Raw genomic sequence first — 288,358 nt, 5'->3', positions numbered from 1 at the left:
AGCACCACCATGCCCAGTGATAAAGGAATATTTTAATCCTTATCACAAGCTTTAACAATTTCCATTCCAGCAAACAATGTATAAGAGCGCACTTTTCTTCACGCTTACATCAACAAACTATTATTGGGGAATTTCTGTTACTTCTAATTCAATAGATAAAATGCATGCTAGCCACATCAATGTTCATAGCAGCTCAATTCACAATAGCTAGATTGTGGAACCAACCTAGATGCCCTTCAATTGACAAATGGATAAAGAAACTCTGGGATATATACACAATGGAATATTACTCAGTCATAAAAAAGAATAAAATTATGACATTTGCTGGTAAATGGATGAAGTTGGAAAATATCATGCTAAGTGAAATAGGCCAAACCCAAAAAACCAAAGGCTGAATGATTTCCCTGATAAATGCATGACAATATATAACGAGGGGGAGGTGATGGGGGGAAGAAAAGAATGAAGGAATTTGGATGGTGTAGAGGAAAATGGGATGGGGAGCAGGTGGCATATGGAAAGATAGTAGAATGAAGCAGACAGTATTACCCTATGTATATGTATAATTAAATGAATGGTGTGAATCTACATTGTGTAAAACCATAAAAATGAAAAGTTATACCCCATTTGTGTACAATGAATCAAAATGCAGTCTGTAAAAAGAAAAAAAAGATTTTAATAAAAAATAAATAAATTGGGCTGGGGATGTAGCTCAGTTGGTAGAGTGCTCGCCTCACAAACACAAGGCCCTGGGTTCAATCCCCAGCACGGCAAATAAATAAATAAATAAATAAATAAATAAATAAAATAAATTTTTAAAATACATGCTATTTTTATTTTGCATTTCTCTCATTATGGGTGTGCTAATGACTTCATAGTGAGTGTGTGTGTGTGTGTGTGTGTGTGTGTGTGTGTGTGCATGTTGCTAGCAATTGACGCCAGGGCCTCCCACTCCCACGTGCTGGGCAAGTGCTTTGCCCTGAGCTACAGCCCCAGCCCCTTCCTCTGATTTTCTTCTCTGTGAATTGTCTCGTATACTGCACCCATTTTCCTATGGGTTCTTGGTCTTTTGAAGACGGTTTTGCAGGAGCTCTTTATTTCTTGGGTCAGTGAGCCCTTTGAGATGTGAGTTGCCACTTTTTTCCAGTGTTTCATTTTTTCTTTTGACTTTGCTTACGATGATTTTTGCTCTACAACTTTTTCTTATTATTTGAGCTTTTCAGTTTGTTTGTTTTCGGTGCTGGGGGGTCAAATGCAGGACCTCACACATGTCGGCAAGTCCTCTACCACTGATGTGACCCTTTCTGCAGGCTGTAGGATGGACCAGATGGTTCTGATACCAGGACTTAGATAACATTTACATTGGCTGCCAGGCAGATCACTTGGGCTACTACGAATGGCCAAGGTCTGCAGAGCTCGTGCCTTAAAGCTAACTAATTCACTGAAATGACTGAACATTCTAGATTGACTATGGGGTGAGCTGCTGTTTTTGTTGTCCATACACAGACTGGTAACTGGGTGTTCCCTTGTTCAAAGAGCTCAGAGTCTCTCAGATGTAGAGGCTTCATTTGGCCTAGGGACATTTATTCATCCTTCAAGCCCAGCTATTGTAGGTCTAATTGTGTCTTTCAAAAAGATATGTTGAAATCCTAACACCCGCAGTTCTTGTGAATGTGACTGGACCCATTATTTCCTGAATATTACTTTATAAAACCATAGCCACAAATAAGAGACTATTTCATACTGGCGGAAAGAGGTCCCTGCTCAGCCCTGGAATGTCCCAACTTGTGGGAGCTTTGCCTTAGCATAAGTCTCACCACGGGGGGGCCAGCGAGGGCTCAGGCTCTGAAATACAATGCAGAAGTTTCTGAGAGTATCCTTCCTAGATCGACCTTAGTAAGGCCAGCTCTGGTATTTGTCCTGCGCACCTACGTGAAGGAGACGGAAGACCAGGCTCAGGGCTGCAGAGAGCTCCACAGGGCTCACGAGGTCTCCCCATCACAAGCAAGCTATTTGCTGCTCACCATATTAAGAAAAAAAATGAACTTTCTCTCTTGAATGTTTGGAACAAATCAAAGGAAATGTGAAATTAATGGATCAAAGAGTGTTTGGACAATAAAATGAACAAAGCCACTCACTTTCCAAAAGCCTATTTAAAAACATTTTATCTAGAGAATCTCCTCGAAGTTTATAAATAGTGTCTTACTCTGTTCCAGCATCAACCTTGGACAAACACTTCCAGTTTTATAACTAAACTGGAGCTGTGGCCAAATGGGTTGGAATGGAATCTCGGTTTTCATCTGGTCTATTGCTGTTCCCTTCTGTGGCCACGGTCTTTGTCTGCGCCACGGGATTACTCAATCGATCAAATATTTATTGAGTAACCAGACAACCAATGCAAAACTGAGGCGCGGATCATATTGTATTCCATACTGTTGGGCTGGGTAGATCCGTCGTGAAGTCTAAGGCAACTGAAATCACTAATGCTCAGCTTTGCTTTGGAGCTTAGAGAAGACCCACTTTGTTTTAAAAGTATAAACATACACAGGCACAGGGAAACACGTGCTGGGATGTTTGCAAAGAAAATGTTCACACGCTGGGTTGCCCCATTCCTGTATCTGTTGGTGAATACTCCTCTCCATTTTAGCTCTTTCCTCTTTAATATGTCAACAATGCCAACAACATGCACTTGAAACTGGAAGCCCTGGGAATTGAGTTCAGTCTCTTTAACTTTTTGTAGTAACAGGAAGACGAAGACTGTAGGCTCGGCAAGCCCTGGAGACCAAAGATCAACATGCAGTGTCGGGGAGGACTGTACATACTTGCAGTTTTATTAAGTGGGTGACATGGGAGTCATTAGCACTGCTTACCAATATTTTCAATTGTCCTCTCTTCAGAGACATGAGAATATCTGACTTTTGACCACTTGCAGTTAGGGGTGACCAAATGACTTGTTTCAGCCAGTGAAACGTGAGCAGAAATAACATGTGTCACCTTAGGCAGAGGCACAGTTTTTCATGTTCTCTTCCACCTTCCATGGCAACTGGCGAGGTTCCATTTGGTTGAGAATCTGTCATGTTGAATCCTTGAATGAAGCTAATACAGAGAAGTTTTCACTCACCTGGGCTGAACATGGAGCAAGAGAGGAAAACAATAATTTTTCTAGGTTCCTGAGATTTTGGGATTTTATTTTTCTGTAACATAACCACATATATGCTAAATAATACAGAAATTAGTATATATAAATGGGGTGCTGTCTTTGCATAAGGGTCAAAAAGGAGGGAGGGGGTGGCAAAAGGCTGTGGCTGCAGGAATTTAGGATGCAGATTGTATTCTGGATGAGCTTGTGCCTCTAGGGGCAAAGATTGGGACAGATGATCATTGTTAGTAGCATCTGCTGATGGTTATTTTGGCAAGATGTTACAAGAAAGAGGTGAGTTTAAAAAGAAACGGACTCACTTTCAAGCAGGAATGTAAGAAAATAGAACTTGGGGACTTACAAGCCTGAAAGAAGACTTAGTCCTAAATAGCAGAAATAGGGATCAATGAAAACACAGTCTTGTATCAAGGGACAAATTCAGGGTACCGTCATCCTACCAACTGGTAAAACCTGTATCAAGATGTCTCTAAGTAACAGTTCAATTAATGGTGTGGTCTTCAAATACCCTTTCACCTAAACAAAATGGGTTAGGGGAAAGAGACTGAAGATGGAACTCCTCATAAAGTCTCATAACTTCAGGGAATTGAAATTAAATTGATAAAGAGAGACCTGGGAACAAGAAAGACAAGCAGCGTAGACATGTGGACTATGCCTCAAAAGGAGCTGTGTGGGACTATCGGCTGACTAGAAGAAAACACAAAAGGCGCTCTGTTTTTGACAGCGTTGTATTGACAAAAGAGGTATCAGTCCATCTGGACAGACAGAGGGTGATGTTGAAAACGTCAATGACTTTGGGACTCCAATCACAAGAGCTGGAAGTGTGTGGGGAAAGATGCCTGCCCCAGAGGAGGACACTTCCCATGGCCCTTGACTCAGTCCATTCAGGTTTTTGGAGCCAAACGCCATAAACTGTAAGAACAACAGGAATCTGATTCGTATAGTTGCAGAGGCTGCAGTTCCAGGACTGAGGCTCTACCAGATTCAGTGTGCAGTGACGGCCTGTTTCCTGTACACATTAGTTATTGTTAACCTCATACTATGTCTAATTTACTATGTCTCCTAGGTGCATCCACTCATGGCGGAGGAGCTGTCCGGAGCCTTTCTTCTTAAGGCAGTAATTCCACTCACAAGCGTTCCACCCTCATATCCTAACCACTTCCCAAAGACCTTGCCTCTCATTGACATCACCTTAAGGGTCAGGATTTCAAATATAAATCTGGAGGGGACACAAACATTCAGACCAGAGCATCCATTTCAAAAGCAACTCCAGAGAATAGCGAAAGGCTCTTCCAGGTGTTGGGGCCGGGTTTCAGGAGGGTGACTGGATAAGAGAGCCTTTCCTAGGGCAGGACTGGAACCCAAGCAAGGAACTTTTCCTATCTTCAAGTAGGAGACAGTGGGACATCTGCCCTGTTGAAGTTGGGTTAGAATTGTTACAGACGAACGTCTGCCATGCTTTATTCTCCCCATTTCTTTCCTTTCCTTTCCCTGTACTGGGGATTGAACCCAGGATTCAGGAATGCTAAGCAAGCCTCGAACACTGAACTACATCCCCAACCCTCCTTCTGCCCATTTCTGCATTGTAGTAATCCAGTTCGTGTTACATGGTTGAGGAGTGGGTAGAAAAAAATTTAACTTCTTATTCACAAGTCCCTGAATCAATAGAATCAATAGATCCTATATCCAGACTCAAAGTAAAAATGGCTGTGCATCTTCCAAAATCTTAAATTTAGCAGTAACAGCCATGTCAGACTTGGAAGAAGGGATGAGTGTATTTTGCAAACAGAAAGAAACCAACTGTTCATTAGCAAAAAAGGCAAATTCTAGTAGTCATTAAGGCTGTTCACAAATATTTTTTATTCTCCTTCTAATCATAAAAGGAAGGTACTGTCTAGCCACCTTAATGTTCATCAGGCCCAAATTTTGCTTTGGCCAGTGAAACACGAGTGAAAATCAATGTGCCTTTTTCAGGCGGACTTGCAGATGTAGCACTTCATTTGATATATTCTTTTTCTCAGAATTTGGCAACAACTGATGCTCTAGAAGGTAGAGGTTCTACCAGTCTAGGTCCCTAAGTGAGGACAATGTAGACTGGAAACATTGCCCATCCAAGATTGATATGTGGAAATAAGAAATAAGCTTTTCAGGCTTTGAACCTCTCAGAGGTTGGGGTTGTTTGTTACTGCAGTCTAACCTAACTAATACTGACTAATGATGGTGAAATGTTTGAACAGGATAATAAAAGATTTTCCTCATGCATAGAAGGTAATGTGTTCTAATAGGTAAATTTGCCTTTACTGAGTACTTCCACCAGGATTTTCCACATATTTCTGTTAAAAATTTAGTAAACAAATGATCTGGTATTTTAAATCTCCTCATCACAAAGATGCATAGATTTCATTAAATGTAAGGTGTCCCCAAATCCTACTCTATCAGGAAACGTGTTTTTCTTTACTTTCTGACACTTGTGTTATGCCAGGATTCAATAATATATTCAATTTTATTTGTCTAAAACTAACCTGTTTCAAAATAACACACAATATTTTTTAAGCATATAAGACAAGACAAATAAACTCACTTTTAAAATATTTTCAAGAAGAAAAGAGCTGTCTTTAAGCATTTGGTATGAATTAAATTACTGCTGTTGAGCACTAAATCTGTTCCTGGCATTGGGTTATGAAGTTGTCATTGCATGATAAAAGCAAGTGTACAAATTTATCTAGGGACAAAGTCTTTTTGAGACCCTTTAAGGGTGGGTAACATGGTACATAATGTCTACAACTACAAGTTTGCAAAGGATAAGAAAATATTCTTCAAATTGATGATTTATTTCTCTTCTCCAAGATTTAAGGACATTGCATTAATCTTAATCCTATGCAACTTAGTCTATGGGGAGTTAAGATAATAGAGTACAGGTTTGTTGCTTTCTGATGATCTAATTTACTTCAGGGATAGGGCTTACAGAAACTAGAGAAAGGGAGAGATGATATATTTCCTCCAAGTTGCAAATATTTTAAGCAGACTTTTGGCAAGTGCTGAACTGTACTTGGTTTGTGACTGGATCCTTTGACAAATGGTTGGAGTGAACATCTTCGTTGTCTTCTCTCCCTTGGTTGACATTATCCCTCCTTTCTTATGTTGAAGTCCTAACCCCCAGTGTGGTGGTGCAGTAGTCCCCCTTATGCAGGTGCATACCCTTGGTCCACCTGTGTCATCACAGCCCCACGATCCCCCTTACCCGATGCTTTGTCAAGACACCTGAGCCACTGACCTCGCTTCATCTCGTGCTGCATGATCTCACGTCCTTGTTGGAAGAAGGGTGAGCACAGTACAATAACATATTTGAAGAGGGGAGAAACACATAATTTATATTACAATACATCCTTCTTTTTCTATTTTATTATTAGTTATTGTTAATCTCTTACTATGTCTAATTTATAAATTAAATTTGATTATAGGTATGTGTGTTTTGGAAAAACAGAATATATATATATATCTATATATAGTTCAGTACTATCCTTGAATTCAGGGATCAGCTGGGGGTCTTGGAATGTGTCCCCCTAGGATGGGGGGTGCCACCATATTTGGAGGTAGGTGATGAGGCTTAGATGAGGTCATGGGGTTGGGACTCCCAAGGTGGGATTAGTGTCTCTTTCTCCTCTCTCTCTCTGCCATGTGAGGACACAGTGAGAAGGTGACCATCTGGAAGAGAGCCCCCACCAGGCACTGGGTATGCCAGCAAGCTGATCTTCCACATTCCAGCCTTCAGAGCCGTGAGAAATAGCTGCCTGCTGTTCGTGTCACTAAGTCTATGGTATTTTGTTACAGTCTCCCAAGCTGACTAGGATAACAACCACCAAAATTATTGTCTTTCCAGGTCCAGCTAAAATACAAATCCTTTATAGAGCAGTTGGTAGAGGCAGTGATGATAATAACGGTGCATATTTTAACTAGAAGTAAGACAGCCATATCTAGGTTCCTGCGTGCTAGGCACTGAGTAAATGAGTTGGCCGCTATCTCACTTAATTCTCATCGTAAGCTCATGACGTGGAACTTTTCTCTCTGCCATAAGCATTCTCTGGCCCAGAATTCCACAATGACAGGAATGTTCCATTGTGGCCTTTGCATCCGACATGCCTGGGTTTGGTTCCTAGCTTTAGAACACCCTAGACTAGTCGTGTGACCTCAAGCAAATTCTCTGACTTCCAAACCCTGGGATATTGAGGCCTTTAGCGACATCTGAGGACGCGCCGAGCTTTCCTCCTGCATGAAATCCCAGGTGGCCAGTTTTTGGCTTCCTCTTTTGTTTTGGTGGAGCACAGTCCCTACGTGCTTTCCAACAGTAAGCATGAGCCAGAGGCTGTGCTTACGAGACCGGCCATGTCTGAAATGTGATTTATTTGACTGTGTCTTTAAGGGGTGCCTGGCGCCTCCCCTTCTTGAGCTCCTCTGGGGCTCATCGGGGTTTATGTTCTGGATTTTCTCCATTGCCAGCCTGGGTTCAGGTTTCCTCTGGTTGGTCCAACGAGTTTCTACGTAGCCCTTTGCTTTCCATCTTCTGACATTGTGTGACTGTCCTCCCTCCATGGTGGGTTTGTCCTTGATGGTTCATACTTTCTCTCTTTCTTTGTAAAATCCTTTTATTGTAATGTAATTTCATTGGACTTTAAGGAGGAACACAGGAACCCAGAGTATTGAGAGTATTCAATGTACTAGAGTCGATGAGAGGTGGGACTGTTGCTATTTTGATGGAAGATTTAGGAGGATAACTAAGACTCTTGTCCATACAGACAGTCGTACCTCTTTTACTTAAGGGTCAGAATATGGGGTGAGGAGTTAACGATTTCCATTTGGGGAAAGTTGATGTTGAAATTCCTAAGGGACATTCGAAGACAGACTTTTTGGATCCTTTGGCTATAAGAGCCTGGAATTTAAGAGATAATTCTAGGTTAGACAAGGATAAATGCAAGTCATCAGTAGGGAGAAACAGTGAGAAGGGTGTGTGAGGAGACCCAGGGACAGAGGACCGGATGCCTCTAAGCCTCATATGAAACGGAGGGACTTGTAAGGGAGACGAGATGATTCCCGGGCTCTGTTTTCTTTCACTACGCTCTGATAGCTGGGATCAAAAGGACATTGTTTTGAAGCCGAGTTCCAAACTCTCCTCTTTTTCATTTTTAAAATAAACTTTATTTATTTAGGAGCAATTTTAGGTTCACCACAAAATTGAGCAGAAAGTGCAGAGAGTTCCCCTATTCCCGACCCCACACAGGCACAGCCTTCTCTCGCCATCCCTGTCCTGCCCAGAGGGGTGCATGTGTTACAATCCATGAGCCAACGGCAACACCTCATCGTCACCCCGAGTCCACGGTTCACCCAAGTCCACGGTTCACATTGGGCTCACCCTGGGTGGTGTTCATTTTATGGGTTTTCACAAATGTGTGATGACCCGTATCCACCATCACAGTATCCGAAGGAATAGTTCCCCTGCTGTAAAACTCCTGCATGTTCAACCCTCCTCTGTTGAGGGAGTTAAGCAAGTTACTCTGCTCCCCACTATTGCTTTCTGGATTTTAGTGTACACGACAGCAAAACCGTGAGGTCTTGGGGATAAGCGTGAGCTAAGATGGAGGGAGATTTGCTCTGCAAACTGGATCACCTGAAAGGTCTCCGTGGCTCAGAGAACGTCACCCTAGACTGCCTTCCTCTTTAAACGCCTACCAGCGGCGGACAGGCTGGACCCAGTGACTCTGCCACAGAAGGGGCTCCTGCTGGCTAGTGATCCTGAGAATCCTGACAGGGGACCAAACACCCCAGCGACCCCCAGCAAGACAGGGCCTCAGAGTTACCAGAGAGTCAGTCACGCACTTACTACCTTCAAATATAGTACATGTCTTGCAAGAGAGAAATAAGTTAATCACTTAACATGGGAGATCTCGCTCAGACCCTCAGAAGAGAGCCGGAAATGACTGCCACCCCAAAAGGCATTAGGGCGGTACAACTGACTACTGGTAAGGAGAGTTCCTTTGACAGGGTCTGCATTTTTCTCAAGAAAGAGCTTTGAATCTGCCTGGGTACGTAGGCAGGGATTTGCTTAAGAGGGTAGAGTTCCGGGTCATGCAGAAGATGGAGACGTTTGATCTGAAAATACTCAGGACAAGTGTTATCAACTAGCTGTCCCAACAGTGGGAAGGTCCTCGGGGATCTTGCAGATGCTCTTATTTTTGAGTGAAAGTACCAGCGACACATCCTGCAGTTCTGCTACGGCAATGGCTGTCCATCTTGGCGACTCATTAGAATCACAGGGAGGCTTCTAAAGACAACGGGTGGAGTTCTGACTTCATTGGGCTGAGTGTGGCCCAGCACCGCCCATCTTAACAGCTCCCTCCCGTGTGACTGTACCTGCAGCTGGGACGAGACCTGCTGTAGGAGCTGGCTGCTGCTGCCTCCCAGTACTCCCGAGGGTGGCCCGGGGAGTGGAGTCTGTGGTCAGTTCAGAGGTCAGTTCAGCTCCCCTGACAAGTGATCCAACGACAAAGTCCGTAGTGATGTGATTTTTGTTGAACGAATGTAAGTAAACAAATCTCACATCGCAGATAAGGAACAGGAAAGGGCTCTCGATCAGACAGATGAGCTCAGAGGCAGAAGCAGGATATGTAATTGGGTCTCTGGTCAACGGGCCCAGGGGAGTCTGGACTTGGTGCTTTTCCTTTGTCACAATGCATTCTGTACCAAATCCCACAGGTCACCTCTTCTGTTGGGCTTCAGAGAGCTGCAACCTGTTCCCTGCCTAGAACACTAGAGGGGCCTCAGCTTCTGGGGATCCTGAGGTGTGCCTTAGGGGATTATTTCACACAGAGCTGGATGGGAACAGGGAAGGATGGAGGGAAGGAGCAGGATTTGGGGGCCCCACCCCTGTTTGAAACAGAACAATTTCAGTTCTATCTGTGTCATATTTTGGCATTCCTTAGGGAAAAAGAAATTTGAAGGAAAATGTTCAATGCTAAGAAACTAGTTTTAAAAGTAAAGGTTTAGTCCAGTGCTTGCCGCTTTTCTCTGCTTGCTGCTGCTCCTTACTGTCGTGCTCCCCGCCTTCCGCCTACAGCCTGCTTATATCACCTCCAGGAGGCGGAGAGTAGGGCCACACCTCTTAAGCAAAGATTAGGTAAGAAGCTAGATGTCTGAGCAGGCACATTAGGAGTGCTCGAGAACACATGTGCATGCATTGTGTGTGTGGACGATAAATCACCTGAGTGTGCTTATGTCAATTAACCTCCTCGCTGCCGACAGCCTCTGGCTGACTGCCAGGTGCCACCCTGGTGCCGTCTCCATGGCACAGCCCCCAACAACAACTTTCGTTTCTCTGGTTGTACACAATGTAAAGTCACGCCATTTGCATAATCATACATGTACATAGGGTATGATGTTTGTCTCATTTTATTATGGTTCCTTCCCCCCCTCCGCCCCCCCCCGCTCCTTTTCCTCTATACAATCCATTCTTCCTCCATTCTTGCCTCTTCCACACCCCACCTTATGTATCATCATCCACTTACAGAAATCATTCGCCTTTGGTTTTTTGGGATTGGCTTATTTCATTTTGCATGATGTTCTCCAACTTCATCCATTTACCTGCAAATGGCATAATTTTATTCTTCTTTATGGCTGAATAATATTCCATTGTGTATATATACCACAGTTTCTTTATCCATTCATCTGTTGAAGGGCATCTAGGTTGGTTCCACAATCTAGCTATTGTGAATTGAGCTGATATAAACATTGATGTAGCTTCATCACTGTAGTATGCTGATTTTAAGTCCTTTGGACATAAATGGAGGAGTGGGATAACTGGGTCAGATGGTGGGTTCACTCCAAGTTTTCCAAGGAATCTCCATACTGCTTTCCAGAGTGGCTGCACCAATGTGCAACTCCACCAGCAATGTATGTGTGTACCTTTTCCCCCACATCCTCACCAACACCTATTATTTCTTGTGTTCTTGATAATCACCATTCTAATTGGGGTGAAATGAAATCTTAGGGTAGTTAAGCTAAGCATTTCTCTTATTACTAGAGATGTTGAACATCTTTTCATGTATCTGTTGATTGCTTGTAGTTCTTCTTCTTGAAGTTTGAAGTGTCTACTCATTTTATTAACCCATTTATTTATTTATTTATTTTTTTTTTTGCGGTGCTGGGGCTTGAACCCAGGACCTTGTGCTTGCAAGGCAAGCACTCTACCTACTGAGCTATCTCCCCAGCCCTTTAAGCCATTTATTGATTGGGTTATTTGTAAAGTTGGTGTAAGGTTTTTTGAGTTCTTTATAGATTCTGGATATTAGTAGTACTTCATTTTCCTGAGACTGGTTTTGAACTCATGATCCTCCTGCCTCAGGCTCCAAAGCCACTGGGATTACAGGTGTGTGCCACCGCACCTGGCTTCTTTTTTTTAAAAATGTGTTCTAATTAGTTATACATGACGGTAGAATTCATTTTGACATATCATACACAAATGGAGTATAACTTCTCATTCTTTGTACATGTTGTAGAATCACATCGGTCATGTAATTGTATATGCACATAGGGTGATAATGTCTGATTCATTCTACTATTCTTCCTACCTCACACCTCTTCCCCTCTCTTCACTCCTCTCTGCCTAATCCAAAGTGCCTCTATTCTTCTCTAGCACCCCTCACTTTATGGTGATTTAGCATTCACATATAAGAGAAAACATTTGACCTTTTGTTCTCTGGGATTGGCTTATTTCACTTAGCATGATATTCTCCAACTCCATCAATTTACTGGCAAATGCCATAATTTCATTCTTCTTTAGGGCTAGGTAATATTCCATTACTTTCATCCAGTATCTCCCAGTGGTGACATCTTAAGTAACTATGGTACATCAAATCAGAAATCAACACAGTGTGGGGATAAGTAATTCTCTCTTTTTACTTTGCTACTGTTTTTTGGAGTTATTTTTTGGGGAATATAATATACATACCAAAAAATATCACTTTAACCATTTTTGATTGTGCAATTCTGTGGCATTAGGTATACTCACAACATTTTGTAACCATCACCACTAACCATTTCCAGAACTCTTTCATCATTCCAAACAGAAGCTTTGTACTCATTAAACACCCCCTGCCATTTTTTTCCTTTCCCCAGCTAGTCTACTTATAGCCTCTATAAATTTGCCTATTCTAGATCTTTAATGGACCCTTGATTTCAATTTACAGCTTTGCATGAATGTTCTTCTTTGTATTATTTTAGAATTTTAGTGCTTTGCCAGATAGTGGTAGTTTCAAAAATTGAACTTGGTAGTCTCCCATTCTTTTCTCAGTGTGTCTATGTTTGTGTGTGTGTGTGTGTGTGTGTGTGTGTGTGTGTGTGTGTGTGTATGTGTGATTTGAACAATATATATTACACTGGAATTGGCTGTTGTTTGAAATTTCAAAATAAACTCCATGGAAATACCATCTGACCTAAAGGCATTAAAAAAGTATTTAAGATTCATCGTGCATGATTCACACTCTGGGTATCTTGTCCTTGGTGTTCAGGATGAGTGACCTTAGGCAGAGCAGCTCTCGGGGAGAACCATGGGAACTTTAGCACATCAGGGTGGGGAGAGACCTTAGAGACCTCCCAGTCTCATTTCTTCATTTACAGGCAAGACCCTGTCTCCCAGAGAGGACAAGGAAATCTTTTCCAAAACTGAGCCAAGACAAACACCCAACACTCCTGACTCCCCTCCAACAGAGGCTGCACCGTTTGGATTCCCATCTTTCTTGGAGATGACTCAATGTAATCAGACGATGCAAAGGGAAAATGGTGTTGGAGCTTCTTCCAAAACGTTGTTATAGACTTGCAGTGGCTTCCTCCTGAGAACTGTTCTCTAAGGGCTGGAGAGCACTTGGCTTCTCCTTCCCTGGGTGGGGAGGATGTTGGAGGCTCCAGCACCAGAGCTGGTGGAGGAGGTGTCTGTGACGCGGATGTGAGCACGCTGAGACCAGTGGGGAACACCTTCAACACTAGGGCTGTGTGTCTAGTAGGTCACGAAACTCAGAAAGGCCAAGGCTGCCGCTGAAGGCCGGGCAGGGTAAACAGAAATAAAGGAGCAGTGAGAGAGACACAGAGCAATCCAGAGAAGCAGGACAATTTGTCTCTGATGCCTTTTAGGAATGTCACATTGTGGTCCACAGGAGCAAAAACCAAATGCAATCACCTGATCTTCTTTTAGGATGAAAACAGGTGCCAGGTCACACTGAGGGTGTGACATGAGAGCCTTCCGCTTCTCAGTAGTCGATATGGATTAGTTGTTAGCCTTGGTTGTTTGCAGCAAGGACATCGCAGTCCATAGCCTTGACTTCCTGGTGCAGCAGATTCCAAGGATCTTTGAAACTGAACAGCTCATTATCTCGAGAAAAGTGCCAGTCTTATGTTAATAACCTACGTATGCACCTTAGAACAGGTAAACGCACAACTAAGGAGAAGCACAGCCAGGATTAGAGTCTGGATTTCCAAAACCATTTCATTGAAAATAAAAATAAATAAAATAAGATGAAATAGAAAATAAAGTAGATACACACAATTTGAAATTCCAAAGTAGAAAGTTTGAAAGGGTACGACCAAGCCAGGCCCCTCAGAGAGCTATGGGCCTTCTAGTAGCAGGTGGGTGAGCTGGAGGCCGCGGGCTGGATTTCCTGATGGGCAGGAGTTCAGGAAGAGGCTGGACCTCTGACATCTTGGCCAGTGGTTGCCGCCAGAGAGCTACAGACTGTGAGTTCCCAGGCCCAAAAGTGGAGACCTCCTCCGAAGAGAGGCGGGCTGTGCTAGGGGAACTGCTTTCAGCTGATTTCCTCCCAGTGAACAAAACCCAGCGCAAGCGAGCAGTTTTCCTACCCTACAGATACATTTAATGCACCATTTGTTGTTTGATCAGAGGCCTTCCTTCTTTCAGATTGTTAAGATCCCAGTAAATCAACAGGGAATAACATTCACGCAGCACCTGGAAGTACTTTTTATGAAATAGACCATGTGTTTCCTGGAGTGAGGGGTCGAGAGACCCTCCCCCCATCCAGAACTTCTCCTGCATGATGTCCCAAAGAGACACAAGTTCACAGTGCTGGCTGCATATGAGAGTCACCCCCGATTTCACAGCAGCTAGAGATGCCAAGGACCAACCACAGGACAATTAAATGAAAACTTCAGGGAGTGAGGCCCCAGGCTTCCTGATATTTTGAAAGCTCCCCAAGTGAGTCCAATAAGCAGCAAGGCTGGGGACCAGCAGACTGGGGCTTAGTTAGCACTCTGCAGAGTCTTGGCTCTCTTTTGCTGGGAAATGTGGAGTAGAGGAGCTGGAGCTGAGTGGGGCACTGTCCTGTCCAGGGAACCCTCCTGCATTCTGCATGTCCACACCCATGAAGAGGGGTCTGCAGGAGCAGAGGGCTGGGGCATGGTGGGGGAGAGCCTCTCCTTCCTAATGCCCCGGGCTCCCCAGCACCGCCTTGTGGGAGCTTAGAGAGGCCCCAGCAGAGATGCGGGAGGAAGCTTCAGGTACCCCTTGCATGCCAGGTGCCTGGTTTTGCAACTGGAAACAGCCAAGATGTACAGATGGATGGAAGGGAGCCGCAGAAGACCCAAGATAAGTAAGTGACTTATTTCCCGTTTCCTTGGAAGATACCAATTCACTTGCTTCTCCTTTGAGTAGCCTAGTTACATTTATCATTATTAGATACTTTTAAAACAGGCAAAAGAGAGATAGTCACATTCCCTTTCTGTAGACTTGGAAACAAATATAAAACTGCTTAGTTTTATGGAGGAAGTAAGAGACTGTCCTCTTAGCTCCCCAGGGTAATGGTGTGAAGAGGAGACCTTGTATTTAAATATAAACAAAGAGTAGATAGCAAAGGAGAGTTTATTTAACTGACCCTGCACTCTTATCAGGGGTCATTTGTACCTTAACTGTATACTAGGTTTCATAAAATAATTTGTGCTTTTCTTTATCCATTACTTGTCCTTAAGGAAATACTCTTTCTAGCCTTTTTATGACCCTTCAGGAGGACAGAAAGTTATGAGACTAGAATTTTCCAGAATGTGTTCCAATAGATGTTGTGCGGGGGGGAGAAAATCTCTGTGGTGACATACATTTGGAAACAATGGAGTAAGCAAATTTAAACAGTTTCTTTGCCACAGGACTTCTCAAATCTTCAGTATGCCATGCATATTACAAACCTCCACAGGTGGCACACAGCATCCAGAACTTCCAAAACTTATTTTTCTGCCACACACACACACAAAAAAAATTGGGACCAACTTCTAGGACAAGAGACTAACTGCTAGCAGAACATACTTTAAGGAAATCAAAATTAGACTAAAAGAAGTTGCAGAAATGCAACATGGTTGCATTTCTGGGATAGAACCAACTGGATATATCTGAACTGTCCAAGATCAAGGAACTCATCACATTAAGACAACTCTTGTAGGTGAGTGTTTCTCCACCTACAGCCATGAACCCCTAAGCTGGGAGGTAAGCATCTTGCCCTTTAAAGAGAAAATATGTCAAAGTGTTTAGAGCAGTGTCTGACCCATATTAAATGCTTATTAAGGATTAACAATGAATATTGCCAAGGATTTTTTTAAATTAAAAAATCAGTATGTATCTGAAAAACAGTGGGGTATATATTTGTATTGTGTATTAAACATTATTAAGTCTCTAACAAGAACAACTCCAAATTTCATTCTGGATATACAGAGTAAGGGACAAGGGCATGCAAAACGGGGGCAGGCTGCCCTCGATTGCCTGTCCCAGTTCCTGGGAATGTAGGACCAGTCACAGCCCAGTGGAGCACCAGGTTAAACACCACAGAGGGGCAGAGGCTGAGGAAGCAAAGGGAACCGCAGAACCACTGAGTGGGGGACTGGGGACGGGACTCCCAGTGCCACACCTCCTTCTACAACTGAGACCAGGTCACCTTTCCTCACTGGGCCTCATTTTCCTCATTTGTAAAATAAACGGCTTATACCAGGTGATTTTCCTGGTCTTGTCTAGCTATGAAACTTTAGGTAATTAAGAGTGGTGATTATAAATGCAGAGAGTGGCTACATCCCCGTTCATTCACAATGGGATCCGTATTAATACCATACCTTGCGTAGCATGCCCGGTACACAGGAGTAACGACAAGAGCCAAGAGCTGAGTGCCTTCCCAGGGGCCGTCACTGTGCATTCACTCACATAAAGCTTGTATCCACCCTAAGGGGAAATTGTATTATCCCTTATCTGGCAGATAAGAAAACCGAGGCATGATAACCTAGACATAAAACTTGTTTGTACAATTCCTAAGTGATAAAGTCGGAAAAGTTGATGTTAAAAAATATTCATCGAATGAATGATGACCGAATGAGTGACTGAATGACAGGTACCAGAGACCTGGTTAAGTAGGCACAGTCAGGTGGTTATTGGTCTCGACACTTTCTACCAGCCTCACTGGGCAGGGTGAACAATCAGGATGATCCAGTCTGAGTTTCTCTCATTCTTTTTGTCCACCTAAGACAGCAGGTTCCTCCCAAGTCAAGCAGAATACTCTCTCAGGAGGGGTCTCCTAGACTCTGAGCAGTCAGTCTGTCAGACTTTCAGCCATCACAGGGTGGCTAAATTATGATAATTCACTTCTTTCTGGAATTGAACCCCCGACCCTGGGCACACACAAAGGTTGTTTGATTTCTTGGATCTCTTAAAAGTGCCAGATAGTGTGTATGCATTCCTTAAAAGGAATTAATATTTATTTTGCTCTGAGCAAGTTGTGACTCAGCGTGATTTGGGATTCTAAAGTTTGGAATCCCTTTGGAAAACTCTTTGCCTGTAAATATTCCAGAAAGAATGATTTTCTCTTTGTATCACTGTGTAGTTAAAAATGATATGTTGGAATGAGCCATACTGAATATTCAATTACAAAAGTACATTTTTCTAATTTCAGTCTCCTCATTGGTATCCTAGGGCAACAATGCATATTTGATGCGGCCACCCTGGAGGGAAGTGAGTTATAGACAGACTGCCTCTCAGAGCAGGTGACTAACAAATACACATGCACCAGTGCTCATGGGGGGCGGGGGGAGAGAGAAGTAAAGCAAGCAGGCAGACAGGCAGTGGGGTGGGTGGGGAAGGACCCAAACCAATGCAGGAGACGCTATTGTTTTGTGTTGTTTAGCCATTTCATTTGCATGGAAACCAGTAGAATCCCAGGTTCGGATTCAATGCTAAATGGGGTCTCTGGCCAGATTTGTATGGTTTACCAAGAAACGTAGACTAGAATTAAATTATAGGGGATTTTTATCTCTACTAAGGAGACTACAGATCCAAGTTCAAGGCCTAGTTAACAGCTTGCATAAATCACTTACCAAGTAGTCTCAGTTTTATCATTTTTGAAGTGGAGATGATACAAAGGTGAAGTCTTAGCACAACTCAAGCATATTCTGCCGCACACAGGGCAATTTTAGAAATACCTGGGCAACGTGCACTGTGCTGAGGAAAGTGGCTAAGGGGAAAAGGTGGTGGAAATCCATACGCATTTGAAGAAACAAGGCATGATTAGCCTGAACACAAAAACACTTTTGAGGTGATTTTCTTTATTCTAAGGGATAATACATTAAGTATGAAAACTTGGGTCAAGGGTTGGAAGTGACAAGAAGGTGGGTTTTGTTTTTATTTTTATTTGTGGTCCTACCAGTTGAACTCAGAACCTTGTACATTTCTAGGTAAGCCCTCTACCACTGAGCTACATTCCTTCCCTTTTTGACACTTTGTCCTGAGGCAGGATCTCACCAAGTTGCCCAGGATGGCCTTGAACTTGTGACCTCTTTCCTCAGCCTCCAAGTAGTTGGGATTACAGGCATGGAAAAAGATAGGTTTTGATTAATTTCAAGAATTTTTCAACATCAAGAAGGATCTTTTATACAAAACAATATCATCACCCCAAAGACCAATACTGTTGTGCTTTCATCCCTTCCCCCCAACTCCCAATCCTGACTCCAGGCAATAACTAACGCTCTTGGTTTCATAATTTTGTCATTTCAAGAATGTTATATAAAGGGAATCATTCAGCATGTGACCTTTAAAGATTGGTTCTCTTTAATTTAGAATAATTCCCTGGAGATTAAGCCAAGTTATTTTCTATATTCTTCTTTTTTACTGCTGAAAAGGATTCTATAGTACACATTTATTTAACTATTCACCCATGAAGAGCATCTGGGAAGTTTCCAGTTTGGGTTTCTTATCGCTAAAGCTGTTACGAACATTCATGATCAAGTTTTTATGTGATCATAAGTTTTTACATCTCTGGAATAAATATTTAAGAGTACAAGAAAAAAAAAAAAAGAAGGAGGAGGAGGATCTTTTTAAATGGTACACTCTGATCAATTGATGGTGAATTCTCATAATTGAAGATACCTAGAAAGAAGTTGAAGGAACACTTATGTTTAAAATGCATCCAGACTACAAACACAAAATACAATTGGGAGACATTAAGGTTGTTTTGAACTTGGAAATTCTAAGTCTCTACACCTACTCAGATGATTGTATTAAAATATGAATTCTTGCATTAGAAAAAGTTGAAAAGATTTATCTTCATGAATGTTAAGTAATGTCAATGAGGACAACATGAACGGCAAGAGTTTTTCAAGTTCACATTCAGATATAGTGATAGCATGAAGTAAAATTGAATGAGTAAAAATATGATCTGTAAAAACACAATCCTTTCACAATTTACATTAGCACCTCCCAGAAATGAAATGCTTGGATATAAATCTAATGAAGTATAGACAAAATTTACATGAAGAAAACTATACAACTCTGTGAAAAGAAGTTGAAGAACTAAATAGTGAGTCCCTATCCATGCATAAGAAGACTCGACTTTCCCAGTTTTCTCTAAATCAAAGCAATCTCAATCAAAACCCTAGCAAGTTTTTTTATGGATATTGACAGACTCATTCTGCAGTTTATAAGGAGGGGCAAAAGAACCTAGATAGCCAACTCAATATTGAAGTAGAGGAACAAAGTTGCAGGACTGACAGTAACCAACTTTTAAGATTTTCTTCAAAGCAACAGTGATCAAGACAGTGAGGTATTTGAAAGAACAGATAAATGGAACTGAATAGAGAACCCAGAAAGAGACCCCACAAATAGATCTGAGATGAAGGAACAAAACCAATACAATAGAAAAAAGATGGGCTTTTTAGTAAACAGCGCACATCTTCATGGAAGGAAGGAGGGAAGGAAGGAAGGAAGGAAGGAAGGAAGGAAGGAAGGAAGGAAGGAAGGAAGGGAGACACAGATCTTATGTCCTTTACAAAAATTAACTCAAAATGGATCATGGACCTAAATGTAAAATGCAAAACTGTTACCAGGAGAAAATCTTGTTGTCTCTGGATACGATGATCACTTTTGAGATATGACAGTAAAAGGCATAACCTATGAAAGAAAAAAATTGAGGGCATGACTTCATTAAAATGAAAAAAAATTCTGCTCTGCAAAACACACTGAAGAAAATGAGAAGAGGAGTCACAGACTAGAAGAAAATATTTGCAAAACATCTAATAAAGGACTATAATCTAAAATATGCAAAGAACTCTTAAAATTCAACAATAAGAAAACCAACAGAGAGAAGAATGGGGGAACTTTAGATTATGTAGAGGGAAATGAGAGGGAGGGGGGTATGAAAGATGGTGGACTGAGACAGACATCATTACCCTATGTATGTGTATGATTACACGAATGGTATGAATCTACATTGTGCACAACCATAGAAACGAAATGATGTACCCCATTTGTGTTCAATGAATCAAAATGCAGTCTGTAAAAAATTTAAAAAAAAAATAATAATAAAAAAAGAAAACCAACAGATTAAAAAATGGGCCAAAGTCCTTAACAGACACCTCATCAAAGAAGATACGGAGATGGTAAATAGTATATGAAAAGATGTCCTGTGTCATATGTCATCAGAGAAATGTAAATTAAAACAACTGTGAAGTATCATCATTACCTATCAGAATAGCCAAGTATGGAGAGGATGTGAAGCAACCGAACTCTGATTCATTAATGGTGGGAATAAAAACAGCACAGCCACTTTGAAAGACAGTTTGAAAGTTTCTTAGAAAATTATACCCATTCTTATCATTCAATCCAGCAACCAGCATACTTCCTCAAATGAGTTGAAAACGTAAGGCCACACAAAACCCTGCACATAGAGGTGTATGAATGGCTTTATTCATAATTGCCATAACTTGAAAACTGAGATGTCCTTCAGTGGATAAATAGATAACTGTGGTACATCCACATGATAGAATAGTATTCAGTGCTAAAATGAAATGAAATGAAGCTAAAACGAAGACTTGAAAAGACATGGAGGAAACTTAAATGTGCATCACTAAGTGAAAGAAGCCCATCTGAAAAGATCGCCTACTGTACAGTTTCCAGTATATGGCAAAACTATGGAGACTTTTTTATGGTAAGGAGTTCAGTGGTTGCCATTGAACTATGGGGAGAAAGGAGAGATGAATAAGCAGAACTGGAAGAATTTTAAGGCCATAAATCTGTTCTGTATGATACCATAATGGTGAATACAATATGTATTTGTTCAGATCCATAGATTATCCAACACCAAGAATGAAACCCTAATGTAAACTGAGGACATTAGGTGATAATGATTTGTCAATGTGGGGGTCATCGATTGTAACAAATGCTACTCTGGTGTGGGATATGATAGTGGGGAGGCAGTGCCTGTATAGAATCAAGGAGTAGATGGGATCTCTCTGTACTTTTCATTTAATTTTTCTGTAAACTGCTCTAAAAATAAAATCTATTAAAAACAAGTAAATAGTAACTGTCACCTTTGCTTTTTTTTTGGGGGGGGTGGAATCTGTATAATAAAAGAAGTAGAGCTAACAGCATTTGATAATTTATTTTTTAATTTATCTAGGTACTAGGAATTGAACCCAGGAATTATAGTTCTACCACTGAACTACATTCTCAGTTCTTTTTTTTTTTAAGTTTTTATTTTGAGACAGGGTCTCACTGAGTAGCTGAGGCTGGCCTTGAACTTGTGCCCATCCTGCCTCAGCCTTCCAAGTCGCTGGGATTATAGGCTTATGTCACTGTGCCTAGTAGAGTTTTTAACCACCAAAACGAAATTTCCCGAAACTTTTCCTTGAACATTAGCCCATTTGTATTTTAGGATTTTGTTGGAGGAAAAACTGGGAGGATAGAATGGGATGAAGGAGAGGGAAGAGCCATCAGCATTTGCTCAAAAAATGGCTATGATTAGAAGTTCCCTGTAGGGAGAAATCTTCTTGTCTTGTCCCTGTAGTCCTGTGAGCAGCTGTGGACTCAGAGAGATGCCTGCAGAGGGAGACTCGGAATATATCCACATGAAGGGGAAGAAAGTTGTAGACCTCGGAGTCCGTGCAACCCTCCCTTGGAGGTCCCTACTCAGCGCCAATGAGGTGAGACCGGGAAGGGCAGCCACAGAAGGCCCGGGCATGATGCTTCTTGGTATCGTGACTCTGGAGTCAAGTGGCCTTGTCTGGGTCAGTTTTCCAGCAAATATGCATTTTCTCCATATGGTAAAAATTCTAACACATCCTAGTGCTGAAAGCATCTTATTCTTTATTTCAGCAGATTTATTCGCTCCCTGTTAAGGAATGTACAGGTCACCCACTTTGTCCTGTAACCATAGATCGCTTTCACCACAGAATGCTGAGTTACAGTCAGAATGATTCAACTGGGGACATTCTTTAAGGAACGGACATCTCATTTATAGTGTGTCCAATTCTTTTTCCTTAGTTAAACTTTCAGACTGTCCTTCCTTGATGGTCTGTTGGATTCCTTCACTTGCTTGGTTTCCCTAGAAAAGTAACCTCTTTCTTGGCCAAGCAGCATTGATGGTGGTTTCCATTAAGTCTTCAACACATTTTTATTTTGATGATGACTGAGAGTGTGACCTAATGTCCTGTCTGACCACTTGAATGTGAGGCCAAACTGTTAAATGTGACTCCTAAGAACTGCTCAGGGGTGATAACTTTACAAACAGAGGGATTGGGAAGGAAAGGAAGGAACCCCAGAGACACAGAGATAACTGTTTTATTCAGGAACTAATGGCCATCAACTGCAGAAATCCAAGAAAAATTCTTAGGGCTGCACAGGAGTTGAGTAAAAGAGTTGATAAATAAGACAAGGGGTTAAAGCAAGCTTTGTCCATATTTTCCAAATGAAGAAATATGTGGTCAGGAAGTGGTTTGAACTGTTTGCAAAATCCAAATCCATGAGAAAGCAGAGTGAAGAAATAGGAAATATTCTTTTAAGATAAACTAGACCATGAAAAAGGATGAAAACTAGCAAAGGATGAAAATTGTTATTCGTCTGATACGAATAACAGTATTTTAGAAGGTTAAGTCAATGGTTCAGGAATTCTGATCCCTCTCCTCTGTGATCACTTGGAATCCTCATCCATAAGAGTGGCTATCAACATTACATCATCTCATAGGCTGTCTGAGGGATGGAGAGGCAGATGAGAGAAGAAAACTCCTGCAAAGTCCTCCCAACGTCATGGAGACCTGCCTTCATCCCCTTCCTGTGGGAATGGAGGGCAAAGGGAGGAACAGGGATGCTAATTTTACACCAACCCCAAGGCAGCCTACAAAGGGCATGGGGCAGCCTCAGCAGAGGTGAGAGGGGAGAGCAATCTTAGCATATGACAAGCTGTTAGCTCCCACCTGGTCTCCCGGGGGAACAGAGGCCCCCTGAGGAGGACAGCTCCAGACTGTGACATTCCAGACTTCCTGAGGCCTCAGGTGACACTCCAGACTTCCTGAGGCCTCAGAGCATCCTTTAGCTTGCTCCTATGCCTCTCTTCCAGAAGAAAAAGAAATGCAAGATCTAACTGAGGTTAAGAGATGGTGAATGCTGTAGAGATGGACTGAGGATGAATGGATTCCCATGGCGTTCCTCTCTGCCTCAAGACTTGTCTCCTCTCCCAAGCTAGCAAGGCAACTCCACAATGTCATGACTGCAACCACATAGTAATGGGAATGTGGAGCATGGAAACCAAAAGTTCAGCCCAAACATCCTGACTTCCTGGCTGAAACACCGTGAGGAGCCATTGGCTATCAACACCTTATGAAGCTCTAGCAGCTTCCAAATGAGAAGTTCTAGCAGTAATCCTCTCAGTCAATCCAGGATGTCAGTAGTCACTGAGAGAGCACTCATTCCAAGATGCTGGGCTATACCAATGTGGCTGTGCAGGAGCTTGTAGAACACACAGCTATGACAAATGATATCTCAAGGCTGTGTTAAGTGGACAAAAGGATAATACAAAGGTCCATGGGTTATCAGAGCAGGAGACAACCAACCAGAGACACCTGAGTTACTGTCTTTCAATTTCAGGCTAAGTGGGTGCTCCAGCGAAGTCTAAGTTTGGATGCAAGCCCCTCCTGCATTATGTAAACCAGGACTGTGTAGTCATCACACAACTGGTCATGCAAAGTCTACAGTCAAAGGACATACTGTCCTCACAGTGGCAGTGACTGCCTGAAGGAGGGGGGGCAGCTAAGTGAGAACACTCTTTTCTGATTCTTAAGTGGGTCGCTTAATTTTTCTCTCTATGAATTGATTAGGGATTTTAGGATCAGAACCAATTGAACAATGAAAAGACAGCTGTCATTATTTATTTATTTATTTTTAAAAATATCTTTTAGTTGTTTGTTGATCGACCTTTATTTATATGTGGTGTTAAGAATCGAACCCAGGGACTGGGGAAATAGCTCAGCTGGTAGAGTGCTTGCCTTATAAGCACAAGACCCTGAGTTCGATCCCCAGTACCGCAAAAAAAAAAAAAAAAAAAAAAGAATCAAACCCAGTGCCTCACATATGTAGGCAAATGCTCCACCACCGAGCCACAAGCCCAGCCCCGACAACTGTCATTTATAAGCATCCAACTCTTTGCCTAACTTCCGTGGCAAATATAAGAGAAAAGAGAATACAGGTCCTTGGGGAGCATTATAGTCTAATGTGGAACTTAGAATCTAGTCTGAAACATCAGATGAACACACCGGATGACTTGATACTTGTGGTGGGTGGGGAGGGCGTGCTACGTGGTCGAGGCTCAAGAGGCGCAGTGGGCTGGAAGGTCAGGGGTTTGGGTTAGACATTAAGTTTGGGTCATATTTGGGATCTGGCTGCCTGACACGGGCAAAAGTCGGGAATTTTGGTGCATGGAGCATAAAGTGATTCACCTAACAAGAATCGATGGCTTGGCATTGAGGTGATTGGAAAGAAGCGATGGCAGTGCTGTAGTTAGCTAGGTGGGTTTGAAGCCAGACTTGAATCTCAGCTGTTTCTTTGCAGCTGTGTGACACCGGGCAGGACACTTAACCTCAGAGTCTTAAGTTTTCCATCTGTGGGAGGCAGCTGCGCACCTCCTCAGGTCGTGAGAAATACAAAGACAAGTCCCGGTAAGTAGCCAGCACAGTGCCCGGATGCATGCTGCTTTCAGCGTCTGAGAGGATGGGGCCTGGGTCTGCCTTTCCGTCATTGTTTCCCAACACATCATAGAATAAATTGTCGACAAACATGTTTGAATAAAAGAGAGAATGAACAAAGGACATGAATGAAAGGAAACCTAAGTGAGACCTCAGGTGATGTGCCCCCACTACCCAGTTTCTTTAAACCAATTGCCACATTTATTTAGACAGAATTTAGTTGGGAGTATTTCCTCCTTGGGTCATGGGAAAAGCAAACAAACAAAACACAAAGAACCTGATATCTCAATGGCATTATAATTAAGAAGAGGATTATCTAAAGGAATTAAGTATGGTAACATTATCATGTTAAAATAAATCCAATTATTCATTTGTAAAAGTTCAATGAGTGTTCAGGTTTCTCTATAGAAAAACAACAAACATCTCTGGCCATTATATTAAACCTGAGCTGATTTGTTCAGGCACACAATAGCATGATTTTAAGAATGGTATTTTTCTTTCTCTAACTGATAAATGGTGCCCCATACAATTACAATTAGATACAATAGCTTAAAAATCAATATAACCTTCATTTTGGTAGGTTAGTTTATTGTAACTTAAGTTTACTGGAATTTTGTGATTTAAATCTGACTCTGGGCATGCACTGGAATTTTAAAAATTCTTTTTTTTTTTTTTTCCTTGTTATGGATCAAATCCAGGGCCTCTTGTGTGCTAGGCAAGCATTTTAGCACTGAATTTACACTCCTAGCCCACACCTTGAACAGTAAATGTCGTGTCTGACAAAGAGGTGAGTGGATTTGGCCGGTAGGCCAAAAGAACAAACTTTTGTTTTGTTTTGCTTGTTTTTCTTTTTGAGCAGCATAGTACACATGCACTCTTACTTCTAAGCTACACCCACCCCCATCCCTACAAATGTTAATATTCTCATTCTGATTGAGGGATTACCACACATCCGGCACTTGGAAGAACTTCATTTGTATTTACTGATTTAATCCTCACTACTCTGTGGAGTAGGGAATTCCATCATCTATGTTTTACCCATGGGACAATAAGGCACAGAGCATTTAGGTAATGTGCCCAAGATCACTCAAGTAGCTCAGCACAGCAGAGCTGGGACTAGAGGCCAGGTGATCCCACCCGAGGCCATGCTCAGGGACTCCCCGCACTGCACTCCGACAATTCCCACCACAACCTGCTTTCTCCCCTCTGGGAAGAAAGGGAAGAGAGGGTGGATGCCTGGCGTGTGGATCCTCAGTCATCATGGCTCTGAGCAGAAGGCCGGGTGTTGGAGTGAGGCTTCCCGCCGGGGAGTTAGCAAATGTCAGTGTTTTAGAGTCTTGGGGATGCTTCAGCGATGCAGAGTCTTGGGTCCTGTAGGTTTAAACAGTGTGTCTAGTGTGGGACTCAAATGTGCATTTGCAGTTAATTCCCCAGGGGTTGCTGATGCAGATTATCCCCCAGCCAGTTTGAGAAACTCTTTTCTGATTTGATTTTAAATTCTCTCTCCCTCACCACCCCCAGATGGATAACAGATGGTAAATGTGTGGTTAAACTTTTCCATGATAAAAATTTTTAAATAACAAAGATGCCTGTCCTACGTGATATATACATAGCATATAGCCTAAAATTCAGGTCTGGTATCCAAACTTTGCCAAGAGTCCTGTATCCATTTTCTATTGCTGGAGAACAACCATCTTTTTTTTGCTTAGGGTTTCGTAGATCAGAAATCTGAGTGGGCTCTGCTGGCTTCACTGCTTAGATTAAAATCAAGATGTTGGCCAGGTGATGCTCTAATCTGGGGCCTCATGGGGATTTTCTGTTTCCAAACTCTTGCAGGTTGTTAGCATTTATCTCTTTGCATGTAGAGAACTAAATCTGCATTTCTAGGCTAACCGTTGACTGGGGTCACTATTGGCTCCTCTAGGCAATTCCATCCTTGTTTAGGACTTTCCATCTCCCAGTTGACAGCTATGGGTCTAGTCCATCCAGAATTTCTGGTCTCTGATTTCCCTGCTGCTATCAGTTGGAGGCACTCTGCTTTTAAGGGACTTATGTGATTGTATTGGACATTTCTAGATCATCTCTCTCTTTTTTTTTTTTTTTTTTTTTGGGTGCTGGGGATTGAACCCAGGGCCTTGTGCTTACAAGGCAAGCACTCTACCGACTGAGCTATCTCTCCAGCCCCGATCATCTCTCTTTTGATGAGCTCAAACTCAACTGATTAGTAACCTTAATTATATCTGATGTCTTTTGTGTAACATAAGCATATGTATAACATCATAGTACAGTTCTAGGCATTGCGCCCATTTTGGGACACTGTCTATCACCAGCCCTTGTTATTATCCATGAGTCTTGCTCATTCATACTCCAGTATCCTCACAGAGAGATCCTCTTCTAAGAGGAAGTTCTCCTTGCTGCATTGTTCTGTCAATTACTTAGTTCAAGGGTCTTCTTTATTTGACCTGGACAGACATGGCTAAAGTCCACTTAAGTCCAGTGTATCTTTAAAATATGACCCTGGGCCAGTGTTAAGAGAATCAAAGTCACTATTAAATGTCAAATCCTTGCCATTTTACCTGGTCTCATTGTTATTTACAGAGTCATGCCTAATGGGTTTTTGAACTACAAATGATGTGAGCTTATTTCCCACTAATGTTCCTCCACAGGTCCCAAATCTTTCAATAGATACAAACTGGAATTGGAATTGGAAAAACTTTGGGCCAATTCATAGCAGGTTTTCCAGAGAAATAGTTTTCACTGACATTGTGGAATCCTAAATAGGCTTCTCCCCTAGGATTCTCATATGAGTCTGGAAATAGCAATCAGCCCTTAAATGCAGTCCAAGATTTTATGTTTTCTGGTTTTTACAAACTGTCAGTTTTGATTTTTATTGAGCAACAAGAAGTTGAGTTGTTTATGGGAACAAACAAGGCGAGTAACAATTCTTTCCAAGAACTGGAGAGTGGATGGATCTTTCCATTCACTTAAACTAAATCAAGTATCTCTGGTATGTTCCTAAGAGACAAGAATGTGCCCTGTCGAACCTGCATCAGGAAGGATTTTTGATGCCTCCCTCAGGCCGCTTCCCTATGATCAGACTATTTGTGTTTAATTTTCTTTTAAAATTTTTGCAAACACAAATTGGATACAAAGTCTAATTCCCTTGCGATAGAGTTGGAAGAGAGTAAAATATTGGTAAATTAGGAGTTGAAATGCCGTGACAACATCTTCATTCTAAGTAAACCAACCCTATGTAGTAAGAGCAGTTGAGTTTACAAGTCCTTCTCCCCTGAAGAGGTGAGGGGTGGCGTGGAGCGGCAGGAGAGGCAGTGGGAGCTTTTGTGGCATATCTGGTTGGTAATGGATGGTGACAGAATCAGTTTCTGGCACAGGGGTGGCAGTGAGACCCTTCTTTCAAGAGGGTAGGGTTTCACAGCCTCCCTGGAGGCTGCCTGCCTCTTAGCTGATGTACCTCCATTAGGGAAAGGACATTTTTTCTCTCTTGTCCTTCAGGGTCCTCCTCTCCCCACCCACCATGTTTAGAACCAATAAAGAATACCTTTTAGTAGAAATATATTTTTTTCCACCACTTTTTGGTAAATGCTGTAGAATATTTTTTCTTTGCCAGGCATGGTGGCACATGCCTGTAATCCCTGTGGCCCTGCGGGCTGAGGCAGGAGGATCACAAATTCAAAGCCAGCCTCAGCAACTTAGTGAGGACCTAAGCAACTTAGTGTGAACCTATCTCAAAATAAATATAAAAAAAATAAAAAGGGCTGGGGATGAGGCTCAGGGGTTAAGTGTCTGGGGTTCAATTCCTGGTACAAACAAAAAACAAAAACAACAACAAAGAACTCCTAGTAGAAATAGACTTTTTCCATCACTTTTTGATAATGCTATGGAAAATGCTTTCTTTAAATTGATCACAAGTATTCTTAAAAAATTCAATAGTGGGTTAGTGGTTGTAGAAATCAGTCCTGATCACCCAGCATAATCCTCTGAAGTTTCTTATTTAGGGACTTAGTGGTGTGAATACTGATGCAATCCTCCTCTGCTTTATCTGTCTTTTTGGGGGCATCTTTTTATTTTTTATTTTTTCCTTAATTGGTATGTTTCTTAAAAATAAAGACTAATGATCCTGTGATTAAATATCATTGTGGTCGTGTGCTGACATCATAAGACATAATTGTAAGGAACTTCACAAATACACTCTGGACAGAAGTAAAAACATAAACATAAAAATGGCCGACAAGACAGCGTCCTTTCAGACACTTATAATTAGTACTTGCTAAAAAATGGAGTTGGACATTATTTGCAGTTATACCAACATTCATGAAGCCTGAATATCACAAGCACAAGGGCTCACTATGCCTGTAAGACACCTTTTCTTGCAGGTTTTATATTTGATCTGTGAGGGTCAGTTACCTTAGCCCACCTTGTTCTTAACAAGTAGAATTTTTAGGTCCATTCAGTCTCTTACACCTTTCCAGGCCCATTCTTTTTCAAGCAGAAGAAACTATAACCAAGTCCTTTGCAATCATGCGTGCACAGATGCTCGATCTTCATATGCTGTCCAAGTCTTCTAAGATAAACAGAGTGACTTGCAGCAGGGTCCCTTAAGTGAGGAGGCCCCGAATGGAGGCGATCACGTCCTCATGCACATTCCATTTTACCTCCTCAGAGTCCAGCTTCCGTGACCTCACAGGTCTGCCTCGCCAGCTTCTAGCTCTCCTTTCTCAGTGGCTGCCTCATATCCTTGGGCATATTTTTTCTTAAATCTGTTGACTTTAAAGTAACCAATCAATGGTTCTTCTCTCTACCCTCATTTTGACAGTACTGGGGATTGAGCCCAGGGCCTATGCACATGCTAGGCAAGTGTTCTACCAACTGAGCTACCTCCCCAGGCCTCCCTATTGCCTCTTAACTGAATCCCTGATGGGCCTCCAATGAGACCGAAGGATCACTCTGCTGGGTTTGAGCGTGCTTTATAGTTTTGTGTGAAAACCTTCCTGGGCAAACTGCTCAAGAATAAGTTAATTTTATTTGCAGAAACTTCCCAATACTGCCCAGCTCCTCTGTTGTGTGGGTTTTTGCCCGCCCTGACTAGTGGACTATCAGATAGTTCAAAGGACGTTGTAGCCAATGGAGCTACAGACCCTATTTTGTTCAATATTCTCATTCTTCGGATGAGGGAGCTAAGGCACAGGTAATTTTAATGACTGTCTCGAAACTCAAATTTGCATTGAGGATTTAAAATTTTTTTTTTTACTGGCATTTCAAGGTTAAGGTAGTTCAAGCATATCTGAGTTCCATGAAAAGGATATAATCATGAACACAAACTCTTTTCTGACATTTATTTTAAACACATGTCCCACATTCAGGTTCAACACTTAACTGGCACTTGCTCACATTCCTGCTGAAGCATATTAAACTGTCAGGAAATTAAATTTTTGCTTCATCCTTTATTTGATAGAAATGGAATCTTTGAGTATGGTGGTATTTGAAGTTCCTCAGTTATAGTTAAATTTGGCCATTCCCTCTTCTTTTTTTATGAAGTGCTAAGCAGGCTATGATGTTGTGCCCTAAAAAACAATGCCTATGGTGTTTGTTGCCTGTTCCCCTATGCTTCCGGCTTGTGTGTGTAACAGGGGTGGTTTTGCCTGACTTCAGAATAAATGAGATGAATTTAGAATATCTACCTGCCAGGTCACAAAGACTTTTTGGATTTTCCTCACAGTTCAATGACAATATATTTATTTTTGCCACAAGCATCAGAAGTTCTGGAGTTAAGAGTTTATTTAAGATCTTGCTATTTTTACTATAGGCTGAATTGTTATGAGAAGAACTAGACCTTAAACTATATCCAGATGACGTCCACCATTGTAAATTTGACTTAACCAAATGGAATCCCCATTTCTTCTCAAAAAGTAGTTTCCAACTAAGAGTGATTTTGCTCCCCAGGAGCATTTAGAAATGGCTGGAAACATTTTTGATGATCACAACCTGAGGCAGGGATTTACGCTACTATCATTTAGTGATAGAGGCCAGGGATTGTGCTTAACATCTGGGAATGCGCAGAACAAACTCCATGATGAAGAATTATTTGGCTCAAAGTGTCATAGTGCCAAGGTTGAGAAGCCCTGGTCTAAAAAGAGAGATAATGCCTATCTGCATACCCAAGAACAGTGCAACGTGATTAATATTTTAAGAATTCCTAAAGTAAGTTTCTAAATAAATATTTAGGATTATAACCCAAAACACTATTCTTCAAGGGGAACCAGAATGACTAAGTGAAGAATGTACATTTAATGGGCTTAACTGAATGACAGATGGGACAACCAAATGTGAACATGGGTACATGGGGGTTGTCATAGTAGTCAATCATTTTGCCACATGTATACTTTCCTAAACATGTACTTTGGAAACTGACATAAATATACAAACCAACTTCATCAAGATTCAGGGGGTAATGCAGGGCTATTTATTTATATATATACATATTTTTTAAATTATTTTTAGTTGTAAATGAACAATACCTTCATTTATTTTTATGTGGTGCTGAGGATCGAACCCAGTACCCCACGCATGCAAGGCAAGAGCTCAACCACTGAGCCACAACCCCAGCCCCTATATTTTTAAGCTGCAATATAAGCACAAAGGAATCTTCATAATGGGCTGTTGATCCAACACAATATTGTGTCTTTGTGGATGAGGTTTTGTCAGTCAGTTTTTGCTGCTTAACAAAGCGCCCCAGAACTCAAAAGCTTTTAACAACTGGCATTTGCTGTCATGGTCTGGGCTGCTCCAGGTTGGACCCAGAGGTGGTCCTGCTTCTGACAGCTGGTTTTGCTGGGCTCAGCTCATCCCTGGGGTGGACTTGGATTTGCTCCACGTGTGCTCTTTTGCCCAGGCCGAAGGAGCTACTCCTGAGAGGCTCTTCTATGTCAGATGTGCAAATCAGGCAGCAGACACCTGCGGTGAGGCTCCCAGATAGCACACTGTCACTCTACCCACATCACTGGCCAAAGCAAGTCACCCTGCTGAGCATGGCACTGACACAGCAGAAGAATATTCTCTGCCAAGTCACATCGCAAAGATGAGGAAATAGGGGAGGAGAAGAATTGGGAACATTATACAATCTACAATAGGTATTATGGTGACTCCTAAAAAGTTTAATGGGACAACTTAAAGCAACTCAGAAATCTTGCAAACACCCACTACAGTTAGGTTTCTTAAAAGTTTATTTTATTTTTCTTTCATTGTGAAATTTAAGATTGTCTTATGTTGGAATGTATGGAAAGTAGAAAATACTAAGTTAAAAATCATCCACACTATAACAATCTATAGATAATTACTATTAATACTTGGGTGCCTTTACTTTTAGTATTAAATTGGCTTTGGATTATAGAAAAAAACTTTTGTCTATGTTGAGAATTTGAAAACTAATGAAAAGCATAAAACTTGTTTGAAATGCTACAATACAACTGTAATCTCTGTTAGCATTTTTTTCTATATAGATTTTTACTTAATTGAGATCACCCTGCACTTGGATTTCACATCCTGACTTTTCTCACCAAAATACATATTAAGCATTTCCCATGTCAAAAAATATATTTCACAAACGTTCACAGCAATCAAATATTCTAACACATAGCCATCCTCTATCCAATCACTTGTTTAAACTATTTTATTTTCATCTGTTAATCCTGTAGTTTATTATGCACATTTTAAAAATTGAATAGCAAAGAAAATGGGAGTATATCTCAGATATTGATTAAATTTTTGCTTATACAATTTTTACTAGTAAAAATAGTGATTAAAACCTTATTAAATAAGTAAGGCAAACCATGACAGGAGCCAGAATCCACCAGTGCCAAAAAAAGTCACAGTAATTCTTTAAAAGTTTGTACCTGGCTTATTTATTATTCTGGAACTAAAAGTAATACATGCTTTCCAGTGATTTTCTTCTAAGAACTGACAGGATGATAAATATTCCATTTGGCTATTATATAGTTAGACAAAGAGACATATTAAGTCTTTAAATCAAGAAATCTGACAATTTGCAATGACAACTGTTTTCCATTATAAGTACTTTTAGGGCAACATATAGAGTTCTAAAGAGCCCTGCATATTTATTCCTCTGGTTGACCACTTCAGATGTGGCAATACTCATGTATTGATGAGGCTTAAAGTGTAAGCAGATACAAATGGTTTAAGGATTAAGTTCTGAATATTTAGCACAACTAGCTTTTCGTGTACTGCACACGGACATTGAACAGAGTAAAAAGAAATGTGCAAGCCAGATGCATCAGTTTCCTGGGACCACCTTCACAAAGTACCATGCACTTGGCAGCTTAAAGCAGCAGGAATTTATTGTTTCACAGTTGCAGAGGTCAGAAATCTGAAATTGAAGTGTCAGCAGGGGCATATTCCCTGAGAAGCCAGAAAGGAAGAATCCTTCTTTGCCTCTTGTAGCTCCTGGTGTTTTCTGGCAATCCTCTGCATGCCTTGACTTGTAGATGCATGGCAGTAGTCTGTCCCTGTTATCACTTAGCTGTCTCTCCTTGTGTGTCTTTACTCCTCTGTATAAGGACACCAGTCATATTGAGCTAAGATCCACCCTACTTCAGTATGAACTGATCTTAATTGCATCTACAATGACCCAATTTCCAAATAAACTCCCATTCTGAAGTACTGGGAGTGAGGACTTCAACACATCTTTTTTTTTTTTTTTTTTTTTTTTTTTTTGCGGTACTGGGGATTGAACCCAGGGCCTTGTGCTTGCAAGGCAGGCACTCTACCAACTGAGCTACATCCCCAGTCCCTAACACATCTTTTTGAAGGACATCATTCAACCCATAACACCAGCTCGTGTAAAGTTGAAGTCCTTAGTACTTGCAATACCCCTCGAGTACTTATTTCTACTCCTTAGCTGGAAACAGTGAATAAATAATGAAAACATGCTTCTGCAATTGTGGAATGGCTTTAATTAGCATAACAATGGAAAGTTCCCCTTTGGTCACTTACCAACACATCCGTTTAAGTTCCAAACTTCAAGAGTACATGTTCACATTCTGAGAGCCTGGCATGGAGAGATGATGGCCACACCAGCAGTAAGGTAAGCTCGAGAGTTAATTATTGCAACTTCCCCTGATCATCAACCTTGGTGGTAGGACCCAGGGTGATGGCAGTGTGTGATATGGGGAGATACAGCCACACAGCACAAATTTTCCTAACTCTTCCTATGATGTGCGATTTGGCTAATTGAGTCCATCTCAGTTGTAAATGAGCCAAAAGAGAAGAAGATATTTCCCAGAATGCGGCTTGATTAGAAAAGTCTGCCTTAGTGTATTTCAAGTGCAGGCCAACTGGCAATGTCCTGAATCACCAAAGAGCACATTTCAGTTCTGGATTTTCTTTTATTTGCTCTCTTCATCATTCCTGATAAGTAATTATTGGCCACTAGGAGCTTTCAGAAAGCATTCGTATAAACCCCGAAGCTCTGATTGATTGTCGTATAATAAATCAATTACAGACAGGTGCTGTCCATTGCAGAGCTGTGCATACTTTATCCAATCATTTACACTTATAGAAAATCCCTGGTGGTATGAAGAAATTTTAGTATGTAAAATAAATCCTCTGGTGAAATGGATTTATAAAATACTCCTAGAACAAGTTCAACAAAGATACTTGAGAAGGTTAAGATTCTCCATCAGGTTATTTTCCTTTATGTCAGGAGTGACTGATGAAGGAAAAAAATGACATTTTATGTTGATAGTAAGCCTCTCAGTAGAATTCAAAGAACTATCTGAATGCCATTCAATTCATTGCCGTGTCCTTAAAGTAGGTACGTTGTTTTCTAAGAGGAAAATCTGACAGAGAGATGACTTTCTCATAGTCCTAAAGTGTTGGGTAAAATTAGGATGCTTGTTTATAATTTCTAGCCATTAAGTGCAAATTCACAGTAACATGTATAGAGTTTATTGAGCACAATTTTATATGCCCAGTAGCCTGTCCTATAGGGTTTCCGTCTATTATCTAACCTTATAGTAACCTTATTTAGTGGGACTTGTTCTCATCTACATCTTAGAGGTGAGGAGAATGAGAGGTCTAGTTGCTTGTCTGTAGCTCCATGCTGGGAAGTGGCACAGCGCAGGAATGAACCACCGGCGATTCCGGAATATGCTCTTGCTAGGTCGCCTTTCTCTAAATAGTATCCTTAAGTGGTCTCTTTTGTCTTTTTGGAGACATTCTGTGACTGTGTTTCCAGCCAATGCTCATTCCAGAATCCATCACTTTCCAAGGGTGAGCTCAGTTGTGTGCACAGTAAATCACCATGCCTGAGCAGAGCCTCTGTCCCTGTCATTGCCTTCATTATGCACTACCCATCATGTCACTGCTGAATGCCAGATATGGACTGAACTGGCAGTTCCTGAAGGGCAGGCTGAGACACGTCTGTGGGATGGGGCCACTGTTCCTCAGCCCATCCTCAGAAGGCCAAGACTTCTGAGTGGGACGCAGGCTGGAGGTACTGGGGTGCCAAGTGCCTCCCTGGCATCCGCTGCACCTCTGCTCACATGCATGGCTCTTCCTCCTGTGGAAAGCAATTGTTGCATGTGTTCCGTATGAGAACGAGGATTATGTGGGATTAGCCACACTATCCCCACACCCTGCCCCCGTGGGCACATTCCAAGAAAACATTTTGGGAGCCTAGAGGAAAATGAGGAACCTTGGCCAGTGAGAAGATGGCCAAAACATGTTTTGAGGTCGGGGTGCTGCGATTTAACTCCGCCAAAGTGAGTTGCTGTGAGGATCTGTTTCTCTTGGATTTTTTTTTTCTAAAAATGCATTGTAGGTACTTCTAAAAGCAAAATAAAAGAAGCGAACAGCTGACTCTCACAACTGAATTTATATGAAGTGTTGGAAAACAATTTGGATAACATTCATTGATGGGGGATGAGGGAGACGGGGAAGAATAACTGATTAATATCATCACCCTTAAATTGTTTTTCCAGGCTCTTAACTGTTGTTCCACGCCGGGCGGCAGTGGGGGAGGGCAGAGGATGACATTTAGCCTGGAAGCCATGGACCATGGAGGATGGGCCAGGTGCCATTCTTTTCTGATACTCATGAAAGGTCTGTGTTACTTCAACCCTTAACATCGAGGCCCAGGCCCCCCCAAGAAGAGGTGCTGCCTGCAAAGAGCCATTCAGTACAGGGCACGCTGCTGCCGCCTCCCACCCGTCCTGCCCTGTGGGGCTCAGCATCGCCTCTGGCAGACCTCTCCTGGATTACAGTAACTTCCCAGCGGGGACCAGGCCACCTCCAACCATCACAACACCTCATTAAGCCGTCACTTCCAAGGTCCTCTCCCACTCTGCCTTCTCGTGAAACTGTGCCAGTAGGGAAAGTGGATGATAGGTTTTTAATTCTATTTCCTTTTCCTTCCCCTAGATGGGGAAGGTCTGGTGACGCAACTGAGCAGCAAAGAGCTTCAGAGACAGCTGGAGTCTAGAAGGCTAGAAACTCACAAGTCATCTGTTAATTACAGGAGGAATCAATGTCTGACAGAGCCATGAGCCCTGGCCCTGATTCAGAGAGGGGCTGATGATCCACGTCACCCCCAGCAGGGCCGGCACACTGAGCTCTGGCCTCTTATCTCTCAATGTCTCTGTTCAACCCTCTGCCCATGCAATGAGCCAGCATTCACAGCCCCTGCTGTGACTTCTCTGCTAGACTTCTCTGTCTAGCTCACCACTTCTTTTTTAAATTGACAGATAAATTGTACATATTTCTGCAGTTTGGTGTGATGTTTTAGTTCATGTATACGTTTTATAACATTCAACTCAGGACATTTAGATTATCTGTCATCTCAAACGTTCATCAACTGTGATGAGAACATTCAAAATCCTCTCTGAGCTATTTTGATTTCCTTGGTAGAATACTGTTAACTATGATCACACTTGTTACCGTCAGTTACCTTCTTTCTATCTCTGGAATTCTGTTAAGTCCTTTGTTTAGGGTGTCTATACCTAGTTGGTCTCCTGCTACTTGTGCTTCTTCTCAGGAAAGCCAGTTATACCTGGAAATCCTCAGAAGTTCAGTCGATAGAAAAGAACCAGCAAATAAAAAACAGAAGGCAGAACAAGGCGGGTAACCTATGTTACAGCTCACAGCACAGCTAGGGGAGGGTATGTGGCTTCAGCAGAAGAGGGACTAGATGATCGGGTGCACTGGATACTGGCCCTCAGCTTTCATACCCAGAGCAGCTGGTCTTGTTTACGACAGCAATGACAGTAAACTTTTGCAAATAGTTTCATAATTAACATGTGCAATGAACATAATCTCATCCCTTCTTTCAACCATGGTGGAATCATTTAACAAATAGGAAATACACATTGACATGAAGAATGCCACAATGCACTAAATAGGCCTTTCCTCTCTTTTATTCAACAGTTATTCATTGGGAACTCCTTGTTCACAAGGCCTAAGTGAAATATTCAAAGACGTATAAGGGGTCCTTCTCTTAGACCTTGAACTTGGGGTTCAGGTTCTAGCCAATTGTAAGTGGTCCTGCAGTCGTGCTTGCAAACCACAGAGCAACCTGTCCTCTTTTGGCTTGCACACACATCCCTTGCCTCTGCTCACCTTGAACTTGTTCTTCTGGTTGTGGTGATGTTTTCAGTCATCCATGTCCAATTGCTCACAGGATCCCTCTCAGCTCTATGAATTCGCTAGATGGCCACCTGAAATTACACACATGGCCCAGGTCACAGTGCTCCACAGAACTGCCTGGTCACCAGGGACTGCTCTTAGCAACTTGGTGACATGAATCACCCCCTTGGCCAACTCATGGTGAAGGGCAAGAAATTGCTGCAGGATATTATGCTGAATAAGCAGCTGATTCATTTCCTCCTTGCTTAGGGGAACCCCACAGCCTGTTTGTAAGGCAAAGCACAAAGCTGCCCAGTGACATGACTCAGGCCACTGTGGATCTCCCAGGCTGGAGGGAGACGGGACCTATGAGTGGAGCAACAGTGAGAAATTCAGGCGAGCTCTCTATGGGTAGAGAAGCTTAGACAGCGACTCTGCTACAATCTCTTGAGATAAGGGGGCTGGGCCAGCCAGATAGGGTGGTGGCTAAACACAGGCTCATCCAGAGCCAGTTTGCTTGATTCCAGGCTCCCCCACCTATCGGCCATATGGCTTTGAACTAGTGACTCTCCTTCCTATGCCTCCATTTCTTCATCTATAAAATGGAATACTACTTCTTAGCTTGCAGGCTTAAAATGAGGACTGAATGACAGAACAGTAAATCATGTGAACAGCACTTGTGATGCAGTGAACAGTTGATTTGGAGTCATGATGGGACACTAGCTCAACCTTGAGACTGACACCAGGTGACTCGTGTTCTCACTGGGAGCAAATTCACTTTCACAGAGCCAGGAAGAATGTGTGTGTAACCCTCCGTCTGGCACCAGCATCTCGGCCTGGCAATAGATAGTGGTATCACAAACAGGATAATCCTCTCAGGGACATCCAGACAGCCACAGGGAAAAGGCTCTTCTTGTGGGAAAAAAATGAGGTGATACATGCTTGGGGGAAAGCATTAGGGTTCTCAAATGTGTTGGGGTCTCCATTCAATCTCAGATGAAAAAATAGCTTTGTAATATTGAGTCTTCTACACTGAAGTTCCCCTTGCAGGAATGACAGCATTTTCAAGACTTAAGGTAAATCCTGCTGTTTCTTTAAATCCCCCCAAATGTGGTTCTTGACCTTGTATTTCAGAGAATTCATGCAGGAAGAAAAACAATGCCAGCCTCAAAATAGTTACTGCAGGCTACAAGTTGTGTAATGTTGTGCAGGTCTCCTGTCGGGGAGCAGAGAAGGCTCCTTTCCCAGGTGTCTGCACTTCTGCAGAGCCGCTTGATGCCGCCTGATGGGTAGAGAATTTCCCATGGCAACCATGCTACTCAGCCCACTCTGATTTACTAACTGCTCACAGTATTGAGAACAACAGTTTGGCCTGAAGAGAGAGAAGATAGCTTTCACAGGCGAGGACTGTTTAGTTTAGGTCGTTTAAACCACTTGCCTCCTGGCCCTTTCCTTTGAGATGTGATTGAACGTTGATAGTGTTTTTACAAGAAGTGAGAAATAAATAAATACAGAGCTACGGAGCTGTCACTAGCAGGGCAGCCTCTCGTCAAGAGTCCTGGGTGTTTTGTGCTCTGGGGTCGAACGCAGGAATGTCCAGTGACAGGGGTCTCTTCCAGACATTTTCTCTCGTGCTGGTAGAAGAGGCAAGGTAGCAACATGGTTTGCCTGGATTCTGAGGACGCTTCGACCAAGCGCCGTTTGTGTCTGACTGGATCGCTTTCCTTCTCGGTTCATTCATCTGTAAAAGAGGGGTCTTAGGAGGACTGGCTGAGGTGGGCTGGTGACTGGGCACCGCAGACCCCTCCGTCCTCGTGGTGCGGTACCACTGCGAGGAAGGACAGCCACCATTCTTTCGTTCACTCACTCATTCAATGCCAAATGCCTGCAGACATGAACCAGCAATCTCTACCCTGGAGGTTTCAAGAAAAATAAATAAGCTTTCTGGCCCTTTCCTTTCTTGGCCCAAGCTCCCAGATCCTTCTTTCTTAATAAGCCAAAGATGACAGGTAATGGCTTTAAAATAAACTCCTCTCTGAACTGCTTGTTCTGATTGAAAATGACCACTTCATGGTGGAGTTCCAGAAAGACAGACTCCAGCTAGGAGGAACCTGAGGGCCCTACAGCCTTTCCACAGATTTTCTTTGCTGCTCATAAAGCTCCCCCTGCCAGATCTTCCTGATGCATCTAGAATCACCCATGGCTGCTGTACCCCACCATTACCTATCTTGACAAAATGGCAAACTGTAAAAACCTTTGCAAATTACAATTATTGTGCACCCATCCATTCACTCTGTGTGTGATTTGGAAAGCTGCTCTTCTGTGTCTTTTAAAAACCCCTGGAAATATTTTGAAACTTAATAAGGGAAGTTTCTCTGCTTAAGCACTGCGTCCCAATTATAACAAGACTAGCACACGGTTGAATATTTTTCATGTACCAGGCACTGTGCGTGCATGTGTGTGTGCGTGCATGTGTGTGCATGTGTATGGTGCTTGGGATTGCCCCGACCTTGCACAAGGCAGGCGAACACTCTACGATGCACCACAGCCTCAGCCCTTCTAAATGCTCTAAACGCACCACATCGCCCAGTTCTCACACGGCATTGAAGGAAGACACGGTTATTATTCACATTTTCCTGATGAGGAAACAGAGGTGCAGTGGAGAGTCTAAGTGACTTGCCAGGTTCTGCCTGACCCTAGAATCTGAGTTCCAGTCCATGATGTTATTAGTGGCTACTGTAACTAGTTCTTACGGGAGACTTCAGGCTCCTTTGTTATCTCTAACCCCTGGGGTCTCTCAAGAGCACTAAAGCTACTTTCACATAACTTTCCTCCCTCTATCTGTTACTGGATCACAGACTGCCACTGCTGTTGCATCTGTACTAGTGCAGGTTGCGGCTTGAGTGCGAGGCGAGGCAGGTGCTGCAGCCTGAGGAGGCTGAAGTGCCAAGTGCTGACCGCTCAGAGCCTCAGCCTTCCTCTGTGGTGTGAGGCAGCCCATCTTGGTCAGCAGTTCCATGCTTATCTTCAATGCAATGCTTTCATCATGAAGTCTTACATAAACCTGGAAGTGGAACCCAGGAGAACCATCACCTCTAACACCGAGTCTGCTCTACACCACCACGACGCCTCGCCCTGGGGGACTTTCAGAAAGTGCCTTCTGAGTACTTTGTCTTAACACTTTATATCCCCTGTGTTTTTAGTCTATACCAATTATTCTTCCATTTATCCATTCATACCACAAACATTTAAGGAATGATTGACAAAAAGTCCTTGAATAGTAGCAGAGTTTAGAACCTCAGACTGATAGAAATCAAGACACTGATTTAAAAAACACTTGAAGAGCATCATAATTTCACTATTATTCAATACTATGGGGCTGGAGAGGACCAACAAGTATCCTGTGATAACAACAGCAGAAAACCAAAAAATACCAAAAAATGCAGAGTTGGAAGCTAGGAGGTCCAAGTTCCAGTTCCAAATGTACCAAGTAAGGTGCCACAGAATCTTCCTGGGCGTGTTTGCTTATTATTTGTAAGTTGACAGTCATGATGCCTGCCTTCAGCGTACATATGAGAACTTAGTGAAGAACGTCCCCTGGAACCAGACTCAGAAAATTTGGGCACATCCAGACATGGCCTAAAAGTGTTTTATTTGCATGAGGTTCTAAGGGCTCCCTGGAAGACAGTAGAGAAGATGGACAGGGGACTGGTTTTCACGGCTACAACTAGATGGCCTCATGTAACTCTGAATCCCTGGCTGCATACTGGCCAAGGAAGGGACAAGGGGGTGACTGACAGGAAAGACCAAAGCCGGGGTGGGTAGACTGCAAGGAAGGGCATTTTTGAGTATAACAGAGAAAGGTGCCACTCCACTGTCCCCAGCCCCCACTGAAGGAAATGTGTGCTTAATTCTGAAAGAGCAGGTCAGATGGAAAAGGGTGCCCCAGAAGGCTGGTGTGGACAAGGAACATGCAGACCACCTGCTCCACCCCAGAGTCCCGGCCAGTCGATGTTGCTGTGACCTGGTCCTGCCCCTGGCCCCTCACAGAATCCCATGTCCCCCTCTTCCACACCAGCATCCCAATTCTAGCTCATGTCACTTCTTGTCCAGCTCATTCCCCTCCAGTTTCAACCCCTCCATCCATTTTCCTCCTGAGCTTCTAGACCAGCATTGCCCAAAAGAAATGTAATGTGAGTTACATGTGCAGTTTTAATTTGCTAGTGGCCACATGAAAAAAGAAAAGAAGTTGGTGAAGTTAATCATAAAAATAAATTGTATTTAACTCAATATATCCAAAATATCATCTACATAAAAATCCAGTGGGATGCTGCATGTATTTTTTTCATACTGACGTGGAAATCTTGTATAGGCACCACACATCTCTGTTTGGACTAGCCTCATTTTCTGTGACCACCTGCCACAGGTTACCCGTGTCATGGACTGAGCTGCACAGCTGTAAGTGAAACTTAGCACTTGAGTACCGATCAAAGCCCTTCCGTGACTCCCATGGATTACAAGGGAAGCTCCAAACTTCACCCCTACCTTCCTGACATCACTCCCAACACATTTACATTCCCACCATGTTAAACTTCTGACATGTCTCAGCTTGTGGCAGATTCTGTTGTCCCAGAGAACATGGGCTCTTCCTTGAGGTGACCTCCCTACCCCAAGCAATGAGAAGTGTATGGTAGGCTGGATTTTGTCCCCCAAGGTAGCCATATTCTACTTTCTTCCCAGAAATTGTGACTGTTACCTTACACGGCAAAGGGACTTTGCATACATGATTATGCAAATCAGATGGGGAGATCTTTCTGGATTATGCAAATCAGATGGGGAGATCTTTCTGGATTATGGGGTAGGTCCAATGTAATCACAAGGAATCTTACAAAAGGGAGGAAGGAGGGACAGAGTGCAAGAAGGAGATGTGACAAAGACCATAGAGGAAATGAGATTAAAGGGTGTCACATTGCTGGCTCTGATGATGAGGCTGGGATCATGCAAAGCAGGCAGCCTCCAGAGGCCAGGAACATCAAGGAAGGACCCTCCTCTGGAGCCTGAGGGAGGAATCCATCCTCTGATGTCTTGATTTGTGCTCAGAGATACTGATTTTGGACTTTTGACCTGTAGCGCTGTGAGATAAATGTGCACTGTGTTAAGCTGCTAAGTTTGTGGTAACTTGCTCCAGCAGCTAAGGAACCAACACAAGGCCTTTCCCCTTTAGCTCCAGTAGCCTTGACCTCTTCTTGCAGGCAGCGCTGGTTTTGGCATTGTTATTTTTCTCACTTGTCTCTCTTCTAGAACTTGGAGTTCTTTGGAGACAGTTTCTCTTTCATCTACTTCAGTTACTCCAATGTCCAGCATCGCCCAGCGGCTGGTCAACACCCACTGGTTCTTTTAAAGGGTGAACGAAGGTAGGAAAGACATTGCTTCCCTTTCTTACCACCATGCTGACCAAAGTAAGCAAACACAAGCAGGAGAGCAACCTCTCCTCTGGGACTAGCAACCCGGGAGCTGAAGGGGGCATGGCAGGAAAGAGCGAGAAGGATTAGACGGAAGGCCAGCACCCACACAGGTCAGGCCCATGCGATATGCTTGAAAGACTTTGAAGCCAGAGGCATGGAGCTTAAGGACTGCTTTGGATCTGTGAAAACTTGGAAAATAAATGGAATTCTAAGAAAAATATTTTCACAGATCCTGGGGTCACTCCAGGACAGCCGAGAGATAAGGTAGCTGCTGAACTAAGCCGTGAAAACAAAGGCAGAGAGGGAGGGAGAAGCCTCAGGGGGTAGATGGGACCAAGTAAAGGCTGACTCAAGAAGGCTGTGGAGGCAAGAAAGAGCCAGAGCGTAGACGGGAGGGGAGGTCAAGGGCCATGTGGGCAGGGAGGGGCTAAGCAACTGAGATCTGGAAACAGGAATTAAAAAAGAAGCTGAGTGCAGGGATGAATGAAGGGCCGTTTAGAGCAGGATCTTTCAACCTCAGCTCCATTGACGTGTGGAGCAGAAGGACACAGCCATGCGTGCGGGGGAGGGGCGGGTCTGGCCCTGGCGGGATGATGAGTGGCATCCTGGCCTCTGGCCACTATTGACAGTGAGTAAGGCACCCCCTCCACTGACATGACAACTAAAAATGCCTCCAGACTCTGCCAACTTTCCTCTGGTAACAGATTGTCCCTCAGCCAACAACCAATGCTTGAGAGGAGGAAACAGGCTTGTTAAACGGGAGGGACGTACTTACTTAGAGGAAGAGCAGAGTAGCAGAAAGAGAACAAGGGACATAGTAAAGGCAGAAGGCAGCAGGTGAAGACACAGGGCCTGGGAGGACAGTCCGCCAGGATAACTGATGGACAAGAGAAAGAACACGAAGACAAGCGGAAGGCAGAGAGTAGAGAGAAGGACCCAACAGAGCATCAGGGCCACCGTCAAAGGGGTGACGCCAGTCTGAGAGGAATGGACTTCAGACAGGGTCACTCGGAGGGTCCAGAGATAGGTTACTGACATGCAAGGTGGGGGTGATTTGTCCTCTATCAGGACGTGGAGACGTAAGAGGCCAAATGCATGTCAGATGCCTGCACACGACTTTCAGGCTCATTGTAATTATGCCACAGATAGATGTGGAACTGAAAGTAGCTTCAAAAGGACTTTCTGATGAATGATCACGATGCTCTTCAGAGGTTCCAAACCACATAAACACCTCTAAGACAGACACTCAGGTCTCAACACCACCGATCAAGCAGAAGAAAGGTAAATAATTACCCAGATTCACCACAAACAAAAAGGGAAGCATGCTAACTAAGTGAAACCACCCAGTCAGCTTATTTTATCTGGCATTCCTTTGGGATTCTGCATTGTTGGTAAAGATTAGAACTAAAGAATGCAGAACCATACTGATTTTAAACCATCCGCTGCAGACAAACCTTCAACCTCTGGGAGCTGTGGATGTGTTGTTGGGGGCCAGGTGGGAATGGGGAGAAAGGAGAGATTCAGAGTTCTCCAACCATCTGTGGCGAACCTTATTTACAACCGCTCACCCTCCTTTGTTCTTTCTGGCTTTCAAAGAATCAGTTTCTAATCAGGGGGTTCCACAGGAGGAGGCTGGACTCTCAAGTTCTCAAAACATTTTGTCCAGGTATTTCTTTGCGGTGAGTGCAAAAATGCTCTCCCTGTTTTCAGAATTTCTGAGCTTCGTGAGTGTTCTAGATCTGATAAGGACTGCTTTCAGGTCTAGGGATGAGACCAGAAGGGTGGTGTGCAAAAGCACGGGAACTCCAAGTGTTTGGAAACTTAGGCTCCTTCTCACACTTGTATTCCCACAGCAACCACATATTGCCTCTAGGAGGACCAGTTCAATGGACACAGCTTTGCTACAGAGAGGTCAGCTAATACACAAAGGGGGAACTTCCAGGGGCCAGCTGGTTGACAAAGAGCTGCAGGAGGAGTGGACTGGTGCATGGATGATGATAGATTCTCAGGGTTATTAGTGACAGCAGTGAAGCTTGGGCCTTCCCTGGGTTCCACTCGTCCCTAGGCAAACACACAGGACACAGTCCTCTTAGGAGGAAACTACCCTGATGCTCACTTATCCAGAGGGCAGTTTGAGAGCATGGGATTGGGGTCAAAACTGCTTTTAAACTCTACCTCAGACATTTAATTAAAACCACTGCCTGTTTTCTCACTTCTAAAATGCAGGAAACAATAGACTCTATGACAGATTACAATAAGGATTAAATGCAGTAGTACCTGTGAAGTGCTTAGAACAATGTCTACACGTACCAAGTTCTTCATAAATATTTGTAGTTCTGTGCCAAATTCCCGGAAAATTATCAATGTCCATTAAAAACTTGCAGGAATGTAGCTTTCTTGGCATTATGTCATGAACAGGTTTCCATTTTGGTTAAGAAATGTATTCCACATCCTGTTGGAATCTAGCTACCTTTAACCTGAACCCTGAAAAGTTTCCATGCAATATAGATGGTTGTTTTTTCTTTAAACCTGACTGATATTCTGGAAGGTTGTGGGCTCTTTAGGCAGGGGCCCTTTACACAGTTGTAAACCCTCCAGGTGTCACCCAATTGGACAAGCTCAAGTCTGGGGGTGTAGCTTAGTGGTAGAACTCATACTTAGCATGGAGGAAACCATGGGTTCCATCCTCCATGCTCCCTCAAGAGGAAAAAGAAAAGCTCAATAGAAAATAACAATCTCACTAGTAGGTGGATGTGAAGAGTATTTTCACCAGTCTAGAACTGGTCATAGATGGGTTTAGTCAGTCAGCTCCCTGGACACATTTGAAGCATAACTTGATTTAAAATTTGTAAAATCAGGCAGTACTGAGAGGTGCAACTATTCTCTAAAGCAAAGTTTATATTCTATTTTCTAGCAACTACTATTTTATTTGATTTACTCAGAGTCTTAGTCATTCTGTAATGTCTGATAAAAACACAATGTCAACACCACCAATGTCAATTCTGTTACTTAGCTTAGGCTGTTCTGTGACACCTATCCTTAGCCATCCATTTGACAAAGCAAATTCCTTACGGAAAGCAAATTAGATGAGATAGAGTGGATGTTCCAGCAAAACTGCACCCACACTACTGGAGAAAATAAAAATAAGATCAGAGGTCATTTATGATCTCTGATGTAACAGGTTTATTATATATATCTCCTTTACTCTTTTCAACAATTCTGTGAGATGGATATTGTTATTTTCTATTTGTGGATAAACTGAGTCCCAGGAAGATTAAGCAAGTTGATCAGTATCACAGAAGTATTAGGTGTTAGAAGTGAATTTCAAGTCTTGCCAATCTGATTTTGAGGTCTAGTTTCTTTCCACTTTAATGCTTTTTTTTAAAAAAAGTCTGTATCTTTAAAAAAGGAAGTAAGGTCAACACTACATCTCCAGAGGGGAAATGTATTCTTACTTATATTAAGCACAAATACTTTGATGGCATGAGTTCTATAGGTATTTTTATTCTACCATAGTAAAGGCAGAAGGCAGCAGGCCTTGGCTCATATCAGAAAAATGTCTTGTTACCTATCAAATTGGCTTGATACCATATTACTGAGCTGAGTATCTCCAAGTTTCCAATCAGTGTTAAATAACACTTTCCCTCATAGACTTAAAGAATTGAAACAGAGTTATTAGCTTTGTAACAAGACAGAGAAGATGTTGGTGTCGGAATGACAGACACTCAAAGGCATCAGTTCACAAATCCTGGGATAATTCTAAGGCCATTTTCTAGATCAGAGACTTCACAGAGTGGGCCAGTGGCTCTACCTCACTGAAGGCCCCTTTTCCTTCCTTGTTGTTGCTTGCGGGGATCGCAAGAGAAGGACCACCCTAACCACCTGTCCTGCACCCCCCATTAGTGGCAAAAGGAATTGCAGAATTGAATGGCATTTTCTCCAACCAAAAACTCCTAAGGATGATCCTACAGCTCTGATTGGCCAAGGAGACTGCTGACTCCTATCCACTCACTTATTATTGCAAAAGATTTCCTTTAGGAGAAGCCCTAGAGTTCTAGACTGGGTCCCTGTGTGTGTGTGTGTGTGTGTGTGTGTGTGTGTGTGTGTGTGCGCGCGCGTTAGACTTTCAAGAACAAATGTGACACCCAAATAATGTCATTTTTCTTGATATTCTTGAGACATGCAACCAAGGGAGCAATAAGTTCCTCTTTCTTTATTGTTTGCACTTTTTTCTTTTTTCCTAAAAGTGGTTATCTGTACATAAGGCTAAACTAATCTTTAAAGTTGCTTTTACTTCAATATTGGGCAAAAATTGTGTGATTGTGTATATAATACTTGGCTGCCCGGCAAGTCCCAAACTGCCAGCGCAGCGCTCTGTTCTAGTCGGGTGTTGGCTCCCCGAGGTAGGCAGCAGGTGCCCGCGCTATGTTTGCCCTGTAGTTTGGCCCTCGCCTGGGACCTGCGGCTGCCTACAACCAGGGCACCTTACAACACTGCAGGGCTCCCTCCTGGGCAGTGGGGCGCAGGACCCGCCTGTGGGGGTGAGGACTGAGGCAAGGGGGGATGACAGCCCTCCGCTCCTTCCGCAGCTATTTCTCCCCCTCCCATCTTACAACCCTCTGTCAGTCTGCAATCCTAGCCAGTCATTGGTCAGTCTGTGCTTGGCAGCCATTGGCCTGATCCCTAGTCCAGGAATTTTTAACTACTCAGCAATTGGCTAGATTGCCATTAGCCAGTGAAATTCAACTACTTAAGAGAAGCTTAAGTAGGAGGAGGACGAAGGGGTGTGAGTTCCCATGTCCGGAGTGGTTTTTCTGGGCGCTTTTCACTTTTCAATGTGAAGTCAGACATTTCTTCCTGTCTTGGGAGAAAATTCCAGAGACCCAGAGGTTCAATAACGTTCAGAACTTGTACAAGTTAAAGCTAAGGCTGGCTTAGTGCAGAGGTAAAGGACACACCCCAAAACCAGGGTTTTCCAACTCATTAACTGTACTAAGAACACTTTGACTCTTGCCTCAAGCAGTCCCTCACAATGGCTTGGAGACTGGCACGCTCCAACACTTTTAAGATGTGATCCTAATTCTCTAAGTAGACCTGGCTGTCTGTCAATCAAAACCAAAACTGGAGGAAGCTATCTGGGTCACCCGATGGTTTTAGGGCCATCTTACCATGTCGATCACTTGCAGTATAGTGTGAACTTGGCTCACCCTTGTTGAGTCTTGTTTCTACCTTACAGACAGGAGACTGTTGCTACATGTTAGGGGGAACAGCAGGAAACATCTGTCATTTAAAAAAAAGCAGTTGATAGACCTTTGCTTATGGTTACCTGGGTGCTTGTAACTGATCCCATAATTGTCCTGAACTGACTTCTGAAAATCTGAGAACTGATTTGTGATCCGCTTTAAGCATAGCTCAAACTTTAGTGCTACTTTAGCTTTATTATTCAATCCTGATTTTTCCTTTGCCCGAACTGCCCTATACTACATACATGCACTAAAAAGTAATGTAATTTTGTGAGTCATCACGAATCTTTTTTATAAGAAAAATTAAATAATAGAGAAATTAAGTGTCCCAATTGGTGTGGTCTGTTCTTTATAGTATTATCTATTTAATTGATCTTTCTTTTCTAAGACTATGCATATTTTCTCCAAGAAAAGATTATTTGAGTGCTTTGAGTACCTTGGCCTTATTTAGTAAGTACTGTTTGACCTGTGGTCTAATTTTTTCTTTTCTCTTTTTTTACCCAATGGTGCTGAGCATCAACTCAGGGCCTTATGCTTGCTAAAAATCACTGTACCACACTGAGTTATATCCTCAGCCTCTGCTTTATTTTTGAATGCTGGTTTCTACCCTTCAGTCAGCCAATCTCAGCCACCCCCAGGCAACACTAAGCAGTTACTGCTTAATAATATCAGTTCCAACAGGGAATCCAACCTGTAGCAAAGACTGGGCACAGTCCCAAGCCCTAGGATGTGGTAAACTGTATAGTTTTCCAGTTTCTGGTTTGTTTCAGGCAGCTGACAGGTCTACATGGAAAACAGTGCTGAAAAGACATAACCACAGGGCACCTCCCCCAAGGAGCATTTAGGTCCTTATCATTAATCTTAGCAACACTCCTATGAAGGAGCAAGAGGTAGGTTCTCTCACACCAGGGGTTCATAGATGAGGCGAGGGTGCAGATGAACCAGGGCACGCACAGTTTTGGGGGGTGGTGGAGAGAGTATGGGTATGAGGAGAGAAAACCTAAGACTGTTGAGCTTCCTACCACATACAGCCTCGGTACTTACTAGCATCTCTAGCAGGCTACAGCCTATGCAAATGCAGGTTTGTCTTTTGCAGGACTGTTTAACTTTTCAGTAACTGGTATGCATACATTGCCATCCACAGCTCCTTCCGCTAGGTTCTGCTCTCCCATCCCAACCCCTCCCTCTCCCATCTAACAATAAATGTCTGCTGTCAGTAGCTACCAATGGATGGAAATTCCAGGCCTGCAGTCAAAGGGTTTTTAAAAGTGTCTCAGTTGCTCACTTCTTGCAGGAATGTTCTGACCACCATGACATTCCTCCCCCAGGCAAATCTGGGCTTTCTCTGCACAGTATTTTCTCCAGCCCCTCCCCCTCATAGGTGCTGGCATAGGGGGCCAAAAAATAAGCAACTGTGACACAATTTTGTGCCACATGGTTTCAAATAGTGGGCATGGCTCTGCTTTTTATCTTTTTGTAGCATGCATTACTTTTCTTGAACGGCTGCATGTCCAAGTACATGACTTAGTACTATTTAATGAAGCCAATAACTAATCTCCTGCACCATGCTCCATGTAGAACCAGTATCCATAATGCAACGGTAGTGAAACAAAACAAGAGAAGATGAGGGGGAAAAATGGCAAGTTTTCAAAACAAAGAAACTGTTAAGAATACAAAAATAGAACCTGCTGCCTGAAAGATGACCTTTCTTTCCAAGATGGGATCAAGCACTTTTATTGTACAATTTAAAGTGATCCATTTTGATAAACTCCAGGATGGGTTTATTTTTCACATGCTTAGTGAGGTCTCTCTTTAGAAACTCAAAGAACTGTTGTGGAAATAGGCTCCGCTTTATCTACAAAGTGAAGAGCTAGAAATCTAGAAATCTAAAACCTCAATTTTCATGCTGTACAATAATTTATGTGTAAAGTAATGAGTTAAAGTCTACTGAGCAGCGGTATATGCCAGGCAGGATGCAAAAATGCTTTATATGCATTATTGCATTGTAAATATTTAAGAGGGAGAGTCCCCATTTCACAAATGAGAAATCTGCATTTGAAAAGGCTAAATTACTGCCTGCTCACTCATCTAGGTAACCACACTGCCTGGAGTTAAATCCAGGTTTTTTCCTCACCTGACAATGCTCACTCTCAAAGTTCTGGGAGATTCTGAAGTGTCTTTTGATTTACCACTTGAAAATAAACTGGTTTTTGACTGTTTTTTGTTAACTAGCAGGGCCATATTTTAATATCAAGTGTGCTTGGTCATCTCTCATCTCTATGTAAGCTTTGTAGGAAAAAAAAAAAGCCAACTTATTGAACTAAGAAATGAGATGTTTAGGTTCAAGAAATTTTTGTGAGGATCCAATTGGGAAAGTGGAAAACTTTCAGAAAATACAAAGCTTTCTACAGGGGAATGAGGATGTCTTTGCTAAATGTCAACGTGTTATGTAACATGTGAGATAATTTTCAGCTGACCAGAATTTCATGTAAATCAAAATACCTGTCTAGCTAACCAATGCGCACGGGATAACTTGGGAACAAGTTACCCTCTCACTTTGTCCCGAGAGGCAGAATGCACAGATATCACAGATTGGGCATTAGAATCTTTTTGCTTTTCCAATTTACTTCTGGGCCACCACCACTTGCTTGGCTCTGTGGTCCACATCTCTGTCACAAATTTGACAAGCACAGAAAACTCCTGAAGGGCACTAGTGTTAAGAGCTAATTTATAAGAATTACAGTAAACAGGGCTGCCTAAACCAACAGGTAGTAGGACCGGTGATTAACGCGCCCCCACCCCACTGCCGCCCCCTCCGCCCCCTCCGCCCCAGATGTCTCCTGTTGGGCAAGGCGTTGCTGACGCTGTGCGTGGCATGGAAAAATCTTAGATAAAAGCAGTTCAGGGCTCTGGGTTGCGCGTCTGGATCTCAAGTTGTGGGGGAAAGTTGGGGCAAATTTTACCAACAAATGAATACAACTGGAGGAATTTCTTCTAAGATTTTAATGAAGACGTCTACTTTGTTAATAGTACAATTTCAGGTCTGTAAAAGTTTTGGGAGACCCTTGCAGCCTTTAAGCTTCCTCCTCCCGTACTGTATAGAGGAAAATTGGGGTAGTTGAAAAGCACGGTGTAGGTCCTCCAAAGAAAAAGTCAAACATCAGCTTGACCCTAGGCTTTGGAAATCAACTGAAGACAGGAAGGAAGCATATTAATCCCTCTCCTCCCCTCCCCTTTCCCGGGGTGAGAATCGGCTCCTCCTCCCAGGCTGGCGACCCTGATGCAAAATACAAACAACGGCCTGTTTTCCCCACCCAGCGCTACTCTCCCAGAGGAGGAAAGGCGGAGGGCGCAGCCCCGGGGCTAAGTCAAGCCAGCCTGTCACTCCAGCTTGAACGTCCCAACTGGAAGCTCAGATCCTGGGATCCTCAATCCTGCGGATAAACATCCTCTCTGCTGAGTTTGTACTCGGTACCGGGACTCCTAACCTGACACCCCGAGCCCAGTAACCCCCTCAGCCCCGGGGCATTGCACAGGTGGTGCAAACGCCCCCACTCTCTGGCGCCCCCTGCCGGGGAGAGGAAAAGCAGCGGCCACGGAGGAACCCGACCGCCGGGCGGGAAGAGCTCTGGCGCGGGGAAGAAGCCGGGAGCTTCCCTGATGGTGCAGCCACCTCCTGCGAGCCGGGGAGGAGCGGTCAGGGGGCAGCTGGCCCGGAGCCTGGGTCCGCTGCTGCTGCTCCTGGCGCTGGGACACACGTGGACCTACCGAGAAAACACCGAGGACAGCGACAGGTAAGGGCTATCGGCGCCAGCGGAGGGCGAGCTCCCGCGGGGTGCGGCCGGTCCTCCCACCACCCACCTTCGCAGAGATCCGCACGCCTTAGCTCCCCTGGCCCCCGGCAGGCTGCTGATCTGCCCTGGGCGACGCTGATCTCCGCTCCCGCGTAGCCGCCGGGGCGCTCTCAGCCTGGGCTTGCCCTGTCCGTGGGTCGGGGCGCTATGTTCCCGTGCATCCCGCTTCCTTAGCTTTTCTTTTCGCTTGGTTGTGATCCTTTCCTGGCTGGTTCCTGTTCTCGCCCTCGGGGTCCAGCGCCTGCTCCGCGCGCCCGGACGCAGATCCCAGGGCTCACACTGCCCGCCGCGCTCCCACTGGCCAACGACGTTTTCCGACTTTTTTCACAGAGAAATCTGCTCAGAAAACAAAATTTCTACAACCAAATACCCGTGTCTGAAGTCTTCGGGAGAACTCACGACGTGCTTCAGGTAAGCTCGGGGCTCCGCGGCGTCCGCCGCTGCGCACCCTGAGTGCAGCGCTGTTTTACAGCGGTGTGGAGACGCGCTCCCGGACTGGGCTGTTTATACCGAGACGTGCTGGGTGTCTTCTCCTTGGTGCGAACCTCTGTTATGTATGGGCCAGAGCAATGCAGGACAACGGAGTTGCATCTCGAGTGTGTCCTGAAATCCTGGGAATGATTATCACCCCCTGAAATTCTTGCGTGGTGGAGGTCGGAAGGGAAAGTTTCCAGTCTATCAAGGAGGGTGGGTTGTACTGTGGGTGTAAACCGTGGGGCACGGCGAAGACGAATGACTTCTTGTGCTTTTGTGTGTTGTTCTGAAAATAAAAAGTCAACAAGGAAATACTTGCAAATACTCGCACTTGACTGTCTTTTGACCTGTGTCAGAACAGTATATCACTGAGAAGGCCTGTGGGGGAGACTTGTGGGTGGAGGTGGTTGTTTTCCAGTGAAAATAACAAACGTCAAGCTTGTTGACTGCAGAAAAATGGTTTTTCTGAAAATGTGGTCCAACACACCTGAGTATTATATCTGTCACTTGAGTGCTTGTTAGAACTAATGGGTCTAAGGAATCTAATTTCATAATGCTCCCCAGGTGGCTCCTATCACCAACAGGAGGTAAGAACAGTTGGTTCTTCTCTCCCAAAGGGGAGAACCATGGCTTTGTGCTTGCAGTATTTTGGAGGTGAGGGCTGACTTGGAATTTTTCATCATTGAATTCTTGGCTTCTGTTCCAGTCTCTGGATGGAGGACCGACACCTGTAAACCTGGATTGTTTGCCTTTTAAGGATACTACACAAGTTACTGGGATCACATACCTACACCAGATTCTGCCTGAGAAGCAACAGTATTCAGTATATCTGGATAACTGTTGAGTAGTAAAAGGTACAGCAATTCCCAGTAATGTACTTGAAGTTTTATGTTGTAGCTGCTGAGTCAATCAGATAATGCTTTTGATTGCAGGCAATTTTATTCCTCGAGCTCAAAGGCTCAGATGTAAAGCAGCTCCAGGGCTGGTCAATTTAGTGGGTCAAAAGTACCATTAGAGGCTGGGGATATAGCTTAGTTGGTAGAGTGCTTGCTTTGCAAGCACAAGGCTCTGGGTTCAATCCCCAGCACTGCTCCCACCCCCACCCCCCCAAAAAAAGTGTCAGTTACAACTCTTAAGTCTCTTTTGCAATGGTAATGAAACAATCATCACGTATATGAATCAGCAGTCACTTCTTGGACTTGAAGGATCCTGTCTCCCATCACATGGAGGGTGAACACTGAACTAGATGTTAGTAAGGATGGAAGATGTTCAACTTGGCAGGTAAAGGTTTTCAGTGGTTATGACTGGGTGAGCAAGGTCACCCAGCTGGTGAAATGACCTGGTGGGGCAGGCAGCAGGATTGCTTGCCTAGTTCTAGGCCCCGCAACCAACTGCAGTAGTCTTTAGGACTGTTTTTCTCACTGCTGTATAATGGCTTTAAGTTGGAAAATGTCTGAGATGGTTTGCTCATTCAGTCCTGAAAGGTCAGACTTCACATAAATCAGTGAGTTTGCACAATTTATATCAGGGTTTCAGAAACCTGCCTGATTATGCTGTTACTGCCAACTTTTTTTTCAAATTTCTTAAAGCAATGAGGTATTTCTCCTGCCCTGTCTTAACCACACCATCAGTACCTCTACCTGTGTTTTCACTGACAGTACCCCAAAGCATGTGAGCTCTTAGCAGGATTTTTTAGATTAAGGAAAAGAGTAAAATATAGTGGAAGATGTTTTCAGCTTGGAAAAAATGGTCCCTCTGACTCCTCATTTGGTTTTTTAGTTGTTTTTTTTTTTTAAATGGAAGTCGAGAGTTCCACGGCATTCCACTGGTCTTATACTGTTTCTATAACTTTATCTCAGTTGGCAGTTGCTGCCTTCATTGTGCTTCTGAGCCCTGAGCATGGCAGAATGCTGTGTCCTTGGTTGAGAACTGACTGTCCTGGGCCTGTAACCCTTACTGCTTCAAGTATAGTCTGGAAGCCACTGTGTCATCTGGGCATTCATCAAAAGTCTTGATCAGCTCTCCAGACCCCCAAATCATAGTCAGTTTCTTAATGAGACATACATTGAACCTTGAGAAGCACTGCCATAGAAAACAGTGTCTGCAGTCCCCAAACACAGAGCAAATCCATTTTGGACACACCTTTAGGAGCATGGAACTGTCTACGAATGAGTGAGCAGTTAGTACTTCATCAGATTAACCTGAAATGAGAAGAACTCTACCTGCCTGCCAGGAAACCACTCTTCAAGGACTCAACTAATCTGTTGGGTTAAGTAACACCACTGTCATGGGGAATGTTCTTGGACTAAGAAGAATTCCACCCTTTTCCTCGTGTTCTTGGTCAATGTTTATCAGCACAGGTGAACTCGTTGAAGTGTTCTCAGTTAACTGATATGGAGAGTAGATGTGATATTAAAATGAGCATGGTAGGTGAGAACTCATCTGCCATGATATGCAAAAGTCATGGTGATTTAAATGACTTAAAGGTGAATTAGGAATAGTCTGAGAACCCACTCCCTGAAACTTCTGTGGTTTCACCTAAGCACCTTTCTGCTTTGAGCATTTTATATTAACAAGTAGAAGACTTGCCTGGTGCTTGGCACTGCTTTGTGCATGTCACATACGTTAACCCACAGAACCACCATGTAGCATTTGCATTATCAGTTTTGCAAAGAGGAACAGAAATGCGATTAAATGGGATTAAGTAACTTGCTCACGATCTCAAAACTAAGACCTTGGAGAGCCAAGACTCAATCCAGGTTTGTCTGACTTCAAAGCCTGGGCCCTGTCATCCCCAAGGTGCCTACAGATGGGATGAATGTTCCAGATCCTGGGATCTAAGGAAGACTACATTCAGACGGCTGCATTTCAAGGACAGTTTCATAAGAAACCAAAGCATCCACATCCATCCACAGTGACCTTATTGCCCTTGAGGTATGTCTTGGGTAATTAACTTTATCGTATGCAAAACTGATTTCGTACATGTTTGGCTTTCCTTCCTTGTAGGATTTTTCTGGTGTAGACCCTCTAACCTCCAAAGGACATTGTGCTGAATCCCCAGTTCAGACACTTTTGCAGGAATGCCAGTGATGGCTTAGAGTGAGGAGTTTAAAATGAACAAGTCTGCTCAGCATTTGAAGTAGGACCAGTGGTTCAGATAAATCACACCCCAACTCTGTCTTAACTACGAATTCATCACAGCCAAACCAAGCACATGATGCTGCCATGTTGAGCTCTTCTGTGGCTCAGTTTTTCCCACAACTTGATATTTTCCTTTCCCAAACCACGTAGTTTAAACCAAAGGTTAGTTTAAACTTATTGGGTTTTATACCAATAAAACAATGTGTTAAATGATTTCTTTAAAGGATATTCTTGTGTGCCAAAGATCAATAAAACAGATTTTGGGTTTCAGGCTGTACCCAGTAAACATCCTAATTTTATTCCTTAATAAATCCTTAACATGAACTTAAAATAGTCCTAGAGAATGAGGATAAAAGAAGCCAGTCTCAGGTCTCCCATCGTTTACAGACTTTGAGACCAAAGTCTTTGAAACTGCAGCCAATATGCTATGTTGTACAATGGAGTTCAAAGTTGTGTAGTTAATACGATCGGTGATTTGAGATAAGCAGCTGGGAACAGCTTCTGGGGCAAGAATAGACTGTTTTTCTTAGTGGCTCTTTAATGGAGCATCTTGGTGTCCTGATTGTATTAGCCAATTTCCTGCTCCCTAGTTTCACAGACCTCCAGGTGGAGACTGGCACCCGTGTCCCATCTGCGTCAGACATGCCCGGGTTCCTGTATTGGTTTACCTTGGGGATATCTCATATATCGGTGGTAACTTACTAGGGAATGCTCCTGCTCAGGGTGGCTAATGTTCCTATGGGAAAAGTGACATGAGGGTGCAGAAACTCCAACTTATCTTTGAGATAACGTAACCATGTTGCAATTCCTACCAGAATGTGGAAGTGGATGTGCTATTCCTGCAGATATGTTCACTTAGAATTTGTGGAGCAAGAAGATCATTAAACTAGGGTGGTGCCTTTGGATTGATGGCCCTGGCTCTGAGGAGGAAAAGGAGGGAAGACTGTAGAAAGCATTGTTAGGTTAGTCCCCATGGAGGGTTTGGATCATATCAAAACAGATGACTGCATATTTTGCTCTACTTTGAATCTTGGCTCTTTGTTTCATGACCTTGACCAGTTTCTTAAATCTTCAGGTTTTGTCCTTCACAAAATAAGCATCCCACTAGTACTGACAAGGGTGAAGACGGAAGTGCTGGTTGAATGTTCTCTCCCGCCATTGCTGCATTTCATTAAATGTGGCCTGGGACATGCTTGTAGGAGGTGATCCATGGACACTGATTGTATTTGGGCATTTGAACTTGACAATACTTCTGAGAGAGTATACCTAGACTATAGCCAGAAACACCAAGGGTGTTTCTCCACCAGTTAACCTCACTCGTTTCTAGATGTTTTCCCAAGTGTGGGGCAGTCCTGTAATCATGTACCTTGGGAAAATTAAGATCTTTGCTTCCCGTCTACCCAAGGCCGTAGAGCAGCTGGAGGCTTCTGAGAACTTGGTTACCCCATTTCAGATGACCAGAGGTGCATCCCTTGCCCAGGGTCTCAAAGGCTTTTCTTTGAGAAGCAAGTTGGGTCCCCAACCCAGTCAGTTTTCTCACCCCTCTGATGCCTCCCGTCCTGTGTCCGGCACAGCTAGGATGGGCATGGAGGACATGCAAGTCTCCTTTCAGAAAGCGTGTTTTCACGACCGACCATATCCTATTAGGAAATGGTAGGAACAAACATTGTGAGGAGCAGTGGGAGTGGGGCGTGGTTTTGTGCAGAAGGGTCAGGATTCCACATGGGGGAGGCTGCTTCCCTCTGCATCAGGCCATTTGCAGCACTGGACTGTCCACCTCTGAGGACACAGCCATTCTCTTGTTCACAGCCATGTCTTCTGAGGTCGGCTCCATGCTCAGATGCAGTGCTTGTTGAATGAGTGAACATGTGTCAAAAGGAAATACTGAGTTTTCACTTAAATCTGTTAGGCTTCCCGGGACTTCTGTTGCTCCCCAAGTGTGTCCTTCAAAAACTGAGCTATTGGGAGCCTCTTGTGGAAGCCAGAGATTAACTCTTCCCCTGGGAGGTGATGCTGGTTTCTTTGGTCCTCAGCTCTGCCTGCTTCATGTTAGCTGGTAACATGTTACAGGAGCTGGATTCTTGTGGCTACTGCTAATTTCGTGGACTTGCTGTTTTAAACACCTGGGGACACATAGGTTACTGCCCACCTCTTGTGATGCAGAGTGCTGGCCTCGAAGGGGAGGTTGGTAGTTTTAAGGACAGCATCTTCTATAAGAACAGGTGGCAGTGGAGGGCATGGGCCAAAGCAAGGTTCTGTATCACTTTTCCTGCCTTCTCAGAGAAAATGGCTAGAAACTACTGACAACTGAACCAGCCGCAAAAGGCTGGCGGATCATGACAGTATCCTTGGAGGTGGGAACCGGTTGCTATTCATTTGTATTGAAATCGTGGCTGCCTGACTTTCTTTGGTTAACTTCCTCTTTCCCAAATGAAGCTGGAAAACCCACCTGGAAAAACCAAAGGCACCCTTTTAGGTGCTGTTTTCTCAGGAGAAGGTTTGCATTTCAATCTGTTTCCACATCAGTTGCTGTTCAACTTTCCCGTATCTGTCTTCCTGCTCAGCAGGACCCAAGTGCTTTTGTGAGTTAAAGGGGCTGCCTGTGCTAGGAGTTTGTGGAGTATCTGGAGAACAAAGATCTCATTCTATTCTAATTTATTGCTTTTGTTTTGGGGATGAAAAAGTAAACAGCTATGACATCTGCAGCTCCTCTTCTGCCAAGCTAGGTCTTTTCCATGAAACCATTTACTAATTTCAGTCTTTTCCGTTCGTTTAATCTGTGAGTGTTGGGCGCTTACAGTGTACCAATTGCAGTTCTGGGCACTTAAAATACATCTGTGAATAAAATAGGGACCAAAAAAAAAAAAAAATCCTAACCCTCCAAACTTATGTTCTGATAGAATTTGTGGATTTTAATTAAACTTATCTTTTAGTAAAGGAATTTGAGCTAAAGATGTCTCTTGGGACATATTAAAGATATTTTTGGCACACATCTGATTGTCACATTTGGGGGCTAGATCTGGAAGTTTCCTGTAACCCAGCTGTGTCTTCTCAGTAGAAGGCAGTGCCACAGCTCCAAGCAGGGACAGGAAAACCAGAGATGGTGGTAAAGTGGGCTTTTTCCTGCAGAAGGACTAGCAAAAATTGAGCATATTCCCCAAGTTTCTTCTAAGAATTACTAGAATGTGAAAGCATTACAAAGAAGGCTCATTCTCAACCATGTGACCTGTGAGGTAGATGGCAGTGTCAGAATTGTCCCACTAGGGACAAACACCCCCAGCTCAGGTCACTTCCACTGAGGTCAGCCTTGGTTTCCAACAGTGACTATAAGCAGACGGTTATGAGAAGGTGCGCTGCTTCAACATTTCTGAAACTGTGTATATTACAGCTGTTGTAAATGGGCCGAATCTTTGGGGCAACCTGTGTCTATCGTGAAACACCTGTAGGCGGTGGGAGGGTGGTGGTGTCATGCAGTCGATCTCCACTGAGGGTGTTGTACCAGTGTGACAGCTTTGTGGAGCGATCCTTGTGTACCCAGCAGGCGGCAGTGCTTGGATGCACGGACGCATCTCCTGTTCATCATGGCAGAACGTGAACTAGATGATCATGCAGTGCTTTGATTTCAGAAACCCAGACCACATCAGTTCTCAGCCTTCACATCCACTCAGCCTTTCTCTTGGTCACCATGGTGGGATGTCCTGTTTGCTTCATTTGGAGTGACGCTTTTCATCTTTAATGCCTTGGGGATAGCAGGGGCTGCTGCATGGCGGGTTATCCATAGAGGATGGGCGGGGAGATGGGACCCTCTGAGCCACACGGAACCTGACTCCAGGAGTTTGGTGTAGAGCAGGCATTGCTAAACTCTGCCCATGACCACCTGGTACTATGGGTAAGCTAAGAATTTTTAAGGATTGTAAAAGAGAAAACAGAATCCTTCGTGGGTTCCCAAAGCCTCAGATATCTACTATCTGACCTTTTGTAGAAAGTTTCCTATTCTTGTAGTTCCATCTTAAGAGAGACCTGGACTGGGTTTCCATCTGCATGACACCTTGTCCATATGTCTGAGTCCTCAAGGAGGTGACTTTGGGGACAACCGTCTAGTGGACTTCATCTCTGGGTCACTGACCTGTGTGCTGCCATGCTTTATTGTTTGGATCTCCTGACTGAGCAGCATTCATTGTGCCTCAGTTTCCTGAGCTCCAGGAATTCAACAGTTTTTGTTGAACTGCAACTTTGTCTTCCTCCCTAAATGCTACTGGCTCATCAGTTCAAGAAGATGATTTTTATGATTAGTAGTCAGGCACTGACTTCTGCCTTTCTTAATGCTTCCATCACAAGCCTTCCTATGCCTCTTAGGCAATCCTTGGGCTTTCTGCCTGCCTCCTTTGACTTGTACATCTGTCAAGTGCTTTGGAAACTTCCTCTTCAATTTGTACAGTAGAAAACTTCTCACATTCAAAAAATCAAATGATTGTGTATATTTCGAATTTTGTAGAAAAATGGCCATTTCAATGGTGAGTTCTCCAGATCAGTTGTAAAATTAGTTGTAATCATACATAAAATTTCATATATATTCTACTTCACAATTGCCCTTTGCATAGTATATCCATCAGTGAACTTGGGAACTTAAATTTTAATCTCCCTTTTAACAATGCTGTTGCATAAAGCTCATGAAAACTTCTAAATCATGATTTCTGATGGGTATGGGAAGGGGGAGCAGTAGAGAATGAAAGAAGTATTTGAAAGAATTCCAGGGAGAGAAGCAAAGTCTGGGATTTTAGTGGAGGAGGAGATGGTTTGAATTCATGTGTCTTAGGACGGTAAAGGAATGCCACAGAGTGGAGAGGAGGAACAGGCTTGAAAAATTTGGTCAGGAGTGGAAAGGATCCTGTGGAGATGAAGTGTGGGAGACGTTTAAGTTGCGTGGAGGCTTCCGACCCTGCACCGTGCCCATTTGAACTTTTTCAACTTTAAGAGGCTGAGATAAAGGTAAACTGGTGCAAGTTGGTGTACGATGGAAGTTCTGTCATCCTCTACCTCCAGCACCTATTTCTTTGGAGGTGGGAGGCCACCTCAAAGCCAGCCCAGTAGGCCATACCTGGGCTGTTTCACCAACTCGCCCCCTTGCTTCCATTGATTGCTCTCGATAACGTCGTCTTGCTGCCCTTTGGAATTTTCCCACAGAGGAATGGCTCACCACTTTGTCAGGGTTGCCTGGTAGAGCAAAGGCTGCTTTCCTGGGAGCCCAGATTATTCGACCAGCTGCCGCAGGTTATGTCTGAACTGTCCATGGTCCCCTGAAGAAGCAAGATGGCCCCAAAGCAGAAATGCGTTCCCAGGCTCGGGCAGAGCTCAGCTCTAGAGCGTGTGCTGAGCGTGCTTGTAGCCCTGATTTGGGTTTTTGGCGCCCACCCCCCTCAATCTGCACATTATTGGAATTTGGTTTTAGCAGAATACAAAAGACTAGAACAATTTAGAGTACATTATCCATCAGTGGGCTCTTAGTTGAATGAAGGGGTTTTACAAATTCTGTAAACGTTAATTTTGATGTTTTCTGGAGATTGTTCTTAAGTGCCCTGGCCTGGTCGGGTGGACAGAAATTTTATGTAGTAACTCCATTCTTGTGTGAAGGTCACTCAGTCTGGCAATAGTTTCTAACTGGAATGCAGCTGGAAGAGGAGAGGGGAACGGAAGAGTTTTGAATATCAAAACATCTCAAGGAAAAAACAAAGCTTTGAACAGCCAAGGAGATAAAAAATGTCATGTTCATTCCCTCTGGGTGAGTCCCTCAGATTGCCCTGCCTGGGATGCCTGCTGTTTCCTGCCTCCTTGAAGGTGCTAGCCGTGGTTCTCTGCTGTGACTCACCCTGGCATAACCTGAGCTCTTAGAATCCCAACTCTCAGGCTGCCCTCCAGGCCAGCTCATCAGACTGTGGAGGTGCACTTGGAACTTTTTGAGTTCTTGGAATGATTCTAAAATGTAGCAAAGGTTGAAAACCATTGGCTTTGACTTGGAAAGAATAATGGGGTGAGCAGCCTATTTTTTTTTTTTTTTTCAGAAGATGAGAAAATAGTCTCCATTTCTTATTTTGTGGCCCCTAAGCCTGTGTCTCTGACATCTTTAGCAATTGCTGCAGGTTCAGCTTCTTCAATGGAAATGCATGGTTAAAGCCCACATCTGTGAACCGGTAACATGCTGGTGCTTCTCATATCTTGCCTGTAGATCTTGCTTCCCCCACACCAACATCTCCTTTCTGCTATGTGAGAGGGTTTGGGCATAGTCCTAGATCAGTGTTGCTGTGGGTCAAAGTGGACCAAGAATAGAATGTTTTCCCTGAGTTCTGTGTTTAAACTGATCAGTTCCAAATTCCATGGTGCAGATTCCAAAAATCCCTTAGCATTTTGCATTGCAGGCTTATCTTGGTGTCCAGAGCTACTTAGCCACCTTCGGTGCTTTTTTTTTTTTTTTTTTTTTTTCTTCTCCCCCCTTAAATTGCTTTGTTGCTGCTGCATGGTGTGAACCTTCTGGAGATACAAACACAGCTCAGCATATTATAAATGAAAGCTTTCCAGTGTCAGGCTGTTTTTCTTTCCTTGTGAGCATCAAACGGTTTTCTTTCCCCCGCATGGTATGATAGGAAGTCTGTGCTGGCTGAGGTTCCCCTCCCCTCCCATCTGCAGCACCGCACCCTGCAGTCATCCTTTCTGATAACTGAGAACTTCTCAACCCCCATGCTTGGCAGACACGAGGCTTTTTATGGACTTGAGTTTCTTCAGGTGACATAAAACGATGCTTTCTGTGACTTGACCTGATAATTGTAACACAAATCCAGTATTTACCATATATCCTTGAACCAGTCACTACTCCCTGAATGTCTGTATACCATGCATACTTACGTGTAATTGCATCTTGGAGTGTTAAAACAGTGGTTATGCTGACTCTCATAGAAACAAAAATGGTTATAGATCCAGAAATCAATTGCATTCTGGGTGTTGAGATGCCTATGAGGTCCTGGATGAGAGATTTCTTTGAATTTGAGACTGGCAAGACACAATTTTTCCTAAAGCAACTGAGTTCTTGTTGCAACTTGAGTTTGATTCTATATACAATCCGACAGAAGCTGTCACAGGAATGGATGTTTAAAGTGAAGGTGTGAAGGGATCCGAGTAGCCTGGCTGTCCACTGTGCACTTCTGTCCACCCTGAAGCTTTGTGAGTCCTTTTCCAGAGACCCCCCCAGCCTTCGGGAAGCAGGCGTTCAGGTCTTAGGACATGGAAGTTACGGTTGGTGGAGACTACCCTAAGGGCAGTGGAAAATGGTGCTCTGGGGATTCAGCTGCCATCCTGGATCAGGAGCGGTGTGAAGTCAACATACCTGGGGCCACTACTGGTCAGTCTCTGCATTGTGGGGGTCAAGGAGGGAGTTTTTGTGTCCTAGAGAAGCTCCAGTGTGGACTTGCCCGGTGCCGCTCTGAATTGTCTGCCTCTGTTGATCTAGGCTTCACCTCTGGGCCCTGTCTCTTCACTGAATCCTTGTTTCCTCAAAAAATTTTCACACTGTCCAGCCTTGGACTTGTGTGATTTTGGGGCGTATCTGTCCCCCTTTGCTTAAACACAGCCTGACTCACTGTTGACTTGTCCTCACCCATGTGGTATGAGCTCCTGGGTGCACCCTGGAGGTGATGTCTGCTTCGTTCTGTGAAGCTCAGACACTGGGACCATGATTCCTAACCAGTGCCTTGAAAATGTGGGGGCTTTTATTTCACCTTGTTGCAGTGAAGATCAAACCCAGGACCTCATCCACAAGGTTTGGACCTTGGGGGAGACGACTTCGTTCAGGGAAGAGCACCATCTCTTTTCTACCATCCCATGAGACACTCCAACTAAGAGGATGGAGATTCTTAGGTTTAGAGATGGGACAATTGAGGCATTGATCTGTATAAAACCCCCCTCAGGTCTCCACTTTATAGTTCCTAGAGGGAAGGGGAAATGGGAAAGAGGGGACTCTGCATTGGAGACATTCTTAAAACTTTTATCGTAGGGATTATGGCAGTATTCGCTCCTTCCCTATTTTCCATTATAGCATACGATGACTTGGTATGCAGCCTCTTCTGACCCCAGCCTTCCAGGTCTTGATGATTTTCAAGGGCTGAAGTGTTTCCTGAGCTTGTCTATGTGTATACTAATGCATTCTTTCAGTTATTACTTACAAAAGTAGGTTTATTCTGCAGTCGCTTTTTAATTTGCCTTTTTTCACTTGATAAAGAGGGCTTACCTGGGTTGCTCACATTCTTACAGTGTGGGGTTCCTATTATAGTGTGGCATAGGGATGTATCATCCATCTATTTTTGAACTTTTTATAAGGAAATTGGATGTTGAGGTGTTCAGGGCTTAAACCTAAGATACTACTTTCAGATACAATTGGCCCTGTCTATACACGGGCTCAGCTTGATCACAGGAAGAAATATTCAGGGAAAATGCATCTGTACTGAACATGTACGGAGTTGTCATTCATAAGACAATATAGGATAACGGCTATCTGCATAGCATTTATGTTGTATTAGGTCGTCTAGAGATGGCCTAGAGTATACACGAAGGATGTGCATAGGTTATTCGAGTACTATACTGTTTTTTAATTTTTATTTTTTGATACTAGGGATTGAATCCAGGGGTGCTTAACCACTGAGCCACACCCCCATCCCTTTTTGTTTTGAGACAGGGTCTTGCTAAGTTGCTTAGGCCCTCTCTAAGTTGCTGAAGCTGATTTTGAACTCGAGATCCTCCTACCTCATCCTCCCATGTTGGGATTAGAGGTGTGCACCACCACACCTGGCTATACCATTTTATACAAGGAAATTGCATATCCACAGATCTTGGTACCTTTGGTAGGGCTCCTAGGACCAGTCTTTCAAAGATGCTGAGGGACCCACCATACATTAAGTCTTACCCAAATAAATCTGGCGTAACCAGATAGCACTGGGTCTGACACTTGTGAGATGTGGCCTCTAGTGGGCTGGCCTTCAGCCACCCTGAGTAGCGGAGCATGTGCCTTTAGGGGTCCTCTAAACCCTCTGGCTCTCTAAACCTCAGCTGGGGGAAGGTGGGGCTTTGGCAGTCCTTTGGGCTCTGACAGTCTGACTGATCACTTGCCGCTTCAGAGCGGAGCAAACGGAAGCCGGCTTAGTTTACAGCCCGGGGGATTTGCTGGACATCAGGGCGAGCATCTTGGCTGTGCAGATACAGTGGGAGGCGGACCGACTTATCTCTAAGCGGCTTCAAAGCAGGATGCCATGGCGGGCTGTCAACTGGATCTCTTGAAAGCTTTTGATAGTTCCTTACCCTAGTTATTTAAAGGGGAAACAAGTCTTTTCCCTGCCCAGGTGTGTGCCTCAGAGGCAGGCTCCCTGTGCTGTGTAGGTCGATGCCTCGCCAGCGCTGTCTCCCTGCCAGCTTGCCTGTTCTTTCTTGGACTTCTCCCGAGCTGTCTATCTGATGAACTGGGGAAAGGGTGCAGTACCCATTTCCTCTCTCGGGACTGAGCTGTTGTCCAAGGGCATCCTCTCTCCTCCCAGAAAGAAGAAACTAAGTTGCGTTTGGCCAGGCTCATGCTAATGGGGAAGAAAGGTGACACGGGATGAGTTTTCTTGTAAAAGTTTTCATTTCTCACCCTAACACACTGGGCTCGATACTTGTGCCTTATATTTCCCAAGACTTTTATTACATACTTACATTTTAGCATGTGTGAGTCCTGACTTTATTTTATACCCAACAGGCTGAGAGCCCTTGTAAAGACACAGTGTGTGCATTTGCCTGCCGCAGGCTTGCTGCACGGGTCCACCGCCCTGAGTCGGCTTCCATATTTGGCTCTGTTTAGAGAGAACAAGAGAAATGGTGAAACAAGACGGTTAGCGACACCATTTGACTGTTAAAGTTTTCCTGGGCCAGATCACCTACAGGGAAGGACGAGCCTTCTCTCAAGGACCAAGATAACCATCAGGTTTTCTTTAACCCTATTTTGAGTTTCCCGTTCAGTCAACAGGGTGCTTATCAGCTGCCAGCTTGCTGGGATAAGGTAGCCCTCTTCATCCACTTGTTCACCTGCGCTCCTTTTGAGAGCATTTCCTCCGGTTGGGGTTGTCATTGGGTGGATAAAAGTGGATTCCTGCTGCAGCTTTTGCCTGTGCAGTGTGCTGCATCATCAAAATTTACAAACTTGCCTGTTTTTGAGTGTAAAGCTCTTCATGTTTTCTCAGCATGTAGCTTTTAATCATGAGAACTTTGAGTATTCCAAAGGAACAATAAAATGAATTCCTGTGTGTTCACCAGGGTTTAATAATTAAGCTTTTGCTACATTTGCTTTATCTGTTCCATTTAGCCTTTGCTATTCTAAAATAAATCCTGGGTGCTATACCACTGTATATTGCAGCATGCATCTCTGAGAAATGTGGAGTCTTCATACATTACCAAAATTCATCATGTTCCAAAATCAGAACCCTGTTAGGAACATTATTTGTAAACGTTTTTCCCCCAGATAAAATGGGTTTGTTTGCTGGTTTTAAGTCATGAATCTATGGTACTTTTACCATCACTAATGAATAATTTTACATGTTAACTGGTGTGCTTAATTCTGAGCCAGTTTCCAGAATGGTAACACTGTACTCGCCTGGGAATGCCACTCCATAGCACTGTCAGTAGTGACAGCAGATCTGGGACGATCGCTGGAGGATAAGGAATTCCTTTGATTTCAGGAGAACAATGTAAGATTATTTGATTCCAAGGCAGTTCCACGTGTTTAGCTCCAAAGATGATGATATTGTGTGGTCGGGATACGTCCTGAGCAGATGAAAAAACAGCTCGTAAAGGGAAGCTAAAGCTTTATTTTTACTTATTATTTATAATTGCATTTTATTTACATGCCTGGTGTCCTTTTAAACCAAATATTACTTTTATAACAAAATTGGTTTCAATTTGGGATGGGTCAGTTTTCTAGTGTTACAGTTACTATAACACCGGAATGCTTCTCTAGTATGAAAGCCAAAACTTAAGTATTCCAAAGTGAAAGTATTCATAATTAGTCCTTGTTTTTAATATTCTGACATCTTATTCTTACATGATTTTTTTCCCTATATTGAGTCAAATCCATAATTTATGCTGCAGTTTTGGCTAATGCCTTAAACTTGTTTCAAATATTCAAATTAGAGTTAAATAACTAGTAGGACACGGGACATTCAATACCTCCTGGACCATTCCATTGTTACCATGGCAACTGCTTCCAACATTGTAGCTTTTCTTCAGTAGTTCAAAGAAACTTAGGTCCATTTTTTTCTTTCATTTTTTGGTATCTTTTAAATTCCTTCCACAGAAGAGAATTTGGCCATCATCCAGCCACCATACATGTGATGTTTGTCGTGCTCATATTCTCCCAGAATAGTCGTCTTACTGTTGGAATTGGTCACTTTTTGAGATTTACCTTATGACACCGGAAGGCTTGGAATCAAAGCCTTGCCGTATGCCCTGATGGCTATTTCCTTCTGAGACTTTTTTCCTACACTGAATGGGGGTTGGTTTGTCTTCTCGACACAAACTCATGAGCTGTTCATTCAGGCTCGTTTAAGTGCTGCAGGACCTGGTCCTGCTCAGCAAGTGCCCAACACTGAGCTACCCCCAGCCCTTTTCAGCCTTGAGATTCATCCCAGGGCCTTCAGGCCAGCAGGAGCCCAGCTGGTTTCACTAATCCGGCTGTGGCCCTGTCATTTCCCTTCTGTCATCCTGGGGGATAGTCCTCTGTTAGATCTTACATTTTCCTCCTTTCCTGACCGATTGCCTCATTCTGGAGTGTGGAGGCTGCACTCCCCCGAGTCTGTGTCTAAGCTTCAGCAATCCCTGTGCGTACTTGCCTATTTGGTATCTGCTTGGGTGTCTTCGTGATATCCCAAAGATAGCATGTCCAAGTAGAGAGGGTGACTTCCACTTGCCCACCTGCACACAACGCTTGCCATGTGCCCTTCTGTAGTTGGAATCTTGGGTTATGCATCTCGACACAAAGCTGGAAGCCATTTTAGACCATTCCACTTTGCATATCTTTCACAGCCAATCTTTGACCAAATATATCTAATCTCAGACTTTCTCTCTTTACTACCTCCATCTTGTCCAAGTCATCACCAAGTCTGGAATATTCTAAATGCTCTCTTTTCTTCCTGTCTTAGGTCTATACCACCTATTTCCATGTAGCAAAAGATAGAATCCTTAGCCTTACAAGATGTGCCATACCTGACCCAGCCTTAAAAGCCTTTCGTGGCTTCTCATTGTTCTGAAACAAAATCTGAACTCCTTACCTTGGCCTGTGAGGCCCTGAGTGATCTGGCTTCTCCTGTGTCTCCATCCTCATCTTTTGTGCCCTTCCTCAGAGTAGCTTGGACTTTTTGAAACAAGACTGCTCTGTGTCAAGTGTGATCCATTCTGTATACTTGGCTGAAAAGTCTTTCCCCACTTAAACAACAACAAAAAAACCCACACACCAAAAAAACCCACTCTTAATCCTTCAGAACTTAATTACATTCTCATCCTCAATGAAATCCTCACTCCTCACCCAAACACACTACCGAGTGTGCCCCCCATCCCTACGTATGGGTCTTTATTTTAGGTCCTTTATTGTTACAGTACTTGTAGCTTGCTTTCCCTGACTAGATGTCGGGGTAGGGGCCACATCTGTCTGGTTAATTTTTGCATCTCTGGTGCCCAGCACGGTGCCTGGTCATGTAGAATATGTATTTGTGAAAGAGTGGACAGATACACACGATTACTGTGTAGTAAAATTGTCCTCTGAAACAAAGCCATGCATCTTGTGGATTTAAATTTACACTTGGATTTATTCCAGATATGTAAGACAGTTTATAATACATAAAGTAGAAGATAGCCTAAATTAAGAGGGGAAAAGTAAGGAACTATAAACAGGACAGAGTACTAAGTGGAGCCTGGAGGTCGAGTGATGTACATTCTTGACCAGGCTTGGCTCCGAGCTTTCCAGCATCTGGTGAGAGGTCAGTCACAGAGTCTGTGGTCAAATCAGAGCAATGCCCATGAGCACAGTTCTTTATCTTGAGACCAAAGAGAAACTTAACCCGAGGATCATTGTAAAAAGAACAGTATATAATGTGATGAAGATTGTCCCCGTGGGAGACATGGCAAATGTCACAGGACTTGTTCCAATGACCTTCACGCATGGACTGCTCCCGTCCTGCCGAGCAGTTTGGTCAGGGCTGATGTATGGGCCCATCGGTGCTGTCCAGGCACTACGCGATAGGATTGCTACTCCTGCTGCTTTTGCCTCTGCCTGGTTTAGGCGGTTTCCTACACAGTGGGGGCGGGCCCAGCATGCCCTGGGCTTCTGTTTGTAACTAATCAAATACTGTTTACCATTGCCTTGTTCCTCTTTATTTGCTTCTGTTGAACCTCTCAGACCCTGTGCTTTCTTTTCAGGCTTTGCTAATCCCTTCTATCCCATCCAGAGGTCTGGCTCTGGCAAAACTTCCTCTAGCAGCATTCCCTGCTTAAGGGATGGTGGAATCCCAGGCTGAATCTTGGAACTCCGGGAACCTACCTTATCCTCACATTGCTAACTCTCAACTCCAGGTGGACTTTCTCTGCTCCAATGCACAATTTTCTCGTTTAGCTTTGGAATGCTGTAGGGCTTTCTGTCAATTTTAATGCGTATGGGTTTATGATAACTGGGGATTCCATAGGGAATGGAGTTATTTTCTTTAGCTTTGCAGAAAAGTCTTCAGGTGGGAGCTGTCCACTTAGAATGAAGCTGCTTCAAGCGGAACTGAGTTAAGAAACCTTAATGACTGTTCAGGAGTCCTGTGTGTGCTTGTGTAAGACAGGGAAGTTGCTGTGGGTTTTAGTTATTGGTTGGTTTTTCTATAAAATGTTCATCCAATTATTGAATGTACTAGTCACTGCTAGGGAAGACATACAGAATTAACAAATCCACTTAGCACATGGTTAGGATACAATGCAGAAATTCCTCCTGCAGAATGTTTTCGAGCCACCAATTGGATAGGGCCATTAGGGACCCCCCCCTTGGCATTGCAGCTTCTGTTGACAGTGAAACAGGTTTTTGTTGTGGGGCACAAGAGCTACTCATGGGAACAAACTTCTGGGGATGCTTAGTTTGGGTAGTTGACTGACAGACTTTGCTTATTTCCCTCAACATTCTTATGATTCGAGCTGTGATTTTATTTTTCTTTGGGGATTTTAAAACTAATCATCCTGTTCCTATTTTGTGCTTTATGGAAAGCCACGGATGATAAAGATAATAAAGTGTGTAGGGAAGTGCAAATGATAGGCTTGGTAGAGACTATCATTTGAAAATGAAAAACCTTTGGAATAGAACCTGGATATGATTAACTGCTGGATTTGCTGAGGGAAGTTTAGGTTTTATAGCTAGAACCTATTATTAAATTCCTGAAGAAAATGACTTTTGTTGTAAATCTGCAGTTTCATAGATCTAAACCCCCTTTCCCTATGAGAGTAGTTATTTTTAACTAGTCGTTGATTACACAAGATTTTGTAAAAATGCAAATATTGTGTAATAGAAGAGATTGTGCTTGTTAAATTTTTCTGGGCAGTGCCAAATAAGCATGTAATAAATTATATTGTTTTGCTCAAAAAATGTTATTGACCTTGTTATTAATAATAGTTATGTTTTCAGTACTTACTATGTCCCAGTGTTAAGAATCATATTACTTAACCTTCTCATCTTAAATGATTAATTTTTGTCTCACAGATGGGATGACTAACACTTAGGTTTGTTGAGTGATTTTTCTCAGTCACTTGGCTCAGAAGTGGTGGACCCATGTTCCCAACAGAATTTGACAGTTCATTTCTTAGTCACTTTCAGTAGAATTTCTCATATCTATTGCAGCACAAGTTACCCTGCCGCGGCTGTTGTGCAGGTTTGTAATTTGGGCAAGGTTTGGTGAGGATGGTTTGGCTCAGCTTCTGTGCTGTTGGCTGAAGTGACTCAGTCAGGGTTGGAGGAACCAAGATGGCCTCATTCACATCTTGGGCCCTGGTGCCGGCTGCCTGGTAGAATGCCTCTGTTTTTCACCAGACCTCTCTACCTGGTTCCTTCATTCAGTGGCCTCGGCCGGGCTTCCTTTCCTGGTGGTACAAGCAGTCCGAGAGCACAAACTGGAAGCAGTCAGAGGTAGAAGCTTAAGTTACTGAACTTAAGCCTACGTTACTGAAGGCCAGTCTTAAGCATTGTGTCCAGTGACAAAAAGCTGAGAAAAAGAGTTATTTTGGGCTCAGTTTAGAAGTTTCAGCCCATGGTCAGCTGGCTTTATCATTTCTAGGCCTGAGGTGAGGCAGAACAGAGAATCCCCCTCAGGGACTCGACACCACTACCTGGGGACCAAGCCTTTAACACATGAGCCCTTTGGGGAACATTCCAGATACAGACTATGACTATCAGAATAGCGTGGGTAATTTTCACTCCACACTGGTGTTCAAAGCCAGTGATGAGGCCAGTCCAGATTCAAAGTGGGGTGCCTGTGCACTGGGTGGGAGGATTGTTGGTGGCCTTATTGCAGATAAACTACCATGCTCTTCACTGTTGACCTCTGAACACCAACCCTGGGGATTGGGAATCTCCACGTAACATTTCTTTCCTCTTCCTGTCTCATAGGGCTGACTCTCATTTTCCAATCACTTTAACTACTTTTTTAAAGATGTCATTTCTGTACATAGTAGTTTAGATCCCATGGTCCCAAGTTTTAGTTGGATTATACCTACATGAATCTACTTATAATTTCCTGTGAGTAAAGATAGTCCACGTGCATGGCTACTATCCTGGTTACTTTCTTCTGTCCTTTTGAAAATCATACAAGCTTTGCTCTTGAGTTTACCTCAAAATGAGCATCCTGCCAGCCTTCTCATTGCTGGGGTCAGCGTTTTCCCGGTTCTTTGAACCTGCCCTCTTACCTGTCCACCATCTTTTCCTCCATCCAATGTAGCACATAACGCAAGCCTTGGGGTCTGCCCTCTCTTCCCTCGCCACTCATGGGCAGGGTCTTGTCACCTCATCCCTCAGTGAACACACTTGAAAGCAACCACCCTCTCTGCCTTCTCTTTCTGATTTTTCTTTTCTTCCCACAGATGCTGTTCTTTGGAAGTGCCCATTAACAAAACTTATTCTCACTCTTCACGAAGACCCTCCCCTCCTACCAGTCACGTATGGCTGGGGACTTGAACTTCCCTGTGTTCAGGACCTGTCAGCAGCTAGTGTCTGCCTGCCCCACCTCAGTGGTATTTAAACAAGTCTCCACTAATAAAATAGTTGGAGTGTATTTAGACTCAGGGCCAAACTCTAGGTTAGCTTTGAATGTCAGTCTTGGGTTTAGGTTTTATTTTAATGTGTTAAAAATACATAATATAGGGCTGGGGATATAGCTCAGTTGGTAGAGTGCCTTCCTCGCAAGCACAAGGCCCTGGGTTCAATCCCTGGCACCTCAAAAAAAAAAAAAAATATATATATATATAATATATACCTTATACAGTGCAGTGCTAGAATTGAAAAGTAGGACAATTGGTGTGGGGTGGTAGAGTGCTTGGTAGTAGAATCTCTTGCTAAGGAAGAGACGGGCAGGTCCGTTGCAGAGTACTGTCCGTGTTGAGGTGACTCCATTGGAGTTGTATGACTGGGAACACATGTGACTGAGAATGAGCCCTAATTATAAGGGATCTGATAACTCTGCAGCCTCACTATCTTCCCTTAGGAACATCCTGTGAATCCTGAACTCATGTTGGCTCTTGGACATTGGCTTTCCACGAGAGCAGCTTTGTGTAGTCACAAATCCCTCAGTGCTTCACGTCCTGGCTTAGTTTCTCTGTCCCTGTGCACACCTTTGCGAGTGGCTCCACTATAGCTCCTGGGCCCCTGAAGAAGATTAATGTTCTGCAGAGGGTATACATTGCTTTACGAGGTAGAAAAATGACTTTGTGGCTTGGTTGGAAGCTTGGTGGTAATAGTAGGCTCTCTGTAGGTGTGATGTGTCAGTTTCCATGGCCCTGCATGAAACCTTCCTGAGCCATTACAGTTGGTGACTCATGGCTTGTGCAGGATGTCCTTTGTTCCCAGCTGTCACAGAAACAGGGAACTTTGGCCATTAAGATATCAGTGTTGGTGCTGGGGATATAGCTCAGTTGGTAGAGTGCTAGCCTAGCTTGCACAAGGCCCTGGGTTCAATCCCCAGCACCACCAAAAAAAAAAAAAAAAAAAAAAAAAAATCACTGTTTTGCTTTGAGGAGGGCCATCTCCCTGAGGGTAGTCTGGGTCACCCCCTCCCTGTCCTTGGCATCACTCCCAGCGTATCCATGGCAGCATTTTGCGCACGCTGTCCCCTGTGCTTGGTGAACTGATGGATTAACTCGACTCCTGTGGTCTTCCTGCTTGTTCAGAGCCAAGTTCCTTCCTGATCATAATAGCCCCCAAACAGACAGATGCTCACTAGACACATTCGCTGTGTCTTTTGAGCAATATGCTTTTTAGTGGGAAACACTTAACCAGAAGAGCTTGGCCCAGAGTGTATACATGTCAACTCAGATCTATAAACATCGTTGCTCTTGAGTTTAATGCTTCCTGACACTAGAGGTTAGTTTTTATTTTGTCTCCAGAAGAAAAGCACGTTTTCCTGTTCACGCATGGAATGGTACCCAAATGCTTCCCTGAGCATCGAGGTGTTAGTTGAATGTGTTTCTGCTCACGTTGTACAGATTGGTGGTGAACGTGGTGTGGTATACCCCCTGCTTTTTGAAGAATTTTTGCATAGACTGCTCCATCCAGTCTCCACAATGATTACCCAAGACTTCCCCTTCAAATGAGAAAAATTCCTACAGTCCTGACTCTCCTGTGGTTACCAGCTACCATGTCTGGCATTTTAGTTTGTTAACCACTGGGGACCTTTAGTGTGTACAAACAGAGGACAACACCCTTTTTGTACCATAACCAGTAAAACTGGGTTTAAAATCCTGAAGAAAGAGGACATGGACCCTTGAAGATGCAGTTATTGCTTGAAACAGATTTTTGCCTGTGTCCTTAGGAGTCGACTGTTTTCGGGGGAGCGTCCTGCTTGATGGGACAGTGGAGGCAGGGCCTCTCCAGAGCAGGCGTGGGTTTTCAGATGGCCACAGGTGCCCGAAGAGAAGGCTGCCAGCTGATGCATGGAACTGCTTTGGCCTTTGTGGGATTGTCCATGCAAACAGCAGGGAGGGTGTGAGGAATGAACTGGTAGAATCGTATTTGAAATCGAGGCGTCTTTGGCTACTGGTTTATGTAAGTAAGTGCCTCCCCACCAGCTTCCTCTCTTGGGAAATGCCTGTAAGGTGGCTGGCTCTGCTCCACCTGCTCTCCAGTCTTCCACTCTGTTCTGCCTCGGCTCACCCCTTCACTGTGGGTGCTTTCAGATCAGTGAAGGGTCGGTAGTTCTTAACTAGGATGAACACTTAATTGTGGCAACCTATTTGAAGGGCTGGGACTGGCAGTGGCCAGAGGGCTTGTGTCGAGGCGAGGTTTGTGGCATGCTGGGTCTTCTCATTTAGGTCCAATGTTGGGGATATCTGGGGAGGACTAGTGCTCAGGGTTACTCAGGGGTTACTCAGGTTGTCCGTGCCTTCCCCGTCCCTCTGTTCTGTTTACTTTGTCTTTGGCCGCTACGTGTGTAAGGACTGTTCTTTCCCTTCTGCAAAGCTATAGTCGCCTGCTGCGCCTCTTTGGAGGCCCTCGCTATAATCTGCATATGTGTCCCCCCAAATTCATATGTTGAAATCAGACCCCTGAGGTGATGGGACCAGGAGCTGACATCTTAGGGAGGTAAGTAGCGCTCTGCCTTCCTGAATGATACTTGTTCCTTAAAAAGGGACGCCAGGGAGCTATCTGGCTTGTCCCTGTGCCATGTGAGGAAATGCAAAGAAGTTGGCAGTCTGCAACCCAGATGAGGGTCCTCCCCAGAACCCAAGCATGCTGGCACCCTGACAAGAGATTTCCTGCCTCCAGAACAGAGAAGCAAGTGGCCTGCTCAAGTCCCCTGATTTGTGGTATGGCAGCCCTGTAGGCTGGGCACATTTCATTCAAAGCAGAACTCAAGTCGCCTGCTGCTCCCCCCACTGTGCGTTCTGGATCTTGGCTGGTGGTAGCACTACGTTCCTACTCAATCAAGCGCAGTCCCAGGACTTACCCATTTCTTTCTGGCCTTTCAACATTTTCCATGTTAATGCAGTTGATCACCAGTCCTGTCGTTTCTTCCATAGGGTCACATGAGTTTGATCTTTTCTGTCCTTCCTGTTGTCCTTCGGCTTACTTCTTGCCCTAGATGATACCCTCTGGGCTCAGCCCCTGGACTGTCATCCTTCCTGCTCTCCTAGGGTGCTGACAGCTGGCTTTCCTAGGGTAGCCTTCCTGGATGTGTTGGGCTCTGCATTGCAGAGAAATGTCCTCATAGCTCGGCTGACCGACTGACATCAATAAACTCCATTCTTCTCTTTTGCCCTCTGCTGAGACCCAGCCTCACAGAACTCTGCAATACAGAGATTGGTCATCCAAATTGGGATACTTAAAAGGGACACCATTAATAGATACACCAGGACTGGCTGAAGCAAATCGGGACATAGTTTCATTCCATGTTACTTCTTCCCACTAAGTTCTCGCTAACTCAGCAAATTCCCATCTTTGTCTTTGAAACTAGCCCAGATATTGCCTGTCATGGGTGTATTTTCATTACCACACTGAAGAAAACTATTAGCTTCCTCCTTAGTGCCTGTCATGGTCTGCCTCCCACTAAGGGTCTTTCTCCTGCCATTTCTCTGATGGTAAGAACGACGTTATTGTCTTTTGTACCCCTAGCACCAGGCCTGGTATGTGGGAAACAGTAAATCTTTAAAATGATTCATCTTTTGAAATTAAGCATAGTGAACTTGAAGCTATGGTCTTGTTTCACTATTGTATACCTTTTGTGATAGTACCTTATGTTTGTACAGAGTTTTAGAATGTATAAAGCACTTAAAAATTTATCAGTGCATAGTAATGACACAAAATAGTGGGTTTCCTTGTATGTGCATGCGACATTTTGATTATTTGCATCCCCATTAAAGCACTTTAATATGTTACTTATGTTAATCCACCCTCTCCAAAATCTTGCATTTATCTGACATCCGCTTTTCTCTTTACCTGACTGACTCCCGCCTGGGTTTTGGAACCGAACTGAAATGTCATGGGCTTCCTAAACCTACTGATAGGTTACAGTCACCCCGTGAACATTCCTATAGCTTTGACAGTCGTCATTTTTGTGGTTGTATATTTGCGTGATTCTTAATCTAGTTGGGTGAAAATTATACTGGTTGCACAATGAGGAAGGGAGCCCTGCTGGTCACCTTCCTACCAGGGTGACTGAACTGAGGAGGCAGTTGATATGCAGGGAATGATGAAGTAGCTGATCTTCATTATAATGTAGTTCACATCATAACATCGGTAACCCAAAAACCTATACTTCGCGTGCTCAGACCTGTGAACGAGCTGAGTGCCTGTGTGCGTGTACCCAGTGGAGGAGGTGGGAGGAGACCATCTGTCTAGTTTTCAGCTCACGGACTGTAAACATCCCCCCTGTCTGTGGTCTATGTAGCTGTTTTTCATACTTGTTTTTGATGACTTCACTGTTTAAAACAGCCCCCGAGTATAGTGCTGAAGTGCTGTGGTGTGTTCTAATGGCAGGAAGGTTGTGATGGTCCTTGAAGGGAAATCACATGCCAGATTGGCTTTGTTGAAACATGGGTTCTAATGCTGGTCACTGTGACTTCAATGTTATTTATTAGAAATTGATGATTCATTGAGGTCTGTTAAGCAGAAGCATAGGTTTATGGATAGATCAATGGATTCAAAATGTCAGGACCACAGACTTGCAAGAACTTCGCTGTGTTTCCCTAGGAGCTGTGGTTTCGTATTCACTAACTTGGTGTTGGTGGCAATCTCATAGAATACAACCACTTGAATAATGAGAATCAGTTTGTTATCGCTTTCTTTCATTGTGGAGATTAAAGCTCCAGGGTTTCAATGTCTTGCATGACAGTAATCAGCTAATGAGTATAAGACTTATTTGTTCAGCAAATATTTGTTGAGCCCCTACTGAGTTGGGCACTGTGTACATTTGACTCTGCAGCTCCTTAACCTCCAAACCAAGTGCATGTGAACAGTGTCCTAACTTCAGTAAATTATAATAAACAAATAAGGTCAGTTGCACAAATCATCAAACTCCTTTTGAGTTTGACCAAAAATATTTACTGTATGTTTTCAGTTTCCAATCTGCAGGTCCATAGAGACGCCTGTTAGATGTCTGACATGTTTTCCTAAGTTGCAAAATTTTCCAGATGAATTCCACAACGGGAGTATGTTAGCAGTATATTGTTGGAACATCTCCAGGGAAAATAGCTTTGGTCAAAGGGGAGGAGGGGAAGTACACAAAAAATTTTAATCTATGATCATTGAGTAGTCACGGGAGGAAATCGTTCAGAGATGTGTTTATACATTTCCCCTTAGTCCCACAGTCTGCCAGGTATTGCAATGTCTGGACAAAAGGGGCATTTGTGACTCTGCGGTTGACCTTTTGGACATGGAATTATAAAGTTATTCCAAAGTGAGAGTAGTTCCAGCTAATTACTTCCGTGAATCCGATTTTCTAAGCAATTCAGGAAATATTTTTTGGTTACTTCATATCACTTGAAAAACTGTTTTCACTTATTAGAACTGAAAATGGAGGTGGACATTAGATAAACTTCTTCAGGAAGCAGTAAAAAGAATACATGTAGAAATGTTGAAGCTGAGAACTTGGATTGTATTTATCCGGTGTGGTTCAAATAGTTTGTGTATAGCAGATGCTTAACTTGGGCTCAAAGACCATTTGCCCTCTGCACGAAGATATCAGACTATCACAAGGGTCATGTTCGGAGAAGAGCAATTAAAGTTGGTGTCTCAGAATTGGAATGCAGTCCACTGAGAATCATATTTAGGAGACCCTGTTTTCATTGGTTAACAAGACTGAGATTGGCATAAAAAGATTTGGGCTGTAGAAGTCAAGGTGTCTCAAGGGCATTTACAGTTTTCTACTCGTGTGTTGGGTTGAGTGATTTTTCTGCTTGGGTAGTTCTCGGCTTTTGGTGTTGAAGGACTCGTGTTTCCAGACATACATCTGCTGCCTGATTTGAACAGAGCAGCGGGATCTCTCCTCTTGCCTGATCCTGGGGAGCGCAGGCTGCACTGGGGTCTCCTTGGCTCCCCCAGCTGGGTGCCCATGTGCAGGGCAAAACACAGAATTGTGTAGAGATTCCGACCTCTGGAGAAGCCACTCAGTCGGCCATCTGGAGAACATGCACAGACTCTAAAACTCATGCACTGTCCCTGACCTGGCTTTAAAGACATGGTTAATGAGGGGGAGGAAAATGCTTCACAGGAGGTGTTAGGGATAAAGGGGACTGGATGACGCACAGACCTTAGAACTACTCCAGGAGGAGCTCCTGCATGTTTGATCATGCACTTGGCTGGTGGTGGGGAAAGTTTCTGCTTCATTCTACTCAGGACGAACTTTCTTATCCCTCTGCATAACAAGAGCACAGTCAAGTTTCAATAGGTGCTGTGGCAGAAACTGCTGGGCATCCCCTGGACCCAGGTGCTTTAGAAATCCTGATACAGTGGTCAGGCATGTTAGAGACTCAGCCAATTTAATTAGACTTGATGGGTTTTGTTGTATTTTTTTTTTTTTTAATGTGCCACACCAAGAATAAAAGTTGCTAAACTTGCGACCAAATCGCTCTTTGTAAACACTTTGAATTTCTGGGGGCAGATTTCCACCTGCCTATCTCCCTGGCATTTGGTACCTGAGAGGGGCATACGCTGCACCTGAAAGAATTGGTTGTGGAAAACATCTGTGGTCTTAAACGTGGCAGTCTCTATTCTGGCTTCTCTTAATTCAAAATTGATTCCTATAAAAAATCATGTGTATTCTTTAGATTTAACATTATGGAGAGCATTTTGGAATGTTCTCCAACTTCAGTGTGGGAGGCTCCATTTTTTTTTTCCACCCCTTTTCCCTCTACACCATCCAAAGTTCCTTCATTCTTCTCTTCCCCCCACCACTCTCCCTTATTATGTATCATCATCCACTTATCAGAGACAACATTCGGCCTTTGGTTTTTTTGGGCTTGGCCTATTTCACTTAGCATGATATTTTCCAATTTCATCTATTTACCAGCAAATGCCATAATTTTATTATTCTTTATGGCTGAGTAATAGTCCATTGTGTGTGTGTATGTGTGTGTGTGTGTATATATATCACAGTTTCTTTATCCATTCATCAATTGAAGGGCATCTAGGTTGGTTCCACAATCTGGCTATTGTGAATTGAGCAGCTATGAACATTGATGTGGCTGCATCACTGTAGTATGCTGATTTTAAGTCCTTTGGGTATAAACCGAGGAGTAGGAGTCTCCATTTTCTTTAAACACCTCCTAATAACATAATTCTCACTATTTACACAGACCCTTTGTCCAAGGAGGTCAGAGTACACCAAATCCTGATTTCAGGACCCCAGTAGCTGATATAAATGGATCCCCTGTAGAGGAGGAACAAGTGGCATGCATGGGCTTGAGCTATTTCTCTTGTCCATTTTTAAAGATTTTTTTTTTTTTTTTTTTTTAGGAATATGGGCACCAAAATAGTACTAATGGAAATAAAAATTGGCCAAGTCTTTGATTATACAGCCTTGTGCATGATGTCTTGATTCTGGGAACATAACAATGTGTAAGAAAGATGGTAGATCCTGTAGTGCTTATTCAGGACTTGGGCATCTGGTCCTGTTGACTGGTCATTCCGTGTCTGAACTCATTAAATCCTCACAGTGGCCGTGGGAGGAGAGGTAGTCACCACAGCAGTGCTCTCTACCTCTCAGGTGAGCACACTGACCACCAGATTGCAAGGAGTCTTGAGCGAATCTGCTCTTCTTTTTGGTAGTTGTAGGTGGACAGCATGCCTTTATTTTTATGTGGTGCTAAGGATCGAACCCAGTGTCTCACTTATGCTAGGCAAGCGCTCTGCCCCTGAGCTCCAGCCCCTCTTTTACTACTTTAGGTTTAGTTTAAAGCTGTAATGGTTGGTGTCCTCAGTAGTCTTAAGACTCAACTACTGAAGAATCCATGAAAGCAGTGCTCTCTATAAAAACTATCCCAGGATTGTTGTCCACCGTGTGTGAGAACTGCATGTGGAGTCCTCCCTGATCAGGTATGATATGAATGGAGAAGGGCTTAATCTTTGGGGTCTCCACTTCTCCTTTTGAGGGTTTCTTAGTATGGTCATTTTCTTGCTATTCCCTATGTGTTTAGCATCCCACATTGCAGAAGGACCTGCCTGGCAGCTTTGACATCTTCCCGCCACTCAAAAACCTGTCTTAGGTTTTCTCTGGAAGCTTGGCCAGGTTGCTTGGCTAAATCTGAAGTAATTCAGATTGCATCATGTGTGTATGTGATTGGTGACTTTTTGAGGTAACCCCCCCGCCAAAGGACCTGTAGAGATGATAGGAGCAAGGAAATGGAATGCTCAAGGTAGAATTTTAGGCTATGAAAGAGAAGGAATGGAGACTTCAGAGGGCTGTAACCTGACCCGTGGACAATCTATGAAGGTGCTATAATGCCTCTGAAGTGACCTGTGTAAATCTTCCCAGTTTTTTTTTTTTTTTTTTTTTCCTCCTGCCTGCTGGGATCTCTGGACTTACCCAAAGGCAAAAGATGGTGGTCTCTGGATGCTGGAGCATCCTGAGCTAGAGGTTTTGATCTTATCTATAACCAAAGTTGATGGCCATGTTGGTACAAACTAACACCAAGCTATTTCTTTCCCCTCAGTACTAGGTATTGAACCCAGGAGTGCTTGACCACTGAGGTACATACCCATTACTTTGTTTTGATACAGGGTCTTGCTAAGTTGCTGAAGCTGACCTTGAACTTGCTATCCTCCTGCCTCTGCCTCCCAAGTTGCTCAGATTACCCTGCACCACTGTACCTGGTTGAGTAATTTCTGTAGCATGGGGGCTTGCAAAATTAGCATCTGGTGTATGAGAAGTTGTTCTTTAGACGACATAATAAGCCTTGTGTTTACAGCTTCATTAAAAATGCTGACCTCTTAAAACATATTGATTAGTCAAATGATTGCCCATTATGTGCACATGCAAATAATGAGGCCCAGATGCTATTCTTGACCATCTAGAACAAAAGCTAATGACTTGGAATCCACAGAGCAGTGATCTTAAATTCTTTTAAGACCAATTTAAAGCAGTGGTTTTCTAGAAGGTAAATTAACCTCCTTCCATTTAAAATATATTGTAAGCTAGCAGTTACCAAATACCAAGAAAATTTAATGTTCAAATAGGCCGGTTGCTCTCCTAAAGTTTAATACAACTCAGAATGCTTCAGCTGTTCTGCAGTGGGATGAGACAACCATGAATGCTTTCTAGGGTTTAAAACAAAAAAATTCCCTACTGTTTATAAATAGTACAATGTATTTTCTTTTATCATTAAGTACAGGAAATTTCAGTCAACTATTGTGCCCTCAGAAATCCTACCCATCCTCTGTAAATGAACACTCTTCTCAGATTCACTTAATGTGGACTTGCACATTGAGAACCTAATTGTGAAATTATAGCATGCAAGGTCACTGCCTTGGGGACAGGCATTCTCAAAAGGAGCAGTGACATTTATGATACCTCATCTTCCCACTACTCCCCGGTGCTTTGTAATGCTGGTTACCACATTGCAGTAGAGTCAATGTTTGGAATAAAAGGGTTTGTGAAAACATCCCAGACTTGCTATCAGCCTTCTTACAAAGGATGGTGTTCTCTTTGCTCTCAAAGTGGCAGTGTTTGTCTCTGGGGTGCTCAGATGGGGCTGCAGTGTCTGGGTTGCGGCAGCACTGAGGAGCCAGAGTCCAGCAACTTCAGAGATGGACTTTGGCCAACAGCTGATGTCAGTGGGTTCTGCAGCCCCTTTGGCCTTTGAGATATTGACTGAGGAATCGTCCTCTTGGGAGTCAGCAAAACCAGCTCCTGGCTGGATCTGACTGTGCCTGTTTTTGTAAATAAAGTTTTATTGGAATGTAGCCACATTCCTTTACATGGTGTCTATGGCTGCTTTCCCACTGTGGTGCTGGAGTTGAGTTGTTAAAATGATACCTTGTAGCTTGTAAAACCTAGAAGATATACCGTCTGGCCCCTTACTGAACTTGTTGAGAGAAACCACATTCAAAGCATTTAACAAGCCCTTAAAACCTGTTTCCTGTCTCTTCATGGCACTGACCTGCTTTCTGCTTAGTGGCTCAGCCTTGATCTCTTTCCCCTGGGGAGAGCAGTGCTTGGGGACTGACTGTCATCCGTGGTCTCAACCTTGTCTGGATTTCCACCGTGGATAGGGCACGTCAGTGGGACCGTCACAAACCAGCATTATCTAAAGGCGAAACAATTTGGAGCTCCTTCATTGTGTAGATGAGGATGCAGGGATCCTGAGAGGTAAGGGACTGCCTGAAGTCACACGAGTAGGTTGTCACTGTCAAGGTCCACCCTGGGCCTTTGTGCTGCTACACGTTCTCACACACCCAAACAAAACACGGTGCTTGGTAAGCTTGTTTCATAGTGAAATTTTTTTCCTTTATTCTGCCATGTGTGACTTTATACCAGATTGGCCAAGAGAAACGTGCTCAGATGCAGCAAATATCCTGGATATTTGGGAGCATTTCCTTCATTGTTCAGTCAGTACTCAGCCATCTAATGCCCCCCAAGAGCCCATGTGTCCAGGGCTTGGTGTGTAGCCTGTGCAGACCAGGTGGAACCTGCAAGTGGGGCCTGGTGGGAGTTCTGAGCTCCCTGGGGACATGCTTTTAGAGAGGCTATTGGGATCTTGGTTCTTTCCTCTCTTCCTGGCTGCCGTGAGCTGAGCAGTTTACTTCATGTGATTCTGCCATGATCGGCCTCACCAAAACGCAATGAGCTAACCAACCAGGGATTGAAACTTCTGAATATGAGCCAAAATAAACCTTACCGAGTCGATCATCTCTGGTGTTGTCAGTGTCAACCAGCTAACACAGCTGCCTAAATGGTAGAATGAGACCCCGGCTGTGGCTGATTGGTAATAGCCATTAATTAAAACAGCTGGGTTCTGCAGAACTTGTTCAAAGCCATCGTTGGTGAAAGATGACTAAATTTTCCTTGATTCTTTGACTCCAGAATTGAGATTTAGGGGAAAGTATGTTATGTAAATGATAGTGCTGGTATTTCATTTCACTTGGTGTCTGTCCTCGGGCTGAACTAAAAAATGGGCCCTACGCATCTTCAGTTTGAAGACACATTGCCATTATCACTAGCTTTGCTTTATTTTTAAATCGGGGGCTACTTTTCTGAGGGTCTTGCCTAGAAAATGCCATGTTTAAAACTATAGATCAACTTGGTCCCTGTCAATTACTCTCCATCTCAGTAAAGACCCGTGCTAAGGAATGCTAAGCCATAGCTAACAAATTCTTTGGTTCTCAGAAGAAAATTAACAGTGCAATATGGATTTACTTTCGTGACTGATTGCCAGTCTAATCATCCCTGGACTTGGTCTTAAAGAACCAGACCTAGGTGTGTACTCTTGGTGATGACCTGACCTGAAGACATAGTAGTCTTCTACTCCGAAAGGCTGGGTTTTGTTTCCAAGCCTAGGCAGTCCATGCGTGTGTTGGGACACTGGCAGGAAACCCCAGCATCTTTTGCTCCAGGGTTCCCAGCATCTATAGCCATGCTGCATTGTCCAAACGAGCTTCACTGAAGCAACCAGAAGGTTTTCCCTAGAACACATTGTGGTTGGGGGAACCCCAGGTCTTTCCCTTTCCGTATTCTGGATTTGGCTGCTCTGCTTATGCCTTTAGAGAGGGGAAGTCATGCTGTCACAATCTGGGATATTAGGAAAACCCATTCTATGTTCAGATTCAGATTAGGTCTGAAAATGATCTGTTCTTGATAAACTCTTCAGAAAATTCACCTTGACCCTCACCTGCTGGAGTTTCTGGGGCTACACAGTCTTTGTTGAGGGTCTGTGGATGGGTGTTTTTCACTGTCCCTAACACATGTGCACAGGAATTTGTCTCCTTAAAATTCACAATTCCTGCTGTTGCTTAACCACTGAGGACCAACCCTCCTGCTTGGGAGCCACTTGCCAGGTGCAGCGCAGATGGGTGTGTTCTCAGGTGGGACTCGCAGGGCTGTGCGAATGGAAAACTCGCGAGTAGACAGAGATGCTCGGTGGCTCAAGAGGCGGCTGTGCCGTTGGAGCCCAGAATGTGTGAGGGGGACAAGTGCGGTTCTGGAATGTTTGGTGAGCTTTCCCAGGGCGTCAGAAATGCTTGACGACTCAAATTCCAGCTGGGATAATAACTTCAGAGGAAATTACACCCAGTGGAAGCTGGTACTAGTTTTCTCTGAAATGATTATCCTGAACTCTAACAGGATTAGGCACCTTTAGCATGTTGGGGACTCTGAACCTAATCACGTTAGGAGGATTCCCGTGGGGTGACGAAAAGCCGAAGGAACAGGAGGTTAAAGGTCACTCACGTGGAGGAACCTGGGCAGGAACTGCCTCACTCTGGAGTTTTGCAGCATGTGTTTTGCTTTGGAGAAGAGCTTTTTGCTTTGTGTGTCCATTAGCATGGTTCGTCCGTCCATCCATCCGCCTGGTGTCTCAGTAGAGGTGAACACTGGAAGCTGGACTTTATGGGAATCTTTGTTGTTTTGAAATGGGTTCTTTTACACTTCTGAGTGAGATTGTTCCGTGGGCAGAAACTCTTCTGAGAAGTAGTTCTGCCCATGGATGCTGATGGATTTCAAGTTATCCTTATGGCTTTGCTTCTGGTACCACAAGGGGGGAAGTGAAGGCTGTGGTAGGTGGTTTACCAACTGAGTAAAGATGCTTCTTCACCCTCCCAAACTGTTACCAAAACAAGTGGACAGAGATTGGGCCTCTCCCTCCTTTCCCCTGTGCCCCTTGATGCCGCCTTTTCACTGTCATTTCCAGCCATGGGTAACACGAGGCTCTGAGCTCCCTGGTGGCAGCCTCGGCCCAATTGCACCTGGCTCAGAGTGGCCCCTGCCCCACAGAAGGCCCTTCATGAAGGCTTAGGCACAGAAGCCACTGGTATCTGTCTATTCCCACTACTTTTTGTTAGAGTGGAAGGGTGTGTGTTACCATGAAATCCAACAGCCCGAGGTCGCTGGAGAGTACAGTTGAAAGAGCAGGGCCTTTAGCATCCGAAAGAGGAGGCGTGGAATCCAGAGTCTGCCACGGGGTAGTTGGAGGCAGTGGGGGCCTTGACCGGAGCCTGTTTCCTCATTGGTAAAATGATTGCAGTGAGAGGAAATAAGCTGATTTGCTTGGGTGCCTGTCATTGGATGACAATTAATAGCTGCTGTCAGGCATAGAACCTTAACTTACCAAAATGAAAAGCTGTGAGTAAGCTTGAAGAGGGCTGGGTGTGGGTTCATCTTGTTTTAGCCTGCATCAAATGGGGAACCTTAGCCTGCTTCTCTGGCTGCTCGGGGGTACCTGGTGTATTTGCTGGGCTTGCAAAGCTGGCTGTAAGGAAGTTTTTGTAGGGAGGGCTGGGGAGCTGAGGCCAGAGGCAAGACCATCAGGCTCAAAGTGGTGCATGAATCACTGTTGGTCACTCTTGGAGAGGGATGGAAGTTTCCTGTATTTTATGCTAATTGTGTGCTTCCGCTTCACTCTTAGATATGTACATTGATATTTTGAAAACTGTCCTAGGGTTGAGGATGTAGCTTAGTGGTACGTTCTAAATTGGAGGTGATCATTCACGGGTGGAGGGGCACGTCTGTAATGTGTGCATTTCTTTTGACTTGGGACTCATTTATGTGGTGAACAGTTATCTGTGGTCCAGCTATTCAGAGCAAGCCTGGCAGAGTAAGTTGGGTAATTAGAATTTGATTGCAAAAGCAATAATGCTGACTGAAAAGTTCGGGCAATATAGAACACTATGAAGGATAAAAGCAATCCAACTGTAATTGGGTCAGAGATGGCATTGTTCTAGCATCTATCCTTCCCGTTTTGTACCTTTCGTGTTGAGATCATGTGATACATATTCTCAAATCTTTCAAATTAAAATACCTTCAGTGTTGAGGATGAAACCCAGGGCCTTGCACATACTGGACCTGAGATATACTCCCAGTGCCAGAATTTTTATGTATTTTAACTGGTATGTGAAGTAAAAAATGTACGTATTTATGGAGTACTTTGTTTCAATGCATGTATACATATTATAATGTTTAAATCAGTAAATACATTCTTATTTTCATTTTTTTTATGGTCAAAACATTCAAAATACTAATAGCTTTTTGAAAAACATAGTGCATTCTGGCCAGCCTTACTTGCCCTTTTGTGCCACAGCACTCTAGAACTTCTATCTAACCATAATTAAGCACCCATTGACCAACTTTTGTTTTTATCACTTAAAATTATGTAGCGGCCACTTCCCATCTCACGACTACACAGCCATTAAACTAATATGGAAGAATTACATGTGGGGCTTACTTTTAATAACCTCCATTTTATTGTTGAACATTTTAAGACTGAATTTACTGTTATTGAATACATGCTGGATATTTTTAGGCAGAAATGAAGCCAAATGTAAATAGAGATTAAAGAAAAAGGTCTGGGAAACTGTTACCACGGTTTTTGTGAAGCATCTGACATGGGCTTTTTGCTTTAGTCACCATTTCTATTATTAGATAAAATCCACTCAGCAGATTCTTCTGGAATTCATGCTCCCATCCTTGGACCCATACAACACCCAGAGTGGATGCAAGGTTTTGCTCAGACTGGTGGTCCCCAGTGCTTGATCAGGGGTTCATGTGGACTTACACTTTCTGGGAGGGAATGTATCTGGAACCTGGACATTGTCATAGGTCCTCTGTTCACAAGACATTGGTCCCATTCACAGCCTGACTGAAATCTTTGGCACCTCATCAGCCACAGAGGGGCTGCACCCCAAGCCTGCATCAGGATAGTTTTGGAACCATTGCTACATTACACCTGTTGATCTCTGTGGAGAGGTTTTATTGGGACCCCTTATTCCTTTAGGGCAGCTATTCTCAACCGTACGAGGGAAGCTGGTCCTTTTGAGATTCTGAACAACTGAAGAAATGCATGTCAAAGTCTGAATTTCATGGAGTTTGGGGTTCCTCGGATGCCCAAGCTTGTTCCCACATTGAAGGCTTGCTTTAGATGTTCTCATATCTCCCTACCTGAGACCCCCATCTCTCTCTCAGCAGCCTTTTCTGAGCACAGGCCGTGGCTCCTCCACACGGCCATGCTGATTCCCCTCTTAGCAGTTAGTTCTCAGCCAGCTACTTCTTGGGAATATCCCTTCCAGGGCCCTCTTAGAACAGTCCAGTTCTGCTCCCTCTCCTAGGTCCATATGTGGCCTGCAGGAAATGCTCACTGCCTTGGTCCTGACAACTTCCCAAAGTGATCCACCTTTAGAATTTTCCACATGTGATTCTAGCACTAGTCACTATGCCTTGTGAACTTTAGTGGGCACTTGAGAAACTGCATGTGGTTTTCTAGAACCATGTGTGTGTCTTACCTGAGTGGCCTGCTGCTTCTGTGGAATGAGGTAGAATCCTTGCCACAGATGATTCTGTATTAGTTTACAAAGCCTCTGGATAACCTGAGATGGAAAGCATTCCACCGTAACATCTTAGCCTAGACCGTTCTCTCCATGGCTGAGGGAAGAGACCCCAACAGAGAGGGGTATAGGAGGGGATGATAGTGTTACAGGTGTACTGGGAGCATCTGCAGGACTGAATCTCTGAAAGGAAGTGGGTAGTTGTAAAATCTTGCTCTTCACTTTTCTCACCCGGTAGCTGGAGGGACTTGATTAGCATATTTTTCATAGCCCATCATAATGTCTTCAACCAGGTGTAAAATGGTTTTCAGAAGCCATATGCAAACTTGTGTTATTCCTGGGATCTCTTACACCAATGGATGACTTGAATTGGGAGCAAATATAGCATTTTGATATGGGCATAGTTTTTCATTATGTCTAGGAGAAAGAGTGGGCAGCAATAATGAGATATCTTTTTTTTCCTCTAACACCTTGTGAGAAGCAGGAAAATCTTCAGGATTTCATTTGCTTGTAAATGATACTTTTATTGAGGAATTAGCAGGGATGCTTTTATTGGGAAGGGTGGCATGGGTGGCCTCTCAGTCCTACACACCAAGCTGGAGGTTGGCAGAAACATAGAGAGGGAGTTGGAGGTGTTAAGGAGACACGTATGCATGGGAACATTTCCCCACAGACTGGACCAGTTAAAGATAAACTTGTATTTACCAAGTAGCTTAAAATAGCAAATAGTCCTTGAAAGACTTAACTGCAGGAGCACGCAATTGTTTAATCAAATTGTTCTGAAGTAGTATTTGTGAATGGGAAAACGTCCTTTCAGAACATGCAGCTCTTTACTGTTAGGACAGGTTAAAGTAGGGTGGTGAGCTAGCATCTGGCAGGGTGACTTGTATTTCTAAAGAGCATAAGCATAGCAAAACTTACACATTCCAGTGTGCTCCATAGACCACTAATCCTGTGGGCGCTAAGGGGGAGGGAGGAAGGTCTGGCTAAATGCACCCGGGAAGTGCTACTTGGTCTATCTCTGACCTCAGTCAACACTCATGTTGACGCTTGTGAGACTCAGTCCAGAAACTTCCTTGACTGGATAAAGAAGTGTTTCCCTACATTCCTGTACTGGGGAGCACCTCCACCTCTGGTGTTACGGCTGTGTATTTGGTATATCGGGCCTCTCACTCTTTGGAGGTTTGAGATGCCTTCCATAACAGCTACTCTTGAGAAAATGCTTTTCAGGTGTATTTATTTGCCTTTGAACCAATGAAGAATTTGCGGAAATAGCCCCTTCTCTGGCTTATTTTCTTTATTTTGGGGCTAACTTTAAGAACCAGAGTCAGTCTGGTTGAAAGATAAGTAGGATGATTTCAGAACCATGTTCAGTGTGCAAGTTGACTTGGTTGAAAGTTAGACATCATTTATGGTGAAATTTCTAAAATATTCCTAGAAATAATAGAAATCTGCTTCTATTTACTGGGTGTCTTATTTTGAAATTAGGAATTGATGACAAATTTTACTGATCACTTTCAATTTTGAGATCACTTGTTTTTGTGATTCTAAATTCCTGTGTCTGCCTAGAAACCCCATCTTGGTTATGCTTTCCCTTAGTTGTGCCTCATGAGATTTGACTTGCTGATATTTTTACATCTATACTCACAAGCAGGATTTTCCTGTAGTTTCATATGGGAACTTTTAACATAGAATTCCTCATTATACTGATTTTTAAAAATCTCTGTATCTGAGATCATATCCCACTTTATCATCTTGGTATCACCTCATTTCTCCCATCTTCCCAGGGGTTTCCCTGTTTTTTTCTTTACAAAGAAACTCTTGAGATTTTCTCCTCTATGTACTTCATTTTCTTTTTTGGGTCCTGAGGATTGAACCCAGGGGCATTTTACTACCCAGCTACATCCCCAGCCTCCTCCTCCCCCTTTCATTTATTTTATTTATTTATTTTTTTAAACACCACTTGTTTTTGAAACACCACATCCCCTTTTATTTTTTTATTTTTTTATTTTTTTTTGCGGTGCTGGGGATTGAACCCAGGGCCTTGTGCTTACGAGGCAAGCACGCTACCAACTGAGCTATATCCCCAGCCCCCCTTTTATTTTTTTGAGACGGGATCTCGCCAAGTTGTTCAGGGCCTTGCTAAGTTACTGAACCTGGCTTTGCCCTTGTGATCCTCTTGCCTTCACCTCCTGTACTTTGTCTTGGTTCTGCTGCTTTCATTTGTAGCTAATGTTTTTTTGCCATTTTTGCTTCCTTTTGGATCTACTGAGATTTTAACACTTATTTGTAATTGGATAAACCGGCTAACAAGCTTCATTTTGTTTTAGTGAAACTTTGTTTAACTTCGATTTGGTTGGATGAAAAGAAATCATTAACATTACATGTGAGAGATTAATTATGAGAAAACTTGGATTACCAAAGATGGAAATACTACAGGTCATGAAGAATTAAGATTAGTTCATTTTATAAGGCAAAGTGAACTTGCTTTATAATTGAATGTGTAAATTCCAAGTGTGAGGCTGGAATTTAACCTTTTGGTTATGTATATTACATAACCTCCTATTTCTTACCTATGAAAGTGCTTTAGGGGAACACTGCAGGTAAGTATATTGTTCTAGCTTATATGGAAAATGAATTTAACTTTTCCTCTTGAATATAGAATTTCATTAGAATGTTACAACTTGACCATTCCTTTCCATTCTACCTGTAATTTTTAATCAGTATTTTAGAAATATCTCAATTTCCTAAGATACTTATTAGTTTGTACTGTAGATGACTTTTGAATTTCTCCGTGTTTATCAGTTTCTTTGCTTTTCCTTATTTCACTTCAGAGCCTGTGTGATTCTTTTCTGATGAGATCCATACTTCAGTGAAGCTGTTCAAAATTTTTCATTTGCTAAAAATACTCTTCTGCCTTATTGAATGCCAGTTTAGCAGTGTGTGTACACAATCCTCGATTGAGAGTTGTTTCCTAGCAGCACTTTGAAGTTACAATGTCACTTCATCTGGTCTGCATTTGGAGCTGCTAAAGCCTAATAACAAATTGTCATTGCTTTGAAGTAGTCTGTATTTTTGTTTTGCCTTTATACTTTTTGCTTTCTCTATTTTAACTCTGCCTGTCACTAGGTTCCTTCTTTCTTTCCTTCCCTAATTAGACTATAGTTGTGTCTTCAGAAACTGAAGATCAGTCTTATCTTCATCAATTCTGAGCTTTTTAAATGCTGCTTTTTTCAGTTTTGCCTTTTGGATTTTCAATTAGATATGTTTATGTTTTGCTCTTGATCTCTTTTCTCTGTTCTGTGTATGTGAATGTTTTTTGAGATTAGTGATTCTTCAATTGCCCAATCTACTCGGTCCATTTCTGAATCTATAACATACTAAGATTAAACACATATGTTGCATATCTAGAAATTGTTTCTTTTAAAGATCTCCTTAGTCATTTCACTCCAACGCCTTGCTCATGTCTTTTCAACTCTTCAGATCTTGACTTTTCAAATTTGGTTTTCTCATACTGTACATTTGAAGATTCCAGTCATCTGGAGAGTCCTGGGGTGTTGATTCTCTATTTTGCTGTTTCTTGCTTTTGCCAGTCTAGTTGAGGGAGTTTTGTTTCCTGAGTACTTTTTGCTAATTTGGGGGGAATGAACTGTCACCTATGATTCTCCTGGAAGGCCTGCCTGTGGTCACGCTCCTCCAAGAAGACTTGCATTTGCCCTAAGCTGAGGTGCCTTCAGTAGGGGCTACTGTCAATTCATTTGGCAGTTTGGGGATCCCAGATCCTGCACTTGGGGTGAATGCAAACCCTGGAGCTGTGTGAAAACAGGTGTAGGATTAGATTCCTGTAGAGTAACCTTTGCTCTTCACTTGGCCCTGAGGCCCAGACAGAGTTTTCTGGTTGCTCCCCATGGTGAGGGGCCAGGTTTTCCTAACTCATCCTCTCATGAAGAGTATACTTTGAGGGCCCTGTTTCCATTGTGCAAAATGGCTATTTGGCTTCATTTTGTTCCATATTTTGCTTCCCAACTGAATTCGGGTCCCTTGGATGCTCAGGCTGAGACCCAATTTATGTAGAAGTCTTTCATTTCTTTCTCCGTATTTCCTACAATTTTGCACACACATCTGCCAGACCTATTTTATTTCCCTATTGCTCATATTTCCCTGGGGTCAGTGACAAACACTTTCCTATGCTAAGTCATAAGCTATCCCTAGCTTGGGTATTTGTGCAATTATAAAATGTATTTGTTGGGGGCCTGTGTTAACTGGAATGTTGACATAATAAGTCTAATATTTTTCAAGAAAGTTTGTTACGAGTGTAAGATTAGTATAGGAAGAAACGGCTTGTCTTTGGATAAATTGGCCACTCTTCTTGCTACTCTACCTCTGAACTATGTAGACAGTGCTCTCAATGTTTTGCCTCGGGGGTTACTGCTGGCTGAATATCCTTCACTGTTTGTGGATCCAAAGGAGCCTGGAAACAGCCTAATGAAATGTACAGATGATGCTTAAAGGAGGAATTTGTTTTATTCTCAGCAGGGGCAGAAGCACAATAGCAGGAGGAAACACTAAGGCTATTAATAATAATGAAACAAGAAAATATGCCTGAATTTGGACTAGAGAAAATTGTGTCTTTGGGAAAATGATCTGCAGTGATTCTCAGAGTAGTGATCCTGGAGGGCAAACTAGACTGGAGGAAGAACAATGGAGGATGGAGTGCTGAACCGTGGCTGCCATCGTGAGCTAACTGGTTGTAAGCTTAGCAGTGTTGAGTGAGGAAGTTTGTTTTTCTTACTAAACAACTATTACCCTGGCATAATAGTGTGAGTACTTGTGTAGCGCTTTACTGCTTCAAATCTGTTACATCCATCACTGAAGGTTATTTCTGGCATGTGCTGGATTTTGGGAGATGTCCCACCTTTGAGCTCCTGAAGTATGGACTCCTGGCAGGTGCTTGGGAAGGAGGCTGTGTGGATCTCTTTTGATGAGGTTATTTAAGCACAGAATGCGTAGTCAGGAGTAAATGCCTGATTTGTTTCTGTGGTCCTCCCCTTGGTTCACCTCCTGTCCTTCTACTTCATAAACTTGAACCCAGTAGCCAAGTCATGGCCAGAACCCAGGCCTACAGTGAGTCCTTGGTTTCCCCTGGGATCCTGAAGTCACTGTACAACCTTTGGGGTCTTGGTTTCCTCATCAGTGGAATGAATGGTCCAGAGTAACTCTTTTAACCTCAGGTCTGTTGAGGACTCCTGTGGTCCTCTTAGCCTGTGGCACAATCAGTGTTATTTACCCTCTTGTTTGGACTGTGATGCTTTTGTGGGTGTTGGCTTCTCAACATGACTGATTTATAAGGTCATGGATTTTAGATTTTATTTGAATCCTTAGGACAAAATAGTCTAGTTGAGTACAGAGTAGCTAAATAAATGGTGACTGTACCAGATTTTTCTTACTTTTTTTTTTCTTTCTCACTCTGAACTATCATCAGAACCATTAGTACTTAACGTTTAAGGGTCCTAATTCTAGGCATTTAACCCCCCCAGTGTGTCTCCTTGGTGCAGGGGTGCCACCTACTGGGAAAAGGTCGTAACTACACTGTTTAGCACCCATGCTCCCTAATCTCCTGTTCTTTGGTTTAATTCGAGGTGGAGAAGTTAGCATTTTGAGCCAGTTGCAGCAGTGACTTGAACCATGCTGCGCTTCAGCATAAGGCAGTAGGTGTCATCCTGTGTGGTGTAGCCAATCTGGGCTCTGCTGTTGGAAGGACCTTATCCTGGTGGCCTCTCATGTCTAGCTTGGAGGTTCATTCCACGGTGCCTTTCTTCTGCATATCCATCCATGACATTGTTGCTCTCTGGTCTCTTGAGCGTAAGTCGGGAATTTTGGAGTAAGCGAAGAAACCCAGTTCAGACTTACTTAGAGCCCCTGGAGGGAGTTTGTTGGCTGATATAGCTAGGACTCCCGTGGGTTGGCTGGCCGAGGCATGGGAAGGGTTCAGCCTCTTCCCACTTCCTGACTGTGCTCTTGGAGTCGCTTTCTGGTGCTGCTTTTCACATGACACCCTACACTTCCCCATCCCACATGCTTACTGCTTATCCCTTCCTTCCAGAGTTTATTTCATGTATCCGTGCTGGAGTTGGTTGCTTTGATGGGACACATTGATGTATTAAGGTTGGGTTGGGCATATGACCCAGACCAGTCACATAAAATGAAAGAGGGAAGAGATGATTCCAGAAAGGAGGCTTGGATGCTAGACAAGCAAAAACCACACATGGCCTTGACCTTGGGCATTGTTGCTGTGAACCCCTGCAGGCAGCAAGCCATTTGCTTTGATATCTGCTAGTGTTTGCACATTGCGGGATATCCAAGACGGGTTTAATAGTTAACGAGTGAATGCTTGAGGAACTGGTGGGAAGGGAGGCCAGTAAGTGGCCTGAGAGAAGGCTAGAAAATCAGACTTACTGTGTAGGTGAGTTGAAAAGAACTGTATGCTGGTTTTAAAACATGGTTTCGAATATTTTGAAACTGCTTCCAGTGAGGAGATCTGTGTTCTCTCACCTTCAATTCCAGTCCAGTGGGCTTGTGACTTCAACCATAGAATATAACACATGGCACTTGGAGGTCATAGGAGACCATGTAGTTCTGTTCATTGGGATGCTAGATCTAGGATCCTAGCTCCACTATGTAACAAATTCAGTGCCAGCTTGAGCTGAGCCTCCTGGCCATCCCTACAAAGGATCCTCTGGTCCATTCCCGTCCACCAAATGAGTAATGCTACTGAGTCTCTGCTGCCACCACACCAAACAGAAGAACCAGCCAACTAAGCCCTTCCTATATTCCTGACCCATACTGTCAAGAAAAATCAGATGGTGGTCATACGAGGTCATTACATTTGGGGGTAGTCTGTTATCCAGTGATAGATTACTCGAGCAAACTGCCATCTCTAATACCTTAAGGAGAAAGTGAAGACCAGACATGTTCCAAAATACTTTGTGATCTCAACACAAATGTTTATGAAAGAGCTATTTATGAAGAAAATGAAACTCTTTTCCCCCAAAGGCTGTCAGATACTAAATTCATCTTCCTCCTGCCGGCAGCTGGTTGGCAAGCTGCCCCCTTTATCTCGGGGAGTCTAATGCAGCACGAGCCAGAGGCCAGAGTGTCACTTGCTTGTCACAGCTTTGCTGCACATGGTGGCTGGCTTACAGGTCCCGAGAGACCCAATAACTTGTTTTTTTCATGATCTTGGCCAGCAAGCAGAGTGTCAGCAGTATTGCAAGATTAAAAGTAGGCTCCCATTCTGGAAATTTTGTCTCCTGCCTTTTGCAGATATATAGTCCGCCCTTTCTCCAGAGCCTTGCTAGTACCCAAGCAGGGAGAAAACCAAGGCTGAGGTTTTGGATGGGTCTAAAGATCCAGCCCAGATGCATTCTCTTCCTGCCAAAGGCACTGACCCCACCTCCACAAGCTATTCAGAATAGCCAGGTCCACGTGCCTATGTGTGTTTGAGAACCTGCTGTCTCCTCAAGAAGCAGTGCCCCAGCTGGGCTTCCTGGGGCTACTCTTAAAATACTGTTTCCTATTGCAGATTTCAGATAGCAAAAGTAGGTGATGTCTTGCTGGAGAGATTGTCATGAGATAGCCATTCCTTCGGACCCTCCCTCTTACCCAAATATTCATGGGACTCGTCTGGTGCTGGATGGTGCTCTAGATTTGGGGAGTAAATTCATGAGCAAAAAAGACAGATTCCAGTGATGTTGGAATTTGTCCTTGGTGATGGCTTGGATTTGGGATGTCCCCCAAAGGCTCATGTGTTGAAGCCTTGGTCACCAGCGCAGCAATGTTGACAGGTGGGCTTTTGGGAAATGATTGGATCATGATGGTTTTGACCTCATCAAAGATTAATCCACTGATGGTTTACAGCAGATTGCATTGTTGGGTGGTGGTAGAAACTAGGTGGTGGGACCTAGTTGAAGTAGGTTCTTGCTGGCATGTGGTATTGGGGACCACATCTTGTTCCCAATCCCTTCTTTTCTCTGCATCCTGGCTGTGCCCCTCCACCATGTTTGCCTTACCTCAGGCCCAAAGCAGGAGCCGCCTGACGACAGACTGAAACATCAGCCAAAATCTGTCCTCCTTTGTGTCTCTTAGGTATTTTGTAATGGCAACCAAAAGCTGATATACATTCTCTACAGCAGGAGAGAAACAATTAATAATAAAAATAAGTAGAATTATTTGGAAATGAAGTCTTTGCAGATACTACCACGTTAAGATGAGATCAAGATTAGGCTGGACCCTGATCCAATGGCTGGTGTTTTCATAAGAGGGAAATCTGGACACGGTGAATATACTGTTTTGGGGAAAACAATAAATGAATAGAGGAATGGGACGGGGAATGGGTGAGGGGACTTGTAGCAACATTCCAAGGAGGCTTCCTTGATAAGATGCGTTTGAACAAAGACCAGAAAGTGGAGTCACTTACATGGTGTCTGGGAAAGATGATTCTGAGAAGAGGCTGCCAGTGCAGAGCCCACAGTTACTAGCAGGAGGGCTGACTCTCACCACCTCATACGTGAGGCCAGAGCCCTGAGGGGCTGTGGCTGGGACCTGCCATCCCACAAGGCATGGGAGCCATTGGACGGTTTGAACAGAGGAGCAACAGGATCTGATGACTGAGATTACCCAGTTGGTGGGTGTGAATGTGCTGTAGGGGCAGGTGTGTCAACAGGAGATCCTGTGGGAGGCTGCTGCCATAATACAGATGAGAGACGGGGGTGACTGGGCCCATGGCAGTGGAAGAGGTGAAAAGTAGCCACAGTTTTGAGTGTATTGGTCTGTCATGAGATAGGTAGGGTAGCCTAGAAAGCAGCTCCAGTTGGGCCACCCCACGTTTGGAAAGGAGGGCCATCCGGAGATGACAAGGAGTCAGTTGAATACACAGATCTGGTGTCCAGGGATGAGGCCCAGGCTTTCATGATGAAACCCTTCCCCAAAGGCTGCTGGGTGGCCTCAGGGCAGAGTGGACAAACAACTTTGTCACTGTAGCATGGAGCAGGGGGTTGGGTTCTTTGTCTCGTAGATTAAAAAAAAAAAAATCACGAAGAGTGAGAGCAAAGTAACAGGATTTACTAGAGTGATAGAAAGCAGAGCTCCCAAAGAGAGTGGGGTCCCAAGAGAGGGATACTGGACAGTGGCTGTTGCCTGGGGTTTATATAGATCTACAGGTTTAAGGAAGTTGGGCCCCTGCCCAATCCTGGTAAGACCTTCAGTGTCTGAGGTATTCATGCAGCTTTAGTCCAATCAGAATATCGGCATTTTTCTCTCTTTGGAGAGGCATGAACCCCAAATATCTGTAGTGCTATTTGTGCTCTACTGCCCAGGAAATTACCCAGGGGCCCTTCTCCCTGTCCTTCCAGCCTTCTCTTCCTCCTCGCATCATCACTGGGTTTCCGAATGTGTTCTAGCCCATCATGTGGTCTGACCACCATCTTTCCCATAAAGCTGTGACGTGACAGGGCTTGATCTCTCGCTGCACAGTCCAAGGATGGAGACAGTGTTGTTGACCTGGAGCGTGGATTGGGCTGTGGGCACCATCAGATGCAGAGCTTTCTTCTCTGATACAGCATGTATTTATTTGAAGGGCATAAAGAGTAATTTTTCCATCCCCTTGTGCCTCTTGTGGGTGGGGCAGTGGGACCAGAAGAAAAAACAATTGGGAAAAGTACCATTTTTGTTGAGACACCAGTAAAAGAAAAAGTACTTTGTTGTATATTACTGTTTAAAAAAAAAAAATCTTCAACTCAGTTGATCTTTATGTAAGTACTTGCTAGTAGAAAGGATTACCCTAAAGGACAGAAGTCCAAATCTGGTGTTTTAAATTCACTTTTTGAACATAGTTTTCAAGATGATGGTATCGTTCCTGGGGCTGCTGTAACAAAATATCCCAAACTGAGTTGCTTAGAACTATAGAAATGTGTAATCTGACAGATATGGAGGCCAGAAATCAAAGTACCTACAGGCCCTGCTGCCTCAGAAGGCTCTAGGGAAGAATCGCCTTAGCCTCCTTCAGCTTCTGGAGGTTGCCAGCAATTCTCAGCACCCCTTGACTTGCAAGAACTCCCGTCTCTGCTGGCATCACATGGTCCCCCCTACCTGTGTGTCATTGTGTCCAGATTTCCCTCTTATGAAAACACCAGCCATTGGATCAGGGTCCAGCCTAGTCTTGACCTCATCTCAACGTGGTGGTATCTGCAAAGATTTCACTTCCCAATAAGATCACATTCCCAGGTCTGGGGAATAAATGGAAATACATTTTGGGGAAGACACTGTTCTACCCACTGTAGTACTGAGGGAAAATGGAAGTATGGACCATGAAGTGCAGGATAAATGAGGAAATGCTTCGTCCACAAAAGAACTTGGTGAAAATAGCTGCTTGTAATGAAGTTTCCATTTCTTCCTTGTTCTATGGTAAAACTTCAGACGACTTCAACTTTTCCTAAAATTTGACTTTTCAAATTGAGATTTGAGTCTATGTAATTGTGCTCAGTGGGGACAGTGTTTTGGTGCTTGTCACTGCAGGAAGAAACATAGGCACAACATGAAAAGATGAACCTGTAGTCTTGACCCGGAACGACTATGAAATGCTGAATGAATAAAGGATAGAATCTGTCTTGTGTTTTGCTTGATTGGGGAGCATGCAAAAGAACAGTCATAAGGGGGTCGGTCTGAGTAGGCACAGGACGTGCATGCTGAGTGACAGCACAGTTCCAACCCCAGTGCCACCCTGAGGACTGTGCACTGGAAAAGCTGCTGTCTTCTCAGGAGGCAGGCTCCCAGCTGGGGCTCCATGTGGGCACCTTATCCACTCGAGACCTAGATTTTTCCTGCCTCTGGAATGGGGACATTGACTGTACTCATGTCACAGGGTTCCAGAATGATTTAATGAGTTAATTCATGTGGAAGTGTGGCATAGCACAGATTCTGGTGTCAGATGGCCCACAGGTCAGTCCTGTCCTCAACCCTTACTATCTTAATATCTGAACAGGGTGCAAAGCCTCTCCGTTCTGGAGGCTGGGAAAGTCCAAGGTCAAAGCGCCAGTAGGTTTGGTGTCTGAAGCTGGTTCCCAATAGATGGCATCTTCACATAGTGGAATAATTGAAGAGCAACCAGTAGAAGCTCGCTCTGCCTGTTAGAAGGCTCTTTCATGTCTTGGTCACCTCCCCAAAGGACCTAACTCTCAGTACATCCCACTGGGGGACTAAATTTTGGGGACTCTTGGGACCATATGAGTTACCTAAGTTAAAATGATTTCAAAACTGTAGAATGTAAGGATTGGAAGGTACCTAAGAAGTCCCCAAATCTCACTCAACTGTTAGTTCTATGTTCAAGGATGTTCATTCAAACAATGAGAAAGTGACTCCTCTTGGAGAACTAGTTTAGTTTCCGGATTAGAAGGACTTGGCTTGGTGCTTGTTTGTCTTCAGTGCTGGGGAGCAGAACCAGAAACGTCCCGTGCTAGGTGAGCACTGATCTTCCTTCCCTGCCCAGCGCTCGTTTTTAATACTTTGCTAACATTTTTTGAAATATAGATAAGTCTCTGAAGCTCTGCAGGCATCAGTATTAACTTGCCACAATCCATACCCCAAGCTGTGTTAATTTTAGCTTCCTTTATGAAAGTGAAAGTTCTGTACTGAGGTAATATTTTAAGGAATAGTTTTTACTGCATTTCGTATTCTTCCCCTCATTTCCTTTTCCACTGTTCTTATTCAGACTTTGGATCTTTAATGGAATCCAACCTGGACCCCATGAAGCAATGAAGGCTGTGGGTGTGCCCCCCCATCCTAGAAATTCAGCTGTGTGATTCCTTTGTAAATGCCTGTTTGATACTCATGCACATCACCTTCAATTTTTAATCATGCTTCACTATTTTCTTTATCCAAGATAGCATGTTTGCTTCCCCCAATACTGAGAATTTAATCTAAGGATGCTATGCCACTGAGCTACATCCCCAGCCCTTTTTATTTTGTTTTGAGACAGGTCTCGCTAAGTTGCTGAGGCTGGCCTTGAACTTGGGATCCCATGTCTCAGCCTGGGGAATTGCTGGAATTACAGGCATGCACCACTATGCCTGGTATTTATGTTTGCTTTTTATAGATTAGTGAATTAAAAGTAACCCAGGTGGTGACAGAAGCAACAGAGATTGGGTAACTACTGACAAAGCTGAGAGACAGGGGGACCTGGACAATGTCTCTTGACCACAATAGTGGCAAAAGTCTATCTGAGCTTATCTAAGACTGTTTTCCCACTACGTTGAGACACTTGAAGGTGAAATGCTCGATCAGCAGAGAGGCCAGGCTGGATTCCATTAAAGATTCAAAATGTGAAAAAGAACAGTGGAAATGGAAAGGAGAGGGAAGAATAAAATGTGAAATGTAGCAACAACTCCTCCTTTAAATATTAGTATAGAGCTTTGACTTTTCTAGAAACGTTTCTGATTTCATGAATTGGATTTTAAGTTCTGTGATTGAAAGAAAAGTTATTTCACATTTACGTGCTTTGCACATACATGCATCGTGTTCCAAAAAAAAAAAAAAAACTTAGCATGCTTGATGCCACTCTGGTTGTGTACTGTGCTAAGGAATCAGAGGCTTCTGTGGGACCTGGGTCCTTGGCTCTGTGACCACCTGCATAACAATGCTGAGAAGCTCCGCTGTGCCCGGCTTCCATGGCAGGAAGCCTGACTCTGCAGCTGGTTGCCTCAGCCCCTGGAGTACGGCAAGGTTGGAAAGTGTGCTCCCTAGGAGTTGGTAGTTCCAACAATCACAAATATATTTTTAAAACTTTGAACAGCTTAAATCTACTGCAGGCCTCGCTTCTTTTTCCACTGCCCCCCCACTTCTCCCATCCCCTCATCTCAACCCTGAGATGCTCTTGCTTTTGCAGCTGAGTCCCTGTGTTCCCTCATAGCCTTGGAATGGTTGTATCATAGGCCCAAGAGTGTCAGGCTGAAATGGGAAGGTCTGGCCAGTGAGAAGGAAACATCAATAATGTCCCCGTCCAGTCCGTGGCCTTGCAGTGAAGGACTGGGTGGCATATTGCAAAAGCACTTCTTTACCAGGAGCTCTGCAGAGTGCTCCATGTCATCTTATATTGCATTCTGGTGACCTCAGCCGTGGCCCCACCAGAAAGGTAATTCTAAGTTTCTCCTCCCTGCCACTTATCATTTGGAACTGCTTATTGCTGGCGGCCTGCGGTTTGGGTATTTAATGAAAACCACACAATTCATTCTGATAGCCTTGGCCCATCTCTCTTTAAGTGAGAAGTTTCTGGTGACTTGACTTTTTCTATTTCAATTTGTTTTTTGGTTGCAAAACCAGGCATTCTTTTGAATTCATGTATATCCTTAAAAACCAGCAGCATTTCAAGAGTTCAGACTTGCCCCTAGCTAGCTGCGGTGGGCTACTTTATCCTTCAGCTAGGAGGGGGACACTCCCCCTCACCTGCTGCTTGAAGGCAAAGGAGTAGCCCCCACCGTGCCATCTTTCAGTCAGGGTCTCCCTGCAGGAGCAGGAGGAGACAGTTTAAAGCAAACCCACATGGTAGAGTCCCCCTTTGCTGCCTCCATGGTTTGATCTTTTCCAGAATGTCATATAGTTGGAACTATACATTATGTAGCCCTTTCATACCACCTTTTAAAAACTAAAACTAAGCAGTATTGTCCCTTTACCTTTTTTGGTGTTTAAAAAAAATCGTATTGGCCCTTTGACTTACAGAAAATCTGAATAAATCAATTTTTATTCCTGAGAATATTTAGAACAATGTCGTAGAATGTTAATCACAATAGAAAGTTCCCCACAAATGCTGAGATGCAGGATGGTTGAACGAGATATTCAGCTGCTTGGAAGGGCAGCCTACTCGTTTGGACAGATCAGTCTAAAAGGCTATGCCTCTTGTTGGATCCGAGCAAGACTTGACGTGTGGCCTTACATCAGCCTGCAAGTAGATCTTAATAGCAGTTGGGAAGCACCCTTGGAGATGACCATGGAAGAAAGAATAACAGGCAAAACCTGACCTGGGCAGGTGAAGAGGGACAGAAAAGGACACTGAGAGAAGCGGCTTTGGGTTAGCCAACTCGAGCACAGGAAGAGCAGCGACTTGGGGAGGATACACTTGGGGTGGATTTCTTTGCACTGTGCGTTGGAGGATGTCAGATGGTGCTGGAGTGTTGGGGTAAGTCTGGGCTGGACTGTGGCCAAGGGTGACATCAGCGTGTTGCCTGTGGTTTTTCACTTGTAAAGCAGGTTCCCCACATGGAGTTAAGCTGATGATTTACTGAAGCTTTGTTTCTGATGTTTAGGCAAAGAATAAAGGGGCTGCGGCCCCCAGAAAATAGGTCTTCTCTTTCCTCTGGCGCTGTGGCCTTGTATGGTGGAAGGGTAAATAGGGAAAATCTGAGCCCACTGACTAGTGGGTGGCTCTGGGGTCAGTTGGGTGCCTCTGCAAGCCTCATAGTGCTCACTTGTAAAATGGAGCTAACGCTGTGTTTCTCAAACTGTTTTGGGGATTGGCTGTAGCCTAGGCAGCATGAGTGGCAGTCGTCATTCAGGTTTATTCCCTGTCTCTTCGGGGCAAGGGTGGGTGCTGGCAATCTCGCCTGTCCACCAGCATCTTTACCGATAGTTTTGAGGACTAAACCTATGACTCTGTAGCCCCCCGTGCAGGTTGTAGACGGAGGAGACAACGTGAAATGAGGTTTAGTTGAGGCCCAAGTCCAAGGGGAAGGAGCCACTGATTGATCTCGTTCCCATTGGGGTCAAGTCTCGCACACTGGCTGGGCACGATGGCGGGAACAGTGCCTCATCCCTCTGGTCTGAGTGCGCAGGGTTTATTTCCAGCGGCTCGTTCCAGAGCTGGGTCCACCTGGAAGTGATGGATGTTACCCGAGCCCCAGCCACATGCTCTGTTGGGCCCTGGAGTCCTGGGAAGCCCTTCCAGGTCCTGTGTCCTTGTCTCACTGTTGTCAGGACTTGGGTGGCTGAGTTGCACTCCCGGGCTCTGTCGTTGCTCCTCCTGTGGCCCCACGTGCTTGATCCCTCTGTGGCTTCCTCCACAGCAGAGCGAAGCCCGGTTGCCCTGACAGCCCTGGCCAGCACAGGGACATTATCCTGGACACCCTTCCCATTTGGCACCCGAACTAGCATGCTGCCACATATGATCCCAGGATTCGTAGAACCCCATGTAGGTTAAAAATATCATTTTAAAGGAATACAGGGCTCAGCCTTGTCTGTCAGCTGCAGGGCAGCGGCTGTACCACAGAGGGGAATTCTGGTCCTGTAAGAGGTCCCTTTCCAGCTGCTCCGAAGTTCTCCAGCCAGGTACATTAGTCCTAGGTGAAGTGGGGTTCATCTGTTAATCGAGGGTCGTCCCTCCAGCACAGCACAAGTGAGTAAAGAATGAGGAAGCACTGAGATGAGGTGAAGGGGAGACAGCCGGAACCAAGGCTTATCATGTGGGAAAATGTGGAGGTGTACGTCTTCTTTCCCTCTTTTTCTTCCTCCCGCTCTCTTCCCTTCACCTCCCTCTTACTGTTTTGACTAGTCTTACAATGATGTTCAAAAGCTGCAGATGTGGACTAGCCCTGGGAATATACAGGCCCCTCTTTTGCCTAGGTCTCTGCCATAAAACCCCTCTGCTTGGCCAGCTTGGCCTGAGGTCTCTCAGTGATGTAGACTTAGGAGTTTGTGAACATTGTTCTATCAAAGTCGAAGTTAGATAAATTCAGCTGCAATTGTTTTAAACCTTTCCTGAAAGCAAGGGGAATTAAAAAAAAAAAATCTATGAGTTTAAAAACATACCTAAAATTCACTTGGGACCATAAACCAGTAAGAATATGAAAGAGAAGTCCAAACAAGGAGAATTATGAGATGTGGCCAGTCTGACCAGATAGTAAAAAAATACAGTGCTAAAAATTGCTTTTCAGTTTGTGTTGGCCCAAAAGAGTTAAGTGGAACAGAATAAATCAAAGAACTTCACATCTGTGACTACAACATATAATAAAGCAGGTATCACAAACCAGGAAAGAATTGTATATATAGGTTTCAAACAACTGGTTTTCAACTTGAAAAAAAATTATTACTCTTTCTCACATGATTATTCAAGTAGGGATTGGGAAATAGTCACATTTTGAAATTTCCTTGTTGGATTTGAATAAGTACATAATTCATATGAGGGTGGCATTTTCAATGTGATTACTTTGTTTTGGGGGTAAACACATTTGGGAGCTGCTACATCTTTTAAAAAAGATTTTGGTGTTCTTTCCTATATTAATGTTTCTAGATTTATTCTAAGAGGAAATTTTAATTTTTACATGCCAAAAACCAGTGTAAACTCTTTAATAATATAATATTGAAAATGATTGTATTATACAGTACGTGGGGTAGCAGACATTATCTCCTTTACATATATAATAAACCATAATTGTGTAAAATTTCTCAATCTCAAACTATAGCTAAAAAAAAAAAAAAAAAAAAAAAAAACTGGGCAGGTTACAGGCATGTATAATAAATCCTGAGCACTTTATTTCATCCCAAGTAGAGAGATACCTTTTACTGACCCTTAGGGTTTAGTTCAAAGGAGGACTTTTCTAACAAGGATGTTGTAAATGTATGTGTCAGAAGGTCACCCTGTTGGGCTCCTGGGAGTTCATTTCTACTCCAAATTTCACGTTTAAATCGCCTACAAACCACCATAAAATTAGATTAATCTCTAATTGTGGGAGACTCTGAACTTTTATACATAGTCTCATATAGTTCAAACTGATCATTAGTTGGTTTTCCTGGATTTTTAACTACTGTGAAAGAGCATGTGGATCCTAGATCCACTTAGCAGATCTTACTTTGAGAAGAACAGCATGATCCATCAGTTTGTGGAACACCTGATTGATTGATTAATCTGCATGTCAGGAAAGTGGCGCTGGGCCTGTCCTTACAGCCAGGGGGCTGTTGGATCAAATACTAGTGTTTTCAGAGGTGCAGCCCAAGATGAGGGAGGCTCAGGTTTGACTCGGTAATCCCCAGGTGAGAAGAGTCAACTGGAAAAGTGTTTCTGCTAATTTGGATGCCTGAGAGGCCCAAAGCCTTAGCTCTTAAGCATGTGTGGTCAGGTCCCCAAAAGGGTTGATCTGAGAGGCCAGCCGGGGCAGTGGGCATTGCTTTTAACCCGTTGCCAGGAATCTCTGGAAAAGTCGCCCCAAGCAGTGTTGCCTCCTGCTTTCATCCCACCACCTGCCCTGTGACCCGCTTTTGGCCAGACAAAGACAGGCGGCCACCTCCCTGGTGGGAAATTGCATTTCTCTCCACCTTTCTCATGTTTCCTGTTCTGTTTCTCTGAAGCTGACCTTTGGGCTAAGAAGCAAGTCTTAAGATGATGGCTTTGCCACAGGCTGGGCTTGTGGTCACGTAGGTGCTGCCTTCAAAGGAAGTTTCGCTCAAGCAAAGAATCTGACTAAACTTCGTAAGTATAGTAAAACTTACATCAAAGGAGTTGATGAATGCCTATGGTTTGCAGGTTAATGACAGAAAAGCGAAAGAAATGTGGTCCCTGCTCTAAGACATTCCTGAATAATTCTTTCAGTTCCCAGATCCCATGAACCCATGATCATTGATGGTCATTACTGGTATCACCATCATAATGTGAATTGGTCAGGTGTAGTGACTTCCTGTTTTGGCTTCTTATTTGAATTGTGGGTGACAACTGCTACCTGGGTTCCAGAGATCCTGATGTATTTGGGGTACAAGCTGGACAACTCGGTTTGTGCAGCTGACGTTGAGAACGGGTGGCATCTGCAGAAGCCTAGAGGGATGCACTGACTGGCCCAATGTGCCACAGTTGACCAGTGGTACTGTTGTGATGAGAAAGCTTCCCTCAGTGTGGGCCTTGAAATTTAAGTCTGGCAATCCATTTATCATGCTGTGGCCCCCGTGTGAAATTCTTTAGTTATTACATTAAGAATCTGTTTCTGGGAAATTCAGTGGAACTTTTTAGTCCTGGAACCCCTTCAACCTTGTTAGACTCTTTGTTGTGCCCCAAACTTCTGGTGCTGGGTGGAGACAACGGGGACCTTGGAGCGGGAACTGAAGGAGCGGGTTTGGCCCCGAGCCTTGGCGTTTCACAAGAGAGACATTCCAGCGGAGCCGGTGCTGCCTCCTCCAGCCCCAGAGACCTGCTCCTCCCTGGGGAGGCATGTTCTCCGAGAAGAACGGAAAGGGCAACTCTTGAGCGAGTCCTGTTCTTAATAACTCTGCTTGAAGCCGACCCCACTTTCTAAACATCGTAGAGAGTGCTGCGTCACCTGAAGTGTCTCACCTCAGTTTGTGTTAACCACATCTGGGGGCTCATAAATCATGTAGCCACCATTTTCCAGGACAGCCGCTGGCTCCCCTTTCTGTTTTCTTTCTCCATTTTGCCAACTTTTCATTTAAAACAAGCATTTCCCAAATCTGTCATCTCTCGACCTCTCTCCCTCCCTGCCTCCCTCTGCCTGGTACCACATGTTCCCCCGCATGGTCCCCAGAGCTGCCTGGCATGTTTGAGACTGCACCCTGTGCACCTCTGCAGGGATTTCAGCCTCCGACTGGTCTGCAGGCAGGCCCTGGGGGGTGGGGGCGGAGGACGCATTCAGTGTGTGCTGGGGGTGGGGAGGGAGCCAGGTGCTGTGTCGCAGGGTCTGTGACTCTTTGGACCACAGCAGGGTCGACTTGCTCTGGCTTCTGTGATGCCTTTCCAGTTTCCTCTTGATCCCAATGTGGCAACAGGAGTGCAGGTGTTTTATTTTTCCCCTTTGATAACCTGTGTCTAATAACAATGGCTCCCTAGGTAAGTATTCTTTATCCTTTAAACAACCTGTTTACTTTCATCTTTGTTCTCTTTCCTTATCGTCTGCAAATATTGAGTACCTATTATGTGCACTATTCCAGCTATGTCATTGCACAAAAAGAAAGGTCCCCAGTGGATGGTGCCTACCAAGGTTGATGGGTTGTGGGGGAGAAGGATTTATTTAGCATCTACTTTCTGCCAGGAATAACTTCATATGCTTTATGGAATAAGGCAGCAGGTTAAATAAATACATGCTGAGTATTGCATGGAAAAAGAAAACTGCTGGCCTTATGCTCACGACCTAGTTAAGAGAAATAAACTTTCAAAGTATATACAGAATTGATGGAAATACCTAAGAGGCAATTTTTCTTCTTGACAGCTGGTCAGAAGGGCTTGACCAGTGAAGATGAACATTGGAAGTGGCCTTGGAAGAGTAGTGATGTCTGAGCATGTGGAAGGCTGCTCTGTTGGGAAGGAATTGGGTGAGCCAAAGAGTACTGAGTGTGAATGAGCAGTGTGGGAACCAAGAGAACAGGCCTGGAAACGAAGCTTGGATCAATATCTGGGGGATGAGGGGGCTCCTGCAGCTGATTGGAAACCATCCCAGGTTTTACCCCACACTGGCTGATGCCAGCAGAGTTGTGTGCTCCCAAAGTCGCTTGGGTAGAGTGGACAATGTGTACTAGAGGGAGTGGCTGGGACTCCAAGCCATGGGGAGCCTTTCTTGGGAGGAAGGAATCCAATTTTCATTGGTGGATGTTTTTCTGTACCTTATAGAAAAAGCAAAGGTCAACCCAAAATGCATGCATTGTCTTGGTGGCCAGGGAAGTCACCCAGAGGGAATGGGGAAGTAGGCCTAGGGCTCAGCTCTGCTCACCGTCTCTCAGGATGTGCTTGTCAGATACTCTGCCATGCCAGGTTCCGGGGCTCCTGTCTTGTGTAAGTTGGTTACATAGTTGCTCAATTCTTTGATGGGTTTCACCTGGTTATTCAGATAATGCATCTCAATGAAGTCACAAGTGGGATCACTCTTGTGCCAGTTGGTGCTGTTCCAGTAGTGACAGGCTCACATTTTTCCAAGTGTAAAGAACATTCCTTTCTTAAAGTAATCTCAATTTTTTTAACTTACTTTTTAAAATTTAGTTATACATGACAGTAGATGTATTTTGACATACATACATACATGGAGTATAACCATTTTTGTGGTCGTACATGGTATGGAGTTACACTGGTTGTGTGTTCATACATGAACATAGGAAAGTTACGTTCAGTTTATTCTATCTTCCCCATTCCCATCCCCCTTTCTTTCCCCCAACTGCCCCCTATCCAATCCAGTGACCCTCTCCGCCTTTCACCTATTGTGAATCAGCATCTGAGTATCAGAACATTTGGACTTGTGGTTTTTTGGGATTGACTTATTTCACTTAGCTTGATAGTCTCCAGTTACATCTATTTATTGGCAAATGCCATGACGCTGAGTAATATTCTATTGTGTATGTGTACCACATTTTCTTTATCCATAAATCTATTGCAGGGCACCTAAGTTGGTTCCATAGCTTGACTATTATTTATTTATTTATTTTTGCAGTGCTGGGGATCGAACTCAGGGCCTTGTGCTTCTGAGGCAAGCACTCTACCAGCTGAGCTATCTCCCCAGCCCCATAGCTTGACTATTAACATTGATGTGGCCATGTCATCAATGTGGCTGCGTCACTATAGTATGCTGATTTTAAGTCTTTTGGGTATATGCTGAGGAGTGGATAACTGGGTCAAATTTTCTAAGGAATCTACATGTGCTTTCCAGAGTGGTTGCACCAATTTTCAGTCCCACCAGCAAGTACGAGTGTACCTTTTTCCCCCACATCCTCGCCAACATGTGTTACGTGTATTGTTAATTGCCATTCTGACTGGTGTGAGATGGAATATTAGTGTAGTTTTAATTTGCATTTCTCTAATTGCTAGTGATGTTGAACCTTTTTTCATACATTTGTTGACCGATCGTATTTCTTTGAAGTATCTGCTCAGTTCCTTTGCCCATTTAAGTTTTTTGAGCTCTTTATACATCCTAGAGATTAATGCTCTGAGGTGCAGGTGCAAAGATTTTCTCCCATTCTGTAGGCTCTGTTCATGTTTTTGAATATTTCCTTTGCTGAGAAGAGCTTTTTAGTTTAATAGCATTCCATTGATTTTACTACTTGTGCTTTAGGACTCTTGTTGAAGAATTCAGTCCCTAAGCTTACATGAGGGAGATTTGGGCCTACTTTTTCTTTTAGTAAGCACAGGGTCTCTAGTCTGATACCTAGGTCCTTGATCCACTTTGAGTTGTTTTGTGTGGGCTGAGAGATGGGAGTCTCATTTCATTCTGCTACATGTGGATTTCCAGTTTTCCCAGCACCCTTTGTTGAAGAGGCTATCTTTTCTCCAATGGGTGTTTATGGTGCCTTTGTCTATTATAAGATAACTATTTATGTGGGTTTGTCTGTCTCTCTTCTATTCTGTACCATTGGTCTTCATGTCTGCTTTGGTGCTAATACCATACTGTTCTTGTTACGCAGCTCTGTAGTATAGTTTAAGGTCTGGTGTTGTGATGCCTCCTGCTTTGCTTTCCTCACTGAGGACTGCCAAGGGTAAAGCATGGTCTGTCACAGGCAGCCTGTTCCCCAGTCATCATGGTCTGGTCTCTTTAGATCCTGAGGGAAGGGTTGTTGCCCCTTTGGTTCTGTAGCTTCATCAGTTTCTCAGCATGTTCCCTCTCCTCACGAGGTTGGTGAAGAAAGTGCTTGGAAAGATCAATTAGGAAAGCCACCTAATAGCCATCAACGTTGTAAGATGTGGACAGGTAGATGTAGGAGGCCTCCAAGTCCTGGTGGTAGTTCAGGTGCACCAGCCAGGGGACTCATGTGGCTGCTTGGTGCTGGAGTGGTGTTGGAGGCCTTGGGACATTCTGAGGGTACTGTGAGGTAGTGACAAAGGGCCCCTGGCTCAGGGCTGGCCAGGCAGAGGATGAGCATCAGGTTCCATCCAAGCACTGTTGAAGCAGGAGACCTCAGTGATCCTCAGTGAAGAACACCTGCACGGGAAGTCTTCACATCAACACTGGTGAGGTTCTGGTCACCATGGGCAGGGCAGGGGAGAGGAGGGAAGGATGCGAAGAAAACTGGACCCGTGGTTGTGAGGCATTGTAACTGGACGTGCTAAGTAGGGAGAGACAGCAGTCCCAGAATTCTCTGGGGTTTCTTCCTTGGATTTCTAAAGGTCCCATTCACTGGGAAATGGAACCTGCTTGGTCATCGTGGAGTATGGGGGGATGTGGTAAGCTGAGATTTGAAGACATGGTTCTTCATTAATATTTTCTCACTAATATTCTGAAATGAATCCTGAGACACATGTAGGTATGGTAATGTCACCTTGGTGTATGATGAGTGAACAGACATCAAGAGTCTGGATCAGCTCAGCTTTAGGAACATGACCACAATGGACGAGCCTTGAGGGGGAGATGGTCTGAGAGCCACCAGAAGGAAAACTGCAGGCTGGGCTTGGAGTTGAGCTGTGGCACTGAGGTTAATGGGAACTGCCATCCCTCGCCTGCCCCTAAGTGCTGGGAGGTGCTCCTCCTGGGTGGTGGTGACCACTGTCGGGGGCTTGAGGGAGATCGCCCCAGGTGTCAGCTGCTCCAGATCCTGGTGCAAGTGCTATGCCAGGTGGACAGGAGCCTCCAAAACGAGCTTGGGAAGACCTCTTATTTCTTCAGTGGGAAAGCATTTTAAACTGAAAAATAAATGTGTTGTTGTTGACTTATCTGTGTACATTTGTATTTTACATATTAGTAACATTTAGAATTTAAAATACTGCCCATTAGAGAGAATACTATACTTTAAAAGTAATCTAGAGGTCTAGACTTCACTTTATAACTCTGGTAACATGAGAACAAAGCATGGTTTCTTACATTCTAGAGTTAAGTTGTTAAACCACTGAAGTATTATAAAGGAATGGAACATTTAAAAGTTCTGAAATGCAGTTTAAAACATTAACAGTAAAATTTGAAAAATCCTCCCCCATAAAAAAGTGAAAATTTTCAGATAGGATTTGGAAGTTGAATTTTAATTCTCCGGAGGAAAGTAGGGTTTTGAATTTCAAATGAAATACATTGAACTAGTAACTTTTCAAATGAGATAAAAAGTAACTTTTGAATAATTTCTGTGCACAGAAATCCCTCTGAAGGGTACCAGAAAACCACATTGACAGAACAGATGCCACTGTATCTTGACACAGCTGAGATGGTGGGAGTGAACCTGGGCCCTGCCTGCCGCCACGTGGTTGTGTAGTGCACACACCTGCCCCCAACCCCCGCACACCTGCACACACATGTGCACACTTCTGTGCTAACTGTGGTCATTTCCTCCAGAGTGCAGGTCTTTGTCCTCCCCGACTCTGTTCAGGGAGCTTCCTTGAGATCTGTCTTCTGTCTGAATTCCTTCGGGGTTTAAAGTCCATACCTTGCAATTTAGCGCATAATTACATACCCCTTGTCACGGGCTCTGATTCTTTCAGTGTGTGTAAATCTTCTAACCAGACCAGGAATTAGTTCCTGTTCCCCACATCTTGATGCCAGTCATCTGATAGGATGAGACTCTCTTGAGGTTTTTCTCTAACTGCCTTTTGGGGACAGGAAGTCACACAGGGCACACTTCAAGGAGGCTCCCATGGCTTAGAGCTGTGCTGAGGCTTCAGAATGCCTCAGTGTTCACATCTTGGCTCGATATTTAACCATATGATCTTGGCTAATTTATCTCAGCTGTCCAAGCCTCGGATTCTGTAGGCCTTATCCCAGAGTCTGGCAAATCATAAAGCTATGGTCATAAAAACTCATCGTTACTAGTAAAGCCGGCTGTCCAGAGCTGCTACCTCCTAAGGAAGAACAGAATGGCCCCATGGGAAATTCTCCGGACAGGCCAGAGGGGCGGGTGGTGGTGCCTGTTAGAGCCCTTGCGTGCCTGTTATCTTTTCGTTGCTTCCCTGCAGAAAGCAGGAGGTTGGGCTCCTGTCTAGAGTTGTTTCAAGTTTTTGCTGCAGCACTGAGCAAGCGTTGAGGGGTATGAAGAACCAGTGCTTCCGCTGAAGATGAGGTGCTCTTTGGACACTTGGGATTTGCTCCAGTCTCTCTCAACCCATCAGAACGTGAACAAAGACTGGTTGAAGATGCCATCCAAGTCCACACCACAGGTTTCCTGCTTAGGCCTGTGAACTTGAGGCTCTCTTAGTTCAGGGGCATGAAGAATCATGGTGTTATGCTTAGGGTTTAAGGTGTCCCCCAAACATTTCCATGGCTGTGTAGGAGTATTTGAAGGCAAATGATGGGGATTGAGAGAGCTGTGACCTAATCGGTCCATCCTAGTTTGAAAGGACTGGTAGGTAACTGTAGGTAGGTGGGGTGTGACTGTAGGAGGTAGGTCACCCAGGTGTGTCCTTGAAGGGTGCATCTTTCCTGTGAACCCCTTTGCTCTCTTTCCTGCCTGCCCTGAATGGCGGGATTTCTCTACTACACCCTCCACCATGATGTTCTGTTTCATCTTGGGTCCAGAGCAATGGAGTCGACTCATGGACTGGAATCTCTGAAACTGAGCCAAAATAAATACTTCATCTCTTAGTTGTGCTTGTGAAGTATTTTGGTCAGTGATGAGAATCTGTCACCACCTGCCTATCACATCTGAGCAGGACTCCAAGGTGGAGATTGAATAGCTTTAAACCTCACCTTGATCCTAAGACTTTCCAGATGTTTTCTTGGTGATGATATATTTCAGTCATAAACCTAAATGGTATGCTCAAGTCTTGGGCTCAGTTTTGAAATCTTTAGTTCAAGGTCATGACTGTCTTTCTCCTGTCCTCAATGAACAGAAATTTTATTGTGTATTGTACCTAATGATGAAATTTGTTGTTACGTACACTAATACACACATACAATGTAACAATGTAACTTGACCAATATCACTCCCTAGCTCCCTGCCCCACCCGCTACAAAGAGATTTGAATTGTGATCTTCCTGCTTTTAGAAAACTTGGGGTTGCCTTACTTCTCTCCTTGCTTGGTGCTCAGGGACTCAGAAAGGCTATATGCAAGCCTGGCTCTCCTGGGTCCTTGGCTTGATGCACTTGCGCCCTGACTAGTGCTCCTGTCAGCCTGTCCAGGAGCAATGAAGATGCTAAAAGTAGCAACAGAGTCATACCTGATAAACCAAAAAGGGTACCTGTCAAGGTGCCACTGTTCTTAGGTTGGGAGAGCCAGAGCCTGCTGGGGGATGGGCCAGTTGATGTATCAACCAGGTGCAGCGAGCTGGCTTCCTTTCCTTGTTTTCCTTGTGCTAAGGCCTGAGGTCCCACAGGATGAAAGCAATTGAGAAAACTGAGTTGACTCACAAAGGCACCGGCTTTAGGGCATCTCAGCAGTCCTCTGTGGTGCCTGAGGAGGTGTGTTGGGTTGTGCCCATGTTGAACACTGGCCCCAAAGTCCATAACTTTCCAGGGCTTTAGAGAGGGAGGAGATGCATCCTAAAATTAGCTTTGCTCGCTGGCTTGGAAGACGATGCCCCATTTCACCTTCGGCCTCTGAGGCTTAGCTCTGCGTGTCTCCACCTAGGGGTTGATGGGATCATTTTCTAAATGGGCTTTGCAGCCTTCCCAGGAAATGGCTGCGGGTGCCAGTGCTGCTTTCCCTGTTCAAAGACAGGCCACAGGAGTGTAGTTAAGTAAGGTGTGTAAAACGAGAGCCCTTCTGAAGGTGGGCACTCAGACAGTCTGTTAAGCCATGCTGTGTCCTAGTGCACTCTGAGATCTTTTATTCTGAGAATGTTTTTTGTCAAACATTGCTTGAGGGTGGAACCCTTTGATTGGGCTCTAGCAAGCTTTTCTGTCCAGTGGAATATTGGTCTGTCACTTTGTTACAGGGAGACTTTGGGTAGGGAAAGTTGGGGCTGTAAGAGAACCTAAGATAATGATAAATGGTCTCGATGTTTAAAAATACATGGAAAAATGTATGAGAAAACAAACATCATGTACCTTATATCCATCACCCAGCTCAAGAAAGGGATTATTTCTGTGAAGGCAATACACCCCTCAATCACCCCTTCCTGATTTCAGCACTTACATTCCAGCCAGATTGTCACTGCTCCAAACTTAGGATGTATTCTTCCCACAGACTGTTGCCTACATTTTGACATATATATGCACATACGTATCTGAAGTGACATAATAGCATTCACATTTTAACCTTTGTTTAAATGTTGTATATGCTCATATGATTTTTTTCTGCCCGGTGTTAGGTGTGTGGGCTCTAACCATGTGGCTCTGGTTTGCATGTCTGATTCTCCATCGCATGAATACACTGAAGTTGGAGAAGGCATTTATTGGGACAGACAAGAATGGAAATATTTCTTTTGCCTAATGATATTGAAATGACTGGATCATTGTCTACATGTGTATTTCTGGTATAGTCTAAGATTTGGAAGGTTTGTTCCTAATTAAAAACATTTATAGGAAATGTTGCAAAATGATTTAAATAAATATGGCATATTAATGAATTGCAGGAGAGTAAGTTGGGTAGATATACTATTAGACTGTGCCAGACCAAAAAGTATGATATCCCTGATTCCACATGGCAGTAGGGATTGAAGGAAGGATCTGAAAAACATTAAGAGAATTGAAACTAGTACTTGGTGTGCCAGGTGGGAGACTGAGGGCAAAGGTGGGGCCAGGAATGACCCTGCCTGGCTTTGGTCTACTGGGTGGGTGATGGAACCACTCTCAACATGTAGGATACCTAGGAGGCAACTGTTCAAATGGTGATAAGGGTGGCTGTTGATGATTCACGTGGATCTTACTTGAAACACTTAGGAGAAATGCAGGAGAAACTGTCCAGGAAGCAACTGAATGAATCTAGACCACAAATGCTGATTGTGGCAAAGGTGGACTTCTGAGAGTTATTGGCATATGGAGGTGGTTGAAGCCTCTTCAGGAAGGAATGTGTACAGGGAGAAGGGAAGCTGGCTGGAGACGAAACATGGACAGTTCAGAGATGAGCACGTGTTGGGGGGGGTGGATTACCAAAATGAGGAGGGAGAAAGTGCTCTGATCACATAACGACAGGTTTCACAGAGGAGGAATTGGTCTATAGGACCAAATGTGGTGGGTCAGGGCAAGTCCATGAGATTTAGTATCAGAGGACATTGACCTTCAGAGGCCAGGTCAGCAGAGGTTAGGGCTAGGAACCCTAAAACTGTATGAACATAAAACTGGGTAAGATGAACATAAAACTGGGTAAGAGAAAAGGGACCAAGAATGTAGACTACAAGAGATTGTGTCGGGTCAGAGAAACAGATGGCAGTAGGGATCCCGTACTGAAGAGTAGAGAAGAGTTTGGCTTTGGGCGTAGGAAAGACGGGAACGTGTTTGTGTGAAAGGAAAATACCCCGGGGAGAAGGAAAAGCTGATCATGCACTAGAGTGAAGAGAGTTGGTAGACGGGTGGGAAGGGATGGGGCAAGAGGTGGAACAGCCTTGGGGAAAGAGACTGCTTCCTTTCCCGCTCAGGTAGAGAGAGTGATGAGGATGTGGAAAAGCTCGTAAAGTGGGAAACCAAGGAGCTGAGGGTGTTTCCATCCCTGTATGCTGTGAGGATGATCCTTCATCATCACCACGAGTCCTGAGAAGCTTCTGCTTGTGTTGTAAGTCATTCAGTGTCACATCCTCGAACAGCACTGTCCAGAACAACAGCCGTGAATCACTTGTGGCTATGTAAGCTTTGGCCACCTGGTGGAGAAGCTGTCTGTCTGCTTTCTTGGTTTCACATCACATAGCAGCCAGGAATGTGACCTCCTCTATTCCGCCATTTTGGACCTCTCCTACATAAGCCTAATCAAATTTAAAATTTAAAAAGTCAGCTTCCAATCACACTGGCCATGTTTGTGGGGTGCAGTGGCCACTTGTGGCTGCCATACTGGACAGCACAGGTGCAGATGTGTGATCATAAAGTACTGGGTAGTGCTGCTCTCCAGTTCCCCTGGCAATTCTCCCAGTAAAAGCTAAAGCTTGCCTTCTAAATCCAGCAACCCTTCTATGAGCTCCTTTATTAAGATATATTTGGTTTATTCATCTACGGTATAGACTGCTCATGAGATAGCTTTAAATACAGACTTCATCAATAGCCAATCGGTGTCGGAGTCACAGGGCTGCTGAAAACTTGGTCACAGAAAATTTAAATGAGCAAAGTGAAAAAGGTACAGAAGAGTGGGTGCGTTGGTCTGTGTCTTGGTGTACTGGTGGTGAAACTCGGGTTTTTGGGCATTAGATGTTCTCATCCACCAGCAGGTACCTTGTTCCCTCCCAGGCTAGTTTCCCTCAGAAATTTTTAACTTCCTTGAGCAGCCGACAACTTGAGTTTTGGACAAAGAGCCCCAGATCACTGCATTGCTGACGTGAAAATGAAAATTAGGCTTTACTGCCATAGCTTTCCCTGAAACACATCTCAAGTATGTGGGAAGGACTGAGGGTAGTACTTCCCCTTGAAAGTGCAAGGATGCTCTCTGGCAGTTCTTTTGGTCTTGAATTAACACAAGTTTATTAAGGCTCTATTCAGCACAAATGGGTAGTAAGTCTGTGGAGAAAGGGACATCTCTGGATGTCTATAGATATATCTGTGTAGAAATATATATCTATCTCTTGGGAAGAAATTCTGTTTAAAAAAAATAGCTAGTGTTTGAGGCTGGTATCAAACATGGTATCGAGTAGCTTGTTAGGTGTTTCTAACTTAAGCTTCTTATGTTTTTATTATCCCCATTTTGTACATAACCTGAAGTTTGAAAAGATCAATAACATCGTGTCTTGTAAGTGGTTAGAATTTGAACTCGGATCAACTCCAGGATCTGTGTCTATCCACAGTGCCACGTTCACGCTCATGCTCAAACCCTCGTGTGGTGATGTTCCGGGTGACACCAGAGGTTGTCCAGGGCAGCTCAAGGGAGCAAGAAAAGGAAGCATGTCGATGTCCAACTATGCCCAGCTATAGGCTGATCTAAGGACCATCTAATGGTGTTTCACAGTTTAATCATTCCCCAGCTAATACATGAGTTGTGCCTTCATTGTCTGATATTTGAAATTTTGGAATGATTCTGTAATTGGAAAAATATTAAAAATAGTGGTGAGGTCTCCAGTCTAGCTTGTCTGAGTCTGTAGTAATCCATCCTGTAGCTAGTTCACAGGTGATCTGATCCTGGGCTCCGGAGGCTTTCCTGTCACGTAAGCTCGTGGGCCACCTTCAGTGTGGATTGGTACATGGCTCTCTAATATCAGCCAAAGACCTGCAACATTAGAACTAAACCTGCAATTGCAAGAATACACTATGTCTCTAGGAGTCCTAGACAGGATTTTGGGGTCAACCTTTGCTTTCAAGGGTAAGCACTACACTTTGCCTTTTATCAAGTCTAATTCAACAAGTGTGGGCATTTGTCAGAAAAGATCTCTTCAAGCAGCTGTGAAAAGAATGCTATTTCTTTCTCCATCTTGCCTCTGTAAGGCTAACCTGTTTTGGTTAAAGCAGCCGTCATGCTTGAAGTGAGATTTCTCAGATAAAAAGATCTACCGATTTGTGTTTTCTAGTCTAAAACAGCTGGAGTAACAAAAGATCTGAGATTAGAATACAGCCTCGGGAGAGTTTCTTGACAGATTTCCAAGGTTCGTGTTACCCAGTTGCCCAGTGGCGATGCTGAATATCTTAAGTGCTCACTGAGCTCTAAGTTGGGCCCAGAGATGTCAGGGGGATCCACAGGGATGTTATCTTTGTGAAGAAAAGTTGCACTTAGGATTTAATTTGAAGATAGCTTGTAATGGGATATCCTAACAGGCATCTTAAGTATGTAGATAATGAAAATGAAGTCTAATTTATAAATGGGAAGGTGCCCAGGAAGTCAGCATGGCACACTGCACCGTGGCTTGCTGTGGGTGTTCTCTTTGCCGCAGATGCCTTTCTGCTTTCCATGACACGGTTACTGTGTCCCTGTCAGTTGAGGAATTGCATGTGAAGGAAGTAAATGCATTGCTGGGAGCTCTAAGGCCTCTTAGGTTTGTCCTGAATTTTGCCTAAAACAGGCCAGTGTGGTCTCTGCCCTTGGAGAGCTTTGGCAGCATTTTCTGAAATAATTCATGAACAGTTAAGAATTAAGATAACTATGCTTGTGTGACATTCATTTAACATGGGGGAAACTGGAGTTTAGTCCTGAAGCATCACAGGAATTCATTATTTTCATGTGAGAACAGTAACACGTTTCGTGCAAAAAGCTGGGGGGGTCTGACATCCCAATTCCTATGGGTAGCAGGTTGCCAGCTGGGGCCTGGCCCTGGCAGAGGACCAGCCCACTTCCACCTTCCTTCCAGAAACGCCGCCAGGAGGAGGACAGGCTGCCCCAAGCCTGCCCCAGGCCTGCCCCGCTGAGCAGTTGTCCTCTGTTCTGGAGACTTCCTTTGACTTTTCCTCTCTGGTGACCCAAGCACATCTTAAGTCTCAGTTTGAGGGTTTTTGGGGACATAGTTTCATCCTCCACCCAGGAATTTTTCATTGGGACATGTGAGAGGCAGAGGAAGGTCCCCAGAAGCTCTAGATAGGCAGCTATCCTGGGTGGTGGGAGGTAAGAGAGGCTGCCATCTTCGGCTCTCCTGGTTTTCCAGAAACGCCCTAGCAATGGGCGACACTCAGGAACTCTGTACTGGGTAATGCACTAAAATAGCAGGGGAGGGGAGTGCCTGCCTGCTGCAGAGTTGTCCACAGGGCCAGCTTTGCTCTGCCCCCAGTCGCCTAGCTTTGCCATCCTGTGTCCACCTGGACCACTTTTTCTGTCCCTCGGGGCTCACCTGGAAGGATGTCCCAGCATTAAAGCCTTTCCTGCAGAGTGAGGTGCTCCCCCATGGCCGGAGCCTGGTTCACTTCCTGCTCCACCTATCCTCCCGCCTCTTCTCTTCAGTGTAGAGCTTGTTCTCCTCTTGGCATCTGTGTCTGCCACAGTGACTGGTTTCAGCAGATGGAGGAATGGGCAGGTTTGGTGGCTTCTGAAGAGTTTAGTTTTTACCTGAAACATGTTCCAGAAGATGATGTTGTAATCGAGCAGACCACAGCTGATGTTCCTGCTGAATGCGACTCTTCCTACTGTGCCTCACAGGCAGCTGGGCAGGCCGGCCAGCTCCTGTACTGTCCTGCAGTGGATGCCTTCCTGGGTCTTTGCAGTCACATCAGCTGGAACACAGTCACCATCTGCTCTGGTAAAAGCAGGGTGAGGAGTCGGGTGGCCATGGAGGCTGAACCCACCTCTCCAGTTTGAGAGAGGTCTGGAACTGCCAGGATCCTTGCTGGTCTCTGGTTTGTAAAATGGGGGGTCTTGCCCCTGGGGTCTTCCCAGGCATCTTAGCCACAGCTGGCCAAGAGGGAGTGATGTGTCTTCAACCCTTGAAACATAGTCGTAAAATACATCCAATAGTAAACTGGCAAAACTAGGCAGTGCACGGTTCACTTTGTAAGAATCGAGCATCATGATCTAACATCTCAAAATTATCCTTGGAAATGGAATTAAAATTGAACATTGAAGAAAATGCCCTTTGAAGCAATCATTGCAGTGACATTTTCTTTACTAAATCTGATATACTTGCTTGTTTCACATCTTTGTAAAAGTAGCTTAAGAGTTAATGCTGCTTTTAAAAAATAGGTTGCCACAACCTGGTACAGCAATAAGTGATGTTGAAGGAGTAATTGGTGTGTTCTTCTTGTTTTGTGCTGGAGAACCCAGAGGCATTCTACCCCCGAACTACATTCCTTTTTAATTTTTTTGAGACAAGGTCTCACTAGCTGCTGAAGCTAATCTCAAACTCCCGATCCTCCTGCCTCAGCCTCCCGAGTTGCTGGGATTCCAGGCATTTGCCACCATGTCCAGCTATTGTCACCTTGTTTTATGTCTGTCCAGTAGCATGAAAAGGATCAGTTAGACTCTTGGGTGCTGTTCTCTGAATAAGGGTCTCTGTCAGATGTGCGTTCCACCCCCAGCTATATCCACAGGAGGAACACGCTCCTGCTGGCAGGTGCAGGGACTTTGTCTCTCTAGCCACAGGAGGGGAGCCACTTAGGTAATTTTTCCAGTTTCCTCACCTCCTCTCTACTAGACCCCTCCATACTTGCCTAAGAGGAGATGAGGTACAGGAGGGATTTTTTTTCCCCCCAAATTATATTTCAAACACATAACAGGCAACATCAGTGGTGACATGCATTGAGTGTGAGGCTTTGCACTCCATTCTTACGACAGTGCCACAGAGTTGTCCCTTCTGCATGTGGAAACGGAGACTGAAGGCCTTGAAGTCAGAGAGAGCTTGGATGTCCACCTCGGGCACTGGGTGCTCCCTCAGATCCCCTTCATGTCTGGACTTTGCTTTCTCCTTGTTTGGTAACTTATTGGTTCAGTCTCCAGTAATGAAACAAGGGTATGAGGCTCTGTTTCTCCTAAAACTAAAATCAATATTTCTTTACAAAAGATAAGAGTTTTCTGGGGTGGGGAAAAGGACCAACAACAACTGTAGTAGGAAGAGAATGCCGATTTCATTTTGTGTTCTTGCTGGATTTAATAACAATGTAGGGACGTATAATTACTTAGTAGATAATTCTGTAATTACTTAAAGATGAGCAAAAACTTGAAAATGACCTAGGAAGTGAAAGGTCTTCAAGCAGGGAGACATTCTTCCTGGAGAAGGCCGGAGACGATTCAAGTCAGATGTTTTTATGGAGAGATGAGCCATCTTTATCTCTAAAGGCCGCATTCTGCCTCCTCATAGGGGTGAAGGAGAATGATCACTTTAGGAATAATAATAAAAACTTTATTTACCAAAACGTTTCAGCCAAGGACCTGAACAGCTCAGCTGACATGAATTCATGAATCCTTGCAGCACTTGGGTTCTCCCATTTCTTCACCCACTTAGAGCCTAAGCTCCAGGGACCAAATTCCATTCCCTGACATTGGAGGCCGCGGGAGTTGCAGCTTTCCTTGTAAAGGTCGTTTGGAATTTTCTGAGTGCCTGGTGAGCATTTGGCCATGGTGGGCATGTCCTCTAAATTGTTTAGGGATAGTTTAAAATGAGATATTTTGTTCTAATAGTCCTCTGTGTGTCATAATAGCTAACAAATGGAGTATTCTCATCTTATTGCTCCAGTACCTCCTTATCCTGGGGGGATGTGGGGGCCACTTCAGCATTAACCTCCTTCAGTCCTAGGGATAACCCCACAAGGCTGGTGTTACCAACTTTGTTTTGTGGTTCAAGACTAAGGCACACAGGCTTAGCAACATGTCCAGGAGCACGGAGCCTGTAAATACAGATGGGCTTGGAGCCTAGGTCTGGCTAACTGGATCCCTGAAGTCTTAACCATTGGGGTGCACTGTCTCTCATTTTGTCAGACCACGTGTTCTGATGTGGGCTGGAAATGGCCTCCATACACCCCTCCTCTCCGTGGTGTTAAGGCCCTACTGCTATAGGGTAAGATAACTTGTCTTCCTGTGGCTGCTTTGACCACTCTGGTCTTTGGGTGCTATCCCTTTGGTGCTGGCTTCTCTGTGGAGTCATCTTTCCTGTGCCTGTCACTTTGCCCTTTCCTTCTCATGCCTTGAGTTTCCCATGAAGCCTTTCATGGTTATTCTGGGGTGTGGTGATTGCATCTTCTCAGTTTCTCCCCACTCACAACTTGGGCTTTTCCTTTTAATTATAATGTCTTATTATATACTCACCCTTTATTATATTTTCTGTTTTCACAGGGTGACATCTTTTATCTTTATAAATGGGCAAATGTACTCACTTATTGCACTATTCTGTACTATTCAGTTTCATTGTTATCACAAAATACCCAAAGTCCAGGTCACTTATGCAAAAAGGTTTTTAAAAACATTTGTTTAAAAAGATTTCTAAGATTAATTTGAGGTTCAAGGACATGGCATTGACATTGGCTCAGCTCTGGTGAGGGCCTTCTTGGCTTTATCACATCATGGCAGATGGCAATGGTGGGAGTGTGGGAGCAAGGGATCATATCTCAGTCAGGAAGTTGGAGAGACTCAGGTCAACTTTTATAACAACTTGCCCTCAGGAGAAATTGCTGCTGGGAGACCAGTATTCCCTTCCAAGGGCAACATCCAGTGACATAAGGATTTCCCACCAAGCCCCATCTCTCCAATGCCCCACCACCTCCCAGTACGGCTATGCTGGGGATCAAGCCTCTGATTCATAAAACTTTGGGAGGAGGCAGACCACATCCAATCCATAGTGGTCTATCCAGAGGTTTTATGTTGAATTTATACTCTGCACAGGAATACTAGGGATATAAAAGAACCACAATAGGTACAGGTTAGTGTTTTGAATCTTTAATGCAATTCTACTGGATCATAATGGAAGAAGGAAGGAGTGGATGAGGATGCTGGAACCTCATGCTCTTTCCTGACATTGTTGTGGAATAGAAGCAGAATAAGGAAAAACAGATGGCAGTCAGCCTTGAGAAATCATATCTCGTTGCTCCAGCACCTTCTTATCCTGCGGGGTGATTACATTAGTTTTAGATGCCAGCTGGATCCCTAACTACCCGTCTCTGAATTGTGTGCATGTGTTTATACACAGTCTCCTAAATTAGCTCATTAGTTCCAGTAAGGTGATGGAATTGCACCCAGCATGAGGTCTGGCACTGACTATGATTTATAAATCTTCATTATAAAATTGACAAATCCCTCACCACCCAGGCTTTATCTGCTCCTTCTGCCTCTTTTCTAACCTTTCTCCTTTGCCCATGGCCTTGTGATTCAGGATTCAGGATCCAGGAATTTAATAGCTCTGCAGCAGCTTAGAGTGGTGGGCGACTGGATTGTGGCAGGGACAGTGATCCCTGGCGGATGGGGACATTTGTGCAGCTTAACCTAGTGCCTGCCTCCAGTCTTTGTAAATCACTCGTCCTGCAGATTGTATATACCTGGCAATAAATCCCTTTGTTAAATTGCTAACGTGGTCTCCGCTCGCCTTTGCTGACCGTCCCCCATGCAGTGGTGTTACTAGATGAGGGAGGGTGGATGCTGGGGAGGCGGGTGTGGAGCAGCACCACCCATGTCCAACATGGTCCCTGGCCTCCGTTGCCCCTTTGTCTTTATCCAGTTTCCTTTGACTTCTGCCTGCATCCCCTTGAAATTCAGCACATGAGACTCCAACTCGTGGCCCTCAAGAAGGGGTTAGAAGTAGACTATGGACCCTTCCCTTCCAGATTCTTAGGAAGTATCTGCAAATATTGTGGAGTCTCTGACCTTGGCCCCTTGACGTTGGGTAGCTGTGTTCAGTGAATCTGAAACAGAATCCTCTGGTCTGTAAATGGATAGGAACAAGACCTCATGGATTTGCCGTCCGCACGTTCCCCTTGGGATCCCCAGCACCAGCCTCTTTTCCCCTTGAGCCTTACTCTCGCCCCTTGTTTCCTTTTTCTCATTCCAGGTTACCTTGACTAGTTGAGCTCTTGTTTTAGGAGTCCGGCAGCATAAAGTGCTTTATGGGAATTAACTCTAATCCTCTCAACCCCATGCGATGGGTGCTTCCACTATACTGCATAGATGAGCAGAGAGAATGGAACTAGCCTAAGTGGACGGAGCGAGGCCGTGGGGAATCCGGAACGTGAATCCACCAGGCTGATGTCAGAGCCGCACTCACAAACACCGCTGTCCAGGGCCTGGTTCCTAGTGCTGGGCGGGCTCTGAACACCAAGCGTGTGTGAAAGCCCAGTGGTGCAATGGGTGGTGCTGCTCGCCCTCCCTGAAGATGATGTAATAATGTCCTCGAAGCTCGTTTGTCTGTCCTGTTCACTGTGGAGCCATTCACACTTCCCCTCGGCTGTTTGTGGCTAGCACCTTCGGTGACCTTACTGGGTGTGAGTCGTTGGGCTGTGTCTAGAGATTTTGCCTGATGGTGCTGGTGCTCCTCGGTCCAGCCGGTGACGTTCATTGCAGCGGAGCCCGGCTTTAATGAAGTAACCGCAGCACCTTCCCAATTCCATACTTCATCTGTGGTTGCGTCACACGTGAGCCTCTACTTCGGGACAGAAGGTGTTTTGGGACTTTTTCCCTCTCAATCCTGTTAAACAGCAGGATACAGGGATGTAGTTTCTCTCTGGTGTCCCTTGTGGGAAGTCTGGGTTTGAGGGCTGGGGAACTGGAGGCATGAACGTAGCTTCTGTAGTATAGCTGATGTCATTTGCTGCTTAGACCCTTTCCCCCTTGTCACATGCTGTAGCCAAGAATGATTTCCTGCCAGCTTAGTCCTAGCATGCTTCTGAAATAGTGTATTCTTTTGTCTAAAGCTATTGTAAATGATCTAGATACTGAAAAGGAAACATTTCCCTAATGGTCACTTCACATAAATGGTTACATGTATACCTGTAGTGTTAAAAAGGGAAAACTGACAATTTGGCAAGTTATTTTTAAAAAGTAGACTTGAGTCATTATGTCTGATATCCAGAGTCAGGGGAGTGGACTCTTTCCATGCATCTTGTTCTGCCCGCCCCTTTTGCTGCAAAACTCTGGAATGTTTTGAGCTATACTTTGGAAAAAGTATGTTTTCTTTAGAGAATTGGAAAGAAAGTCATAGGATAACCAACCACTCTGTTCAAACCTCCTGTTTACTTTATCCTTTGTCATTTACTTTAAACCAAATGGTCAGGTCGAGTTTTACAGAATCAAGTCCTAGAAAATAGGTACCATCTTGTAGACCGACTTGTAGATATTTAATTTTTTGAAACTGTAGCTTTTTAAAATGAACATTTCCAGGAAATCTGCAGGTGTTCTTGCACCTAAACTACATCTTGGTCATCGTGGAAGCATGGAGGTCCTTGGCATGTCCTTGGGTGGGTCATTGAGGGACCCACTTGTAAGAACTGAAACAAATACACCAAGACATGAAAAATAGTTCAATGTTTGGAAATACTTCAACTATGTATACAAACTTCCCTTCTCAGTTCTTGTCGAATGCTGTGAAACTTGAGTACCAGTGGTAGGCACTGATGATATGCATTCAAGGCAGCCATAGTCAGCAGAGTGGAAGAGATGCTATTTGGTTAAAGGAACTTGCCCTAGTTTCTAGAGGTACCCACATGATAAAAATAGAAAACATTGAAATGTAAAATGAACAGGCTCAGTGATCTTCCTGGGTTGCATAGTTAATCCTGATGATACCACAAATCGGTGTTAACATTTTTATTTCTCAGATGAGAAAATGAGGCAAAGAAATAAAGGGAATTATGTTGCCTAAATAGGATCAAAATTGGTTCTTCTGCTGGGACTCATAGGCGTGAACCCAAGTTTTGCTGAAGTTGGCAGAATTGTGTGGGGGAGGAGTGGGTCCTAGCTAAGAAAAAAATTGGAAAATTTTAAAACATTAGATACTGGCCAGGACTCCACAGGGGAGGAGCTCTGGAGCTTGACTCTCTTAAGCTTCCTGGAAGCCCACCTTTGAGCGCTCATACTATTAACCTGTTCCCTGGGTGCTGCCATCATGCATTGGAGGTGCCCCCAGGCAAGAACCATGAGTGGAGAGGAAACGTGTTATTTACTTTTCGTGAGGTTGCCTTGCTAGTGAAGCAAACATTTCCTGTCCCCTCATCCAGACTTCTGGGGATTTTGAGGCTAGAGGGAGACCGTGAAATTCTGCCAGGGGTTTTGGGGGAGACTATACTTCTTGAGTGCACAAAGTAAGGACCTGCTTTGGAAAAGGTACCCACGCAGGTATCCTCTAAGTCATGCAACACTCCCCTCTATTTTAATAGACCCACGGTCACCACTTCTGGTGATCATTTGGCTTGGCAGCTTGGGTCCTAGGCTAACCGGTTACAATTTGCACAACTAGCTGCTAGAAGTTGAACAATATGAACAGCCTTGATTTTGATTTTCCTCCTAAATGCTTTTAAGTTTTCAAATGCCAACACAAATCAAGACTCTTAGGGCGATTCAAGCCAAAACTTCTTGCAGCTGGGATTATAAAGATTACAAATGTGTCTAGGGAATTCACAAAACTCCAGGCCTTATCTCCTGTAGGAACACTAGACCTCTTTTAACAAAATGGGGTTATATTTTCATAATAGTTGCTACCAATGTAGGATTGCAGTGCAGATAATCTAAAACAGCTGATAGAGCATACGATTTAGAATTTATAGTTGGTATTGGAATGCATTACAAATGTCGTTGGCAATACTTAAAGCCTATTCATGTTTTTCTTAAGTTAATCTGAAAATTAGAATGTGTTTTCAAACATGCAGCATCCAACAGAAGGAACGTGTCACGAAATTGTATTGAGTGACAGGAAAATACTAGCTTGAGTTAAGGACGCTTGCGTGGAAACTGATGAGAAGCCAGACATTCTTTTTTCACTAAGGAATTTTTTGTTGTAAAGTGAATTAGTTTGAAAATACCACTCAAAACAACTGTATATCTTAGCGTAAGTCGGACCACCTAACGGTCATCATTCAGGTCAAGAAATATTTTTTTCAGCAACTTGGGAAGGCTCTCCACACACCATGTCCTAACACACAAATCTGTCCCCTAAAAGCTGTCCCGAATGGTGCCTCCTTGCATTTCTTCATAGTTCCATCATCCATGTGTGCACCCCCACGCCCTAGAATTTTCACATTTTTAAATGACAACTGCCTTCTCAATCTTTTAATCTGTTGGGTTTCCTCATCCTTTCTCCAGGCTGCCTGTGAAACATCCTAGGCCCTCCTGTTAGTGGAGTTTCCCACAGTATGAATTTTACTGATTGTGTGCTCAGCCTTGCTGAGCGTGTGAAACGTCAACATGGTTCCCAAAGGTAAATCTATACAAGTGCATGAAGGGTGGAACTCTTCCCTCAACTCCCTTTATTTCATTTCCACTTACAAATCTGTTTCTTCACAAATCCGCATGAGCATTTCTATATATAGTTCTATCCCTTTGAGTTAGAATACAAGGCTCTTTTGCATTCTGTTTTCTGCACTTATATATTGTGAAGACCACTTCATCTCAGTGCATAAGGATTCTTTTTTTGCAGCTGTGGAATATTTTGGTATGTGGATATGCTGTAGTTCACTCAACTTATATGTAGGTATTTACTCTTCCAAATTTGTTGTTACCCACAATCCTGCAATATGCATGTGGACTTGTATTTCGTTTGAAGTCTGAATTCCTTAGATTGCTGGAGCTAAGAGAAAAACACACTGGTAGGTTTTTGTCTGAGGTATTGCTTAATATGTTTCATAAGGGTTGTAACAATTTGTATGCCAACCAGCAACATGGGCAGGCCTGTTTTTCCAGAGCTTTAGTAAGAATGTATTTTCAAATTTTTTTCCAACCTGATATATCAGTATAGTTTTAATTTGCTTTTTTTGTGTGTGTGAGTAAACTGGAATATCTTTTAATATACATAGGAATCATTTATATCTTATGAGTTGCCTGTTCATAAATTTCATCCACTTTTCTACTGGGCTTTTTGCCTCGGTCTAATTTTTTATTTTATGTATGTGTATAGAATATATATAAAGGATTTTATTTGTGTTGAAACGTTGTCTCCCAGTTTTTCTTTTATCTTGACTTTGGTTTATGGCATTCTTCACCATGCAGAGGTTTTTTTTTTGTTAGGTAGTCGAACTTAATTTTAAAAATTGCATCTGGAATTTAATCATACTTAGCTGTTTTTCATATCTAGGGTACACAGAAACTCCCTCGTGTTTCCTTCTAGTCTTTTTTGTAGTTTAAAATTTCACATCTACGTCTCGGGTCCATTTGATGTTCATGCATATGGGGTGAAGTCCAGATCTTTTCAGAGCTAGCTATTAAGTTGTCCCAGTACAACTTATTAAAAAGTCCATCTTTGCCCTCGTGATTTGAAATAGCCCATTTCATATACTAAATCTCCAAGTAAACAGGTCTACTTCTGGATTTTTAATTCTCTCCTGTTTGTCCCTTTGTCCTCATGGGCAACTACTTGCCTGTTTTAATTTAGGAAGGCATGTGGTATGTTTTCATATCTGGCAGGGCTATTCACCTGGCTTTTCCTTTAATTTCTTAAGTATTCTTACATGTATGTTTACTGTATGAAGTTTAGTATTATGTCTAGCTCCAGAAAACTAAAATTTTTGATATTTTGAAGTTTATAGTTTTATGGGGATTTATAAATTAAAACTGACATCTTTGCGATGTCATGCTGTCTGAAAATTGGATGTAGGCATATTGTCTTCCAAGAGTGTTTAAAACTATTCTTCATACAGGTTTTGCAAATTTCTCAAGTATATTCTTAAATACATTAACTGTTTTACATGCTACTTTATTAAGCCCTTTCACTGGTAATATTTTGTTCTTAGTTTTTCTAGGTATACTATATCATTTGCACATTGTTTTACTTTGAGAATTCTAATGCCTATAATTGAGCTTGCTTGAGTTGGCTAATTAGACATATTAAACAATAAACTCTTCAGTAATAGTGGAGGTAGCACCTTTATTTTGTTCCTGACTATAGTGGGAATGCCTCCAATCCCCATTTATTCCTGTCTTCTTGAGTGTGTATTTTAATCAAGAACGGGTGTTGAATTATATCCAAGTCACTTTTTTTCTACCACTATAGAAATAACTTAATGGTTCTTCCTACATCTATTAATATGATATATATATATATATATATATATATATATATTTTTTTTTTTTTTTTTTTAACCACTGAACCAAATATTTCTCAGGAGAATACCCTTGTTGGTCCTGGTACATTATAATTTTATTAAGTGATTGGATCCTGTTTCTTAGAGTTTTATACTGATAATCTTATGTGATATTGGTTATAATACCCTTTGGTGCCATCAATAATACCATTCATGCAAACGTTGGACCTGTCTGTTCTTTGACAGTTCAGTGGAATACTCAGTAAAACTATGGGCCTGGGGCTTTCGTGAGAGGTAACATTGGTTCTGTTTCTTATAGAATTGACTGGTACAGAATTTTTGTCACTAATATTTTCCAAAGAAATTATATACTTAACATAGGTTCATGAATTGACAGTATAGGAAGTAGTTACTGACCTTACGGCTGAGATATAGACCAGAAAAGAGGTTCCCTTCTCCACTGTCTTGTCCCCAGGGCTCCTAAAGGGTGAGCTCCAGACCTTGCTGGAAAGGGTAGCTGTGGTACAATGGATGGCAAAGTCGCTAAGGTGCTCTGTCAGTGGAATGGAAATCTTCTCCTGGGGTGCTGGGAAAGTCATCTAGTGAGAGTACCACACCTTGAAAATCACTGAAGTTACCCATGAGGTTACAGGGGAAGCCATTTGTGGCAGGTTCTTTGCCAGCAGTAGTCTGCCTCAGAGCTACTGAGGAGGTGTCAGGAATGCACGTGTGCCTCACAGGTGACCTTGCATTGTGGAGCTATTGGTGGGGGGCATACCAAGAGGAGCTGATGGGTGCTGGGTGCTGCGGGAGCTCAGTGCTGAGAAGCGGTTCACTGCAGGAACCGGTGCTAGCGGAGCCGAACACAGCTGCTGTGAGAGACCCTGGGCTACAGTGGCTGGATAGGAGGGGCGGGCCACAACCAAGAAGAGGGATCCTTCCTGCTCTCTGATAGAAAATTTGCCTCATTTTTCTAGGTTGTAGTACTGGGGACTGAACCCAGGGCTCTCTACCCTGGGTCTTTTAAATTTTCATTGTATAGGGGGTTGAACCTGGGGGCACTAAACTGCCAAGCTTTATCACCAGCCCTTCTATTTATTTTTAAAAATTTACTCATCCTGGGGATTGAAAAAAGGGCCTTGCACATTCTGGACAAGCACTGTACCAAGTTACCTCTATAGCCATTTTATTTTATTTTGAAACAAGGTTTCACTAAGTCGTCCAGGTTGGTCTCCAACCTTTGAGCCTCCTACCTCAGCCTCTGGAATTGCTGGGATTACAAGGAGCACTACACCTGGCCCTGCCTTACTCCTTAAGTATTTTAAGCCAGACAAAGGGAACATACTACATGGTTCCAATTATGAGGATGAAAATTGGGCAAAACTAATTGCTGGTGGTATAATAGTTGGTGGCCTCTTAATGGAGAGTTATAATCTGGAAAAGGCAACTGCATCTTAATTCAAGTGGTGGTGACATTAATTTACATATGTAGAAAATAACTGGGTTCTTCACTAAAATTAATGGAAACCAAAATTTACTGTACGTGTCATATTCAGAAATAGTTCATTTTGGCTATTCACCCTTGTTGCAATAATCTCTTGTGCTAATGATCTCAAGATTCTTTGGGATTTTGTTTGTAATGTGTTTTTTCAATTCTCATATCTTTTATTTTTCTTGCCAAACTCGGTAGCCAAGACTTCCAGAAAAGTGCTGAATAGGAGTGATGGTAGGAATGAACCATAAGCCAGATCCTTAGTGTCTGAGTCACTTTTTGGAAGAGAGCATCCCTGAAATGTTTAAAGATTGAAAGCGGGCCTCATGAGCAAGGAAGAGATTCACATGAGTTATATTGCTAAAAACAGTCTGTTAGTATGTCTTATCCTGATGTAATCACATGAAAACAATCCTATTCCTAGTTTTCTAAAAAGATTTTATGCCCATCATGATTGAATTCTATCAAATACTTTCTGGCATCTGTTGAGAGGATTAAATGATTTTAATTTATGAATATCACAAATTATATTCATTATTTACAATGTTAAAACAAATTCCCATTCCTGAAAAATCCCAAACTGGTCTTAATGCATTCTATTTTTTGCTGGGCTTGGAATGCTAGTGTTTTGTTTAGGATTCTCCCATTGATGTTCATAACTACGATTAGGTTTCCTTTCTCATATTTTCTCCATGGGACTCTATTATACTTTCCAAGTCCCTTTATTAACTATATCTTAATTCTACATGTTTCTGTAAAGTTGGAATGATTTATTCTGTCTAGATTTGGTGGAATTTACCAGTGAAGTCATCAATTCTTCCTGCAAGTTTACCAGTTTTTATTGCTAAAGGAATGAAATGGATTCCTTTATTAACATAAAGATTTTATTTCCAGGGCTGGGGTTGTAGCTCAGTGGTAGAATGCTTGCCTAGCATGTATGAGGCACTGGGTTTGATTCTCAGCACCACATATAAATAAGTAAAATAAAGGTCCATCAACAATTTAAAAAATTTTTATTTTTATAAAAAAGATTTTATTTCCATGTTCATGCTTTGCCTTTGTTTCTTGTTATCTTTTTCATTTCACTGAAAGTTGACTAGTCCTCTTTTTAAGAATGAAAATTGCTTGTAAGTACTTTCAGAAAGCTCCATTCTTTCTCCTGAGGTTGCATCAAGTGAATTCCCTTGCTTGTGTCCATCAGGCGTTTCCCCCGGGTCTCTGCTAAGCTCTGTGGCTTTTATGTGACCTCATCTTGCGTGTTTTCCTGGTTGCCTCGGCCTGTCCTTTGGGGCTGCACAGCAGTGGAGGGGTCTACCTTTGTATTATGAAGTGTGGCCTTTATGGCTCAGAGATCCATTCTGGATGCTGGGCAGGGCTGGGCATGCCGATACTGCCCCTCCCTCCTTAGCCACAGGACATCATGTTTCTGAATGTGTCTGGGATTTGGTGTGGTGGTGTTCTAGGCCTCGTGTCGGCCTACCCCCAGCCCGTTCCCTCTTCCCTGGAGTGGGTGCTGGTGCTGTCCTGAGGCATGCTTGGTTGTCTTCCCTATACAGTGGGGGCCCTTCCCATGGAGTGCAGGACTTCTGCCACTTGGCCATGTGCCAGGCAGAGGGGTTGTCTCCTTGTTTTCAAGTGTTCCTCGAAATTTGATTACCCTCTCTCACACTTTGATATGCTCCTACTTCCCTGTGCATTTGAAATGGGGAGGAAGCTCACTCAGGCTTTTCCCCAATATCATGTGACTTTTATTAAATTGGATTCAACGGACTCAAAAACAGATGAGAAACCTCTGAGTAGGACATTAAAGTTACTTGAGCACTTCCCATTTCCAGGAATCTGTCACTTTAGGTGTGGAATAGAATTTCCTCCATTTTGATATCAGCTTTGCAGCAAATAATATTCAAGACCCAAAGTTTATTCCCTTCATCTAAAATTGTACTGCTAACATCTAAAATCGTGGCAGTGAGTTTAGAAATAGGAGTTACCGTGTGTGTGTGCAGTTTAAAAATATAATCACATAAGTGGGATAGGCTGCTGTTACTAGATGGCTTCTCAATTTTGGGAGCTGGTCAGTGCCTACGGGTGTGATATAAGCTGGACACATGACAGAATTAGGACTGTGGTACTGAGTAAGGAGTGGGCGAGGTGATGGGCACCTCAACTTGGTATGATTTTCCCTCCACCTGGGTTTATAGTAGCTAAAAAGTCATTCTGCTGTTAGGTAAAAAAATGAGATGGTGCCGCTTTTCCACTTTCGGAAAATACCTTTTTGAGGTATTTAATGTCGTTCTCTGCAAATTCTGATGGATTTGATTCTTCATTCATCTACCAGTTTTCTGAACTTGCATGACCTGCTACACACTGGGCTTGGTATTGGGAGTTCAGTGGTAGCCATCATGGTACTTGTGTTCAGGAGCCCACAGCATCAGTGGAAAGGCATATAATAACCAAAGAGCCACCAAATGAGTCGAGAGTACCACTGTGAGTTCCACTAGCACTGAAGCTCTCTGAAGGGCACTTCATGGGGACAGGAATATCTGATGGACCTGGGTTCCTTGGGAGTGGAGTGGGCGTGAGAGGAGGTTTCCTGGAGGAGGTTGATGTGGATGGAGTGTGAGTAGGGTATTCCAGATGGAGGGAATGTCATGGTGAAAGGCCTTGTGGCTGGAAGGGACGTGGCATGCTGGAAGTAACAGCCAGCAGGGGCGTGGGCCATATTGCGTCCTGCAAGACGGGGAAGAGCAGAACATGCCTGTTTTGATCTTTGCACTGATAGAAACCCATTAGCTTGCTGATCTGAAGTCTGTCGCTCTTCTTGTCTTTTGAATGGCTTCTCTCAGGCTACACACAAAGGTCTTGAGTGTGTCCAAAGGTTCCCAAGGAAAATAAGTGCAGGTGCATACTTGGGTGCTCAGAGTTGCTGTTCCCCGTGTGGGAAGTCTGCTGCCCTCAGTAGCCCACCGCCCAAGAAGAGCAGCAAGGGGGAAAGGTCCCGCCTGGGAGTTTTAGAGGAACTTTTTCTTCTACCAACAAATCTTCAGGGGAATTTATAGAAGAAAGAGCAATGGCCAATAATGAAAAACTAAAACCAAGGCCAGAGAACATTCTATTCTGCCTATGCTTTTTAACTTGTGACAGTTCTCCCTCTCCCCCACCAGGAGATAAGTTATGATTAGATATGTACAAAAATGTCAGAAATAACAAGCCTTAAAATAGACAGCTGGGACATTGCCTTTCATCATGAGACTCCCTAGCTCCATGTCTCCGTAGAGTTTAGGAAAGGTTCTTGTTTTTGTTTTTACCCCACAGCTTACAATTTAAACTGAAAGCACAAGTTTCAATTGAGGTAAAAATGCTTAACAGGGGGAACTCATGCACACGCTGAGCTAGGTGACAGATCTGCTACAAGGTCAGGGTTCAGCCTGGGGCATGATCGTGTGCCCTATAAAGCTTGGCACTTCCCTTTATGAAGATATGTAACTGCAGCTGCCAGTCGAGTATGAGCTTTTCCCTGGTAGAAGACTTTGTTCTCTTTCCTGAACCTGGGCACAGTCTGAGTCTAGGGCCGAGCTGTGAGGCTTGTCTGGTCACAGGGCCCTTGGTCACCCTTGGGCTGTCGGGTCTGGTACTGGTCCCTCACTACTCCAGAAAGGGTCTGCTGCTGTGTCAAGGGTTTGACTTCTCAAGCCAGGAGTCTCAGACTGTGGTAAGAGTCTCCCAATGCTCGGGGTCTGTTGGAACAAGACATGCCATACTTCTCTTATCAAGGTGTTGGCATTCACTGTGTGGTCTGTTGCTCACAACGAGGCTGGCATGGGCTCAGCTCAGAGTCAAGTCTCGGGCCTGGTCCACATAACCTGTGAAGTCTGACTCTCAGATGCCGCGAGGAAGTCTGTGTCTTTGGTCACCATAGTTGACTGTTTTGTTCTTCAGGGGAGAATGAAAGTTCAGCTGGAAGTATTAGAGTGTTAAAGGAGAGAATGCTGTAGTTTGGATCTGGAATGTTCCCTGAAGGCCCATGTGTTAGGGCTTGGTGTTTATGGGAGGTGGTGGAATCTTTAAGAGGTGGAGGCTAGCAGATCTTTGGGTCCCTGGGAGTGCTCTCCTGAAAGGCATTATGGGATTCCAGTCCCTTTGTTTTTCTTCCTGGCTGTGGGGTGGAGAAGTTTGCTTTGCAGTTGCTGCTTGCTATGATGTGCTGCTTCACCAAAGCAAAAGGGGCCAACCAATCATGAACTGAAACCTCTAAGACTGTGATCCAAAATCTTGTCTCTCGATGAGTCGGTTACCTGAGAGAGTTGTTACGGTAATACAAAGCTGACCTACAGATGCTGAAGAAAGGCCTAAAGCCCTCACAGGGGAGTTGCTTTTGACTTGGACCTTAAAGAATGGGTAGGATTTAGCTGGGGATTCAGAGAGTTTTTCTAGAAGGAAGAGGAAAGTTGGGGCATGAAGAGCAGAGGTGGGCCAGTAAGGTGGACATAGAGGTCCCGTGACCCTGGAGGCTGAGTCCAGGTCAGAGGGTGACCTCCAGCTCTCCTGTTCCCTTTAATCCTTAGTCTATGTGATATGGGGTAGTATCATCAGCAACAAAGTGAGGATAGAGAAAGAAATCCTGCAAGTGGAACCACAGGTGGGGCTGGATAAGACACCTGAGGGCAGTGGCTCTCAACCAGGAGGTCAGGCTGCCTTTGATATCTGGAGATGGGTGTGTCCTTCACAATGGACAGTGACTATAGTACTTGGTAGTAGAAACCAGGGGCTCTGCTGAACATCCTACAGTACACAGGACAAACTGTGCCCCCAAACATATGCCCCCCAAAACAAGTGCATTTGTCCCCAAATGTCAATAACTGAGGTTGAGAAGGCTCTAGTGGTTGGTATATTTGGAGGGAACAGAAAGTCTTTTTCTCCTCCTTTCCTTGGGTGACAAAAAACATTAGCAACTCTGAGAAATTTCTAAGCCAGGAAAACAAGAATGTGCTCTGCTGCCCAGTGGAGCTGGGTATTTCCCAGCTGCGGCCTATTAGCTGCCCTTGGGCATAACTCTTGCTCTGGCATCCAGTGTCTGCTACCTCAGGGTCTTTCAAGAGAATTGAGGACACACACATGCCTTGAAACTTTTCCATGGGCAATAAAAAGCCTGTCGGGCAGATTTGTTTCTCCTGTCAATGTGTATTCCACTTGGTCACTACTCGGTGGCAGGCAGCGTGAAAAGTTGTCACTTTGGTTTCAGATGTGCTGGCTTCTGTTGCCCAAATTAAAGGAAATGAATGAAATTAACCGAAGGAAATGGCTCAGAGGTCTGATGCCTTTTCTCATCCACTGGGCAGGTGGCTTCCAATGAAAGATGCAGAGGTGGATTAAAATCAGAGACTGGGTCCAGCTGAGGCATGGCCCACACGCCTGCACGGTCCCTTGTCCCTGATACACGGTACCTAGCCGAGGCTGCTCCTCTTCCAACTGTAGGAATTTTTCCTGGCTTTTTTTTTTAGACTTTTGACTTAACATTGAGAACATTGGAAGCAAGTATGTAGTCTCGGGGCAGGGGGGACCCACAGAACTGAGTTGGGGGGGTCTCCTGGCCCAGTTACCAGCCGTTGTCTTGGACAGGACTCTGCTTCAGGGACTCCATTGCTGAAGAGCACAGATAGGAAGGTTGAACTGGATTGTTTCTAAAATATTTATAATCCTTTCTGTAACACAGCAACAGCTGGCTTCATCCTCTTAGCTTCTAAATAGGGGTTTTCCTTCTTTGGCTTTCAAAGAAAATTCTATTCCAATCCCAAGTGGTTTGCCATCTCTGAATTATGGAAACGGAGGAACTTCAGATCCTGGAAGCATCTCCTGTTCTAGTGGTAAAGGCCATGATGGGCGCCAGTAGTTCAGTGCGCTCGAGCACATTCTGCTTTCACGAGGGAAAGTCGGCGCTGGCAGAACAATGAGAAATCCCTGGATAAGAAATAAAATGCCATTGTTCAGGGACAGTCCTGAGGAGAGCTCAGTGGTAGGGGCACTAATGCAGTAAGAGCCCGAACATTTCCTTCTGTTGGCAGCTTCTGGACTGTGACTGCCACAAACAATGTGGGAATAGCGAGAGTCCCCTGGAGTGATGTTTTGAGGTGCAGCTCTTTCTGTCATGAATGTGTGAATTGGAACCAGAATAGTACCTGTTGTTCCAACCTTCCCTCTGTGTTAAAGTGCCCAATGCCCAAGCCACACCCCAGAGCATTTAAACAGTCCCTGGGACTGCACCCAGAAATCTGTTACCTAAAGATTCTGTGATTCCAGCCTTGAGGTTGACAATGACTGTTCTTGCAAAATGTCGATCGGGTGTGTGACCTGGTCCTGCTTGTGCATTTAAGGAACTGGAAACTCACTTGTGTTCTTACCGCATTTGATTTTGTTTTAGCAAGTTTTAACAAATCCAGAGGCTAATAATGATATTTGTCAAACATACGATTCTGGTAATTGTCAAAAAAGACATTGTCAAGAAAGGTAACGCGCCTGTAGAGGCTTTGTCTAAGAATTTTTGTGTTTCGGGGGAAGTTGGATGAGAAATTTCACCTCTAAGATTCAGTGATTTGGATGCGAATTTTAAGCTGAAGTTAATCTCGTTAAGCAGGCAATACAAGTATTCATGCTTGTACGGTAATTTCAGTATCTTCGTATCCTTGAAAATAAAAACAAATATCTTCAAACTATTCTTGCTGTGCAGATGGGTTCCTTGTGACTAGTTCACTTTGGCCCAATCACATATTTTTCTGTTTACATCTTGGGATTGATTTAAAACAGCAATACGAGCGCACTTGGGTTGTCCCATGCAGGTGCGTATTCAGGTCTGTGCCCAGGCTTGCATTCTATCCCTGTGTCCATTTGGTCGTAGATCCATATGGAACTGGTTCTTAAAAGCCCACAAATTCTTATTAACACTTCTTTCTACTGGCAAACAAATTTGAGCATATTTTCATCAAATGTGTGCGGGCAGACTTCTTTAGGATTCAGCTTGCAAACTGGGAATAGCAGAAGTGCCGTCAATCAAGGGCAGTGTAAGCCAGTCCCTTGAGTCTTTCAGGGGGCTTTCCTTTTATTAAATTAATCTGCTGCCCTGCCAGAGAGAAAACCAAGTCCAGCTGGAGCTGTTGCCCAGAGGGAGGCTTAGAGCTGCCTCCCACTTAGATCTGCCACGTCTGGCAACCCTGGAATATGGCTCTCCCCGAGTGCCCTGGTCCCAAGCATGCAGTTAATGCTCACACTTTCTCTGAGACTTTGCCACCCCCTTTCCCATCTCCTGCCAGATTCAGAGCCAGGAGACCTAACTGCTGACACACACCCACCACACTGCTGCTTGCCTGCACACATGGGTTCATGTGAGGACTCTCCTGAGGAGGAACTAGAGCAGTGGATGTCTTTAACGTGCAAGGGGCCAGCCTATAGCTTACTACGAGGGCTTCTTTGGAGAAGAGAGGTGCATCCCTGATTGGCACCAAGTTCAGAGAGAGAATCAGGGAGGAGCTGAAGAAAAGAGAGGTCTCATTCACACACCCTGCACACTTGCTGGCTTCCTTATTTAAGAGACAGCCAGCAGATGACAGGGGAGGATTGGGTCTGGGTAGAGCCGCGCACGATGCTTAAGCACATGCATTGCATCTCCTCTGGGCTTTAGGAAGTGCTCATTCTTTGGCATAGAAACAGAAGCTTTGAGGACACCCTGGTGGGCGAGCAGGTGGGAGAGCCAGCAGACAGGGAAGGGCAGCCTGCGGGAACCCCGAACTGGCCCCTGCTCACAGCTTCTCCCCTCAGGGGAGGTGGCAAAAGTGATTTCAGTCCCACATTTAATCAGAAGCAAAGGCAGAAAGCAGCAGCTTTTAATTGAATTTTAACTTACAAAATATATAAATATATATAAATATTTATAAACTTAAAACATATCTGTTCCCTATAGCTTTGCTCCATTTTTTCCCCCTTGGTCATAGATAGGAAGGTTTTTGAGAAGCCATAGGCATCTCCCCATTTAAAGTTGATATTTCTAATGAAGCTGCTCACTAACAGATACATTTACTGACTTGCTATAATCTTTTCCTGAATGTCAAGTGTAATATGGAGCCCATAATAGGGAACAATAACTTAAAACAACCATCTGAATGGTATAGCTCTTCAGAAAATGCTTTGACCTTTTTAAAAATAAAATTAAACATGTACTGACCATATGACCCAGCAATTCCACTGAGTATTTATCCAAGTGAAATGAAAACTTGTACTCTGGTAAAAACCTCAATGCAAATGTTTATAACAGCTCTATTTGTAATGTCCAAAACTGGACAGCCCCATGTCTTTCATCTGGGGAATGCTGAAAGCTGAAGATACAGCCATACCATGGAATACCACTTAGCAATGAAAAGGAGTGAATGATAGACACACCAGAACAGGAATGGATCGCAGATGCATTCTGCTACTTGGGAAAAAAAGCCAAATGCACAAAGGTTACTATCTACTAATCACGATTGATTCCATTTTGACATTCTTGGAAGAACTACAGAAACAGAAAAAGGTCGATGCCTCCTCGGGACTGGAGGAAAAGGGCAGTGAGGTGGCTGGTTCAGGCGATGCAGCTGTTCTGTCCTTGTCACGACAGTAGTTGGTGACTGTACGTGTTATCAAATCTGTGGACTTGTGAGTTGAGGGGCTCTTGCCCAGGACTACCTGCTTGAGGCATCGGAATTGTTTCTGCTAAGGTGATTGGGCCCCGTCCTCCAGGGGCTTACCTCTAACCATTGTGACTTAGGACTTCAGGATGCCACAGATTGGGCAAAACTGAAGGACCCCAGAATGAAATGAGAACTGTGCATTTAACTCGGGATAACAAATTCAAGACTACAGGGTCATCTGGTCATCTGGTCTCCTTCCTTTTCTCCTCGCTTTTAGATTCTGCTCTGTTTACCTTGATCATATTGTGTTAGTCTGTCCTAGATACTAATTTTTAGTGTTGTGTTGAAGTCCTGACTATAACTTGCTGAAGACTGTCTGAGGTCACTTTCATAAAAATGTGTTATTCCAGCTGGCTGCTGGTTTTGTGAATAAACTGGGAAAGTCATGCACGCTGTCCTTAACCTTGACTTCTCTTTCACCTTTTGCCTTACAATCTGTGCCAAATGCATTTTTCCTTTTTGCATGTTGTGCGAGAGTTCTGTGACTCTGGAGGATGAGGGATGTATTAGTTTGCTAGAGATGCCATAACAAAATACCACAAAGTAAGCAACTTGTTCAAGAGATTGTCATGTCAGTTCTTGGAGTCTGGAGGTCTGAAGTCATTGTGTCGGCAGGTTTGATTCCTTCTGAGGCCTCTTTTCTAGCTTATAGAGGGATGCAAGGAGTGTTCCTTGGTGTGTGGAAGCTGCCACCTCCATCTCTGCCTTAAACTTCAGTAAAATTCTTCTCAGGTGTGCTCTGTCTGAATTTATTTCTGTAGGACAGCAGTCATACTGGATTAGGAGCTCACCTTATTGCAGAGGTGATCTCATCTTAAGTACATTTACAATGACCTCATTGCTAAATGAAGTCATATCCTGATGTGTCAGGAGCAGTGAGTGAATTATTGCTTTGAACTGACCCCTGGACAGAGGTGACACCATTTCTGGGATTTTCTTGATGGGAAGGTGCAGGTTGAAACCTGCCCAGTTGATGGTGACCCCTGTTAAAAGGGAGAATTTGACTTGGGAAACCGAGGCAGGAGGACTGCAAGTTTAAAGCCAGCCTTGGCAATGGCAAGGCACTAAACAACTCAGTGAGACCCTGTCTCTAAATAAAATACAAAATAGGGCTGGGGATGTGGCTCAGTGGTTGAGTGCCCCTGAGTTCAATCCCTGGTACTGCCCCTGCAAAAAAAAATTCTGTGCTTGCCTTAGAATATTCTTCAGTACGTAACTTTGAGTTCAGATATCAGCTCCTAGGGATAGAGAATTCTGAGCATTGCAAGATAACTGCAGTGTTTCACCAGTTCTGTAACCTTCAAGCCTGCCTGCTTAGTAGAAACTTTGAACAATGGGCTTCCTGGATGCTACAGGAAGCCCCAAGCATCGCAACAGTGAAATAACCACAAGAATGTTTCTAGCCCTGTAACTTTCTAAAGGCAAAGAACAATGCCTCTTTAGTCCTTTACTTCTTGATTGAGACTACATATAAAAAAAGTAGCTGGGCCAACTCTAGTCACTGTTTCTCCATCAGCGAACAATGTCCCACCTGATCCCAGCTTTTCAATATCTGTATGTGTTTCTTAATCCCCCATCGCCTCTCTCCAGTTTCTTGGGTTCAGCTGTGCATGTTGCAGCACTGATGTATTGGAGCTTAGGATTTAATCATATGAATTTTCAGGAGACTGTTGTGCCTGGAGCAGGATATTTTAATTCTTAACAAGAGGGAGAGTCAGCCACCACCTAGAGGTGTGAGCTAAAGTCTCTTCTCACCTTCAATTATCTGACAAAGTTAAATACCTCCCAGGCCAAAGCATAATAGACTCCCATAATTCTATTTCATGAAGGTGACATCAGGAAGCAGACTGTGACTTAATCTTTCCTCAAAAACAGTGTGGAGGCTAGAAGATACATTTTTGTAGACTCCTATGTATATAGACTTAAGAGGAAATAACTTTTTTTCCTCTAGTGCTGGGGATTAAACTCAGGGCCTCGTGCATGCTAGGCAAGTGCTCAAGATGAAATAATTTTTGAAAGGAAGTGTGAGATCTGTGGTGTGCTCATCCAGTTTTCACAAGCCCTGTGTGAGTGCTAGGCGCAGCGCTGGCAGTTCACTCCCTGTCAGTGTGATGTATTGAACAAGGGGATATTTAAGGTGTGACCGTGAGGGTCCACTTCAGATCATCGGTTTACTTGAGCTAAAGTTCTGGAAGTTGTACAGACACTGGGGGCAAATCTCCATGCTATAAAATTTTTGAAAGTGTTGCACTAGGAGTCAGTCTCAAAAACACTTGTCTAATCCAGATGCACTGAGAGGGCCATTCAGCATGACTAATCAGATGGTATGGGTGACACTGGTGTAAACTGGTGATTTCTTGGCTCTAGTGCCCGCTGCCATGTCATTTGTGCCCATGGCCACAGCTAGAGCATGTTGTACTTGAGGGAAGTTGAAGAACTGGAAAAGCATTTGAAGTGGTATTTATTTTGAATATTTTGACCATTTATTTAGAAAGAAATTTAATGCATATTAGAGGTAGGTTTCCTTTTAAAATTCAGGCCATCTCTGTCCTTGAGATGCTCATGATGAAATGGAGGTAGCTAGGCACGTAAATAGATGAATTGCATCACATAGTAAAAGAAATGATGAGCATATAGATGAATTCTTTACGATTCTGGGTGTTCAGGGTAGTAATGATAGTGTAGCAATATCTTCATTTTCTACTTGTGCAGATGTAGCACTTAGACTTAAAACTACTTATAAGATCCTTGGTTATTATTTTTTTCTTTTCCTCTGCAGTTTGAACCACATTGCTTCAATGGCAATGATGAGAACAGAAGAATAGCATAAATGTTATGGAGACCATAGCTCAAAATTTTGGGGCTATGTTGGTCAGGATTCCTCAGAGAAATAGAAGCAGGAGGAAATGTATCACTTCTCGGTATCTGAGGGGAATTGGTTCCAGGACCCTGTGGATACCAGAATCTGCAGAAGCTCAAATACCTTCCATGAGGTGGTGTATTATTTGCATATAACCTGTAAACATCTTCATGAACACTTGCAATCCCCTTTAGATCCCTTCTAATCCCAAATACAATGTAAATGCTGTGAGTAGTGATACTCTGTTGTTCAGGGAATAAGAATAAGTCTTCAGTTTAGATGCAGCTTTTAAAATGCTTTTGATGTATACTAAGAGTGGTTAAATCCTCGAATGTGACACCTGTGGATATAGAGCTCCAGGTGTGTATCTAGAGAGAAATTTAAGTAAATGGCACATCATGGGTGCTGGTAAGCCTGAAATCCACCCAGCAAACTGGCAAGGTAGAGCTTTAGGTTGGGTTGTTGTTGCAGTACTGAGTTGGAGGCCTCAAGAGGTATATTTTCTGCTTTTGTGTTACTGGGGATTAAACCCATGATCTTGCATGTTCTAGAAAAGTATTCTACTGCTGAACTATGTCCCCAGCGTAAGTCTGTTTTTGGTATTAAGATCCTCAGTGATTGACAGCTACCCCCATTTTTAAAGGTAATTCACTTTACCCAGACTGTGGATTTAGGCATTATGTACATCTTTGGAAATACTCTTGTAGCAACATTTTGAGGCCATTTGTCCAAATAGCCAGCTCTGCACATATGTTCACTCTTCAGTGTCCTTAGATGTTGTGTTCTTGACGGAGCACAGATGTTCAGGGAGGTGACATGCTCATGAAAATGGCACTAGGTTTTGACTGCTTGCCCTTTGATGGCTGTCCCAAGAGCAATGGGGTCACCCTGCCCCCCTGTCTAGCAAAGAGTCACACCTGCTGAAGTTTGAAAGTCAATCCAACCGAGCAATATAAATCATCATGACCAACTTACATTTTTTGACATGTGTCAAGCAGGAATTTTTCAGACACTGTGATGTAAAACTGATACGTGTGAAGAATGAAAACTTATGTAGTGATTTTCTTCCTTGGCCTGTTTCATTTGGAAGCACTGTCGAATCAGTCTGCCTTTTCATGTGGGTTTAATTATTGTAACAAAGAAATCCATATGATATTATTTTAACAACTCAAAAAAAAATCAACCTGTAATGACAGGAAATCCGGGACCCCATTTATTTAGTCTCTAACAATTGATTCCAGCTTCAGAGAGCAAGGGGAAAAAAAAACCCATAAATTTGTGACAGCTTTAATACTGCCTTGGCTAGACTATGCTCAATTATTAACTGATCAGGGGATTGATTTGATGTTACAAGACATTTAAAAACACACATTTACCCATTGTTGGTGGACTTGATGGTTTATACTCAGCAACTATGAAAATGCCAGCCAATGCCAAGTAATGAGTTTTTTGCATTTTTGTTTTCTTCCACAGATACCATCTCTGCCAAAACAACCACTACAAAGACTCACTTTGGTGTCAGTCTTAGAACGTTCTGGAAAGGATGTAGTGTGTTAATGGGTTTCTTCAGTGACTAAAGACTAGACTAGTCTAGACTCCTGTTGTCTGAAGAGTTGTGTTCTGTGTCTAGACACCATTTGCAACCAACTTGTCCCGATCCAGATTGCTGAGCCCCATGCCCACACATTGACATTGAGCGGGTCTGGTGCAAGGCTGAGAATTTACTTTTCTGACAAATTCTCAGATTAGGACCAATTTTGCAAACTGCTATCCTAAGTGTGTCTGTGATAGAATATGGGAGGAAGTTGAATCAACCTCATAGTAAACCATAGATATTTTGGATTATCTGTCTCGTTCATCTGTTAATTGAATTATTCATTTTGATATTTTTGAGACTAATATGGCTAGATTGTCAATAAATCACCATCAAAGACAATTCAATATAATTTTTAAAGTAAAAACACAAGTTAGAATATTGCAAATTAATATATATGTGACTGTGTACTAAATGCTTCAGGCTTGCCTAACACCATTAAATGAGCCAACATGTAGAAGGAAGGAAATGAATCCTGGCTTACTCCATTGTGGACCAAAAACAAAGAAGCACATTTTCCTTTGGGGGCTATTAACGTCAGAAGTGCTAGGGGTGAATTTCTGGTTCAAGCTCATACTTTGCAGCTCAGCAGTTGACTTAACTCTTCTGATCAAGCATGAAATTGAAGCAATATGCACCCCAGATGGACCAGTTGGTGGGATCTGGGCCCAGAGAACTGCTAGGGGCCCCCTGTGAATGACAGGCACTCAGATTACCTCCATTTGTGTCCTGGTTGGTGGGCAGCCTCGGGTGTCCTGCTCTCCTGGAGTCAGTGGGCTGGGATTCTGTTCTGATTCCTGTCCCAGCAGTAACCCTGCCCTTTGTTCTTTCCCAAAACCCCACACAACAGTCTTAACGTGGCGTTGATGAGCTGCCTTAGATTTCAGGGAGGTCCTGCCTCACCCCCCACATCACTGAGGATGACTTCTCTTTAATTTTTCGGGAGGTCACCGCCCTGTCCATGTTGCACAGAATTCTCCCCTGGTGTCAATCTTGGGGAACCTGCTAACTAGTCTTGCTCACAGTTTTCTGGTGCTGGAGTGAATTCCAAGAGAACATATGCAGAGCCCTGTAGAATCCCGAAGTGTTTCATCCTTCAGACAGTGTCCTTGAATGCCTTTGGCTCCCTTGATCACAAACCTGCTATTTTAAGTACTGACTTTGAGACCTAGCTTTCAAAGCAAGTCTGTTTGAGGGCAGCTCTGCCTGGCCTCTCTGAATGTTCTGTCCCTCCTTTGTGTGGGCTCATGTCCCTGTCACTTCTCCCCTATGAGTTGGGCTTGCAGGCTCCATTGGTCTGTAGCACACAGATTGCTACTTAGATCCTCATCTCAGGGCGATGGGAGGTTCCCTCTCCCCAGCTGGAGTTTGAGCCTCCAAAGGAAGTGGTTGCACTTGACTCTTTGATATTTCCCTCCACACCTGGCACAGTGCAGGGTGCGCAGCAGGTGTTCAGCAAGTGCTTGTTGAAAGACAGCACAGTAACAGATTTTAAAATGTAGAAAATCACTTTGCCTATCCTGCATTAGAAGGAGGTGTTAGAGTCTGGCATTATCCTGGGGTTGGTGACTGCCTGAGAAAAAAGAGTTCAACTGCTAAAAATAACACCCGTTTGCAATTTCTGTGACTAGGTATTTGGACTGCGCTTCATTTGACTCAATTTACTAGCTGTGTGATGTCCATTAACAAACATCTCTAATCTACTGTCTATAAGATGGTACTTCATCTACTTTCCAGTGGTGTTGCAAACATTAAAGGAACAGATGGATAGATGCCAAAGGTAGATCAACTCGTGGCATCTGAAATTCAGCAGGTACTCAGAAAATGGTAGCTTCCTTTGTGGTGTTCATATTATTGGCAAGTGTACCTCATTTTAGAGTAAAAAGCGATTAAATTTGGCATGCAGATAAGAGGCCAGAGGGTGCAAACTGATGTCACAAAGTGCCTTGACTTTTTCACTGGGGCACAAACAAGCCAGCCCTTCCTGCAGAGCAGATTCGACAGCTTTCTAGACTGGGTTGCTGGAAGGAGAACCACTCATATGTAAGCAGAATAAATCAAAAGAAGGGAATCAAGCATTGTTTAGGGACACCCTGAGATGAAACCCTATACAGAGGAAAATTGAAAGGGAAGCATTTGCTGAGCAGAGACAGGGTAGAAAAGGTGAAATGAAGTGGGCAAGAATGCACTCAGGAGCTCGTGACCGTCAGGGTGTTCAGTGACAGGTGTACTTGGCAAGGATGTCACTGCTTGGAGAATATTCAGACCCTGCCATGTCCTGTCTGAGCATCGGCCACCATGGGAGTCCAGCCTGTCTCGGTGGCGGGCACTCAGTTTTTCATAGGAGAGCCTGGGTGTGCAGGTGCCCACCTTCAGGGTGTGCCTGGACTCCACCAAGCCCTTCCTGAGAGGCCGTGGAGTGGGGACAGGAGGCACACCACCTGTCGGATGGGATTGTGTAGTCTGTGGCTGGGCTCAGCTGCTTGCAGGGGGTGCTGCTTTTTTTGTGTGTGTGGGTGAACTAACCAGGTGCTACTGTCTAAAAGGCCAGCACAGGTTTTTGTTTATCAGTCGTCTTAGCGGTCATGATCAAGAAAGGAAAAAATTAACTCACATTACTAGAGTATTTCTTGAAACTACTGAATATAAAAGTGAATAGTCTTTGATTTTTGTTGGTAGCAACTGGAAAAAAAGGGATACTCAGAAGACTTCCCTATGCTCTGTGCTGTGTCCTCTCAAGCCTTTTAGGTACCACATGTGCATTAACCCAGCCTTGGACAGAGCACAGGTGGGATTATGCATCTTAGACCATCACAAGGCTAATGAGAAGACAGCATTGTGATAACAGAACAAAATTTAACATTCTGCAGAAAGCTTGTCCCTTTAATTCTTAGCAGGTAATTCAGGTGTCAGAATTGGGGTTTTCAGGTTCAGAAAGTGACAGATAGACCTATGCAGAAGTCAACTTTTGCCCTAAGAAGGGTTTACCCAACTGTGGTTCTTTGTATGTGAATTTAGATTTTAAAAAATTAAAATAGATGCTACATTTTTAAAAAAGTCTTACATAGAAATTTCAAAAGAAATGAAAATCTTACAAAAGGTAACCTTACAAAACGGACTGCCTTTGCATGTGAAATGGGTCTACTAATAAAGCAGAGCTAGCTCATCTCAGGTTTTAAGTCTCCACAACTTTGACAATTTTTATGCATTATATATCCCTGTCAGGGTCTTGTGACTAAGCAAAATAACAATTGGTAGCAACTGGGAAAAAGGGCTTTTCAGATCTTTCTAGGCAGAGCCTAGGACAATATCAGTCCTGAGAACTGACACACAGAAGAGGCCTTGGCCACTGATAAAATAGACATGTTATCAGTCATCTGCTTGGGTGGTAGCAGAGTGTGAGTCTTAAGAGTCCAAAAAAAAAAAAAACAGGATCTCAGTTATTGGCTTCCCCTCCTCCTGTGTTTCCCTTGAGCTGACTTTCAAGTTTGTGTTTTCACAGATGCACCTAAGCAAGAAATGATCAATGAAGTAAAGGTCATGAATGAAAGGAAAGCATCTATCTTTCATTAGAACAAGGAGAGCCCTTAAAAATGGCCTCTCACCTCTTCGCTTACAGGTTGGGAATAATTTGCCAAATGATTTGTGGTAATAATGCAATAATCTTTTGGAACTTTTTAATCTTCTAGTTTATCTTCTTTTGCCCTGACTTATTCTCAGTGTCTGAGGCTTGAGAGAATTTTTTTGCTAGCTGTACATTCCAGGAAGGAGGATCTTTGGTCGTACCTTGGTTTGGGAGTGGGGTTGATAGGGGAAAGGAGTGAGTAGTAACATTTCCTAGGAAGCAGACATTAGTGTGACTGGCTATCAGCCTCTTAATAGGATGATTGAAGAATTTTATTAATATGTTCAGATAAGACTTTCAGAAAAGGACCTTTGGCAGAACAGAGCAGCTCTGTCCTTTTTGAGGATGGCTGAGAGCTTCCCTACATTTTTTTTAATCAGTGCTATTTCCAAATGTCTGAAGACTGTAGGAAGCATTTAATTTTCAGTAGCCAGTTATGACACAGTACTTTGATCATTTAGTCAATTTTTAAAATTTATTTTTTGCTTAAATTTATACATTAGTAAAGACAATTGGTATGACTGAATTGTGCATATCTGTTGGTAGAGATCCTAGTTCTTGGCTGGCAGCAGTGAATGTCTCAAGTGTGTAAACTTGGAGGGAGGAGCGTTCCGCTTCTCCTACCCAGGAAAGTGAACAACTGCCCCAAGTTGACTCAGTGTTATCAAGGGAACCTGTATAGGGGCCTGGTGGTCTGATCCCCCATGGCACATTGTGATTGGGCAAGAAACCTATAAAATGTATGGCTGTTCCCGCAATAAACGAGTTTGTAGGCTCCTCGCCACAAGCCTGCTTCCACCCAACTCCCAGAGTCTGGGGTCTTGATTCTGGGTCCTTACCTGCATCTGAGCTAGCCTGGCACAATAGACAAACTACACGTATCAGCTTATTAAGCTTATCTCTTCAGTTTTAAAGTGTTTCTCTCCTGGAAGTTTCCCCTCAAAGGTGATCGGATAAGTAACTGATTCTGAAGTCTTTTTTAATGTTGAAAATGGACATGTTATGAATGGGTCTAGAAGAGGGGTTGTGTGCTACCCGGTGGATGGAAAACCCATGCTGTTGGGGACTGCTGTGGACCTGCCCCTGGGGGAAGGACTTACTGACTGCCTTGGCTGCTCTCTGGGAGCTTGGCGGCCATGATGACTATTGCAGGTGTGGCCCGGATGCCTCACGAGCAGATGCAGAGCACGGCTGCTGCTTACAGGTGTTCTGTTACTCAGGATAGTGGCGTCTGCTGTGGTGGTCTTAGCAACTTTGCCTTTGGGGCTCAAATTAGAGGCAGTGACTGAGGGGTGATTGGTGATATAATTGGGAGGGGACTGTGGACAGGGGCTCTAAGTACCACCTTAGACCACTTTGTATATTGGGTTGATGCATTCTCTTTTCCTTTGAGAAGTTTGACAACTCAACAGTGTGTCTGAGAGGTTAACAGTCTATCACAGGGAGAAAAAAATCTAGTAGTGATGGTCAGTCTCCCTCGACTGCTTTAATTATGTCAAATGATCATGATTGCCTCTGCTGGGATGGATTAAAGAGGAATTTACCCTTTATTCATGATGGGTTTCTATGCAACTTGAATTTTGTATAATTTCATATTAAGTTTGTAAAAGCAGAAACATTTTCAAAAGAAGTGTGAGAGGAATAAAGAGGAAATTAAGACGCAGTCTGCTGATTGTTGGTCTTTATTGTGGGCTCCTGGAGTCAGATGCTATTAAGAGACTGACCACTTTGGGTTTGTCCTGCTTTTGACAGTCACGTGCCTCTGCTTAGCCAACCTTCTCGAACTTTCTGCTAACCTGCAGAATTTCATTGCAGATGTCTATTCCCACATCTATGCCATAATTCACGCTCTTCTCCCTTCCTGAGAAACCTCACTTCTAATTCACTTAAACAGTTCTTTACATTTACTGCTGTAGTTGCCAAACCAATGCTATTTCATCGTCAACATGGAGGTACTGATGACTTAGGGTTAGGAGCATGAACATTCCTCTCTGTGGAACTGTAGTTCATGTTCTACTGACCTCCAAATTTTAAGCTCCTGTGTTGATAAGAACTGGTGTCTAATCTTTGTCCCCAGTAGCATGAGAGTTCTGTGCATGTAGCAGGCATTCACCAAGGACTTGGTGACTGGAGTTAGCCCAGGAGACTGACCTTCAGATGTCCCTTGAGGTTGGCTTACCTAGACCTCATACTGCAGGAGCCACTATTTCTGTCTCTGGTGCCCTTCTAGCTGGACTAAGAGGGTCTATAGCACAAATTAAACAGTGGCAATATTTTCCTGATTAGGGGAAAAAAAAAGTTAAGGTGGACCTCCCTGCTGTATACTTTTCTACACTTTTAAAAACTCTCTGGTTGCTTGCTATAGATGGTCTTGTCATGATTGTTGGGCCAGTCAGGTGTAGTGGCACATGCCTGTAATCCCAGTGACAGGAAGCTGAAGCAGGAGGATTGCAGGTTGGAGACCAGCCTCAGCAATTTAGGCTTGAGCAACTTAGATTTTCAAAAAAAAAAAAAAAAAGTCTGGGTGGGGTGTAGCTCAGAGGTGGTAAAACACCTCTGGATTCAATCCCAAGAACCAAACTCAGCATCATTAAAATAAGAATGTGTGGACCAGATGACCAAATGAGTGTACAAGTAGCAAACAAATATTATTGAAAAAAAAAACCATAAGTAGCTGACAATTTCAGCAGATTGAGTCCCTTCCTGCTCCCCAAATGCAAATTCTAACAAGTGTGGATGGGGTTATGGTGGAAATGAAAGCCCCCTTTCAGTCTTTGGATCAGGCCTTCCTTGGCACAGGCACACTCCTCTAAGGTTGCCACATGAGGTTCTGGGCATCTGATCGACCTGGTGGGGTTGAGCAGTGCTGCTCTTTCCACCTCCCTGGCCTGATCTTGGATACAGAACTGCCAGGGAACAAAACTGTTAATGTTCCTCTAAACATACTATCAGGCTCATTTTCATTTTAAGTGTAAGCAATCCATAAAATTGATTTACATGGAGGATGTATTTTCTCGAATATTGCCACACAATGGGAGAAGCAATGAACCTCCCTGCAGGTTCAGGTGGCAGAGAGCCGTGTGGCCACAACAGAAGAGGGACAGCAGAGTTCTGAGGCGGTCCCAGTGGAGGGCCTCCAGCAGCTGTGAACGTTTTTCTGAACTCGGGTAATGAGAGTAACTGAATTGGGAAAATCACATGGGTTCTAGCCAGAGCTGATGTGGTTACTTAAAAGATAAGTCCCATTCGAGTAACTCGGGTAGAAAACAGCTTCATTACTGAAACAGGGTTGGGGGCAAGAAGGGCCCTTGTGGAAGTAAAGTGTGGGAAATCCCTAGGTCATAGGCTGGGTTGCTTGGGAATTGATACCTGCATTGTTTCCTGTTGTCTCTGGAGACGCCAAGTCTTGTTTCTGTTGCTGTCGGTGCATCTGGCTGCACTCTTGATTTTCTCTGAATGAGTGCATTTGTGCTGGAAAATGGCCACCCTCCTGTCTAACTGTATCTGCTTCACATCCCTGAATGTCCTAGTAATAATCTAGAAAGGAACTGACTAGTTCCTGGTTTACCTATGGGTCAAGTGTTTCTTCCAAGTCAATTGGCTTGTGTGTAAGACTAAGAGAGGTAGTGCATTTTTGGCAGAATTTCATTATTTTAACATGTTATCTTTTTAATTCTCAGAGCGATCAATATAACTTAAGTTTACAAATCATGACCTTGACTTAAGCCTTCACCTTTCTTTTCTGCCTACATATTTTATTTTAACTAAGAATTCATAGGCTAGTTTATGAAAGATCTCATTATGGTCTTGTCCCTGGGTTCTTCGATTTTCAACTTTTTATGTAACTTAACAGCACTGTACAGAGTCCTGCTCTTTTGAAATCAGACTCTCAGCAACCTCACCTAACTGCAAAACTGTCAGTAGTCAAAGGTGACTACTGAATTTAGGAAAAGCGCTTTCATTTCTTCTTATAATGTAGACTTGGCTTTATGTAAGGGTAGGCTTGCTGACTTCCTAAACCAGGTGGTTGTGTTCATTTCTGCTTGCAAATTGGGCATGCTGTTAAGAAAGGTGCATCGTGAGTGTCTTAGGAGATGCAAGCTGCCCCCCAAATAACCCAATACAAAGCAGTCTTCTGTTCTTCAGGGGAGTCTGGAGGGGTTCTCTTCCCAGCATTACTGTGTCTGGTTTTTGACGAGCAGGAGTGGTCATGGTAATGATATGGTCCTCGGGGGATTGGGGGAAACCTTTCCATTATATTTATGTGTGGCTTAATAAAGCCTTGTGGATCAGAGAGGGATTGAGAGAAGCAGAAACAGCAGAGAGGGATTCATTACACAGGCTTACTGTTACCCAATTGCAGGTTCTGGTTTAACAATCTCTGTAATGTTGCTTCTTTGACATCTGATGCTGAGCCTCTGGGCAGAGAGACCCACACTCAGGCAGGAAACCGGATGTGAAGATCAAGGATGAGGTGGAATCCACAGGACAAGCTAGAATCTCACTTTGAACTTCTGTGCAGGTGACCTTCAGAGAAGCCAGGGCTCTGTGGCAGAGCTGCCCATGCTGGCCTGGGATGCAGAGAAGTTGAAAGAGAAGCACAATAGGAGTTGTTGGAGCTGGGAGTCCAGCTGCTGCCCTGTGGCGGTGACTGCACTCTGCCCTACACTAACCCTGAGAACGTGCAAAGCAGACTTCCGCCGCCTTGGCTTTCAGAGAGCGCACAGAGTGCCCCTGGTGGCCAGCGGCAGCATAACAATGCAGAGCCCTCTCCTGAGGAATGGAGTTCAGCTCTGCTGAGCTGACACAGCACAATGCAGCCGCATCTGGAAATGTGTAAATAGTTCCATAAGGAGTGCAAACCACTCTTTGCTTCCAGCTGAAGCCGTCCACAGCATTTTGACTTACATGGAATAACTTTCACTTCATTGATGAACTTTCTCAGGGTGGGCTGGGGAAGTTGCTGTAATTATGTATTCTCTAAATAATTTCAGAACCGATTATATCCTGCTAAAAATGCCTGGCTATTTGAGCAGAAAGGCACCCTTTAATTAAATTCCAACACACAAGGTCAATGCTCGCCCTTCCACTTGTACCCTGCTGTAGGAACTCTGCCTTTAATATTGTATAACCCTTTGTTTTCTGCAGCTGGGTCACATTTAGTAAGTAATTACAGCGCATCTGATTAAGGTCACTCCCGGAGCTCCCATTAATCATCTCCAGGAAGGAATGCTGGGGAGGCAAATGTTACTGCAGGTCACTTTCTCCTGTCCTGCTGATCGGAGCCCTTCTTGTCCTCTGCCCTTGATCATGACCCCCCACTTTAATCACTCCTGGAAGACAAAACACAGCTGGGCCCCGTGTGCCTTGGGGATTTGTCTACAGCTCATATTTGGCTCTACTACCATCTCAAGAGCTTTTTGAGGACAAGATGCCTGTATTTCATGCATTTCCCAAAACAGTCCATGACAAAGCATGGCAGGCAGGTCAGCTGAGATGTCATTCAAGGCAGAGACCAATCTGGAGACCAGGTATCAGGAAGGAGGGAAAGGGTCCTGAGTTGGGAGCTTGCCTAGCTGAGACCTGGATACCCTGCTTCTGACTGGCAGTAAGAAATCAAATGCCCTGAGGTCTTTGTAAAGTGTCATTATCAAGGCCACTGGAGGGAAAAGCTTCTCTCCAGCACTTTTGTTGACACCTGCAAGCCCCCAATTCCTGAACTGTGGCTTCCCTGCCAAGAAGTACCTTACTGGTGGAGATGACCCGTTTATTCAGGGTGCCCAAGCTGTGACTAACAATCACCTACTTTTATACAAAATGAAGAATGCAGGAGGGTAGGTGTCTTTCTTACATCATCTGGCAGTATTTATTTTAAACTTTCGCACATTGAGGTGAAGTGATGGCTTCTGTTGTATGGTAATCCCTGAACCATTTCTTGGGAAACTGTAGAACTTCCTCAAGGTCACTGTTCTAATCTTTCTGAAGTAGATGCTCATGTAATAACCAGATTCTCGAACTGTGACATTGGCCCTGAATCTCTAGAGCCCAGCCTGAACCTGGTACCTGCTCACAAACAACTGGAGGAGACGGGAACTAGGGATATGGGTCACAGGGTGGTTTCACAGCTCTGACTGCAGTGTATCTATTACCCTTTGCCTCTTGAGAAAGAGCTAAGGATGTGTATGTTCTTAAATCTTTCTTATCTTTGAGTACTAGGCAATCAACATTTTCTTGAAGGATTTTTAAAATATTTCAAAAAGCTTTCCAAATTCCAAAATCATTTACATCACTGTCTCTCTACTAGGGTAGACCGGGTCAGATTTTTCAGCTCGTGTTGCAATATGAAGAGCACACATGCCTGCCAGTTAAGCCGTCTGGGGCAGAAATGAACAAGTCAGGAATCTGAGAAACAGTGACCTCCAATGCAAACCCAGTGCCTGGCTTATCAGATGCATGCTGGTTGCAGGGAGAACTAGCCATTCGATGCTTAGAATTCTCATCCCTGCCCCCTTTCCACTGCACCGTGAAGCCGCCTTATTCCCCCCACCCCCCAGGACAATGGGGCACTCAGTGGGAACCTGCGGTCCATGGCATTGAGTGCATTTCCAGGTAGTGAGTGGACAAAGGGGAAGAGCCCTGCCTGCACCCTGGAACCCCTCTCCCCTATGGGTCACCTCCACGAAATTATTCTGTCCCTCTTGGACTCCAGTAATCCCTGCTAGACTGTAGTCACTGTCTTGCCACCTCTCACACTAAGTCCCTGATGTAGTAGGAAGGGAAGAAACTCCAGTAGTCTGGGCATATCTAGCGAGCATGTCCTTAAGAGGTGACCACTTTGACCTGTTGTTCTTCACTAGAATACTCAGCAGAAGCCCTCCAATGCCCCTGCCTCTTAGGACTAGTGACCCACAGAGGGGTGGTAATGACATAAACACAATTGACACCACAAAGCTATTTTGGTTTCCTAAAGGACTGATGGCTCATAGGTGACATCCACCTGGTGTGGATCATCTAGGTTTTAAGCCAGGAAATCATGTAGAAACACAGGGTCACATGGGGTGCTTGCACGGTTTCAAAATCAGAGGCAGAAAACAATGAACAGATTCCACACCCTTCACTCCAGGTTCCAGCTTCTGACCTGGACAGAAGTGCTCTTCACTGAACATGATCAATGACGAGAGTTCTCTCCTTGATGCTGGTCACCACAGCAGTGCCTGATCCAGGGTCTGGAAGGGAGTGGAACACTCCAGCCCCAATGGTGGTTTTACTTGGACCTCTGGAACCTGATGCATTGAACCCCCTTGGGCCTTCAGACTGCAGTATTGAGGAGCATTTCAGAATGTGACTGACCAGCGTTGCTGAACACAGCCAAGGCATTTCTGTTCCATTAGTTCTCGCAGAGGTTTTGGCTCTGTGGCAAGAGACTCATCCAAGGTAGGGTCTGCCCACCTAAAAAGTGTGCTTTTCTCAAGTAGGAATGGTCTTGTGACTGCTTTGGATTTTGTCCCAAACTTGTTCCTCTTTCCTTCCCCGCTGGAGTAGGGAAGGCTTTAAGGGCCTGAGTTCATGATGCTGTTGAAAAGGCACTATCGACACCTCCCAGCAGGTATGCCACATGCCTGTGAACAGCCCATCAGCCTCTCTGTTGATTTCAAAGGCCTGGCTGTCACTGCATCTGGGTTACATCTGCCTGGTTTGTGCAGTGACTGTCTCAGGGTGTGACTGTAGTGAGCTGGGTCTTAGTTTCCTCATTTGTCACACGAGGGTCCTTGGGATGTGCTTGGGAGACTGAATTGCATCAGCCGTGCTGTCACATCCTGTCCCTCTTCTCAAACTCATGACCATGACTAAGGAAAGGCTGACTTAGACTGTGTGGCTTTGGATGAGTAGAACAGGGGCTGTGTGATATTGGGTCTCAGTAGTAGGCCCTGGGCTTTGCTTTCATTGATCCTAGAACTACAAGGGCCCATCCTGATTGTTCATAGACTGTAACCAGCTTGGCTAGCGGGGCTAGTTTCTGTTGGACAGAGGAGACCTACAAAAGATATGTGCACGCATCTAGAGGAGACTGTCCCATCTCTGCTTTAACTCTTCAATGCACTATTTTACATCTTTGGATGGACACACAGTACAGCCACATGACAGATCCCTGGATGCTTAATAACCAGCGGGGAAAACTGTACCCTTAACCCAATCCAAACATTCATTTTTAGGGCAAAGATGTACAGTGATATTTTTTTCAAGATGATCAATTGCATGGGTCTTTTTACATTTTCCATAGCCTGTTGCTTGACTTTATTTATGGTGATAAATGAATTTGACCAGGTATTTTTCTTTTTTATGTAGACAACTTCCCATGGTAAAGTCATCTTTCCAAATCCAGGTTTCCTGAGAGAAAAGCTAGGTCGGAGCTGTTGCCAACTTTGTGTGCTGCTTTTGAATTATTAAGTGAGCAAATGGATTCTCAGGGTGGCTGAAGTCTAAGGAGATGTTGGATTGGTTCCAGACACGGCCAGAATCAGGATGCACATTGGGAGGAATTTCTGTAAGACACGTGATCTTGACAGAAACCGGATGAAGAATAGAGAAGCTCTTTCTGTAAGCCCTCGAGAGTTCATGAACTGACCCTCTGCTGAAACTCTGCACGTGCGCCTTCTTTCTGAGATTGCAAGGAGCACAAAGGCACAGATATCCTGGGAGAAACATGGCCACACCATTTCACAGCTCTTTCGTTAGGAGGTGGGGTTCTCTGGCAAATGGAATGTGACAGAAGAGACGTGTGCAAGCTCTAGAGCCTCAGTCACAAGAGGCCTCTGGTTTTCCCTTCCCTCTTTTGGAATATCCTGCCTTAAGGAAACGCAGGCTACAGTTCTTCTGAATGATGAGGCCCTTGGGGGGAGAGGCCCAGTTGACAACCAGCCCTAATATACCAGCTGTGTGCATTAGGCCATCTCACCCGCCAGCCCCACACTACCTGCCAAATGAGTATAGCCACAGCGGTGAACCCAAGCCAGAACTGGCTCGTTGATTTGAGCTCAAATGGAGACTGATAAGCATATTGGTAGCTTTAAGTCACTAAGGTTGGGGGTGATGAGTTATCTGACAGTAAAGCCCTGATACGTGTCCCTACGTTGAAGTGGAAGGAACCAAGGATCAGTAAGGTTCAGCAACTTGCCCCAAGGTTACAGAGGCGGAAGGTGGCCATCATGACTTGAACTTGATCTTCCTGACTTCAAATTCTTTGCTTGTCCATGACAAAACTACTTGTCTTCAGAAAGTCCTGGACTGCTGGAAAGTTTTTTAGTCTCTATAGACACAGGGTGATAGAGTAGTACAAAGAATTTCGTCCTAGTATTTTCCGTCTCCATTCATTAGGAAATGTTTACCAAAACACCTTTAAAGACTGTCACCTGCCCTTTGGGGTTTTTATTTACAGACTTTTTCAGCTGCTCATTTTCTCACATCAGTGTTTGTGACCATTCTGAGGTGTAGGCTTTTCCTTTTTTGAGAGAACTAGAAGACCAATCCACTTGAAGAGATGACCCTCCCTTGCAGGGAGTCAGCCTGTTGTAGAAGGGTGGGAGGTGGGGTATGTTGAAGTTTGTGGAGTCATGGGTGAGGATGGAGGCCCTCTGAAGGGCTAAGCCAACTATTGGGATCCAGGAAACCGTCTGTAAGGGGCAGATAGCAAGTATTGTATACTTTCCAGGCCATATGATATCTGTCTCAATTAGTCAGATTTGACAGATTAGATATCTGTCTCAATTAGGCGTTGTAGCTCATCAGCCATAGGCAATGTATAAACAAATGAGTCTGGCTATGTTCCAATAGGTTTTTTTAAACAGTGTACTGGGTTTGGTCTGTGGGTCACAGCTCTCCAATTCAGGGACAGTAGAGGCTGCGTGGCTGGCCTGGGCATCTAGGGGATGTGAGTCTATGCTTCCAGTAGCTGCGAGGATCAGGCAGCCAATGGAATCAGACCGAGAGATGCGGTAAGGATTTGTGGAAGCACCCCACCCAGAAGCGCCGCCATTTAGTGGCCTCCAGAGAAAGCAAGGCAGCAGGGATGGGCGTGGCAAATGTCTCTGAGGCGCAGACGAGGGTGCTGAGTGGGCCTGGGGCAAAGGTCTTTGAGTCCCTGCTTGTTATCGGTACCATGGGGGAGGATGATGAGGAGCAGACCTGGCAAAAGGGATGGGCTGTCTGTGCCACGCTGGTGTCCTTTTCACTGAGCTCCTTGAGAGGAATCAAGTTCAAGGCTATCATCGCCCTGTGTGGAGAGCAGCTGAAGGTGGTTGTTACTGCCAACAAGCTTGGCTGGGGCAATACCAGTTGCCAGTGGGGCACTGTGGACCACTGGGCTTCCTTGCCCCTCATCTGATAGTGTTTTGGTATCTCCCTCATGACAGGCTCTCAGTTGCTAACAAGGCCGCAGGGGCTTGTTAGGGTATGGAGCCCACCATTCCCCAAGGCTTAATCGGCTGATTGACAGGCTGGGCTCAGGCACACCAGATGGAGCTTATTTTTAAAATCGGCCTCCATCAGTGAAATCAAAATTACATTCTCTTAATTCAGTTTGCTTTTGGGAACTCTTTCATATTGTTTAGTGGGATGGTCATTAGTATTTGCTCCTTCAAGATGGAGTTCGATTTATTTTGCTGGAGTTCAATTTATTTTGCTGGAGTTCTTTTGGAGATGTCAGAATAGGAAAAACAATAAGAATGTTTTAGCTAAAATCTGTGTTCAGCCTGATGGATTATTTTCACCAGCGCTCATTTCTAGGACACTGCTGCATTTGAATGAGATGTTGCCATTTTGAAGTGGGGGTTATATTTAAACTGCAAATGTAGGACACAGTATGGTCTATATTTCAAAGTGAAGTGAAGAGCCGCACAGTATGAAGTGTCTTTCTTTGATTACGCACTTGGCATTCAGGGCTCTCTGTAAATGGTTTGTCTTTATTTGCTATGACAGCAGCTGAGTGTCCCTGGGGGTCTTTTGGGGTACCTCCTGGGGCTGGCTTTCTTATATCATTGTTCCTTGTCAAACCAAAAAGAACCCTGCAACTTAGCCAAGCCCTGCATTCTTTACCCACCCTATTCCTCCTCCTTTACAGATCGGAAAATCAAAACCTTCCTCCTGGGCCTTTCATTAGATGTAATTCACTATTTTTGAATAATCTAAACCAGAGCCATCTGGAGGTATCAATGTAACTTTATCATTTTCCTATCAGTGTGAATGTTCCCACTTGGTGTCATATCAATATTTTTCTTCTAAAAGAGTGCTGGGGGTTACCGAGCTTTGTCTTGCCCACATGGACCAGAAACAAGCTCATGGATCTTAGACCTCCGTTGTCTCTCATGACGAGGACACTCTTGGATGAACTCCAGGTTATCTCCAGCTCTTAGGAAAGTTTCACTCAGCAGAGGGTTTGCGTCACATGATAGCATAGGGACTGCTAAGACATTTTCAGGCCGTTAGAGTACTTAAGTTCTTAGTATATTTGTCCATTCTGCCCACAGGAAGGATAAACGTGACAGGTGTTAAACCTCTTCAAAATCCTGGTCGAGATGCCCCAGGTTAAGTCGGGTGTTCCTTCATCCCGTAGGAGCGGAATGATCTCTGCTCTCTTCGGCTGTAGCTGGAGCAGCATCCCAAGCAGGCAGAGCTGTCCTAGTGCCCCCAGTTCCTTGCTTTGGTTGTCACCTTACTGGGCAGCCCCCACACAGTTGGTGCCATTCAGGGCTATGGAAGTCCTTGGAGATCTCAGTTAAAGTTCACATTCTTCTGGACCCTTCCATGAAGAATATGACCAGGGAATTGTCAGCATCCATGAGACCAAAATTGCCTTCAGCAATTTTGATGTGTTGAAAAGTTTATCAAGTGTGTGACCCGTGTTCCATTAGTGCTTTTAATGGGCAGTGAGATGTTTGTCACCTTCTTTTGTTTTTCATGCTAATTTAAGTTGCTTTGTTTTTTGTGGCTGTTCATCCTTGGATCAGAATCAATGTTCTGTTAAGGCTGATTTTTTTTCCAACTAGTATTGACATCTTGTAAACCACGGTCCTGGTCTTTCCCCACCAAACTGGCTCACTGTCCCAATTCCATTCTCTCCAGCGTAAGTGCTAACTTTAGGCCTGAGACTGCTCTGTCCTGCTCACGCTGCCTCCCCCGCCATCGTCGTCCTGTCTTGGTTTCCTCTAGAGCTTGCCGTCTTGTCACCACCCGCCTGCACTGCACTGTGGTCTTCGGTTCCACTCCAACCCTCTTCAGGTTTCCTTCTCAAACACTCATGTTTCCTCACTCTAAACTGATCAGTCTGAACCTCTGTTGGATTTTTAAGGTTCTGGGAGTGTGTGCTGATGACCTAGTATGGACACGAGGCTGGGTACGTTCATCTTCTAAACCATATCCCTCATGTCCCCTCAGTGCCTTCACTCATGGTGGTCACTTCATCTGAAATCCCTTCCATGTTGCTGCCCTTACCCTGGGCTCTCCAGGTTCCCCACCTTTGCTGTTCTTGGAATTTGTCAATGAGTGTAAGTTATGCATTTCCTGGTCTTGTTACCTGGTTGTATCACCCGCATGAATGTTGTTCTCCTTGCTGGGCTGAAATCAATACTTCTGTGACAACATGACCACCATGAAGCAATGGCAAACACTCCCACAGTAGGCAGGGCCCTTCTGTCATTGACGGCAGAAGCGCAGTGACTGTTTGCCCTTTCTTTCCATAATGCCATTTAACTTGATCTGCAGGACAGTTTCCCTTTCTCAGCCTGAAGAAATGTTTAAATCTGGACTGTGCTGGTCCTGGTGACTAGGAACAGAGCTACAGATTTTCTTCTGGTCAAGGGTCCCCAGTTTCCTCTTCCTGTTCTCTTTGCATTGAGACTGATACTGAGTCTCTTGCTTCTCCTTGGACTTGGAGTGCACCATTGGCAACAGGTGGTAACATTTTAATAATCGCAGGCACCCATGCTGGAAATAAATGGAGAATTAGTCAACAGACCCCTCCTATCTCTGTCCAGGGACAATAGCATGAAAAGGCAGAGAAAGAGACATGGGAGAAAATGCCGAGTGGAGCACACACCCAGCAGGAGTCTGGGTAAGCAACCTCGGCTTCCATGTGCTTACATTTTGCCATTACGTGTCTTAGCTGGGTGTGGAGATGACTACTGGCCAGTTATTAGGACCTGTCACACAAATGAAGAGGTTTGTTAGAGATGACAGCGAAATGACAAATGTTATTTGTTCCTGCCCTATTTTTTTTTTTTTTTTCCTGCTTAACCAATTTATCTCCAGCGGAGCCCCATGGGAGATGTGTCCCCATTTGGGGACTTAGAGTCCACGTGCAGATCCCCCTTCCCTTATGGATGACTCTTATTCCTCTGTAGATCTAGCTGACTGCTTTGACCTAAGCATTTCATCAGGGACTGCTTTGTAGGAAGATGGGGCTTCAAAAAAAAGGAATGAAGGTCTATCATCAGAAAATGCCCAAGTGTTGAAGTATGTGTTCATTTGAGGATAAAATGAACAACTGTCCACTGTTCACCAGCGTCCCCTGTGGACCAAGATGTGTATTGCAGGGAGCCCTTGCAAGGGCGATGTGTGTCCACCCACTGAAAGGAAGCATGCTTTCCTGAAACCACCCTGGCCATTCTGTAATTCAATCTCTGGAGTTGTAAGGTGTCACTGGTAGGGTACTGCTTCCCAAGATTTCCTCTCATAGGCGTTGTTCACACAGTGTTTTCTAAGGGAATTGAGGGAGGGGGAAAAAATCACTTGGGCAACATGTCAGAATAGGTGGATGTCCCTCCCCGCCCCCGCAAGTTAATATTTTATTGCCACCATATTAAAACAATACAAAGTGACTCCTGCCCAGTTTCAGGAATAAAAACTGCCCTGTTTTCTATAGGTTAGGCATGTGAGCTTTGGACTAAACCAGTCATGTGATTTCTTATCACAGATGGAAATTCCTGAGATTTCTATCTGCTGTTTCTTTTAGCTATCTGAGTCACAAGTAGTAAGTCATTACCAAGTTCTTTTCATGGAAATCCCCTCCACCCACCCTATGACCACAGCCCTAGTAGCCCCACTTTAAACCCCACGTGCTTCTCACTTGAGTATTTTACCGTATTTGAATAACCACTTTACCTCCTTCTTGATCAGTTTGACTTCCAGATTCATCTTGGTAACAGATCTCGGTAAATGGCCCTCTGCTAATTAAGAGCACACTCTTGGCTCTGGCATTGCACGCTTTCCTTGACTCGCCCCCCACCCCCGGGCCTTTCTGATGTTCAAAGTGCACAGCTTGCCGTCACACACTGCTCCAGGACTGTGTGCCTGCAGTTCCCGTTTTCTGATGTCTCACATATGCACCAACTTCACATCCAAGTTCTTACCCTACAGGCCCAGCCCACACGCCAACTACCTCCAGGAACATGACTTTCTCCCCCTCGCCACTCTTTGACCTCATCTCTCCTTGGACCACCAACATCTCCAACCTTAAGTTAGGATTGTCTTTGTAAGGTAGTTCATCTGGATTGTCAATGCTGTGGTTAGAGGCTGCTCATACTTTTGAATTTGGTCTACCAGAATAAGCACCCAATAAATGCTTGTTGAATGTGTAGGGGAATGAAATTTGAGTTGGGTTTTAGTCAATAAAATGCTTTCAGTCGCTGGGACTAGTGGTGCACTCCTGTAGTTCTTGCAACTCAAGAAGCTGAGACAGGAGGATTGCAAGTTCAAAGTCAGCCTCAGCAACTTGGTGAGACCCTATCCAAAAAAAAAAAAAAAAAAAGTGGGTGGGAACTGGGGATATGGCTTAGTGGTTAAGTTAAGCATCCCTGGGTTCAATCCTCATACCAAACATGATAGCCTTTCAATATACATTATAGCCCTATTATGTCTTATAGATATAGATATGCATGTCTTCATATTTAGAAAGGTTCGTGAATTCTGAGCCATTGATGTAACTTAGATCGGTAGAATATAGGAGCTCAAGATAATTTTGAGTAGCAAAACATTTCCCCCATGAACATACAGCAGAGCCTTTCAAAATGTTTTCTTAGAAGAACAAGAAAGGAACAAGTTCTAGAGACTGAATAAAATGAGATTGCTGTGAATAACTCAAAATTCTGTTAATTTAGATATAGTAACTGAAGAACAATTATTTTAAAAATAAAACTGGAAGATTTGACTGCATAACTTTGGCCATACAGAAGATTAACATACTTAACATGTGAAAAACAGACTGGGGAAAATATTTATGGAATTCATAAGGGGATGAAGGATTAATATTCCTCAGACATACTGAGTTTCTATAAATAAGGGAAAAAAATAAAACTGGATGGAAGATTCCATATCTGTTGAACAAACCATCTAAAATGTAGTGATTTGAATTTTTTTTTTTTTTTTTTTTTTTTTTTTTTTTTTTTTTGCCGTTGAACTGGGTCTCTGCTGGCTTGATCTCTGTTGTGTCCATTGGGACTCAGTGACCAAGGTGGTTTTTTACATAACTGGAGACTCAGCTGGGGTGACTGGAACAACCAGACATCTCTCTCCGTGTGATCTTTCCTGAGAGAAGCTGGCTGTATGTGGTGTCTTAGGGCTTTAAAGAGTGAGCTTTCCAAAGGGAACAGCCCACCGTGCAAGAGCTTATCAAGCCTCTACTTGGGTAATGATTGCTAACTACCGATTAGTCGGAGCAAGTCACATGCCCAAGTCCAGAGCCAGTGTAGGAGGTGAGAATATGAGGGCCTGAACTTGAGGTTTGGGTCCCTGGGAGCCACCAGGATAATGGTCAAGTGGGAACAGGCAATTTATTGAGATAGGAATTACTAATACACACAATTTTGACAATAGTCAATATAAATAAAAATGACAGACTATATTCATTAAGAAATGGATAAGTCTTCAGTATCTAGTTAATATCTAGTATTGACAAACTTATAGGAGTATTTCATATGTTTTGGCAGAAGTGTAAATTAGTGTGACCTTTTCAGAAGGTTATTTGGCAGTGCATATCAAAACACAAAATGTGCGTGACCCAGTAAATTCCACTTCTACACCTTCATATTTCTACAAATAACTGAATGTATTATGTGGGGATGTTTATATATCATGTATAGTGACAGTAAATTAGAACATGGAAGTCCATCAGTAAGGAAATGAGTAAATTATGATAAACATGCATTATGGAATGGTAACCTGTATTAAGATAACTTAAATCTGTATGTACTGATACAGAGTTATATTTTAGGTATAGTGGAAAAATAATGCTTTGTGGTGAGCCATCCACATTAGACTCGGGCTTGGCCAAGCCATGGAATAGTGGGATCTGACTCACAGGAACTAACTGACAGTCATGGGAGATTTTCAGACAGCCAGGGAGAAGGTGGCCCTGTACAGAGTGGCTCACCCCTGAGGAAATGCTAATTCTCCAAGCAAATGGCTCCCCTTACTCCACCCATCCTGTTCCTCACAGAAGAAGTCCCTTCCAGTCTGGGCCCCTTTTTACCTGTGGGACTATAAATAAAAGTGAAGGTGAGCTCCTTCATCTTGTTGGAGGCCAGATCTGGTATGGCCTGATCTGTCACACCCACTTCCATTTGAAATGATTATTGACTCTTGTGTTTAAGTTAATTGGTATTTAATTGATCACCAGCACCATCATCCTCTGACAGAAACTCTTCCCCTCATCCACATGGGATGTAGAAAGCCCCCCACAATGCTTGTCACCATTTCATGAAAACAATGGTGTTTGTGTACACATACATAGAAAAAAGGGTCTAGAACAAGGGGTGGAATTGGGCAGGAGTGCATTCTTTTTCCTTTCTTGTATGTGTCCTTGTGAATATTTAGAATCCCTTACAGTGAGTATTGCTGTCAGGATGGAAGAAACATTGGAGGCTCCTTCATATGTACATAGGTGAAGAGAGAGAGAGCACCTCAAGAATCGAGGAGAAAGCACTGGGTCCCTGGGGATCTGCCTTGAGCTGCTTCTGTGCTCGTATCGGCTTCCTGTGGCTTATTCTGTGTTCAGAAAAATAGTGTGCACCACCAGTCATTTCTGTAGTAAAAGGCATTGTTTTATTTAATGTTAAGCTTTTAAAATTGCATATAATCCTATTAGCATAAAGCTTCATAAACTATTCTCAGTGTGTAGAACAAAAATTCATATTGGAGATTTTTTTAAATAGAAAATTGACTCCTTAAAAGATGCTCAATTCATTATAAACTCACTGCCTTCTCTAACACTAACGTGGAAATGGGTAGAAATCACACCCAAGATTTCTTCCTGGAAGTTGTAATGACATCCAAACTAACTACTGTTAATAACTTGGAAGTAGCATTTGTTTTTGTTTCACAGATGGATGATGGACATCAATTTTCCCTCTTCTCTCATTTTCTTTTTTTTTTTTTTTTTTTTTTTTTTTTGGGTGCTGGGGATCGAACCCAGGGCCTTGTGCTTACAAGGCAAGCACTCTACTGACTGAGCTATCTCCCTAGCCCCTCTCATTTTCTTAATATGGAGAGACAGTATACTTCATTCTTCATGTTGTCCTGTGAAGCTCTTCTAAGCCACATCAATGGAAAAGAGGACCTGGATGAAAATATTAAAAGGAAAAAGAAGGACTTGCCAGGAAATATCGCATAGTCTCACTGACATGTGGAATCCCAGAAAGCTGAGCTCATAGAAGTAGAGAGCAGAGAAGAGGTTGTTGGGGGCCAGGGTGGCTGAGATGGGTTAACTGGTACAGCAAGACGGGAGGAATAACGGAACAGGCTGTTACACAGAAGGGTGGGCACAGTTGGCAGTGTTGCCAGATGCGAATGCAAATAACTAAAGGGATTTGACTCTTCTCATCACAGATGACTGACGTTTGAGATGATGGGTAACCGAAATATCCAGAACCAATCCTTGCACAATGTGCATGTGTACATAAACATCACACCACACACCATAAATATGTACAATTGTCATTTCAAAAATTAAAGTAACTTTTAAAAGATCTGAAGGAAGGTTAAAACCCAGAAAAATTTCCCACCTATAGGTCAAGCCAGATATGCATGAATTGCAAAATCTTTTGCAAAATGGCATCCACTCATCCCCTTTTCTTAAGGGCAAAATAATGGGGCAGTAATGTTCAGGTCATTTTTATTTCACAGTGGGGTTAATCTCAAAGTAAATGTTTTTAACAGAAAATATAGTTAGAGCTATTTTTTTTAATGGTTTTCAATGATATCAAATTTCCAGGGGGACCAAAAGCACAGAAAACGTTTGTCATCAGCTGGGAGTTGGGGAATCCCCTCATATGTAGCTGGTGCAACTTAGAGTGTTCCTGCTATACTTTGAAATCATCTGTGTATATAATATTTGCTATATATTTATGCATTATTCTAATTTTTGTGTGTTATACAATGTAAATAATAAAAGAGCACTCAGTATTTTATTTTCTAAGAAGTCTGTTTTTATAGGCTACAGAAAGAAAACCTCTTGAGACCCTGCAGCTGCAATACACGTGTTTTGGCTTTGATACTTTGCATGGAAGGTGGTGGTGCTCCTATAAACACACTGAAATCCCAGAACAGTGTGTGCCTGTCACTTCTTTCAGATCCTCACATACCAGTCTTGGAGCTACAGTCCACATAACATCCATTTTTCATCTCTGCCACTATCATGTTTTCCTGATATCTGAAGATCAATGTATTTACTTTTTATATTTTAAAACATTAACTGTAGGAAAGCTTATTTTAAGGCTTATGCAGGGTAGGAAAAATATTTTCGTATTGCTACTTTCACTTAAAATTCCCTAAAAAGTGCATAACGAGTGTTGGCATCTGCCTGGCACAGAGTTCTAGATTTTTCAGTGAGGTTTTCCTGGGCATTGTGTACAGATCACCTGTGTCACATTCTCTGAAGGTTGATCCTAAGCCCTAGTCAGGAACAGGGCCCTTGATTCTGTACTTTAACCAGCTTCCTGGGTAATTGTAGAGCAAAGTATGAAGTTATTAGGATACAACTAGAACAACCTGGAACTCCCTAAGAAAGGGAGCCAAGATCCTGAGGTGGATCCTAGTTATGTGTGTTGGCTTATAACTTAAGGAATTTCAGAGAATTCTAAAAAAAAGAGGACAAGGCCACTTCTGGGTGGCCTGGGTTTGAGGGAAATCTTGGAAGAATCAGTCTTTCTCCCTAGTGGGGTCTGAGCTTAGCAGTATTGTGGGAACCAAATGTGGCCACCAGAGGAGGGGCACAGCAAGTGAGTCTCAGAGGAGGCTCTGTTGAAGGAGGTCCTTCCAAGGTGGGAACCAGGAGAGCCAGATGGAATGACTGAGAGCAGGAGGGGACTGTGGGAGGAGAGGCTTGACCACCTTCCAGAGCATCTTGGGGGCCTACACATTTAAAGCACTGCTGCTGGTTCCCAGCGTTGACGCAGATGCTTCAAAACAGTGCTGGTCTGGTTGGTATGTTCAGTTTTTCAGATGAGGATGAAGTCATAGGACGTTAAGAATGACTTATGAGCCCTATTGAAGCAGCAGTAGTGTCGTTTCTTCTGATCCTTTCCAGGTATTTTAAAATGTCTGTAATTTTAATTTACTGTCTTCATAATTGCTCATCCCTGTGAGACTTGAGGCTTGCATTGAGGAACAGATTTCTGCCTTAGTGTTACAAACAGTATGTTTCACGGATGATGTGTTTTAAAGAGAGATTCTAGCATCTTGTGTTTGGAAAGGTGGTTAGCTCTCAGACTGTCTACATCCCTCTTCAAGATTTCAGTATCGGCACCTACAACTTCATTTCCTCCCTGAAAATCTCCAGCAGTGGGTACCCAGGCTTCAGCAAGACAGCTCTAGTTGTAGGGAAGTTTTTTGTGTGTTAATTACCCAGGACTCACCTTGCTTGGACAGCTGGAAGAGGTCTAGTCTGCCTTCGCTACCACACCCCTTCACCTGTTCAAGCATAGCATGTCCTGCATCTGCCTTCTCTGAACTCTTTCCCTTTAACTCTGTTCTTTGGTCCTGTGTCATGGCTGTTCACTCCTGATCTGCATCAGGCAGCTCCAATGACCCTTAGGTGTATACACCTTGGACTGAATCTGTTTCTAAGAGCATCCAAAACAAGAGTCTAGCAGGAGTGTTACTTCCCTGCATGCCAAGTGCCTACTGAAATAGCTGCCAAGGCTAGTACTTCTGCAGGAAGGTAGTGAGGGTATTTGCAAGTGTTTGTTCTTAGCAAATTCTTCTTGATCCCAAATGATCCCATCTCTCTCTCTCTCTCTCGTTATGAAACTCCACTTAAATTAATCTAGGATTTTGCCTATGATTGCTGTAAATCTCCCTGGCATATGGTTATAAATTTCACCTCCTTGTTTGTCCTTATTTTTGGTTTCCTATCAGAATATTTGTCAGGATTTTCTGACTTTTGAAGAATACTGAACAGAATTTAACTCACTTGTCCCATCCTCCCAGATGTGGAACACCAATAAAAACTTAAAAAGAGCTTATACTATGATTATATAGTTTCTTAAATTATTGTGGTTGTAGATGGACATAATGCCTTTAATTTATTCATTTATTATGTGGTGCCAAGGATCAAACCCAGTGTCTCACACATGCTAGGTAAGCACACTGCCAATGAGCTATGGCCCCAGCCCTAGTTTTAAAATAATGTAATTATAGAGCCAGGTGTGGTGACACACACCTGTAATCCCAGCGACTCTGGACCTGAGGCAGGCGTATCCCAAGTTCACAACCAGCCCCAGGAACTTAGCAAGACTCTAAACAACTTACTGAGAACCTGTCTGAAAATAAAAAAATAAAGACTGGAGATGTGTCTCAGGAGCTGAGTGCCCCTGAGTTCAATTCCTGGTGCAAAACCTAAAAGGTAATTATAATACAACAATAAGCATAATTAGATATAAGCTCAAGATTGATTTCCAACCTACTTTAATGTGCCTGTGTAAATTTTGTTGAAATGTTCAGAGTTAAACTTGGAATTTAATGGGTTGAACTAATTGTCAAGATAATTTCACTTAATTCTTCAAGTTGAATAGTAGATACCATATTAAACATCGGTGAAAAAGATAAAATACTTTGCAAGTTACCCATGCAAATTATGTCAATATAATAACCCTAACAGATGGGTGGGATAGTAATCTGATGTGTAAGTGAGGAATAATCTCAGGGAATTTAAATGAATTGCTAAGGTTCCCACATGAGAGGGAGTGAGGTAAAGATTCAAACAGGATTCTTTGGACTCAGTTCAGCTCTGTCTCCAGGGAAGAGATGACTATAGACGGTCTTGGATTTGTTCTTTTTCTAGCAGCCTTGCTACTGTAAAGTACTGGCAGGACAGATGCTGTTTCTTAGCATATTTATTATGCTTTCAAGAACAGGAGTTGGCAAAATCTTTGTGAAGATCAAATAGTAAACATATCAGACTCCATGGGTCATATCACCATTGGAGGAAGTGTTTGTGTTAAGAAAATCAATAGGGGAAGAGGATGAGATTGGCACTTTGACCCAAATGAGTTTAAAATGGTAGCAAGGAAGGACTTACCCCACCCAGCCTGCCCTCCCCCTCCTCCCTACTACCACTGCACTTGGTCCCCAGGTTGGCCACAGTCCAGCAGGAATGTGGACAAAACACCTCAGTGGAATGCGTCTGAACCTGAATTATTTCAGTTCCTTTATGAGAGACCTGAAGTGCACTGCCTTTTGGGGTCCTATAGGTAATATTCTCAGATAATGAATGGAAATTGAACCGTTGGCTCCTTTGGGTTAGATCCCATGTGAGGAAGATCAAAAGCTAAAAATATCCTAATAATCTGTGCCCCATCCTCCATGGCAGAAATGTTAAGGAATACTCAAATTCCTCTATTTCTCACAGACAGTAGCAGTGGATCAAATATGCCCTAACCATTTATAAATGATTGCTAGTTCTCATTGTCTCAGAACTCAATTTCATGGGTTTAAGATAGTGCACTGACCTTTCAAGTCAACTATGTGCATTGAAAGGGATCCTAAAGGAAAGAATATGGAGAATTAACCACAAAGTAGCCCTCCGGAGCATAGGTGGATAGAATTTGAAGACCTGTTATAAAATCATTCCACATATCAAAAACAAAAGTCTTCCTGTGTTTAAAAATATAAACTAGAAAGTTGAGCTTACAATCTTAGTTGGTAATACATGATATAAAATAAAGTGAAAAATCACGGTTATTGATTATTTGAGTTTTGAAGTATATTCAGGCAAAACACATTTTGGAAGAACCAGAATTTTTATTTTCCAAACAGAAAATGGAAGTGAAGCAGCTTTGAGGAACTAGAAGATGTGGTCGGATTCATTTTGCTCTGGAGAAACAGGGTGGTATTTATTGTAAAGTACTTTATTCCCGGATTTTCATCATTAGATGGTGGATCTTGTATTACTGATGGCTGTGTAATGAAACGCCTCACGCCAGCTTAAAATGATGCGTGTTTCTTATATTTAGTTTCTGCGGGAGAATTTGCGTGAGTCCTTGATTTGAGTCCCTGGCAGGCTGTGGCAAAGTGTCAGCTTGACCATATCGATTTGAGGTTCAGAGAAGGATGGTGCCTCCAAGGTCTGGTAGTGTTGGCAGGAGCTGGTTTCTCCTGGAATGTTGGACAGAGGGCCTCGCTGCTTCACTGACCCACCCTCAATTCCTTGCCAAGTGGCAGCATGCTTAAGCATCAGGCCCAGCTGGCAAGAGAGAGTTCATGGTCTTTCATAACTTGATCACAGAAGGGACTTCCTGTTGTTTTTGTCAAATCTGTTGGTTAGAAACAAGTCACTTGCTTTAGGGGAGAGTACACAGGGAGGGAAGTACTAGGAAAGCTGGAATCACCGGCGTCATAGTAAATATCTGCCTGTCACGTGTCTCTGAACTTTCTTCCATTGGGAAAATCCCCTCCTGAGGTTGACTGTAAATGTCAGTGTGTCTAAACTAGTGGCTCATTCTTGGCTGTTCTGTCTGGTCCCCCTTGGGTTTTGCAGCACCCATTAACTGGTACATCCCAAATTAAGAACACACATTTCAATGTCCTTAAGTTGTCCTTTTGAGAATTCATTATTTAATGAGATAGCTAAAAAGCAGGAAGAGGGGACAGGAGTGATAGGTTTGGGAGACCTGGGATGTAATTGCCTTTTGGTATTCCTTTCAAAAGTAATCTCATCAGATAGAGCGCTAATCTCCAGAATCTATAAAGAACTCAAAAAACTCAACACCAAGACTACAAATAACCCAATCGACAAATGGTCTAAGGAAATGAACAGACACTTCACAGAAGAAGATCTACAAACAATCAACAAACATATGGATAAATGTTCAACATCTCTAGTAATAAAAGAAATGCAAATCAAAACCACCCTAAGATTCCATCTCACCCCAATCAGAATGGCGATTATCAAGAACACAAGCAACAACAGGTGTTGGCGAGGATGTGGGGAAAAAGGTACACTCCTACATTGCTGGTGGGGTTGCAAATTAGTGCAACCACTCTGGAAGGCAGTATGGAGATTCCTTAGAAAACTTGGAATGGAACTACCATTTGACCCAGCTATCCCACTCCTTGGCCTATACCCAAAGGACTTAAAATCAGCATACTACAGAGATACAGCCACATCAATGTTCATTGCTGCTCAATTCACCATAGCCAGATTGTGGAACCAACCTAGATGCCCTTCAGTTGATGAATGGATAAAGAAACTGTGGCATATATATACAATGGAATATTACTCAGCCATAAAAAATGATAAAATTATGGCATTTGCAAGCAAATGCACGAAATTGGAGAATATCATGCTAAGTGAGATAAGCCAATCTCAAAAAACCAAAGGAAGAATGATCTCGCTGATAAGTGGATGATGATACATAATGGGGCATGGGAGGGGTTAGTTTTAGGGTTAGAGTGAGGGTTAGGGAGGGGGGCAAGAATGGGGGAAGGAAGGACTGTATAGAGGGAAAAGAGGGATGGGAAAAAAAAAAAAAGAAAGAAAGAAAAAATGTTGAAATAGCCAGTTGATCTAGTCAAAACAATGTCCTGAAGCTAGATGCTAAGGGACAACTATCTCAATTTTTGATGAATTCTAAAACATACTGTTTTGTCAACTGAATACTTTAATGCCAGGAGAGTTATTTGGGATCTTATCAGATTCTATATATTTTATATACCTTCTGAAAATAAAATGCACATTTGATTAGAAAAAAAAAATTTCCTTCAAAAAAAAAAAGTAATCTCAGAGTAGATACAAAACTATTCATGCTGATGTTTCTCTGTTTATCTCAGTTCTGAGGAACAACAAAGTTCCAACATTGTTGGAAACTTTAGGAATTGAAATGAAGAGAAAACTGACTGTATTTTGGCAATTACAGGTGAACATTTGCTTGAAGTTTTTTGAAATTCAGGAAACATCTGAAATTAACTATGGTGATTTTGAAAACAAACTCATCAGTTTTATAGCTACTCTATATTAAATTTTAGTGTATTCATATTCTTAACATCCTAGATTTATGGAACCATAAATCTTTAGGTACATTATCTACTGCACCGGTTTAATGAAAAGCAAGATGTTTTGATACATACCAGCTTCTCTTAAATTATGCTAACCATTTCCATTAAAATTATGTATTGCATTTACTGTGTGCCAGGCACTCTTCAAAAAATTTTCAAATAACTCATTTAGTCCTTAGACACTGCTAGAAGTAGCACCGTTGCTTCAATTTAGATATGGAAATTAGATTGTGTCTGACCCAAGGGCACATAACTAGGAAGGGAAGAAGCCTCGAGTCAGATTCTATTAAGGTTTATCATGTAATCAATGTTTGATGGATGAGATGAAAAATGTATTGAAAGGTAAAAAAGATTAGCCACATTCCTTCAGAGGTGCATTGAACACTGTATACTTGTTAAAGCACCATATTTGGCAGCCACACTTTAAGTACATGTTACCTGGGTTTGCCTGGAATTGTGCCACAGGCTATAATTTATAATACAGAGCACTCCCAGAATCTGAGTTTGAAATTTAGAGACAAGATTACAAAAATGGCATTCTTGAAAGTGGACCAGAACTAATGGAAAATGGATGAGATTAACTGTTGGAAATTGCAGCCCAGAAAAGTTTTAAGTCCTTAGCTGATGAGATCAGAGGTCTCCCAAATGCACACAGGAGCTGTATAATAAGAATTATTTGGGTTTTCTAGTTTATAAGCTAGCAAAATAAAGAACAGTAAACAGCATGTTTTTTTTTTCTTTTTAATGTCAAGAAATAAAGGTAACTGAATAGTTTATTTCACAAAAAGTGGTATTGATCTCTCTACCCCTTGATCTTTTGCACCCTGATTGTTGCCAAGTTGTCTTTCTCTCGTGCACTTTGTTACTCTCACCTTTTTCTGGGAAAATTGATGTTTTTCCAGTCTGAGAAAACTTCTCTTCCTTTGCCTTTACACATCTCTCTGGCACTTGTATAATTCCAAATGTAGATCAGCTTCTTGCATGTGCTGCAGAAAATGAATCTGTAGTTGATGAGGAGGAAGAGCTGGAGCTGGTTGCGTTGCAGGGAGAAGGGTATCTAGAAGAGGGTGCATGCTGGCTTCCTGATGGCATGCTGTGCGCCAGGCTCCGCACAAGTGTGGAGCACCTGACAGGCGGCACACCATCCCCTCAGAACTTTCACACCAGCTGAGAAAACAATCTGAGACTAATCTGATCAAAGTCCTGCTACTAATAGAGATTGCTGTCAATCTAGATCCAACTTCTATCTTCTAAATGATTCTGCACTTAACGACATAGAGGAAGTCAGAAATACTTTGTATTCATCTGAAACACACAACCACATACACCCCCCCCCCAACATAATTGAAACTGTTTCCTTCTTCTCCTAGTGATACAGTCTGTCCTTTAGCTGTGGGTTCACCCTGAGAATTCAACCAACTTCGGAGGGAAAAATGTTTGAAAAAAGAATTGCATCTGTAATGAACATGTGCCGACTTTTTTTTCCCTTGACTTTATTCCCTAAGCAATCCAGTTTAACAGCTATTTACAGAGTATTTACATTGCACTAAATATTTTAAGTAATCTAGAGATGATTTAAAGACTACTGAAGACTGCATAGGTTTTATGTCAATAGTGCACCATTTTATGTAAGGGACTTGGACATCTGTGGGTTTTGGAATCTACAGGGTGTCCTAGGGCCAGTGCCTTGAAGAGACTGAGGGACAACTATCCACACTTGCCTACCTTTGTATTGTAATACTTCTCATAAATGTCCTTATACTAATGTGTTATGTTTTCCATAGCAATAAATGCTATTTTTCAAGTATTTAATATTTGACATTAAATAGTATTGTGATTTGCACCTATCCTCATACAGCTTGTTTGTGTTTCAGAGTGTACAACATTTTTCTGAAAGAGTAAACCGCAGTTTACTTATCACCATGTAAATGTTTTCTCCTTGATGGACATTTGGATTACTTTCAAATTCCTTAGCTGTCCAGAGCAGTGCTGCAGTGCCTTAGTGGTCAGGTGCTTAGATTTCTCAATGTTGCTGTGGGTACATTGAATCCTGGAGCTGCTGAGGTGAATTGTGCCCTTTGAACTTAACGAGGCATTGCGTATTACTCTTCACCATGGATGCTAATTTTCCTTAGAATAGGATTCCAGTGGCTCTGTTTATCAGCACTTTGCAATGTTGGGCTTTTAGGTGTCTACCAGTCTGGTTGATGGGAAATATTTCATTGTGCTTTTAATTTGAATTCTTACAATTACTGCTGAGAAGAAACCTGCCCAAGAGCTTAGACTTAGTATGGATCACGTCAGATCTCCAACAGACTCGGGGTGTAGCTCAGGGGTGGAATGTGCCCAGCATGCAGGAGGCTCTGAGATGAGGTTTAATCCTCGGCATCAAACATAAAAATGGCTCCAACAGATTTGTGGCCAACTTTGATCTCAACATTTCTTAAGTCAACATTTAATTATGCTGGTGATGTCATTGTTACTGAAAGTACAGAACTGTAGTACGCAAAATGGCTTGTTCTAAGATCAGAGAAGTTGTAGTGTGGTTCTCAAAGCTTTTTTTTTTTTTTTTTTAATTATACAGACTTTTTAATTATACAGACTTTAAATATTTCATTAAGGACCAGAATAAGTTAAATGAAACCACAGGGTCCTACATATTAGGAACTCAATAATAGGTCATTCTACTTGGATTTTAAAAATACTAGCAAAGGTTTCAGTTTCTGTACATGAAACTGATCTTACAGGTGTGTTATTCTTAGGTTGATAAACTTTTAGAAAGGCATGGCCTGGTATCAAGAGTTGCTATAGACCCTTGATTACCACCTCTAAAAATTAGGAATGATTTAAATTGAGGGATAAAAACTGGGTAAATAAGGTTTTTTTCTTCGAAACCCTGGCACCGTTTCTCATTCACCATTCTCCTTCCCTCCTCACTGGGACGCAGTGACTACTGCCTTTCCACACGCATGGTCACCTTGGAGACCTTGGGGAAAATGTGCATGCTGTGAACTTGGGTAATACAGCTCCAGGGCCCAGAAGTTCTGTGGGTGGTGTATTCCCAAGGCAGTACCGTGAGGTTTCTGGACCAGACAAACTGGGTCAGTGCCCTTCTCCAGCTTTTAGTTCTCTGCTGTCAGTCAGAGGACCTCAGAACTGACAGCTTGTTGAAACACTGTCTGGCTCCACCCTGTTGTTCCTGATTCCATAGGTTGGTGGTAAAGCAGTTTCCAAGGAATGAGGATGCTGGGGATCGCACTTCAGAATCATCATTGTAAAGCAGTTTACTTGAAAATAGGGGAGGTACTGGACGAGGAGGACTTTAAGGCTGGTGTCAAATCCAGACATCAGTAGGTAAGTAATATGGTTTGGAAATCTAGCCAGTTAGGTGTATGTATTTCTAGTTTGTGTTTTTCAGAATATCCCACTGACTTTAAGCTTGTGGTTTTAAATATTTCATTAAGGACCAGAATAAGTTAAATGAAACCACAGGGTCCTACATATTAGGAACTCAATAATAGGTCATTCTACTTGGATTTTAAAAATACTAGCAAAGGTTTCAGTTTCTGTACATGAAACTGATCTTACAGGTGTGTTATTCTTAGATTTATAAACTTTTAGAAAGGCATGGCCTGGTAAACGGTTTCTAAGACAATGGTCATCACGCCTTCATTTATCATTAGCTAATGCTTGGTGATCCCCTTCATGTGCACATCACATGGACAAGGTGGTTAACAGATTTCCAAATTGGATTTCTGTTGTAGGGGATCTGGCAATGAAATAGAGCATCCCAGGTCCGAGGATGCACACACCTAGAGCATGCGATAGCCAGAACACTTACTGATTACTGTTTTAATGTAGAGTTATAATTTTCTTAGGTAAACAGATCAATGTGGTTTTACCCTCATGTATTTTTATGGATCACATGAAAAACTTGGATATTACAAAAGTGGTCTTTGTATGACAAAGCAAAATAAAGAATTTGTGAATGGACAAAGGTGCAGGGGAGAACTTCTAGGGTGCTATTAAAGGTCTCTTTTAACTGAGTGATGTTCACACAGTTCTTCCTTGATAAATAGTTGGTACACTGAACAGATCATCTCTTTGCCTTTTTTTTTTTTTTTTTTTAATAACGGGGATCGAACTGAGGGGCACTTAACCACTGAGACACATCCCCAGCTCTTCTTAAATTTTTTAAATTCTTAGCCTTTTTTAAAATTTCTTTTTCAGACAGGGTCTTGCTAAGTTGCTGAGGCTGGCTTGTGATCCTCCTGCCTCAACCTCTTGAGTCACTGTGATTACAGGTGTGCGCCCTCATGCTTAGCCAGCTTATCATTTTTATACTCGTTTGTGTATGTGCTTTGTTTCACAATAAAATGCTTTAAAACTAAAACCAAACTAGTTAATACCTTTTTGTATTGTTTACAGTTTTAGAGGAGCTATACATATACAAAGTTAGTATGTTTACATTTGTGCATGTCTAAGTATTCTCCTTATATATAATCTTCATTTTTATAAATTACTATTCCTGTGTTGGAGAATGTAGTTAAGCTATTAAATTTTATAACTTTGATTTTCCATTTTTACTTTAATATTTCAAGTGAAAAATATGGTTTGATCATCTGAAGTGTCAGGAAATTGTGTGTACATCCTTATAAAATCACGAGCTCTCCATTTTAATATAACAATTCTGACACTTGGTTTCTTTTGGACTTACTGTGCTTGGAATAAAATGTAATTTCTAGTTGTAATCTACTTCGTGTCTCAGAATTTTGTGTGAACCTATATTAAGTGGAGTGAATGCCAGGAGTAGCTTGGTGTGGTGGGAAAAAGGAACTAGGATCAAGGTTTCAAAATATTATGAAAAGGAAATAATCAAATGCAAGACTTCCCTCTTACGTTAATCTCATTCTGATTCCTCCACCACCACCCTCGCTGAAATGTTTAGCAGCCTGTGACCCTTGGTGACCTGCCAGGCAGATGGTCATAATTATCAGGCAGATGCAGTGGTCTTGGGTGCTAGTGATAGGATTTGACAAACATGGACAAAGTCTAGATATCCCACCAAACATTTTATGTCGTAGTTCTCTTGAGGAAAGTTCAATCTGCAGTCTCTCTACTCTGCATTCTGAAGTGGCTTCACATGGTAGAAAGAACATGAACTTTAGAAATCACAGACTCCCTTCTACTCATGACTCTTACAGCCCATTAGCTGGGATTAATCCTAACATCTATGAAATGTTTTTTCTGTCTGGAGTGGGCAATGGGGATGATATGAGACCCCAGATGAGTGGAGGTGAGGCAAGTTGTGATGCTCAGTAAATGCCCATTTTCCATCTCTTCTGTCGCAAACTGGCTCTGGTGCCAGCAGCTTCCCCAGCCCACAGCTTTGTAGTTGAGCAGAACTTTGGTGCCTGTCAGTGTCACCTGGGGTCATCATTGAAAGGAACGAATTGAATGTGCTGCCAACCTCACTTGTGACCACAGGCCCTGTCTTCTGGACTTTTGTCACATAAAGACAATATAACATTAAATGAAGAGACATGTAGATGGTTAAGTGCAGTGTGTCCAGTAGATATGGAAATTATTTGCCAACAGGTTTTTGAATCGGCCTCAACTGTTGTGGCTTATACTCATTTAGGGACCAAAGTAAGAAGCAGTATCACGTCCGGGTTCCCTCTAAGAGGCTGTGCTGTGTTGGTCTGCCCAATGTTGATGGTTGCATGACTACCCACTGGAGTCCTCCCACCTTCCATCCTTATGTCTGGAATTCATTTCCAGTATTCACAGCACCTGCCAGTTGAGCTGGGTGAAGCAGTGGCCTAGGGGCTTGCCCAGGGTACACATTAGTGTTATCATGATCCTTTAATGTTCTCTGAAGAACAATTGTTTTGGAGGCTGAGTGAAGGTCTCTGGAGCGCTTCAGAAGAAAACAATTTCCAGGGTACTCGCCTACATTCTGGAGTTTCTTCTGTGTTCACTGAGATTTTTGTTTTTTGGCTGTTTTTCAATTAGGCCCCCAGAATTCATTGAGCATCATTGTGTCTCATCTTGATTATGAACCCTGGATGACCCTGGACCATCCATTTCAAAGCCGTGACCAGGCGGGGGCTGGTTTGCACTCCTGAGTGCATCCCACCTCTGGGGAATGCTCCTGAGCACCTACCTGTGTAGACTTTGCCCATGTTTCCAGGACATCAGTGAAACCTGGGCACACCTGAGACGGAACGTTCTCCAGCTAGTGCACTCTAGTTGTAGGTTGAGACCTGTTAGGAGGTTTCTCTAGGTAGACTCGCAGCCAGTAAGGTTGATAATTCAGATCCCAAAGCAGTCTGTTCACTTCTGTGTTAATGAGTCACATAATTGTATGAAGCAACCAAATGTGAAAACAATACTACATAAAAGTGGTAATTTTTATTGCTTATTCACCAGGTTTTACGATTTGGTTTATATGATTTTTATCTTCACAAAAACCCTATGAGGTAAGCACTGTTACATGGAATCCTGGCCTTGAACCGTAGGTTGTTTGTGGTTTCTTTCTTGGTGGTCATGTGCCTGACTCCACATTACCTCAGAGAAGGACTCAGTGGATAGGCAGGATGAGGCGCCTCAGGTCAGGAGAATAGTGACAGGATTGGAACTGAGACTCGCCCATCCTAACCTGAATCCCAGAGCCTTTTCTGTGACCTTACATGGTCATAAAGTATTTCTGGGTGCATATTTGGATGAAGTAAGCTTTTAATAATGAAATATGAGCATATCACCTGCCCTTACTAACACGATTCTACCTTCTTTCCTCACCAAGCCCTGGGCAAGCTTTTTCCAGTCCTGAACTTTCCTGAAATGCTATACACATGGTTGGTTGTCATGATTCAAAATCCAACTCTAATCCCATGTCTCCCAACAAGTCTTCCTGGCGGCTTCCCGCAGTTTCCTCGCCATGGAAAGCCTGCGCCTTCAGGGTCTCTGCTGCTCATTGCTATTGGTCGTGTCCTGACTTGGAGGACCCATCTTTATGCTTTGCTCTGGCTCCTGGGAGGAGTTGCCATTTGAAGACAGGACCTCCCTGTCTTACACAGAGTCCTTTAAATACATAGTTATATTTAATTTTCTTTTTGTTCCTGAGGACAAAGTTGTTATTGGTTGCTCTCACACCCATTTTTTTCTATTGTCTCTAATAAGCCTGACTAGCCCATGAGATTCTTGGACAAGAGAGGGACACAGATCACATGTGGTTGAAAGTAAATGTGGTTTTTGTTTTTATTTTTAACATGTCTCTTCTCATCTTTCACACTGGCCAGGGCTCAGATGAGGCAGTATTTCTAGTGTCTGGGTCATTGTTTTGTTTTTTTCCCCCAATGTTGGGAGCTCTTTTTGTTCAATAATCACATGGCCAACAAGTTGATTTGGGGATATTAGATCATTCAGCTCGCCCTGTGGTCCCTTGTTATGTTGGAAGAACACTGAGTACCCAGATGTATTTAAGAAGACGGCCTTCTCCAGAGAATGTTCCAGCTGAGCTTTGATATTTTACTTTAACAATTTTGAACCCCGTAATTTAGAGCCAGCACTTGGCAGATGTAGTCCGAAGAGAAGAGTTTCCTCACTGTCATAAAGCATCCTGTTAAATATTAGGAAAATAAATATGATAGGCAATTTAAAAAACAATTTGATACAACATTAAAATAAGAATGTGAAAGTATTTTAGAAAGCTCTTCAATAACAATAACACCTAGTACTAATTTTTTTAAACTTATTTTGAACCCAGGGGTGTTTTACCATTGAGCTAAGTTCCCAGCTATTTTTTTTTTTTTTTTTTTTTTTTTAAATTTTGAGAAAGGGTCTCACTAAACTGCCCAGGCTGGCCTTGGACTCGTGATCCTCCTGCTTCAGCCTCCTGAGTTGTTGGGACTACAGGCTTGTGCCACTGCACCTGGTCAATGCCTAATACTATTAATGAGACCTTTGAGAAGGAAACTATAAATGGCACCTAAGGAAGTTCAGCTTCCTTTTTTAAAGTGTTTGGCACAGTCCTCATCTTTGCCCCTCTGATTAGCCTAATTCAGATTCTCCAGAGAGTTGCAGAAGCAGGTCAGGTTGACAAACTCCTTACTGAGTCATGTTTGAGAGTTCTCGCCTTTGTCAAAACAAACCCGTCTTACAAACCTGAGCAAATCTTTGGGCCAATTCAGAGGGGGGGAGTGTTCAGTTTCTAAGGTACAGTGGACTTCCTGTAAGTGCCATGGAATTGGAAGTTGGAAAATGGTGAACTTGAGAGTCAGGTTCAAGGGGAAAGCAGGGTGTGAAGGTATGAGTTGAACAGTGATGTGGCCAACCCAGACACTAGGGTGTCACAGCAATGTCAACACAGAAGGAATGGTAAATGCTCTGTCCCCCTCCACAAGCTAGGGGTATGAAGCCTTCCATCTGTTGATGTTCCCAGCCAATCAAGAATCCGTAAGCCATAACTAGAAATTCCAGACTGCTGCCACCCCCTCAAGCCCATGCTCCTTCCTTGTGGGGTTTCCTCCTCTGACCTCCTTGTGCCTCTTCTCTGACAGTGGACCTCAGTCTGTCCCATTCATCTCCTAGTTTATCAGAAATGGAATCCAGGAAGAGAAAAAGGGTGGTCTGTGGAACAGGGATTCTCAAAGGAGGCCAGCAGCATCAGCATCATCTGGAAGCTTCTTAGAAATGCAAATTCCTGAGCCTTCCTGTAGACCCTGCTGACCCCACCTAAGGGCTCAGGGCAGAGAACTGTGTGCTTATGAGCCCTCCCAAGTAGATCTGCATCCCCCCTAATGGAGAACCACAGTTCTAGATTCTGCATACTCAAAATTAGACTTGGGAGCACAATTTCTCCCAGAGTCTACGAGGTTAACTTTCAAAAATCATGCGATTTTTAAATACTACCAATTTTAAGAAAATCCCAAGTTATTAAAAGATTTTTTTAGTTGTCAATGAACCTTTGTTTATATGCAGTGCTGAGAATTGAACCCAGCACGTCACATGTTAGGCAAATGCTCTACCAGACTGAGCTACAACTCTAGCCTAGAAAACCCAAATTTTAAGGTTGCTTACTTATATTCTACATTTTTTTCCATCTTTCAAGTTGAAAAAAGTTTTTTTGTTTCCTTCTGGCTGAAGTTAGCAACTATTTACCATATAAAATTTTGTATCTCAAGTTTCATAAAACTAAACAAAACATAATTAACCTTTTGGATGTTTTTATAAAGGCTTGTAGCACTCTTATTTCTGAAGTTATTAGTCTCACCAGTCTTTTCAAAGTATGACACTAAAGTAATTTGAAACAGGGTATTTAAGCCTCGTTTCCAACTGTTAATGCTAATAAAACGACATGTTATTGTCTACAAACTTCAGATAATTTAGGAGAGGACCCACTTATCAGAGGAGTCTCTTTGAGTGCTTTGAGGGTCCAGGTCTACCTGTAGGAATTTCCCATTAACTCCCATCATCTCTGGTTCACCCAGAAGGAACCCAGACCCAAACTGATCAAATATGATCTACAAAAAGAGAACAACCAAAAGAATGTGTGGGTGGCATGAAAGAGGTTCTCCGACCATTCCTGTTGCATCTGTCTAGAAATTTCTGTTGCTAACCAGCCCATAGGTACAGTGACAACGTATCCCAATTTGACAGTCACAGTCCTCAGCATTTGCATTGCAAAGCTATTGAAGCCTTGGTTCGTGTTTCCTCTTAGGGTTAGAACGGAGGACCCCCTCACTGATTTGCAATACTTAGGTATAATAGCTAGTCAGTTTTTTCTTCCTCCAGGAAGAACCTGTGGAACTTAAATCATGAATGAGAACTAAGTCTGTTCAGTTGGGTAACTAGGTCAGGATTCTGTAGCTACATGAGGGTTTGGTTTGTGTGTGGAATATAGATTTTTGGGGGGAAGGAAGGGCACACCAGGGATTGAACCCAGGGGTGCTTAACCACTGAGCCATATCTCCAGCCCTTTTTTTAAATTCTGAGATAGGACCTTACCAAGTTGCTTAGGGCCTTAAGTTTCTGAGACTGACTTTGGTTCTCCTGCCTTAGCCTCCTGAGCTGTTGGAATGATAGGCATGTGCCATGGCCCCAGGTGATGTAGACCTTTTTGGGGAAGCCATCCAGCCAGTTAGCATACAGCTGTGTAAGTGCAAGGGAGATATGGGCTGTTCTTAGACTTAAAAATCTGTCCATGGTAGAAGCTGAAGAAAGGAAAAACATAATGGACAATTTAAAGAAAAACTTACTACAAAATAAGATGAGGTGAAAGTATCTTAGAAAGCTACTAAGTAACACTAGCAGCACCTAATACTACTGAGTAATGAGACCTTCGCTGTCCTTGATCCTGCGGTTCTTGGGCCAGGCACCAGGACAGTCTGGTCTCACCGTTCTTTGCCCTCATCTCTAACTCAAGGCAGGATGCCAAAGCTGACCTGGAGTTGTCTCCCGTTCAATACAGACATCCTCTTCCACCCAGCCTACCTAGTTAAGGAATGTCCCCTGGAGGGAGCATCAGTCCTGCAGAGGACATTTGAAAGACTTGAGCTGACAGAAGCCCCAGGGAAGAGACAATCCAGGGGTGCAACAGACTCTCCATGGGTCATCCAAAGCTTGGTCGCTAGTCAGGATTTGGGGATTTGGTGGCTGTATCCTGTACTCCTCAGTCATTTCTTTGGTTGGCTTGTATGGCTTCCTTCCTGAAAGGCATTCTGGGACTTGGTTTTCTTGTGGCTTTAAAATTGGAAATCCTGAAGGTGCTTTATAGGGAACAGTAAAGCAAGTCTGTCTATGGGCTTATCTTCATAAAGGAGGAACCCTCTTATGACCCCTCTCCTGGGTCGAGATCTTAAGCCACAGAAAGGTTTCCTTCAATCAGTGCATCTGTAAGTGCAAATACCTTGGCATTTCTCATAATAAATTTTTCAGAATAGTATCGATCATGAGGGCAAATCTGTGATGCTGTCCAGTGCAGTCAGCCTGGGGGAGGAGGCTTGGGAGAGGACTTCATCCGGGCTCTGCCCCTTAGGCTCTTTACCTCAGTTCTGATTTCTTTGAGTTTAGCATTATCTGACCCTTAAGTTCTATTCACAATAGAATAAAGTGAAACAAATGTATATAAAATCACCTTGACAGTCTTCAAATGATAATTGGTTATAAGATTGTTATTACAGTTTGTATTTTTTATCAACCGTAATGATAGAATCGTAACTGCTATTTGTTGAGCAACACTGGGACCCAGGCGTTGGGAACACCACATTGCCATCTAACTTAAACTTCACAGTCCTTGAGAGGGATACAGTTAAAGAAATTGAGATTCAGAAAGGTTATGTAACTTGTCTGAGACCACCCAGCTAGTAAGTAAGAGACTTGGTTTTGAATCCAGATATCTGATGTCAAATACTGGGCCCTTGTCAATGCTCCCACAGGCCTCTACTGAAGTAGTGTGCCCACCACTGGGCTCTGTCCACATGGGGGATGTGTCTCTTCCTGCCTCAGTTCCTGTGACAAATTACTCTTACATGCCTGTTCAGCAGGCAGTTGTGTAACATCAGTACTCACTGCTGATGAAGGTCATGGTGATGGCGTCAGGTTGACTGGACTGTCCACCTCTGCAGAGCAGCGTAGCAATCAAGAGTCCTTAAGTCTGCTTAGGAATCTATACTAAGGAAATTGCAAGGTTCCTATAAAAGATCCCATTAAAGGATTGTATGTCTGACCATTAAAATTCAGACTATAAAAACATACAATCAAAGTTAAACTGTAGTTTACCCCTGATAGAATATAATGTAGCCAATAGATGTCATGTGTTCCCAAAATATTTAGTAACAAAGGAGGTCAGTAGAAGGGATTGGGAGGGAAGAGGGTGGGGAAGTGCTAGGGAGTAATATTGGCTAAATTATATTGTTATATTGTGTGCATGTACGAATACACAGCAACAAACCCCATTATGTACAACTATTGCACCAATAAAAAGTGGAAAGAGCCAGGAACCCCAAATTACATCTCTCACTCTGGAGATGACCCTTATTCTCCCTTTCTAAATCAACCTGTATATGCCTCCAGCAAAAGAAAATTTAGTAGTAGAAAAAATATGTCAAAGCTAAGAATGAAATAGTATAAAGAAAACAATTCTGACTCGCATACATGTATGTGCAATTACATATGAAATATAAGCGTTTTTTTTTTTTTTGAGGATTATAAAATTTGTGGCATTCATACTTTACATTTTCCAAAGTTACAGATTCAATTTTTTCCTTAGGAAAAGATTCCTAAATCCAATGAATTTACTTTGGTAAATAGAATTTCTTGCAATTTTTTTCTTCTGCAAAATCTATAAATTTCCAGTAGCATTTTCTGTGCTTTAAAGTACTAATAACATCAACAACAACAACAACAAAAATCGGGTGGCATTTTGGCTTGACTTTTGTGGGGGAAGGGCAGTGGCCTAATTGGACTGGTTTTTAAATCACTGGCTTTTCACCTGGGCCGAGAGCAAGGCAGTCACAGAAGGCAGCCATCCTTGGCTGGCAGGAGTAGCCAGAGTGTGGGTGGAAAGTCTAAATAGACTCCGCAGAGGAGGCCTTGCATTCACTGATTGCAAAGGCCATGTACTTTCCCAGAATCCTCTTGGAATTCCCTGTGGACCCCCTCCCTCAGTGTTTTGGGAAATGTTCCTCCCCCCCATGAAGATCTGATCCAGACTCATCCGCAGTCCCCATAACTCATGAATACATTTCTTCATTGTCATCGCAACCAAAGACCAAGGAAATCTGTATTGGAAATCTAATTGTGTTGAAATCCTAACATGAATCCAAAATCACAATTCTGATACATCTTAATGTCAGCTCGGGGATTTTTATGTGCATAATGTTTTTTAGAATTTGGCTTTTAATCTTCAGCTCTGTAAAAATTCTTGTTTGCTTAAAATAGTCATGTCAACTTTTATGAGGCAATATTAGAATGCAAATGTAAGACAGGAGATCTTTGGCAGTGAAGGTGAATGACTCCATTGAAGACTATAAAATCTGGACCTCTGGCTGAGGGTTGAGGACAGATTAAGGAACTGAAGGAGTTCAGCCTTCAGCTAATATGCTTCCAAAATATACCTTTAAAATCTTTTCTTGGCTGATGAAAACCAACAAAAATCTGTTCGCTTTTTAAGAAATCACTTTCAATGAAATGTCCAGTTGTGTAGGATTAATTTGCACTTAGTATGTCAGGATTTTAAGACTTTGAAAGGAATATTTCAGAGAAGAAAATGATGCTCATTTGGTCGTCACCCGAATTCAGCTCGGTTATTATGGAAGTTGAGTATATGTACCCATCTGCTAGATGATACCCTATTAGGAACATGAATTCAAATATTCTGAATCTTAGTTTCCTTCTATGGGTTTTGTCAGGTGATTGGCATGTATGTACTTGTGTGTAAAATTTTAACACACTGCACCTCGCTATATGGACACCTCAACATTCATTGAAGGGCTATTGCAGGAAGTTACTTAGCAAAAGTTCGGAAGAATGTTCTTTCTTAAAATCTGCCCTCAATTCTTTGTTAAATCAAGCAGATAAACAGCCTGTGCTCAATTCACCTAAACTTGAAAACTCTTGATGGACCAAAGTTCATATTTCACACCTATTAAAAGATTTTCCCAGTGGCAGGAGTCCTGCACAACAAATATATCCAGGAGAAATGGCTTTGGAAAAAGCAAATTTTTTTGCTGTGGAAGCTGTTTCTCCTGGATATATTCAGTTGAAGCTATCATTTTTAGGTAGAAGTGGGTCAGATTGAAGTGTTACTTTTTTGTAATGTGGGGAATCAAGTGTTTCCTAGTGATGTAAATGTTTCTAAGATGGTGTGGAACTCTCAAAAACCTGAAGCAAGTAATTGAATCCATGAGGCAGTAGGTTATGATGGGCTGTTTTAATTTTGGATTTGAATTTTAGAGATTGAACCCAGGAGTGCTCTGCCTCCAAGCTATATCCCCAGTTCTTATTTTTAAATTTGAGACAGGGTCACACTAAGTTTCTGAGACTGTACTTGAACTTGGGATCCTCCTCCTTCAGCCTCCAGAGTTGCTGAATTATAGGCGTACGCCACCATACCCAGTTATAGTGTACAACATAGTAGTAGAAAAATTTGATCTAAAAATAGAGATTTTTGTTCAGCCATCAGAAATTAAAGACAGAAAAATGTTATGCTACTAAAGTACTGAAGTAGTGTACACTGATATTTCAATTATTTTAACTGCTCAAAAAATCAAATACATATGAAAGGGTAACTGACAAAATCCTGATAGTCTGGGCTATAGAATTGTTTATTTTCTTCATATCTTGTAATTCCTAAAATTGTACATGTTTGGATGCATCAACTGTTTTCTTAAAAGATTTTCAGTTTTTAATATCTGACTTGTGGTCACTAGGTCATTACAGGGCAATGAAAAGCACATTCATTTCCTTTAAAAAAAATTCTAATTAGTTATATAACAGAATTCTTTTTGCAGTCCTAGGGACTGAACCCAGGGCCTGGCACATGCTATAGTGTCATGTGCTCTACCGTCAAGCTACATCCCCAACCTGAACCTGTTACTTTTTTTGTTGTTGTTGTTTTGGTCCTGGGGATTGAACCCAGGGATGATTTACTCCTGAGCCATATCTCCAGTCCTTCTGATTTTTTTAAAAAAGTTCTCACTAAACTGCTGAGACCAGCCTTGAACTTGAGATCCTCCTGCCTCAGCCTCTTGAATAGTGGGATTACCACGACTGGCAGCATATTGCCTTTGTAACAAAGGGATAATAAAAAGTTCTTTTTTTAAATGTTTAAGCATCAAAGTATAAATTCTTGTATCTTGTGCACAGGGGCGCATATATATCCAAATATGCCTATCCTCATATGTAAGTTGGGAGGGTACAAAAAGGAAGTCTTAAGGCAGGGGTATTTCTGCCTTAACCAAAATAATTGGGAATAACAAGGAGCAATGTTTAATCAAATGCTTTTTTCTCAAAAATCCATTTTTGTCACTGCCCGGCATCCACTCTCTTCCGGGTAGCGTCACTCTGCATTGGTTTTGAGAAATTATTCCCCCCCACCTCCGGGTACATCGGGTTGAACGCACTTCCCCTCCTGGTCCCAGGGTGAGTGCATATGGATGAGGTGCGGCTTCCCCAGGTTTTAGTGATTAGTGCAGAACTAGGCGCATGGCCCAAACTCCAGGTAGAAGAGTAAATCCCAGGAACCCCATAGCTCTGACCTGAGACGTGCAAGACCTTGCAAGGGATGTGGTACCGTGATTCTGTGAGCCTGGAGCTGTGGGGGGCCACCAGGCAGACCCCAAAGTGGAGCAGCTCCAAGGCACAGTGCTAAGATGGGCATCCTAGTGAACCTCTTGTGCTCTGGACCAAGCTGCCCTTTAACCTGGACTTTTCTGGTTGGATGTGCCGGTAAGTTTCCTGGCTGTATAAGCCACTTTGGTTAGATGTTCTTATATTTTCAACTAAACACTACCTGATACAGAGACCGGATAGGATATATGATAAACAAATACTGTATCATTTGCTGTGATCCTGAAGGCCATTGTACTATCCAAAGTTTACTCTTGCTTTGTTTGGCCTGTGAAGCTAGGAGGGCCTTCCCAAGGGGGTGTTTAGAGAAGGGTGTGTTTGAAACAATGGTAAAGAGGTGTCTCCTGGGGGTGTCTGTCTGCTTCATGACTTCAGGACAGAGGGATCCTGGAGGCCTAGCTGACTGATGTAAAATTTTGTTAAAGTGTTATGATGCTATAGACATTAAAGATCCAGTTTCACCCTACTTAGAAGCAAAACGTCTTCTGTGCTTTTAAAAAAATTCTTCTTAGATACACATGACAGTTGAGTGTATCTTGATGTGTACATATGTGCAGTATAACTTAATCTAATTAGGATCCCATTCTTTTTTGTGGTGCTGGGGATTTGAACTCAGGGTCTTGTGCTTGTGAGGCAAGCACTCTACCAAGCAAGCTATATCCCAAGCCCTAGGATCCCATTCTTGAGGTTGTACCTGATGTGGAGATTCACTGGTGGTGTATTCATGTATGAACATAGAGAAGTCATGTCTGTTTTATTCTGTTTTCCCTATTTCCACCCTTCCCTTCCCTTCCTTCCCCCTTGTCTAATCCTGTGTACTTCTCTTTATCTCTGTCCCCTCTGTTGTGTGTCCACATCCACATATTTGCAGCCTCATCAATGTTTATAGCAGCTCAATTCATAATAGCTAAGCTTATGGAACCAACCTAGGTGCCCTTTCTTGTGCACAGTGGGATATTACTCAGCCATAAAGAAGAATGAAATAGCATATGCCAGTAAATGGATGGTACTGGAGAATATCATGTGAAGAAACTCAGTGTCTTATGCATGCTAGACAAGAGCTCCAGCACTGAGCCATGCTCCTGTCATCTCTTGCATTCATTCTTCTGGTATTTTAGCCTGGGCAGCTTTACCTTGAGCTCTTACTCATCAAGACATATTTGAATGTAAAGTGTGGGAATCGGTCCCTGTCAGGAATATCATACTTTGTTCCTTTCTGCTCTTCAGTGAAATAACCCTCAGTTAAGCAAATTTTTCCTGTTTTCAAGCATTACATACTGTTTTACAGAATTAAAAAAACACTACTTACAATACAAAAATGAAAATTACCATGGTTTTATTAAACCTAGATTTTATTAAACCTAGATTAAAATTTAAACTGGGTTATTTTATAAGCATTGAGATTATACAACCATTTGTTTATATTCTGCTTTTCTCCCTTAATGTTATTAACTTCTTCATGTATTTTATGGCTGCATTACACTATCATTTAAAAAAATCATAGTACTTCATTATATGGATTATGTTATTTTAACAATTCCCAATAGTTGGATGTCCAGTTTATTTCCAGTTTTTTCTTTCCCAAGACAGGACAAAGAACATCCTTTAATTTGTGGACATTAGTGGTCATTTAGTTAGAATAAATCCCTGGACAATGGAATTTTCTGAATCTCAGGGATGACCACATTTTAAGTCTCATAAGTTACTCTCCAGAAAATTTCATCAGTTTACATTTCAGCCAGCATGGTATGAAAAGGCTTGTCGTACTCGTCTACCCTGGGTATTGGTAAAAGTCCCTTTCGCACGGGCAGTTGTTGAGTGTGAGATTTGAAACCCTCCCTGCTGGACTATAATTGCAGAGGACAGGCCTAGTGTACCTTCCACCCGCTCCTCCCGTGGTGCCTGGCGGGAGCGTCTGCCGACAGCCCGTGGATGGATGGATGGAGCAGAAATATCCGTAAGAATTCCGACTGCAATCCAATGAGCACTCACGTTTCGCCCCCAAAGCTTTAGAGTACTTCATCTGTAAAACCAAGAGTAGGTCCATCTTGGCCACAGATCTCACATGTTGCTAAGTGGTGACGCAAGGCCTCTGTCACTGGAGCTCAGTCTTTTGAGACACATCAGCGCTACTTAAAGGACTGAATCTCTGTGTTCCCTTCTTTTTTTTAAAGGATAATTTTTTTTTAATTGTAAATGGACACAATGCCTTTATTTTTATGCAGTGCTGAGGACTGAACCCAGTGCCTCTCACATGCTAGGCAAGTGCTCTACCATTGAGCCCCAGTCCCCTCCTCTTCTTTCCATGCTATTTTAACAGTTCTACAAACAAGTGAGCCATGTTTTAGGTCTTCTTCAAAGGCTTTTGAAAACTGTTCTGCACCATGTTTCTCTAGGTCATTCAGAAGCTCCCTTAGAATGGTCCAGCCTCCAGAGGTCTCGTTCATTCTCGTATTTAGTACTGACACCCCCACCTACAAAGGTGTCCCTTACGATTTTTCAATTTTATGATGGTTCAAAAACATACCCACACAGCCCTCTGTCTTTTGCTTTGAGTATGGTACCTCGTGTTATTTTTTAAATAACTGTTATAAGAGAGGCTTTATATGAGATGAATTTGTCCAACTGTAGTCTAGTGGAAAGGTCATGAGCATGTTTAAGGTCAGCTCAGCTGAGCCGGGATGTCTGGTAGGTTAGATGTATTAAATGTGTATTTGATTTGATATTTTCAACTTATGGTGGATTTATCAGGAAGTAACCTCACTAAGTTGAGGGACCCTTGTAAGGTCAGCCTGCAGCCTCATGCTATCTCTCTGTCTTCCTCTTCATTTCCCTTAGTGCTGGTCATTGTGCCTGTGGCATGATGGCGGCAGGGCCGTGAAGTTACAGGCAAGCCTGCGCAGTCTTGGTGGGGCTGACCCCGCATCCCAGGTCCGCGGGTTGGCAGTGTGTGGGGAGTTGCCAGCTTCCCGCAGGCGGCACCTCTGTGCCTTGCCTGCCTGTGTGCTGGCACAACTGTTCACAGATTAGCAAAGAGACACATTTAACAAGTGCTAAATCTACATGGAGCGTGACTGGAGCCAGGAGTGAACGTGGCGGCCAGTGAGGGAAGCTCCATTAGCAAACGAGTCTTCAGAATTGTGATCATAGTTACATTATGAAGTTTTCCTTAATCATGTCCTTACATCAAAAATGTGTTGACTGACAGAATACTGTTTCTGCTACAGGGTGGAAACTAATAAGGTGACAAACACTGCTTCATGTCTGAGCCCATCGCACGTCATCTCCTTTCTCCTGACACTGATCAGGGGCACAAGCTCCCTGTACCCTCAGCTTCCCGGAGAATCACCCTGCTGGGTTCAGAACCACGGACAGGGACGTTGGAGGTGGCACACTCCAGCACCCAGCAATCTTGGTGATCCTGTGACAGATTCCTCTTTTAATTTCTGGGACTCCTCAGCTCCCTTGACTGTTTGCTGGATGATCGAGAATGTTCATGGTCTCTTCCAAACTCGGGGAAAGGGGTCATTGGTGACCCTGAATCCCTTGCCAGCCTAGCTACTAATGCCAATAGAGAGCCTGGGTGCTCTGGAACGACTTTGCATCCCCTGTCAGCGGCCCTTGTTTTTAAGTGTAGCTTGGAAATGAATTTGAGAAGAAAGAAAGAGAATTGATGAGGCGATTTCACCAAATCAATGCATAGATGCACTCAAATCATAATCTGGAGTTTCCATGAGGCTGGGGGCCTCTGGGATCCAGTGATATTTGGCAGAGTAGAAGCAAGATAATGGTGTTTATTACAGGGAGTCGGTGAGCTTTGGTTTTGGATGGGTGTAGGCTGCATGTCGTGCTCCCAAGGTGTGAAGTCTTTATGTGAAATTGACTTCTTACCTTAACAGCCAAACTAGCCATCCCTGAGGCTTACCCTTGTCAATATGCATAAAAACAGGCGCAAATAGCTTCTCTAATGTAGGGAAACTCTAATTATAAGGCAGCTAAATTGAATATTCCAAGAACTCCAAATGGCCAAGATTTCTTAAAAATAGCAGCAACATATACGATCAGTTTGAGAGTGAACCATTGAATTAGTTCACAGTAATGCAAACTGATTTGATTCCTTGTTCCCTTTTTCTCAAAAGGGCTAAAGAAGCAGAACACTGAGTTGCTGGTACCATTTTCTTTTTTTTTTTTTTTTTTAATCCCCATTGTTGCTAAAATGAGAAAATAGAAGTTAAGTGACTTATATTTCTGGAACCTCGTCTTCAGTTGCCTATCCCACCTCCCAAAGGGGAAAACCTGCAATCTTAGTTTAGATCTGCCCTGTACAGTTTAAGTGTACAGATAGAGCAGAAATACCAGGAAGTATATTCAAGTCACCTTGCTGACACTAGGAAGCGTAACCTGAGATATTGGTAGGAAAGAAGGTCATGCAGCCTGAGGAAGACAGAGTGAAAAGGTTGAATTTTGACAAACTCATCCCGGCGGATGATGGTGTGAACAGCCATGGCAGATCCTCACCAATGCGCTCTTGACGTTGGTGTGACGTCTAGCTACCTGGAGTGTATCTCACACTCCTATGCCGTCTGCTGAAGCCCTACCAGGGGGGCTGGAGACTGGCCTCCAGACAGTCTGGAGCCTCAGAAACCAGGTTCCAGCGTGAAAACCAGGGAAACAGAACTTTGACTCGCAAGCCAAGGAGGGTCGTGGTAATGAGCCAAATTATGTCCTAGGAAGAGAAACAGACCCTGAGTGAGTCATAACAGGAGGGTAAACAAAGATAACCCATGGTGACCCCCGAGCTCTCCTTTCAGCACAGATCCTTTCGCCTGGTATCAGTGGAATGTTAATGACTTGCATCCATCCGAGGTGCTGTTGCAACAGCAAACACTGGCGGCTGCTATCAGCCGGTGACAAGTTTGCTGGCCCTTCTCATTTCACTGGCTCGCTGTTATCCCTCGGCCTCAGTGAAGACTTGCAGATACTTGCATTCCTAGCAGGAGAAAAAGTAGAGGTCTTTCTGAAGAGGAAAATCCATGCCCTTGTCCCCCATTCTCGACAGCATGACTTCTAAGAATAAAGGGAATTATGGCCTGCAAAGTGATACAGAAGAAAGAAGGCAAGTGGTCACTGAGTGCTGGACCCTGTCAGCCACGCCTGTGCTTAAGCCTTCCTTGTGTTGTCCCTTCCAGTCTCCCTCAAACCCATGAGGCAGCTCCTCCTGACAGGCCCATTTTGGAGATCAGGAAACTGACACTCAGGGAGACGAAACTACCCAAGTCACAGCTGGAAAGTGACAGATTTTTCCTACTATATAATTTTCATCAGACTCATTACCCTAATCTTCTCTTCTCCAACTGTGTCTGACACAGGCTGCCCCTCAGAAGGCCCCGGGTGGCCCATCCAAGTGACTACTGCTCAGAGATAAAATCAGAACATCACGAATTGCTGGTACCAAGATGGGAACCAAGTAGCTCTGAAAAGACACGGGTGGAGAATTTTTTTTTTTTTTTTAAATGGGTACGAGGGATTGAACCCAAGGGTGCTTAACCACTGATCCACATCCCCAGCCCTGGAGGAAAATCCTAGTAGGCCAGATTTGGAACTGCACAGTTTTGGGGGCAAACTGCAGCTTAAAGCTGATCTTAGGAGCATGAGCCCCCTCGTGTGCCAAGCTCTAACCTCTTTCTCGTGTTTAGTACCATCTGGTTTTTAGTAGGCACAGAATGAGTAGTGGCTGTTTTTAATATTGAGATCTGTTACATTTATTCCTGAATAATTAGTTTTCTAAACAAAGCTGTTATTTGTACAACTACAATGCCAGCTAGAAAACTTTGAGGAAATGGACTCGTGGAGGATGGTGCGTAGATGTGACAGGTGTGTGCTCTCTCAGGTCTCATTCTAGTTCCCAGCTATCTTCCTACCTTTCTTATATGTCCACTAATTATTCCTTTTCTCTTGTATTTTATGTATTACTTCCCGTGACCTTATATCATCTTTGGAGATAGCCAAGCATGCATATGTTTAAAAAATAAATACCGGGGCTTACTGCTTCTCAGCTTTGCAAGCATAAAAGTAAGACCACGTGTGTACCAAACTGGCCTCGGTTATTACAACTCCAGGCATAATATGAGCTCGAATTAGGAGAGTCAGAAATTGGAATGATCGAGATTCATTGATGACCACTGAAAAACCTAAAGAACTCTAGCCAAAGTAGTTAAAAATGTATCCTTAAAACTGACTTGTCCCTGATGTTTTAGTGATTGAAACCAAAAGGCGTTCAGTGTCGTGGCAAGGGAGCTCTGGGGCAGGGATTAAATGTTTGTTCTTTGAAGTCAGCAGATGCCACTTAGATTAGGGTTGCTGCCTTAAAAAAAAGTTTAAGGGGGGAAAAACAGAAGAGGAAAACATGTCCGAATTCCCCCTGGGAGGGTTGTATTCCATAGAAAGCGAAGCCCCGGCCGGCAGCTACCCTCACACACATGGTCGACTCCAGCCTCAGGGCCTGAGCCATCTGAAATGTCACCATGGCGTTCCCAGCCACACTCTCCCATGTGGTCACCGGTGTGGGCGGCATGGAAGTCTGAGCTGTAGGGAAACAGAGGTGGATCCAAACAGATCAGTGCCCTCAAGTCTGCTCCTCTCTTGAGGGGCCACGGGTTGACTACGGAGCCCCTCTTGGAGCACCCGAGAGCCTAGGCACAGCCATCACACGGAGGCGCCCCTGCGAGCTGTGCTGTCCAGCAGCCGTCTCCTGGGTGTGGTACGAGTCGAGGCTCAGCACCTCTAAGCCTCAGTTCCCTTCTCCACCACAGGGAACATGTCTGTCGCAATCAGGTTCTTGACACAAATCTTGCTGTGAAAGAGAATTGGCCTGTCCTTCAAAGAGCCTGTAAACTAATCTTACAAATTTGAGATGGCACGTGGTGTGGTGTGTGTGCCACACCATGGAAAGGGTCCTGAAGCCATGGCTTGTGCAAGAGGGTGATGCTGCTGCTATTTTTGTGATGGTGTCGCCATGCAAAGATACCCAGCATGTCGTTTGATTCTTAAGCAAAGAACCTCAGGGTAGCTGGTTTCCAGCCCCTGCAGCCATTGAAAGCAGCAACCTGCATGTCCCACCTCAGGTGGCAGTGGGGACTGATGGTAAGCATAAAGGAACCATTAAACCCAAAGATAGAAAACAGTGCCTGTGTGCCTTACATGAGCAAGAATCAAGGGCTAAGGTCATAAATACCTCTTCTACTTCCCCATGGCTTTGCTCTGGTCTGCTCTTCTCATCTTCCTGTGCTTTTTCAGTTTCCACAGGACCCACACTATGGCCCTTGCTGTGGAGTTACTCAGTGCTCGGTGCTGCTTCCCATAGCTGACTGATGACATTAATCTTCTATATCAAAACTCCTAAGCTAGCTGGGCACAGTGGCGCACGCCTGTAATCCCAGCAACTTGGGAGGCTGAGGCAGGAGGATCGCAAGTTCAAAGCCAGCCTCAGCAACTTAGCAAGGTCCTAGGCAACTCAGACCCTGTCTCTAAATAAAATTTTTAAAAAGTCTGGGGATGTGGCTCAATAGTAAGTGCCCCTGAGTTCAATCCCTGCTACAAAATCAACAAAAAACTCCTAAGCAAATTTGATCGGCTCAGCCCCACTGTGGTTGCCTCCTTTTAAAGGCAGCTGTCCTCTGATGGGGAGGGAGGGGTTCTGAGCTGGGAAGCACTGGGCAGAGGTGGTGCTTTCAGGAATGACAAGGTCAAGTTACCTTGAATTTAATACCATTTGACTTGTCATCAATTCTAAGACGCACTGCTGCATTTTGATCGCTCGGAAGTTGGGATGTCTTTAGATCACTGTTGGCAGGCGGCTGTGAGGTACAGGCGCCCCTGCCTGCCAAGTGCACAGTGACCGTACTGACCTCCAACCTTGGATCAGGAGTTCAGCTCCTTGAAAACCCAGAAGACAGAGTAGAGTCTTGTCACCCCAGACAACCAAACATTGGTCATGGCGAGGTGGCGAATCCCGTCTTCAGCACCTCAGAGCAGGGCCGTAGGCAGGCTGGGGGCGCTCACACAGCCAGCTTCAGTGACCTTCTGATTCCTTAGGGATTCTACTTTAAAATGCCACCATTACCAGTGCTCCTGGTCAGATGAAGGGTGATGTTTTGTGATAGGGCCGAATGGCTGAGAGACTGTTGGGATTCAGAAGAGTTAGGCGCCACGTGTGAAAGTGTCGAGGACCCTCCTAGCCAAGCTCTTTGGTATACATGCCTGAGATACTTGGTCTAATTAGGATCGAGAAGTACTTGAGTAGATGCAAAAGAGCGTTAGCAACTTTTAAAAATTTTGTGATTTAGACTAAAGGGTCATCTCACAACTAAAGGTCTCGCAGTTGATGAAATATGGCGACATCAACAGAGGTAGCAGAGTTCTGAACAGCAGAGGTGGTTAAATCCTAATTAAACCGCCCTGCGGTCTCCCTGAGAATTCGTGCCCAGGACAGATTCTGGGGTTCATTTGTTCTTCCCAGAGACTTGGGAATGTCAGAAGCATCTGGATTCTGCCGTGACAGTGGTTCCTGTTCACAGTTGAACTCCCAGCCTCGCTGTGGCTTGGTGTTCAGATTCCTTGGCTTTTAGCTGGTTTCCCACCCCTGACCCCCCAGTGTCCTTGTGCAACAAAGCACGCACTCGCTCCATTCTCCAACTTCCCCTTAAGCTGCCTTACTCCATCACTTTGAAAACATGTTGGGCCATTTGAACAATTATTCATTCTCTCCCCCAGTTCATTAATAATGACATTCATTCAATCAGCCCTTTTAAAAATATCTTTCAGAGAGAAGAGGGCATCTGAATTTCAGGAGGGTCAGCACAGAGCACACACGGAATAATTGTTTTCTAATTCCCTCTTGTATGAAAATGGCTCAGGTCCACTAGGCCCTGCAGTTTCTCTTTCATGCGGTATACCACTGCAAGCTTCAGAAATGTGCTGGATTCAAAATGGGTCCAAAATCTCATTGTTTCAATGTGTGCCCATGAGGAGATCTGGTTCAGGACCAAATTCTTTGTTTTTTTTCCCTTTTGTCCCCTGGTATTAATTACATTCAAAATAAAAATGGTGACATTCTTAGTTTTCATCATGTATCTGTGAGTGCACAATGAGAATGGAATTAGAATTGCCCGGAGCTTGCTTTGCATTTGATAACAATTGATATGTAGATGGAATCTAAAAATTTTGATCAAGTAGGTTGCTATCAATTACAGCTGCTGCATGTTTGAATTTAATCTTTCACTCCTATTTGCATCTCTGTAGGGATCACCTATAGATCATCTTGGGACTTTGACACTAAGCAATGCCCAAGAGGCAGGGAACCGTGATGATGAACTTGGAAATAATGGCAGCCACTCTTCCTGTGGCCAGAGAGTCTGTTCGTTGACAACTGGGACAGATTGGGAATGACAGAAGCACTGGATCCAGGGTAGGCTGTTTGAAAAGCTGTGGTCTGGAAGCTTTATTTCTCATTTTCAGACCCAGCATGGTTGAGCAAAAATGTTGGTTTTAAGAATAAAGATTGATACACTGAGACTTCATCTCCAGTCATAATGGCAAGTGCCAAGAATATAAGTGACAATGTTGGCAAGGATGTGGGGGGAGAGGGGACACTCACATTGCTGGTGGGACTGCACATTGGTGTAACGACTATGGAAAGTGATATGGAGATTCCTCAGAAAACTTGGAATGGAACCACCATTTGACCCAGTTATTCCACTTCTCAGCATATACCCAAAGGACTTAAAAACAGCATACTATAGTGATCTGGCCACATTAATGGATATAGCAGTTCAGTTCACAATAGCTAAGCTATGGAACCGACCTAGGTGCCCATCAACAGGTGAATGGATAAAGAAAATGTATGTATACATAATGGAATATTACTCAACCATAAAGAAGAATGAAATTGTGGCATTTTCTGGAACTGGAGACTCTATTATGCTGAGTGAAATAAGCCAGTCCCAAAAAAACCAAAAGCCCATTGTTCTCTCTGATATGCAGATGCTAGGACACAATAAGAGGGGCGGGCGATGAAAGACTAGAAGTTCATTGGATTAGACAAACAGGAGTGAAGGGATGGGAGGGGGAATGGGAGTAGGAAAGACAATAGAATGAATTTGACATAACTTTCCCATAAACGTACAACCAGTGTGACTCCACTGTACAACCACAAGTATGGGAAGTTATACTCCATGTGTGTATAATATGTCAAAGGACACTGTACTGTCACATGTATCTAAAAAGAACAGAAGAAAATGGAGAATGGGGATCAGTGATAAAACCCAGCAGCCACTCACTCATTCCTGGACTATACGTGGTTAAAAATTGCTTTCATTTGTGGACCTTTAGTATAAGTTACCAGGCTTTGCTGTTTGTTTATATTAATAGTCTAAACTGTGTAAGGCACTGTACATCAATCATCTCTATAACATGAGGCAAATTTCAAATTGCCATTTAACACGTAAGAAAACTGAGGCACAGAAGAGTTCTTGGCTCACACGGCGTAGGGATGAACAGGATTTCCAACTCAGGTCTGTCAGACTCCAATCCCGAGCTCTTAGTCTCGATGCTCTAATTTTTCTTTGTCCCAGAGAAACATCAATAGCTATAACACCTTGCAGATTAATCTTGAAATTGAGTCTAAAGGCATGAAGCTTTATGAGCAAGTGTGTTTCCAGTCATGAAGAAAACACTGGTGCACATGTTGTAAGATCTTTGACAAATACCTTCAGTTCAGCTGGGTTTGTGGTGGACCCTGCCGTCTGATTTAGCTGCTGTCCTTAGTTTATAAAGCACAGTGTGAGGCTAGGGCGGCACAGCGGACTGCCCACAGCAAGGTCCTCATTGCCACCTGCTGGGACATAGGTTGGCTAAGGTGGAGTAGAGTCAGGAAATGATTCCTGGAAGCCAGGAAGAGGGTTGTGGCTCTTACAAAGGAGGGCGTGAGGCAGATGGGTCATGGAGGAATGGAACATGAAGGCAGCCTTGGCCCTGGCAAGGTTGGGCTTGCTGGGGACCTAGAGCAGGCATTCCAGTGTAGAGCTTGTTTGCCGTTATTGGGCCACAGATGGGTGCGGCCTGGGTGCAAGCAGGGACAGTTGTGGAAATAGAAATAGGCAGAAGAATCGTATTAAAATTGGCAGGTCTTGACATTGGGATGAAGTGAATGGATTGGAAGGTTTAAGTCGTAAGACAATTTAGAGAAATGAGATGAGAAATTCTGAAGGAGATGTTGGTTTTGGAAAAAACACACGGTTGCTTTTCAGATGTTTTGACTTTGAACAGTTTATGAGGTCCCTTGGTGAAGAGTTCCTGGGGTCATTGGGAAATGGGGCTGAGGCTGGAGTGAGCGGTTGGGCTGAGGATGCAGTTGTGGGAATCGGCAGTTACAGGAAATGCCAGGATGAAGGCCGCCTGTGGAGACTCGGCACTGACTGTGGGGCTGGAGAAGAGGACGTGGTGGGGAGAGATGACGAGGTCCTTAATTTCTGAGGAGAATAAGAGTCCCATTAGGGAAGCAAAGATTCGGGTTCATGCTTTTCGGCTCTGTCAATCCAGGGGTTGTGGTTGCGGATTTGATCTTTTGTCTACACCTCCAAGTGTATTCTCCACTCTTAACTCCTGTCCCCTCCCAAGAGGCTGGTCTGTGCACAGAGGGCGCCCCTGCCCCGTGGCGCTCTCCTTGCGAGGTTGCTGCAGACCGGCCATGTCCTCTGAAGGTCATCGCTCCTTCCAAGGCGATCAGCTCAGCACCTTTTCTCCTGCTGGGCTTGGTTAGCTCTTCCTCCTCTGTTCCTTTAGGAACAGTATCTTAGTTCCCTTGGGCTGCCCTGACAAATGACAAGGGGTAGCTTAAAACAACAGAAGTTGGTTCTAAAACAGCAGAAATCGATTCTTTTACGGTTTAGGAAGCCAGCAGTCTGAAATCCAGGTGTTACCAGGGTTGGCTCCTTGGAGGCCTTGAAGAAGGAACTGTCCCCTGCCTCTGTTTGCTGGTGGTTGTGGCACTCCACGGTGTTCCTCGTAGGTGCGTCTCTGCCGCTGTCTTCTGTGTCCTTTTAGGTGTCTCATAAACACACACTCGTTTGTAGGGACCCCTGGTCTAGCGTGATCTTAATCCTTATTTCCATCTGCCTGGACCCAATTCCCAAATAGGATCATGTTCCGAGGTGTCTGGGTAGATGAGAGTGGGGCACCATTAACCCTCAGCTCCGCTGTGCTGCGAGCCCCACGTTCCTGCGCTTGCCACCCTGGTTCCCTGCCCCCACCCGTGTGTTTGTTTCAGTCCTTGTGTTATAAGCCTCCTGTCTCATCCTAATCCCAGTGTGCCCTCCATTTGGGGTTGGGATTCTGAGCGGTGAACATACTTTCAGTAAATTCTTTGACCTCCTGTACAAACCTGTATCAGAACTAACTCCTTACTTCTCCCTTTTTGGCTCAGCCAGGAAAATTAGCCCTAAATAAAGTATCCAAGTATAGATTTCTCTCCAGCCTAAATTTTTACTATATTTGTCTTTTATTTGGAGTGACTCTTGTTTTGTTCTCAGTTTTACATGCCTTTGTTATTTTAGAAGATATGAAATTGGATAACTTAGAAAAGTGCCTGATCTCCAAGTCTCCCTTTCTCTTGCCAAATCAAATCTGAGCATCTATCTTTCACATTACGAGGGATGAACAGTGGCTAATCTATATCACGTCTTGAGTTTCACCCCGGTTAATTATGACTGAAAGGAACGTGTAAGTAGTGTTTCCTGAGTGTGTCATTCCATGTTTTTATGCAAAAGTGATAACCCGACTTCAGGATGATCAGCGTTTCTCAGCATAATTAATACAGCCCTGGCGTGGGGCCCGTGGTGGGCTGGCGTCCCGCTGGCCTGGCGCTTGGTTTCATGTTTAGTTTGAGGATGTCGGCACGGCGGCCTTGGGAAGTTGAGGAACCTGAGAGACAAACCCTATTTCAACCCTTAACAGTTTGAAAGTGGCCCAAGGTTCTTTTCCTCCCCCTTCTCCTTCCATCTCCTGAGGGAGCTTTCAAGTGTTATCAAGATATCAGGCAGTTGTCACAGAAAGTTAGAGCTGGAAAACAGAGTAACCCCAGAATGCAATGAGAAGATGAAGGTCCAGAGGGGCAGATCCATCCGGCAGAGCCTGGGATGCTTTTGTGGAACCACAGGGGTGTGGTCGAGGCTTGGCCTTCTATTTGGTCGTGTGATTTGTTCTGTGTCACCTTGGCAGGGTCCAAGTGACCACAAAGAGCAAGTGCTATAAAAGTTCAGCAGGAGAGGGCATCGCTGGCTGCTTGGCTTAGAAAGCCAGAAAAATATCAGAGGGAGAAGACCTTGAGGTTAACCCCAAAGTGTGGGCAGAGGTTAGGTAGATTCCATTTCCCATGAGGCAGGCAGGAGAACAATCCAGACTCCAACGGGTGGTCATTTGAGAGAATTTACCACAGTATACCTGTGAAAATGCAGCTGTCTAGTTAGTTCTCCCAAGGCATATGCCATCTAATTTCCTGGTCAACTTAAGGCATAAGCTTCTTATTTAAACAGAAGACAACAGTGATCAGCCAGAACTGTCAATTTAAAAACTCATACTTGGGATAAGAAACCAAAGGGCACACTCTAGGATCAGATACTACTAATAAGAACAGCTAAGTTTTACCGAGGAAACTAGTTTTAGGTGGACTAAATCTGGACTGCATTATGGAGTGCATGCGCGTAGCTCCAATCTAACTCTTTGAGCCTAGTTTCTTGTGTTCATTTCAGAGATGCATAAAATCTATAAAACTCTAGTATGGGAATTATAAAGACAGACACTGAGACCCCGTGCATATATGTTCAGCTGTCAAGTTCGGCGATCCTTGATGGTTTTCTTCTACCTTCAAGGTTTTCCTGTTCAGTGAGTGAGTTGGCTGAGTAACATGATCAGCACTGAACCTTCTGTCCCCAGGGAATTACAGAGATGAGCAGGACACACCTCCTGCCTTCTAGGAGCTGATGGTCTGGATGGAAGGACAAACATGCCAAAGAGGAGTTGGAGGAGGAAGAGAATGTGCTGCCGGGGTCACGCATCCTCTGGCGGAGCCGGAAGGTGGAGCGGCAAGGTGCGGACCTGAGGCTCTTCCTGGAGTGCTTAGACATTTGCTGTGGGACTGATCAGCTGGAAACAGAAGATCCTGCAAGAGTGTAGAGGTGTCATGTGTGCTTTGCAAGGGACTTGGACTTGATTTGTAGGCAGTGGGAGCCAAGAGGTTATATTACATGGGGTAATAAGATACTTTAAAAAATATTTGTACTTGATGTGATACAGAAAAAGATAGGCAGGAAAATGAATTAAGAGGTTCTGAAAAGGGTAAGGGTGAGAGATTTTAAGGTCTGAACTAAGGTAGCTGGCAGCAGAGATGGAGAAAGGAGAGGGAAGCCAGAAACATGTCTGAGTGGCAGTCCCGTGACCTGAGGGGTTGGATAATAGTGTAATTGGGAATCGGGGCTTTGGAGTCGGGCAGATCTGGGCACAGATTCCAGTCCTGCTACCTACTGGCTGTGACCTGGCCAAGTTGCTTAACCTCTCCAAACCTCAGTTTCCTGATCTCTAAAATAAGGGTGATGCCTGTCCATAGTATCAGTTCAGAGCCCTCAGCAGGATGATTGAGTGCATAATAACACGCTCAATAAATACTAGCGGCTGCCACTCTTACACCCAGGTGTCCCGACTTCCAGTTGGCGAGTCTCCAAACTCTATTTCAAGTATCATTACTGTCAATGACACTTGATGGGGAGTGTGGGGACCTTGATTGACACCTGGGCTGTTCACATTGCTCACTCATGACCACCAACTACCCATATCTCAGCAAGCTGTGTCACATCCATATCACAGGCTGGTCCTTTAAGGGAAAAGGCACAAACTCACCCACATGGAGAACAGGTCAGCCCACCAGTCCGATGGGAAGTTGGGAGCCTGTCTTGTAAGAGAGAGCCTTTCTTCTCACTGTGTTTGCAGGTTGCTGTTCAGCAGTCTCTGCCCCTTTGCTATAGGATTTGTCATTCACTGGGGACAGGGAACTTATGTGTCCTTTGATGGGGGAGACGGTGCAAAACTGGAAGGGATTCAGCGGGCTTCCTCGCAGCCAGTGAGTGAGAGCTGTTTGATTTTTGCAGCCTAGCAACCCACTCGCCGCCAGCCAAGGAGAGGAGGTTCCTACAGCCCCACTCTGGCATGCCTTTCCTTTCTGAAGTGGAATTTATGGCTTTGTCCCTAATATGCCTGTTTTTTTTTTTCTTTTGGAAATTAAATCCACAAAGCCAAGTCATGTAAGTTTGAAAATTCCAATGGCTGGGAGTCAGGCTCAAGTTCACTGCTAGACTAGTGTTTAGAGCTGCCCTCTGGCTCACCTTTGTTTAGATAAATAATTGAAAGTGTGCCATTTACAAGGCTGGGGCCTTAGGGGTGCACAGAGGAATCTGGCTAAGGCTCCTTAATTGGAAGCAGGAGATAACCAGCAACACGGCCGTTCTTCCCTTGGGATGTTAACTGGGGATGCGGAGGTGATTGCTATTTTTTTTTTTTGAAACTGTTCTTGGATTGCCCAAATTAGAGGATGGCATGCATATGACTCTTACCTGACATGAAGAGCAAGATGGGCTCCATATCCCACCCGGGGTTGGCTTAGTTCACGAGGCGACGATGCTGCCCTCTGCTCACACTGGGAGGCCTAGGCTGGGTGCTGAAGGGCAGCACTGCAGGAGGCTGGGGCTCGCCCTGGAGCACCAGGCAGGTGGGAGAACAGGACGTGACAGCTGGGGTCCTCAGTCTGGGCTGCTGTTTTGTGCTGATTCCAGGTTCCAGCCTAGAGATGGACTCAATTGTTCCATTGTTGGACCTGGGCATAGGTCCTTTTCCATCAAAAAAAAAATTTTTTTTTTTTTCTCTCATGGATGCCAGCATGCAACCAGGACAGAGACCCATGGGTTCTTTTTTCCCCCCTAGGCATCCTGACTTTGCCAGAGGTGGCAAAAATGTGGGTGTTTAATGGAAGTGGAAATCCCTTCCCTGTAGATGGGAATTCCAGGAAGGCTTCCAGGAGGAGGAGGAAATGGAGCTGAACCTAAAGAGAAGGGGGTCATGTAGGAGAGAAGGAGTCACACTGCAGCTCAGCAGCTGAAGACCTGAGGGTCCCTCTCCCCACCTAGCTCCTCAGCTTCTTGTAATAGTTCATCTCTCACCTCACGTCTGGCCACTCGCTCAGACCAACTGCCCACGGTCCTGACCTGTGTCTGAGTGTGACCTGTTCAGTCCCCGTGTTTCCCACTAGAGCAGGCGGTGGGAGGAGAGGTGCCGTCCCCAAGGAGAAGGGAGCAGCCCAGCACAGGGTCCCAAGAAACCCCCTCACCTGGCTGTTTGGACTGAGCATTCTTGGTGCTTCTGGGCTTAGCAGAAGCTTTGCTGTCAAAGGCATGGGGTGTCTCATCCGAAGTCTCTTCATTCCAACTTTCCTGAGCCAAATGCTGTGCTTCATCCTCTGAGGATCGAAACCCTGGTCCAACCCTTCTTTTACCACATGCCCTCAGGCAAGTTGATGCTGACTGGCTTCCTGACCTGTAAAATGTCATCGTCACAGCGCCACCTTGTCCACGGTGGTGAGGATTCTATGAAGCGCTGCGAGGTGGTGGCTTTTCCCCGACTCCCTGAGCCTACTGTTAGCAAAACCCTCTCTACCCTTTCTCTAGTTCTGTCACAAGGGGAGAGATCTGACAGGGGCAGGGAGAGCCCTTGCAACCAGGGCAGGTCCTTCCTGAGTGTGGAGTTGAGTTTCCCTTTGGCTTCTTTCTGCTGAAGGGCACCGTGGCTCAAGGTCAGGTGCACAGGGAGAGAGCAATGAATGCTGGCCGCTGCGGGTGCCCTTGGGCTGTTTCCACTAGCAGAGCACCCTCATTAGCAGGGTGGGGTGGGGACTTAACAGAATATCATGGACAGTTAGCTAGAGACTGGCTGTCATTTCTGGGTGTTCACCTGCTAAGGCTTCTGGATGTCCAGGGGACTGTGACTGAGTCCACACACCCTTCAGCAGAAGGAGGGCAACAAGCTCAAGGGAAGTGCTGGTCTGGCCTTTTCTGTCTGAAAGCTTTGTTCCCACCGCTGTGAGAGCCTTCTACCATGGAAACACAGGGCCACATGGTTTTGCCCACAATGGCTTCCCAGCACTGAACCACAAAGTGGGAAATGGCCCCTTCAGGGGGTCTGTGAGGATCTGCAGAGGACATCCTGCTTGGGGTCCAACTTGTTGGCATAAAGGGTATTGACACAATTGTGCAGTAGGACCAGGTTATGGCCTCCTGTGTAGACCTGTGCCATCTGGAAAGAGTGGACCCCCTGGTGGCCTTTTCCAGGATCACCCAGAGCCCAACTAGGTTTCAGTCCCCAGGAAGGTCCTGGTCCCCAAGGGCAGTCCCTAGGCCAATTGTGACTTGTTTCAGAGGCTCTGCTGGTCCACACCTGGACTCCCACCATCGTGCATAATCACACTTCAGACCTGGGGAAATCTCAGTCTCCCCAGCAAGGATGTGGTTCCTCAGGACCAGAGGATCACTACTCTGTCTAGAGAAGACGGTGCCCACCTAGACACCAGAAAGCACCCCCTCTTCCCCTCCCCACAGAGCACTCATTCCCACCACAGCATTTGAGATTATTACAGTGCCTGACACTCATGCAAAAGTTGTTATTCTTAGTTGGAAGTCGTCATCTTAGAGTGGATGCCCCAAAACAGGGGTATCTTAGCTGCCAGTTTCTCCTTGTAGACTCTGGCTTGACCATGTCCTAGAATTTAGTGGTGGAATGCTCTCGTGTCACAAGATTTTCTAGTAGTGCTTGGGATGATGAATGATGCCGAGTCTGTGCCAAGTTTCAAGGTTACATGTATCATTTAATCACGTGGTTCTATTCTTTATCTTAAATGCCATACTTGGGATGGGGAAGAAAATCTCTCTCTAAATTCCAAGAGCCACTTGGCCTTGGAGGAAGAAAATCTGCTCTTTCCAAATTCCAAGAGCCACTTGGCCTTGGAGTACAGCCGGGGACCACATGAGAAAGCATTTTAAAGATCTGGGGGAGGTAAGTCAGTTAGTAATGTAACAGGAGTGGTTACTGCCTGAGACAAATGCCTCTCTCAGCCTTATCACTTATTCTCTCTAATGGAGCCCAGAGAAGGAAATTTTGTTTTTTTGGCGGGGAGGGTTGGAGCAGACCTCGGGGAAAGCAAAATAGGAGACCAACAGCAACAAGTCTCTGCCAGTGGATCATGAACTAAAGTTGCCAAAGACACGAGGACTTCCATGCTATTTAAAGCAAGCTCACATTTATAAAATTCATATTTTCTGGCTCTTCTTGCTTGGCTGTGCCTGGTACAGATGTTTTTTTGTTTTTAAACTTGAACTCCAATTCTTTGTCAAGGTTATTTGTAAATAATTCACTAATGCTGTAAGACACCTGATAGAATCCAAGTCTCAGTATGATTAAAAATGTTTACATTTGAGCCACCTGAGTGACTTCTGTCTGCAAAACAGGAATTAGAACTTTGAATGACACGTGGCACTTTTGGAAACCTACCTGTGCTTGAGACTCAAAAGCCTTGTACACTATTATTTCCCAAATTGGATCTTTTCTGTGTTACTGGGATAGCTAAGGAAGAATATAAATCTTGGTTGTGAAGAATGGAAACACCAAGTGACTCTCAAGGATGCAGGAAGCTGTGGTTAGGATGCCTGGACTTAGAACAGTGGCGCTGTCGGAAATGAGGCTGGCCCAGGAGAGGCTCTTCCTGCCTCCCCCAGGGTCTCTGCCCCCCCACCCCCCGGGTGCCAGTTTCCCAATTCCCATGCAGGTGTCGGCTGGCTCTGTTCTCTCCAGACCTCGCCCCAACTGTGAGAGCCTCAGCTACACAGCAAGGCCGACTAGCCGGATCACTGGGCATTTGTTGGTAAGGGCCGTGCAGGAGTGTGATTGGTCCAGCACCTTGATGTGTCTGGGGAGAGGTGGCTGAATTGGCTGGCAGATCCCCTTCCAGGTCCCTTCAACCTAGTGGGGCAGGTGCATTGCCTCGTGGTACCAAGCCAGAATATCCATGCTACCTGATCATAAGACCATGGGGCAGTGTTCTTTAGGAAGACCTGTGGACCACGGGCACAGTGGCTGACACCTCTGGTCCCAGGAATACTGAGCCACTTAGGTTCTAGGTAACAAGCAAGTAAAGCAGTGCTGTGTCCTTCGGCCAAGGTGAGGAGCACCTCCTCATTCCTCTCTCTGTCCTGGCTCTGTCCTAGCGGCCTCATCCAACCTCTGAGATCCACATGGCATCCCAGAAGATTCCTTGGGGCTATGCCAGGCTGGGCCCACTCCATCCTTTGGAGATTGTTAATGAACTGACTACTGTTTGGTGTCCTGGGTATTTTATTATTTTTAAAGTTCATATTGATGAACATTTCTGATATTGTGTCCTCAATGATAGTTTAAGCTCTTTTCCACAACTCTTTGCATTTCCCCAAGACATCTGTCAGTGACGTGTCCAAAGTCAGCCTTCAGTTAGTTGTTGTGATGCATCTAAGTTGATGTGTTGTGATCCTTGTCATTCCTGTGCTTCATCATAACTGTGCTAAAAATCCATTTACTATACCCCAACCCCTGTGTTGCAGGGCAATAACAGTCACTATTGCTACTGTTACTGCCACTTTTCTTCATTGGACATACACTATACAGCAGGTACTCAACTAGATAGTTCATGCATCTCATTTAGTGCTCACAATAAAAAAGTAGGTTTTGATTTCTACCTAGAAGAAACAGATACTTCTCATGTAACTTAACACCAATTAATATAGTGAGCGAGGGCTGGAATCAGGTCCTAGTCTTACATCTGCCTGTCTTTAAAACAGTTGCTGTGACCATAATGCCTCCCCATTCTTTTGCTTGTTAATGGTTTTGATTAGTCAGGCCTCTTAAACATAGAGGCCCATGGTAGGCACAGCAGGGATACAAAATGAATGTCATAAGATAGCTTGGACAGGGCGGCCAAGTTACCAATCAACTCCTGGATTCTGGGTCCAGCTAGCTGCACCAGTAAGCGATCTTGGATAGCTTGTCTGGACTGCCTGAGACTCCTAGCTCTTCATCAGAAACAGCAGAGTGGATGGTGTCTACGCCAGATCAAGTGGAACATTTTCAGATCCAGGAGGCTGAGGATGGTAAAAATGATCCATTTGTCATTGTTTCCTATAAAAAAACATAACAGAGTACACTACATGCCAGGTACTGTTTTGAGTCAGTCCCTGGCTCCTGCCAATCCCTAATTCCTTTTCTACCCGTAATACAGAAAGGAGGAACGAAGAATGAATGAGAGCCCACAGGAGACCAGAAGAGAGAAAGCGATAAAGGAAAAGAAGAGAGAAAGCCACAAACCTTATTTTTATAAATAGTGTCTTAGATAGGTTCTTCCCAAGGAAAGAATTCTAGCCAACATCAATTATGTAAAAATAGGCTGAGCATCTATGATGGTTCATACACAGGCTAAATGCTCAGGACGACTAAGGCTCAACCCCTGCATTCTAGCAGCTCACGGTCAACAGACAGGGATATCCGACACTAGCAGTGTGTCCTCCCATAGCCTGTGAGATACTCTCTGGGAAAGTTACCTTTTGTCACAGAGCCCAAAATCATAGTAGTTGTTAGTCAAACTTACTTTTTCTAAGACACTGTCTTAAAATTGCAAAAAAGAAATGGTGAATGACATAGTCTCTAATAGATTCAACGTGGAGATGGGGCAGCCCTCCCTTCCAATTAAATTGTTCAGCTGTTGAGGGGCCTAAATTATATTAAAAGTGGGTCTGCTCTGCACTAGGAACATCTAGTCCTGGCCTTGGAGGACCTTGTCAAGTTTAGCCATGCATTGACCAACATGTGATTCTGCTTCAGAACCACCACTGGAGTAAATGCATCTAGAAGTCATTACCAGGTGAGAGTGGCAGGTACTAGGGACCAGGGCTGCTCTGTTGCTCCCCTGTACACCTTGGACTGTCAACCTGCTGTACATGTCACAGCTAAAGATACAACAGGTGGTTTGTTCTTATGTGTAGGAAAGTTCTTATGAAGCAGGAAAGTGATTTGCCCAACCTCATAAGTTTGTTAGCTTCTTGCTGTCACTTCTCTGACTAGTTCTTTTTCTCTCTGGCTTCCTGACTATGTCCAGTTCTTCCAGAAGGACATGTTCTTAAGTCACATCCTGGGCCTTTCTCCAGTGGCTTAGACCTGATTTGATGTCCGTTGTATTTCATTCTCTGAGTTTTATGCATGTGGAATGGTATGTGTCATGTCATGATAATTAACCTGTAACAAAAGATCTCTGATGGATTCCCTGTCTTTTCAAAGTCATCACAAGTGAAGCTTTCAGACTTCCTCTTCTAATTCTCAAGTGACTGTCCAAAAAAATGCAACAACTTGAACCAGCAAATTGTACTTGCATCTTCTTATACTGAGATATCGCTGGAAATGCTTCATTTACCTGGTGAAATGCAGGAAAATGGGACTGAGTGCCAGTGAAACTCTGCCTGCTGTGGGATGAAAGATCGTAGCCCTGTTAGAGCAGAGCATCATTCAACCTTGAATCATTTACGAGGACATTTTCAGATATTCACATTTCAAAGATTAACATTTCACCAGGTTCAAGGGCTCCATGAACGGTTGTTAGTGGAGCAAAACAAAGGCCACATCTTCTCTGGCCCCCTTTGCCTGGCTGACCTTGTATTTCAGTGACCTTTCTCCTTTGGATCCAGTTCTTTCTGTTATTTTGACTGAATGTGTATTAGTTTCCAGTAACTGAAACCAAAAAATGATAACTAAACAAGATGGAAATATTTTTGCTCTGACATGAAACTGTTGGGTGTCCTGGGTGCTCACGGAGACTGCATGATGTCTTGGACTTTTGGTTCTTGTTCTACTGATCTACCCATCACGCAGGTGTTTCCTCACATTGTCCTGGATGGTGTACTACCACCTCAGTGACATTCCCCTTCTTGGGAAGGTGAAAAAGAGAAGGGAGAGTTCATGTGCCCTTCCATTTAAGGCACCATCTGTAAGTTGCAAACCTCATCGTTACTTGCACCTTATTGGCCAGGCTAATTCACAAGCAGTATGTGGTGGAATGAGAGGCTGGAAAATCTTGCTGTTATTCTGGGTTCTTAAGTACCCGGCTGTAATTTGGGTTTCTATTGTTGTAGAAAAAAAGAGAAAACTACAGCTGTGCCTGCCATGTAGTGACCTGAAAATGCTGTGGGTGATTTGGGGCTTGTGGGGTGGACAGGGGAAAGAAAGTTAGTAGTTAAAAGCAGATCAGTGGGTAGTTCGCCCTAGAGCTCTGACTCCATTCAAGAATGCCATTTTCCACCTTGTCAGTCAAAAAAAAAAAAAAAAAAAAAACTTCCACTGGTTTTCCATTTTCTTATTACAAAAGAAATAGCTTGTAGGAAACCTAAATACAGTCAAGCTAAATGAAGGTGCTCAGTGTGCCTAGGGGTTTGCCCTTTAGGAGTCATAAGCAGAAGGTTAGAGTTGAAGTCCTAAGAAAGGACCCACCATTTGAGGAAGAGAGGAGTACGAAGGCAATGGCTGAACTGCAGACAGTCCTCAGAGTGGGAGGATAAGGTGCGAAAGAGAAGCAGAGAACTCTCAGGATTGGGCAGTTAACCAGCCTGGTTGACATGCTGTGCTAGTTGGTTCATCATGCATAGTGCTGTGATGGAAGATACAATCTGCTTGATAAATGCTATTGTAGCATTATTAACCATTTGGGATTACTAGAGTACTTAAAGGACAGCCTCAAAATAAATGTCAAGGACTTTGGGATTTGTCCCGTGATGTCACTGCATACGGTGAACTGAACTGCTGCCAAGGAGCAGTCTGCACTGTTCCATGCCCAGCCTTCAGAGGGTGACCACAGAATAAGGCTCTCGGGCAGGGCTTCCAGAAGTTAGCAACTGTGGGACAAATGAGAGCAGAGGTTGGTCAGTTTAAACGAGACTTGCAAGTGGGAAACTGTTCAATGAAGTTGTTCCCATAAAGCAAACCTGTTTTACCAATTACTTGAGGTGAAAAGATTAATGAGCAGACTACTAAATGATGCTGTGGTTTCCTAAAGCAATTTAACGATTGCCAGGTATTGGTTCCCAGCAACTAGGTCAAAAGCAGCTTAGTCCAGACCTACTTGGTCTTGGTGACGTTGTCAAGGACATCACTTCCCAGTCTTGGGTAGGTTTAGTGGATTCTGGTCAGTGCAGTCGGGATAGGTGCAGTCCTCCTGAACATTACGTTAACCAGTTTTCAAAACCAGAAGTTTCTGAAGCCGGTGCCAAGCCTGGCACTAGGAAGGTACCAAAAGACTTGGGAAAATGATCCTTTGGTTATTTCTTCTAGTTCCTTTTATTATAAAGTCGATTTTTGAAAAAGAAAACATAACATCTTTTATATCACCCATATTGTGGTGAATACCCAACTTTTTATTTCTTTAATGTAAAAATAGACCTTTTATCTTATTAATAATGTTTAAGTATACACATAGATAACATTTTTTGCAAAGATAACATCAACTCACTTCCACTTTTCAATTTCTTACATTTAAAAGAATGTTCTATCTCTTTAAAAAAAAAAAAAATCGACTTATCTGAACATAGGGGAGGGAAAAGGCAGCCAGCGATCAGGATGGCGGTGGCCGAGGTAGAAACTCACTTGCAGTAAGGGGAGGGGAAGTGGGCTTGGAGAAAGCTGGTGTGTAGTACTATGTTAGTGGCAAGAGGAAGTTAATCCAGGTCTCTCCTCCCTAAGGCTCCTCTGGCCATCCATCCGCTGAGGACCTTGACCCTGTGCCTCTGGAGCACACCAATACATGGGAAGATCCAATGGACTGTCAGAAATGGCACAGGGAGGTGACCACGTGTGTTCTCAGCCTGGCAGCGTAGGCGGCCATCTCCCTGGGTTCCCAGGCCAGCTTTCCATAAGCAGAAGCCATCAGACACTTCCACCTTTGAGAAGGTGGCATGGAGATCTCAGGGAGGGATGTCTGGTAGCCTGAGAGGGCTTCTCTTTTGGCTGAGAAGGTCATCTTGGGCAGTAGTGGACGGGAGACATGACCCACCTCACCGGATGCCGGTCACTGTTGCTGTCAGGAGCCTGGATGCTGCTCAGTTACAGCCACATCTGATGGGAGTCACTGGCAGGCACACTTGCTTCCTGGTGTACTTGCTTTGTGGCATCATTGTGTCCTTGAGGTGGGTTTGGGGTGGGGCACAGAGCAGGAAAAGTAGCAGGTAGCTTTTTATATTTTCTGTTGGGTTGGACATGTGCCAGCACTTAATATATTCTTTGTGCATTTGAGCTCATTAACCCTCACTTTGCAGGCTTGGGTACTATTATTATCCCATTTTACAGATGAGGAAATTGCGGTAGAGGCAATGGAGGGAAAGTAGACAGCCTGGATCCAAACCTGGAAGTTCATTTCCAAAGCCCAGGACCCTAACCCCTAGCTCTTCTGAATATAGGATAAATATCTGTTGGTTGAAAACATTATTGCTCGCAACCTTGTTGGAATTTATACTTTCTGGCTGTTACCCTAGCCCCACCAAAGAGTCATTCTCCCTACAAATACTTACTTTTTTCTTTCCGTAATTCAAACAGCTATAGCTCAGATGACACCGTGACCAGGGCTTTAAAGGTTAGAGGAATAACTTCAACTGTGTCACCTCTCCATTTGATCATTGTGTATGTGTAACAACGTAGACATTATGAAAATTCACCATTTTAACCATTTCTAAGTGTACCATTCTGTGGCACTAAGTACCTTAACCTCATTCTGCAACCATTACCACCATCCCTCTCTGGAACTTGCTCATTTGGCCACACTGAAACTGCATTCTCATTGAACAGAAACTCCTTGTTCCCCTGACCCCTGCCCCTGCAGTAGCTGTTCTGCCTTGTCTTTGAATATGACTGTTCTAAGTACCTTTTAAATCCCGATTTGCACACTGTCTGTCCTTTTGTGCCTGGCCGGTTTGAGCACAGTACCTTCAAGGATTACCTGCGGTGTAGCCTGTATTACCTTCCATATTGTCTTACCATTCCCCCATCAGTGGACACTTGGGTTGCTTCCATCTTTCAGCTATTGTGAATAGTATTGCCATGGCTATTGGCGTATGAATATCTGTTTGAGTCCCTGCGTTCAGCTCTTTAGAGAATGTTGAGATGAAATGGCTGGGCCATATGGTGACTGCTTCAGTTTTGGGGAACTGCCATACTGTTCTCCTCATTTGACCTTGACCATCAGTAACTGCGTATACAAGCAGGTTAGACCTCATATGTCCATTATGAGTCTTTTAATATTGTCCCCAAGACTTGTAATAACAAATGTACATGGGGATGAATAAGTGGGTTTGGGGGTTGGTTTGGTGTTGAGTTTGCCTTAGTGATTTTGATATTGAATGTGGTACTATTGCATTTGCCTGGGAGGAGTGCTCTTTCTGGTTAAAAGGCTGGACCAGCCACACCCAGATCATAATGAGTCATTTTATTCACTTCTGTTCTCAGGACTCTCACGTAAAAGTAACTGTGGTAGCTTGCATGAAGTCCTGCAAGGTTCATTAAAAGTTGCAGGAAGGGGAGAAGGTAAAAGAGAGGAAAAGACTCCTCACACTAAGGAATTTTTCCAGAGAACTTCAGAACTACTTTTAAATCCTCAACCCTTTAAAAATAATCCCTGAGGGATCATATTCTGTGCACTTCCTAGCAGACGTTTCTTCTAGACTCTTCCCAGGCACACTGCAGGATGGTTGGAATGATAAATCATGCAAACTGGATTTTCCCACTTTTTAAGTCTCACCTTCTTTGGGACTGAGTAACTTGGAGAAAGCCCTCATCTCGTGCTTTTAGAAGCTATTCAGGAGAGCCTGTTGTTGGAATGAAATACTAAATTGAAGTATTTCTTTAACATTGCTTAGAAATTCTGTGTGTTCATTCTCTGGCTTGGTGTTCCAGAGCCTAGAACTTCATGGGTACAGTTTTCCAAAAGAGTTACTGCATTAGTAGGCAAAGAATGTTTGGCCAACAGCTTGGGCTGGGGAGGGAACTGGAAGTCTATCTTTTCATCAGATTTTTAGGTCACTTCATTGTCTTCTGGCCTTCTCTTTCCTTGATAGCTGGTGCCTCCAGTCTCTAAACCTTACTGAGTTTCTTCAAGGTGACTTAGCTTGTTTTTTCCATGGTAACCCTCTGTGGAGACACCTGGGTGTGAGTTAATCTGCAAAACCACTTCCAACCTTTCATCCATTTGCCACATTCATATGTTGTGTCTCACGGTTAGTTTTCTAAATCTGTGGAGTATACTGTTGGCAAGTTTATTTCTTGTTCTCATTATTTGAAGTTAACTTGTGAAAGAAGAACAGGCAAAAAATATTTTCTGCCATCTTGAAATCAGAAGTTCCTCCTGCTTCCTCTTCCCTCACCCCATTTAAGCTTTGGAAGAAGAGAGATGGCTGCCATTGAGTAAGAAGTGGAAGAAAGATTGGTTTTAAGGTGAAAGCAGCCAGAAGAGTTGATTTTGCTGTGTGCATAAACCTGCAGCTAGAACACGACCCTTACCCCAAACCAGGCCCACGCAAGGCACCCTCGTCATATTATCTCTAATCCCTGCAGAATTCCTATAAGACAAGTATTATTTATCCATGTTTTATTTATCCACAAGTCTGAAGCTCAACAAATTTAAGAAGCAAGCTTAAGATCATATCCCCAGCTTGTTACATGTCGGAGCCCAAATTGTAAAACCAGATTCACTGGATCCCCAAACCAGCAAACTACGCATAGCTTGGCACCAAGAGCTATAAAATTCTCTCAAAAATGCAGTTCTCATTAAAAAAAGAAAAAAAAAATCGAATGCCAGGTGCATGAGTAGGCAGTTATGTAAGGGAATTGGAGAGCTTAGGGAAATTGACACTTGTGGCAGGAGTTTGTCCACTGACTCTTTTGACCTTTCGGGTCCCTGCTAGTTCTCTAATTCTGTAGGCAGATTTAAAAAAAAAAATGTTTTTTCTAGACTCCAGTGATCCAATCTGATGCTATCTGTTGTCTTCATTTTTTCCCCTCCCAAAGTCACTATCACACCTTGCTGAGGGACTATATTTCTGGCCGCCCCCACCCCCTTTCAAACATCTGATAGTTCTCAGGGACACCCTGGGGAAGCCTCCACAGGCCTTCTTAATTACCAGAGTCACCCTTTCTATGTAACAGCCATCTCATCACAGCCTCCCTTGCCGAGAAATGAGAGACACATTTGCATTTGGAAAAGCAAGCCCCAGCACGTGAAGCACATTAAGAACAACTGCCTCCCAGAGGCCTCATGAGCGTTCCTCATCTTAGTTTGTTTTCCTTGAAGATAAAAATTGCACAGCAGTGTTTGTAGTTGGATCTAACAAGTGCCCTAGCTTGCATGACAAGATTTCCTTTTGGCTGTCTCAACTTTGTTATACATAAATTATGTTGTAAGTCATCCTTGAAATGGTATAATATGCAGCCAGTGTTTATTTTTTAGACTTTCGTGTATTTCATTATTTATTTTAAATGGCGATTTACGATTGGTGGATGTTTAACATGCAAAATACTGTGTTCCCAGGAACTCTGAGGAAGGCTGGAGGTTGAACTGGAATCTTGCTTTTCTCTTGAGCAGAGAGTTGGGTCAGTTGTACAATTAAGAGAAAAACCAAAGGGGAAGATGATTCTTACCCAGGCAGGTCAATGATGCCTGCCTATCCTGAAAGTTTCATCTTCAGACAGCTCTCTAGCCTTTTGAAAGCATGTCAAATCAACCATTATCCTTTAATTTCATAAAAGGAAAATGGCAGGTTGCTTCTGGTACCACTGTGTGGACAGTTCCAAGTCCTCGAAATGCTCCGAAGAGTCGCAGTGCCCAAGTTTAATGTTGGGGTGTGGAGAGAGGGTAAGTGTCATATCCATTTGTATAAACTTTAAAGTGCCTCCAACCATCTGACCCTGTACCTTAGCTGCAGTTTTTAAATAGAAACAAGCAAATAGAATCACGGGCTTAAATGTGGTGAGACTTGAGTATCAAAAACACATGTGTTTTCCTCTGCTCAAGTTTTTCATGGATCACTTGAGTTTCTGATCATCAGTACATTGCTCTTCCTCTTGGAGATTTCTGCAGGACAACCTCTAGTAATACAGTAGGTAATACCTGCACATTTTTAATGAATTCTCTGTAAAGTCAGTTTTCCTTTTAGTTGCTAGGATCTTTTTTAAACCATGGAAAACCAGGCTGAGTTTGAGGCCCATGGACTGCAAAGGTAGATTCTCCACGTCTGTTGCAAATCATCAGCATCATTTATAACCCCATGGGCTTCCTTGGGCATGTGAGATTCTATTTTAGTTGGAGATGTTAGGAAATTATGCCTAAATTCTGGACCTTGCCACATGTCATTAATATCAGTAAATTGGATGGATACATGGGTGAACGATTTCTTTCCAACATAAAGTATGCTGAAAAAAGATTGAGATCGATCTATACTGGAGGACAAGTTTAGGCAGGAAAATGTATGTATGGGGGAAGGGGAACCTTAGCTATTTCACTCAACTGTGTTTTGAGAGCATCCCAAATGCCACTGTTTGCCTACTGAAAATTCTTCTCTGCTTTTGAAGTAAGCTACCTCCCATAGCTGGGCTACATGTGATATTCAAGATTCTGCAGACAGAGGAATGGAGTGGAGTTGCTGTGCCCAGTTGGGCTTTAGAATTCTCTTGGAAAATGACACAAATTTCATGATTTTTTTTTATAAATCATGTATTTAATTTAGGGGGTAATGAGATTACTTAAGTTTCTCCTATGAATGGTAAGTCACCAGTTGTATAAATTGATTTGACCAGTAATTATACAAATTTGCAAAAATAAAAAGAAAATTAAGTTTTTTAAATTAGATGTGTCAAAAATTCTTAAAAGTCCTAATATGAGGTTTTCAAGATGGCGGCCTAGAGGGCGGCTGCATTTCACGTTGCTCCAGGACGCAGGATTCAAAAGAGGAGATAGTGAGAGACTTGGGACCAACTCAAAGCCGCCAGGGAGTCTCTCCTGTTGGGGAGGCGTCCCGGATGGGGCGGTAACCCTGGAACGCAGGGAACTTTGTGAAGTACAGTTGCTCAGCGAGACACCCTTCCCCCCCCGCTGGAGCGATAAACACTGATAATTGGGATCATCGTAGAGGAGGTGGCTCAGCACAGTGCTTGGACTCAGGCAGATGCCTGAGGAGGAGCTGCGTGTCGAGCTGTTTGAACTCAGAGCGACCGCTTCTGAACGGCGGGGGTTGCCTGGAGGAAGAGGAGAAGTGCAGCGGGTCGCTTGGTCTAGGAGTGACTGCATCAGAGTCACAGGCGGTTGCCAGAGGAGGAGCTGCATCGCGAGCTATTTGAACTCAGAACGACCGCTACTGAACACCGGTGGCCTGCCTGGAGGAGGAGCGCGGTGGGTCGCTTGGTCTCCGAGCAACCGCTCCTGAACACCCGGGGGGCTAACCCGAGGAGGAGGAGGAGGAACAGGGCGGGTCACTTGGACTCGGAGTGACTGCCTAGGGCTACGGGCGGTTGGCGGGAGGAGACGCGAAGTGAGCTGCTTGGACTCCTAGTGACTACGTCGGAACACCGAGCGGCTATCCAGAGGAAGAGGTGTGTGGCGGGTCTCTGGGTCTTGGAGCTATTGTACGGGGCTCCAGGTGGCGGCTCAGAGGAGGGGTCGCATAGCCAGGCGATTAGGTGCAGAGCAGGGTCCCAGGTCCTAGGCGGCTTCTTGGTGGAAGAGCCGCACAGAGACACGCCTAGGGGCAGAGCGAAGTTTCCAGGACTGCGGGCAGATTGTCTGAGGAGAGGCAGCCTAAGGAGACTCGTGTGCGAAGGGTGAGGCTCCCAGGCCCAGGAGGTAGGTATGGGCCCCTGGGAACGTTGCAGAGGAAGACAGCCCAGCCCAGGCGGTAGTTGTAGATTGAGGGGAACCTCTAGGAGGGGAACTGACCAGCGAGACCTCCCCACCCAGCTGAGTCTTCCCTGCCGGGTGAGGTTTTCCCACAAGGACAGTAAAACCAGAGACACAGGCACAAACAGGCCTTGCCTCAACCCGCAGCCTAGTTCCCCTTTGGATGACCATTGGTCAACAAGTGGAGGCACCTCTGCCCACTAGCAGAGAATTTACCCCACCTGAGGGTCACGAACCCTAGAGAGGCAGCTTCCTTGTGGAGCACCGCATTATCAACTTCCTCCAAGACTTCAGGCTACTGAAGGATAAGAGGGGATATACTAGCAATCTTCAGGGACATTATAAGTCAATAGAGGAAATCTGCAATATCTTAATGACCCACTGATTCCTGAACAATATGAGAAAACAAGGGAAGAAAATGCCCCAAACAAATCTAGATGTTACATCAATAAAATCCAATGACAGCAGAAGAAATGACAGAAAGGGAGTTCAGAATGTACATAATTAAAATGATCAGGGAAGCAAACAATGAGATGAAAGAGCAAATGCAGGCATTGAATGATGAGATGAAAGAGCAAATGCAGGCATTGAATGATAGCACCGATCGACAGTTAAAAGAGAAAATACAGGAAGCAAAAGATCATTTCAATAAAGAGTTAGAGATATTGAAAAAAAACCAAACAAATCCTTGAAATGAAGGAAACAATAAACCAAATTAAGAACTCCATAGAAAGCATAACCAATAGGATAGAACACCTGGAAGACAGAACCTCAGATATTGAAGACAAAATATTTAACCTTGAAAACAAAGTTGAACAAACAGAGAAGATGGTAAGAAATCATGAACAGAATCTCCAAGAACTATGGGATATCATTAAAAGGTCAAATCTGAGAATTATTGGGATTGAGGAAGGCTTAGAGAAACAAACCAAAGGAATGAACAATCTATTCAATGAAATAATATCAGAAAATTTCCCAAATCTGAAGAATGAAATGGAAAATCAAGTTCAAGAGGCTTATAGGACTCCAAATACACAAAATTACAACAGACCCACACCAAGGCACATTATAATGAAAATACTTAACATACAAAATAAAGACAGAATTTTAAAGGCTGTAGGAGAAAAGAAACAAATTACATTCAGGGGGAAACCAATACGGATATCAGCAGATTTTTCAATCCAGACCCTAAAAGCTAGAAGGACCTGGAACAATATTTTTCAAGCTCTGAAAGAAAATGGATGCCAACCAAGAGTCTTATACCCAGCAAAACTTACCTTCAAATTTGACGATGAAATAAAATCCTTTCATGATAAACAAAAGCTAAAAGAATTTACAAAAAGAAAGCCAGCATTACAGAACATTCTCAGCAAAATATTCCATGAGGAAGAGATAAAAAATAAAGAAGCAAATCAGCAAAGGGAGGAATTATCCTAAAGGAACTGTCAAATAAAGGAGGCACCAAGTTGTGTCAAAAAAATAAATAAATAAATAAATAAAATTTAAAAAATGAACCAAATGACCGGGAATACAAATCATATCTCAATAATAACCCTGAATGTTAACGGCCTGAATTCATCAATCAAAAGACATAGACTGGCAGATTGGATTAAAAAGAAAGATCCAACAATATGTTGCCTGCAAGAGACTCACCTCATAGAAAGAGATACCCATAGACTAAAGGTGAAAGGATGGGAAAAAACATACCATGCACATGGACTCAGCAAAAAAGCTGGGGTATCCATCCTCATTCCAGATAATGTGGACTTCAAGCCAAAGTTAGTCAGAAGGGATAAAGAAGGACATTTCATACTGCTTAAGGGAAGCATAAATCAGCAAGATATAACAATCATAAACATCTATGCCCCAAACAGTGGCTCATCCGTATATGTCAAACAAATCCTCCTCAATTTTAGAAACCAAATAGACCATAACACAATAATACTAGGTGATTTTAACACACCTCTCTCACCACTGGAAAAATCTTCCAAACAAAAATTGAACAAAGAAACCATAGATCTCAATAGCACAATCAATAATTTAGACTTAACAGACATTTATAGAATATACCATCCAACCAAGAGCGAATACACTTTCTTCTCAGCAGCACATGGATCCTTCTCTAAAATAGACCATATATTATGCCACAAAGCTAATGTTAGCAAATACAAGAAGATAGAGACACTACCTTGTATTCTATCAGATCATAATGGATTGAAGTTAGAAATAAATGAAAGAGTAAAAAACAAACTACTCCAACACCTGGAGATTAAACAATATGCTATTATATGATGAATGGATAACAGAAGATATTAGGAAGGAAATTAAAAAATTCTTAGAGGTAAATGAGAACAAAGAAACATCATATCAAAATCTCTGGGACACTATGAAAGCAGTACTTAGAGGAAAATTTATTTCATGGAGTGCATTTAATAAAAGAAGTAAAACTCAACAAATAAACGACCTAACACTACAACTCAAAGCCCTAGAAAAAGAAGAACAGAACAACACCAAAAGTAGTAGAAGACAGGAAATAGTTAAACTCAGAGCTGAAATCAACAAAATTGAAACAAAAGAAACAATAGAAAAAAATGACAAAATAAATAGTTGGTTCTTCGAAAAAATAAAATTAATAAACCTTTAGCCACACTAACAAAGAGAAGACGAGAGAAAACCCAAATCACTAAAATTCGGAATGAAGAAGGAAATATCACAACAGACACGACTGAAATACAAAACATAATTAGAAGCTATTTTGAAAATCTATACTCCAACAAAATAGAAAATTTCGAAGACATCAACAGGTTTCTAGAGACACATGAATTGCCTAAACTGAACGAGGAGGACATACACAATTTAAATAGACCAATTTCAAGTAATGAAATAGAAGAAGTCATCAAAAGCCTACCAACAAAGAAAAGTCCAGGACCAGATGGGTTCTCAGCCGAGTTCTACAAAACCTTTAAAGAAGAGCTCATTCCAATACTTCTCAAAGTATTCCATAAAATAGAAGAGGAGGGAACCCTCCCAAACTCATTCTATGAAGCCAATATTACCCTGATACCTAAACCCGACAGACACATATCAAGGAAAGAAAATTGCAGATCAATATCCTTAATGAACATCGACGCAAAAATTCTCAACAAAATTTTAGCAAATCGCATACAAAAACATATTAAAAAGATAGTGCACCATGATCAAGTGGGTTTCATCCCAGGGATGCAAGGTTGGTTCAACATCAGGAAATCAATAAGTGTAATTCACCATATCAATAGACTTAAAGTCAAGGATCACATGATTATTTCAATAGATGCAGAAAAAGCATTTGATAAAATACAGCAACCCTTCATGGTCAAAACACTAGAAAAAATAGGGATAGTGGGAACATTCCTTAACATTGTAAAGGCCATCTATGCTAAGCCCATGGCTAATATCATTCTAGATGGTGAAAAACTGAAAGCATTCCCCCTAAAAACTGGAACAAGGCAGGGATGCCCTCTTTCACCACTTCTTTTCAATATCGTCCTTGAAACTCTAGCCAGAGCAATTAGACAGACCAAAGAAATTAAAGGGATACGAATAGGAAAAGAAGAACTCAAACTATCCCTATTTGCTGATGATATGATTATATACTTAGAGGAACCAGGAAATTCCACCAGAAAACTTTTAGATCTCATAAGTGAATTCAGTAAAGTAGTGGGATATAAGATCAATGCACATAAATCTAAGGCATTTTTATATATAAGTGATGAATCTTCAGAAAGAGAAATTAGGAAAACTACCCCATTCACAATAGCCTCGAAAAAAATAAAATACTTGGGAATCAATCTCACAAAAGAGGTGAAAGACCTCTACAATGAGAACTACAGAACACTAAAGAAAGAAATTAAAGAAAACCTTAGAAGATGGAAAGATCCCCCATGTTCTTGGATAGGAAGAATTAATATTGTCAAAATGGCCATACTACCAAAAGTGCTATACAGATTCAATGCAATTCTAATTAAAATCCCAATGATGTACCTTGCAGAAATAGAGCAAGCAATTATGAAATTCATCTGGAAGAATAAAAAACCCAGAATAGCTAAAGCAATCCTTGGCAGAAAGAGTGAAGCAGGGGTATTGGAATACCAGATCTTCAACTCTACTACAAAGCAATAGTAACAAAAACGGCATGGTATTGGTACCAAAATAGAAAGGTGGATCAATGGAACAGAATAGAGGACAAGGACACAAACCCAAATAAATACAATTTTCTCATACTAAACAAAGGGTCCAAAAATATGCAATGGAGAAAAGATATCCTCTTCAACAAATGGTGCTGGGAGAATTGGAAATCCATATGCAACAGAATGAAACTAAACCCATATCTCTCACCATGCACGAAACTAAACTCAAAATGGATTAAGGACCTCGGAATCAGACCAGAGACCTTGCATCTTATAGAAGAAAAAGTAGGTCCAGAGCTTCAACATGTTGGCTTAGGACCAGACTTCCTCAACAGGACTCCCATAGCACAAGAAATAAAAGCAAGAATTAATAACTGGGATGGATTCAAACTAAAAAGCTTTCTCTCAGCAAAGGAAACTATCAGCAATGCAAAGAAAGAGCCTACAGAGTGGGAGAAAATCTTTGCCAATCATACTTCAGATACAGCACTAATCTCCAGAATCTATAAAGAACTCAAAAAACTCTACACCAAGAATGCAAATATTCCAATTGACAAATGGGCTAAGGAAATGAATAGACACTTCACAGAAGAAGATCTACAAGCAATCAACAAACATATGGAAAAATGTTCAACATCTCTAGTAATAAGAGAAATGCAAATCAAAACCACCCTAAGATTCCATCTCACCCCAATTAGAATGGTGATTATCAAGAATACAAGCAACAACAGGTGTTGGCGAGGATGTGGGGAGAAAGGTACACTCATACATTGCTGGTGGGGCTGAAAACTAGTGCATCCACTCTGGAAAGCAGTGTGGAGACTCCTTAGAAAACTTGGAATGGAACCACCATTTGACCCAGCTATCCCACTCCTTGGCCTATACCCAAAGGACCTAAAATCAGCATATTACAGAGATACAGCCACATCAATGTTCATAGCTGCTCAGTTCACAATAGCCAGATTGTGGAACCAACCTAGATGTCCTTCAATTGATGAATGGATAAAGAAACTGTGGTATATATATACAATGGAATATTACTCAGCCATAAAGAATGATAAAATTATGGCATTTGCAAGTAAATGGATGAAATTGGAGAATATCATGCTAAGTGAGATAAGCCAATCTCAAAAAACCAAAGGAAGAATGATATCGCTAATAAGTGGATGATGACACATAATGGGGGGTGGGAGGGGTTAGTGTTAGGGTTAGAGTTAGGGTGAGGGAGGGGGGCAAGAATGGAGGAAGGAAGGACTGTATAGAGGGAAAAGAGCGGTGGGAGGGGTGAGAGGGAAGGGAAAAAATAACAGAATGAATCAAACAACATTACCCTATGTAAATGTATGATTACACAAATGGTATGCCTTTACGCCATGTACAAACAGAAACAACATGTATCCCATTTGTTTACAATAAAAAAAAAAGTCAGTATACTATAGTGAAAAAAAAAAATCATGGATTGATTTCAGGAGTTCAAATGTTAACTGTTAAAGATAACATCCAGTACTCGTAACTCCTTAAATTCCACAGGATAACATACTTCAACAATTTTGGTGTTTTCATAAATTGGTAAATAAAAAGAGGGTTTAAGATTACTTTGTGTTATCATTGAAAACAAGGTTACTAATGTTCTCAACAGGTATTATTCTATACAAAGGGTCCAAAAGTAGGAACTATATTTAAATAGAGTTCCATAAATCTCCAAGTATTTCACCTTATTAAAATGGAGTAATTAATCTCAATTCAGAAATTTACAAGGGTTGTTTCAAAATATAAATTTTAAAAAGGGGATCAACAGATTTAAAAATGTAAATGGTTCTAAATTAAAAAAAAAGTCCTAATATAACCTGGTTGAGCATTCTGACCATTTGTTGAAGGTAAGACTGGCTTTAGGAGATCTGCAGACAGGTCTAATTTCCCAGATCAGTAGTCTGTGCATGTTTCTCCACTACACATGTACATGGTATATTCTGGTGGTCTATATACTGCATGCCATGTGCAAGCCCGGCTGCTAGACTATATTTAACTTACTTACTCTGCTTCTTTTCCACCTATACAGTGTGCCCAAACATGAGAGTGACATTGCAATAGCTATAACCTGAATATGACTTCTATTACACAGTAGTAGTTTTTTTTTTTTTTTAATTGTAGTTCAGCTATTATGTCAATTCAAGATATCTTGGGATATATCCTTGAGTTTTGAAGATTGATTGGATATGGTCCCTCTGCCCCTGTGTGATGTTGGAAGTGGTGAAAGAAAGTTTCTATGGACTCCATCTGGGAGAGAAAGGAAGGGAAAGGGGTGGAAGCAGGAGACATAGACACAAGGGATGTTCGTTCCAGCTCCAGTGCAAATGCTTGTTGCAAACGATGTTGTGTTATTTCAGGTAAATGTAGAAACTTTGTAACCATATGGATCCATTTTCCCTTAGTTACCATTATTTATTGCATTACATAATAAAGTTTGCAAGATGTTATAATACTTCATAAAAATTAAAAGCAAATCTTTTACATATCTAGATGTCTGCTATTTATCATGCTCTGTATCCTTCCTGTAGATCATTTCCCTCTGGTATAATTTCCCCTTGGCCTGAAGAACTTCCTTTAGCACACTTTATCTTGCAGATCTGGTGATTAATTCTTAGTTTCCTTTTATCTGAAAGGTCGTTATTTCATGTTCATTTTTTTTTTTTTTTTACTATCTTTTTAGTTGTAGATGGAAACCTTTATTTTCATGTGGTGCTGAGGATCGAACCCAGTGCCTCACATGCGCTAGGTGATCATTCTACCACTGAGCCACAACCCCAGCCGCTCATCTTCATTTTTAAAGGAGGTTTTCACTGGATATAGGACTCTGGGTTGACAGTGTTGTTTTTACAGCACTTAAATGTCATACCACTTTCTCCTGGAGACCAATAATTTTTTAATGAGAAGCTCATTGTCATTAAAATTACTGTAACTGCATATGATTTGTAATTTTTACATCTGACCTCAAAGTTTTAGTTTTGAGCAGTGTGACTATGACTATGGTATCCATAAGCATTGTGTGTGTGTGTGTGTGTGTGTATTTAACCTGTTGGGTAAGTGCTAATCTTTAATTTGCAAATTTGTCTCTTGGACAAAATTTGGGACTATTTCAGATTTTTTTTCAAACTTCATTCACTTCTCTTTTGGAATTCCAGACAACCATATATTGGTTATGATTATATTAGACCTCTAATATTGGCCCCATATGCCCCTGATTTAAATTTTTTTTTCTTGAGATTGGATAATTTCCATCAATGTATTTTCAAACTTACTAGTTCTTTCCTGGATCACTTCTACATTCTTCAACCTATCCATTAGATTTTTCAAAAAAAATTTCAGATATATTTTGCTGTTTTAGGATTTTTGTTTTGTTCTTTTAATAGTTTCTCTTCTGAGATTTCCTGCTTTTTTAAAAACAAATTTGTTCTAATTAGTTAGACTTGATAGAATGCATTTATGCATTTCAATAAATCATACATGGAGTAGAGTGAAACTCATTACCTCATGTACATGTATGTACATGTATGACTGCATGACTCATGTGATGCTGCAATATGTATTAGAAATGAGGGATTATACTACATTTATGTATGATCTATCAAAATGTATAAATGCATCCTACTGTCATGTACAACTAATTAGAACAAATAAAATTTAAAAACTTCTCATTTTTCTGATTGTACATATTATAGGATCACATAGGTCATACGGTCATATATGTACATGAGGTAATAATGTCTTTCACTCTATCCTTCCTATCCCCATACCCTTTTCCCTCCCTTCACTCACCTCTACCTACTATAAAGTAACTCTATTCTTCCCTAGTGCCCCCCCTTAGTGTGAATTTAGCATCTGCAAATCAGAGAAAATATTTGGCCTTTAGTGTTTTGGGGTTTGGCTTATTTTGCTTAGCGTGATATGCTCCAACTCTATATTTTTGTTACTGAACATAATTAAATAACTACTTTAAAGTTTGATCATTCCAACATGGTGGGTTTCCTGGGAGTCTGAATTATTGATAGTCTTCTTCTTTGAGAAGGTCACATTTGCACATGTTATGTTGTGGAGACTCTGCATCTTTATGATGTTCTTGGAGAGAGTGGATATTTTTCCTCTATTTCTTCAATTTACTTGGTGGATTAAAAGTGAAATCTCTAGCTTGTGATAGGGAGAAGCTCAAGGTTTCACCCATCTTTTATAGTCCTTTTTGTAGTGTAAGTACCTTGACATCTCAGTTAATTACTTCATAGGATTCAGAGTTCATTCTGTGTATTTTGTGGCAGATCCTGGTATTGGAAGATGTCCTGTTCTTAAAATATTTTTCTATTTAATTTTAAATAACTTAAAAGTATCCCACCCCTACTCTATTGCTTAGTTTTTCCTGGGCATAAGTTGTTTCACTCAAAAGTAATAACCAAAACAATTTTATTTTTAATCTAACAACATAGTGACCATAATTAAAATGCCTTTTTGTTTGTTTGTCTCTTAGGAAAAAGTGCTGCAAAGGGTATAAGTTTGTTCTTGGACAGTGTATCCCAGAAGGTATGTAATGTAAAAGTTGGCCTCGTCTTTCTTTGTTCATGGCTAATCATTAGAAGTCTATGAAGTTCAGATGTACATGGGAACATGTACATTTTCTTTAATCTATGCCTGGTTATCTGTGTATAATTGTCTTTCTTGGCATAAAATTCCTTGCTAATTTAGTTATATGTAGCATGCTGTATCTAAATCATTACATGAGGTATTCACACAGTGAGTTAGTCTTTTATTTCAGATATTATCCTTCGTAGGCTGTAATTCCCTAATCAGCATTTTATAGACCAATTATAATACAACCTGCCTCTCTGTCCCCTCTACCTCCTTTCCATGTGCTAAACTTTAAGCTCCTTTGCATGACCATCAGCGAACACTACCTAAATGTTTAGCCTGGCACTGCAGACAGAGATGTAAGGTGGACCCAGCCCTCAGGTGTGTTCTGTAGAGACAGAAGGCAGATCATATGGAATCAGACTTGGATTCTAACCAAGCTTCCACATCTTAATCAGTATGACCTTGAGCAAGTTACTTTTCTAAACCTTAAGTTTTTACAGACAGGTATTGGTACTCGGGTCATATAGGCATTTAAACTTTGCCTCAGGTAAAGTACTTGGAACAGAGGCTGGTTCTTAAGTGCTCAGTAAGTGGTGGCTGCTGTGATTGCTGCTGCTATTGTTAATAACTGCAGTATGTACTGTAGAGACAATTTAATGCAGCAGGTGTTCAAAGGCAACACACAACACAGAAGACCAGTGTGGTTAGTGGTGGACTCAGCGGGGACACTTAAGCCAGGTTATTAAGAAAAGCTGCCCAGGACTTAGCCAGGTAGGTGGATCATGCAAAGGATTCCAGGCTAGCGCAGACATAGAAAGCACCAGGGACTGTTAGGGGAGGGGATTTGGTTTGGTTTTGCAGGACTGGGGTTGAACCCAGGGCTAGCTTATGCCAAGCAAGCATTCTCTCATTGAGCTTCATCCCCAGCCCAGCAGAGACTTTGAAATTCCGGGGGTTCATTTGCTCAGTCTGGGATGGGGCACACAAAAGAGCTTTCCTCACTGTTGCCCGGAAGCCAGGTATCTAGACGATGTGAAGTGCGCTAAGCTAAATCTATTGTGTTATCTCATGGAGTACAATGTCTTTATCAGTCGGAAATAGATGAATCCCTCAGTTTGTTGCTATCTTTGGTAGAAGGATGGAAGATTTCATTAAATCATGACTGATCTTTTGAGAAAGCTGCCATGGAGGGCTGCTTGAGAAGTGTTCCACATAATGTGGTCGATGAGGCCTGGGGTCTCTCTAAGCTGAATCTCTCTCTGCAAACCAGTTCTATTGATCAGAGCATGACAGAAAGAAACCCACAAAATTCAGAATTGCTTTATGTTATAGGCTGACTCTTAGTCAACAACTATGTCCTTTATCTGCAGTTTGGTAGATACCAAAGAAAATTAAGTTGAGTCCCGTTTAAGATCCTAACTAAAGAAAGACCTTACCAGTGTTACTGAAAATGCATCACATGGATACCACATACAGACAGTTTCTTTAAGTGTTAGATATTGTGGTTTGGAACACCTAGGCTTCCTCACCTTGAAGTGAATGCACAGTACCTACAATTAGCATAACCAAGGACTGAATATTTGCAGGCAAAGTAGACTGTACTGTTGAAGGTTCCTTTGCCATAACTTTCTGCTCTTACTTCTCACCAGAATACATTTCCAAGTGGATGTTTTAATCTGTGGGAATAGATTAGTGATTTGAATTTCTATCACCCACAAATGCAAAGTACAAATGTAGGATTCCAGTAAAGCCTGTGTATTAGGGGCCTGGGTTTGCTGCTGAGTGGTAGAGTGCTTGCCTAGCATGCACAAGGCTCTGGGGTTCAATCCTCAGTACCGGAAGCAAAAAAGATTGCATATTGTTCTCCAGAGACATAGAACCAGTAGGCTGTGTGTATGGATGTGTGTTGGGGCGGGGGTAGACATATAGATTTTGATGAGGTTTATTTTACAAGATCGGCTCATGAGATTATGGAGGTACAAGTCCAGAATCTTGAAGCTAGGCAAAGGCAGTCTCCTGGCAGAACTCTTTTCATGAAGGGAGTTCAGTGTTTTTTGCTATCAATCCTTCCACTTACACAGAAACATCTTAGAATAATGTGGGATCAGATCTCTGGGTACTTGGTCCTAGTCAAGTTGGCATATAAAATTAGCCAACAGGTCTACCCCTTTACTACTTGGCACCCATACACATTTAAACTGAATTTAATCTCCAAATGAGAATAATAACCAGGTCATACTTCCACCTGATATGATGCTACTATCCCATGTGAAAAATCTACTGTCACCTTCCCCAGAAGAGGATCCAAAGTGATCTTTGTTTTTCTCCTTGATAAGCTGTAACTTAAATGTTATGTTAAAGTAGCCATATTTCAATACTGTGATACGTTAATACATCTTATTGATACACAATAAGAGAAGAAAGAAAAGAAAGATATTTGCACATATACACACAAGCATATAAATCCTTATGACAATCACGGCCCTTGTTTCTGTAACTGGTCACGTGGTCAGAGCTGCTGTTCATAACTTCTTTCTTCCACTACCCATTTTTCTTTCCTTTGCCTCCAATAAGCACCTCACCTGGTTGTGGTTCTTTCTTTACCAGGTGAGGTAGTCCACACGTTTCTTCTTGAAGCATCAAAGACATTCATTTTGCCTGAACTGGGTTGTTATGTTTTCCTTCTACTGTAATTGCCAGAGTAACACAGAGACTCCTGAGGGTATTCCTTGTATCCAGACGCTACTCTGCTGAGGAATAACAGTCCAGTTTCCCCTTGGTGTAGATAGTCACTCAGCCAACACAATGACTCCCTTTCTTGCCTGTCGATTTGAGGCATGAGGACACCGGTGTCCAGACAGCAGTTTGATGGAGGCATGTTCTCTCCTACTGGAAGCATCTCCCCTTTGAAACTAACTAACTAAACCTGTAGGTCAGCAGAGCAGAAAGTCACAGGAACCGGAAGCAGAAATTTTGCTAGTAGAACTGAATGAGCTGTTGTGAACATATAGCCGTAGGTACTTGGGAGGTTGAAGCAGGAGGCTCATTTGAGACTAGCCGGGGCAACAGCCCTATCCCCCAAATGAAAAGGTCTTCTCTGGTGGATCATGGAGGTGAAACTGGGTAATCAGGAGGAGTGCCGCTCTTTCCCACCGCTTGGTTCCTGGTCCTGTGAATGAATACCGGTTGGGGGGGAAGCCACCCCATCCATTGGGTAGTAATTCAGAGCATGCACATCCTCTTGAGGACCTTGCCCTGACCATATGTGCGGGTCGCATGGCCTCGCCAAGTTAACTCATAATATTAACCATCACAAGTAGCAGAGAGAGACTGGAGTGTCTAAACAGATGTGTTAACCAAGGAGTAGAAATTAGTTTTTAAAATTGTTGCTGCCTCCTACTTGCTACTGAGTCAGGGTCAGTGAACTGTGTGGCCTGTGGGTCACACCTGGTTTATCCTCTGCCTTGAGAAATGAGCTTCATTGAAACAGGGCCGTATACCCATTCACTGAAGTGTTACTTATGGCTGCTTTTGCATGACAACAGTGGAGCTGAATAGTGGCAAGGGAAGTCTGAAAACACAGGCTCTGGCTTCCTTCCAGGAAAGGTTTGCCGTCCCCCCACATTGTGTTACCTTGGTTGAACAGGTAACAGGATGATCTGATTTGTTCAGCTCAACACTTGTGAATCGAGCATGAACCATAGGGAAGAAGTCCTGGCGGTTACTCCAGGGAGCAGAGTCCCTCCCATAAAGGCAAACAGTGGTGAGAACCAGAGCAAAAGCCACAGAAGAGCAGGTAGAGCTTTCCTGTGTGTCAGGCACTCCACTTCATGCGTCAGCCGGCTTTGTCTCCGTGGAAGTGCTGTAAAGTGGTATTGCTCTTATCAGTATTCTACAGGTGAGGAAACTGAGCTTTAAAGAACCTGAGATCACAGAGTGGCCAAGTTGAGAGGACAGATACCTGATAATTGTCAGAGCTTGTAAGGGGAAGTTTTTGGTCAGAATCCCACGATATTGACAGGAAACAAAATAGACTCGATGGAGGAGATCAAGGAAGGTTCTAGAAGGGATGGCATTTACAGTGGAGCTTGAAACACTAGATAGAAAACAACAGTTATAAGGCACCCAAAGGAGTGAGGCAGTTGAACCTTACAAAGGTGAAATGATAGAAGCATTTAAGAATGAAAGTGTGACCATGATCAAGGACAAAGGAGAGGAGAGCTTGAGTATCTGAAGTCTTGGGAGCTCAAAGATGAGTCTTAAGGTTGGAAAAATCTCAAGGAGGATAGTGCCCGAGCTCACATGCAGGAGTGAACCATCCATGCTTAATGTTAATTAGTACACACTTGAGGATCATTATCTGAAGTGCTTAGGACCAGAAGTATTTGAGGTTTCAGAGGGTTTTTTTTTTTTTGGATTTTAGAATATTTGCATAGACTTCACTGGTTAACCATTCCTAACCCAGAAGTCTGAAATGCTTCAAAATCTAAAACATGATGCTCAGAAATTTTCAGGTTTCAAATTTTCAGATTTTCCGAGATGTTCCATCTGTTTAAGCTTGAAAACTGTCTTCAAAAAAAGGGAAGGTCTTGGGACTAGGATCCTATTTACATAGGCTATAAAAGATCTGAGATTGGAGCCAAGAGACATAGAAGAGAGTATAGAAAATGTGTAAATTTTAAGGATAAAAGCCATAGGCTCCAAGGAACAAGTTTCAAAAATGAAGGACAGAATAAATTCCTTAGCCTTGCTTCCTCCAGAAACTCCACACAATGGAAAAAAATAATAAAAAGTAAAAGACATATGCCCACAAGATCAAGGAGAAAGGAAGAGGAGATGACAGCAACAAAATTTTAGAAACTGGAGAACAGACAAGGTAGTAAATAGTTTAGCAAAATGAGAAGGCTAACCAGCACCAGGGGAAAACTCAGGAGCCAACGGTTTATACCAAAACTAAGGACAAAACTCGAAATGAGGATCAAAGTAGTGGTGAAACAGGATAGATTAAAAGTCTAAAAAGTCATACTATAAGATATATCGTCTACTCTTTGCAGGCAAAATATTGCCCCTTTTACACCCAGGCAGGAAGCCAAAGAGACCCTCTTCTAAGAGGGTAAAGGAGAGACTCTTAGAGCTGGGGAAGACCACTCAGGTGAAAGTAAGAATTTGATACTGAACATGGAGGCATCCAGAAAATGCTTATGCATTGAATATTCAAATACCCAACCCTCTCCCTTCACTTGAGTTCCAAAATTACTTACTCCTGGGTAGGGATTCGGACATGCTGCCTCTGGACATAACAGACAACCCATAAAAACTTCTAGAAACTGACGTTGGAATGCACCAGTCAAATCACTTAAGCTGAAGCTTGGGATTTATAAAAATCCCATGTACAAAGAGCTGCTATTGAGCTATTTTTAATACTCCACGAATAAACTACAATATCCATCCAAGGATCACCAGATGTTAGAGGAAAGCCTTCAAACAGAAACATATAGGGAAAAAAGTCTTCGAGAAAACATAAGATACCCAGAGAGAAAGGAAACTTCAAAATAACTCATTTAGACCTCAGAGACAAAGACAATACAGAATCCTTGAAACAAAAATATGGTGTTAATAAAAAAGAACAGTCAGGGTAAAGAATTCTTAGAAATTGAAAACATGACAAAATGAAAACAGCAAAAGGGTTGAAAGGTGAAATTGCGGAAATTACCCAAGGACTAGAGCAGAAGATCAAAGAAAAGAAAAGTAGAAAAGATGACCAATCCAGGAAATCCAACATCAAAATAATTAAGTTACACAAGAAAAGGGAGTTGTCATTAAAGATGTAATTCAAGAAAATTCTCCAGAATTGAAGGATATGAATTTTGGATAAAAAGGGCCCATCAAAGATGAACATGAAGACCTCATTGTGAAATTTTAGTATGATGGAAACAAAAAAATTCTTTAAAAATTTCAGGGGAAAAAATGAACTTCATATGAAAGATTAAGAAGTAGAATCTCATAGAACTTAGCTGCAGGCTAAAAATTAGAAAATAATGGAACAATGTCTGCAAACTTCAGAATTAAAGTTCTCTTAGAATTATATACCCACAATACCCATCATAAGCATTAACAAATTTTTAGACATGCATGAGTGCTAAACTTTTACCGCTTTTATGACTTTTCTCAGGAAGCCACTGGAGTATATGCTCCAATAAAACTAGAGAGTAAACCAGAAAAGAGGAAGACCTGGGAGGAGGGAAGCAGAGGTTCAAGAGAGAGTGAATGGAATCCCCAAGATGCTAGTGAATGGACATACCAAGAAACAGCCAGAGTCCTGATGGGAGCAAGTCAGAATGTTCTAGAAGAAACTTCCTCGATCAGAAATGTGCAAATACTTAAACATTTTAAGAGATTTGCAATTTTCAGGGAGTCCCTAGAAATGAATCGTAAATAACTGAGCATGTAGATAACAGTTATCAGAGAGCCTTTGATAGAACTGCTGACTAGACATTGAGAACTGAAAAGTCAAAAGAAAAACTGTCCCAGAGGTAAAAACCAAGGACAGCGGCTCCCACTTCTAGGCTGGGGGAGCAAAGAGAGGTGAGCAAAGAGAGGTGGGAGACCAATTAAGACATAGAAGCTCAGAGTATGTGACCAATGGGTCTGGGACCCCCACTTGGGGAGGGAGCACCAGACCACTGGTGTTGGCATCCCTGAGATGGTTGTGAGGAGGCTGCTTCTCTAAGTGTTAGAGAAACTGCAAACTGGCATCTACTGCTACTATCGAAAGAGCTGAGGATGGGGTGGGGAGAATTGAGCTGAGGGTCAGGAACAGAAAGCACAGGCAGAAAGGAGCCTCTGCCAGCCTCCCTGTGTGTGGGGGGGTGTCCGTCTCTCTGCACCTACACCTCCCCTCAGTACCCCTTGTTGACAGCACCCAACAGGCTGGAGAATGGTGGTCTCCGGAGTTCCAAGTCACCAAGTAGCTCTTGGAAGAAGGTGGGGTGGAATTAAAACTAAGTGAGCTCAATAACTGGTACCCACCAAATACACAAGGCAATTCCCTTGGGGTAGTAAAAACAAGTTCTCTAAGAAAGGGCTGTTCAGTGGAGTATACTTCCTGGCTCTGCCAAGAAGAGCTTTTGTATTGTCACTCTAGTGCAAATACTGGAGATTTATCAAAGTAAAATTTCAACAAAACTCCACTGACCAGACGGAAGGACCAGAAGTGTCAAGGGCAGTAGAAACGCTCTCTGTATCTCTTGTGCTGGAAATTAACAGGGAGCCTTTAAAGTAAAAGAAGCAGTGTTTAAAATGAAGCAATGCAAACTGGATATTTAGAGGTACAGGGGTGAGAACAGCTGAAAGAATTGAAGTGGCACCTCAGGGAAGTGGTGGAGAGTGGGAACTGCAGCTTCTCAGAGCAAGACCTCACTGGGCACCACAGCCAACCAAGGGCTTTACACAGCGCCTCTGCCTTCTCCCTCCTCCATGACTGATCCAGCGATGGTGACAGGTGGCAGAACAGGGCCAGTCCACTGAGACCTTACTTGGGAACAAAAGAAGCCCAGAACTTTGGTTGCCTGGAGGTGATGCTTAGTTGAGGAAAACTTAATCTGATCATTTGTAGGGTTGGTCAGAACCCGTGCAAGCAAAGCAGACCCGGAGTCACACTGTGGGAAGGAGCATCGAACAAGGGCAGCTTACCAGGCCATCACGAGAATGGCATGATCTTTGTCATGCTGACCCTGCCTGCATCAGACTGTCAGCTCACCTGTTGACCTTCGTATACAGCAGAGCAGACCCAGGTTCACCTGGTCTAAGACTTCATCTCTACCCGGGGGAGAGAATTCAGTGATTGAGATGCTGGTTCTGCTCTGAGAATATCAAGGCTGAGCTACTTAGAGCCAGAGGCCCTTCAGAGGCTCATTAAACATCCCTTCATAAGAATGGAGAGGGGCAGATGCCCCATTTCCCTGACATACAATAGGGCACCCGCCGCCACGTGCACAGGCCGGGAGAGATCTGCAGCCATTCAGGCTTGCCCACCCCCTCCTCAGCACGCAGAATCAACACCCCGCACTCCCAGCGTGCATACCTACCACTCACGCGAGCACAGGCTCGCAGAAGACGCTCACGGATATTCCAAAGCTGCCCTTATTTTTCTCCAAGTCTGACTGCCAGCCCTTCCTCTTACATTTGGGCACCAGTGCCCATCAATGCTGCGCTGGAATGATGTCCCTGTTGCTGTAGCAGCAGGTGAAGAAGATGAGGTCCCCAGGAACTGCTGCAGAGCCTGACTGACTATAGCCTCTTGATTTCTGGGTGGTGGCCGTGACCAAAGGGTGATGAGCAGAATACTACAAAGGTGCAGCCACATCAATGTTCATAGCTGCTCAGTTCACAATAGCCAGATTGTGAAACCAACCTAGATGCCCTTCAATTGATGAATGGATAAAGAAACTGTGGTATATTTATACAATGGAATATTACTCAGCCATAAAGAAGAATAAAATTATGGCATTTGCAGGCAAATGGATGAAACCGGAGAATATCATGCTAAGTGAGATAAGCCAATCTCAAAAAACCAAAGGATGAATGATATCGCTAATAAGTGGATGATGACACATGGGGGGGGGTAAGAATGGAGGAAGGAGGGACTGTATAGAGGGAAAAGAGGGGTGGGAGGGTATGGAAAAAAAAATAACAGAATGAATCAAACAACATTACCATATACAAATGTATGATTACTCCATGTACAAAGAATCAACATGTATCCCATTTGTTTACAATAAAAATAAATTTAAAAAAAAAAGGTGATGAGGCAGCTTTGGAGAAAAGCACAAATGATGTTTGCTCTCAACCACCGCAGTGCTCCTAGAAGATGCACCGCAGCCTCAAGAGCAAACGCCCCTCCAGATGTGGCTGCTCACAGGTGACACCTGCTCTTGAGCAGAGTGCAGCCAGAAGGGGTGGCCCAGGCCAGGCTTCCCTGCCCACCCGGGATTGACGTGAGCGCACGCTGCTCTCTTTCAGATTACGATGTTTGTGCCCAGGCTCCCTGTGAACAGCAGTGTACAGACAACTTCGGCCGAGTGCTGTGCACCTGTTATCCGGGGTACCGATACGACCGTGAGAGACACCGAAAGCGGGAGAAGCCCTACTGCCTGGGTACGTTGGCAACACGTGTTGTTTCCCGGCTCCTAACTGGCAGTGAGATGGAAGAGCCGGAGACGGGGAACCGTGTCAGATGTAAACTAGAGTAATGCAAAACAGGATGAGTGGTCTGAGGTTAGAACAGAAGCAAGAATTGATTGTCAAGAGATGGCTGGGGAAACGGAGGTGTCGGGTAGGAAGGGTAGAAGCAAACTTGAGCTGCAGCTGAGCAGAGGTCTGGCCACCACCAGTGGCACCAGTCTGTTCCTGTCATTCTCCCTGACTGGGCTTTCCTACAGTGCCCGTCTTGAATTTCTGAGGAGGTTTAGGGCGCAGGGTCCCAGAAACCATGGATTTCAGAAGTAGTCAGCCCATGGCTAACCTGTCTCCACCACTGGGGTCCCTGCTTAAAAAGCTCCTGGCCCCTCCTCCAGATGTAGTGAGCTGACCGCTCCTAGGGTGGGTCCAGGAATGGCTGCTTACGTGAATGCCTCTGGTGCCCGCTATGCTCAGTGAAGTTTCAGATCAGTTGGAAGGAGATCTGGGAAATAAGCTATCTGACATGAGCAACGCTCCCTTCTCCATCCGGGGCCGTTTAAGGGAAGGTCTAGCTGTAAGTCCCCTGGTTTGTCCTGAACAGCATCTGGGAATGGCACCCCACAGTGACAAGGAAATGGAGGAGGATAGGAGGGACTCTGGGCACCTCTTGCATGGGCCACTCCATGTGGCTCAGTCCCAGGCCCTCTCCTTTCAGTTTGTGGGAACTTCTTGCCCTGTTCCTTTTCTGTAGGTATTTGGGGATCAGCAGAACTTGCATTCTACTAAGAATGTGCTCTGTGGGCAGCGCAGGTGCTTCCCACTCAGGTTTAGGGCGGGAGCACCTAGAGAACAGGGCAGTCAGCCTGAAGAACTGCAGAGGAGGGTCTGACTTCACCTCCCGCCTGCAGATGACGTAGTGTATGCTGCCAGAGGAACACCCGAATTGCTGTGTTCCCCTTGGCACCCAGGCAGCCTGCCAGAGCGGCGTCCTTGGCTGCTTGTCCAGGCAACAGCTAGAAAGTTGTCGGCATCCTAAAGTTCAGGACCGGCCTTGTCTGCCCACCACGTGTCACAGTCAGCGACTGTGCCCTGGTTCCCACCCACTGCTGCTGGTGTCTCTTGCCAGTGAACAGGAAATGGAATTGAGCCTCTCTTCCCATGGGGGGAAACATTTGTGTTTCTACCCAGTTCAGCAGGGAAGCAAGTCCATGATGGGCCCAGTTTCCTCGGTGACTCATCTGATGGTCTCATGGCTCATTTCCATGAGGGGTCTGCTTGGGTCATTGATGAAGGCAGATATTTCCTGTGGAAACCTCTCTCCATTAGACCCACTGTGACTATTTTCTTTTATCATAAGTATCTTTTCCCAGGTTACTATTGTGTCCCTTAACTGGGAAGGGGCTATTCCTATGCAACCTTTGGGTCACCACTGTGCTTTTTGGAACTCCAGCCATAAAGGAGAACTTTAAAACCTCAACACACCAGGTCACTTGCAAAACGACACTTAGCTAATGTCTGCTTCTCAAGGTGTGTTGACCACAGTCCTCTTCTGAGGAGCCTCGGGAAGTATTTGGAGGCAGACTTCATTATCCTCGTTTTCCAGATAAGCGCTCTGAAGGCCAGCCATGCCTCCGCCAAGCCACGTGCCAGCCAGGAACCCCTCACTGGTTGGTTTGTAATGATAGTCACATGGCCAAAGTGCTGCTTCCACAGATGGCCCAGGCTCCTCGGGTCAAGGTCTGGAATAGTGCCCGTGGCGCAGATATCAGAGGGACCCAGCTCTGTGCCGTGCGCAGTGTCGGAAGTGACTTCTCAGAAACTGAGCGTTCTCTGCCTTTGGTTCAAACCAGACATCGACGAGTGTGCCACCAGCAACAAGACGCTGTGCGAGCACATCTGTGTCAACACCGTGGGCAGCTACCGCTGCGAGTGCCGGGAGGGCTACATCCGCGAGGACGACGGGAGGACCTGCACCAGGGGGGACAAGTACCCCAACGACACTGGTGAGTGAGACGTGGAGTTACCCTCTGATGGCACATGTTTATATCTTACATATTGTCAGTATGGGGACTTGCAGATGATTATTGTATTTGTGTAATGTTTATTATATAAAAATATTACATACTTTGCATATTATACATGTATTATGTGTTCCCACCTGCTACCCAGTGTCTTCAGCCAGTGCACATTTTATCTACATCACATATCTATGTAAATTTTCCTCTATATTATATAATGTATTTTACATTATATATGTTACAAGTGCTATTGTAGCCAGAGGTACCTCATTTTATATAGGATTCTCAAGTACCTTATTATCATACAAAACATGTACAATATGTAGTCCATATTATGTAATTGTATTTGAGGTAATATATAGTATTTTCATGTTATTCTTGTTATGTGTATCATCTGTGTGTTATGCTTTGAATACATATCATGGGAAACAACTATATATAGGCACTTGGGAGCCTGACCAGCTTCCTCAGAACAGGGCAGGAAGGGGCACTTACCTGAACCACAGGGGTCACGTGGGGTATGAGGACATATGTTCAGACTCCTCCGAGACAGGAAAGGGGGAATGATACCCATAGCATGGAATGTTGGAGGGTGGATGCTCCTGAAGAAATTAGTAGTGCTTGATTTTGTATGAAGAGCAAAGAAGAATGATCAGAGAAGAGACCAGAAGCTCCGTTCTCCCCAGGGAAATGGACTGAAATACAAATATGAATCACTTTCACACGAGGTACCACTCCACAGCAGAGTTACTCAAAGGATGGTCCATGCCTGGTGCCTCTCCAAAAACTGTTTGAGTCATGATTGGATAGAAATAGAAGTTGAGTGTTTAGAAAACTGGATATTTATTTGAAAGGAATTTTACTTAAATCCAAAAATCTTTGCTTGTTACATTATATCTGATTTTTTAATATTTTTAGTTGTAGATGGGCACAATACCTTCGTTTTTATGTAGAGCTGAGAATTGAACCCAGTTCTTCACACATGCTAGGCAAGTGCTCTACCACTGAGCTATGACCCCAGCCCTATTTCCAATTTTTCAAGCAATTCATTTTGCATTTTGCAAAATTATCAGTCCATGATCAGTTGGAAAAATTTCTAACAGCTGGTCATTCAGCACAGTTGAGAAACTGATTTACGTTATCTCAGCCAGAATCAACTGAGAGGTCCTGTCACCTAGGCTTGTGAACAGCCTGTTGGGTTACTTCCTTATTTGAGTTTGGAGGAAAAAATAGGAATGAGGGAGAGGGGAGAAGGGAAAAGAGCTCCGAAGCTGACGTGGGTGCTTCAGGGAATGCCTTGGTGGGCAAAATATCATCACATTCATATCTAAGTAAACTCTGGTCTCTGCCAAATTACAAGTGCCAGTCATTAAAGTTTAGGATTTTGGCCTACATCAACAGATGTTCAGGGCCTTCCAGCCAGGAAGAACTTGGAACCAAATTGAACTCCACTGACCACAGTTGACTGGAGAAGTTCACTGGGGAGAAGGTCCTCAGCCACTCAGGGCCCAGGCTGGACCCCCACCACTGTGGCGCCTGCACCTCTCTGGGCTCAGGACTCATCTCGTGTCTACTTCCCTGGCGATACTGCCATTTACCGGTGACGAGTTCTGCTTCCTCTTATGTTGAAGTCTGAACGCTAGAGAAGCACGCCAAGGCAAGCACATTAAGCAGGTTTTATTTAAAAGTAATAATACAGACTTCTCCCGGAAGGGAGAAGGGGGCCATGACTGATGTTCTAAAGTCCCAAGAAGTGAACAGGCCCCACATCTTTTATAGGTTAAGGTCTTTTGTTCTCCAGTTCTCTCCCCTCTTATCTCACCTTCCTACCTATGTGACTAGGCCTGGTTTTACAGGTGAGATGTAAAAAGTGAGAAGCAAATGGACCAAGTGTGAATGGGAGGGCCAAAGTGATTCAGCCAGGCAAGGGCCCAGGGGGCATTAATTAGCAGCTCCTTGATAAGGGCAGGTAAATTTGGTAATTAGTGGGCTCCGGGGATCCTTGACATTCCATTCTCCCAGGGGCAGTCTCCAACTTCCAGAGGCAGATGACTTTCATGGGCTCCATTTCCTCCATTTGGCCTGATCCCCTATTTCTACACTAACTGCCTGTCCCCAATTCTGGCTTCACTGGGAAGGAGAAAGTGGCTGGAGCACTATGAAGAGAGGTTAGGAGGGCCTTGACCATCCCTGGGAGGGGCACAGGTGCCCTCTGTGGGTCACGTCTATGAAGAAATGCAGGGAGATGCAAAGGCCACAACCATCCGGGCAGTCATGAGAAGGAGCCCAGCTTCCAAAAGGGGTGGGAAGACCTCAGATAGCCAGGGACCAGCTGCCTCACAAGGAAAAACTACAAACCAAAATGCTGAGGAGCACCCAGGCTAAGTCATGAGGAAGCCACCATGTGTTAGAAGTCCATGCGAGTAGCTATGGGAGCCACCTCGGCCCTGGGCGATTGGTGATCATGTAAATGAGCGTGGTCATAAAGCAAGGGTAGACAGGTTAATGCAGGAAAAATGTTTACAGGCTGTTCTTGTATTCAAAATTAAAATCACTTCAATTGGTGGTGGGAGGAGCAGGGATATTGATGTCCTTTATTGACGAGAATCTCATGGAAAAATGGGGTGCAGCTTTGTATCCACTGATCTATTAATGTGTGGACCGAGTTGAGAACTAGGTCACAAGAAAGCAGCTTTCTAATTTTTCATTTTAGAATTGGGTTTCCAGCTGTGTTCTGAGCCAGGCGGCTTGGGAGCTGTGGGGTTATGGGCAGCTCCCTCTGGAGAGTGTATTGTCTCTCTGCCTCGTGCTTCCATGCAGGCAGAATCCCCTTTACATGGGCACCGAGGAAGCCTGCAGCAATCCAGTCCAGAACAACAGACACTTGCTGCCGAGTGTCAGGGTAGACATCGATGATCTGGGTGTAAAAATAGTAGGATCTGCTCCCTTCTATGAGAAGTCCCTGTCTGGTGGGGTGGAATGGTCTGCAGTAAGATGGGCCATAACTATCAGCAACCAGAGAGTCCAGATGGGAGTTAGAGACTAGAGTAAGATTTTACATGTGGAGTTGAGTCGTTTTGGTTTGGGGTGATGCCTCTCTCCTGCAGTAACTTCTATCTTCTGCAACCACTGAAGTCCACAGAGATGTCTCTGGGTCAGAGTGCATTGACAAGGTCAGCCTTGGTGACAGGTGTTCACCTGTGCCCCCACTTTAAGCAAGATCCTCTGAGGGTGGGGCAGTCTTATGATGTCTTTGAAATTCGTAGTCATAACTGTGCTAAGTCATTACTGGGACCTCACTCACCTGGTTGATTCCCTGACAAATGCATTGCACTTCTTAAAAAGTTTGCAAACAGATGTTTCAAGGTACAAGAGGTCAAGAATCTTATTTGGGTCATGACCGGTTTGACTTTCATAGCTGAATTGAGTGAAAAATGTGAGCAGCAGTATTAAGAAAAAAATATGTATGCAACTTTTTTGGTACCTTCCCTGGTATTACTCATATTTATAGATATACTTATCTCCATAATGTGTTGCAGCCTTCCCCCACATTGTGTTCTGCAAACTTTGGGGTCCTGTGCAATGTTAATAAGCCTTTCTTCAGGTCTTGTGCTTGGCTGTTTGGGAAAGCATGCACTACTGCATCCTCAATTCAAGTGCACTAAAAGCTCAGATTGCCACTTTTAATTCAAATTAAACCTGCATTTTGCAAATTTATTAAGAAATCTTCAAAATGTCTCATAGGTGATGATGTCTTAAACATTTGGAAAACATGTAATGTCTGAAATCTCAGCTCTGGGACCAAACTCGGTAGGCCATCTGGTGGACTCTCAGGCAAGGGTGGTGGTACAGCACATTGAGCAGCCCAAGTCCAGGGGGAGGTAATTTACTGTAGAGGATCCAGCTGATAGAACAACACAGTGCTCCTTCGTTCCACCATGTGGAGAGACACTTGGTTCCTCTTACAGAGCTTTAAATAGAAGATGTTCTCATGCTAGATCCAGTAAGAACTGTCTGGTGGTTCTGTCATTGGGCCTTATTGTAATAGAGCACATGGCAGAGATTAGGTCGGGGACTTCCCTTCCCTTCCCCTGCTCCTCATCCAAATACAGCAATTTCAAATAATTAGCAGAACAAAAGCAAAAGTCCCTGTAGGGACATCCCTGTCAGCTACATCACACTTCCCCAGCAGCGACCTTATGAAGGTAACTAATCACCACTCAACTCGCCAAATACATGTAGAAAACTGGAGTAGAGGCTTTTTTTTTTTTTTCATTAAGAAAAACTTTCTAACACCAGTGACCAGGAGGATTTGAGGTAGGCTGGCCCTGATGGGATCTGGTAAAATGGGGCGAAAACCGTGCCCTAAAGTCATTTCATTTCTTTGACAACAGTGGTGCTAGGGGATGTTCCTTCATGGAAGTTAGGAGAGACAGTAACAGGGCTGGATCAGTATTTGCTAGCCACGTGAGACTGGCGATCTCTGAGCCTCAGTTTCCTCATCTGTAGATGGGTGTGTCCAATTCCGTGAGTTCTGAGGACCCTTTCACCTTCTGAATATGGCATAAGTAGTAATAGCTCCTGCCAGCTCTGGGATTCCCTGTACAGCCTTCATTCCTTGGTCCTCTAAGCAAGTACTGACACTTGAAAACCTGCCCAGCTTCGATGCCTTTTAAGCAGAGAACTTTCCTTTCAGTATCTTAAAAGACGAGGAACTGCACATGCAGACATTCACCTCGGCAATAAGAGATGTTAGGGGTCGAAAGAGCCCAGCCTCCTGGAAGAGCAGACGCAGCTAAGTGGTTTCATCTGCTTTGGACTAATTACGAAGCCCAGCATTTCATCACCTTTTTTGATGAAGAGAATGTTGAGTTTAAACATGTAATCTAAAATCACCTCTCCTTCTGTTTTAACTTTGTGTTGTCCAGTCTGTAATGTTATAGTCAAGAATTTAAAACTAAACACAGGCAGAAAGTAGGAGGAGGCATGGCCCCCAAATGGCCTCTGATGATTGAAAGGTTGTCACAGACTTGGTGACACAAGCTGTCTGGCTGACAGGCATTCAATCACTTTGATTTTTCTCTTTGAAAATACTGAGCTAGAGCCAGTTTAGTCGCCCCAGGGAGTCAGTATAGCACCATTTGGGAGACAAATTAAGGAAATGTTGGCTCCATAGTAATTAGGTTACTAGTCTTTATTTTTCAGCTTTTGTTTATTTTCTGATAACATAATCATGACCCAAGCCTCACTTATAAAAGTTCAAAGTGTCAGAAACAGCCAGGTGTTTCATGTAACTTTCAAGCTCAGCTAATCCATAGATAAGTGAGTCTCAGCCTTGGAATCACCTGGGGAGCATTAAAACACTGATACTGTAGCTTCATTACCACCCCAGGTGGTTGGAGTACCCAGATTCTGCAGGACTTTTTTCACCCCCACCCCCAGTAACTATAACGTACTGCCAGGGCTGGGCACTACCACCAGAACGCAAAGAGGCACAACTTTTAAAGACAAATGTGTCTTGTTCGCTTGTGGCCCTGCCCATATGGAAGATGCGGGGAATATTCTTTGGCTTTCCCAAGTGTGTTAGGTATTGCCACTATTATGTATTGGAAACGCATTACATTCATTTCCAAGGCTTAGTGTGTACTACCTGCTTAACAGCAGTAAAATTTAGAGCTCTACGCCCCCGTGTGGCTGATCCATAGTATTGCTCCTTTAAAATCTGAAGAAGTTGGAGCAAAATTTCATGACAGGAGCCCTTTCTCTGAGATGCATGACCACAGCATTGAGAGGACTGAAAACATGCAGGAAGAGGATATGAAGGGCCCCACCACACATTCTCTAACGTTGCAGGGAAACATAATAAAATCAATAGCGAGGGCACGTTTTGAGCGCCTGCTGTGGCAAGACAGTGTTCTGTTTCCTTCATGTCTGATTTCATTGACTCCTCACATCAGCCCCAGGTGACAGGTGCTATGCCATTCTACCATTTAAGGAACTGAGGCCTAGAGAAGCCAACTTACCTAACCTAAAAGGTACTAAATTATAGATCCAAGATTTGAATCCTGATCATCTGAGGATCCTACGCCACTTACACCTATGCCATGTGCTTCAATGTCAACAGGAGCTTCGAGTCCTTTGGGTAATGTTAATCTTGATTCTCCATCTTCTGGTAATTATACAAAGGAACAGAAACAGCTCAGGCTTTTCCATGGAAAAGGTTGCCCATCAGAGTTTCCCTCCTGGAACCTGGCTGGCAGATAGCTCTCAAGTATTATCAGTGGAACTTCTAGTAGCAGTCCTGCTTTATGCCTGCCCCACCTCCCAAGGGCCAGGTCTCTGCACACAGCACTCTAGGAGATCTGAAACAAGTTGATTTCTTTGACACTTACTTTCCTTATTGGAGACAGAACTAAAGATAAATCAGTTCTAATACCCCTGATCCAAATGAAATTGATTCTAGAGCCTGGTGGAGATGTTTATCCTATCATGAAGTTGTCTAGTTGCCTGACTACACTGACACTTGGAAAATTCAACGGGGCATGTGAAAATAGAAATGGGAAGACAGGCTTCTAACTTGTTGTTGATGGCCCAGCTCTGCCAACAGGGCTAGCTTCTCGAAAAGTTTAGTCGTAAGTTGTTAAACAGGTGTCTTCGTTTTGCATTTGTAGCACCCCAATCAGGGCCGAATAGCAGATGCTCCATAGATGGATAGGAGGAAAGGAAGGTAGGATGGGTGGCAGAGCACACATGGTTGAAAGATGGGTGGACCAGGTTTTGATGGATGATGGGATAGACAGATGGGATGGTGGGATTGTATAAACGTGCACTTGCTGGTGAAGCCCTGAAGCCTTGGTCACCTTTGGTTGGGCTGGCTGTGGACAGTGGTGGAGTCCTGCGTGAAGAGATGATTCAGGCTCCAGGTCTGTTTAGGCTTGTTGATACAGAAGGATGGCTGAATGATCTCCATCTCTCCCGTTCCGATCATCCACTCCATTGGAAGAGGGACAGTCGGGTAATGACACCTCCAAACTCCCTACTTCCCGGCCATGCTCATCTTACTCCTCTCTTCGGCAAAGTCCTCGTTCCTGTATAGACTTGTTAGGCCCCACTCAACCTGCTGAGCTTCTCTGCAGACCTGGGTTGACTGAGGTGATGAGGGCCAGTTTTGAGTCCCGTGGCCTGAGCTCGGGGATCTCCACAGCCTGTGACACTGGCCCTTTGAGGAAGGTATAAATCGTGTCAAGTTGACAGAACCTGCCTCCAGGGAAGACACTGATAAAGTGCCATTTCAGACATGAAAGGCATGGATGATCAAAGGACCACGGTGCACTTTTTCACATATTTGGGATGCCTGACTAGGAACGGTTGAGCCCAAAGAGTAGCAGGGCCTTTCTCACCCCCTCCTCCTCTCTTCTCCAAGCAGCGTGTGCTGGCAGGGACCTGAGACCTGTGTAACTGTCAGCCTTCACCCCCTGCATGCTCCACTGTGGCTGCGCTGTGACCCCCGCCCCACCCAACCCAGGACTGCCTTCCGGCTGCAGTCTCCCTGGCCTGGGTCTCCTCTGGCCTCCCAGATGGAACTGAGCCTGCCATCTTCTTTCCCAGGGCACGAGAAGTCTGAGAATGCGGTGAAAGCTGAGACTTGCTGTGCCTCCTGCAAGGAGTTCCACCAGATGAAGCAGACGGTGCTGCAGCTGAAGCAAAAGGTACCGGGGCAGGTGGGAGCAGGGCTGGGGGAGGGGAGGGCTGGCCAGGTGAGGCGCAGGAGGCTTGGGGTCAATGAGAAAGCAAACCACCTGTGCTGCGCATTCTCTGTGGTTGATGCTAGGTGGCTGTGGACTCAGTGCTCCCGCTGGGCCCAACAGAACACAAGGCAAAGAATCAAGGAGGTGACTACGTAAGCTGGCAAGATCTGTAGGCATGGCAAAGCGGAAGCTATTTCTTCTTAATGTCTGGGCGTGGCCTGGGTAGGCCTGCGTCATTGACTCTTACGTGTGCTTCAGCAACGGAAAACATCCTTTCTCTAAACTACTGTAAGCAGATGGCTTTCTGCAGTGGTTTTTCACTTTTCAAAAAGTACGGTCTGCCCTTTATGCAGCTCCTTGCACCTGGGAGGCAGGCCTTTGAGACCTCATGTCACCAGGCGTGGAGACTGAGTTCATGAAGGGCTCCATGCATGCTGGATGGGATACCAGGTCTCCTGCCGTGTCATGCTGTCGGCAGGGTCCCCGTGGCAGATCTGGTGACCTGACATCTTGCACACCTGTCCTGGCCCAGAGAGTGCTTGTTGGACCTGAAATCAGTCAGCGTGCTAAATTGTCAGCAACTCCAATTGCTCTTAAGCTGCTAAAATATAAACTGATTTATTTAATTGCTTCCACTCAAGGATCTGAATAGATCAAAGAGGTGCGCATAATCTGTTGAACTTTGGCAACCAGTCCTTCGAAAGGGCAATCGTGAGACAATCTCTCTCCCGTGTTCAGCAAACTTGCGGCTAGCTGCTAATGAGAACCACAGCCACCAGTTAAACAAGCAAGTCAACAGGCTGAGAGTCGCTTTGCAGGTCTCTCATACATTTTTGCTGAATATGACATTGACCTTAGCCAAGGCACCTGTATATTTCTTGTATAATCATGAGCAAAACATAACTCTGACCCTGGGTAGCTTGTGATCTGATAGGAGATCAGGCATGGCACCTCGTATGTCTGCCAGTGTAAACACAGGTGAATAACTAAGTACCACAGAGGTTCCCAGGGGTGTTTGCATTGACGCTGGTATTCACCGAGGGGACTTAAAAGAGGGTGCAGGGAAGAGGTAGGTCGCATCTCATAGGCTGGAGGATGGAGGCGGTTGATCAGTGTCTGAGGCTCACCTTGCAAGGCACAGAGCCACCCTCACTTTCCTTCCCTGGAAATAATCCATGAGCCATAGGGCGGTTCATCCCATTGGAACAGTGCAGCTAAATATCACCAGTTATTCGGAAATTGAGGAGCAGCATCTGGCTTTCCCTTCATTTCTTTATGGTGTGTTGCAGTCAATGAAGGAGAGCTAATAAAAAGAAATCATGTGTCACAATACCTGTAACCCCAAAGATCCTGCTGCTTGCCGTATGAAATCCACTGGGCTGTCTAATACTGCAGTTCACCTATGTGGTGGGCTGGGCTGGCAAGGAACCTTCCTCCCTCAAAGTCTCCCTACGCATGCGTGGGGACAGTTCTGAGCTATGCAGACCCTCAAGGAACACGAGGAGGAGCGATTCATTTTTAAAGGTACCTATTAGAATGTGTTACATTATATAGTTTATAGAGTAGTTTTACATCCAGAATCTCATGTCATTATTACCGTGACCCTGTAAGAAAGATGCCTGTGTTCTCCGAGGTGAGGAAGTGCCCGGAGGCCAGCCCTGAAACCCAGGTCTTCTCACTTCTGTTCCTGGGCTGGTGTTCGGGTCATCAGCTGGTTTTCACATCAGCTGGCTGCTGCAAATGCCATCTGTTCTGTTCACAAAAGAAAGTAGGACAACTGCCCAAATAAACAATGGCGGAGAAGTGGTACCAGGTGTCCTGGACAGTGGCCAAAAGTCCAGCGTGCAGCGGCCTGCACCTGTTGAATTGCACCATGAGAGTGCGGTCAGTAGAATCCTCCTGGGGGTCAAATGCCCTGGGGTCCTCAAGGCTAGATTGTGAAGGGCAGGTGAGGTGGCAACCTGCAGAGCACAAGGAACTTAAAAGACCTGCCATTTTCTTCTTAATGTTTTTAGCTGTAGACGGGCACAATACCGTTATGTTTATGTGGTGCTGAGGATCAAACCCCATGCCTCACATATGCTAGGCAGGCACTCTACCACCAAGCACAACCCCAGCCCAAAGGCCTGTCATTTTCTAAATGAGCAAACGCTAAGCCATAGCATGTAGGCATGGTTGGTAGATTGTTTTATAAAATACAGGAAGTAATATAAAAGTGAGACCACTGGTAACTGGGGTGGGAGAGGACTGGTAAGTGGACTTGAGAGTTTATTGAAAGGGCGCTTGCTTTCTAATCACTTACTAAGATGTGTGTTTCATTTTTGGGGTTTCCATATTCTATGCTTTATTCCCCACCCCCCAATTTTTTTTAGTGGAATGCAGACCCCAGTGCCTCTACCCCTTCAATTTTTTTTCTGTGGCATGGGAAGAAAACAGGTAATTTGGTGAGAAAGGGGTTTTGGGGATAGATAAAATATCTGTCATTTAACTTTTGCATTGGTTTTGGTTCTGTTCAAGCACTGAAGAATGAGAGCCGACAAACCTGGGGTTTTTGTTTTGCTTATTTTTTAAGCTATCTGTATCCCAGCTGCAGGGACAGTTTGATTTGAGGTGGGATGGCTGCAGAGTCCCAGGGAGGGAGACCTGAGGAGGATAGACCAGCCTGGACACAGAGGATCCTGGATTGACTGGACACTGAAGGTCCCTGGTGGCCACTGGGGAGCAGGGAATCTCTTTACTCTTAAACCTGGTAAACTGTGAAGGGAAGAGTGAATGAGGATTCTGGAAGTGTTAATTGAGCACCTACTGTGCCCCACAGTGGTCTGAGAAATGAGAAATATAATGCAGTACGGAATTAAGTCCTGCCTTAAATAAGCATACTGTCCCATGGGGCAAATGGGCCCATAGTGTAAGTCAACCCATAATGGCCAAAGGCAGTGGGCTAGATGGTCAGGCTTGAAGTCAAAATTCACAAGGTTTCAAAAGCCAGCAAATGTGAACATGCCGCTCTGTTGCTCACTCTGGTGCTGCCTTTGATGTCAGGTGCATTTGCAGCTTCCTTGCTACCTCCATCTGCTTGTTCTGTACATAGAGCTTAGCAGTGTCGGGAAGACCAATTCCAATATTAACATGACTACATTTCTTGGCCAAATATCACAGTAACTAAGAGACCGCTTGGTGTGTGGATAGGAGCACAGATTCTGGGAGGCGATGGGCTCTTTTTCCTGCCCCACCATTTGCTAACTGTGAGACCCTGGGTCAGCTACTTAACCCCTCTGTGCCTGAGTGCTATAAAAAGGGGATAACGGTAAGACCTGCTACTTGGGGTTTTTGTGATCAAATGAGTTAATATTTACAAAAGACTTAGTGCCTCCCACCTAGACAGAGCTCTGTAGATGTTTACCAAATCATTAACGTTGGCGTTCCTTACAAAGAGCTTCACAGGCAGCATCTCACCAAGTCACACAATAACTCCAGGAGGTAGATGCTCTATTATGAAGCTAATATGAGATAATTATACTCATAATTCTACCGGTTGGAATCCAGAGGAAACGGAGACTCTGCTTGCGCTGCTACGGCCTTCTTCCTGAACACCCTGCATCCTGCAAGCCTGTCCTCTGCCCGGTTTATGCAGATAGTCGCCTCTGAGACACCAAAGCCTGTGCTTCCCACGGGTCCTGCTGATGCACAGAGGAACTGAAGGGAACAGGAATGTGATTGGTCAGCCTTTCCTGGCTCACCTTGTCAGTCACCGTCACAAAGCAGCAAAGCCAGCCTGCTGGGTGGGGTACCACAGAGCAAATCCCAAGTCTCATCCCCAACCCAGGTTACAAAATTTTTAGTAGGAAGATGTGATTGTCTGGTTCAAAGCTCTGGGGTTTTTTTGTTTGTTTGTTTGGGTTTTTTTTTTTTTTTTTTTTTTTTTAAACCTAGAAGGGTAAGAAAAGTTATCTGAAGTCACACAGCTACTTAGGAATAGCCGGGAGCACAGCCAGGCATGGCATTTCCATTTTGTTAACGACTGTGGCTGGACACTAGCCCAGACGCATTAAAGGCATCACCAGCTTAACCCTTGGGAGCACCCTTGTAGGTGGATATGATGATTCCCTTTTTGAAGGTGAGGAAATCCAAGTTTCGCGGCTTATCCCAAGTCCTGTGGATAAAGTGGCAGGGCTGAGATTTCAACGTGAGTCTGCCTAGTGCCAGGGTCCACTGCTAGAATCTGCATTTCGGTTTCTCATTTGGAAGCAGATAATAAAATTGAACCTGCCTCAGGGCCAGTGTTGGCCCTCCATCCTACAGCTGGAGGAGATTGACTTAGAATCCTCGATCACTGGTTCACTCCAGAACCACAGACACCCACTTGCAGGTTGAAGCCAACTATTGCTGAGATATTGTGACACCAGCAATCTTTTTAATAAACCCCAGATCACAACCATGTCCTAGTGAGGACTCTGAACCATGGGCCCTGATCTGACATTGTGTGAAGCTAACGTACAATCTTGTACAATCAGGTTGTACAGGATTGATTCTTAGTCACTGGATTCCGAGCAACGATCACAGGGGAATTGAATGAGTGGGAGCCCTTTCTTAATCTTTCAAAGGAACACTTGGTCTTCTCCAAGTGTGGAAAAAGACCTTGCGTCTGGAAGGCGGTGGGTAGTCCAGAATCTCTTGGCTGGCAGTCCTACACAGTTGTCCTCGGCCAAGGACAGGGCTCCTACCTCTCTAGGAGTGTATGCTCAGGAGTCCTAAGGATATTGATGAGCCCGTGGAAGACAGTTTTGAAGATTCTTGCAGCTCCTTGCCCCCAGAGCACCCTTGCATCTTGAGCTAACTTCAACCCACTTGAAGCACTCAATTAGGGACCATCCCTGACTTAAATAGGACACCTAGGGAGGCTGGAGTAGGCACAGACCCCATTGACTCCAGGAGAGCCTGGCACCTGCTCTGTGGGGGTGTGGGGAAGATGGGGGAGGAACTACCCTGTCTGCCTCATGGCTCAGTTCCTCCTCCTTGCCAGCAGTAGGGATGTCACCAAGACCCTCTTGAGCTTTCCCATGGCCTTACCTCGTAAGCAAAATCTCAGGTGCTTTGTTAAGGGGATAACAGGGTGTGAGACTAGGGCAGTCACCCTACAAAGGAGCTGGAGGAATTAATTTTCCATGAGATGTGTAAAGGTTGATGCCAAAGTGCAAACCACGTCACCTAATGATACCCGCTTTGCATGATATCATTTCTTCCATGGGCAAGAATATCTGTCTCCATGACTAAGAAGAATCATCGGCTCTAAGGCTGTTTCATGATGACCCCAAACTCAGCAGCTGCCCAGAGGGAGAAGGAGACCATGGCCCCACAAGTTGCTCAGAACTGGGCTTTATAAAGGGAGCGCAGCTTGCACTGAAGGCCAGACCTCCGTGCTCAGACACTGCAGAGACTGAGGACATTCTGAAGTCGGGTGAGAGCTTCCTGGGCTGCATCTGAACTTGAGTGCAGCGTCGGAAGGAGGAGGAAACCTCCGAGGAAGGGAAAAGTGACAAGTGCTGGAAAGCCTCGGGGTTCAGATCAGCATTCAAGTGTGTTCTTTCTTCCCAAAGTTATACTGCAGAGTTGGCATACGTTCCAGAAGAACCTGGCACAACTTGTAATAGAATGCTCTTTGCTGGCGTTGATCCCCACTGGACACGTTTTCCCGGGGCAGTCGGCCACCACCAGCTTGCACTGGGTGTAGGCACCTCTCGAAACCTCACCCAAAGATGGGTTTGGAGCTTCAGAACATGTCAGAGGTTAAAGATGGGATCCGTTGTATGCTTTCATGAACCTGCATTTTCCTCTGAATAGAGGGTCCCAGGCAGGACCTTTTCTAGGAGGACAGGTGCAAGGTGCTTTGGGAAATGGCAGAGACGCTCAGTTTCTACAGAACTCTGGGATACGGAGATGTGCTTCTCCACTGGGCCTCGCCTCTGTGGGCTAGCTGCTTGCAGGATGAGACTAGAACCGCCATTGATGAAGCACTTGCTGTGTTTCAGGTCCTGTGCTCCCAACATGCACTTCCTGACTTCATCAGCTCTGTCTCCTGTTCCACTTTGCCAGGGAAGAAATTGAGTTTCTGTAGCCTTTGTTTTCAGCAAAGTTTTCATGGATCCACAGTTGACCTGACCTCAAGGAGCACAGAGGTCATTCATGCAGCCCTCTGGCCTTTCCCAGAATGAGTCATCACAGTCAGCAGCAAGGTGGATGCCTAGTGTCCTTTGGTCCTAGGCCAGGAATCTACATGCTGTGCTTCTGTCACTCTTCGGTAGATGCAAGTTACCAAGTCCAGTCCACACAGGGTGGGAGGTTAGCCTCCACCTTTGAAGGAAAGCCACAGCAATTGTGGATACATTTTAAACCATGGTAGTCACCATTGCCCATTTGTGCTGAAGTTTGGCCCTGAGTGTGTGGGTGAACCGTCAGGCATATTCTGGTTCCTGGCTCCCAGTGCTGAGTATTCTTTAGGCACACAGACCACCAGAGCCAGTGAACCAAGTATGGAGCCTGGCACATAGTGGATGATCAATTAATAAAAGTAAAAGTCAATTAATAAATTGGAAGTATGAACCACACAGGTTCTGGTCATTGGAGGGGGGCTGTTGATAATGAGTGCTAATCACATCTAAGCAATCAGGTGTCTCTCTAGGTTGATCACTGACCTGCCAAGGGAGCCCATGCAATCTGTTCATATTGGAAGACCCCTAGGCTGAGGAGGAGGAACTCTCAGTCCCTTTGAGCTCAAACTAGTCATGGTTTAAAAAAGAAATCCTGGTGAGGGTTCGCAGCCTCTGCACACAACCCAAGATCTGAGGATCTCTGTGGGGCTGCTGCTTTCTGACCTGGTTTCCTCTCCTCTCTGCAGATTGCACTGCTCCCAAACAGTGCCGCTGAGCTGGGCAAGTATATCACTGGTGACAAGGTGCTGGCCTCCAACGCCTACCTTCCAGGACCTCCTGGCCTGCCTGGGGGCCAGGGCCCTCCTGGTGAGTGTGGAGAAGGGCCCAGGAGGCAGTAGAGTAGCCAGCAGAGGCCTCCTGGGAGCTCAGTTTAGCTCATGCATCACAGGGAAGCGGAGCAGGTGTCCAGGGAGCTGACACAGGCCTGTGTGAACAGAGGGCCTTGGGAGACGGCTCGTCAGCCTGAGAAGCCCTCAGAACTATGGTCATTTGGGAGGAAAAGGCGATTGTCCTGAGATTGGTAAAGATTCCTAAAGATCATTTTAGGAGCAAATGAAGACTAATTTTGAACTTTACTGAGGAAAAAAAATTTCTAACATACAAAGATAGAATGGTATAATCATTGGGTTCTGCCCTCTTGTGGCCAGCCTCATTTCCCCCGTCCCCTAAGTCTCTTCACCTTCCCACGTTATTTAAGTCTACTGTTATACCCATCTGTGTATTTCTCCATTTAAGTGGACTTTAAGATATATTCAGTAAAATGCACTCAAGTTATAACTAGGTGAGTTTTGAAAAACTTGGTTATACCCTTATACCTGGGCTCTAATCCATATCAAGATATAGGACAATTCTGTCATTCCAGAAAGTTCCCTCAAGACCAATTGCAGTCGGTATACTCCCCAGTTCAGGGTATCCCACTGACCTGCTTTCCTCCAATGCGGTTTGGCCTGTTCTGGGACTGCATGTCAGGGGAATCTTTGAACTTGTGTTCTTGTCTGGTTTCTTTCACTCGGCGTACAGTTTTGGAGATTTTCCCTTATTTGAAGGAAATTCAAAATGTCCTATCATTGCATCAGGAAATACACAATGAAAGTTTTAGTGTTTTCTATTTTATGAGGCCATCCAGAGACAGATCAAGAGATTTTCTTTCTCACCAGTAAAGGAAATTTTGTGTTAGGAAATTATTTAAACAATTAACTGTCCTATGCCTGGTCATCATTGCTTAATAGGGTGCTTGGTGTTAGGAATGATCTCCTGATATTCTAATTAGGAGGACAAGAGATACACAGTGCGTACAAGATGAGTAAGAGGAGTATCCACATGCAATGAAGTAGGAACATGGGTGCTTCCTGCCATGGTAGCTCAAAGTAAGGAGAGACCACCGTAGCCCAGAGTGATCTGGAGCTTGAGGGATTTGAGTGTGCATAGAAGATGGGTAGAAATTGACCAAGCAGAAGGGACATTGGGAAGTTTTAGGTTGGAAAGTCAGCAAGAACCTGCTCAGTTAATCCCAAAGGATTTGTGTGTTTTCTCTCTACTTAGGTCTTAATCTTCTGGTTTCTGTCACACAGTCTCCATCTCAGGCCTCCATCTGTGCAGAGCAGGACTTAAGTTTGTCCTCTTGTTCATTCCCTTTGCCTGAGGTTCTCCAGGTCATGGCAGAGTTCCAGGCTCTTGCCTGGCTTCCCGGGAGGAAGTTCATTCCCATGTCAGTCTACATAGCATTGTGAGCAGGACAGAGATTGGCTGGCAGTTTTCTTAATAAATGACTTACTAGCTTTACTCTCTGATTCTGCCATCTGGTTTTGAGCTGTCCAGGGTCCTTGATGGAGCAGAGTGATGGAGGATGAGTGAGCTTTTGCAATAGACCAGAAGAACTGCATGGAGCTTTTACCATGAAAAATTTCTCAATTTTACTTCCAGTGTTTGTGATGCTCTTTATTGGATGTATTAGGACAGCTAGGAAGCTAATGTGATTTAAAGGAAGGGCCAGTCTTTCCTGGAGCACCAACACAGGGCAGCACGCTGGGTTGGAATCCTTTGGCTTTGGTGATAAGGGGTTGACTGCTGCTCTCTGGCCCCCACTGTTATATAAGGTGCTCCCATTTGCATATCTAGACCTCACATCTTAAAGGTACTTGACATACAGTGATCTTGAAATTGACTGATTGTATAAATTCAGGTAAAATATTACCTGTAGCCTGTCTTGCTATTGAAGGTAAAATAGAGGAGTGATATGGCCCCCTTCCCAAATAAACACTCAGGGTGTACCTGGAGCCAGCCTTGAGAGCTGGGACATGAGATGTGTTTGGATGGAAAGTTGACTGCCTTCCCTTTGCCTTAATTTTTTTGTGAACTAGATAAAACTTCCCCCAAATATGAACACTCTGAAGTCTTTGTTTTATTTTCCAGAGCCTGGAAATTATTCCATGCTGTCACTGTACACTGTCACAGGATCTAGGCAGGTAGCATAGATGAAGAGGGCCAGATCTGAAGAGAGCCTGGGTAGTGAAGAGATCTGAACTAGACAGTGAGAGTAGCCCCTTAGAAGTGATAGTCAGTTGTGCCAAAAGCTGAATATGGTCCAGGTTTTGATTCTTCCTGTTTCAAACTAAAGAAATCCATGTTTTTATATGAAATCTCGAAATTTAAAAATATTAGAAGTGTTCAGAAGTAATAGCATATAGAAAAACTGTGTGCACATATACATTATATACATACATGATATATGCACACATTGCACTAAAGTATAACAGTGTGCAGTGAGGCAAGCAGTTAAATTCTCTTACAGTGAGAGAGCATTAAGGTGTTTTTGGAGGTCCATGCTACAGTGAGTTTGAACTTTACACGAAAGGGAGTCAGTGTACATTTTCCTTCTCAGACATCAAGGACACGTTTGCTTTTTACTTCCTCTGTTTCATTTTGGATAACTTCTGTTGATGTAACTAAGTTTCCTGGTTCTTTTCTCAGCTGTGACTAGCCTACTAAGTCCATCCAAAAAAATTCTCATCTTGAATATTGTGTTATTTCCATTTGACCATTTTTCCCTCTCACTTCTGTCTTTTCCACTGTCCTCTTTGACAGATAATCATTGTTATTTTAAAGTCCCTGATGATCCCACATCTAGGTCACCTCTGAGTCTGGTTCTGCTGATTGTTTTGTCGATTGGCAATGCCTTGTTTTGCTTTTGCTTTTTTTAAATGTACCTTAACATTACTGATGGGATGCTGAACATAGTTTGTAAGGGAAGAGTAGAGACTGCTACCTAGTAATTACCTCTTCTGCCTGACACCCTCTTGTCAGGTTGCTGGTGGGGAGTTGAGTCGATCTAACGAGTAATCGAGCTGGGGTTCGTTTTGTTGTCATTCTAGTTATCCTCAGTGTTTTTCCTCCTTCAAGTTGTTCAGTTCCTCCCAGGGTGGGATAGTGTTCCCTTGTGCTTAGTGGGAGCTGAGGATGCCGCTGGGTTTCTCTCAGTGTTTGTACCCTTCTCAACACCCTCCAGTGGGAGACCTCTCGGGCTTACTACATTCCATGCTAGAGTTGTAGGAAGAGAGCACATCTTCAGTTCTCTGGTTTCACCTGCAATCTTGAGCTTGGCCTGTGCCGCTGAGCCTGGAGCTGAGATGATCTTCGCCACACTCATCCCCAGTGTGCCTCTGGTGGGAGCAGACCTTGCACAGGAAAGCTCTTTCTGCCCCTCCCTCAGGAGCAGTGGGTGTCTGTCCAGGGTTGGCTGTCCCACCTCAGTGTCTTGAGGCTTTTGCTCAAAGTGTTGAAAGTGGGGAAGTCACACAGTAGGACTTATTTTAGGAATAAAATCCTTATAAAATCCATAAAGAATGGATGAAAAGTGAACAAGACTGGTGGAAAGTAGAGGGAGCTTAGCTGTGAAGACAAAGTTGAGGCAAATACAAAAAGGCAAAGGCCTAACAGATGAGTTGTAGTGCTTACTACGCATGAGACACTATGCATAGTAGAGTGTGTGTACCTAAAATCTCATTAGTAAATAAGATTTCTATGAAGAGGATTTCTTTAGAGATGAGAAAGTAAGTTTCAAAGAGTTCAGGCAACTTGAGGATTCGGTATAGGACTCTCTGATGGCAAGACCTGTACCTGCAACTACTGTCCAGTGTTGGTGGCCATTACCCTGTGTGATGGAGCACAGACTGTTAAAGAGGTAAACTGGGTAGGAGCAGGTCACTGATTGGGTAAGGAGGGTGTGGAAACAGAGAGCTATTCTAGGAAAACTCTGGGGTTTCTGGTATAAGTGGATGGGTGACTGGTGGCCCATAAAAAGGGGAAGATAGGGAGGTCACTTTCAATCATGTTAAGTTTAAAATTCCCATGGGGCACCTTAGTGGGCGTGTGAGAAGGCAAAGAGAAATGGCTGAAGTCAGGGCTCCTGAACACACTCTTCAGCCAGAGCCCCTAGTCCTCCAAGGCTGAGTGCTAATGAGGTGTTCTTTGATTACAGGTTCACCAGGACCAAAGGGGAGCCCAGGCTTTCCTGGTGTGCCAGGCCCTCCTGGGCAGCCCGGCCCACGGGGCTCAATGGGACCTATGGGACCGTCTCCTGATTTGTCCCACATTAAGCAAGGCCGGAGGGGTCCTGTGGTCAGTATCTTATCAGCGATTCACTTGGTGTTGGGGAGAGGGTACATTTTTGCCCCATACTCTTTCCTCCTGTTAAACCATATGCTGTGTCTCGTAGGGTCCTCCAGGTGCACCAGGAAGAGACGGCTCTAAGGTAAGTCCTCTGAGTGGTCCTTACAAGCTGGAGCGCTCTGCTCCGCCTACTGCACAGGTATCAGTAAAGCTCAGCAGGCTCTGTTTACCTCCTCACGGAGCAGATGGCAAAGTTGACCCACAGGTATACAGGTTGAGCATTCCAAACCTCAATTCCAAAATGCTCCAAAATCTGAAACTTCTTGAGCACTGACAAAATGCTGCAGAAATTCTGAACTTGGGTATTAGATTTTCAGATTAGGAATGTTCAACCAGTAAAGTCTGCAAATATTCCAAAATCTGAAAAATTCCATAACGGGAAATTCTTGTGATCCCAAGCATTTCAGATAAGGGATACTCAATCGGTACTTTTCCCCCAAAGGTGAGAACTAAATCTCAGAAGCAGTTTTCTTAACATGTAGAACTGACCCTAAAAGCAAGAACAACCAGCAACACCACTTCTAGGAAAAATGCCCCTTGTATATTTCAAACAAGCCTCATTTGTGATCATTACATGTGTTTTTCTCATTAACCATGATTTTTTAGGATTTTTTTGTGGGTTCCCATTTCTTTAGATGTTTAGGTCAATAACAGGAGTTCCATTCTGTGTAGGTGGGTGGCTTCACTTTTGAGTCATTTCATAAAGAAGTGGTGTGCATTACTGGAGTTTGTACTCCATGCACTGCTTTGAAATACGTCATTCCTTTTGACAGATCTGATTTGAAAATATATGACTTTGGGGGGAATCAGCATGAGTGATGCTTGACCCAAGAAGTTCTGTTCAAATAAGTGATCCCAAGTCTGGCTTGAAGCCTCCATTTGAAAGTTTCCAGTAGAAAACATTTGTTTCATGCAGGAAGATAATTATGGATGATGGATGTCTAAATAGTGAGGTGGTGGCATTCATGTGGTCCAGAATGCTAACTCTGGCCTTTCTGCTTTTAGGGGGAGAGAGGAGCACCTGGGCCCAGGGGATCTCCAGTAAGTGGCACTTCCTGTTTGTCCTGCTTCCCCAGTGGGAATGTTCTCAAGGATGTGGCTCTTTCTTAAACGTCTATATGTATGTCTTAATAGCAAAGGCCTACCTCAGCTGTCACTAGGTCTGCCTGAGCAGGCCTCTGGTTAGACCAGGAAGCCTTTAGCACATGGTTTCTTTTTTAAATTTTCTTTCTGTCATTACTTTTTCTTTTATTGTGGCTAATCTTCATGTGGAATATCGTGTCTTAAGCCCATGATGCCATGAGTCTGTGTTCAAGTATGTTATAAAATATTTGAAAGGACTCGGATAAAAATCCATGGGCTGTCCTAACTTAGAACACTTGAGGATAAAGCCAGTGCTACATTCTAGCAGATCAAATGACAGCCCCCTCCAAAACCTGCAAAGACGAGGCTATACTTGAGACATGAGAAGAAATTAGCCACATTACTTGTGTAGTGTCTGGGAAACGCGAAGATTAGTAATAACCAAAAGTAGAGGAAATGTGAGCAGGCTCACTGCTTCTGAAGAAGTCCGTGTCATTTCTGAAGAAAGACCAAGCCCGGTGGCCACAGAGGTAGGAGGTCTAGCGCCTTCTTGGCTCTTCCACCTGTTAGCATTCTGACCACAAGCACATCACGTAACATCTCAGGTATCCCCTTCCTCACCTGTGTGGTGCCGGTAGTGGGGTTCGGTCTGCCACATGCCAAATGGTTATTTTGAGGGTTGGGTGATACTGAAGTCCAAGTGCTTTGCAGTGTACGGTCTGCTGCTGAGCTGCCATCTGCAGTCACAACTGCCATGGGGCAGGGGTGGGGGTGCATAAATAACAAGCTTACCTTTAAGTTTATGATAGGCCCAGAATATGCATGTTTGTACGCTTTTTTATCTTGCCTCATTCATAGCACTACATGGAAATTAAGGTATAATGTTCTATAATGATAAAAGATATTTAACAAATAGAAAAATTGGGAAGCTTTGTTTTGGCCTTTCCTAGTCAATGAGGAATTGGTATGTTTATAGGCTCAACTTCATTTAGTTTGGAGTCAGTCATCTTATAAAAATCTTAATGATTTCATGTTTAATGAATGATAGGTAAAATTTTTTGAACTTTTATTATGCACTAAACCCTTCATTAAGTCATTTAAATCTGTACCTTTGAACCCCCTGAAAACCTGTGAAATTAGGACAATTATTTTACAGCTGGGGAACACAGAAACCCAGAGAAATCAAGTAATTTGCCCATGACCCCACAGCTCGCAAGGGGCAGAGCTGGAATTCAAGCCCAACAGAATCCCAACCTCTTAACTGCTACTCACTCTCGTACCTTCATGTGTTTCCCGAATTTCTTTGGAAAATCACCTAAGAAGGTTATTCTTACGTTCTTTCATCTACCAGATTGGGTATCGGCTGGACTTAAGAGGGAGGAGAGATGAATATGTCACCCGCACTCATTGGTGAGATGGGGATCAGAAGATGATCCCCAGGATCCCAGGCTACCCTTGAAGGCTTTACACCCACTCCACTGGGGGCCCAGCGTTACCCAGAAGGTAGTTGCCAGCAAGCGACAGGCCTAGCAGATCAGGGAGCCACAGGGGTCACCACTCATGTCTATCGTAAATTGCAGCTGTGATTCCTCCCACCTGCACAGGGACCCCCAGGGTCTTTTGACTTCCTGCTGCTTATGTTGGCTGACATCCGCAATGACATCACTGAGCTGCAGGAAAAGGTGTTCGGGCACCGGACTCACTCTTCAGCAGAGGAGTTCCCTTTACCTCAGGAATTTTCCAGCTACCCAGAGAGCATGGACTTTGGCTCTGGAGATGACTATCCAAAGAGAACTGATGAGGCAGGAGACCTGGACGCCCCCAGAGACTTTCATCCATAGCACATCCCACATCATCGCCCCGACGGAAGACAGCAATGAAGAAAAAAACCACTGGAGATCTTGGGAGGGTATTATCAACTTCTTTACTCTTGTGCTGCCTTTTCTCTACTCTTCCAAACACTATTGTCAGAGTGCCCCACTGGAGCTGCTAGAGACAGGAGGGAAGAAGTGATGGATTTACATGCTATTCAATCAGAGTCAACATGGTGGTCTACATTGGTACTTTTCTTTGAAATTTCAGGAACATTTGGGTTTCCAAGTTAACTACTTTCCTAGCTGGGAAAAGCACCCTAAAATTGGGCAGAATAGTAAAAGGGGAAAATGGCAGGGTGAGCTTTAAGAGAATGTGAGACTACTTTAAAAAAAAAAAATTGTGTTCAAAATACATTAGACCATTCTTCCTCTAGTATCAAAATTAGGACTCTTCATTCAAAAGCGGTGGGGAGGACAGTCATGTAGATTTACCTTAGTGGATATTTCTTTTTCCTCATCTTTCTAATAGATTTTATTCTATCCTGTTATCCAACTTCATTTCCCAAATTTGATTATAGAAAGAGATTAAGGAGTGGAGATTAGAGAAGATAGAGAAGAATTACTCATAGATTGCCACATTTTAAAATTTAAATATGAATAAGCACATGCCATGCTCATCTATAAATATCCTACCAGCAGAAAGTTATTTAACCATAGGAATAAATCCTCTTTTCCAAAAACAGAATGAAATGCCCTGATTCACAATGGAACAGTGAGCTCCTGGATCGCTAGAACATTTTAAGCTCTTTGTCAAAAGAGTGATCCAGCTCCATAAACCACAGCTTATTTATGAAATGAGGTGACCAGATACCCTCAGGTGCCATCAGATTGTGATCCAGGCTGAATCAATGTACAATGGGGCTCAAGGCTGGAAGGTCATCACTGGGGTAGGTTGTTGGCAAAGGGACAGGGACCCCACTGAAGCTAATGCAGAAGGTAGATGGACTTTTCTTGGGCTTTCTCTGGTGGCAGGAGGCCCTGCTCCATCCTGACAGCACAGGGGCCTTTCGGTGTCAGTGGGCAGCTTACAGGTTTCCGGAGATGGGCTCTCTCGTGGGACACACGGAATGGCTCCTTAGCTACCTATTCAGGAGAACTTTGCCCTTCTATGGAGCTTCACATGATCAGACTGGCAAGTTTGTCCACATCGGCCTCTCCCACTTGCTGTCCTAAGTGTCCCCTTGCATTTGCTTCTGAGCAGTTTGTATTGAGCTTTTGTCCCTCTCGTAGCCTACGACTTTTACCTCTGTGGTCGGGACATCTTGTTGGGAGAAAGTCAAAGTCCCCGGCTGCTCGTGGCTTGTGCCGTTTTTCAGTCATCTTCCTGGAGAATGGCAGGAAGGGGCTCTGCCTGCAGATCTCAGGTAGCGCCAGTCTTCCTTCCCTCCTCGCCACCGTGTTAGGAATTAGGATCACCACAAGTGGCTGACTCTTTTCAAACGCTCGGTTCCACTGTTTGCCAAATCCTGTGACTGTCCACTAGCATTTTAAAGGTGAAGGCAAATGCATGAAGATGATACCGCCGTTTACCAGTGACGAGTTCTGCTCCTTCTAATGTTGAAGATTGAACGCTAGAGAAGCACACCAAGGCAAGCATATTAAGCAGGTTTTATTTAAAGGTAATAATACAGTCTTCTCCCGGCAGGAAGAAGGGGGCCATGGCTGATGTTCTAAAGTCCCAAGAAGTGAGCGCACCCTAAATCTTTTATAGGTTAAAGTCTCTTTTGCTCTCTAGTTCTCTCCCCCCTTATCTCTCCTTCCTGCCTAGTGACTAGGCCTGGTTTTGCATTAAGTGAGAAGCCATGGGCAGGGGGAGAGCCAAGGTGATTCAGGCAGGTAAGGGCCCAGGGGGCATTAATTAGCAGCTCCTTGCTTGCAGTCCTTGATAAAGGCAGGTAAATTTGGTAATCAGTGGGCTCTGGAGATCCTTGACATTCCATTCTTCCAGGGGCAGTCTCCAACTTCCAGAGGCAGATGGCTTCATGGCTTCATTTCCTCGATTTGACCTGATCCCCTATTTCTACACTAACTACCTGTCCTTAATTCTGGCTTCAAAGAGAGGAACTGCCTGCTGTTGAGTCCTACCTGGGATATGTTTAAAGTTTGTTTGTGCAACCACGTTTAAAGGGTGTAGTTTAAGGATCTAAGAACTGTCCAGTGAAAACTATGCACAGGTCCATCTTTACTTTAAAAAAAAAAAAAAAGGATTTGGGGACTAGGGATGTAGCTCAGTAATAGAGTGCTTACCTAGAATGCCCCGAGTTTAAGCCCCAGCATTTTATTAACTTTGCTGCTTTTTTGACAGCAAAATGTGTTTAGAAATGTAATCTTTATTGTCAAATGCTAATAAAATGCAACAGAGTATTTAGCCAGGAATGAGGGTAATATATTAAGAGAATGAGCTGAAAATCTTAAGGTCTGGGATTTGTGAAACTATTCAGGATGATCTCCAGCAAAACACAATAGCCTGTTTTCTATAATCTTGATGGGCTAGACCAGGTCAACTTAGAAAATCAATAATCCTCGGTTTCAAAACTTGGACGTTATAAAACTAAATATGTATGCTGTACCCAAATTGTTTCTTAAAGATAAGACATCATAAGGCATTGTTGTTTCTAATGTCTTTTAGTTACGGATTTTAAAAAGTTTCACTAAGACTTCAAAGTCAAATAGAAAGGCTATTTTGGGGTGGGGGGAGATAAGAATTTGCTTCAGTTTTATTAAATTACTTCATGTTCCATGGGAAGAGGAGATCTTCATACACCTCCTTGACCCTTTAATACGAGTGTTGCTGTCGATTTTTTTTTTTTCCATCATAATTAAGGATTTAAAGTGGAGCTATTTCATGTGTTCCCTGCTTTTGGAAAGCAATGGGAATTTTAAATATCTGTTGAAACAGTATAAGGGCTTGCCTTTTAGTTAAGGAAAATCCCCTCCCTTCCCAGTTCCAGAGGGAGAAATAAGTTTTCTTATGCCAAAAAGGAGTGGGGCACAAAGATGTTGCTGTCTTTTCTCACCTCCTGTGTTGACCTCGACACCTGCCACAGAGTTAACCAACTAGAGTCAGGTCTACTGTATGAATTTGGGTGTGTCCATAGCCTGACAGGTAAATGGATGTTGATGGGCATGGGATGGGGAGGGACAAGTCTAACCCGACCAGGTACACATGCAGAGCACCATGGTTGCTCAGCTTCCCTTTCATAACCACCTTGGCCCTGGGGTCACCACTGCCAGGCATGCAGGGAGCAGCTGGACCACAGCCAGGCACCGCTCTCCATCGCATCTGGGGCGTCCCTCCTCTCCCTCTGCCCATTCAAGCTGCCCACAAAGACAGGCTCAGCAGCCTCATTCTACATGCTTCTCTTCCAGGCAGCCTTCCTGAAAAGGAAAGTTATTTGTTGAAGTCTAGGCCAAACAATTAGTAGAATAAAGATGTCTGAAGTTATTCATCATAAATTCAGGGAAATTGATGAAATTTTTCCTGGCGTAGTCAGCATGTATGTTTCACAACAAATCAAAAAATAGTTTCCCATTTGGAAAAGTAACCATGATTGTTAAAGCATAAAATCATGGGCTTTAGATGATCCTTCTGCAAATGTTTCCACTTTAGAGAAATCATAGGAAAGTACCCATTTACTACACATCCCTCAGGGACCTTGGCCTTCTTTTTTGTTAGATTACCAAAGCAAGTACCCCAAGGAATCCCATGTGTGTTGTGAGTTCGTTTTTATTTCCCAGTGACCAGTCATATATACTTAAGTAGCTCTGTTCATTATTTATATCAGGCCATGTAACAGTCAAGTGAATATTCAAACAATTATGGATGTGATACTATGAAGTATTTTGTATGATTGTATATACTTAATAAAACAAAGTTATTTTTCTTATGTGGCTCTACTGTGATTTGTCCTGAAATTCAGTTCTGTGAAAGGGGTCATTCTTTTACCAGTGAATACAGGAAGATGGAGAGGTACATTGCTCAAAAGCTGGAATCTGAACTCCTGGGGTCTGGGTGTAATCTAAGTCTAAACCAAGGTCTGAAAGCCCAGGTTCCATTGAATCTGGGTGTCAGAGGCCCATTCCTGAGTGGTGTAGGTCATCTGGATTCTCCTGGGTGGGATTTTCCGAACAACTCTGAGAGATCATTGGGGTGCCTTAGGGCTTCCGAAAGGGAGGCCTGAGCACTGGTGACAAACACATCAGGGTTTGCCAAAGGACACACACAATAGCACTGACTGAGCTTTATTTTAAGAAACTGGCTCATGGGTAGAGGCTGGAAAATCTAAAATCTGAAGGGTAAGAGAGCAGGCGAAAGACCCAGGGAAGAATTGATGCCATAGTTCAAGTCCACAGATAGTTGACTGGCAGAATTCCTTCTCCTTGTTGCTGAAGGATGGAACCCAAGACCTCATGCATTGCAGGCAAACACACCACCACGGAGCCACACCCCCAGCCCTCAATTTCCTCTTTCTCAAGGGAAGTCAGTCTGTCTACAAAGGCCTTCAAATGATTGAATTAGGCCCACCCACATTATGGAGGGTGCTCTGTTTAAAGTCTACTTGATATAAAATGTAAGTCTTAGGGTTGTAGCTCAGAGTACTCATCTAGTATGTGTGTGAGGCTGTGGTTCCATCCCCATCACTGGAAAGAAACAAAACCCCCATCAATCTCATCTAAGAAACTCACAGAAATACCTAGAATGTTTGACCAAATGTGTGAATACTATGGCCTAGCCAGGTTGATGCCTTAAATTAACCATTACAATATACATTGGTATTTAAAAAAAAATGCTGTGGGGGAAATTGGGGTAGAGTGATGGAGGTGAGGGGTAACTGCTTCGGGTGGGGAGAAACCTCACCAACCAAGTAGAGACCTGAACAAAGGGAGAGGTGGGCTGTGTTCTGCTGGGAGAAAATGACTCACGTATGCTAGAAGGACCCCAAATGGACCTGGTTGGTGTGCTCAAGGAGTAGCAGTGGGACCAGAACAGATTGAGGAAAGGGAAAAATGTGCCTTGGAGATGGAGCCAGAGGCTACGTGGGCCTTAAGACCCTGGGTTAGGGCTTTACATCTCCTAATGGACCCAGGAGAGTTTTCCAGGGGGACAAGGATGGAATCAGGAAACCAGAGACACTGGAAGCATCGTACTTGATGACTGACTGCCCCTCTGAGAACTTGCTCCTTTACCAGACCAGAGAGGTCTTAGGAGCAGGTGCTTTGTTTTTCTCTATTGAATTCCTGGCATCTGCCACATTTCCCAGCATACAACAAGAGTTGAGTGAATATTTTTAAAGTGAATGTGATTGATTAACATCTACTCTTCACAGAACTCTAAGGTGGGTATCTTTGTTGTTCCCAATGTGTATGTATCCTGAGAAGTAAGATCACCCCCAACATCACAGAGCTAAAACATCTGTATCAGACAAAGGCGTATTTCAGAACAGACATTAACTCACTGTTGGTTTAGTCTATTAGACACATAGCACACACAGCCCCACATTCTCTCCCCACTTTGGAATCACCAAATAGACCTCTGCGGTGCAGGTCACAGGAAGAAAAATGGCCTATCACCTTCCAGTGTTTTCATCTACACTGGGTTGATGAACCTTCTGACCTTCTGCTCAAGATGACTGACAAATGCGTAGTAAACTACTAAGGTCATTCCCCTTGCCCCAGTGAAAAAGAAAATGAAAGCATAACTCTAGCAAAGCTGATAGTTATTATTAGATATGGCCCCAAAAGAACTGGGGGTCAAGACTCAAACTATAATAGATAAACGTGTTAACAACAGGAAACATGGAATTGTTCAGTTTTTTCTAGATAACATGCCTCACATAGTTCTTATGGAATAGTCATTGGATCAACATTTCTTATAAAGTCTTTTGTTATCCATGAGGGACCATAGCATGTTTTGGTTCAGGTATCTGCACCAGGGCTGAGTTACCTAGCTACAGGTATTGGTTGGATGGGTAAACGTGATTGAAGGGTAATAAAGCACAGACTGCCTTGGAATAACCAAGCCTCATTGTAAGATCAGCCATTTTCAAATGTTTTTAACTGTGACCCACTGGAAAAATACATAGTTTACACAATAAACCAACTGTCAGCACATATGTCTATGTAAATGAAGAACATTTCATAGTATTTACCCTTTTATATAGGATGCCCTCTCTTGTTTTCCTCTGTGCTGTTTTTTAAATCTTTGTCACCACCACTAAATTAATTTCATGACTTGATGATGGCAGCCCATACTGAAAACCATTTGACTAAATCAATACTTCTCAAACTCCATCGTGTACATGAATCATCTGAAGAATTTATGAAAACGAAGATTGACTCAAGGAGCTTGAGATTTGCATTCTAACAAGCTCCCAGGTGATACAGATGCTGCTGTTTGGGGAATCAGTTTTGATTAGCACATTCATCTCTTCCGCAGGAGTTTCTGCTTCACACTCCAGACATGAGCAGAGAAAATTAAAACTGACAGTCAGGAATTCAAATATGGTTACTGTATATCAATTATTCCATAGCTGTGTCTACCACTTATTTAAAATTTGTTTTAATTAGTTATACATGACAGAATGTACTTTGATACATCATATATAATGGAGTATAATTTTTCATTCTTCTGGTTATATATGATGTAGAATCTCACTGGTCATATAGTTATAAGTACATAGTGTAATGTCTGATTCATTCATCCTATCCCCATTCCTACTCCCCTCCCTTCAATTCCCTTTACTTAATCTAAAGTAACTCTTCTTCCCTAGCCACCCCCATTGTAAATTAGCATCCACATATCAGAGAAAACATTTGGCTTTTGGTTTGGGGAGATTGGCTTATTTTGCTTAGCATGATATTCTCCAACTCCATTCATTTACCAGCAAATGCCATACTTTCATTCTTTAGGCTGAATAATATTTTGTTGTATATATATATATATATATATATATATATACACACACACACACACATATATATACACACACACACATATATATTTTTTCATCCATTCATCTATTGAAGGGCACCTAGGTTGGTTCCATAGTTTATCTATTGTGAATTGAGCTGCTATAAACATTGATGTGGATGCATCACTGTAATATGCAGATTTTAAATCCTTCGGGTATTAACAGAGGAGTGGGATAGTTGGGTCAAATGATGGTTCCATTCCAAGTCTTCTGAGGAATCTCCATACCACTTTCTGGTATAATAATGTTTGCACCAATTTATCTTCCCACCAGCAATGTATCAGTGTTTATCTTTTTCCCCATATCCTCACCAACATTTTTTGTTTGTATTCTTAATTGCCATTCTGACTGGGGTGAGATGGAAATCTTAGAGTGGTTTTAATTTGCATTTCTCAAAAAATTTAACACCAAAAAAAAAAAAAAAAACCCCACAATAAATGGGCTAAGGACCTGAACAGACACTTCACAGAAGAAATACAATTGAGCGACAAATACAAGAAAAAAATGTTCAACATCTTTAATGATTAGAGAAATGCAAGTCTACCACTTTTTAAAAAATAGTTGGCCTTCTATCCATGGATTGTGTATCCTTGGATTCTGCCACCTGTGGATTAAAAAATATTTAGGGAAAATTGTACTGTGCATGTGCAGACTTTTGCCATTCTCTAAACAGTGTGACAGTTGTGTGGCATTTACATTGTGCTGGGTATTGTAACTAATCTAAAGCATACAGGTGAATGGGCTTAGATTTTATGCAAATATCCCCTGAGGATATTGAGGGCCGACTATAGTTTCCTTGGAAAATGACACATCCAGAAACACTACCAAGTAAGACTTCCCCAGTGCATTGTAGCAGGAATCAAGTCGATAGCCAGCTAAGGAGAAAGAAAATATCTGGAAGGAAAATGGAAAGGCAGAAAACACCATGGACTTGGCCCATTTTCTTGGCCCTCTCCCCAGCCGGGGCCATGGCCTTGGGGCAGTTGCTAAGATTTTGGAGCCAGTTCCCAGCTAGGAGGGCAGAGATGAAGCCCACATCTTGGGTTGGACCCCTGAAGCTGGACTCTCCAGCTCTTCTGCATGATGGTGGTTTCCCCAGCACCTGTGGGGGGTCAAGTACTTCTGATTCTTATCCATTTCCGGCCAGGTGATAATGTTTGAATTCCCACTTCTCCAGTCTATTTCCTGTGGCTTTTTATCCTCCTCCATTTCTAGCGTCACTGCCAACCACACCGGGAATGGGAGCTGAGTGGGAAAAGTTTGAAACCAGAAGGAAAGTTGTATCGATGGAGTCACTTTCTGTTTTATAGTTTTTGTGATGTATGAGGATGGAACAGTCTCCAAAGTCAACTTTTGTTGGTCTTCTCACGGCAACCCTTGGGCGAGCGTTCTTGGCTATTTCCCTTAGAGTAACACAGGAATGTCCTGGACCTGCCTGACTCATCCTGGAGACAGCTGGGGACCTCTGTCCCCCAGTGCTCTGTGGAGAACACCCAGGGTCTTGCTCGCCTGCCATCATGCCTTGTAGTGTGGAAGAAATACTTCTCCCATGTACTGACAGTCATTTACACATCAGTAAACATCTCAGCCAAAACCAGCGGGACATATATGACTGTAAAGAGCCATCTGTGGATAGTTTGCCTTGTGGAAAAAAATCTGGAAAAGAGAAAGGTGCCCCAAATTGAATTAGGCTCAGTTTATCCAGAAAGGAAATAACAGCTGGAAAACATTTCAAAAAGAGGTTCCTTCAGAGCAGCCTTCCAAAGCAGCAGCCAAATACATTTTTCTTTCAGGGTTTATGCTTTTGGACTGCTGAGATGGGGTGCCGACTGACACAGGCTCTGCTTACTATGGTCACGTAAGGTGGAATGAAAGCCTGGTTGCCATGACTGGGCCTGGGTGTACGGAATAAAATGTTCCCCAGGCACTGGCCTTTCCAGACTCAGACACAGGAGGGTATCTGGATGCAGGATAAAATCTGAGATATGTGCAGAAGCAGTACCTTCTCTTATGGAGTCTTTGTGGAGTGATCGACAACTTCCTTGCTCCGGTCTTTCGCTGCTCACCCCCTGATTACGGGACTGGAAGTCCCACCTTGGTGGGTAGTCCCTGGTCACATGGAACTGGAGGTAGCTGTTCCCACGCCCTTGCCTGCATTAAGGATGAACTTGGATGTGGGTTTAGCAACCCGTTAAGTCCTGTAGGCAACCTTGGAGTACAGTGATCTGGATGACAAGTGAGTCCCGACCCATCCTACAGCCAACTGTATCGAAGTGCTGCTCATAACAGTTTGGGGTTCTCCTGAGTGCGGGGGAGAGTGCTGAGCCGTAGAGCCTCTCCTTTGCTGCTAAAGCGAGGCCTGACACGAACGTTCTTGGAAGCATGATCTAGGAGTCTCCAAGTCTAGCTCGCTTTCCTTTTTAGTACAGAGGGGGATGCTTGGCTGGTGTGCCTGGAAGAGAGAGGACATGCCTGTTTAGAGACCAACATCCGCTCCAGTGAGGTCGGAGGTCTGGTGAGAGCAGCCTCTTCCATGGGTTTGAGAGGACTATGGGTAATTGCCCCAGCTGTGTGCAAGGACCTGCCTGTGTGTGAAGGAACACAGGAGAGGGAAGGAGCCCAGTGCCAGGGACTCTCCCTCTGACACATCAGCAGCCACCAAAGCTGGCCCCTTCCCTCCTGCCTCTTGCCAACCCTCCAGGAGTTTGGATTCATAGAGGCAAAGGCCAGAGGAGTGTCAGAACCAGACTCCTGCTTCCCTCCAAACAGCCAGGCCCACAGCCCTGGCCTCCACTGGGGTTGGGAGCAGGAAAGAGCCAAGTTTTTAAAATGAACAGAACTTGACCTTAAATCCCAGAGGTGACTAGAAAGTTAGAATTTGAGTAAGATTTCACAAAAGGACCCACAATCAAAAAGGCAAGGGGGGGATTCAAAGATAAAAAACCCTTCCCTCTCCAATTAATTTAGACTTTTCAGTGAACCAGTTGGAAAAGAGATGCATTCTTTAGTACTTTACTGGGGGGCTTTACTTCAATTATTTTTTATTTATACATGAAGTCAGCCTTTTTAATCTTTGAGTTCTGCATGGGTCCAATCACAGTCCAAGGCAAGTGCCCACAAAGTTGTGGATCTGGAAGCTCAGGCCTGTCTACCTTGTTGAGATGTAGCATCTGTTGCCATGAGCACGGCCATCCTTCAGAACTCTGCACATACTGCAGCAGAGACATCTCTGCTTAACTGTTCTGGTATTTCACAACTAATGTTACCTCTGGGAATGTGCATGAGGAAATCCATGCATGGCAAAGAGTTCCTTCAAATGCTGGGGGCAAGTGAAAAATGGAGGATGTTCGTGGAAAACCAAATACTGGGGTCATTTTGTTCCAAAGTGGGAGGGAGAGGCACACATATATGTGGATTTGTCTGTGAAGATTCATAATTCTCTGGCCCTCAGGCCAATAATCAAATTGTGCTATTGGCATGGGGGATGTCCAAATATCTTCATAATTATTCTTGATTGAGGTGACTCATTTGGGGGCAGTTGGAAGGATGGGAAGGAAAAAATTATTTTTTTTTCTTGACCAATTTTATCTAATTCTGATTTGTGAATTTGTGGAGATTAGTCTATGATACCATTAAGACATTTTATGTGGGTTTTATGGTTTTCAAAACCTTATGAAATAAAACAGTGGAAGGTTATCCAGTATCTTTAAAATCTTATGGGTAAAGAAGTAGATAAAACATTATATGCTGATAATTTTGAGAGCTGAGTGGGTGTTTGTTATTGCTTTGGTCTGAATGTATGCATCCCCCTGAGATGGTGCCATTAGGAGGTGAGGCTTTGGGAAGTGATTAGGTCCTGAGGACAGAGTCCCCAGGAATGGCATTAGTGCTCTTCTGAAAGATCCCAGGGACCAAGCAAGCCCCTGCCTCCCTGTGAGGATGTGGTGATACGGTACCACCTGTGAACCAAGAAGTGAGTCCTCAGTGAGCTTGATTCTGGACTTGTAGCCTCCAGAACTTGAGAAACGTTTGCTGTGTGTAAGTTTCCCATTTCATAGTATTTTGTTCAGCCACCTGAAGACTATTATAACATTCTCTCTGTGTGCGTGCATATTTGAAAATGAAAATATAATAAACATTTCCAAATTGTATGGATTTAGGAACTTAAATAATTTGCCCATTATCAAATGAAGTGCCCAGGAGACTCCCTGAGAGGAACTTCTGAGGCCTCTCCCTTTCTCAAGCAAGTGCCCATTGCACAGAATGGACTCTGCCCCAAGAAACCAGAGCTGATGGCTGAAGCGAACTACTGTATCTGTGTTTCACTATCTAATTTCATTCCTTATAGCATGTGCCCATGTGAAAGAAGCTGAATTATCCACTCTTCGATGCCATTTTGGGGCAAGGCTTTTCCTCTAGAAAGACCTAGTGGGTGATTACATTGGGAATTTGTCACAGTCATTTCCTGACTCTCCCCCTGGCCACAGGCAAAAGCACGAGGATTAGGTTTGGGCTCGAATGAAGAGAATTTTTTTCAGGTCCCAACAAGCTACAAATCTTGACATGGAATTTTCCTCAGGGGCCCTTCTACACACCAGGGCCAACTAATTTATACCAGCTTCTCTTCTTTCCCTTTGACCTGAACAAAAGGGTGGAGTGGAAATTTGGATCTCTTGGAGAAAGATTCGAAAGATGTTCTATTTGTTTCTGTCCCATTGGACAACTCAGTAAATTTCACCCACTGGGAATGAGTTAGAAACTTTGGTAGCTGACAACAGAGATAAACTTATCCCATAGCAGGTGCTATTTGTTTATGAACAAAGAGCTTCCTTTTTCCGCAGCAAGCTGCATGGAAAAAGCCTGCCCAAGAATGAAACCAGGGCAAAGGAAAGCAGAGCCAAGAGAACCAGTCCACGTGATGGGCCCCTGGAACAGGCCTGCAGTAAAACTTGCCTGCGCTTCTCAGTTACATCAACCAACAGTGTCCTTTGCTGTCTAGTGGACTTCGGTTGCACTCATTGGTTACTGTTTGTGTTTCCTCCTTGTGCCACTCACTTCCTCTCAGAGCACTAACAGTGGATCCACGTGGCTGTGGAACTTAAAGCTGAGCAGGATTTAAAGCCTCCTGTCTGGGCTGCCTGACGTCAGAAACTTGAGAAATTTGTAAGACAAAATATTTTTGAGATGTCATGGTCCAGGAAGGAAAGGCTTTGAACCACGATGGGTCTAGACCTCAGATATTGTAAGAATGGACAGGCTCAGGGAAAGAGAGCTGCAGCCAAGCTTCATGAAATTTACAAGGTCTCACACTGAGTGGTTAGGGCACAAAGATGGGCAATTTTGAGCAAGCCTGAGTCCATTCCCTGGAAGATCCTGTTGTCTGGAATCTTTGCCAAGTTCCGATCACATCTGTGACCCAGAGGAGTACATTCATGTTGCTAGTGGAAGAGCCACATGGTGAGTCCTTCCAGAGAATCACAGAATGACATTAGCAGTCTCAGAAGTCTCCAAAATTAGTTACTTGGGAAAATGTAAACAATGATCAATTTTAAACTTCTTACTACCCAAGAGACCCAAGTGACTTATTTGTAAGTTGACAAATCAGAAGTGAGAAAAAAAGGGAGTGAATCTTTCAGCAGAACTGATCAAAAAAGACCTCAAGTGAGCCTCTGAAGTGGATCTATAAACACAGAAGTGATGTGCATGTAACTGATAGTTGTTAAAACTGGGTCTCTGAGGCAGAAAGTCTCTGACTCTCTCCCTAAGTAATAAAGCTCCTGGTTTTTGCTGGGCTTAAGGCTATCCCAAAAAAAGACTACATTTCCCAGCCTCCCTTGCAACTGGAGGTGGTCATGTGACTACATACCCAAGAACTTAAGCAAAATGTCATGTTTAATTTCCAGAACACGTCATTAAAGGCAGCCTTTCCTCCTTCCTGCCAATTGAAATTTGGATGTCATATTGAGACTTAAGCAGCCATTTAATACTGTGAATAGGCCCATGAAGGATGACAGGAGAGAAAGGGTGGCAGAGTCCCTGATGACGGTGGAGCCATCATCAGCTGCCAAACGCTGGCCTTGTATGCAAGGGAGAAAACTTCCTGTTAACCACTGGAATTATTGACATTTTGAGTTTTCCATAACGTGCCATTGAACCGGACCAGATCTGATAAAACGGATTCAACAGACCAATGCTTTGCAGGTAAGAATTTGTAAATTCCTTGGACCCAATTAGGAGACCCTCAGTTCTGGGGTGGGCAGCAGCCCATAGTGTATTCCAGTGGAGAGGACAGAGTCACTCATCCCCTTGCCCTTTGCTACTTAATAGACCCCAGAGGTGGTGAGGTCCTTTCTGAAAAGATGGGGACTGCCAATAGATTACCTTCTTTGGTTGTGGCACTGAGTAGCTCTGAGTGGTTGCTTGCTCTCAGACTTACTTTTCTTCTCATCCAAGATCTCTAATCTTGGAAGAGGATGAAATTAAATGCTTAAACTCACAAGATTGCACACTTGCCCCCTGGGGATCTGCTTTCCCTGGTACCAGTGTTTGTAAGAAAAGACTCACCAGGGGCATGTGAACTACATGAACACACTCGTGCATAGTAAGAAAAGAAAGGGAGACATTAGCCTTGTGGTGTCAAACTTGGGCGTGCATCAAAATCATCTGGAAAAATCATTAAAGAACCCTGCTGGGCTCCCATGCTTAGGATTTGAGTTTCAGAGTGTCTTGGGTAGAACTGAAACATCTCTAACAAGTTCAACGAACTGTATTTTGAGATCCCCTGTATTACATTATAAACAGAAATAAATAAGAAGCTCCTTTTGCTATTGATCTTCTCTTTGTAGGGATATGTGACCAGACATAAATAATGAACATGTACCAATACCCTACCCAGAAGTGGAATTGGAGGAGAAAATGTGAAGGGAAAGCGGGCATCCTGTAGGAGACATCTCACTGTAGAAAGTAGTGAGGGTGAAAGAAAACCTGTCCTTTTAAGGAGGCTCTGCTGAGCTGCTGTGGCAGACTGGTGACAACAGGGCAAGGGGGACATGAGGGGAAGGCGTGGTTGGGGACAAAGCCCAGGCTGGGCTATGCTGCAGTAAAAGTGGGTGGAAAACAGTCAAATCCTTTTTAAAAATGGCATACTTCAATGAATCTCTTCCTGTTGAGAACTGAATTATTGTGAAACCATGTTTTTGCAGAAGCAAACACAACTCTTTGCACCTCTTCTTAACTTAAAAACCTCAAACTGAATTAAATCCAACCACTGTGTGCACTGTGGTTAGAGCTAACATGTGGGTGGATGGTCTTCATTTGATCGCCCTACCAGTTTGCTGGCAGGACAAAGAGTTATTGGAGAGTTACTTCAAATTTTAAAAAAATAAATAAGAAAAAAAAAAGAAGACTAGTTCGAATAATTCTAAATTTTTATGAGCATCTCACCCGTTCAAGCAGTATGGCACTCTCCTCTCCTTACTTTCATGCTGTCTCCTCCATTTCTCTCTCTCCTGTGCGTGCGCCCTTTCTCTTTTCCTCTCGTTTTCTCTCTTACCCTGCAGGGAGACACTCTGTATGGTTAGTAAACTCCCTTATGTGAGTTCCCGTGTCTGGCGTGGTTTTCTGGGTTCTCACATTGGTGCGTGACTCGGATGGGCTCTTCCACTGTCTCTCATGCAAATGGAACCCCATCTGAGCCCCGGTGCCCCCGACACGGCCTCACCTTCCATTCGCCCGGACACTCTGCTCTGCCCTGCATCCAACACGGGACTTCAGATCGGTGAGTTCCCTAGGCGGGTTCCCCTAGGCAGACTTACACACTCCTCTGCTGACCCGAGAAGTGACCATTCAATGTCCGGGGCTCTCGAGGTGGCTGAGGGGTGGGGGTACCCCCAGCCATGACTTTTATAGTTACGGCTGGCCCCCTTAGTCTGTCTCATCTGCCGGGTGGGTTCCTGATTTTATGGTGGAGATTCTCTCTCAGGGTTGAGGCTCATCTTCACACTCACACTCGCACTCACACTTGAAAACCCTGACGTCAGGTCCTCAACCCTCTCGGCTTTTGCCTGGCCCACATGGATGCTTGTGTGACGACGCCATCAGTGTGCTACCTCCTCGTCTCCAGCCGACTACTCTGGCCTCGGGACGCCCTGGCCACAGACTCGGCTGTATCAGTCTCCACCATGGGATCTGGGTCCTCCACTCCAGCAGATTCACCCCTGGGATGTCTTTAGACAACTTTAGAACCCTTCGCCTGACCCCCAGCTTAAACCCATCAAAACTTAGTGATATTTGGCCACAGTACCCTTTAGATAATCAATCCAAAATGGCCACGTAATGGCACACAGCTTCTGTGAGCGAGCGGGCAGATGGAAAGGGATTCCTTATCTTCAAGTCTCTTCTTTCTGGCTTCTTGGCTCTTCCTGCAAACTCGAACACTTCCTTTTAGCTTCTTCTCCCCCTCTTAATCCCTCCTCCTCCTCCAACTTCGACTCAGCTCTCTTTCTGCTTCCATTCCCCTGCCCAGCCCACCTAGTCCTCCTGCCACGAGGTCCTGCGTAGGCCGCTGTGGAGAGAGTAACCAGCCCAACCATCAGTGGCATGTCCCAGTAAGGAGTGTGATATAGCAGCCCCATTCCCCACAAGTAGTGGGAGATAATGTTTCACAATTTTCTTCATCCAAACCTGAGTTAATTACTAACCAGGAAAAGGATTAAAATGCCCTAGGCATCAAGTTTTTGCTAGAACCTGTTAGCCCTTTCAGATCTCAGTCAAGGCTTACATTAAAATGTAAATGGAGGAAACCGAAGGTGCAGTGGAAGACCAGTCTCAAACCCAAGAAGAAAAAAGTGTCCATTTTAAATTTCTCCTGGGCTGCCACACGGAACACTTTATCTCTCCCTTTCACCTCTTCTCTCTGCCCTTCTCCTTCTCACTCTCTCATGCTCTAATTAATGGCCATTATCATTTTTCTTCTAGGACTCTTGTTTTTCTTAAATGCTATATTTTTTAGTTCACAATTTTGATCCTACATATGTAGGTGAATGATTTTTGATCAGTTCTTTTTATCCAACTCTAGAGTTATTTTTGAACATCTGTTACATTGCAATGGAGATAAACATTAAAAGGCCTTTGCTTTTGTGTTAAATATAAGCATGCATAAAATTAAAATTTTAAAAATGGAAGCAGTATGGCAGTACTGCTAAATATTTTCTTTTTCTTTCAAACATAGAATTCTTGCCAGGGTTATATTTTGTTTAGTTTTCATATCTTGTGCTACCTCAAGATGAAAAATATTTGGGAGGTTTATTCAAAATTGTTGGGAAGTCAGGTAGGACTTCTACATTCATCTTACATCAAAAGGGTTTCCCATTTCCAGGAATATTTTGGACTAAGTATTCAGAAAAAACCACTCCTTTTGTGAACCTTGATGTGTTAGATATAATTTTTAAAACATCATTTTAGGCACATGGTTGACTTGGTGGAAAATCAAGAAGATTATTTGCAGGTCAGATGACAGATGTAGAGAGGCAAGTCGAAATTTTAGTTGTCATTCATCCCTGGGTATCTGCTTGTCGTTTGTCACTTGGGACTCCATGTTAAGAATCATGCACATACAGACTGGTAACAAAGCCTAAGTAAAACAGCAATGTTAAAGGTTGAACCATGTCCCTACACATTTCATCAGAATATGACCTTATTTGGAAATAGGGTGGTTGGTGCAGATGTAATTAAGATGAGGTCGTCATCCATTGCGACTGGTGTCATTTTGAAAAGGGAGAAGTGAGGACACCATGTGAAGATGAAGGCAGAGATCAGGAAGATGCTCCTACAAACCAAGGACCACCAAAGATCACCACATCCACAGGAGCAGGAGAGGAGCCTGGGACAGATTCTCCCACACTGCCCTCGAAAGGAACCAACCCTACCACCACCTTGATCTTGGACTTCCACCTCTAGAAGGAGGCTGTTCAAGCCACTGAGTTTGTGGTACTTTGTTCCAATAGCCCTAGCAACCAATATAGGGGAGGAAATTGGAATGGACCCTGGACCAAAGCCAGGACAAAGAGCAGCTTGCTCAGGTGATCTGGAGGAGAAAGCACCCACCAAGGAGGAGAAAGGCACCATCATCGTCACCAGCTCACTTCAAACTACTTCTGTGGCCTGAAACACTCTGAGATGAACATTTGTTTTCAAATGACCCCATCCAGGTTGATAGTGTTTCCAAGCGTCTGGCAGAAGTGAATGCAAATTCTTCCAGACGGACATACTTTATTTTAAACCCAGACCTCAGAGAAAATTCCCATGGGAAAATTCCCAAGAAACATGAACCCCTGGTCAAAAATCATTAAACACAAAAGGAACCAAGAATAAGATCAGATGGAAACACTGACGTGCTGAAACAACCGTAGAGAACACAGAGGAAATTTTTAAACAGAAAAAAAGTACATTTAATATGATTTCAGGAAAAAGCCATTGAAAATATGAAGAGGAACCTGGAACTTTTGAATTTGGTCAGGCAAGTTTGAAAGAGGACCAAAACCATTCTAGAAATAAAAAGATCATCATTATCAAATAGATGGGTTAAACAGCAGGTGAGTTACAGCAGAACCACTGAACTGGAAGAGAGGTTTAAAGAAAATAAGCAAGTTGAAGACAGACACAAAAAATACGAAGAGATGTGGGATAATGTGGCAGGGCCTAAAAGACACTAACTGAATTTGAGATGGAAGAATTAGAAAGTGGCAGGCAACATGGGAGGGAGAATGGCAGAGAATGTTCCTGATTTTGTTGAAAAGCTACATTTCTCAGATTCAAGAAGACAGATGCCATTAAAGAGAAAAGAAACCCAACCCTACAAACCCTATAGTAAGATCAAATAACATGATTTCCAAAGATGCAAATATAGCAAAGAACAGACAAAACTAACACTATTTGCAGAATATATGATTGTCTATTTTTAAAAACCTAAGAAATCACAACCAAAAAGAGATTACAATTAAGAGACCAGAGGTTAAATCAAAACAAAGCATCCACAACTTTGCTACATGCCAGACACAAATAATTATAAACTCAGAAGTTTCTACGTACCTTAGCAACAAGCACGGTAACCAGAAATAACCCTAACAAGACAAAGATGTGACTCTTTTGAATAAAGCATCAAATTTCCCAAGGAACTTTTAAAAACAAACTGGAAAAATATAAATATCATGCTCTTAGATAGAAAGTCTCAATATTATAATTTTTTGTTTTTCCAAAATTAATTTATAAAGTTTGAAACAACCCCAAACATTTCAACAAGATTTTCTTGTAACTTGACACACTCATTCTAAAGCTCTTAACTGAACAAAATTAGCCATGCCAAATTTGAAAAAAAAAAAGTCCTATTGAGTATTAAAAGGTTATAAATGTATTAGGAAGGCACCACAATTAAAAGCATGTATTTTTATATCAATAAATAGATAAATAGAAAATCAGCCAAGGATAGAATAGGTATCAGAAACGAACACCTATATTTTGAAATTTAATTCATAATGAAGCTGGCAGAGATCATTAACAAATAAGTATAGACTTTCCATTTTGAAAAGCTAGATTTGGTCCTTTACACCAATAGCACTTGTTAATTCTAATTAGATTAAATATACACATAACTCATATATAAAGTCCATCTGTAATGATTTGGCTGTATACGGAACATTTTTAGTCAAACCCCAAAACTAAAAGTCGTAAGGGGAAAAATTTAAATTTATATCAGAATTTGCTACTGTTATTTCAATAAAAGAATTCTTATGTAACAAGAGAGAAGACAGTTTTATAGACAGGCAATTAAGGACAAGACTGATTAATAAATGCTAGAATAGATACTCAGACTCAGTAAGAATCACAGAAATTTAAATTTAAAAATTGAGGTGCTCTCCAAAGGAAGGCCAAGGTTTAAAAGTGATGAGTAGGTTAAGAAGACAGGAAAGGTAGGTGTCAGTAGCAAGTACATGCATTTTGGAAATTTGTCTTTATTGGTAGTTTTAATGCTCACACCCTTCTGCCTGGCAAGACCACCTCCTGGTATCTGTCCTCGAGGACCTGGCACATGTGCAGCAGCATGCACAAGGATCCTTGTCACAGCATTGTTTATAACAGCACAGGCACAAAAGCAAGTCTGGAAGTATCCCAAACGTCTGTCAACTGAGAATCAATTGTGTCAACTGTGATATCTCCATTCCACAAAACACTTTTGAAAATAATGAGTCCAGTCCATCTGCTCTGACATGGTAAGATCTCTAAATCACACTAAGTGGGGCAGGGGAGAGAAAGCAATTTAAAGACCTCGCATCATTTACGTAAAGATATCCCCTAGTACAGTAATATATTTTCAAGATAGGAAAGCAAGTGCATAGAAAAGGTCTGGAGAAATTCGTACCATTTCCCTTTGGGGGTGTGCTGGGGAAGAAGGTCAACTGGTTTATTATCTGGAATTTTTTCATTTGTATAAGGAGAACATATAAATGAATGTGAAATTTGACTTCTTCATTGCAAGAAAATGCAAAAGAGCTAAATTACAGTCTTATTTTTGTCTGCAACGAAGCAATTTGCAATGGAAAGTTCCAATCGTGCACTTCCTAGGTCCTGAACAAAGTTCAGTTTACCAAGATTCTGTTTGCACACATCTTTTCCCGTCTGGGTAAAGCAGAGCGTGTCTGCTTTTTAAGCAATGGTGAAGGAGGTAGCCAATCCAGACTTGTGGTCCTGTTTCCAGGTGTACTATTATTCTATCTCTGTGTCCGCCTTCCACTTTACTTTTATGGAACCAGTCTTGGGAACCAGGCTTCTGCAGATGAGCAATTTTGGGACCTCAGATGAATTACCCAAGGTTCAGATTTGACATTTCTAAAAATCTTGTTAGCACACATTTCACAGGTTACTGTGCAAAATAAGACATTAAAAGTGAAGTGACTTCACACTGTGTCTGATCAACATTAGTTTCTTTACTGATGTTATTGGAATTCCTTACAAAGTCAAGCATGATATTTAATAGTTTTGTGAACTTAAGCAAAGAAATGGACTCTTTGAGTCTGTTTCCTCCTCTGTGAAATGGGAATAATATAGCAAGCTCCCCTTGTGGACTGTAGTAGCTGTCCTGTCAATCTTTGTTGCCCTTTCTCCTCCCCTTCGCCTTTCCTAGCGCCTTCTGCACGTCCCAGATTTCTCGGCAGGTGGCGCAGTTGAATCACACAGTGAGCCTCAGTGCCCCCGGACCGAATTATATCTCCAGGAGGCCGCGGCCGCGAGCTACTTTAGTTCAGCACAAACCTCCATTTCTTCTGGAAGTTTAGACTATGAGGGCAGCGATTCTGGCAGAAAGCAGCCATGGCAGAGTCACAAAACAGGAGCTTCGGGTAAAGCCCAAAACTCCTGCCCAGCGGTGAGGCAGTCTGGCAATGCAGCCAGGCACCTGTTGATTTCTTGCAGGGACACTCTTCAGGACCCAAGTTCATGTCCAGTTAACAGTCTGTCTTTCAAGAAGACCGTGCTAAATACCCGAGTTTAGTAAAGATTTTTTAGTTTTTGGAATCCCAGAGAATGTGGAATGTGTTGGTTTTCCTTTTTTTTTTTTTTTTTTTTGGGGGGGGGTGTCTGTCTGGGTGAAGCATTATTGATGTTCTAGGTTGGACACAAGACTAGAATATGATATTCCCAGGCAGCCTTTTTAGAGGATGCCCTTTCCAACCCAGACCTCAGAATTATATAACTTTGACCTAACACCAATTGTTCTATGATTTAACAAATACACCCATCTGCCCTGATTCAAGAGGCTGAGTTAGCACTGGACCAACATAACAGGAGACGGATTAGGGTCCAGCACCTGCCTGACATCAGGATGTGGAGCCCTTGGGCAATCGCTGCAGTGTGCCAGGCCAGAGCTTCCAACAATAGTATTCCAGGGGCTGGGGGTATAGCTCAGTTGGTAGAGTGCTTCCAGGGGCTGGGGGTATAGCTCAGTTGGTAGAGTGCTTGCCTCGCAAGCACAAGGCCCTGGGTTCGATCCCCAGTACCGAAAAAAAAAAAAAAAAAAAAAGAAATAGTATTCCAGAATACAATTAATGTCCATATTCTCCAGCACAACCAAATTGCTGGAGGCTGCAAGTTCAATTTGAATAGCACTTCTCAACCTAAGGCCCTCCATACCCTAAAATGTACAAATACTACAATTTGCTCACATGCAATATTCTTTTTTTTTATTATTGTATACAAATGGGATACATGTTGTTTCTCTATTTGTACATAGAGTTAAGGCATACCATTTGTGTAATCATACGTTTACATAGGGCAATGATGCTTGATTATTTTTTTCCCTTCCCCCCCACCCCTCCCACCCCTCTTTTCCCTCTATACAGTCCTTCTTTCCTTCATTCTTACTGCTCTCCTTATCCCTAACCCTAAACCTAACCCTAAACCTAATGCTAACCCCTCTCACCCCCTCACATGCAATATTCTAATTACTGTAATATCCTAACAGTAATAAGAATAAGTGAAAGCAAAGTCATTATAGTGAATATGTATTTCGATATGTAAAATGCTCAGACACAACTATACTGGAAAATGTCAGGAAGTGGTCTGATGTTTGTGCCTGTTCCTAGCATCACCCTGAATGTGATAGACACAAACACAGACTAAGTGTTGGAGACCCACAGACCATGAGCTGCATTGTGTAGGTGAGTAACTCAAGAAGATTCCAACCAGCTCTAAGTATAATCATGCCTTATTTTTGCATATAATTATTAAAGGTTCAAACCTTAAAATATCAGTTTGTTTATATGCAAAATAGGTTCTAGGCTCCCCATCCTTGTGTCAACAATCCCTCTTCCACAGACACATCCCCCCAGGAGACAATGATGCTGCCGAAGAAAACTGCTGGTGGAGAGAGCCAGAGAGAGCTGCAGAGGAAGGGGAGGACCTTCAGCTGCCTCCCAGAATTCTTCAAGTACCAGGTTCACCAGATGTTTGCCTAAAACCTCTCCCACTGCAAAATCCAAGACCTTGGCACACCTGGCACCAAGCCTGAGAACAGAGTAGAGACCTATTGCTCTGTGGTTCTGCCTTAGGTTCCTGGATGAGACGGCCATTATCTCAGCCCTGGGATGGGCCAACACTACCACATAGCAAATCAGCCTGGGAAATGTAGGCACAAAGGGACACCTGGTTCATACCCTGAGCTGCCCTCCTCCACTATCCATCTGGACAGACTACCAAGGAAAGGCCTGGAGGCGAGACCCACACAGATCTCCATGCCACAGAGCTGGCTTAGCTCTGCCCCAGTGTCCCGACCCGCGGGACATCAATGCAGGACGGCAAACCTAAGAGAGAAGGAATGAAGGGACAAGAGACACAGGGAGTGACAGCAAGACAGGAATTCTGATCAAGCTGCAAATTTTTATTGTTCTCAAGGGTATTTATGCTGAGGGAATGAGGGGTATGATGAGACACAGGCTGGTTGGCTGTGTTTTTCTTTTGGGCTCCTGATAAGGTGCAAGTTCACACCGGAGGGCCATAGGCAGAACTATCAGCCAGGAGTGGGGAGGGGGAGCGCTCGGGGAATCCGTCAGCCTTCAGCTGCAGGGTGTTTGTGCAGGGGAGGCAACCGCAAAATGCTCCCTGGGCTGCTGCTTATCATAAAGGTCAGAACGTCCTCAGAATGAGAACTTCTTCTTGGTCCCTGACACCCCAGCAGGAATATTTGGTCATTAGGGGTATCCATGGGTTGCTGACTAGTTAACCAAGTATCCTGGTTACTTGGCAGTTGATTCATAATGCTCTCCATCCTTGTAAAACAATAATGGTTTAGTTAGTGGCAAAGATTCCTTTTTCTTTCCTCTATTTTCATATTTTGGGGTTATCATATTTTTATATTAATAGACTTGCAGTTAGTAAACACAGGAGTCCTGATTTAGTTCCATAGTCCATACTAGAGAACTGAAGTTTTGTTTATGTTTAAGAACCCTGGATGGGGCTATTCTTTTTTGTTTGGTTTTGATAATGGGGATTAACCCAGGGGTGCTTTGCCTGTTTTATTTTGAGATACAGTCTCAATAAGTTGCTGAGGGCCTTCTAAATTGTTGAGACTGGTTCGAATTTGCAATCCTCCTACCTAAACCTCCTGAGTTGCTGGGAATACAGGCATGTGCCACTCTACCTGGCTGGATGGGGCTGTTCTGGAAGCTGAGACAGGAGGATCATTCCAAACCAGTCTGAGCAGCAGAGCACGATCCTATGTCAAAGAAAGAAAAGACAGCTGGGAGGTTTCAGGCTTCTCTCTGAACAGTTCTCACTATAAGGGTGAAGGTGAAGCCTCACAGGTGAGCTTCATGGGGGTTCTCATCTCAGGAAATCCAAAAACTTTGCTGCTGCTTTGGTTCAGTCCAAAGCAGTGTGCTGGTAGTTGGAAGTCTTCCTAGAAGCAGATGCAGAGATAGAATCAGTGTACACAGATTCATAGAAGGCCTATGATAAAACATGGGGAAGGAGTCAGACAGAGCTGCCAGGCCACGCAGGAGTTCCCTGAGCACGAGTTAGTGTAACAATGGAGCCCAGTGAATATGGACCAAATCTATGAAACATGAAGACATTGTCTGAAGTCTTGCTCTGCTGCTCAGTACTTTGAAGTGGCAAGGTACAAACAAGTAGTCCTAAAACATAACTCTGATCAAATCAGAGGTCGTTGAGAGTGCTGTAAATGTTTAGGAAAAAATAATTAAAATTTAATATAATTCTACACTTTCATTGTTTTGCAGTGTTTGGGCAGTTTAAAGAAAAAAACTGGAAATCATTGTCAATGTCTTAAGGATGTCCTCTGTGCAAAACACTTGATGAAGAGCTCTAACTGATGGATGCCAAGGAAAGATGATAAGCTTAGTCTTAAGGTTGGTGTAAATATATATTCCTATGCTTTAATTTAAATGAAAATGGTTGCTTTTTTTAAAAAGTCCATGATTTGGTGGACTTTCTCAATTAACCAACCAAATGCATTCCTAAACTAAAGGCTTCTAAATGTATTAAATACATTCAACTTCCTTTATTGATAATGTTTAAATGTGGGATGATAATGGGAAAAAGAAGTTCCTGGGATGGAAGGGGCATATGAGGGTTGGTTTAGCATTAGGGTTAGGTCCTTTCATTCAAGAAGCATTTTCTGAATCACAAGAGACAGATCAGCCAAAGGGTTTTTCTACTGTCACCTATGTACTCTACAAAGACGCTAGGAAGTGTTCAGTTATCGCCTGTGTGACATTTCAGCTCTTTCTGAAGGATTAGGTTTTGATCCCTGCAGGTCCACCTCCAACCCCAGGTTATTTCTTGTGGTTAATTCATGCAGAAGGGACAATAAGGAGTTGGCCTGCAGACCTAAACTAAACTCCATGAGCACACACTAGTAACCCTTCCAGTGTGGGGAGGATGTTATGGCCTCTTTAAAATTCCTTCTGTGGTTTAAAATTATCAACTACTGTAACATCCCATCGTAATTCTCTTTCCTCACTTGAGGCACAATAATAGAAAGGTGAAATCAGCAAGCAAGCATGATTTCTCAGAGGGATTTGGCAGAGGTGTGGTCACCCCCTTTGCTGTACTGTTTCAGTGCATCTTCTACAACCTGGTCCCACCCACCGTGAACTCCGCCAGATGAGGCGGGCATCTCTGAATCTCCAACACCAGGACAGTGGTACCCGGCACAATAAATACTACGAATTGGTGGGTCATTGGAGCAAATGTCCCACTTTTATCCAAAAGAACAAAAATACAATGGTCACCATGCAGAACAGATTCAAAATATAAAACATTATCTCACTTAATTCAGCCCACGGCTTAGACTCCAGCTATGGCAGCTCACACCATAGTCTAAGTACACCACTGAAAGCAGCCTCCAGGCATGGAAAATCAGGACCTTCCGACCCAGAAAGAGAAAGCCAAGGAAAGGAGAGGAAAAGAGAGGATGATGAAATACAAAGAATATATTCCCATGGTAAACATGTGCTGATCCCCCCAAATCTCAAGACTGGGGAGAAACTGAAAGAATGACTGTTTTCATGGGTCTGGAAGACTCATGAAGTGCATCAGTTGAAGGCAGAGAGTGGTTCTCAAATGTTATTGGATATCAGAACTGTCTGCCGAACACGCTGGGTCCTTCTCCAGAGATTCTAGAGTGGTAGGGTGCTGGAGGTGGGGATGGGGGTCTGGAAAGCTCAGGTAGCTCATGTCGATGGACACAGAAGCATGTTTGGACAACCCTATCCTGAGATGGTTAAAGCTGAAAGCAAAAGTCTCTTCCAAGATTTTAGATTAATAAATAAAAGGCAGATCCAGTGGATTCTTCCTTAAATGTTTATTGTGACCACTGTCAAACACACACAAAAATAGAAAGACAGACATAAAAACCCATGAACGGCACCATCCAACTTCAAAAATTACCATTTTGCTTATCTTGTTTCATTTACCTCTGCATAGCCTACTTTCTTTTTATTTCTTTTAATTTTAAAGCCTATCCCAGACATATCATTTGACCTGCAAATACTTCAGTACTTTTTTCCTTTTCTTTTGGTATCAGAGATTGAACCACTGAGCCACATCTCCAGCCATTTTTTAAATTTTGAGACAGAGATTATTAAGTTGCTTAGGGCCTCGCTTAGTTGCTGAGGCTGGTTTTGAACTTGCGCTCCTCCTGCCTCAGCCTCCTGAGTCCTTAGATTACAGGCATGTGCCACCATGCCCAGCCAGTATTTGTTTTTAACAGCTAAGCACTCTTTTAAAATTTGTTTACTTATTCAGGGAAGCTAGGATGTTTGAGATAAATTTCCTCTTTTAAATAACACATAAGTTTATTTCAGATGTAAAAGTAATGTTAAAATTGACAAGTGTAATTCTTTACTGCAATAAGTAAACTTAGTTCTCCCAACAGTTCTCCTTTTTGGAGGGCTTTTGATTGATGGGTAAACTGCTTTGGGGTTATTTCAGATCTCCTTTCCTCCAAGGAAAACTAATCTGGACAAATTATATTTTTAGTAGATTTCTCCACAGATTCTTTTCTTTTTAACCTCAATGCAAATACCATATGGTATAATTTTAACCTGTTTTCCCCACAGTAAAAACTATCTGTCCTGAAAAATATGATGGATATATCCTGTGATCTTCCAGTTAAAAGAATTACTATTTTAAGGTGGCGTGGTAGCGCATACCAATAATCCCAGCTGCTCCAGAGGTTAAGGCAGGAGGATCTTGAATTCAAAGCCAGCCTCAGCAAAAGTGAGACACTAAGCAACTCAGTGAGATCCTGCCTCTAAATAAAATTGAAAATAGAACTAGGAATGTGGCTCAGTGGTAGAGTACCCCTGAATTCAATCCCCAGTACCCCCCTCAAAAAAGAATTACCCCAAAGATTGTTTCATCATATATCAAAATAATGGAATCAACTTGGGAATTAATCTTCCCTGACATTAGTCTTCCCTGACTCGGGCTTGTGCCAGCTACTCCACATCTCCGTCTTCCCTAAGTGGGTAGATTATTTAACACAAGTTTGATATGGAATAATTAACCCCTTGCAAACACCTGGGCTTTAGGTTAAGTCACTGACTAGCATAGAAAAAGAAATGATAATGATAAGGAGCCTGCACACCCAATTCAAACTTTAATATTTTTCCATCTTTAAATAGCTTGTACCTAGTTGTCATGAGGCCACTATTCCATTTCTGTTTGTTTGTTTTTTGCCTTTAAATTTTTTTTGAATGTGAATTCTTTTTTTTTAAATTCCTTTATTTATATGCAGTGCTGAGAATCAAACCCAGTGCCTTGCACATGCGAGGCAAGTGCTCTACCACTGAGCCACAACCCCAGCCCACTATTCCATTTTAAAATTTTTAAAATTTGTTTTAATTTGTTGTGCATGACAATAGAATGCATTTATACATTTTGATAGATCATACACTCTATGGAGTCATTTATTTATGGGGTATAATCATTTTTCTGATTATACGTATTGTAGGATCACATCGATCATGCAGTTGTCATACATGGACATGAGGTAATGATGTCTGTTTTCACTCTACTATCTTTCCTTCCCTGGTACCCCTTTCCCTCCCTTCTCTCCCCTCCACCTAATATCAAGTAACTCTATTCTTCCCTATCCCCCCGCCGTTATTGTGGATTAGCAATGCTCCAAACAAACCAAGAACCACTATTTTATTTTTAATAATCACATTTAGGGAGACAGTCATGGGCCCTTTAGTTCAGGTGTCATCTCAGAGAACTCAGCTGTATATCAAAATCTATTTTGATATCTGGAAGTTTACCAAAGGCTGAATTCTTCAGACCACAGAAGTTTTCTGTAACTCAGGCACTCCTCTCTTGGCAAGAGCAGACTGAAGCTTATCCATGCAGGTCAAGGTGCCTAATGCTAAACTCTCCTTCTAAGCTTACGTTTGGATTAAGGAACCCAGGTGGTCTTTCTACCTTAAGATTAGAACCCAATAAGCTTTTTCACCAGCCATCTTCCTCTCTTAGATTTTTCTTGGCACCCAGTTAAGACTGAAGAAGTCTATTTTACTTTATACTCTCACATTTTCAAATAAAAAGCTTATGAAGTGTGTACAGACATTCCATAAAATAATGTCATCATTTAACCTGTTTGGAGATGAGACTTGTATCAGATGAGACTTTGTACCAGAATTTTACCTAAGAGTTTAAATATTATGAAACAAACCTCCTTTTAAAATCAAGTGGCAGAAAACTCAAGCCCTGTGCATTGTTTTAAAGCCTAAATGAGAACATTTCTTGAACCATCGCTGCTGACAATCTAAAAAATTCTGAATATTGAAGATGAAACAATGTGGGGTGGGGAGAACACAAGTATTTTCCAAAGTCTCTCATCTTACAAAAAGTTATCCATCTGTTAGAGCTACTTCCTGCATGCCAAAAAATGATCTGGCAAAAATGAGTCCTGTCAATAGAGGAGGTCACAGTGACATTTCATTATTAAATCTTTGTGCCTCCACCTGTCCAAGAATAGAAGCAGTCTGTTTCATGGTTCCTTTGATGGATGTTTGGGATCAATTTCTAAGGCTGGTGAGCTGGGAAATCTGGGTTGATGGATCCCCAGTTCTGACTGAGTGGATGCTACTTTGACTTCTGTTTCCCTGCTTCTAGGCCTTTGGTTGGCCTGTGCCCCCAACCCACCCTCATCTTTGCTCTCTTCACCCCATCTCAGCAGATCCAAACACTGCTCACCCATGGGACACATCCCTTCTACAAAGACCCCTCCAGCAGCCCTCTGCCCTCTGACATATATGCCAGCCTTATGTCTCATAAGACAGTGATAGAAATCCATCTGCCTTCTGTTGCACAGTTCACGTCTCTTGTCCCCAGGGTTCCAAAGATTCCCTGAGGGTGCCATGGAGAAAGAGCTGCACAGACCTCCACTCTATAGTCTCTCCCTGCCACCCACAGTGTGATCTGGGTAGGGCCTTTCTCTCCCTGAGGCTCCTGTCCCTCAACTCTGCATAAAGAACAGAGCCTGTCATGAGGCTCCAAGGAAAGCAGTCACTAAGCTCTTGGACTTGGCTGGACACACGGTGTGGACCAGCCCTCCTCACTGGGTGCATCCTCACACTGGAAAGGTCTGGATGTGTCTTAACAAATGGTAGGCGTACAATTGGTGGTTGACCAGATGGTAGTCTTGAAGTAGCAGCCGTCACCTGCACACCTGCAGGCTTCCCCTCTGTTGTTCACTTCTGCTAAGTGCAGTCTTGGTGCCCGCAGGTTGAATTCAGCTGCCCTTGAAAGTGCTTCAGAGAAACTCCCCTCTGATTCAGCATTGAAGCAAAAAAGTTATTGTGTCCCCAAAAAGGCACCGGACGAAAACTGCTGGACATGGACTTGCTGTGGCTACAGCAAATATTTTTCAGTGGGAATATGACCATAATTCTATATTCTCTAGCAAATTACTTTAAAAAGCAAGAAAAGCAGATATCCACTAGCAAGACAAGCTGTGCTACCTTTTGGTTTACTGAGATGTAGGGCGATTGCTTACCACACTCCAAGAAACGCAACAGAAGGTAGAAGGAGGGTGAAAGTCCTCAGAATAGACTCAAGAAATGTCAAAGCAATGAAGGACCAGAGATGTCACTTGGTGCTTTGCCAGGGCTGTTGTTAGACTGCATCATGCCTTCACAGGTACTGCTTTTTCTGTTTTAGTGATACTTAAATCAATGGTGGGGGTGGAGGTCTTAAGATCCAGTGCATCTTGAAATTGATAAGTCATGGGACTTTCTTTCTTAAATGAGCAAAATGTGAGAGTCATCTCTGTTCTGAGGCCACACTGTGTTCAATGTACTCGGGCGAGGCAGAGCCGTACGGAGTGCTGTCCAGAAGAGTGGGAGTGGACGAGGGAACGCCACCTTTGATCCAATGACCTGGCCTTTCTTGATTCCTCATCTTTGCAAGATCCGCTGCTCTTCTGGCTCTGAGACACCCCTTGGGGCTTGCAGGACCTCCTTCTGTGCTTTCCACCTCTCTGCTGTTCAGGTCTGCCTGGCTCAATCCAATCAGTCTCACCCTGACCTGAGTGCTGCATGCTCGTCCTTCCCATCGGCCTCCTCCAGCATAGACTCAGGCTCTTTCTCAAAGAGAGGTCATGAGTTTTACTTCCTCATCTACATCCTCTTCTCTGGGCTTCTCACAACTCAGGGTTCACATGTGTGGGTGGCAGGCTTGAGAGTCTTCTAAGGGACAGTTGTCTGTGTACATGCAACACAACCTCTCTGACCCTCTCCAATGAGTGGCCTGTGGTTTGGAGCAAGATTCTTATATTTAGTATTCAAATAACTGTTTACTCCAAGATAAGAACAAGAGTTGTGTGAATTTTCTGAACATAGGGCTGGCTAGTCAGATAAACATTCTGATTATTGGATAAATATCAGCTATACCATAAACAAGAAAAAAACATTAAAAATTATACAGAACAATGATATGGCCCAGGGAGCATGGATGCCCACGTGCAGAGTGAGTGCTTGAGAATTAAACCACCCACGCAGGTGGGCATTACAAATGGGCCACAAGAGTGGCAAGCGTTTACTTTGAGCAACGGAGGTCTGGATTTGCTAAGTAAATGTCATGGGTGAGTGAATGGCAGGGCTTGGGGTAAGGAGGTTCCCTGGGAATGCTCAGCGCTCGGGGGTGTTTTGGA

At 43.6% G+C, this 288,358-nt stretch overlaps 1 protein-coding gene and 1 long non-coding RNA gene across 3 annotated transcripts; one reads left to right on the top strand and one right to left on the bottom strand.

Annotated features, from left to right (window-relative positions):
• The first annotated feature begins 51,010 nt into the window (after positions 1–51,010).
• Positions 51,011–259,803, top strand: Ccbe1 (collagen and calcium binding EGF domains 1). Its single transcript, XM_047526750.1, has 11 exons — positions 51,011–51,835; positions 52,226–52,306; positions 224,785–224,837; positions 233,907–234,041; positions 235,916–236,068; positions 243,692–243,792; positions 250,727–250,847; positions 255,019–255,158; positions 255,256–255,291; positions 256,215–256,250; positions 257,897–259,803. Exons 1-11 carry the CDS (start codon positions 51,702–51,704, stop codon positions 258,131–258,133), a joined length of 1,227 nt encoding a protein of 408 aa, XP_047382706.1. The 5' UTR covers positions 51,011–51,701; the 3' UTR covers positions 258,134–259,803.
• On the bottom strand, positions 199,253–202,815 carry LOC124965657 (uncharacterized). Of its 2 annotated transcripts, none has more exons than XR_007105216.1 (3): positions 202,441–202,815; positions 201,671–202,155; positions 199,253–199,508 (listed from the first exon to the last, which is right to left on the bottom strand). It is a non-coding gene; the product is annotated as an uncharacterized LOC124965657 (long non-coding RNA). The 2 variants fall into 2 exon arrangements; XR_007105217.1 differs by having other exon boundaries at positions 201,671–201,897.
• Positions 259,804–288,358: the final 28,555 nt, after the last annotated feature.

This window comes from Sciurus carolinensis, chromosome 15 (assembly GCF_902686445.1).
Source record: "Sciurus carolinensis chromosome 15, mSciCar1.2, whole genome shotgun sequence".
Classification (NCBI taxonomy): Eukaryota; Metazoa; Chordata; class Mammalia; order Rodentia; family Sciuridae; genus Sciurus; species Sciurus carolinensis.
This window is presented reverse-complemented; position numbering and strand designations above follow the sequence as displayed.

Excerpts from the sequence above, each read along its gene's own strand:
- Ccbe1 (XM_047526750.1), top strand. The coding sequence starts at position 51,702 with ATGGTGCAGCCACCTCCTGCGAGCCGGGGAGGAGCGGTCAGGGGGCAG. Across the intron at positions 52,307-224,784 it reads GAACTCACGACGTGCTTCAG|GAAAAAGTGCTGCAAAGGGT; the intron begins GTAAGCTCGGGG and ends TTTGTCTCTTAG. Across the intron at positions 256,251-257,896 it reads CTGGGCCCAGGGGATCTCCA|GGACCCCCAGGGTCTTTTGA; the intron begins GTAAGTGGCACT and ends CCACCTGCACAG.